Source organism: Hemitrygon akajei, chromosome 8 (genome assembly GCF_048418815.1).
Source record: "Hemitrygon akajei chromosome 8, sHemAka1.3, whole genome shotgun sequence".
NCBI lineage: Eukaryota > Metazoa > Chordata > Chondrichthyes > Myliobatiformes > Dasyatidae > Hemitrygon > Hemitrygon akajei.
Window position 1 is genome coordinate 36,391,981 of NC_133131.1, and position 215,878 is coordinate 36,607,858.

Below are 215,878 nucleotides of genomic sequence, written 5' to 3' on the forward strand. Positions count from 1 at the left end.
TGGGAATTTGGAATGATGAAGGAGTTGGGCAGGCAATTCTAACAACCATCAAATTTGCTGAGGTTTCACGTCTCCCAGAAGAACACGTTGTAGGTGGGTTGGAGGATCTATAGATTGTAATACAGTGTCACAAATTATGGCATTCAGGCAGGATCAACCACAAGATTTTTAACGTCTCATAATTTTTCATTGACAGTGACCCGAATATTCATTCAAATTGCACAAGTTTAAATATAAAACAGTCACGAGTAGACAAAGTAGGTAGACATGTTTATTAAAGATTCTTATTTCATAGGGTAAATTCAGTAGTAGTCCAATGGGGAATGAATTTGCTCTTATCTACTAGTGCACATTACACTGTGTGTTCATATCTGTGCAGAGGAAGGAATGTACATTGCTTGTGCGAAGGTGTTAATGATTGTGTGAGAAAGTGATTGAATGTATCTGGTTCGTATGAAAGTTTACAGTATGTGCAAGTGCAAGAGAAAATAAAAATGATCACGTGAATGTAACTCAAATGTACGACGTGAACACACGTTGCACATGAATACGAATGAATGTGTTTTAGATGCAAATTTCTACATGGGGTGTATGTATGTGTGCAGATACATGTTGAACACTGAGACTAAGCTAGGAGAGAACTTTTTTTAGATCACTGAGCTTGAATGACCTATGACCTTTGATATCACAACAAGTGCAATTGAGAAGTACAACACTCATTTAGAAACTGAGTTGACAGTCAGTCACAGACACCGACCCAGGCAGAGAAAAGACAAATTAAAAGCCAAGATTATGTAACACAATCTTTGGATTTAAGTTTATAAAGTCTCTGGGAGGAGGTAAATGCTGAAGAAGATGAAGAATTACTAATACTACTGAGAAGCTCTCTAAGTGTATGCTATGATTTGCTGGCCAGTTATTTTAATAAAATGGTCGCACTTTGTCGGCTGTGTAAACAGTGAGGTTTCCTCTTGCCTCTTGATCGTTCTCAATAGCTTCAAATAATGACTGGAAGTTTCCAGCACCAAAGCCCTTCAAAAAGAAAATTAACATGCATTGTTAATGTCCAAAATGCATGACAGTTAAAAGTTCAAAGTAAATTTATTATCAAAATACATATACACTCAGTGGCTAGTTTCTTTGATACACCTATACATCAGCTTATTAGAAACATTGGAAACCTACAGCACAATACAGGCCCTTCAGCCCACAAAATTGTGCCAAACATGTCCCTACCTTAGAAATTACTAGACTTACCTATAGCCCCCTATTTTACTAAGCTCCATGTACCTATCTAAAAGCCTCTTAAAAGACCCTATCGTATCTGCCTCCACCACTGTCGCCAGCAGCCCATTCCATGCACTCACTACTCTGAGTAAAAAACTTACCCCTGACATCTCCTCTGCACCTACTCCCCAGCACCTTAAACCTGTGTCCTCTTGTGGCAACCATTTCAGCCCTGGGAGAAAGCCTCTGACTATCCACACAATCAATGCCTCTCATGATCTTATACACTTCTATCAGGTCACCTCTCATCCTCCGTCGCTCCAAGGAGAAAAGGCTGAGTTCACTCAACCTATTCTCATAAGGCATGCTCCCCAATCCAGGCAACATCCTTGTAAATCTCCTCTGCACCCTTTCTACGGTTTCCACATCCTTCCTGTAGTGAGGCGACCAGAAATGAGCACTGTACTCCAAGTGGGATCTGACCAGGGTCCTATATAGCTGCAACTTTACCTCTCGGCTCTATTTATTAATGCAAATATCTAATCAGCCAATTACGTGGCAGCAACTCAATGCATAAGAGCATGCACACATGGTCAAGAGGTTCAGTTGTTGTTGAGACCAAACATCAGAATGGGGAAGAAATGTGATCTAAATGACTTTCACCGAGGAATGATGTCAGACTGAGTGGTTTGAGTATCTCAGAAACTGCTGATTTGGGATTTTAACGCACAACAGAGAAGAGTGTGAGAAGTAAACAAATACCTGTGGGCAAAAGTACCTTATTACTGAGAGAGGTCAGAGGAGAATGGCCAGGCTGGTTCAAGATGACAAGAAGGCAACAGCAACTCAACTAACCACATATTACAACAGTGGTGTGGAGAAGAGCAGCTCTGAACGCACAATACATCAAACGTACAGCTGCACAAGACCATGAATGCAGACTCAGCGGCCACCTTATTAGGTACAAGAGGTACCATATAGTACTCTTGCAGGCATTCACAATAGATACAAAGAAATGATAGAGCCATTGCAAAACTACACACAGACAAAACAATCTGTGTACATAAAAAAGACAAACCATGCACTTCCAAGCAATAGCCAATAATAATAGTAGTAATAAGTAATATTGAGATATAAGTTGTGGAATATTTCATTGTCGAGGTGAGTGAAGTTAGGGTTGGGGTTCAGGAGCAGGATGGTCATAGGGTAATAACTGTTCCTGAACAAGGCTCCTGTGCCTCCATCTCAACGGCAGCAGCAAGAAATGAGCAAGGCCTGGAAGGTGGGGATCAATGATGATGTACGCTGCTTGTAGATGTGTTCAGTGGTAGTCATGGTCTGTGCTATTTTCAATACTTTTACCACTGTTCTGCAGGAACCACTAATGATTGCCCAGTAAGGTCTGTCAATTGGCTTTAGGTGTTTGTGTCTTTTTTTCCTTGAGTATCTTTTAGTCTGGTGGCAATCACAGCCAGATGGATTGGACTGTCAATAATTTTAAACTTCGTTGCCTCTTTAATACAATAGGAAAGCTACAATGTACTGTATACACCAGAAAACCCCTTGTTAATTCCTAATTGTGAGGATTGTTATTGTTTCTAGTAGGCGGGTCGCAATATCAATGTAGGAGAACACTGTTCCTGCTATGACTGCAGTGGTGTGTGCTGGATTGTCAATGGAGGCCCAATAATGTCACACCCACCCTCCCTATCCAACATCAGCTAATAGATTCAGGAGGAGACTGGTAACCTGCTGGAGGTACAACAGGACTCCCCAATGGCATAGGAAATACCTCTAAGAATGAGCCTATCAGCCACATCTTGATAGGTAGCAGTCTTATGGCAGGTTGAAGGGTATCACCCATGATTGGGTGATTGTTGAGGTCAAGAATTAGCCTGCTCCACATGGTGAATGCTGGAAAAGATCCGATTTCACCAGTATTACAGGGATGGATTGAAATGGAAATGATTATTTCAGATTCACAAGAAATTCTGCAAAGGCTGGGAATCTTGAGCAATGCATACAAAATTCTGGACTCAAAAGAACTCAGCAAGTCAGGCAGCATCTGACGAAGGGTCTCAGCCCGAAATGTCGACTGTTTATTTTCCCTCCATAGATGCTGCCTGACTTGCTGATTATTTCAGATTGATTCATATTGAATTTGCATGTTCATAGACTAAGTACAGATCAACAATAACACAGAAAGCAGGTGGTTATAATAGGAATCTGAAGGAGCATGACAGAGTAATGCATGTTTTTAAAGATAAAGGACATTGGACTTGTGGATCGTGTGCACAACAAACAGGTACTGGAATATGTACGGATCTAATTCAAAGGTCAAATGTACATTCAATGTCAGAGAAATGTATACAATATACATGCTGAAATACTTTTTCTTTGCAACCATCCAGGAAAACAGAGGAGTGCCCCCAAAGAATGAATGACGGTTAAATGTAAAAACCTCAAAGCCCACCCAGTTCCTCCCCCCACGCTTAAGCGGCAGCAAAGCAACAATCCCCGTCCCCCACCAGCAAAAAAAAAGCATCAGCACCCACCACTGAGCACTCAAACGTGCAGCAAAGCATCAATAAAGACACAGACGCAGTAACCCAAAAACTACTCGTTCAGTCTAATTGAGGTCTGGGTTTGAAGCTCGTATGGAGAGATGAGCATGGTCCATGGTACTTACATTGTGATTATGCCTCTGTATCACCTCCAGAAAGAGTGTGGGTCTATCTTGGACAGGTTTGGTGAAGATCTGCAGTAAGTAGCCATTCTCATCATAATCAATAAGAATCTTGAGCTCCTGTTACAGACAAAGAAGTTGTTTCCAAGTCACATAATATTGTGCATAAAAGGAAATATTAGGCAGCAAGCTATCTGGTACGTTTGGAGTAAATAAATAATGATTCCAGATACACTAGATTGCTGACTTCCTAATAATCTATGTGGGAATATTGGCCTGCTTTCAAGACGCTATTGGAAGATCCAGCACTGAGGGGTTGAACTGCAGTCAAGTGACTAACGTTAAGATGTTGGATATATGCCTGAACCTCCAAGGGGATCCCAAACTTGTCATAGGGCTTAGAGGCACATGTGCCTCAATAACCCGGAGAACTATGTTGGTGGATTCAAAGTCTTGTACTTTGATTCTTGGTAGGGTCACCCATGCCAAACAGGTCAAAGGGTAGAGGCCAGACTAAAAGTGGTCCACCGGTCCTCCAGGTTTGGGGCTAACAACCATGAGTGGTCAAAAAAGAAATCATTACGGAAACAGCAATGAAGAATACTTCCATATCTGTGTGTGACTGTATTCCTGAGCTTCCACCCGGGACTTGCATGGCTGAAAAGAGGACTTTGAACCTGGGACACAATAGGAAAGATGGCTAAGGTCAGACAGAAATGGAGGACCTTCATTGCTGCCTAAGCACCAGTGGCATAACTAGCATTAAGTACTGTAAGTAAGCATGCCTGAAGCAGCCATTCCCATTGATCATGTGACATTTGACTCCTGTTTACAATCACTTCACTGGATTGTGCTCCCTCATGGAAGGAGTAGCACAGCTTTTGCTGGGCCAAGGCTTGATTTCTTCATTACCATTGCCGTAAAATAAACATCATCACAGGCAGGTACCGATTTCAAGCGCAGAGTTCCTCTGCATGGAACCCGAAAAGCCAGTCACAGTAGAGATAATTGAGCATTTTTGCTTTCGGTCAAGCGTGATGACCACATTACTGTAAATTGTGTGATTTATATGCAATTATTTCCCCTCCCCCAACGCGCACACATACCTACTGCATTCTTCAACAGAAATGACCACATTTTAATTGGGAAATATGCTATAGTTTCTCTTCTCCAGTCTCAAACTATGTTCTAAATTGAACTGAACTGTTTGATTCATATTCAGTACCCCACATTCAACATTCTGCATACGTGATGTCTTAAGCAGGACACTAGCAGGGGTGATTTCTTCATTGCTGATGCTGTCAAGTTAAATGTTTGGCTGAAAATTGCCTTCATTCTTTGCACTTGGATACCTGGTATCTGGTCATTCAGATGTACCTGCAACTTTTTCAGGTCCTCTTGCACCTTTATTTTCGCTGTCTTTAATTTTTCTTTCAACTGATTGTAGTAGGAGTCTGGGGTGTTCAGGAACTCCAATCCATGGCTCTTTAAATTTGTGACCTGTCAACAGTTGAAGCAGTAATCAGCCACACTTCAAATTACGGAGCTCTGCCTTTAAACATACAGCAGAAAGATTGTGATGACAGTAACAGATTCAATGGCTGGGTAACAGCCCCAGGAGGAAGCAGGAAACACACTGATAACATCTTGCCTCTCCGCACAAGCTTAGTGGTCGGCAGAGTCACAACTCACAGCACAGCTACAATATCACTGTGACCTAAAACAGCCAGAGGGCTGGAAATAACTCCCCCATCTTCACTCTGAGAGGTAGTCTATTGCCAAATGACACCCTGAAATGGAATAAACTTCCATGGTAGATTTGTAAAGATCAACTGACACTTCCTTAAATCAGTTTAAAGACCCCACTGACTGTTATATTCAGCTAAATTGCCAAGTAACAGAGACCAATGAAGAGCTTTTCTGAAGGATGACTACCTTGCAGATGGAGAACATTCAGTGGCAAATTCGCAAGCAGTAAACTTCAACAAAAAATAATGTGATAGCTGTTAGATAGGATATCCAACATGGCAGCACTGGCAGAGCCCTACACTAGTGCTTTATACTCAACTTCTATTCTTCATTTAGAGATACGGCACAAAACGGGCCCTTCCAGCCCAGCAACCCACCTATTTAGCCTAATTACAGGACTATTTTTCAATGACCAATTAGCCTATAAACTGATACAGCTTTGGAGTGTAGGAGGAAACCCAGACTAACCCCCCCCCCCCCCACTGGTTCTCTTTTGCCCTCTTGCTTCTGCTTGAGATTTGAACCAAGTCTAGATGGGTTACCGCCATTTATCATGCCAGCCTATCTCTATGGGGCCACATATACTGGAATCCAAACAGTCACTTCTACTGCGGAGAATGCAGCCACATCTCTCCTACTCCTTCTGGGGAAATGGTTGAGAATATGTGATCCACAGTCAGACAACAATCATGCACTCAGCAGGTTCACGTATAAGAGACGGCTACTAAAATGAGGCTGCAGACATCCTTAACTGCTCTTCTGTCCTTACCCAAGGTTTAAACTGCATCAGTGAGAGCTCTGGAGTAGTCAGGATTGTTTGCTGTTCTCACTGCTGCCAGCAGAGAGCGCTGTTGCCAAAGATGTACTGTTGAAAGCAGGCCAAGTGTTGATCTAACAGGTTAGTGGTGGCTTAGTGCTGCTGCCTTCTCCGGGTCCTAGGTCTTATTCTGACCTTGGAATGCTGTCTTTGTAAAGTTTGCCTGTTCTACCAGGTACACCAACTTCTTCCTACATCCCAAAGATGTGCTAATAGGTTCATTCATTATTGTCAATTACCCTGTGCTGAGTGGCATAAAACCAAAGGGGGGTTGGTGGGCATCTGAGAATTCCGGTTATGGGGAGATGGTGAAATGGCACAGATGCTGAGAGCTGATAGGAACCAGATGAACCGAAAGGCCTCCGTATTTGCTGCAATAAGAAAGTAATTAACTGCACTCTGAAACCAGCCCTAGCAGCGAATCAGAGACATTTCTAAAAAGGAAGATGTTCAGCTCATTTCTGCTTTACTTGGATTTTAGATACACAAATCCCATTTCCCAGTTTTTTGTATATTCACCTGCATGTCATCTTTCCTCGAGTTCTGATCAGATGGCTTATAAGTTGGTGAGGTTTTTGTTCTAATGTGGAACACACAGCCTTGTTTCACGCAATGAATTCCAAGTTGAATAAAATTATGTTTTATTCTTAATTTTTCCTTATCATGTTTAATCGGTACCGCTCTATCTTAGTTCAACCTCTAAATCTCCCTGTGTAGAAAGCTCCAGAGTCACTTGTTAGCAGCGATCACAGTGTTCTACCCGTGGCCCCGCTAATGTCTATACAGATACAGCGTAACAACGCTGCTCTTTATGCAGTCAATAAAGACAAGAACCCAAAGTTTTGAAAACCCCATTACAGATACAAAGTCTGGTGTGTCTTAGAGCAGTTATGTGACTGTTTCCGGAGCTGCTATGTGACTGGTTCTGGAGCTGCTATGTGACTGGTTCTAGAGCTGCTATGTGACTGGTTCTGGAGCTGCTATGTGACTGGTTCTGGAGCTGCTATGTGACTGGTTCTGGAGCTGCTATGTGACTGGTTCTAGAGCTGCTATGTGACCGGTTCCGGAGCTGCTATGTGACCGGTTCTGGAGCTGCTATGTGACCGGTTCTAGAGCTGCTATGTGACCGGTTCTAGAGCTGCTATGTGACCGGTTCTAGAGCTGCTATGTGACCGGTTCCGGAGCTGCTATGTGACCGGTTCCGGGGCTGCTATGTGACTGGTTCTGGAGCTGCTATGTGACTGGTTCTAGAGCTGCTATGTGACCGGTTCTGGAGCTGCTATGTGACTGGTTCTAGCACTGCTATGTGACTGGTTCCGGAGCTGCTATGTGACCGGTTCCGGAGCTGCTATGTGACCGGTTCCGGAGCTGCTATGTGACCGGTTCCGGAGCTGCTATGTGACCGGTTCCGGAGCAGCTATGTGACCGGTTCCGGAGCTGCTATGTGACCGGTTCCGGAGCTGCTATGTGACCGGTTCCGGAGCAGCTATGTGACCGGTTCCGGAGCTGCTATGTGACCGGTTCCGGAGCTGCTATGTGACCGGTTCCGGAGCTGCTATATGACCGGTTCCGGAGCTGCTATGTGACTGGTTCCGGAGCTGCTATGTGACTGGTTCCGGAGCTGCTATGTGACTGGTTCTAGCACTGCTATGTGACTGGTTCTAGCACTGCTATGTGACTGGTTCCGGAGCTGCTATGTGACTGGTTCCGGAGCTGCTATGTGACTGGTTCCGGAGCTGCTATGTGACTGGTTCTAGCACTGCTATGTGACCGGTTCCGGAGCTGCTATGTGACCGGTTCCGGAGCTGCTATGTGACCGGTTCTGGCACTGCTATGTGACCGGTTCTGGAGCAGCTATGTGACCGGTTATGGAGCTGCTATGTGACTGGTTCTGGCGCTGCTATGTGACCGGTTCCGGAGCTGCTATGTGACTGGTTCCGGAGCTGTTATGTGACTGGTTCCGGAGCTGTTATGTGACTGGTTCCGGAGCTGTTATGTGACTGGTTCCGGAGCTGCTATGTGACCGGTTCCGGAGCTGCTATGTGACCGGTTCCGGAGCTGCTATGTGACCGGTTCCGGAGCTGCTATGTGACTGGTTCTAGCGCTGCTATGTGACTGGTTCCGGAGCTGCTATGTGACTGGTTCCGGAGCTGCTATGTGACTGGTTCCGGAGCTGCTATGTGACTGGTTCTAGCACTGCTATGTGACCGGTTCCGGAGCTGCTATGTGACCGGTTCCGGAGCTGCTATGTGACCGGTTCCGGAGCTGCTATGTGACCGGTTCCGGAGCTGCTATGTGACTGGTTCTAGCGCTGCTATGTGACTGGTTCCGGAGCTGCTATGTGACTGGTTCCGGAGCTGCTATGTGACTGGTTCCGGAGCTGCTATGTGACTGGTTCCGGAGCTGCTATGTGACTGGTTCCGGAGCTGCTATGTGACTGGTTCTAGCACTGCTATGTGACCGGTTCCGGAGCTGCTATGTGACCGGTTCTGGAGCTGCTATGTGACTGGTTCTGGAGCTGCTATGTGACTGGTTCTAGCACTGCTATGTGACTGGTTCTGGAGCTGCTATGTGACTGGTTCCGGAGCTGCTATGTGACTGGTTCTGGAGCTGCTATGTGACTGGTTCCGGAGCTGCTATGTGACTGGTTCTGGAGCTGCTATGTGACTGGTTCTGGAGCTGCTATGTGACTGGTTCTAGCACTGCTATGTGACTGGTTCTGGAGCTGCTATGTGACCGGTTCCGGAGCTGCTATGTGACCGGTTCCGGAGCTGCTATGTGACTGGTTCTAGCGCTGCTATGTGACTGGTTCCGGAGCTGCTATGTGACTGGTTCCGGAGCTGCTATGTGACTGGTTCCGGAGCTGCTATGTGACTGGTTCCGGAGCTGCTATGTGACTGGTTCTAGCACTGCTATGTGACCGGTTCCGGAGCTGCTATGTGACCGGTTCCGGAGCTGCTATGTGACCGGTTCCGGAGCTGCTATGTGACCGGTTCCGGAGCTGCTATGTGACCGGTTCTAGCGCTGCTATGTGACTGGTTCCGGAGCTGCTATGTGACTGGTTCCGGAGCTGCTATGTGACTGGTTCCGGAGCTGCTATGTGACTGGTTCCGGAGCTGCTATGTGACTGGTTCTAGCACTGCTATGTGACCGGTTCCGGAGCTGCTATGTGACCGGTTCCGGAGCTGCTATGTGACTGGTTCTAGCACTGCTATGTGACTGGTTCTAGCACTGCTATGTGACTGGTTCCGGAGCTGCTATGTGACTGGTTCTAGCACTGCTATGTGACTGGTTCCGGAGCTGCTATGTGACTGGTTCCGGAGCTGCTATGTGACTGGTTCCGGAGCTGCTATGTGACTGGTTCCGGAGCTGCTATGTGACTGGTTCTGGAGCTGCTATGTGACTGGTTCTAGCACTGCTATGTGACTGGTTCTGGAGCTGCTATGTGACTGGTTCTGGAGCTGCTATGTGACTGGTTCCGGAGCTGCTATGTGACCGGTTCCAGAGCTGCTATGTGACTGGTTCCGGAGCTGCTATGTGACCGGTTCCGGAGCTGCTATGTGACTGGTTCTGGAGCTGCTATGTGACTGGTTCTGGAGCTGTATGTGACTGGTTCTGGAGCTGCAGCTTATTGGTTGACGCTTTTAGACCATAAGGCTAGAAGATACAGGAGCAGATTTAGGCCACTTAGCTCATTGAGTCAGCTCTGCCATTTCATCGTGGCTGATACATTTTCCTCTCAGTCCCAATCTCCTGCCTTCTCCCTATATCCCTTCATGCCCTGACTAATTATGAATATATCAACATCTGGTTTAAATACCCAGTGAGTTGGCCTCCACAGCCACCTATGGCGATGAAATCCACAGATTAACTACCCTCCAGCAAAAGAAATTCCTCCTCAACACCGTTCTAAATGGATATTCCCCCTATTCTGAGGCTGTGTCCTCTGGTTTTAGACTCCTGAACCATAGGAAACATCCTTTCCAAATCTACTCCATCAAGACCTTTCAACATTCGATAGGGTTCAATGTGATCCCACCCTCATTAGAACATAGAACATAGAACAGTACAGCACATTACAGGCCCTTCAGCCCACAATGTTGTGCCGACCCTCAAACTCTGCCTCCCATATAACCCCCCACTTTAAATTCCTCCATATACTTGTCTAGTAGTCTCTTAAATTTCACTAGTGTATCTGCCTCCACCACTGACTCAGGCAGTGCATTCCACGCACCAACCACTCTCTGAGTAAAAAACCTTCTTCTAATATCCCCCTTGATCTTCCCTCCCCTTACCTTAAAGCCATGTCCTCTTGTCCTGAGCAGTGGTGCCCTGGGGAAGAGGCACTGGCTGTCCACTCTATCTATTCCTCTTAATATCTTGTACACCTCTATCATGTCTCCTCTCAACCTCCTTCTCTCCAAAGAGTAAAGCCCTAGCTCCTTTAATCTCTGATCATAATGCATACTCTCTAAACCAAGCAGCATCCTGGTAAATCTCCTCTGTACCCTTTCCAATATTTCCACCTCCTTCCTATAGTGAGGCGACCAGAACTGGACACAGTACTCCAAGTGTGGCCTAACTAGAGTTTTATAGAGCTGCATCATTACATCACGTCTCTTAAACTCTATCCCTCGACTTATGAAAGCTAATACCCCATAAGCTTTCTTAACTACCCTATCTACCTGTGAGGCAACTTTCAGGGATCTGTGGACATGTACCCCCAGATCCCTCTGCTCCTCCACACTACCAAGTATCCTGCCATTTACTTTGTACTCTGCTTTGGAGTTTGATAGATAGATAGATAGATAGATAGATAGATAGATACTTTATTCATCCCCATGGGGAAATTCAACTTTTTTCCAATGTCCCATACACTTGTTGTAGCAAAACTAATTACATACAATACTTAACTCAGTAAAAAAATATGATATGCATCTAAATCACTATCTCAAAAAGCATTAATAATAGCTTTTAAAAAGTTCTTAAGTCCTGGCGGTAGAATTGTAAAGCCTAATGGCATTGGGGAGTATTGACCTCTTCATCCTGTCTGAGGAGCATTGCATCGATAGTAACCTGTCGCTGAAACTGCTTCTCTGTCCCTGGATGGTGCTATGTAGAGGATGTTCAGAGTTATCCATAATTGACCGTAGCCTACTCAGTGCCCTTCGCTCAGCTACCGATGTTAAACTCTCCAGTACTTTGCCCACGACAGAGCCCGCCTTCCTTACCAGCTTATTAAGACATGAGGCGTCCCTCTTCTTAATGCTTCCTCCCCAACACGCCACCACAAAGAAGAGGGCGCTCTCCACAACTGACCTATAGAACATCTTCAGCATCTCACTACAGACATTGAATGACGCCAACCTTCTTAGGAAGTACAGTCGACTCTGTGCCTTCCTGCACAAGGCATCTGTGTTGGCAGTCCAGTCTAGCTTCTCGTCTAACTGTACTCCCAGATACTTGTAGGTCTTAACCTGCTCCACACATTCTCCATTAATGATCACTGGCTCCATATGAGGCCTAGATCTCCTAAAGTCCACCACCATCTCCTTGGTCTTGGTGATATTGAGACGCAGGTAGTTTGAGTTGCACCATATCACAAAGTCCTGTATCAGTTTCCTATACTCCTCCTCCTGTCCATTCCTGACACACCCCACTATGGCCGTGTCATCAGCGAACTTCTGCACATGGCAGGACTCCGAGTTATATTGGAAGTCTGATGTGTACAGGGTGAACAGGACCGGAGAGAGTACGGTTCCCTGCGGCGCCCCTGTGCTGCTGACCACCGTGTCAGACCTACAGTCTCCCAACCGCACATACTGAGGTCTATCTGTCAAGTAGTCCACTATCCAATCCACCATGTGAGAGTCTACTCCCATTGTCCTTCCAAAGTGTACCACCTCACACTTCTCTGGGTTGAACTCCATCTGCCACTTCTCAGCCCACTTCTGCATCCTATCAATGTCTCTCTGCAATCTTCGACAATCCTCTACACTATCTACAACACCACCAACCTTTGTGTCGTCTGCAAACTTGCCAACCCACCCTTCTACCCCCTCATCCAGGTCGTTAATAAAAATCACAAAAAGTAGAGGTCCCAGAACAGATCCTTGTGGGACACCTCTAGTCACAATCCTCCAATCTGAATGTACTCCCTCCACCACGACCCTCTGCCTTCTGCAGGCAAGCCAATTCTGAATCCACCTGGCCAAACCTCCCTGGATCCCATACCTTCTGACTTTCTGAATAAGCCTACCGTGTGGCAACTTGTCAAATGCCTTACTAAAATCCTGTGAGTACAGGCCCAGAGCCATCAAATGCTCCACATATGATAAGCCTTTCAATCCCGAAATCATTTTTGTGAACCCCCTTTGAACCTCTCCAATGTCAGTGCACCCTTCCTTAGATAAGGGGCCCAAAACTACTCAATACTCTAACGGAGGTTTCGTCAGTGCTTTATGAAGCCTCAACATTACATCCTTGCTTTTATATTCTGGTCCTCTGCAAATGAATGCTAATGATGTATTTGCCTTCCTCACCACAGACTCAACCTGTTAGGCATCTGTGGAAAATAAAATGCCTTCCAATTGGCCATCGAGGCATAACCTAATTTAAAAAAAAGCTCAGGTGATCCTCACTAAACTAGAACAATGATCAGGGACTGTTTGCCATTAATAAAGATTTCCCCCTTTTAGTCAAGGTACACAAATTACAAATTAGAATGATTACATCCCGGGGCTGTCCAGGATAGAAATAAGGTGGAAATAAAATTGAGTGACTTACAGACTGGATGATATCAGAGGTGTTGAGAGCAATGTGCTGTACTCCAGATCCACCATTGTAATCCACATACTCCTAGGGTGAGAGAAGGACAGAAATTGCAGTATTAACTATTTCAAATGCAGCGTGTTTCATTTCCAACCCTTGCTGTGGTTTTTATTGAATACTGCCACTTCCTTTTGTAACATTCGGACAACTTTTGGACAAATCTCCCGAGTCACTCTGTTACACAGTTCACCATTTGTATGCAAAAACATTGAAATGAAGCTTTTCCTGGCAGCAATTGGTGGGCATTTAAATTAATTCTTCCCCTGACCTAGATCTAAGAGCGAAGATACTATAGTAACTGGAGGCTGTTCAGAGAAGGTTTGCGTGACTAATACCTTGACTGGACCAGGCTGACTGAGAAGGGAAGGCTTAGATAGTCTAGTTTTCTCTTCACTGTGAGAAGAGATCATTGACACATGTAAGATGCTCAGGACATTGATGGAGTGGATGTGGAGCAATGTTTCCCTGTGGTAGATCTTAGGCATAGTGATCAGTAAACGAGTATAAGGGGTCACCCTTTTAGGGTAGATGTAAGGTTTTATTTCTCACAGAACTCTGGGCCCAGAGTGTGTTGATGCAACAGGGCCTGGGTCCTGCTGTGAAGGACGATTCAGTGGTCGAGCAATTTAAACGTCAGGCCAGATGGATTGAAAAGGCTGGATGTTGGGACCAAAGACAAGGGTCAGGCTGTTTCTGCTCACTGCTCCATGCTTTTCGCTCTGCTCTCTGCTGCAGTGAGACTGAGGCTGTGGGCCTGCTCTGGGCTTCTTGCCCATGGACTCACTTTTGTTCTGAATGTTGCTGCTTGCTTTTATCGTTTGCACGGATTTGTGTGTTTTTTGGGTGCTGTTGGTCTTTTTTTAATGGTTCTTTTGTGTTTCTTGTTTTGTGGCTGCCTGTAAGCAGACCAACCTCAAGGCTGTATAATTTATACATACTTTGTTAGTGAATGTACTTTGAATTTTGAACTCAGTCAAGGAAATAGAGGCAATTCCTTTGATTTTCTGGCAGAAGTAGATAAATACTGAATAAACAACAAATTAAAAGGGTCTGGTAAGAATGTGGAATTGACACTACAACTTTGATCTTATCAAATAGCACAGCAGAGTCCAGTTATTGTTATTATGCCACTAGTTCATTGATTCACGTGGCCAGGTTTGGTTACCAAAGAATTGGTTGCTGAAGTTTTGAAAGATACACTTGAACAAGTATAGCAAATTTCCAGTTGCTCAGCTCCATGTACAAAACCCACAGTGCAATGAAGATGGATGAACATTCGGTTTGGACTGCAGTGACTCCCAGGGTTCAGTCACCTATTCATTACTGGGTCTCAACATCCGTCGATTGAATCACTTTTATTTGACAGATCAGTTTCCTCTCCGGCAGCAAGAAGTTGATCCCTGCCCAAGGTCCATTAGCCCCACCCCAAAGCATTCATAATCAAGGGAGACGGGGGGGGGGGGGGGGGGGGGGCAACAGAGGGAAACGCTCATACCTGGATCTGGGATTTTCTCCGTCCAGCAGCCGGCTCATTGATGGGCATTTTGATCGTTTCCTCATAGTTGGTGACAACGATGGAACGCAAGGAGCTATAATTTGTGTGGATTTGTTTGTCATCCACTGACCAGTATCGGTGAAACATTAGGCATTTCAGGTACCTGAGAAATAAGGTCAAAGTTCATATTAATCAGGCAATCATCCTTCATCATGAAATTCAACTTCAAGCAGTACTTGAAGGAGGGAGTAAACTGTCTGGTCCCTGATGTTCATTACTCTGCAGTGGACAACATAGAAATGTACCAGACAAGACTGCCCTAATGGGCATAAACTGATGAATAACAGCAAAGTCCTGCAGATGCTAAAAATCTGAAATCAAATTTAATTGATATGAAATTTTCTCTCCTTTTATTTCTGTGTAGATGCTGTCACACTTCCTGGACATTTCCAGTTATTTATATTTTTAACCATATAACCATATAGCGATTACAGCACGGAAACAGGCCATCTCAGCCCTTCTAGTCCATGCCGAACACTTACTGTCACCTAGTCCCACTGGCCCGCACTCAGCCCATAACCCTCCATTCCTTTCCTGTCCATATACCTATCCAATTTTACTTTAAATGACAATATCAAACCTGCCTCTACCACTTCTACTGGAAGCTCGTTCCACACAGCTACCACTCTCTGAGTAAAGAAATTCCCCCTTGTGTTACCCTTAAACTTTTGCTCCCTAACTCTCAACTCATGTCCTCTTATTTGAATCTCCCCTACTCTCAACAGAAAAAGCCTATCCACGTCAACTCTATCTATCCCTCTCATAATTTTAAGTACCTCTATCAAGTCCCCCCTCAACCTTCTACGCTCCAAAGAATAAAGACCTAACTTGTTCAGCCTTTCCCTATAACTTAGGTGCCGAAACCCAGGTAACATTCTAGTAAATCTTCTCTGTACTCTCTCTATTTTGTTGATATCTTTCCTATAATTCGGTGACCAGAACTGTACACAATACTCCAAATTCGGCCTTACCAATGCCTTGTACAATTTTAACATTACATCCCAATTCCTATACTCAATGCTCTGATTTATAAAGGCCAGCATACCAAAAGCTTGCTTCACCACGCTATCCACATGAGATTCCACCTTCAGGGAACTATGCACCATTATTCCTAGATCACTCTGTTCTACTGCATTCTTCAATGCCCTACCATTTACCATGTATGTCCTATTTGGATTATTCCTACCAAAATGTAGCACTTCACACTTATCAGCATTAGATTTGGAACTAAAAGGATTACTTTCTGGATACTTTATTCTACCCTGCTTGCTGATATTTCTTGGATTTGCAAGGGATCCTAAGCTCTCCTACATTCCAGATCACTGAGAACTCCATGTGAAAATTGTTCTAGCTTATCTGCATGGGATCTGTGGTCCAGTCTAGGCCCAGCATCACTGCATAGAGGTTCCTAACCAACACTCCCCTGCCTTACCCTCTCCACGACTCCAATACAGAGTCTACCACCAGGATGATCCCCTGCTTTCTTCAGTAAAACATTGAAAAAAATAAATGTCATCACCTTTGGCACCGACAAGGACTCTTCCCTTCACCATCAGATACATGACTCCTTTGATCAGTGTCTCTAATTCAGCTAGAGGAATCTCAGTTTCTAGTAGTAGTTGTGCTGTAAACTATTTGGACCAAAGATCTGAGATTTCTTTGTTTATTTTATTTATTCTTATTTAGAAATACGGCACAGAACAGGCCCTTCTGGCCCAAAGAGCTGTACCACCCAGGAACCCACCTATTAACCCTAGCCTAATCATAAGACAATTTACAGTGACCAATCAATCAACTTAACGGTACATCTTTGTTAAGATGTGGGACAAAACCTACGTGCTCATGGGAAAGACGTACAAACATCTTACAGAGGACGCAGGAACTGAACACCAAACTCCAGCACCATGAGCTGTAATAGCATCGCGCTAACTGCTACACTACAGTGAGCCCAAGCAGAGTGTTGATCCTTTTAATCTTTAAAAGTAACATTAGAACCCCTTAATTTTCCTCTTGCCTATAGCCTTCAATTATAATTTCGGTTGTCATCCCTCTTTCACCACTGTTCCACACTTTTTCTATGATCTGGCGACATTTTCTATGACACTGTGAGGAAATGTTAAGACTATTTTGGTACCTAAGTGGTGTGAAATTAATGGATTGCCAATACTGGCATTCTTATAAGCCACATCTCATGCTGTGCAGATTCCAAGTCAAAACTGTCCACAAGTGAGTAACTTCCCAGTCTACCCCACCTTTATTGTTGGCTGTGAGGGATAAAAGAGAGGGGTTGTTTATGTGAGGAACTGGCTCATACCAATCTACCACAGGTAGCATTTCATCTTCCGGCTGATTTCCCACAACATGATCAATGAAATTCAGATATCCTTTGGATCTGCAACAGAGACAAGCATCAAGACAACATCAGCAACCACCAGTTCACAAAGTTTCCAAACAGGATGAGGACATGCACTTCATTTAGGTACACTTATACGCCTGTTTGCTAATGCAAATATCTAATCAGCCAATCATCTGGCAGCAAGTTAATGCATATAAGCATACAGACATGGTCAAGAGATTCATTTGCTGTTCAGCCCAAACATCAGAATAAGAAAGCAACGTGATCCAAGTGACTTTGACCGTGGAATGATTGCTGGTGCCAGATGGGGCAGTTTGAGTATCTCCAAAACTGCTGATCCCCTGGAATCTCATGCATAAAACTTTTCTAGAGTTTACAGAGAATGGTGTGTCAAACAAATAAAAACATCCAGTAAGCAGTAACTCTGTGGGCACTGCAAAGGATTGAAATAAGCTGCATTGAGATAGGAACTCCATCGAGGGCACCATCCTCCCCAGCATCCAAGACACCTTCAAAGGACAATGCCTCAAAAAGGCAGCATCCATTATTAAGGACCCCCATCATCCAGGACATACCCTTTTCTCATTGCTTCCATCAGGGCAGAAGCAGAGGAGGCTGAAGACACACACTCAATGATTCAGGAACACGTTATTCCCCTCTGCCATCAGATTTCTGAATGGACATTGAACCCGTGAACACCACCTCACAGTTTTCTTGCATTTCTTATTTAGGGGGTGTGTCTGTTTGTGTGTGTGTGTGTGTGTGTGTGTGTGTGTGTGTGTGTGTGTGTGTGTGTGTGTGTGTGTGTGTGTGTGTGTGTGTGTGTGTGTGTGTGTGTGTGTGTGTGTGTGTGTGTGTGTGTGTGTGTGTGTGTGAAAAGAGTGATTCACTTTTCATTATTATGTATTGTGAGTACTGCTGGCACATAACAACAAATTTCACAACTTATGGTGGTGATATTAAATCTGATTCTTACTCTGATTCCGAAAAACGCCTTTTTAGTGAGAATGGTCAGAGGAGGATGGCCAGACTGGTTCAAGTTGACAGGAAGGCGACAATAACTCAAATTAGTATGTGTTACCACAGTGGTGTGCTGTGAACGTCTGAATAACAACACGTCAAATCTTAAAGTGGGAGGGCTACAGCAGCAGAAGAGCACAAACAATTGGTCACTTTCTAGGTACAGGAGGTGTCTAATAAAGTGACCAGTGAGTGTATGAGTGTGAGTATTTGCACTCATGCAAACAAGTTTCTCATTTGAATGCATTACACCCATGTACCCATATACCACGGCATACAGCTGCAGCCATCACTTTATTCCCCTAATTCGGAGTACTTCTCAGAAAGGCTCTGGTTTTTGTCCTCAACAAGGTTTTACGACGTACAGTTCACGTGCAACTATTGTGGCTTTATCTTTGACAGGCCTTTCACTTACAATCTCTCCCAGTCGTCCTGCACTATCTGTTCGAGGGAAGCTTGAAATGAGTGGTTTAGAATTTAAATGCATGGAAAACTACATTAAATCCCAGCATTGCAGACATGAACTTCAACCCACACTGGGAACCAAGAATTCACTGGGGATATTCAAGCTCCTATAGATAATTGGGCTTGTGTTTTGCTGATGATTTAAAAGTCCTTTACGATTTGCTCCAAAGTTCCAAATGGTGATCTACTCACAGCGTGGGAGTGAGTGGGTCTCTGTAGAGGGGCTCCTTGTATCCTGGCAGGAAAAGGCCACGGTATGGTCCCAAATACTCCACAAGGGTATGTGTTGTATCCCCGTACTGAAAGAAAGAGCATAGCAAAAGACGTTAGTATCAAACCTCAGGCTCTCTGTTGGAAAGCCAGGGCCTGCATTGCTGACATCAAGGTTGAAGAGAGCAGGAAGAAAGAAAACCTCAAGGCAACAAGGTGTTAATGCTAAGCCTGCTAGCTGGAAGAATGAAAGAATCCAAGAATATGAAGAGTCCTGCCTCTCTCAAGCCCTGTAATGAATCTAGAATTATCTGCACTGAAGACGTACTTGGAGTTTTGACCTGATAAAGTAAATTCCTCAGTCTCAAAAGTGTCTGTGATATAACTGATCATAATATTAAACTTGCAGATTAAAATAACGTTTGCTGCAGGCTTTGGGCCTTGAATGCTGAGAACAGAGTCTAGAGAGTTGATTTAATTCAGTCCTGCTTGTGTCTCTACCCATTTTCCCTGTTTACACGGTAAGATACGGGATCAGGTGGAGCCAAGTCACAGACACATTTAACACAAAAGGATGGAGTACACATGCTGAAGGGAAGAGAGGGTGCTTCCACACTGCCCTGGTTTAATAGGACTGAAAGAATTCTCAGAAATCCTGCGGACATTTCCTGCTATTTTTCATGCTTTATGGAAACTGCTAGATTCCACTGATGACCCGCTAGAGACTCCCACAGCTACAATGTGACATGACTGCAACATGACCTGTGTAGTTATTTTGCATGTTTTCTCCCCTCTACTCCTGAACCTTTTTAAAGGATTAAGTCCACCTGTACTGCCCTGTAACCCTGGAGTGAGAGTCACCAGAATATTTGACCATGTCTGAACCATATCTGCAGCCCATCCATGCCTGCTGCTAACCTCCCCTAGCATTACCACATAATTTTGGAACAGGCCACATACAGAAGCAAGTCTGATATCTTTCCCCATGTTTCATAAGCATAACTATACATGTCTAGAACAAAAACAGGAAAGACTGAAAATACTCAACAGGTTAGGCTGCGTTTGTGGTAAGAGGAGCAGAGTTAATGTTCCAAATCAGAGATTTTCCCCTGGAACTGATCAGTAGAAGTGAGCCTTGTAAATCTGCAGGGTAAGGAGGTTTCTTCTGATCCAGTGAAACCAGGGTGACCATGGGGATCGGCTGTAAGCAAAGTTGTCTGATCAATGGGTGCAGGAGGGCAGTTTCAGAGCAGGAACGTAGGCAAAAATAGAGAGGAGTTGCTAAGTGTAGAACAGGAAGACTTGTCCAGCAGGTTGGGTGGGGCATGTCCTCTCCTCCTGGGAGAAAAACAGTGGGGGGTGGAATGAATCAGCCTGTTGGAAACAGGGAATTAAAAACATTCAAAGCGGTGGAGGGCAATGAAGATGTCATAGATTTTTGCATTACGTGTCGAGAGATAGTTCATCCACATGCTTATTGTTGAAACGTTACAACTAGGTTGATTCTCTACAGTGGGATGTGGAATTCCACACTTACAGTTTTCAGAATGGCAAATTTCACTTTGCCGTCATTATCCTCCTCTATCCAAGGTCCCTTCACAATGTCAGCACCACGTTCCTTTGCTGTCTGCAAATTCAGAAGTGAAGTGTCATCAGCAATCTTAGTCCGTCCCCACACGGTGTTAATCATTCAGCAGAAATTAAGTTTAAAGAGTCCTTCAATAAATCTAACAGACTGTTGTTGGGACTAATGAATGGCTTATCTCCATGGCTTAATGGTACCAACATACTGCTCTCACAGAATAATGGTTAAAGGGACAAAGGGACTAATGTGTGACTCCTTACCAATTGTTGAAATTCTTGTTGTGTATTCACAATTTTTGTTTTACTTCAGGCTGAAAATCTCTAATTTCTCTTTCTCATACATTTAGTTTGATTAGGCAGTCACTGAACTCTCGGCTAAAACAAAACATCCTGGAACTGAAATAATTGGTGATAAAACATGTGAAAGAGAAGAAAAGACAAAGGGAGGCAACTCTATAGTTACAGTAGAGCTGTGTTCTTCAAAGCCTTGTGCTCAGCAAACTGCGGATAATGGGATACATGCAGGGGGAAGACTTTTTGGTTTCTTTTTCCTCAAGCTTCCAATTGCTGGTTAATCTTTAATTTTGTTTTACGTTATCTTGGACCATAGCACACTCAAGAGGGTTAATGGTGCTTGTTGCTCTTAATTTGCAACAAGTACCATCAACACTTTGGAGTGTTTGTGTTATCAGCTCAGATAACATATTAAACCATAACACACACCAACAGGATCATGGGAGCTGACACTATTGGGACTTTACTGGTCACTCACCATTACCTTCTCAAGGGCAACAAAGAATGGAAGATAAATACAGATCTTGCCAAAAGCATCCACATCCAAAGAATAATTCGATACTGTCAGATCCTGAATATCCTTATCCTATTGCTAATGCAAGAGGTGGTGCCAACACTAAAGTAGCCCTTCTGGGCACAGAGTTAAATCATGAAGTCTTTAAATTTTGTGACCATGTTTTCCTTCAATATGTTCTTTTTCTTTCTGTTGTATGCTAACAAAGAAACTTGTGGCAGTAATATTTACCACAACAGAATAGCCAGCAAGTTTATCATCTTATCTTTCATCCTAGCTGCCAAGAACCTGTTAAGGCAGCATCATATTGGATGCCAGATGAGACTAGATTCTCCCCTATCAGTTCATCACTAAATGTGAGGTGAGGTTTTGGGTAACAGATTGACAGGTTGGAATGAATACGGGAACCCATTCTAATCCACACAACGTCAGGCCGTGACCATCTGAAACATCTGAAATAGGCAGAGGCTATTTAGTCCCTTTTTGCCTGTTCCATATTAAGAAACTACATCTGATACATAGCTTAATTTTCCACACAGTCACTTTCACTCTTTTGCCTGATTTTTTTTTTACAATTGACCTATATCAATTGCCATTTGCAAAAAATGTTCCAAACTTTACCACCAATTGCATATAGGAAGGTTTGTCAACACGAGGAAATCTGCAGATGCTGGAAATTCAAGCAACACACACAAAATGCTGGTGGAACGCAGCAGGCCAGGCAGCATCTATAGGAAGAAGTACGGTCGACGATTCGGGCCGAGACCCTTCGTCAGGACTAACTGAAAGAAAAGATAGCAAGAGATATGAAAGTAGGAGGGGGAGGGGGAGATCCGAAATGATAGGAGAAGACAGGAGGGGGAGGGATGAAGCCAAGAACTAGAAAGGTGATTGGCAAAAGGGAAACACAGCTCGAGAAGGGAGAGGATCATGGGATGGGAGGCCTAGGGAGAAAGAAAGAGGGAGGGGAGCACCAGAGGGAGATGGAGAACAGGCAAGGAGTGATTGTGAGAGGGGCACAGAGAGAGAGAAAATAAAAGGGGGAAGAGAGAAAAAAGAGGGGGGGAAATAAACAAATAAATAAGGGATGGGGTAAGAAGGGGAGGAGGGGCATTAACAGAAGTTAGAGAAATCAGTGAAGGTTTGTCAACTCATTCTACTGGCTTTAGTTTTTAGGCCATTTCTCTTATCCCACATCAGCAAAATAAGTTTCTCCCTTTCTGTCCTCTTAGTTCCTCTCAAATACCACAGAGCTTTCAATAAAGTAACCCATTTAAGTTCTAACCCTTTAAGTTCTAGAAACTATAACCTAACACTATTGTAGTTTCTTTAGTCACTCTTGGTATAACCCTTGGATCACAGGTATCAAAGGTCTGATGTCTTACTCTGCTCAAGGTGCTCAGTGTATGTTCTAACAATTCAATATGGTATGATGCTGTTCAATACCATTAAACACTGAATAAAAAGGTGAACTGCTTTTCCCATGTTACGGCTCCTAACAAGGCCAGGAATTTAATTACAATTTATGATACTATTCTGAGCATCTCACATCTGACTAAAATGCTGGGATCTGGGATCTCCTCTCAGCCCCATTATCCTGCTCCCCTCCACCCCGGCCCATATCCCTTCATTGAGAATCTCTCAACCTCTTCCTTAAATATATACATAAGGGACTGGCCTCCACAGCTGCCTGTGGCAATGAATTCCACAGATTCACCACCCTCTGGCTGAAGAAATTTCTCCTTATCTCTGTTCTAAAAGGACACCTCTCTGTTTTCAGGCTGTGTCCTCTGGTCTTAGATTCCCCCGCAAGAGGAAACAGATCCTCTCCACATTCACTCTATAAAGGCCTTTCATCATTCGATAGTTTTCAATTAAGTCACCCCTCGTTCTTCTGAATTCCAGTGAATACAGGCCCAGAGCCATCAAACGCTCTTCATATGACAAGCCGTTCAATCCTGGGATCATTTTTGTCACCCTCCTTCAAACCCTCTCCAGTTTCAGTTTGTCCTTTCTAAGAAAACGGGACCAAATCTGTTCACAATACTCCAAGTGAGGTCTCACCAGTGCTTTATAAAGCCTTCACATTACATCCTTGCTTTTATATTCTAGTCCTCTTGAAACGAATGCTAATATCGCACTTGCCTTCCTCATCACAGACTCAACCTGAAAATTAACCTTTAGGGAATCCTATACAAGGACTCCTAAGTCTCTATGTGCCTTAGATTTTTTAATTCTCTCTCCATTTAGAAATTAGTCTACCCTTTCAGTTTTTTCTACCAAAGTGCATGACCATACTTCCCCTGACACTGTATTCCATCTGCCACTTCTTTGCCCATTCTCCTAATCTGTCTAAGTCATCCTGAAAACAGACTACAGGGAGTTAGGAAGGAAGTTGAGAAGCAAGACCATAAAGGTAGTAATCTCGGGGTTATTGCCTGTGCCATGTGACAGTGAGGATAGGAATAGGATAAGGTGGAGGATAAATGCATGGCTGAAGGATTGGAGCAGGGGGCAGGGATACAGAATTCTGGATCATTGAGACATCTTTTAGGGCAGGTGTGACCTGTACAAAAAGGACAGGTTGCACTTGAATTCCAGGAGGACTGATATCCTGGCGGGGAGGTTTGCTAAGGCAACAGGGGAGAGCTTAAACTAGAATTGTTGCGGGTGGGAATCAAACTGAAGTGACTGGGGTAAAGGAGGTTGGCTCACAAATAGAGAAAGCTTGGAGACAGTGCGAGAGGGAGGATAGGCAGGTGTTAGAGAACGGATGCGCTCAGACCAAAGGTTTGAGATGTCTCTATTTTAATGCAAGGAGTGCTGTGAACAAAGCGGATGAGCTTAGAGCGTGGATCAGTACTTGGAGCTATGATGTGGTGGCCATTACAGAGATTTGGATGGCTCAGGGACAGGAATGGTTACTTCAAGTGCCGGGTTTTAGATGTTTCAGAAAGGACAGGGAGGGTGGCAAAAGAGGTGGGGGCGTGGCACCGTTGATCAGAGATAGTGTCACAGCTACAGAAAAGGTGGACGTCATGGAGGGATTGTCTACGGAGTCTCTGTGGGTGGAGGTTAGGAACAGGAAGGGGTCAATAACTCTACTGGGTGTTTTTTATAGGCCGCCCAATAGTAACAGGGATATCGAGGAGCAGATAGAGAAACAGATCCTGGAAAGATGTAATAATAACAGGGTTGTCACGATGGGGAGAATTTAATTTCCCAAATATCAATTGGCATCTCCCTAGAGCAAAGGGTTTAGATGGGGTAGAGTTTATTAGGTGTGTTCAGAAAGGTTTCTTGACACAAAATGTAGATAAGCCTATAAGAGGAGAGACTGTACTTGATTTGGTATTGGGAAATGAACCTGGTCAGGTGTCAGATCTCTCAGTGGGAGAGCATTTTGGAGATAGTGGTCATAATTCTGTCTCCTTTACAATAGCGTTGGAGAAAGATAGGAACAGACAAGTTAGAAGAGAGTTCTGAATTTTGAGGCTATCAGGCAAGAAATTGGAAGCTTAAATTGTAAACAGATGTTCTCAGGGAAAAGTACAGAAGAAATGTGGCAAATATTCAGGGGATATTTGGGTAGGGTTCTGTATAGGTACATTCCAATGAGACAGGGAAGTTATGGTAGGGTACAGGAACCGTGGTGTACAAAGGCTGTAATAAATCTAGTCAAGAAGAAAAGAAAAGCTTACAAAAGGTTCAGAGAGCTGGGTAATGTTGGAGATCTAGAAGATTATAAGGCTAACAGGAAGGAGCTTAAGAAGGAAATTAGGAGAGCCAGAAGGGGCCATGAGAAGGCCTTGGCAGGCAGGATTAAGGAAAACCCCAAGGCATTCTACAAATATGTGAAGAGCAAGAGGATAAAACGTGAAAGAATAGGACCTATCAAGTGTGACAGTGGGAAAGTGTGTATGGAACTGAAGGAAACAGCAGAGGTGCTTAATGAATACTTCACTTCAGTATTCACTATGGAAAAGGATCTTGGTGATTGTAGTGATGACTTGCAGCAGACTGAAAAGCTTGAGCATGTAGATATTAAGAAAGAGGATGTGCTGGAGCCTTTGGAAAGCATCAAGTTGGATAAGTCGCCGGGACTGGATGAAATGTATCCTAGGCTACTATGGGAGGCGAGGGAGGAGATTGCTGAGCCTCTGGCGATCATCAATGGGGACGGGAGAGGTTCCGTAGGATTGGAGGGTTGTGAATGTTGTTCCTTTATTCCAGAAAGGGAGTAGAGATAGCCCAGGAAATTATAGACCAGTGAGTCTTACTTCAGAGGTTGGTAAGTTGATGGAGAAGATCCTGAGAGGCAGGATTTATGATCTTTTGGAGAGGTATAATATGATTAGGAGTAGTCAGCCTGGCTTTGTAAAGGGCAGGTCATGCCTTACGAGCCTGATTGAATTTTTTGAGGATGTGACTAAACACATTGATGAAGGAAGAGCAGTAGATGTAGTGTATATGGATTTCAGCAAAGCACTTGATAAGGTACCCCATGCAAGGCTTACTGAGAAAGTAAAGAGGCATGGGATCCAAAGGAACATTGCTTTGTGGATCCAGAACTGGCTTGCCCACAGAAGGTAAAGAGTGATTGTAGACAGGTCATATTCTGCATGGAGGTCTGTCGCTAGTGGGGTGCCTCAGGGATTTGTTCTGGGGCCCTTACTCTTCGTGATTTTTATAAATGACCTGGATGAGGAAGTGGAGGGATGGGTTAGTAAGTTTGCTAATGACACAAAGGTTGGAGGTGTTGTGGATAGTGTGGAGGGCTGTCAAAGGTTACAGCAGGACATTGATAGGATTCAAAACTGGGCTGAGAAGTGGGCTGACGGAGTTCAACCCAGATAAGTGTGAAGTGGTTCATTTTGGTAGGTCAAATATGATGGCAGAATATAGTATTAATGGTAAGACTCTTGGCAGTGTGGAGGATCAGAGGGATCTTGGGGTCCGAGTCCATAGGACACTCAAAGCAGCTGCGCAGGTTGACTCTGTGGTTAAGAAGGCATACAGTGTATTGGCCTTCATCAATCATGGGATTGAGTTTAAGAGCGAGAGGTAATGTTGCACCTATATAGGACCCTGGTCAGACCCCACTTGGAGTTCTGTGCTCAATTCCGGTTGCCTCACTACAGGAAGGACATAGAAACTATAGAAAGGGTGCAGAGGAGATTTACAAGGATGTTGCCTGGATTGGTGGGCATGCCTTATGAGAATAGGTTGAGTGAACTCGGCCTTTTCTCCTTGGAGTGACAGAGGATGAGAGATGACCTGATAGAGGTGTATAAGATGATAAGATGCATTCATCGTGTGGATAGTCAGAGGCTTTTTCCCAGGGCTGAAATGGTTGCCACAAGAGGACACAGGTTTAAGGTGCTGGGGACTAGGTACAGAGGAGATGTCAGGGGTAAGGTTTTTACTCAGAGAGTGGTGAGTGCGTGGAATGTGCTGCCGGCAACGATGGTGGAGGCGGATACGATAGGGTCTTTTAAGAGACTGTTGGATAGGTACATGGAGCTCAGTAAAATAGAGGGCTATATGTAAGCTTAGTAATTTCTAAGGTAGGGACATGTTCAGCACAACTTTGTGGGCCGAAGGGCTGTAGGTTTTCTATGTTCTCTATGTTCTGTAGCCTCTCGACTTCCTCAAAATTACCTGACGCTCCACCTATCTTCGTATTGTCTGCAAACTTTGCAACAAAGCCATCAATTCCATCATCCAAATCAATGACACATAACAAAAAGAATCGGTCCCAACACAGACTCCTGTGGAACACCACCAGGTCAAAAGCAGCCAACCAGAAAAGACTCCCTTTATTCACACTCTGTCCCCTGCCAATTAGGCACTGCTTTATCCAAGCTAGAATCTTTCCTGTAATACCGTGGGCTTGTAGCTTGCTCAGCAGCTTCATGTGTGTCACCTTGTCAAAAGCTTTCTGATCAACCAATACTCTTTTGTCTATTCTGCTTGTTATTTCTTAAAAGAATTCTAACAGATTTGTCAGGCAATATTTTCTCTTGAGGAGACCATGCTGACTATGGCCTCCATGTGACTCCAAGTACCCCAAAACCACATCCTTAACAATCAACTTCAAATACTCACAAATCCTGTCTCTACGAATCCTCTCCAATAATTTGCCCACCACTGAAGTAAGCTCACAGGTCTATAATTCCCAGGGATTGAAGAAGAAGTCTGATTAGGTATAGGTAGAATGGCTTTCTGAGAGGCAGTCAAGCCTCATGAGCCTGTTTGAATTCTTTGAGAATGTGACAAAATACATTAATGAAGGTAGAGCAGTAGACATGGTATATATGGATTTTAGTGAGGATTTTGATAAGGTTCCCCTTAGGGGAACTAGGGTCGTTCGTAAACTCAGGAGGCATGAAATCCAGGGAAACTTGGCTGTGTGGAATTGGCTTGACCATAGAAGACAGAGAGTGGTAGCAGATGAAGTGTATTCTGCCTAAAGGTTAGTGACCAGTAGTGTTCCTCAGGGATCTGTTCTGGGACCCTTGATATCTGTGATTTTTATAAATGACTCGAATGAGGAAGTGGAAGGCTGGATTAGTAAGTTTGTATACGACACAAAGGTTAGAGGAGTTATGGATAGTGTGGATAGTTGCTGTAGGTTGCAAAGAGATATTGACAGGATGTAGATCTGGGCTAGAATTGGCAGCTGGAGTTCAACCTGGATAAATTGAGGTGATTCATTTTGGAAGGTTGAATTTAAAAGATTAATTGCAGGATTCTTGGAAGTGTGGAGGAACAGAAGGATCTTGGGGTATACATCCATAGATCTCTCGAATTTGCTGCATAAGTTGATAAGGTTAGTAAGAAGGCTTATGGTGTGGTGGTCTTCATTAATCAGGGGATTGAGTTCAAGCACCGCCAGGAAATGTTGCAGCTTTATACAATTCTGGTTGGACCTCACCTGGAATATTGCATCCATTTCCAGTCACCTCATGATAGAAAGGATGTGGAAACTTTAGGGAGGCTGCAGAGATTTACCAGGATACTGCTTGGACTAGAGAACGTGTCTTATGAAGATACATTGAATGAATTGGGCTTTTTTCTTTGGAGTGAAGGAGGATGGAAGGTGACTTGGTAAAGGTGTACAAGATAATAAGAGGCATAGATAGCCAGAGACATTTTCTCAGGACAGAAACGGGGACATAATTTTAAGGTGATTGGAGGAAAGTATATGGGGAATGTCAGAGGCAAGTTCTTTACACAGAGTTGTGGGTGCGTGGAATGCCAGGAGTGATGATAGAGGTAGATAAATTACAGGCATGTAAGAAAATCTTAAGTCAGCACATGGATGATAGAAGAATGCAGGGCTATGTAGGAAGGAAGGGTTAGATTGACCTTAGAGTAGGCTAAAAGGTCAGAACGATATGGTGGATCAAATACAGTAACCTGTGCTATGCTGTAATGCTCTATAGGTGTACCAACTGTACAACATTCTGAAACATGCATCTCATCTTTTACCAATTGTCGTATCTCCATTATTCATTTTAACTCTATATTGCAATATGCACACCAGCTCTTTATTGAAGTCTCCTCCAGCCTGTTACCGAAACTGCTCTATTCCTCCAATGTCTTCCGTCTCTCCTTTCTTCAATGCCCAAAAGTGCCATAAGCAACATCTTTTTCTCTTTCCCTGACACTCCCTGAAGCTCTTTGCTTCTTTGTCCACATTTAAAAAGCCATATTTTCAAACGATTTCCTAAAATTATACCCCTTCCTGTTTCAATGCATCATATTTGTTTTAACTAATGATTTGTAAAATGTTTTGGAATATTATTACATATTAAACGTAACTTGTTTTTGCAAATTCAATGGACTAGGCTAGCAGAGGAGAGTGTGAGGCAGCCAAACTTTCAGGACTGAAAGTTTGAAAGGGTAGAAGTGAAATGGGATCAGACATAAAGCTTGGACCACACCAGCAAAGGGCAGACTGAACTAATTAACAACAACTATTTAATGAACAATTATCTTGAGTACAGATGACGAGCTCCGTATTCTGACAGAGACAATGGTAGCTCCTCTTTGTTCTTGCCAGAATACAGAGCTCGTCATCTATACTCCAGATATTTCTTAATTACGCTGCCTGATTGTGCAGCTAACACACATTTTGTTTTGCCAACGCCAGGAATGGGTAGGAGGGAGTTTTAAAAACAATGCTGTGCATTTGATCGAGATTGTGTGAAAAGATTAAATAACCCCTCAATTATGTAAGTTCATCATTTTACTAACAATGACCAATATAGCAAATGTACACCCTTTACTTAAGAACACAAGAAAATAGGAATAGGCGTAGACTATCAGATCTCTCACACCCACCCATCATGACTGATCCATGTTGCCTTCTTCGGATAACTTTCAATCCTTCAATTGTTCAAAAGCTTATCTATCTCCACCTTAAACATATCTAAAGATCTGCTCTCCACCTCTGAGACATAGATTTCCAAAGGTTCACTGTCCTCCGGGAAAAAAAATGTCTATGCAACTCACTTTAAAATGGCCAGCTCCTGATTTTGTATTATGTCCCTTTTCATATTCTCAATGTGTAAACATTTCAACTCTTTCTTTCTCAAGACTTCCCTGGGTTCTTAAGTGTTTGAATAAAGTCACCTTTCTTATTCTAAACTTCAAGAAACACAAACCCAAGCTGCCTAGCCTCTCTCAAGAAGACAACCCTCTCATCCCAGGAATTAGCCTAGCAAATTGCCTTTGGCCTGCCTGCAGTGCCACGACATCCTCTTTTAGGTAAGGAGATGAAAATTCTGAACCTACACACTACAGGTGAAATAACCTCCCTATTCTTAATTCCCACCTCTTCATAATAAAGAGAACATGCCATTGACCTTCTTAATAACTCGTTGGCCCAGCCTGTTAGCTTTGTGATTCATACATTAGAACATCTAGATCTCTCGTAAACACAAAGTACACTGCAGATGCTGTGGTCAAATCAACACGTACAAACAAGCTGAAGGAACTCAGCAGGTTGGGCAGCATCCGTGGAAACGAACAGTCAATGTTTCGGTGTGTCCTGACGAAGGGTCTCAGCCCGAAACGTTGACTGTTCATTTCCACGGATGCTGCCCGACCTGCTGAGTTCCTCCAGCTTGTTTGTACGTATAGATCTCTCGTAAATTCACTGTTATAGTTTCTGTCTATTTTATATAATGGTCTGCCTAATGATTCCTCTTACTGAAGTGCATGACCCCCACACTTCCGCAGATTAAACTCCATTTTCCAGGATATCACTCAATCACTAAATCTGTCTACATTACATTGCAGAGTCATAGTACAAATGGCAAAGAACTGAGGGCCATGATCCAACACCTGGGATACTTCACTAGTTCGCAAGCCTGAAAACGACGTGTTTGTTTTCCAACACTTTGATTTCTGTGTGACAGTCAGTTCACAATCTGCGCTGACACATGTCCTCCAATACCTCGGGCTCATAATGTATGCGCCTTATATGGTGCCTTGTCAGATTCCTTTTGGAAATCCAAATATATACCTACAGCTTACCTTCTATCAGTTTTGGTGGTCACATTTTCAAATAATTCAAGTAAGTTCATCAAACAAGATTTACTTTTCATTAAACTATACTTTTGCTGTTTTTTTGTATGGCAGGTGTTTATATCTTCACACTTCTAATTGGTTTTTGTCAAGCCACTTCTCCAGCTCCTGGCCTCGTCGATGGACATCTCTGATCTTAATGAGAGGACATGTTTGGAGCTGGTGGAGCACGTCCTAGGTTGGGGCACTACAGGGACAAGCTGGGGTTTATCAGGTGCCTCATTGGTGTAGTGTTTGCAGTGTTTTGATATGTCGACTTCTGAGTTTAATTGCAACTGTCCAGTTTTTATCTGGTAACTGTCGTAAAGCCCGGGAGGAGCGAGGTGGGGTCATCAGTCAGATCTCCGCCAGGGAGCATGTTGGTGTGCCAGTATTGGCACCATTCAATGTGTTTGTCATGGGAGTCAAGGTTTTTCAAGGTTGTAGAAAGGCTTTTGGGATTTGAGTCGGGAAGTTGGAGGAGCACTTTCAATGAGCTGATGAACTGGAATGTTGTTGGACATACTTTGACTCCCGAAATATGCCCCGGCTCCTGAATGGACAGACTCACATTTGCCCCTCCTGGGCCATACTTCATCATGAATCAAGCCAACTTTTCAATAAAACTATGTTGACTAGGTTTGATTATATTCAGCTTTCCTAAATAATTAGTTATTTCTTTTCAGATTATTGTCAGCAGTACGTCTTAAACTGACTGCCTAAGGTTCTCTAATTCCTGCTTTCCTCCCTTTTTGAACATGGGACTCTCCTCTCAATGTTGGCAAGAGGGGACTCTCTCTATCAGGCAAGAGGTACTGGAGCCCAAAGACCCACACCTCAAGGTTAAACAAGAAATGCTATCAGATTCTTGAAAGCCCTGAACACCACCTTGGACTTTATTTCTTTTAACCTCTCCTAGTTTTCACCTGTGTTACTATGTTTATGTTGAAATGTAAGATAGTATAATTTATGTTAACTTGAGTTCATGTTCATTTATGTTCACACACTTCCTTCAAAAGCCTTGGGTGAAAACCACTGGAACCTGGCGTATTGCACCTTGTGTTTCTTTAATACCTTATCACTTGGGATAGGAAGTTTTACAAATTCCTTTTTATTATTTGAAATTAATATTAAAAAATAAATAAAAAGTAGGTTACCTGGTTAGCACAACATTGTGGGCCAAAGGGCCTGTAATGCATTATAGATTTCTATGTTCTATGTTTGTCGTGTTTGTAATAATCTGTAAATGTATTCCTCTAACTTAAATTGGCTATTTTCCAATCTTCAGCTACCTTCCAGAATTTACCAAGTTTTCAAAATCTTCAACCAACTGGTCCAATGTCTCTGCACAGACTTCCTTCAAAACCCTTGGGTAAAAACCATTAGGACCTGTCATATAGCACCATGTGTTTCTTTAATACCTTATCACTTGGGATAGGAATTTTTACAAGTTCCTTCTTATTATTTGAAATTAGCCTATTTGTTATCTCACTTTTCATATCAAAATTACTGAGCCATCAACCCTAATTCCAAAGAATTTATTTCAAAAGAATGGGTGGACGCTGTTTCCAAGAAAGGATTTTCTATCTCCCAATGTACCATCCAAGAAGAATGCAATTCCCATTGGATATTATACTTCTAAAGGATGCTGGCCATCATGATCCATTTCCCATTGATATGTTTCATACCTTCACCAGAAAGTCACAATCTTCCACTTGGAATGCGATGTCCTTCACGCCATCCCCATGTTTGCCCAGATGGTCAGTCATTTCTGAAGGAGACAACACAACTTGTCAGAACATGATTCCTTGTAAAGTGAGAAGCAAACTAGAAGACATAGATAGATGGCATGTAGTCATCAACCAAGTTACCAAGAGAAAGGATATCCCAGACAAACCACTAGCCCAGGTAAACCACCAGCCTAGACACAGATTCAGCAGGTACCTACAGCACAAAGCCTGCATACAAATGCATACACAGATCTGGACCATGCAATGCAGATATAATCAGAGCAGCACAGATAGAATTCCTACAGAGCAGACATAAATAGAAGCATTCTTGTGGGAGAAAAAGTTACAATAATAATCATAAATCAAGAGATTCTGCAGATACTGGGAATCCAAAGCAACACGCAAAAGATGTGGAAACTCAGCAGGTCAGGCAGCATCTATGAAAATGAATAAACGGTCGATCTTTCAAGCCAAGACTCCTCATCAGGACTGGAAAGGAAGGAGGAAGATGCTAGAATAAAAAGGTGGGGGAGGAGAAGGATGACAAGCTAGAAGGTGACAGGTGGGAAAGGTAAAGGTCTGGAGAAGAAGAAGTCTGAAAGGAGAGGAGAGTGGACCATGGGAGAATAGAAAGAAGGAGGGGCACCAGGGGGAGGTGATAAGCAGAAGAAGAGAAGAGGTAAGAGGCCAGAGTGGGTAATACGTAGACGAAGAGGGTAGAGGAAAGGGAAAATTTTAAAAAATACCAGATGAAGATTCTAGCTTCTCCCTTTCATTCCAGTCCTGATGAATGCTCTCAGCCTGAAACATTGACTGTATTCATTTTCAATGATGCTGCCTAACCTACTGAGGTTCTCCAACATTTTGTGTGTGTTACAATAATAATCAATTCAGGACACCAATGGGTCACGTTCATTCAAAGTTTGACAGCTCAGAGTGACTCGACAGAATCCAACTTATTACAAGGATGAAGGATAAGGAGATCCTGCCAATGAAGAGTCTCAGCCCAGAACACCAACAGTTCATTCCTCTCCATAAATGCAGCCTGATCTGCAGAGGTCCTCCGGTACTTTGAGTGTGTTTCTCAAGACTTACAACATATGCAGAATGTCTGCATTTGTCATAAGGAGATGAATACACAGACTGAAGAGAGATCCAGTTAATCAAGTTTTTCATATTTTCCATGTTACAGACTGATCATCAGTTGACACTATAGGTGACAATAGTTCAGTCAAATATTTCCAAACTAGCCTTTGCTGCAGTTTGCAGCATTCCCATCCATTGAATTATCTTGAACGATGTCTAACCAGCATTATATCATGACAGTTTGCATCCAAAACCCAGTAATGCATCAATGCCAACTGTGTTCAGGCTTCAGCATCATTGGACTGGCCTGCAGAATTGTTTTTTTTAGTAAATTAACTTTCTTATGCTTGTTTTATTTTACATAGTTACCTATATACATGTAATTTAGTTTTTCAGTAGTTACAGTGCCTCTGTATTTTTCTGGAAGCTTCTTGGGTGGCAGGTGTCTCATTACTTAAATCTGGCTGTTCATTTGTTTTTTACCATTATCTGTTGGAATCCTGGATCAGCAAATGCTCTAACTGAACATCAACACTATACAACTTAATAGGGGACAGGAACGATCGCTTAATATACTTCCAGGGTTTCAGAGGAGAGAGAAGTAATAATAAAGGATTGGGGGAGGGAATATTGACAACAATATTTATATCATGGTATAACATGCAATAACACTTTGAAAAAGGAATATTATATAAGAATCATTAAATAAGGTGAAATAGTTTGAACTACAGATGAATAGTGGGGGGGTTGATGTTGACCTCCGAGTGAGTTAGAAGAACAAATTTGAAGGCGAATTTTTGACAAATGTAAAAGCACTCAGCTATTACTTGTGGGAGATTTCAATTCCGCTCATATTTACTGGAATGTAGTCAGTGTAAAGGTTATACAAGGCACAGAACTCCCAATTTCTCTCTTGGTTTTCTTTAAGTTTGTAGCCCAGAAGGGTGGGAGAGGAAGTGAAGTTAGGAATGTAGAATTTTAGATTTAGTTGCAAAGAGACAATGAAAGGAATATCAATGTCAGTGATCTTAATTCAATTACATTTAACATTATTATGGAAAAAGACAAAGATAATATTAGATGAGAATAACATTGATCAGACATGATTTTTTGCAAAAGTGGAGTAGAAATAGCTACTTGAAGAAAAGTCTGTCTCAAAGCAATGGGGGGTATTTAAGAAGGAGTTCATTGAAAACACATTGCCACAAAGAATAACAGGATATCGTGTGTTGTCTGCAAGACAAAGAACATAAAGGGTAGGATCAACCAAGAAAGGGAAACTTATGTCAAACACCAAAGGATAACTGCTACAGAAATCTTAGACAGAGGGTGTAGTGGTGAAATATATCCCAAACTGTTAAAAGAAGGAAGAAAAGATAATATGGAAACTCTAACGTCATTTTTGTACCTGGCTACTGAAATTATGCTAACATTGCATTGTTGTCTAGGAAGGGAACATGAGATAAATTGAGTAATTTAAGGACATTTAGTTTAGTTGTGGGCAAGTTCTGAGAGATAATATAAGCCTTCATTTCAAAAGGCACAGATTAATCAAGGACAGTCAGTGTTGATCTATAAGGGAAGGTTGTGTCTGACTAATTTTTTGTGGAGTTTGCATGGATCTTAGAAAGGCTTTGTCAAGGTCCCAGAAAGCATACTGATGAAGAAAAGTAAAGTGCCATGAGAAAGTGGGAAACTGGATGTAAAGTTTATTCATTGATATAAAGCAAAGGGTTATAACGGACAGGTGCTTTTGTGACAGGAATGCTCTTTTATTGGGGTTCTGCAGTGATTAGTATTTAAGTGTTTTTCATTTATTCATGATTTAAACCTAAATATAGTTCAAAGTAAATTTATTGTCAACTACATGTATGGCATCATATACAACCCTGAGATTCACTTTCTTGATGGCATATTCAGTAAATCCAATAATAGAATCAATGGAAGCCCACACCCAACAGGTCAGACAACCAGTGTGCAAAAGACAATACACTATGCAAATATAAACTAAGACAATAAATAATAAATAAATAGACAAATAAATAAACAAATAAGCAATAAGTATCAAGAACATGAGATGAAGAGTCCTTGAAAGTGAGTCCATAATTCGTGGGAGCAGTTCAGTGATGGGGCAAGTGAAGTTATCCACTCTGATTTAGGCGCCTAATGGGTGAAAGGTAATAACTATTCCAGAACCTGGTGGTGTGAGTCCTGAGGTTCCTGTACCTTCTTCCTGTTGGCAGCACAGAGAAGAGAGCATGTCCTGTGTTGTGGGAGTCCCTGATGATGGATGCTGCTTTCCTCCTCAACACTCCATGTAGATGTGTTCATTGGTGTGGAGGGTTCTGCCCATGATGGACTATACTGTATCTCCTACTTTTTGTAAGATTTTCTGTTCAAGGTTATTGGTGCAGCTAGTCAATAAACTCTCCACCACACACCTATAGAAGTTTGTCAAAGTTTTAGATGTCACGCTGAATCCTTGCAAACTTCTAATGAAGTAGAGAAACAGCTGTGCTTTCCTTGTAATTGTACCTATGTGCTGGGCCCAGGACTGGTCATCTGAAATGGTAACTCCAAGGAATTTAAATTGCTGACCCCCTCCACCTGTGATCCCCCTATGAGGACTGGATCGTAGACAGCCAGTTACCCCTCCTAAAGTCAAAAATCAGTTTCTAGGTCTTGCTAACATTGAGCAAGAGGTTTTTGTTGTGGCGCCACTCAGACAGATTTCTATTCTCTCTCCTATTTACTGATTCACCACCAGCTTTGATACAGCCAATGACAGTGGTGTCATCAGCAAGCTTGACTATGACACTGGAGCTGCGCTTAGCCGCCAGTCAGAAGTGTAAAGCCAGTAGAGCAGGGGGCGAAGCACACAGCCTTGTGGTGCAATTGTACTGGTGGAAATCATGATAAAGAATGAAGTTATAGGGAGCATGATAAAGAAATATTCACATGATACAACAATTGATCATGTGCTTGACAGTGACTTGGTTAGCAGGATATGAAAATGGGAAATGGAACCATCAGGAAGGAAGTTAAGGAGCGTTGAACCCCACACTCAGTGAATTAGAAAAAGCTTCTTCCCCTCCTTCATCAGATTACTGAATGAACATTTTTTCTTTTTGCATAGTTTGTTGATTTTTGTAATTTATGGTAATTCTGAGGTGGTAGAGATATGTCTCTATCAAAAAGGAGGTGTAAGGCACACCTTCCCTCTGCTAGCCTGCAAGCCACCCTTGGGCAAGGTGCTGCTTAGCCCTCCAGTCAGGGTCACATGAAGCCATGGGAGCAGATGATGGATGGCCGTATCACCAGCTGGTGCATATCACAAGTCCTGGTTATGCGACCATGGGTGCCATGCAGACAATCTCTGAAGTGTATCAGTAAAGACTGGGGTCACCTGTCTTGTAAAGACACTGCCCAGAAGAAGGTAATGGCAGACCACTTCTGTAGAAAAGCTTGCCAAGAACAATCATGGTCATGAGACCATGATTGCCCACGTCATACAACACGGCACATGACGAATGACATTAGGAATTCTATATCTTTGTGCTGCAAAACAGTAAATTTTATGTCATTAAAGTCAATGACAATATATCTGATTCAGATTCTGAAATGGGAGTTAAGCTAAAGTGTGGGATAATGCAATTGAGGAGATGCAACAGGAAAGAGAATACCCAATATCTGCATGGTTATTGAGATGTGTGGAGAACAGAGGGACACTGGAATGTTTGTCCACTGATCCATAATGTAGCAGGACAGATATTAAGGTGAGTACAGACACATATGGGAGGTTAACATGATTAGCTGACATGTGAAATGTAAGGAAAGTGTTCCCAGATTTGCCAATATAGTATACAATGCTCAGATCACAACCTGAGTATTGTGTATAGTACTGGTCAACAAATTGTAGGAAATATATAATTATACTGGAGAGGGTGCCGAGGATGTAATAAAGAGTGAAATCTTGTATTTATGAGAAAAGATTGGTTAGGATGATTACTTTGGATCAGGGAAGTCTGAGGGGAGAATTAATTAAGGTGTTATTGAGAATTATGAGAGGTCCAGATATAATAAATAGGAAGGACCAATCTTCCCTTAGCTGAAGGAAAAAATAATTACAGCTCACCGATTTAAAGTAATTGATTGAAAGTTTTTTTTCTAAGTTGAAGCATTTTCCCCACTCAGAAATGAAGGAGTCGAGATTTCATTGCATGAAAGGGTGTGCAGACTGAAACCCTCATTACGTTAATGGGGAACTTGGATGTAGAAGTAAAGGACTGCAATCCTCACTGGTACACACCGAATACTGGAAAGTAGTGTTGGATTGGGTAGGCTTTTTTTTCCATTGGCTAAGGCACAAAGGGCCAAGAGACCTGTGTGGTATATTTTATGATTCTATATTGGCCCATGCTGCATCCACATATTACTAATGTAAGATATATATCAAGACTGGCACTGTAGCAACACTCACTGTACTGAGGAATGTATCAAAAAGAGCACTAACTAAATACAAGCAAAAATCACTATACTACACTGAAACATCATCACTTTGTCCAAATACTTGCATTGTAGTATCCAAATGTCAGAGCTGTATTAACACTTTACTGTAACCAACAATGTATCAATCCGACTGTATCCAAAACCCATAGACAAGAGGGATTCTTCAGATGCTGGAAGACTTGGGCAATACACGCACAAAATGCTGGAAGAACTCGGCAAGCAACTGACTTGCTGAGTTCTTCCAGCATTTTGGGTGTGTGTCCAAAACCCAGCATAGTTTCATCATGGGTTGTAGTTAAACAGCAGCACTGAGTGGGAACAGTGTTGTCAAAGAGCAACTCTGAATTGATGTGATTGTCCATACATCAGTCGAAACACCCACAGAGAAGAAACATGAGTTCATCCAAATGACAGCACAACATTAACAACAGCTTCATCTGAACATTAGGTTTCTGGTGGCAATTATTGTGCCTCAATTTGGTATCATTCATTTAACATAGTTATTAGATTTGCATATATATTATATATACACACATAGTACTTATTGTAATTGATTTACTTATTTATTTTTTCTTTCTACATTATCATGTATTGTATAGTACTGCTGCTGCCAAGCCAATAAATACCATGACATATGCTGATAATAATTCTGATTCTGAGATTTATCATTACCAATCATCAACCAACATCAGTTTATCTCAGATAATCCCTGTGCTGACACAAACTGGTGTTTATAGTATCTCCTGTTTTAATTTGTCCCTCAATGTATCAACACTGTTGCAACACAGACATTGCCTCAATGCAACAAAACTCTTGCAACAAAGTCTATGGCTTTGCAATTGAACATTATTTAAGTTGCAGAGGAAGGGGAGAGGTGTGGTAAATGAAGAGAATACCTGCAATGGGAAGTGGCACAACAGGTGTTGGTGATCATAGGGAGAAGTTAGTCACAAGTTGTATGTCTGAAGGTGATGTAACCAAAGGAAATGAATGAAGATGGAAAGGAGAGAGGGGGAAGAAGAATACTGGAACTGTATGATACAAAACAGTAATTACTTGGAAATCCAAAAAAAAAGCATTGCTAGAGACACAGCAGGCCAAGAAACATTCATGGAGAGTTTTCACTAGATGACCTTTCATCAGAACTTGTCAGTTCTTACACAATCTCACATTTTGATTATTTGCATTATGCAATTGATGAATTTGCTGCAGACCTCAGTCAATTGCCTTTGTTTTGTGATGAATTGCGATACACCACAGAGAATCTCAATTCAGGTTGCACCTCAGTTTATTAGTTTAATTCTGTTGCCATCTATTCTTCAAACACAATTCAGCACCATCATTTCAAAACGTCCTCTGCCCACTACACCATCACTCTTCTTAGCACTTAGTGTAGCCTGATTCATCAATATTCTTTCTGTACAATCTGTACATCAATTCATCAACACCTTTCCAACACAGACTATATCTAAACCCAAGATTACACTTCGATAGAGTTTTACAGCATGGAATTGTGCATTTCAGCCCAACATGTTCATGCTGAGCTTTATGCCTATCTACTCTAATCCCATTTGCCTGAATGAGGTCTGTATCCCTCCATACCATACGTATTCTAGTATATGCCCAAATGCCTCTTGTACTTAGTGGCTATATCTCATTCCACTACCTCTTCCGGCACCATGTTCCACATATTAACACCATCTATGCAAAAGAGAAAAAAAACTTTTTCCTCAGGATTTAAACTCCTTTCTCTCGGTTTAAACTAATGCCTTTATCTTTTTGATACCCCTACAATAGGATAAAGCCTTTGTTACCACTCTTTCAGAGAAACTTTGTTGCCCTTTTCAGGGAGCTGTGGACTCAAACTATCAACACTGGACAACAAAAATATCACTCCCTAAATACTTCTAAGTGTACCTTATGGATTTTGGGCTGCTGATCATGAAAATCACCATGAAATTTCCCTATCACGTACCTTTTTTTAATATTGCCTATATTTGTTATTTCAATTAATAATTCAGGTCAATGAAAGATGAAATATTTTCTACCTTGTCCACACATGCTGGGCATGCTTAGACAGGGCAGATGCTACTTAGCAGTACAGGTTTTAGAAAGGCTGTAAAAGAATTACATAAACACCATTCTATGCATTGCATTTACAAGTATGTCGGTTTGCGATCACATTGATGTGCATCCTCTACACGCTTTGCATGTTGCGTGTATTCATTATAATAAAGTAATTGCATTTTCAGGTGTACTTGTCTCACCAATGTTGCAACAGTGGTGATACTTTCTCTTATATTTGTGGCAAGTATACACTTAAATCTCAAAGACTGAGCATGACTCCTCTTAATAAGTATGCTGGAGTTCTACTCTGGGTATAGAACTGGTGACCAAGACAAAGCCTGGGCTCCACATATTTGTGGCACAAAATGCGCTGTCGATCTCAGAGCTTGGCTCATAGGCACTTGGAAGTCAATGCCATTCACTAAGCTGATCAGCCGTCAATGCTGGCTGATTATTATTAGACACTTTAGCGAGAATCCTCAGACACCGAGTACTAACAAAAATCACCAATGAAACATTTTCAGTTTAGTTGAGCAATTGCAAAGCTTCAGCAATGTTATGTAATTAAAAACATTATATTCACTAAAAGTTACTTTCTTGATTCTCCAAATTCTTACATGATATAAGAAGTCTGAAATAATATTTGTTTATATGATAGACCAAGCAGTCTATCATATAAAAAAATTCTGAGGATGTAACACTTCTGAAAAAATTTGCTGTCCATTGTAATGCAATTTATTACCACTTTTTCAACGCAGGCTGTATTTCAGTTTATAACCATTTTTCCAACATGCTTTACTTCAATACATCACGATTCTTTGAACAGAGGTTAATACTCAATTCAGTTCTAGTCATTCAGCGGTAGTTCGTCACCTCTCTCTCTCATCAAAAACATTAGGAACACTTAGATACAGTAGGGACATTTAGATACATTAAGGACATTTAAGAGATGTTTAGATTGGCACATGAATGTGAGGAAAATGGAAGGATATGGACATTGTGTAGGCATAAGAGTTTAGTTTCATTGGCCATTTGATTATTAATTTATTTAGCTCAGTAAACATCATCGGCTGAAGGGCCTACACTGTGCTGTACTTTTTCATGTTCTAAAAGCAGTATTAGAATCTATCTCAAACATGAAAAAAAGTCTGCAGATGCTGGAAATCCAAAGCAACACACACAAAATGTTAGACGAACTCGACAGGCCAGGCAGCATCAATGGAAAACAGTAAACAGCCAACATTTCAGGCCAAGACCCTTCATCCCGAAACATCGAACACTCTTTTCCACAGATGCTGCCTGGCCTCCTGAGTACCTCCAGCACTTCATGTGTGTTGTTCACAATCTATCACCATTTTTTCTACACAGACTGTAACCCAACTTATTATCGCTCTTTGAACAACTGCTATATCCTATTTCATTATTGTTCTTTCTCTATTAAATACAGTATACCAGCTCGCCAATGCTTTTTACAGATACTGTGCTGATTTGTATATACTGGCATAACATGTAGGCAAATACAACCACAGTGTGTTCATGGGCAAAAACAATGAGTAATCTTCATCATATCATGACTCTGAAGTTATATAAAATAATATTTAAAGTTCAAACTGCAAAAGTAAATTTATTATCAAAGTACATATATGTCACCATGAAATTCATTTTCTTGTGGGCATACTCAACAAAACCCATAATAGAATTAATGGAAGATGCACCAACTTGGGTGCAAAACAAGCTGTGAAAATACAAAAGGAATAATAATAAATAAATAAACAAACAAACAAACAATAACTATCACGAACATGAGATGAAGAGTCCATAGGTTGTGGGAACATTTTGATGATGGGGCTTGAAGTTGAGAGAAGTTATCCACTTTGGTACAAGACCCTGATGGTTGAGGGGTAATAACTGTCTGGAACCTCGTGGTGTGGATCTGGTGGATCCTGTACCTTCTTCCTGATGGCAGCAACAAGAAGAGAGCATGTCCTGGGTGATGGAGATCCCTGATAATGGATGCTGATTTTCTGCAATGTTTCGTGCAGATGTGCTCAGTGGTGGGGAGGGCTTTGCCCATGATGGACAGGGTCATATCCATTATTTTTTGTAGGATTTTCCATTCTAGGGCATTGGTGTTTCCATACCAGGCTGTGATGCAGCCAGTCAATCCACTCTTCACCACACATCTATAGAAGTTTGTCCAAGTTTTAGATGTCATGCCGAATCTTCACAAACTTCTCAGGAAGAAGAGCCATTTCTGTGTTTTCTTCATAATTGCACTTAAGTGCTCGGCGAAGTTGGAGAGGTATTTTCATTGATTCTATTATGGTTATTATGTACGAGAAAAATCTAGTGATTTTAAGGAAAATGTTAACCTATATAAGTGTTTTTACTAAACCTAAAACAAAATGTCACAATACTCACCCTTGTTACCAGGATTTAGTGCTGATTGGAAAACAAATATAATCTGTAGAAAAAGAAAAGATATTATTGAGATTTCAATTGACTTTCACTTATCTTCTTTGAACCGAAGTCAGTTTAAAAGCTGACACAAGGGACACAAGACATTACAGTCAAGCCCTATCTCTGGTAACAGAATAAGGGAATGGTCTTATTCAATGCCTTATCTCAACTATGATAACATGAAACCTGAGTTAGCTCAAGAAACAAGACAGGAGACAAGAGCTGGCTCAGCATCTCAAAATCAACTTCCAGTGCACAGTCAACAAACCGGCTCACAAATATCTTGATTATTCTTTGTTGAAGATAATTAGGATAATGCAGAACTTCTATTGGAAATACAAAAAGGCTTGGAGGAATCACGTGCAACCACCCAGGAGGATATGGAAATTATTTTTTCAGTGCTGTTCCATGACACCAGTGGACTGCTAGGTTTGGACATCTTATGTGTGAAGTACTTTATTGGGTACCCTCTGCTTGCTTGAAAAACAGACAATTTCATAATTACCCATGTATTGCCCAAGGACCTCAGGATGCTACAAACTAAGAGAAGTTATGTCCATAACCACAGTACGTCTTTCAATTGAATCAGTAAGCTTTCAACTGGCGCTTTCATCAGCATGAAATGTTAAGGTTCAACTTTTGATTATGGTATTAAATTTCTGTGCAATCCATTTTTTTCTTAGCTGGCTGGTCCTTACTTTATTCTGCCTAACGGCATGTGACACCACCTCACGACTTCCTGTCTCCAGTCCTTTATATGCCAATGCCTCAAATCCAAACCTTGTGCAGTAATATGATGCAGCCTGCAAAGGGAGATAAAGGGACATCAAGTAATTGACAATTGCTATTCACAGAAATCTTGTTCCAATGTAATGTAGATGCTGTTTATGAGAATATCTGGTGAACGATTTTCTGGTTATAATGGCTGCAGTTTCATCATTTCTCATGGTAGGAAACTCGAATTGCATTACTGATGATTATCTCATTCATTAAAATAGTTGCCCGGATTGAACATTTAACTGTTTGTTTGATTATCTAATCTAAAATCCACTGTTCTAACTTGACCTTATCTACTCATTGATCGTTGCCTTTTTTTCCATATAAACCATTCTAGACCGGGTGATATGTTACCCCTTGGCGGTATTCCTTGATTGTGATATTATTGTTTCAATGATTCACTACTGATGTATATTTGTGTGTGGGGGAATTCGGTGTGTGTGTGGTGGGGGGGGGGAATATATAGACATTTTATGAATTTGCAGGAATCTGTAATAATTCAGAATCTGAATCAGGTTTTATATCACCAGCATATGTTGTGAAATCTGTTGACTGAAATCCTTAATAATAGAAAAACAATGTGAATTACAGTAAGCATAAATTAAATAAGTAGTGCTAAAATGAAAAATAAAATTTTAAAAAGTAGTGAGGCTATGTTCATAGGATCAATGTCCATTCACAAATCAAATAGCCAAGGGAAGAAGCTGTTCCTGAACTGTTGAGTGTGTGCCTCAGGCTTCTGTACCTCCTTCCTGATGGTAGCACCGATTGAGAAGGTAAAATTAAAGTTCAAAGCACTGTTTATTTTAAACTGATCCAAAAAATGAGGTTTACTCAAGAGCATTTAACATGATGTTGAACCTGCAACAAACCGCAGAGCCAGTCTGCCCTGATCAAACTCACACAAAATTGCAATAAAAAAAAGAGTAACCAGAAACCAGTAACATATTATAACATGAACTACAGAGTTCAATCCACAAACTGTGTCAAGTAGATCTTTCCCAGAACCCAAACTCCAGTGCCATCCTCCAAGGGTATTGAGCGAGAGAAAGAGAGAGAAACCGGTCAAACGCAGTCACCTTCCTCTGGGAGCAGTAAGCAAGCAGACTTACCTACTGGTAAAGTATTCCGGTATATTGCTAGCATTTATTCCTCATTAACAACTGTGATAGAAGTGATTAACCGATAACTTACCTCCCTGCTGATTGTGAGAGTGTGTGCAAACTAGCTTTTGGAATCAGAATCAGATTTATTATCACTGACATAAATGATGTGAAATTTGTTGTTTTGTGCCCGCAGTACAAATATATAAAATTACTATACATTTCAAATATAACTAGCGCCAAAACAAGAATAATGAGGAGGTTTTCAAGGACTGTTCAGAAAACTGATGGTGGATTCAACACACTTCCGTCTGCACTTCACTCACTTTGAGACAGAAGAATTGAAGAAGGATTTGGTTTGGGGTTGGTGGAGTAGTAGTGGTGGTGTTGGGGTGTCTACATTGGTTGGGCAAGGATGTGTTTTAAGCTAGAGAAATCTAGGGTCTCTGGTGTTAAAGAAGGGCAGACTCACAGACAAGTTTTGTTTCTCCACAGATGGGATTGCTCTCCCATCCATCTCTGAGAAATCAGTCAAAAGCCTGGGAAAAGTCAAAGAGATTCTAAGAGATGTGGCTGCCATCTAGAAGACCACTAATGAGTTAGAAGTCTGGCTCACCAGTGTGGCTAAGTCAGGCCTACCTGGCAACCTCAAGGCCTGGATTAACCAGCATGACATCCTCCACTGAATCCTTTGGCCAATGCTGGAACATGAAGTACCCATGTCATCATGAAAGAAAGATCAATAGGCTACTTTCGAAGATGGCTGGGCCTCCCACATAGCCTGAGCAGCATTGCTCTGGATGGAAAAAGGAACAAGCTGCAGCTTCCCTTCAGTGACCTGAATGAGGACTTTATGGCTTCCCGTACAAGAGAATTACTAATGTACAGAGATTCCTGTGACCCCAAGTCTGGGCGAGGAAGAGGTGTGAGCAGCTGTCAAGGAAGTGTGTTACCACCAGGATATTAGGATTAGGGCAGCAGGGAGCTTGGATAAGGTGGTAGGGTGTGCTGAATCCAAAGATCTCCTGGTCCAACATCTGGCAGTGCATCAGATTCATGACCCAGGCTATGGACAATGTCCTGCCTCATATAGTGAACCTTGTTGCTTGGGGTAAAAGCGAGGCACCATCATGTCCTCTCTGCCCCAGCAGAGGGAACTTGGAACATATTCTCAGCAGCCGCCCAAAAGCCCTGGGAGAAGGGTGCTGCTGCTGGCACCATGACCAGGTGCAGAAGGCAGCAGCAGGAAATATCTCCTCAGCTATTAACAACATTAAGCACTTCTGCCAACCCAGAAAACCCACAACCTTTGCCAAAGTTGGAGGCCAACCACAGCCTCAGCCCTGATCACCAGCAGACTTGCTCACCACAGAATCTGACTGGCATCTGAAAGTCAATCTTGGTAAGCCATTGAAGTCCCCCAACTTCACCACATTATCATCACTGAGGCCTGACATGGTTATTCTGTCAGAAGCCTCGAAGCAGGTGAGCATGGTATAACTGACAGTGCCAAATTGTCTTGGGAAGACCAAATTGAGGAGGTGTTTGAGCACAAAGAAGGCCATATACCAGGAGCATGTAGAACAATGCCAGAGACAGGGGTGGAGGGCACGTTCCGAGCCTATAGAAGTGGGGTGTAGAGGTTTTTCTGGCTGCTCGTTCTGCAGAACCTATCTTCTCCTTGGCATTAAAGAGTCTGCAAAGAGAAGAGCCATCAGGGCCTTCACAGAGGCTGCTGAGCAAGCCTCTAGATGACTATGGAATAAGAGGTATGACCCATGAACCAGTGCTTCTGGGACACAATGCTTCTGGAATCAACCCTTAGCTGGGTCACCTGGGTGAGGGTGTCTGAAGTTGGAAGATCTGAAACATCCGAGGACCCCAGTTTGCATCACTAATGATGTCTTCCAGAACATCTTAGGATGTATCTCAGCACCTATGCCAAGTTCCTACAAGAACCCTACGTGTACACAAGGTTTGAGGTATCATTTGGTATGGAACCCGCAGTGCGGACCTGACACATGTGCCAAAGAACCTCCTTTCTCTGTGGAGAATGGCATTTGTGAAGGATGTTTATTCAAAGGTTGACTGGAGCAGAAAAGGATGGGGGAAAAGTCAGAGCAGGGTAGGTAATTGCTGGTGGAGAGATGATCAATTTGGGAGAGGAGAGTCCTTGGAAGGGTGGTGGTGGGAGGGAGGGAGGACAGAATTTCAAGAAGACATACAATAACAGGAAGGGAAGTCAGGGAAGTTGTGTCAGTCAAAAAATGTGGTCATTTGCAGAGATGATCGGGTGTGTGGTGCAAGAAAGCACTGGCAGTGAGTGGGAGGGTGTAGAAAATTCCCTGAGAAAAGAACATACAAAGGAATTTTCCTGGGGGAGAAAATGGATAACGAAGAGTCCCCAGCAGTGGCCCTGCCTCAACCTTCTGGTTAAAGACTGCTACATTGTGCAAGGTAACATCAACTGCAGGACATAAGTACAAAATGATCAGCTTATGACATCAAAACAAGCACAAGGCGACATGATGTCCGACCGTGTGCCTAGCTGGCCCTGTAAATACACATATCATACACATTAAGTATCCAGAATTAAAATATAGATTTTACCCAATGACATTTATTGAATGTGTTTTTGATTACAACCTTTCACATGTATCTCACTGCTGATAGAAATTCTGTCCTATCATTTCTGCTAGAAATTAAATTTCAGTGTGCAACATAGTGATATGGTTCTGGCTGTGTACACATCGAAGACTTGAGAAATCAAAGCAGGTTTACACTGGGTGGTGCAATGCATGAACACAAAATACTCTGCAGATGCTGGGGTCAAAGCAACACACACAACACGCTGGAGGAACTCAGCAGGTCAGGCAGCATCCATGGAAACGAACAGTCAACATTTTGGGCCAAGACCCTTTGTCAGGACTGAAGAGGGAGGTGGCAGGGGCCCTATAAAGAAGGCAGGGGGAAGGCAGGAAGGAGAAGGCTGGTAGGTGCCAGGTGAAAAGCTAGTAAGGGGAAAGATCAAGGGGTGAGGGAGGGGATAGGCAGGAAAGGTGAAGGAGGAATGTAAGGAGAAAGCACTATGGGTAGTTGAAGGAGGCAGAACCATGAGGGAGCTGATAGGCAGCTGGAGGAGGAGGCAGAGTGAAACTGGGATGGGGGAAGGGGGGGAGGGAATTACTGGAAGTTGAAGAATTCGATGTTCATGCCAAGGGGCTGGAGACTACCCAGACGGTATATGAGGTGTTGGCCTCATCATGGCAGTAGAGGAGACCATGTATGGACATATCCGAATGGGAATGTGAAGCAGAGTTGAAGCGGGTGGCGACCGGGAGATCCTGTCTATTGTGGCGGACGGAGCGGAGGTGCTCGACGAAGCGGTCCCCCAATCTGTGGCAGGTCTCGCCGATGTAGAGGAGGCCGCACCGGGAGCACCGGATGCAATAGATGACCCCAACAGACTCACAAGTGAAGTGTTGCCTCACCTGGAAGGACTGGTTGGGGCCCCAAATGGTGGTAAGAAAGGAGGTGTAGGGACAGGTTGCAGGGATAAGTGCCAGGTGGGAGATCCGTGGGGAGGGACGTGTGGACCAGGGAGTTGAGGAGGGAACGATCCCTGCGGAAAGCAGAGAGGGGTAGAGAGGGAAAGATGTGCTTAGTGGCGGGGTCCCGTTGAAGGTGGCGGAAGTTGCGGAGGATAATGTGCTGGATCTGGAGGCTGGTGGGTTGGTAGGTGAGGACAAGGGGATCTCTTTCTCTGTTGAGGTGATGGGATGATGGGGTGAGGGTCAAAGTGCAGGAAATGGAGGAGATGTGGGTGAGGGCATCATTGATGACGGCAGAAGGGAAACCATTATCCTCCTCCTCCAGCTGCCTATCACCTCCCTCATGGTTCCACCTCCTTCTACTACCCATAGTGCTTTCCCCTTACATTCCTTCTTCACCTTTCCTGCCTATCCCCTCCCTGCTTCTCCTCCCCCACCCCTTGATCTTTCCCCTTACTGGCTTTTCACCTGGTACCTACCAGCCTTCTTCCTGCCCTCCCCCCACCTTCTTTATAGGGCCCTTGCCACCTCCCTCTTCAGTCTTGACGAAGGGTCTTGGCCCAAAACATTGACTGTTTTTTTCCATGGATGCTGCCCAACATGCTGAATTCCTCCAGTGTGTTGTGCATGTTGCTAATACTGCATGCTGTCCGGCTGATAGTTTGTGTATTGCACAGACTGTTCTTGATAAGTTTGTAGATAATATCATTGGCCAGAGGGTCAATGGACCTTCAACTTGAAGAAATCATTTGATTAGCTTGACTCAGGCCACCACTGAAATGTGCATTTTAGGGAAGGAAAACCAGAAAGGGTTTCTAAGGCATGAGTAGATCTGTTGAACGTTCAGCTTGCAGTGGTAATATCCAGTGGATTAAGGATGTTCATGGCTCCTGAGTCCATTACCCTACTGTAATCCACAAAACACTCTTACTTTACTTAATTAAAAATTTCTGATCTGTCACTTTCTCTCAATTCCTTTTATATTTTGGCATTGCTCTGCATTATGAGTCATTACCATTCAGAATGGTTATCTCTTAAAGACAAATATGTAAAAGTAAAATCAACAGAAAGTACCCGATGTGTCAGAGACTGCAAGAGAAATTACAAATAAATGCTATGAGTATTTTCTGCAATCACCTACAATAATTAACCTGTACCTGAAACGTGAAATCATCTATTGTTAACTTGTTCAGTTTCATTGGAAATCAACTTACTTCTGAAAAAGACAATTTCTGTTTTACAATCATTTTTTTCTTTTTCTTGTGTGAAGCAATTGTACAATTAATTTCTAACAAGGCATTATGTACATAATAGCAAGATGTTTTTATCAGTATCTCACCTATAAATTGAAAACAGGTGCCAAACATACTTAGGAAGAGTTTAGAGCAGGGTTTCTGTGGAACCCTGGGGTTCTGTGAGAGACCGTGATAAAAAAAACCCATCATTTTTTGAACTTTGCACAACACATGATGCTAGCGAGTGGTGGGCAGTGATCGAGCAGCCTTGTTAACAATCTTGTTAGAGGTCTCTCAGCCAGGTATGGCAGTACGCAGTAGGGCCGCGTTTATTCTCAGCTTTTGATGTGAGGTGGGGAGGCCTTTAATAATTGGTGAGCCCTATATTGCACAGAGGGGAGGATGGTCGGCTGATTATTGGTGAGCGCTGTATTACATGGAGGGGAGGATGGTCGGCTGATAATTGGTGAGCCCTGTATTGCACAGAGGGGAGGATGGTCGGCTGATTATTGGTGAGCGCTGTATTACATGGAGGGGAGGATGGTCGGCTGATAATTGGTGAGCCCTGTATTGCACAGAGGGGAGGATGGTCGGCTGATTATTGGTGAGCGCTGTATTACATGGAGGGGAGGATGGTCGGCTGATAATTGGTGAGCCCTGTATTGCACAGAGGGGAGGATGGTCGGCTGATAATTGGTGAGCCCTGTATTGCACAGAGGGGAGGATGGTCGGCTGCTAATTGGTGAGCGCTGTATTACATGGAGGGGAGGATGGTCGGCTGATAATTGGTGAGCCCTGTATTGCACAGAGGGGAGGATGGTCGGCTGATAATTGGTGAGCGCTGTATTACATGGATGGGAGGATGGTCGGCTGATAATTGGTGAGCGCTGTATTGCACAGAGGGGAGGATGGTCGGCTGATAATTGGTGAGTGCTGTATTACATGGAGGGGAGGATGGTCGGCTGATAATTGGTGAGCCCTATATTGCACAGAGGGGAGGATGGTCGGCTGATAATTGGTGAGTGCTGTATTACATGGAGGGGAGGATGGTCGGCTGATAATTGGTGAGCGCTGTATTACATGGAGGGGAGGATGGTCGGCTGATAATTGGTGAGCGCTGTATTACATGGATGGGAGGATGGTCGGCTGATAATTGGTGAGTGTTGTATTACATGGAGGGGAGGATGGTCGGCTGATAATTGGTGAGCGCTGTATTACATGGATGGGAGGATGGTAGGCTGATAATTGGTGAGCCCTGTATTGCACAGAGGGGAGGATGGTCGGCTGATAATTAGTGAGTGCTGAATTACATGGATGGGAGGATGGTCGGCTGATAATTGGTGAGTGCTGTATTACATGGAGGGGAGGATGGTCGGCTGATAATTGGTGAGCGCTGTATTACATGGAGGGGAGGATGGTCGGCTGATAATTGGTGAGCGCTGTATTACATGGAGGGGAGGATGGTCGGCTGATAATTGGTGAGCGCTGTATTACATGGAGGGGAGGATGGTCGGCTGATAATTGGTGAGCGCTGTATTACATGGAGGGGAGGATGGTCGGCTGATAATTGGTGAGCGCTGTATTACATGGAGGGGAGGATGGTCGGCTGATAATTGGTGAGCCCTATATTGCACAGAGGGGAGGATGGTCGGCTGATAATTGGTGAGTGTTGTATTACATGGATGGGAGGATGGTCGGCTGATAATTGGTGAGCCCTATATTGCACAGAGGGGAGGATGGTCGGCTGATAATTGGTGAGTGCTGAATTACATGGAGGGGAGGATGGTCGGCTGATAATTGGTGAGCGTTGTATTACATGGAGGGGAGGATGGTCGGCTGATAATTGGTGAGTGCTGAATTACATGGAGGGGAGGATGGTCGGCTGATAATTGGTGAGCCCTGTATTGCACAGAGGGGAGGATGGTCGGCTGATAATTGGTGAGTGCTGTATTACATGGAGGGGAGGATGGTCGGCTGATAATTGGTGAGTGCTGAATTACATGGAGGGGAGGATGGTCGGCTGATAATTGGTGAGCCCTGTATTGCACAGAGGGGAGGATGGTCGGCTGATAATTGGTGAGTGCTGAATTACATGGATGGGAGGATGGTCGGCTGATAATTGGTGAGCCCTATATTGCACAGAGGGGAGGATGGTCGGCTGATAATTGGTGAGTGCTGTATTACATGGAGGGGAGGATGGTCGGCTGATAATTGGTGAGCCCTATATTGCACAGAGGGGAGGATGGTCGGCTGATTATTGGTGAGCGCTGTATTACATGGAGGGGAGGATGGTCGGCTGATAATTGGTGAGCCCTATATTGCACAGAGGGGAGGATGGTCGGCTGATTATTGGTGAGCGCTGTATTACATGGAGGGGAGGATGGTCGGCTGATAATTGGTGAGCCCTGTATTGCACAGAGGGGAGGATGGTCGGCTGATTATTGGTGAGCGCTGTATTACATGGAGGGGAGGATGGTCGGCTGATAATTGGTGAGCCCTATATTGCACAGAGGGGAGGATGGTCGGCTGATTATTGGTGAGCGCTGTATTACATGGAGGGGAGGATGGTCGGCTGATAATTGGTGAGTGCTGTATTGCACAGAGGGGAGGATGGTCGGCTGATTATTGGTGAGCGCTGTATTACATGGAGGGGAGGATGGTCGGCTGATAATTGGTGAACCCTGTATTGCACAGAGGGGAGGATGGTCGGCTGATTATTGGTGAGCCCTGTATTGCACAGAGGGGAGGATGGTCGGCTGATAATTGGTGAGCCCTGTATTGCACAGAGGGGAGGATGGTCGGCTGATAATTGGTGAGCGTTGTATTACATGGAGGGGAGGATGGTCGGCTGATAATTGGTGAGCCCTGTATTGCACAGAGGGGAGGATGGTCGGCTGATTATTGGTGAGTGCTGTATTACATGGATGGGAGGATGGTCGGCTGATAATTGGTGAGCCCTGTATTGCACAGAGGGGAGGATGGTCGGCTGATAATTGGTGAGTGTTGTATTACATGGAGGGGAGGATGGTCGGCTGATAATTGGTGAGTGCTGTATTACATGGAGGGGAGGATGGTCGGCTGATTATTGGTGAGTGCTGTATTACATGGATGGGAGGATGGGAGGCTGATAATTGGTGAGCCCTGTATTGCACAGAGGGGAGGATGGTCGGCTGATAATTGGTGAGTGTTGTATTACATGGAGGGGAGGATGGTAGGCTGATGAGGAGCATGAAGTGCGTTTTCTGAGCATTGAATAGACTTGCTCAACTCGGACTGTGAAGTCAGCCTCTCTTTCTCCCAAATTACCTCCCACAACTTCCCCTTAAGCACTGCCAATTGACTTATGGGAGCAGTGAACAAACTCTACCAGTGTAAAAGAAAATTGAAAGGTAATTTTCATTCTAAAGAAGGAATTTTTATGCTCCACAACTCAGCTGCTGGCCAGTTGCTTTGCTGTTGTTGTAAACATTGTAAAAGGTGAATTGTGTTAGTTAGAAGTGAACTGTATTGTGAAGTTTTCATATTTTTTGCAGCTTTCTTGTTTAGTTATTTATTATGCCATTATTGTTAATATTTGATTGACCTCTGTGTTTGAACAAGATACAGTACAAGAAATTGAAAAGGTTTCACTCTCAAACAGTACAATAAGTCGATGTATTGATGACACGTCGCATGTTGCTGAAGAAGTTTTGTGTGATAAACTAAAAACAACAACTTCTCCATCTAGGCTGATGTGTCAACAGATTTCACCAACAAATGTCATGTTGTAGCATTTGTAAGATTTGTAAATGATGGTGAAATTCAAGAAAACATTTTCTGTTGCAAAAAACTGCCTAAAACAAGCAAAGGCCAAGATATATTTACTATCTTGTCTTCATATCTGGAAACAAAAGGTCAGTCTTGGAGGAACTGTGTTGGCATCTGTACCGATGGTGCCCCATCAATGGTTGGCTCCATGAGAGGTTTTGTTTCTCTTGTTAAAAAAGAAAATCCTGACATCACAGCACACTGCTTTCTTCACAGACAGGTGCCGATGTCAAAAGCTCTTGGAGATGAAATGAAAAAAAGTTCTGGATGATACTACAAAAATCAAAGCAAAGACCAGTTCACTCAATAATGTTTAAAAAAACTGTGTGAAAACCTGGACAAAGGTTCACTTATCAGCCTATCAGTCTCCTCCTACATACAGAAATCCAGTGGCTTAGCAGAGGAAGGATGCTTGAGCGTAGAGGTGAAGTGCAGGGGTACTTTCAATTAAATAGTAGGCAGATTTTGCTGAGCGCTTTGAAGATAAAGAATGACTGCAGAAACTAGCCTTCCTAGCAGACACTTTTCAGCATATGAACCAGTTGAACATGTCTCTGTAAAGCCCTGGAGAAAATGTTTTGACTTCAAGTGACAAGATTCTTGGATTTAAAAAGAAACTGAATCTTTGGAAAAATCATGTTGCAAAAGGAAATCTTGACATGTTTCCACTACTGCATGGGCTTGAGAGTGAGAAAGTATATCAGAAAGACTTGAGTCTTACTGAAAATAAAAATGTATTATGTTTGCCTTATGGATTTTTAAAATTTATGGAAGGGGAAAGGAAGAGATTAACTTCAAGAAAGGTAAGCTAAGGTTCACTACCTGTTCTTTTGGCTAAAAATACATTCTCTACTCAAAAGAGCATAGGCAATTATTTTTGGATCATTATATCTACAACTTACTGATTACACTAATGTACCATGAGCTGTAGATATACTGTAATATTTTTATGCAGGAGTTCCCCAAGATCTGAAAATTATCTCAAGGGTTCCTCCAGGAAAAGGTTGAGAAAGGCTGGTTTAGAAGGTCAGATTAGAAGGAGAAGAATCTCTCCCTTCTCTTTCTGAGCTTTCTGAATTCCTTCTTGAACCCTTTCCATATTTCCCATTATATTTTTTATCAATTTTATTATTGCTAATTAATATAGATGTTCTTGAACACTTGCTTGTTTCTGTAAACATCAAGAGCATTTTGAAACAAGATGGTTCATGATTTTCAGTTTCTGGTTGAGCAATGGAACTTAATTAGATCCAACAGTGCACACCATTTAATGTATATAGGCCTATGGAAGTAGTTATGTATTGATCAGGCTGTCTGTAGATATGTCTGTGTCCAGATGAATTTGGATTTGGAAATATTTGTGTACAGATTGTGTAAATATTTTGTGTATCAGCATGGGGTTATGTGCAGACCTGGATAGATCCATCCATAGATGTTTCTGGAAGTTCATCTCACCTGTTTGGCATTTCCTACCCAGAAAGTGATATGATGAAATCTGACATATTGACCCTTCTCCAGCTGCAACAGAAGAATTGCAAGTTATTCCTCTTAGTGTAGATAGGTTCAACAAACGAAAGTATTGGTAATCTTGTTTAAAAATTTAAACAACAAATGTCCTTCACCTTCTGCCCTTTGTCAGTGTAGGAAGTCTGAAACAAATGGAAAAATATTGGTTTAGTGTGACACAACCATGAAAGAGTGCACTGTTCTTCAGTTAATAGCTTTTTCATAATATTGCTGTCACTTAACATTTGGAGGTCAGAGTAAATCTAATAGAAGTATGACTTTCTAATATGTTAAGCATATAAGCACTTACTTTTCATTCTGAAGACAACTCCCTATATGAGTTCCTTCTGTTTCATTTCTCTCCTACCCCATCAACTTGTCCATCATTTGTAAGTTTGCAGACATATCCTGTTTCCCTTTCATGTTCCCCTTGACCACACCACTCAACAATTGGCTATTCAATTGTCACCAGGAAGGTCCCTCAAGAGACTCTGCATGACAGTGCCTGTAATATTGACTATGAACGGACAGAAAATTGTGCCTGATATTTTTTCTATGCTCATTCTTATTGGGATGTTCTTAACCATGTTCTCACATTTTTAATGTGCACATAATGTCTAAAACCTAATGTGTCTGCCTCTCAGCTTTTACGTGCCTGAATCTTTAAAAAAAATTTGAAAAGCCAAGTCAACTTTTGTCTAAACCCTAAATTAAGGAATCATCCTTGCCATTCCTGCCTTAATGCATCCAGAAGAAAACCGTACTCACATGTAGGAAATGCTAAACAAGAAACTAAATAAATTTCTTTCGACTTCAAGTAATTCTCATAAACATATCTATGTCACAAAGTGGAGGGGCAAGGGTGCTGGAGGACCCTAATGCAGGACACAAACACGTTTCGTAAGGTTAGCTAAATAGAGTTTATTACTATTTACAAGGAGAGCCGTGACGCAAGAATAGAACAGAGAGAAATCAAGGACAGCAAAGAGGAAGTGGGAATAGGCGTAATGGACGACGCCTCAGGCTGTGTCTAGACTGGGACTCAGGGTCTGGGGGCTAGGACTTGGAGCTTGGGGATCAGAGCCAGGACTCAGAATACGGACCTTGGACTTGATATGTGGAACACTAGAGCCACGACTTGATACATGGAACACCAGAGCCAGGACTTGGCTTGCTCCAGGCAAGAAACTTAGTTGGCTCCAGCTAGATGACTTTGGCTCGTGGTAGCTACAGTGACTTTGTTAACACTCTCATGCCAAACGGCTGAAGCTGGAGACTTATAAACTGCCGGTTCGGTCGAGAGTAAATTGCCTTTAACCACCAAGCTCGAAAGACACAGGAAAACAGGGAATTAAAGGGAAACAAGGAGTCAAAGGTCCGGATCGTAACACAAACTAAGTAAATTTAAAGAGAACCCAATCCAGACCATGACAATCTAGGTATTCCTGGCCTATCCCTCTGAATCTCTAGAAGAGCTTTGAATAGTAACCAAGATGGCGGCACAACGCAGCTTGCAGCAGCCACTCCGGAGCTGATTATCTGTTATTTGTGAAGTGGGGTGCCGTGCACAATCATAATCGATTGAAACGGACATGGGAGCACGGAGGAACATCGGGAAATCTCCAGGAAGACCTTCTTCATTGCCGCTGCTGCTGTGAGGTCCAGGACTCTGCTGGGAAGAACGGGCCCCCAGTCCTCGGGGTCGCATTGCCAATGGCCGTTGGCGGGGCCGTCTTAATACGCTCAGCAAAGGATGGTGCTCGGAGAAGCTGTACCGGAAGGGATGGTCATCAGCTCTGAGGTTCCACGGACGCGGAGACCGCTGCGGTCAGGTCGCTTTCGGTGTGTGCTGCGTCTGTGAGGCTGGGTTCGACGGAGCTTTCATTGTGTGCTGCGTCTGCGAGGCTGAGCCGGGCAGTGCTGTGGATGTCCATAGTGGGGGTATTCCCTTCTGCCGCTGGGATGAGATGGCGAACCTATCGGGACCCTGGGGACTTGTAGAAACTGTGTGGTGATTTCTTTTGAACTTATAGTCCTTTAACATCTTTGGACTATTTCTACTGTGCCGATGGTCTGTTTTTTATCAATTATGCTATTGTTTGCACTGTTGTAACTATGTGGTTTTGTGCAGGTCTTGTAGCTTTAGTTTTTGGTCTTGTTTGTCTGGTGGATTTGGAGCTCCTTTCCAGGGAACGCGCTAAGACGGTAGCGCGATATTAATACACAGCTGCCTCTCTGGACTCTGGATTGGGGATTGCCAAACATTATGTGGATTTTCTGGTGTAGTCTGTTTTGTCATATGCTTTTGTGATATCATTCTGGAGGAACGTTGTCTCATTTTTTAACTGCATTGCATTTGTGGTTTCTAAAGGACAATAAACTGAAATTGAATCTGAATCTAGTTAAATATCAATTGGTAAAACCAGATTTTTTCTTTATCTACATTGGCTGAAATACATGTCTTCATTATCCATTTCCTTATTATGATATTAAACTGAATTCAGATAACTTTTTGTCATTTGTAGATGGTGCTTCAAACTTTTTCTGAACAAATAACAATACTGTTTTATGTGGAAGCACTCAATTATCAATAATATTCCCTCTGCTGTATCCATCCCTTAACAACTTATTCATTTGTTCTTCTCTTTCCCAGTTTTAATGAAGGATTTTTGATGTGAAATGCTAACAGTTTCTCCTTCCAGAGATGCCAACTGATCTGCTGAGTGTTTCCAGCATTTTCTGTTTTATTTTTGATTTCCATCTCCAAGATTTAGGCCTCAATACCTTTTTGTGCAACTGGGGTCCTCAACTTCCTCACTTGCAGACCCCAGTCAGTTCAGATTTGCCACATCTCCTCCACAATCACCATCAACACAGGAGCACCACAAGACCGTGTGCTTATTCCCCCTGTTCTGCTCGCTTTATGACTGTGAATGTACAGTTCCAATGCTATATTAAATTTGCTGATGACACCATATCAGGTGGTGACGAAATCAGCAAATAGGACAGGGGTGGGCAAACTTTTTGACTTGTGGGCCACAAAGGGTTCTAAAATTTGACAGGGGGGCCTGACCAGGAGCAGATGGACGGAGTGTTTTGGTAATACACCTCATAAGAGAAAATAAAATATCATGGGATATGTAGAAAACATGTGCTTTAATTTCAATTGAAAATGAACAAATGCATTACAACAAAATATCTGTCTTTGAAGTCCCATGGTATTTAGCTATTTATTGAAATGACTTTTAAAACACTGAAAATTAAATGAATAAAATACAGCTTTTTTTAATAGTAACAGTTATTATTTTAAAGCACTGAAAATCCTGTTATCCTTCAAGATATTATCATCATCACTCTCCTCCTGACTGTCTTTACTTCAAAAACGGTAGGAGATGCAGGTCTACTTGTCCTGCTCCTTCTTATTCAATTGTCCCCTGTGCCAAAACTCAACAACGACCAGCACAAGGACAGAACAGTGACAGCGCGCCAGTATGCGGAGCGCGTTATTTGATCTGGAGCGCATTTTTTATTTTGAGAACGTACGTGCACCTGCGCACTACTCATGTCCATCACTTAACAGAAATGACATGTAACATGTAAGGCTTATTGAAAAAAATATTTTCAAATGCATTTTTACATAACACAACGAAGAAACTTATTTTTAATTTCAGTGGGAACAGTGTTGTTGGTCTCCCTTTTTAGCCAGCGCATCAAAGTCTGGATTTAGTTTTGTTGTGGCAAAAACGCCAGAATTGCGGGGGGAAAAACGTTAACAAGGTTTATTAATATAATTTCATCAAGTTCTGCGGGCCGGATTAAAAAGCTTAATGGCCCCCGGGCCGTAGTTTGCCCATGCCTGATATAGGAGGTAGATTGAAAATCTGGCTAAGTGGTACCACAGCAACAACCTCTCACTCAACCACAGCAAAACCAATGAGCTGATTATTGACTACAGGAGGAGGAAATTGGAAGTCCGTGAGCTTGTCCTCATCAGGCAATGGGAGGTGGAGAGGGCCAGTAACCTTAAATTGCTTAAAAGCATCATTTCAGAGGATCTGTTCTGAGACCAGCATGTAAGTGCCACTCTCAGGGTGGAGGAGCAACACCTCATATTCCGTTTGGATGCCCTCTAACCAGATAGCATGAAATTGATTTCTCCAACTTCCTGTAACTTCTCAACCCTCCCCCTTCTCTCCTTTTCCACTCCCTATTTTGGCTCCCCTCTTATCCTTTCTTCTCTCCTCACTTACCTATCACCTCCCTCTGGTGCTGCTCCTCCTCCCTTTTCTCCCAATAGTGCACTCTCCTTCTTCTTCAACGCTTTACCTTTTTCACCTTCTCACGTCATGGCTCCTCCCCCACCCACCTAACTTCCCCTCACCTGGTTTCGCCTTCCAGCTTGTACTCCTTCCCCTCTCCTAGTTTCTTCTCCCTCCTCTTCCAGTCCTGACGAAGGGTCTCAGTCTAAAGCATTGACTTTTTCTTCCTTTCCAGAGATGTTGCCAGACCAGCTGAATTCCACCAGCATTGTGTGAGTCACTCTGGATCTCCAGCATCTTGTGTCAATTTAAGAGACCTTCCCCATTATGCAGACATTGTAGCTTTAATCTATTATAAACTACTATTCATTATTCCTTATTAAAAAATCCTCAATGGCATCCAGAAGTATACATGAATCATGGATATCCTTGGATATTTGAAAGTAACCCTTTGATAAATGTAACTTAATCAATATCATTGTTATTTACTCTTATACTATCCAAAGAGAGCTGGATAGTTTCTCTTATTAAACCTTTAATAAATTTCAGCAGATTCATGAGTGGTGACTAATTATTTCTAAGTGCATGTTGATGCCTCTTCATACCTCATGTGCAATGAAATCTAACCTCCCCCCTCCATTTTCTTGTATAATGATCCCCTTCAGCTTTATGGTCTTATGTGTGGAATGCTATAAGAATTCATCCACTTTGCCTCCAAATTTCATCCTGCCCTCAAATGTACCTAGTCCATTTCCAAAACCTCCCTCCTTACTTTCTCTATGTCTAGAGACAGCTTATCCACTGGTATCTATTATAAACCCACGGACTCTCACAGCTATCTGGACTATACTTCTTCCCACCCTGTTACTTGTAAAAATATCATCCCCTTCTCTCAGTTCCTCCATCTTCACCACATCTGCTCTCAGGATGAGGCTTTTCATTCTAGGATGAAGAAGATGACCTCCTTTTTCAAAGAAAGGGGCCTCCCTTCCTCCACCATCAATGCTGTCCTCAACCACATCTCTTCCATCTCCCACACACCTGCTCTTTCTCCATCTTCACGCCACTCTACCAGAGATAGGGGTTGCTCTTGTCCTCACCTACCATCCCACCAGTATCTGCGTACAGCACATAATTCTCTGTAACTTCCGTCATCTCCAACGGGATCCCACCGGCAAGCACATCTTCCCTCCCCCCCCCCACCCCCACTTTCTCCTTTCTGCAGTGATCACTCCCTACGCAACTCCCTTGTCCATTTGTCCCTCCCCACTGATCTCCCTATCCTTGCAAGTGGAACAAGTGCTGCACCTGCCCCTACACCTCCTCCCTCACTTCCATTCAGGGCCCTAAGCAGTCCTTCCAGGTGAGACAATACTTTGGTGAGTCTGTTGGGATCACATACTGTGTCCAGTGCTCCCGGTGCGGCCTCCTGTATATCAGCGAGACCCAACATAGATTTGAAGACCTCTTCGCTGAGTACCTATGCTTCGTCTGCCAGAAAAAAAATCGGGATCTCCTAGTGGCCACTCATTTTAATTCCACTTCCCATTCCAATATGTCCATCCTTGGCCTCCTCCACTGTGGTGATGAGGCCACATTCAGGTTGGAGGAACAATGCCTTATATTCCGTTTGGGTAGCCTCCAACCTGATGACATGAACATCGATTTCTTGAACTTCCGGTAATGTCTTCACCATTTCCTAACCCCTTATCCCTCTCTCACTTTATCTCCTTGCCCACCCATCACCTCCTTCTGGAGCTCCTCCCCAATTTTCTTTCTTCTATGGCCCACTGTCTCTCTCACCAATCAACCTTCCAGCTCTTTACTTCATCCCACCCCCTTCAGGTTTTACCCATCACCTGGTGTTTCTTTCTCCCCTCCCTCCCAGCCTTCTAAACCTGCTCCTTGGCTTTTTTTTCTCTACTCTTGATGAAGGGACTCTGCCCAAAACATCGACTGTGCTCTTTTCCATAGATGCTGCCTGGCCTGCTGAGTTCCTGCAGCATTTTGTGAGTGTTGCTCTTGAGAATTGATCCCTTTTTCAATGTAGTGTTTGTGGAATTTCCCAATGTTCTGTAGAGTTTCACCAAACCCTCTGTTTGCAATGTTTCTATAACACTGTAATTAGATTAGATTTTCACTACATATGTTTACCACTAATAAATTTCATTTATTTAATGTTGGAACCATTTGTCTGTTTTCTGAAGATCACGTGCAACTCACATGTATGGGGTCACTAAAATTACTAAAATTTTATTTATTTTGTAGTAATATCCAGGAAATTTATAGGTATTTCCTGGGATTTCTTCATAGGTGCCACCTGTCAGTAAGTTGTAATGACTGCTGGGGAAAATTAACTAGGATATCACCCTTATCTTTAATATCAAATACAGGGTCTTGGGAGTGGCTTCCTACTCCTAGCACTGACTTTTTGTCTTGATATCAGACTACTAGTAATTTAAAAAAATGAGGTAGCTTCTTACCATACAAATTGATGCAAAGATGTACCCGAATAGGCATCCAGCTTACAAAAAAATGATTAGGGTCAAGAGAGGGTTGCAAGTGAAGGGCCACTATGTTGTGTCTAGGGACATACAATATTGCTTCAACATCTGGAGATACCTTAAATTTCATCTTTATCTTCTTTAATAAATCAAATTTCTGAGACTCTTTCTTTTAAAAACCATTTCCATAGGATAGATTGAATATTGCAGTAACCTGTAACCATTTCATATAACATAGGTCAGTACGGCACAGTGACAGGTCTTTTGGCCCATGATATCTGTGCAGACCATAATGACAATTTAAACAGTACAGTTGCTTGCTGTAAACTTCATTTTCCTGCCTGTTTATATGTTTGTCTAAATGCCTCTTCAATATCTAGTTCTGCACCTCCCCATATCTATCGCTCAAAATTTAATTTAAAATTTAATACCTTTCTTTCACCCCTCAACCACTAACACTCCAGAGAAAACAATTAAATGTGTCCAACCCCTCCTTATAATTGATATTCTGTAATCTGGGCAACATCTGTGCGAATCTCTTCCATACTCTCTCCAAAGCCTTGACATCCTCCCTCTCCTGTGGCCATCAGAATTGCACACAATGACAATAATCAAAGTTTCATACAGATGCAACATGACTTTCCAACATTTGTGCTCAATGCCCTGTCTGATGAAGCATGAGACACCTTCCTTATCACCCTGTCTATTTCTGTTGCCACTTCCGTGGAGTTATGAACTTTCATTCCAGGATTCCTCTGTGCAAGGTTATTCCTAAAGGTCCCGCCGCTTACTGCATACTTTCCTCTTATGTCTGACCTCCAAAAGTGCTATAACTCACACTTGACTGGAACGCCATCTCCCATTTCTCTGCTTATACTTCCAATTAGCCTCTATCCTGCCATATCCTTTGAAAATTGTCTTCACTATCCACAACTCTGTCAATTTTTGTCTCATTTATACTCTTACTAATCACCCCACCTATGTTTTCTTCCAATTATTTATAAGTATCACAAACAACAAAGGCCCAGATCTTATCCTTATAGAACACCCCATCCTTGCTGGTCAAGGACTTCCATTCAGAACAAAACCCCTGTCTTCTATGGCCAATTCCCTATAGACAATTCTATAGCTATTCCCCCCGATCTAATGCATCATAATGTAAAATTCTGAAAAGCTCGACCATACCCAGTTACCACAACAGTTCAGAATGTTTGGAATACATTTTTCACAATGGTCTCTACTCACCATGATGAAACAGTGGTAAGTACTACTTCAGGGAATTTTCAGTAGCAGGAAAATATCCATCAGGCTTTGCCTTATAAATACAATGCATCTGGGTGGATAACAGCACTGTATCTTACTGGTTGGCATGAATCCACCTTTTGCTCCTCCCCATATATTATTACCAAATAAATCTCGATTACATTGCAACCCTATTTATTCCTGAGTTTTGAGGCATAGTTCTTGGAGTTTGTACCATGGTGCGTTAATCAGTAATAAGAAAATCACAGAAAAGTGTGCCAGAGGCAGAAAAAAATTAGTATTTTTCTCATCCAATGCAGTTCTCTGAAAGAGAGGGCATAGTCATGGACTTTTGCCAGGACTCAGTATTTGCAGTTAGTTTATTCACCTTCAATGTGAACTGGAGTTCTGTTTGACAAAATGTGTCTACAAATATTTTTTCTTCTCCCAACAGAGAAAAAAAGGAATAAATTGGGAACTGGACATTTGAGCAACATTGTGATCTGTCAGACTGTATTGTGAGAAGGCATTGCTACATATTATTAGAATGATAAACCTTTGTTCCTTAAGGTTGTTATACTTAATTGTGGGTGGTAGTGGGAATGAGCTCCCAATGGCATGCACCGCAAATAGCCTCTGACAACCAAGTCCAGCTCCTGGCCTTCAAGTGTGGCTTAGCTACTAAGTCCAGTGGAACCACTTCTACTGCCAGGAGAAGGGGAAAAGGCCCGTTGCTGGCGTCTTAAAACCAGTCGGCTCAGGCAGATGGGGCTCATCACCCATGGTTGGCAGCTCATCTAGGAGAAGGAAAATACTGATCTTAAACATATGCTGTCTTGGAGCTGTACGTAATCATGGGGAAGGCTTTGGGAGTAAACCCTGAGGGAAAAATTTGGAGCTGGAGTCCCTAAGACAGTCCTACATCGAGTTGAATGCTGACTGACAACTTCTGCCATGCTGCTGATGCCAAACTATATTGGTGTCTGCCGTTCCTTTGGGTTCATCAGCTGCGTGGAGAGGGGGAGCTTAGCACATGGACAACAGCTTGCTCTCCATATTGTACTGCCCTGGTGTTGCATATCTAAACAGCCTGACCAATGGAGGCCTCAGAAGTCTTTGTGAATGAATCTGAGTAATTGCATCACTTACATTCATTAAAAAAAATAGATATCATGGAATAAACCAAAGTATTGCTATCCATGATCTGAAATAAAACAGCTTAACAAGAGTAAAGTGCTGATGCCTTTCATATCATTTTTGCTCCATAATATTTCCATAACATGTTTCCTGAAGGAGGCATATGATAACATAAGAACCTGCAAGCATATGTAAAGGATCCCAAAGAGCCTTGCAGCCAATTAAGTATTTAGAATGTGTGGTTCCAGTTGTAGTGCCCCAAATCTGCTCACAGTAAAAAGCCCAACACAAGGACAAAATTCAGACCAGTTAACCTTGCACAAAACATCATTAAGTCTGAGGAATTGATCATCAACTTCAGGAAGGGGAAGTCGAGGTCACACACACACACACACACACACCAGTCCTCATTGAGGGATCAGCAGTGGAAAGGGTGAATAGTTTCACGTTCCTGGGTGTCAATATCTCTGTGGATCTATCCTGGGCCCAGCATATCGATGAAGTTACATATTGATGCGGTGGCTATATTTCATGAGGGGTTTGAGGTGACTTGGTATGTCACCAAAGACTCTCGCAAATTTCTACAGATGTAACATGGAACGCATTCTAACTGGTTGCATCTCCACCTGGTATGGAGGTGCCACTGCACTGGATCAGAAAAAGCTGCAGAAAGTTGCATTCTCAGCCAGCTCCATCATGGATTACTAACCTCCCAGCATCGAGGACATCTTCAGAAGGTGATGTCTCAAAAAAGCAGCATCTATCATTACAGACCCTCATCACCCAAGGCACGCCCTCTTCTCATTGCTACCATCAGGGAGGAGATGTTGGAGTCTGAAGCCACACACTCTGTGTTTTAGGAACAGCTGCTTCCCTTCTATCAGCAGATTTCTGAGTGGACAATGAACCCATGTACACAAGTGTACTATTTTTGTTTATTTTCTTTTGCTCTCTTTTGCACTACTTATTTAATTTAATTTTTATACAGTATATTGTGTTATAGATTTTCTTTTGTGTTTATGTACAAGGTATCACAATCTATTGCTGCCATGAAATAATAATTTCACAACGTATGCCAGTGATATTTTTGATTTCTTGTTTATTGAGGGATAATTGGTAACCATGGCAGCAGAACTCAAATGCCTATGGATTTTTTTTTTCTGTATTGAGTCTAGGATTTGGGACGTTACTTTGCATTTCTATAAGACCTTGTCAAGACCACACTTGGACTGTTGTGTACATTTTTGGTCACCTTGTTACAGGAAACATATTAAACTGGAAAGAGTGAAGAAAAGGTTTACGAGGATGCTGCCAGGGTAGGGGGAGGTTGAACAAGGTAGGACTTTAATCTTTGGAGTGCAGGAAATTCAGGGCTTGACCAAATAAAGGTGTATAAATTCATAGTCACATAGAGTGGGTAGTTTTTATTTTCCCAGGGAAAGATGGATTGTAGATTGAAGGTAGAAGGTTCATTGCTAAAAGAAGGGATGTAGTCCTGTAAACTGAGTTTGGGGAATTAGGATCCTATAAAAGGTAGGATCTAGGAAACAGGTTATCAAGAAGGGCCTCATGGGTCCATCTCTCAGTTGAAAAATAGGGAGAAACATAAAATGGCTGCATCAGGGAGGTCTTTAGAATCCTGTGGGAAGGTTATTGAGGCTTTAGGTTTGTTTTGGGTGGAAGGGGATCTCTAAATATACTTCAGCAAGACTGGGATCAATATCCTTGCAGGGCTGCATGCTGGAGCTTTTAGGAAAGGTTTTTTTTAAGGAATATATGGATCAGCACAACATCGAGGGCCGAAGGGCCTGTACTGTGCTGTAGTATTCTAGTGTCTAGTGTATCTTGCCTACGGATTGGAACACTGGAAGGAAATCAAAACTGAAAGTGCTGTTAAAAACTGATCAGATCAGGCAGCATCTGATGAAAGAGAAGCAGAATTAATGCATAATGCATAAAAAACGGAATTGAACCAAAACATTATCTTTCCGCAGATGCTCCCTGACCTGCTGAGTGTTTGCACTATTTCCTGTTTCAAGTTTCAGCATCTGCAGATCTTGAACTTCAAACTAAGAGGAGGATCAGGAGGGTGAGAACCAAAATTGAAAGTAGAAGTTAGAAATCTTGCTAGGGAGCTGATAAAAACCACAACATAAGATCAGAGTTAGAAAAGTGTTAAAATGCCAGATTTAAAGTCACGATATCAAAATTTAGGCTACACCCATGAAAAGACTGAAGTAACATTGTAACTAGTTGTAAAAGGATATATTCCAATTGTCATTTCAGAAAGGTGGTTACAAAGTTTGGAATTAATTGTTTTAGAGTTTTTGACCTTCAAAAGGAACTGAAGTAAAGGAGGAGTGGTTAGTGCTTTCAATTAGGGATGACATCAGATCTTTTTGGTAGATCTTGGTATAAAATTAGAATCAATTTGGGTGGAGCTAAGAAGTAGCAGGTGCCAGGGTTGTTTGTAGGCTTGTAGTAAAAGTGATTTATTATTAGTGAAGAAATCAGAGGTGCACACAGCAAGGGTAATACAGTCATCATGGTGGACTTTAATCTACGGGCTAGGCAAATCAACCTGAATAAACAATGTAGGAAATCAATTCTTGGAACTTTTATGAGATAGATATCTAGATCAGTGTGTTGGGGGACACAGCCACTGAACAAGCTAATTTAATTCTAGCAACATGCATGATGGCCGAATTATTAATCCCATGTACGGGGTTCCCAAGGCAAGAGTGACGATCTATGATGTTGTAAGGAGGCATGGGATCCAAGGGGACATTTCTTTGTGGATCCAGAACTGGCTTGCCCACAGAAGGCAAAGAGTGGTTGTAGAGGGGTCATATTCTGCATGGAGGTCGGTGACCAGTGGAGTGTATCAGGGATCTGTTCTGGGACCCTTACTCTTCGTGATTTTTATAAGTGACCTGGATGAGGAAGTGGAGGGATGGGTTAGTAAGTTTGCTGATAACACAAAGGTTGGAGGTGTTGTGGATAATATGGAGGGCTGTCAGAGATTACAGCGGGACATCGATAAGATGCAAAACTGGGCTGAGAAGTGGCAAATGGAGTTCAACCCAAATAAGTGTGAAGTGGTTCATTTTGGCAGGTCAAATATAGTATTAATGGTAAGACTCTTGGCAGTGAGAGGGTTTAGAGGGATCTAGGGGTCCGAGTCCATAGGACGCTCAAAGCAGCTGCGCAGGTTGACTCTGTGGTTAAGAAGGCGTACGGTGTATTGGCCTTCATCAATCGTGGAATTGAATTTGGGAGCCGAGAGGTAATGTTGCAGCTTTATAGGACCCTGGTCAGACCCCACTTGGGAGTACTGTGTTCAGTTCTGGTCGCCTCACTACAGGAAGGATGTGGAAGCCATAGAAAGGGTGCAGAGGAGATTTACAAGGATGGTGCCTGGATTGGAGAGCATGCCTTATGAGAATAGGTTGAGTGAACTCAGCCTTTTCTCCTTGGAGTGACAGAGGATGAGATGTGACCTGATAGAGGTGTATGAGATGATGAGAGGCATTGATCGTGTGGATAGTCAGAGGCTTTTCCCCAGGGCTGAAATGGTTGCCACAAGAGGACACAGGTTTAAGGTGCTGGGGAGTAGGTACAGAGGAGATGTCAGGGGTAAGTTTTTTACTCAGTGGTGAGTGTGTGGAATGGCTGTCAGCAACGGTGGTGGAGGTGGATATGACTGTCTTTTAAGAGACTTTTGGATGGGTACATGGAGCTTAGTAAAATAGAGGGCTATATGTAAGCCCAGTAATTTCTAAGGTAAGGACATGTTCAGCACAACTTTGTGGGCCAAAGAGCCTGTATGTGCTGTATGTTTTCTATGTTTCTTTATTTAAAAGGATATGGTTGAATCAATGTGGTTAACATAGAAAAGTAAATTGCAGTAAAATCATCTTAAGATGGCGGCGCGACGACGCAGGGCGCAGCGGCCACTCCAGTAAGGAATATCCGTTATCTGTAAGTAGGGGCCGTGCACAATCCTGATTTGATTGAGACGGATGTGTGAAGCACGGAGGAACATCTGGCGAAACTTCTGACATGCCTGTGCTGCTGACGCTGCTACTGAGCGATCGGAGAGATCTCCAGAGAGGAAGGCCCCGAATCCTCGGCTTTGCCTGTTGCTTGGTGGCCGGAGCCGGGGTTGAAGCACTCGGCAGAGATGGTGCTCGGTGCTCGGTGTCGGAGGGCTGGTCGGAGGCACGAAGTTGTCGGAAGTTTTCGGACGGACTCACAGTTGGCTGTGCTCGGGTGCTTCCAGAGGCTGCATCGGGAAGTTTTGCCACGTTGGAGGTTTCTTCCTTCTGTCATCTGCGTGAGATGATGGGCTATCTGGGACTTTGAGACTTTTTTTTACCGTGCCCATGGTCTGCTCTTATCAAATTATGGTATTGCTTTGCACTGTTGTAACTGTATGTTATAATTATGTGGTTTTTTTTTTGGTCAGTTAGTCTTGGTCTGTCTTGTGTTTATGTGATATCATACTGGAGGAACATTGAATTTCCCCTTGGGGATGAATAAAGTATCTATCTATCTATCTAAATATGAAGGGTAGGTTGGCAGATTTGAAAACTCCATTAATTGGTATTGCAGTATTTGCCAGCTCCTAAATAATTAAATGTGATTTACAAGAAAAATACTGTTCTTTAAAGCAGAAATTCACAACATTATGAATATTGAATACAATGCAACAGAATGGAAGATTGGATCTGATTCACTGGGAAGGATAATCCAACGCCACCACACTTTGGTGGTGTTGGACTGGATTGCATCTAATATGCTAACACATTTTAATTGATTATCCAATAAATCCGGGAAGTTCCAGGGGAGACCAGGGAAGAGAGCCTGGGAAATGAGACCATCGTGAGTGATAAAATGGACATTGAGGCCCTGGCAGGTCAGAACGGACGCTGGAACTGGGGCTCCAGCAAGTCGGAAGATAGTTGGCATCGCCTTATTTTTCAATTATCTAGTCTTTATTATGTCGGGGCTGTGAAATCCGATCAGTTCTATTCCTCGGGGTTTCATTTTCTGACCTGCTCCAAAACAAAAAGGAAGCAAAACTCGTGAAAGTTGTGTCATTGGGGCAATGACAAGGTGCTGGGAAAAGGTTTATTCCATCCCGCCCTTTCCTCCACCAATGTTGTTGAGCGAAATGTTCCAAACCAGCGAGAGAAAAGGGCGTGGACGTCAACCTGTTCAGCGATCCAATAGTCATCAGCTCTCTGCATAAACCTGCGGAAGGTAAACATCCCTTTCCGGGTATAGGTAATGAGATCGAACTCTTTATGATACACAACGGGAAAATGAAAAAGGCAAACATTCTTAACTCACTGATGCAGCAGTCAGCGCAATTCCAACTTCAACTGCGGAAAACTACACAAGTTTTAAAAATATTAAAATAAACTTTATTCATAATTAAATACAAGAATAAACCGTGCAACCTTTCTTTCTTACACTAATATTCAATGCTTTCATTATTGTCCTGTTACCTTCCTTAAAATGTAATAAAACAAAATAGGACTATGCCACACATACGGCCCCTTGGGGCTTTTGGGTCTTCCTCGCCCGGCCCGACCCCGCTCCCTCTCTCTCTACAAAAGCGGAAGAATTGGCAACTTACAGACCGTTGCACACGAACTTCACAACCCAGCCGCAGCGGCTGCCTGCACTCAGCACCGCCACCAGATGACGCTGTTGCCATTCTTGATTGGCTGCCCTTTGCCGCGCTGTGTATTCTGATTGAATAGCCGTTGTACAGTATAATCACCGATTGGCCAATGGAGAGTCACCAATCAAGAAAGAGCAAGCAGCGGTGGCATTCTTTTATTGGTGAAAAGGGAGCCACTTCCATTTGATGACCAATTGAAGGACGTTCTTCTGATTGAAATGCCGCCGGTGTATGATTGGGCTAGTATCCACGGAAGGTGTGTCGGTCTGGATTATGATTGGTGGAAAGCGGCACCGTTCTGGAAGCTGGGAGCTGATTGGTGCGTTGGCGCCCATCGCCATGTTGTGTTGTTGAGAGGAACGAAGTAGGGCCTTAGGGGAAGGCGGAAACTGTGAGTAACAGGGCGATGTAGTGTACCGACGGATGGGAGAGCACCCAGGGCTCCAGCGGAAACGAAAAGAGAACGGGTGGGGGGAGACATTAAATAGCGCAACAGGGGAGGTGGAGATTAAATAGTGGGGCAGGGCAAGGAGAGGAGGGCGCAATTTAAAGTAGATGGTGTCAAATGGGAGCAGGCGTTGGAGAATGTCCCTAGTTGTCGGGTAGGTAACTGGAAGAATGTCACTCATTGCGGGGCAGGTGACGGGCAGGAGAGTTGCCACTCGTTGCGGGAAAACAAAATTGTAGATAGGAAGGGGCAACTGAATTGGGAGATGTGGGAGTGCAAGTATTGGTGGGTGAATAGTTTGCTGAGGAAAGCAAAGATTTACATTGGGGTCGGGCCAGGAGGATGGTTGGTAGGTGAGAAGATTAATAATGTAAGGCCTGATAGTTAAGCGTTTGAGAGTCTGGGCTGATAATTATCAGGAGTTAATCAAGATCAAGGTTGGAAAGTGTTAATTAAATTGAAACTGAAAGTTATTGTCAGTTATGAGAATTGTGAAATGTTGCTGTGGTATGAAATATGACGCGACTACCCAATGAGGAATTAGATTTAGAAAATAAATATGTATGTTGGGGGCACAGAACAGAAAGCACCCGTGATTTTTCTGGATTTTTTTTTTAAAAATCATGTGATAAATTTCTGGACAATTCAGGCAGCATCTATAGAGTCAGAAACAGTTAACCTTTCAATGATTTAAATGTTAATCGTGTTTCTCTTTCAAGGATGCTGAACTGTTGAGTTTCATTTTCTCATGTTACTTTTCTGACATTTACTTGGTCTGTAGTGGATACACACAAAATGCTGGAGGAACTCAGTGAGTCAGATAGCGTATGTGGATGGAAAGGGATAGTTGTTGCTTCATCTGCAACTTGTCATTAAGACTGGAGAGGAAAGGGATGAAAGCCAGACCAAAGAGAGGGGAGAGGAGCACAAACTGGTAGGAAGGGGTTATGTGAGAAGCAGGGAGGTGGAAGAGGCAAGGGGCTGAAGAAAATGGGATCTGATGGAGGACAGTAGACTATGGAATGAGGTGGAGAACCAAAGGGAGATGATGGGTAAGGGAGGAGAAGAAAAGGGGTGACAGTGCCCCCAGAATGAGAGAAATCAAAAAGGGGTTGGGGAGGAGAGTAAATGGGAGTGCTTACAGAAATTGATGTTGATGCCTTCAGATTGGAGACTCCCAAGACAGAATATGAGGGGTTGCTCCTCCAATCTGCATCGGGCCTCTCATGCCGGTAAAGGAGGCTGTGGACAGAAACATTGCTGTGGGAATTGAACTGCCTGGACACAGGCAAATCCTGTTGTTACAGCAGATGGAATGAAGGTATTCAACAAAGTGGTCCCTCAGTCTGCAGTGATCCTCTCTGATGTAGAGGAAGCCACACTGCGTTTAATATTGATCTTGACAGACTTGCAGTTGAAGTGCTGCCTCACCTGGAAGGACTGTTTTGGGCCTTGTGTAGTGGTGAATGAGGAGACCTCAGGCAGGTGTAGAACTTAATATGGTTGCAGGGATCACTGGCAGCAAGGAGATTGGTGGAGAAGATCAAGTAGACAAGGGAGTCGGGGTGAAGAGTGATCCTTGTGCAGAATAGAGGGAAAGATGTGCCTGGTGGTGGGATCCTGCTGTTGATTTCCCATATCGACATGTCTGTCCATGGTCTCCTCTACTTTTGTGATGAGGTCAGATGCAGGTTGTAAAAGCAACACTTCATATTCCATCTTGATTGTCTCCAACCTTTCTCTGCCAACTTCTGGTAACCACTTTCTTCTGATTTCCTTTTTTCATCTTGCTCTTTTGTTTTCTCTCACTCTGACCTTGTCACCTGTTCTCTTCATGACCTGTCCTTCTCCTCCCTCTGATTTCCTGCCTATTTCCCTTTATTCCATGATCTGCAGTGCTCTCCTGTCAGATTCTTCCTTCAGCCTTTGCCTTTTCCACTTACCACCTCATAGCTTCTCACATCATTCCCTCCCTCACTTCATCTAATCCTGCCAGCTTGTGCTCCTCTCCCTCCTTTTTATTCTGGCTTCTGCCCCAATTCCAGTCCCGATGAAGGGTCTTGGCCTGAAACGTTTACTGTTCATTTTCCTCCTTAGATGCTGCCTGACCTTTTGAGTTCTTCTAGCATCTTGTGTATGTTGCTCATGATTTTCAGCACCTGTAGAATCTTTGTATCTGGGTCTGAGGTATCTTTATTTTTAACGCCTTGTAAAGGGAATAGCATCCTGGATGCCAAGTTTCAGGATCGAATGTGGGAGCACAGGACTTGGAGATATGAGGAATACATTGTTCTACACAGGGTTGTGGTAGTCTGGAACAAACTCCTGAGGGAGTGGTAGATGCAGAACCTGGCTTCTTCCCCATTCCTTTTCAGTGCTGATGAAGGTTCTTGACCCAATGCGTTGATAGTTTATTTTTTCCATAGATGCTCCCTGACCTGCTGAGTTCCTCCAACATTTTGTATGTGTTACACAATATTTACGAGACATTCGGACAGGTACCTGAACAGGAAAGGCATAGAGTAGGCAAATGGGATTAATATAGATGGGCACCGCAGTTGAAAGGGCACATTTCTGTACGGTATGACAATGATTCAAAGTATTATCCAATGTCTGTTGTGCTTGCGTAGTAAATAATGAGTATGTAGTAACTCCTGTAGTATATTCAGAGTAGGAAAAATTAAATTTTAATGCAACGTATACTCAGCTTGAGGATTAATAGAAACTCTTGAGCGTTTGTTAATGGATGAGTTTGGGCTGAAAGGCTTGTTTCCATACTGTATAAATTTATAATCCTTCTGGTTTCCATCCTAATGTACTATGGGATTTGGGAGGATTATGGCATTAAGTTGAATCTGGGAGTATTGCTCTTGATTTTGAACTTTTGTGTGGCTAGACAACCCTGAATATTGAGCTGCCCATGGCATTTTACTTCTAAATGTTGGAGGTTGTAGATCTGAAGTAGCGTTGAGTTTTTACATTAAATTGTGTTGATAGATGTTTAGGGTAGTGGATAAGTGCTTGTAAGAAGAATTCCTTAATGTATGTGCTGCAGTTGCATCCAGTCAGGCAAGTAGATAGCACTGTACGACCCACTGGACTTCCACCCTTGGGTTGATTACATGGATGGAAGTGAGCTATTTGAAATAACCAACTTGCCCAAACTTTGTCTAGCAATTTTTGTTTAAGGATGTGCTGCTTTGTTCTGTAGGGAAGAACAAATAAACTAAATGCTGATTGTCAATAATGAGCTGATTTTGTATTGGAGGAAAGGTCCCTGTAAGGGGAAAAATAAATCTGAAAGCTGACTATTTGGGTGTACACTTTATTAATTTTGTACTTAAAATTGCAGGAACTGGAATTTTAGCTTTCTGGTGTCTGAAAGCACACCTGAACCAGTTATAAATAAATAATCAATTCACCACTGGCACTTGCAAGGGGCGTAACAAGGGGAAAGAAACTTGCTGCTAAAAGCATAATTGATTTGTAAAAAATAGGACAGTAATCTCTCATCTTCAATTTGCTGCTTTGTTTTAGGTAATCTATTACATTGTAAATGTGAATCTTCATGTGACGAGTTATCAGAAAGAGTTATTGCGGCTTGAGTAATCTTGACTATCACATCTTGAATAATATAACTTAATTCAGCATGCAATAATTGGAAAAACCGGTGATTGGCTTTATTTTCTTAATTAACCTTTGGTATTTTTATCAGTTGTTAAAACGAGGTTATAACTAATTTACAGAGGGGCTCGTTTTCAGAATTTTTAGCTCTGAAAGCACCCTTGTTATAAACTTTCAGAATGAGGTAGCTCAAGCTGTAGAAGGACTGTTGTTTGTGATAAGAATTCCATTAATTTTTTGCAAACCTACCTGCTTAATCATTGTGGACACTTCAGTCATCAAATGGGACTGGCAATCAGCACTTGAGGAGATTTAAAGCAATTGTTCAGTATTGTCATACATGCATAATTAAAGTAAATATAAAACTGATCAGACATGTCAATAAACCAAAGTTCACTGAGCCCGTCATTAAAAATTAACTGACATTTTAAACTGGACCTCAAGTTATATCTTGTTGAGATTGAAACATTTGAGAATTTTCTTCTCAATGTTTACAGGTTTTGAAAGAGGTTTTACATGTAGGATTTTGTAGTGGTTAGAGTTTTCTGTACTTTGTTTCTCGTGACTATGTAATACCTGGTTCCATCTGCCCATCATCCCACTCTCACCTGCTTAGAACTATTGTCCTCACTAACCCATCACTTTTTTAATAGTTTTTATTTCTGACAATTGATGCAAACCTATGTGGCATATACTGTAGTTCCTGTTTTCTTTCCCTCTGCTTTCTTAAGTAGCAGTGTTATAGTCTCTTCCAAAATTTACTTGTGCCTTCTATAATTGAGGGAGTGTAGTGAAATGACAGTTATGAGTTATCTCTATCACTTTTCAAAAGTTCAAAGTAAATTTATTATCCAAGTATGTGCAGGATATGACACCACTTGCTACTCTGGGAATGATTTTCTTGCAGGCATACATGGTAGAACTAAGAAAAACAATGGAATCATCAAAAAAGCTGACAAGCAACCAATGTGCAAAAGACAAACTGCAAATAACGATAACATTAAATGCAAAACAAATAATACTGAGAACATGAGTTGTAGAGTCCTTGAAAGTGAGCCCATATGTTATGGAATCAGTTCATTGTTGAGGTGAGTGAAGTTATCCATACTCTTTCATGAGCCTGATGGTTGAAGAGTAATGACTGCTCTCCGGAACCTGGTGTTCTGGAATCTAAGGTTCCTGTGCCTCCAACCTGATGGCAGCAGTGAGTCAAGAGCATGGTCTTGAGTTTGGGGGTCCTTGATAATAGTTGCTGCTTTGTTGTGGCAGTTCTTCTTGTCGATGTGCTCAATGGTGAAGAGGGATTTTCCTGTGATGGACTGGGCTGTGTCCACTACTTGTAGGCTTTTCTGTTCTTGGGCATCAGTATTTCCATACCAGGCCTTGAGGCAACTAGTTAGGATCCTTTCATAACATTAGGAAACAGGTCACCAGACCCAAGGTATTTATCAGCCGTATTTCCCATAGTTTGCTTAGTATTTTTTTCTCTTGCAGTGATTGCTTAAGGAATTGTTTTTTTTTTGTCCTGATTGTCCACTATTTTTGGTGAGCAAAAGATACTTGTATGGCAGAAAAATAGATGGGAGCATATGTTTCAGTTGGATTTTAGATGCTGCATCAGGGTTTATGTAGGAAGATGAGTGGTGAAACTGTGACAAGTCAAGTTTAATGTAGGAAAGTGAGGTTATGCACTTTGGTTAAAAAGAACCAAAAAGATCTAAATGAAGAAAGTACCTATTAACTGGGTAGAGGGGTTGAGTGTTCTCCATTTTTGTTTTTTTTTTAAAACCTGGCTTTGAATTTCTATCTTTAATATTTCCCCAATGCATTGATATCCATGCTTGCTAAATTTCTTAATTTTTGCACTCTTCAAGCTGTACTGTAGTTGTACAAAGTGCAGCTTCTGTAGGTCTTGCTGACAAAACTATTCATTATACAAGTTCTTCGAGTGTGGACTCTACCTCTGATGATGTTAATCATCCCCGACTCGGGTAACCAGTTACAGCTCACCACCTGTTAACTTTTAATAGGCTGGCAAATTATCTAACACTGCAGTCAAGCATTTTTTTAAAGAATATTTTAAATACTGAAGTGCAAAATGGAATTTTAGGTTCTCAGTTGAAGTCTGTTAAAGCCGAAATCTGTTAAAGGTTCAGAAACAGTTATTACCCTACAAACATCAGTCTCCTAACCACCATGGATAACTTCACTCACCTAAACACTGAATTGGTTCCACAACCTACAGACTCACTTTCTACAACTTGTGTTCTCTATTATTTATTTATTTTCATGATCTCCTGTCTTTTGCACATAGTTTGTCAGTCTTTTTAGTTTTCCATAATTTCTATTGTATTTTCCTGAAATTGCCTGCAAGAAAATAAATCAAGGTAGTACATGGTGACATATGAACTTTGATAATTCATTTTGACTTCGTATCGCACATCCAGTAAGGAAGAGTCAACAACAATGTTTGGTTGCTTTCTTTCTGTAGGAGTGCTGTAGTTCCGTGTCATGTGGGTACTTGAAAGGGGTGGGGGAGAAAAGGAGCAGTTGTGTATCTGAATCAATACACACTTCCTCTGATACCCTGCCTCCTTATCTTTATTCCACAGTGTGCATTCCTTCTCATCAGATAGTCAGAATAATCAGATTCCTCTAGCACTTTGTTTTGCCCACTTATCTGCTCTGAGCTTCCTTATTTCTCTTTTGAAACCCCCCCCCCTTCACCCTCTCCTGGAATCCCTATCATATGCCAGTTTCTGGTCTTCCCTTCACCAACCCCCACTCCATTCTTTTAATCTGGCTTCTGCCCTCATTTCAATACTGATGAAGGGTCTGAGGCTACTCCTCCCACCCCCCCCCAGATGCTCCCTGACCCACAGAGTTCCGCTTGCATTTTGTTTGTTGGTACAGACTGTGTCTTGAAAGAGGCAATTCCTGTTCATTTAAATGCAGTGTCCATAAATCTTCAAATTTGATATTTTTATAGCTATTGTGCATTTCCGATAATGCTACTATTGCTATTCTATTGTATTTTTAAAGTTCAAGTTTGTCATCTTACTGTACATGTATACAACCAAACAAAACAACTTTCCTCTGCGTGATGATGCATTGACAATGCATTAAAACAAAATATTACCCTAAAGAAAATATAAAATGTAATTCAAAATGCATGTGGGGTGTGCAGCACCTGTGTGCAGCACAGGTAAACATTGTTGTGGTTTCTCGTGCCCCACAAACGACCTGGAGACGCAGAAGATTCTTCAAGAAGTATTAAACTTTAATATCAAAGCTGAGACAGTCAGAGCTAGTCATTGATTGCCCACTGATTCTTGTACATAGCATTTTTTATAGCAATCTCCTGGTTTAGTTGTATTAGCATATCCAATCGGTCTACAGTTGCGTATCACAAGTACATCCGCCACTATTGTTTCTACCCATTGATTTAATCATGTTCTAATCTACATCTCTTAGCTACCTCTCATTAACACACCATTATCTATCTACACCTCTTAGCTAGCCTCTCATTAACACCCCATTATCTTCTACATTTTTAAGATTTCATTCTCCTACTAAATTGGATACATGCATAGCAAATAGCAAACTCAAAGCTGACTACATAGTTTTGGTTACACAACAAACAATGCAACTTTTATACTCCAATATATCCCCCCTTATAGGGTCTCACACAGAGAAAGACTAAGAGTCCGCGCACAAAAGCCCCAATAAACTCAAGCACTTATTCCCAGATCTCGGGTTAAACTATAATACTCCCACACTGTCGTTTTGCTCTTATTCATCCTGCAGGTGTTGTAGGCTGTAACAATACATTTTCGGTGTTTCTTTCTCCACTAAGCTTGCTTCAGTAATTGCCACGAGCATCGGAAATTGTTTGGTTGCAGCACGCACTACAAGAGACTTGAGACAAGGAAGAAAACAGCACAGTACAAGCGCACAGCTCAACAATACAATACTGACAGTTATTGCCATTTTAGTCAGCCATGCTCCCCATCCTCCGAGTCTACTTTCTAACCAGTCAAATAACTGATGTCCGAACCCTGCATTCTGTGCACATACCTCGCACTGTGACAAGACAAAGTCCACTGAAGCCTGTAAATAAGATGACCAAAAACCATCCTTTATTTTCTTTATCACTTCCCCCCCCTTGCACAATGGTCAATCCCATGCGCTTCTAAAATCAATCATCAGTAGAGGGGTGGGCGCTACCAACAAACCGTCTTCCATGCTCCACAAGCCTTCCAGGTTCTGCTTGGCCCCCCTTCGTCTCCACATTGTCTGTTCTGCCAAAGTTGCCTTACCTTGTATTTCAATTACGTCCTCTACCACAGGTTCTGGAGCTAGGCTTACCTGGGGGGCAATGACAGCTGATGTACATCCAGACGCTTTTCTGGCTGCCTCGTCCGCAGCTTGATTTCCCTTTGATATTACATCATTTCCCTTTTTATGTGCCTGGCATTTTACTATAGCCAATGCTTTAGGTTTCATTATGGCTTTTATCAAGTCTAGAATTTGCTGACAATGTTGTATGGGATCTCCACTGCTTTTTAAAAAACCTCTCTGTTTCCACACTGCCCCGAACAAATGGCATACTCCGTGAGCATATGCCGAATCAGTATAGATGTCTACTTTCTCACCTTCCATCATTTCACACGCAGCTGTCAGGGCTTTGATTTCCACTAGTTGGGTGGAACACGGTTGGGGACAGGACTCCATCCTAATAATCTTATAGCTCGACTGATCCTGCTGCACTACTGAGAACCCTGCATGATTTCCATCATAATCCCTATAACAAGAGCCATCTACGAACAGAACCTTTTTATCTGCATCCTCTAGTGGTTCTGACTCTAAATCTGCTCTCAATTTGGCAAATGCCATCGTCTTCCCTACACAATCATGGGGTTCTCCTTCATAGCCCAAAGGGACAAAATCGGCTATATTACTGGTAGTGCATCTCTGTATAGTTATGTCTGGAAATGTCAATAGCATCTGATACGCTATCCTGGCTAGCGTCAGCATAAATATCCCTCTTTCCAGCAATTCTGCTACTTTGTGGTGTGTTACAGGATAGCCCAGGGTTACAGATGATGCCTTTTCATATGCATAGTACTGCACCGCCAATCCCTGATAACAGAGTGGATACCCCTGAGCCACCTCATGTAGTCTCGTACTGTAGTATGCTATTGGCTGCTTTGCTTTTCCTGTGCCTGTCTCTTGTGTTAGAACCGCTGTGACATAACCCTCCTGTTGGCTGGATACATACAAATGAAAAACCTTCTCGTAGTCAGGCAAAGCTAATGCTGGTGCTGACTGCAATTCCTGCTTAATAGTATTGAAAGCTATCTCCGCCTCTCCATTCCACTGTAAGCCGTTCTTCAAATTAGTATGTCCTGCTTCTTTCATTATCTTTCTCAAAGGTGCCACAATCTCAGCATATTCTCCTATCCAATCTGAGCTGTACCCTGCCATTCCCAAAAACGTCGTCATCTGCCCTACAGTCTGGGGTTTTGGGGCCTTAGTTATTGCCTTCACCCCCTTGGATATTACCCTGCCTAAGTATTCTACTTGCTGCGTGCAAAATTGCAGTTTCTTTTTGGATACTTTATGTCCTCCGTGCGCCAGCTTCTAACAGAGTTATAGTGTCCTGCTCACACTGTTCCACAGGTCATCCACATACTGTTACAATGTACTTTCCAACACGTGGTGAATGTTTAAACCCTTGCGACATTCTGGTACTGAGTACCTCTAAGTAAATGCAAACAGATACTGACACTGGAATGCTGAGGAATGCTGAAGAAAGCCGAACACAAATCAATCACTGAAAAGTAACTTGCTTCTGGTGGAACATTAGTCAAAAGCGTGTGTGGGTTAGGGACTACCGCTGGCCAGTCCTCTACCACATCGTTTACCGCTTGCAAATCATACACCAATCTCCACTTAGATTTATCTGCTTTTAAGACCGGCAGCAACGGGGTATTGCATGGACTGTTTGTTCTTAAGCACTCCTATTTCAAGCAACCCCTGCACCGTCGATGCTATTCCCTCTTCTGCTTCTGGTCTTAGAGGGTATTGTGGTCTCCTGGTTGGAATTGCTCCCCTTTTCAGCCTTATTTCCACTCCTAGCTGTTTTTATTTCCCCTACGTCCGTGTCATGCTGTGATCACAGAATAGATGGCAACTCATCTAACCTTCTATCTTTCTGCTGGCCTCTTTCCTTTCCCAGCAATGGCATGTGTGGTTGGGGAGTTATTTTGACTCCTCTCACTGTCCCCTACCATATCTACACTTACCATTATTTTAATGCAATTGTTGTCTTCTGATATCCACACCTCTGGCGTGATTTTCCTCCACACTGTTACGGTTTCAGCACTCTTAACTAAGGGGTCCTAAGTCTTTAGACTGATATCCCTTGTTTACCAACGACGTTACGTGGGGCGCAGCGTCCGGTATCCTGTACCATTTTTCTAAAAAGGTGTTCCACTTAACTTGTAAAGCTGCCCCTTGCTTTCCGATTATCACAGCCAGGTGCTTTTGGGTACATGCCTCCAGGTGCCATCTCTCCTCTAACTCCCTGTTCTGAGTCTCGTCAAAAATCACTGTACAATGTAGCTCAGATTTGGGCATTACAGCCCTGGGTAATATAGCCTGCACGCCCTTTTTCCATTTTTCCCAGGTTTCCTGAATCTGATCTGCAATGTCTCCTATCCAAAAGACATTAGCTTTCTTGTCTTCTCGCACTATCAATTGAGCCCCTGCTCGTTCCACACTCAGCCCATTTCTGGTGCATTCTAATTTTAATTCCAGTTTCAATAAGGCATCTCTGCCTAACAAATTTATCGGAGTTCCTTTAAATACTAGCACCGGCAAAACAATTCCTTTATTTCCCATTCTCAACTGCACTGGAGCCATGCACTGTGTCAACTGTGTTTTCCCCGAGAACCCTACCGTCTTAATAAACTTTCCTGACATGGGAAGGTGAAGGGCCTACTGTGGCTGTACACAAGTGTACGTGGCTCCAGTATCTACCATCATTGGTGTCAGTTGCCCTTCTAACATAACCTGAACAATGGGTTCCTCGTCTGCCTCCCTTGTTATCATTGGGTAATGTCCCTTCCCACTCGAGTTCTCGGGACACCCCTAATACCTCGCGTAGGGGTTCACAGGTCCGCTTGGGCCTGTGGGGGCTGGTCCTTGGCTAAACTTTAGTTCCCTTCTTATCGGTTCCTGCTGGTGTGTGACAGGCCATGGTGTAAACAGACAATCTCTTCTCATGTGACCTGGCTGATTACATCCCCAGCACAATCTCTCTACCTCTCTTTCCCCCGTTTCCTCACTGGTCCCCTCTGCCCATAGCTCCTCTGTCCCCCTTCTTGGGACTTCCAGTCCTGTCTGGGCTGTTTGAATTTAGTCTGTTCCTAATAGGGCATTTGTGGGAGTGCTCCTCCAAAGACGTTGATTATTGGCATGGGGTTTTCCGGCCCTTGTCTTACAGTTACAGTATGATCGGTTCCTCCATACAGTGGTGCTTCATCCAATTCGATGGCTGTACTCAGACCGGTGGTTGCTGGCAGCATCTTTTCTCTTTTTCCTTCTTTTTGAGTTCTTCGAGCTGCATTTGTATTAACTTTCTTTGCACCTCTTCCTGCTACTCAGCCAACCATCGTTTGTCTTTCCGGTATTTCTCAACCGCATGGACTACGTGGTCTCTAAATTCTTGTGGGGTCATTGACGTCAGCCCAACCACTTCCTCCAGTTTGGATTTTACTTGCGGAGGCATTGCATCCAAAATGCTATATCGGAACAGTGTGGTGATAAATAAGCTATTTTCAATCTCTTGCTCAGTCTCCACCTTTTCAACTGGTTTTCTACGTAGGCTGCTGGGTTTTCAATGTCTCCCAGTGGATCCCCCTTTAAGGCTTTGGGGTCCACTTTGGGTGGATAAAGCTTCCCGAGGGCCTGCCATACCCTCTGCCTCACTCTGTCAAACCCGTCTCCATCAGTTCTCGGGTCGTTCGAGTTTACTATGCCAGCCATTTCCATTAGTTCGTTAAATTTGGAGGTTCCCATCAACCTTATCAATAGTGCCTTCAAATTTCCCATGGCCAATAATCATCCCGCCGTTTCTTCTTCAAAGGCTCTAATCCATTTCCCTGCTCCTTCATGTAGATTGGGCAGAGTGTTTTTCAGTCCTTCTAGATCCTGGGATCCCCAAGGGATATACTGCACTTGTCCTGATCCTTTAACTAACAACGGCATCATTCTTCCTCCTTCTTTCCACCTGCCCTGGCTCTCCTCCTTGCCTGACTCCCCATCTGTCTCAGGGTATGTCTTTTCTGCCTCCCACACAAATTTCTTCGGGGTCCTCTTCTTCCCTCGGTCTCCCTGTGGAGTCCTTACTTTCTGTCCTGATTCAATACTTGGTTGGCCCCTGGAGTATTTTTTGCATCTCCTCTGGCAATCCCGTCTCAGTAATTTATCTAGCTCTCTCTCTACTTCCGCAAGTCGCTTCCCTACCGCCTCCTTCTGCTCTTCTAGGCTTCTGCCTCCTACCTCTTCCCCACAGATTCTCGCATCCTCTCTCTCTCCACTTAACTCTTGCTCCTCCAGTGAGTCACCTTCTTTTTCTTCCTGTCCGTGTCTGTACACCTGTGGCAGGGACTCCTCATGATCCTTACTCGTGCTTGATTCCCTTCTCTTTTGTGTTTCTCCAAGACTCTCATCTCCTATCTTTTTTCCATTTCCTCTTGAATGCCTCATCTCTTCCTGCCCTGATGAGCCACTTTCTTTTCTAGTCTGTTTATTTCTATGGTATAACCGATACTCCTCCTACTCCTTTTCCCCTCTCAAGTATTTCATCCATTCAGTCTCTCATTTCTCTTTGCCTGTTCCACCTTTATCCTTTCTGCCTGTATCTCCTTCCATATCGCCGCTTTTTCCTTCTCATATTGTCTTTTTTCCTCCTCATTATCCCAAACTTGTACTTCTCCCTGCATGTTTACTGTTCCTGTCAGCAGGGGGCACTGCTTAGGGGTTCCTTCCTCATTATAGGGAGGGGGCTTTTCTGTTTCTTTCGCATCCGGGTACGGAGCTGAAGCCAGCTTCTCACTGTACCTTCCTCTCTCTCTAACAGGCTGTTTCTCCAGCACCTTAGTGTCTTCCTCGCTTGTAATCAATATTCTTTCTACCTGTTCTCCTCAGCCTTTCTCCCTCCGTTCTGAAGAGTTTTAGCACTTCCATTTCTCGTTCTCTTTTTTGCCCCCTTCTTAGATTTATCTTTTGTTTTGTAATTTTTAATCAGTGCCTCCATTTCTTCGCACAGGCTTACATCAAACGTTCCTTCTCTTGGCCATTTTGTGACCAGGTTTTTGGTTCTCTTTTCCCATTTTTCTGAAGTTTTTGTGGTGATCTATTTATTTACCGGGATTTTTTTGCTCAGTATTTCTACTGCCGTTCCTTTACCTGTCATGTTGTTCTCTCTTTTTAAGGTATTTCAGAGATTCACAGTTTGTTTACTGGATAATATTATTTACTCTAATTCTATGCCTAGTCTATCATCTATCTACCAGCACTTTAAACTATATATTGGACTGTCCTTGTTTCCTATTCTGTTCTGCCCGTACAGACCTCTACTCAGAGCGGTATCCACAGAACTTTCTCTATGCACCTCGTCTATTCAGACCCTTATCTCTTAAGGCGGTATCCACGAGGATTTTCTCTATTTTCCCTTTCCTTGCCCGTTCAGACCTTGGTTTTATACGAAGCGGTATCCACAGGGACTTACCAACACCACGTGGAATTTTTCTTCACTTAACTTCTTATTAGCTTATTTGTACTTACCCTCACTGCAGTGTTCTTGATCAATCCTCTGAGCCTCCTGTTAACCCCCAATTCTGCCAGATTCTTTGGACCGGAGAGACCCTTCGGCAGTGGTTCCACACTTCTGAGACTCCAAGACCTCCCCAAAACCAACAGAATTCTTAGTCCAAATTGTCGCAAAAAAGCACTTACCTTTTGTTTGGGTGCACCCTTAATTCTGTTCGCCTTGTGGGGGTCCCTAGAGGACTGGGAAGCGTCCCCAATCTGCCGTTTCCTTTCTGCGGGTCTCTTTTCGGTCCTGCCACGGTCGCCAATTTTGTCGTGGTTTCTCATGCCCCACAAACGACCAGGAGATGCAGAAGATTCTTCAAGAAGTATTAAACTTTAATTTGCAAATCAAAGCTGAGACAGTCATTGAGCTAGTTGCTGATTGCCCACCGATCCTTGTACATAGCATTTTTTATAGCAATCTCCTGGTTTAGTTGCATTAGCATATCCAATCGGTCTACAGTTGCGTATCACAAGTACATCCGCCACTATTGTTTCTACTCATTGACTTAATCATGTTCTAATCTACATCTCTTAGCTACCTCATTAACACACCATTATAATCTATATCTTTTAGCTAGCCTCTCATTAACACCCCATTATCTTCTATATTCTTAAGATTTCATTCTCCTACTAAATTGGATACATGCATAGCAAATAGCAAACTCAAAGCTGACTACGTAGTTTTGGTTACACAGCAAACAATGCAACTCTTATACTCCAATAACATCACCTTGGTAATGGCAGGGTATTCATTAGTCCCACAGCCTGGGGGGAAGAAACTATTACGTGATCCGGCAGTCCTCCAGTCCTGATGCTCATATACCTCCTTCCTGACAGTAGTGGGTCAAGTAGATTGTGGTAGGGAATGTTTCAGGGAAACAAATATTCCAGGCCCTTCATATGCAATGCTGCCTATAAATATCACAAATGAGGGTGGGGGAGAGACCTCGGTGGTCCTCTCAGTAGGTTTTTACTGTCCTCTTGCGGTCTGCTGCCTTGCAGTTTGCATATCACACAATGATGCAGCCAGATAGGGCACTCTTTTGTTGTGTATGGCTCCTTGTGCTACCTTTCATCCAGAGAAGATGACAGAAGGTTTACTTTGGTCAATACAGAAGTCATATGATTATTCCAAAGGTTAAATGCACTGGCTAGCATGATACTGATCCACACACTAAGAACATAATATCACCTTTCCTGTGTCAGTTATTTGCAGTTCCCAGCTCATGACTGGATTCGCTTTCAGAGAACTGTTCATAACCTGCATTGTTCACAAATCAGTAAAGAACAAAGACAGCTTGTGGGAGAAAATCCTAGACAGCTGTGATGGGAGGGTGAGCAGGCACGGGACAAGCAGGTGGCCTCACTGACTCTGAGTAAGCAGGGAATTTGCTTAACACTTTGTTCAGTTTGACTCAATCCTGGATGTTGTAACTCAAGTTGGTGGACAGAGAGCACATTGAGGTGCTCTGTTCTGTTCCCACCCCAAAAAGATACCTGCATCCCCACAGAAGTAGCTGGTAAATTCATCCTGTCATTCTCCCAAGAGCTTGTTAGTATGTATGAGCTGTCCATAGGTCCCTCATTCGTAACCTGAGGAAGGCCTATACTTGAGCTTTGTAAATGGGAGATTTGTAGTAGAGCTCAGTGATACTATGTTGGAAAAGGGGGAAATCAACTGAGCTAATTTATTTTGAAATACAGCACAGTAATGGGCTCTTCTGGCCCAGTGAGCTGAGCTACCCAATTACACCCATATGACTAATTAATCTACTAATTGGTATTCTTTGGCAAGTGGAAGGAAACCAGACCACTTGGAGGAAACCCATATAGTCATGGTCAGAACATAGAAACTCCTTACAGCAGCAGGATTCTTCACTCCAAAAATGCTCCACTTGGCTTTTTCAAAATGACATGCCTGTGATGATTAGCTGAATATAAAGTTAGGCTTGCTTAAGTTGTCTATTATGAATAGTTTTATTTGGAAGTTTTTCATTCAGATTTGAAATTCTCACTTTTGAAAAATATTACCTTGTGAGGATACAGGTTGAAGTTTTGAGCAATATTCTAGTGAATCTCATGTTTTCAGTATTTGTTGCTTATTTATTATTTTTCTTTCTTTTTGTACTTGCACAGTTTGTCTTTTGGAAACTGGTTGTACACCCAGTCGATACGGTCTTTCATTGGTTCTATTATGGTTGACCTATTGAGTATGACCACAAGAAAATGGGTTTCAGGGTTGTATGTAATGACATCTATATACTTTTATTGTAATTTGGTGGAGACTGAATCTTGGTGGAAGTGATCTATGTCAGTTGGAAAACTTCTGACTCCATGATAAATGCTTTATAATTATAGAGGTAATTCCAAGTTTAGTCCTGATAATCAATTCCATTATTTAATCTGTAGTTACCTCTTTGTTTCTCCCATGAAAAAGGGTGGGGAGGGAATGGGATATTGGGGGCCGGGTAAACTTGTGCTACTGATGCAGAGAGGCTGTGATAATAAAAGATGGCAGAAAATCAATAGAGAGAAATAATCTTAACTCAGAAGAACAGAACCAGAATTTATATAAGTGGAGGCGAGCACTGGCTGCGATTGTTGACAGTATCCTGCCAACAGCGAAGTAATTGAGAGAATTTAGGAACAAGAAAAGCTTGCCAAGCAATTAGTACAATAATCATTTTTAATCTGCCTACAAGTAGATCAATATGATGAAGGAAGGGTAATGTATTTATGTCCAAATTGGGGCTGGGTTTGACACCAAGTCAGTGTTTTTTTCTATTGGTTTAAGAGAGTCAAAGTAGATCAACAATCTGCAACTGACATTGGCACCTAAAATATTGTTGTTCTAAAATTGTTGCTGGATTTAAATCCTAGAACTACTTGCCAAACAGCATTGTACGGGTACCTTCACCATGGGTTTTGCAGTGGTTCGCTACCACCTTCAAAGGCAGAGTTTGCCATTAGAAAAGTGTTGTTCCTTTCTGTGCCTTGTGGTGCATTGGGCAGCAACTTTGCTGCTGCTTTGGCATTTTTGTCTTTTTTTTTGCAAAGCTGAGTTGCTAGCTTGATGCCCAACCCAGCACTGATGGGAAAGTGTGCAAGGAGACAGCCGGATTCAAACTCAGGACCACTTGCCTCAAAATCCAGTGTGGATGTCGCTACACTGGCTGGCAATAAGTCATTTTAATAAATAAAAATCAATTAAGTCAGACTTGTAGTTGTGTAATGTATAAGACTGAAGTCTACAAGGAAATAGTGAATGCCTGAAATGCTGATGGAAATAACAATTGAGAATAAGTAAGAAATATTTTTTTAAAATTGCAAGACCTATAACAGTGTAAATGGGAGAATAACAAAACTGTTAATGACAGGAGAAATTATAATGGTAAGAAAGATGAGGTTGAAGCATTAAACATATTTTTCCATTTATCTCTGTCAAGATTTGTTGCAGAAGCTACAACTGAGTAGTAATGAAAATAAATTCAGAGTAATGAGCCAAGAGAATGAATGTATTCTCGTAGGTAGTAGACAAATCAGTGGGTCTAAAATTGGACAAATGCCTGGATGTGCTAACCTGCATCCTACTGTTTTCTAAAAAAGGTAGTTGCAGAGTGAGGGTGGATGCATTAGAGGTGATCTGTCACAATTTTCTAGATTCTATCTCAATTCCAGGATATTGAAAGTTAGCAAATGTATCACTGAAGGGAGAGAAGTAGGAAATTTTAAACAGTTGGTTTGACAATTATTAACATAATGGTGAAATCCCTGACTAAAGCACATAACAGGATCCTTATAAAATTACATTGACTGTAATTTTCTGAAGAGAAAAATAATGTTTGTTAATTCTAGTTTTTGCGGATATAATTATCAGTGAAGAGGATGGGATCTCACTAGATAATTTGTGTCTGCATTTCAGAAGACATGGATGCTTTACTAAAAGTTGCTACACAAAATAAACATTCAGAGCCACATAGTTTGGCTAAAATGCAGAAATCACTCAGAATAGAAAGATTTTTTCTCAGTTTGATATACTACTGGATGACTAGAATGAGTCTAGTGCTCAGCTGTGTACAGCATAATGTATTCAAGTTTGCTGATGGTACAATGTTTGAGTGAGCGGTGGGGTGTTTTCAAAAGTAAAAGGGTGATAGATGGAGTAAACTGGGCAAACGTAATGTTTAGCATGTTGGCAGGAAGCATAATGAAGTTGCATTTTTATATAGTGAGAAATTGTAAATGAAGGATCTTGGTAATGGAACACAAAATAGCCCTGTAGTACAGTAGGCATTTAGGAGGGTAAGTGCACACTGTTGCTATTTGGGGGGGGGGGGGGGCTAGGTGATTTTATACAGAAGTAAGACAACCTAAGATCATTCACATACAACCATAGGTATGATTTGAGTAAGTTCTTACAGCAGTGATTACAATGGTGGACATTGAAACATTGTGCTAACATTGGAAAAAAAAAACTGTTTAGAACTCAAGGAAACGAGGTGAAAACTGACCTGTTAGCAAAAGATATTTGAATGGAGAGAGAAAATAAAATGAATTTAGAAAGACTTGGGTGTGTTGACAAATAACTAGGGAACATTATTCTAAGAAAGTAATCAGAAAATATGGAAAGTGAGTTTCTCTTGAATACAACATGGGAGGCAACTCCTCTTTGACATCTAATAAATATGAAGTGGTTAATAAAATTATTTTCATGAATGGATTAAGTTGTCATGGGTCATATTTTTTCTTGTGGATTCTGGTAAAGAAATGTTTGAATTTCAGAGTATTCAATATTGAAAGTAAGATTTGCAAATATAATCTTGTTTCACCAAACAAGGGAACCTATGTAGTTGCTTGACATACTTTTTTTCTCTTTCTCCCCCCCACCCTCCATTACTTCTGTAAACTTATTATACTGTTGCCAAAACTGTCAAAGATTACCGGGGGGGGGGGGTTGGGAGTAGTGGAGGAAAGCATAATTTTTATCAGTGTGGTACTGTTGTACTTCTGAGATTATTTCTTGTGTTACACATCTGTATAGCTGCAGCGATGTTTTTAAAAAGGACCCTATTGTTTGTGGGACTGGGATATAACTGGTTCAAGTAATTTTAAAAAAACCTGTGAAGTTGTTTATAAGGCTATCAACTCAAAGAAGTCTGGACTTTGATCCAAGCTGTTCTGTAGATATTTTTTCCACGCGTGAGAGGAAAGTGAAATGTATTTTAAGTTGAATTAGTGTGAAATTTAAGTACTGTACTGCATGTGAATGTATTACACTGAATTATTTTGACTACAAAGGGTCCATGTCAATTTGCACATTGCTGATTGAGTAAGTCTCAGAAGACTTTTTTTTATCATATAAATGAATTTTGAACACTATGGGAGGCAGCAGTGAAAGTATTTCCAGAGCAGATCAGCACCTCTGAGTGAGGAATATGAAGGGGTGGTAAGGGGCGGTGACATTTGAATTGAGCCTGGAGCTGTTTCTGTATAATCTGAATTATCTAATTTTCCTGCTGATCATAACCCAAATAAGGGTGCAACATGACCATCTCATTTGTAGAATAGTCTTTAGTATGGAACGACTCTAGAATCCCCAGCATATGCTTGAACTGGTGGAAATATTACACACAACTTGTATCACAGTCATACTTTGAGCTTCACTTCTAGGGAATGTGGATTGATTTCACATGCATAAGAAGATAGATGAATGAAAAATTGCCTTGGAAAAGGAAGGTGTACAGAATTGTATGTTTCATTGTCAACAGAATGTTCAGCTGATTCACCACTTATAAAATAAAATACACAAATTAGCAGGCCTGGTCTTTTTAAAAAAAACTTTTTTTAGTGTTCTGAAGCATAACCTGTAACTTGAAGTTGCCTTCCTTTACTGTGGGGAAATTGTTTAAATCAGATCAGTTTTTCTGATTGGCACAGTGCACAAAAATCTTGTGTGACTTGAAAATAGGAGCAGGCATTGAGGTACTCAGATGTTCTAACATTCAGCAAGATGGTGGTTGATATGATCTTGGTTTCAACTACTACCCTTGCTTTCTCCTATATAGACTGTGCTGTACTGAAGAGCACTGATTTATCAAGAGTGCTCCTGGTTATCTAGTCCAACACACAGGGTGTATACTCTAGTCAAGAAAGACATCCACTTGAGCTCCCTGCTGCTGAGCTTGAAAGCCAGTGGGAGCGTTTGTTATTGCGACAACTAATTGCCTGTTCCTGGTGTGCAGAGGGTGCATCTGAGGACTGCTATTGGGCAGGTTAATGTGAGTGCTGGACAGTTCTGATATGTGGGGCTGAAGGGTGCATTTTGCTGGTGTGGTGGATGCAGGTTGTTACTGGGAACTAGTGACGCCATCTGTCCCATGTGTTGCCGGACTGCTCAGTCCTGTGGTTGCACATTACCTCCTAGTCGATGTTATGGAAGCTGCTTTTCATTCGCTCAAAAGCCTGAGACCATCACTGCTCCCCTGGGGAAATCGTTCCTTGCATCTATTGATCATTCTTTAGCAGCTTGCTTTTGACTTTTTTTTCCTGAATATTTATTTATGAATGGTCCTTGAACACTCGTATTAGCCATTTTCTGATTGAATGGCAGACCAAGTGTGAGGCTCTTGTAGCCTGTACCCATACTCAAATCACAAGATTCCCTTCCGTGCTTTGAGAACCTGGCTTTATTTGCCTTAATGCCAATTGCAGCACATACACTAGCAATCACAAAATCAGTGATCTGAGAAGGGAGAGGGGCAAAAGCCAATCCAACGAAGTCCTCCAATCCAGGCAACATCCTGGTGAATCTCCTCTGCCCCCCTCTCCAGTGAAAATCACATTCTTTTGTAATATGGTGACTGTATCTGCACATGGTATTGCCTAACCATTATGTTATAGAGCTGCAACATAACTTCCCACACGTTATAGTCTATGCCCTGACCTATGAAGGAAAGCATGATGTGCTTTCTTCACTACTTTTATTTACTGTTTCCATATCCATTTACCATGGGCTTGAATCTCAAGGTCCCTCTGATCATCAACATCCCTTTAGCTTACCATTTAGCCTACCCTTGTTCTGGAAATCTTGCTTAATACTCGTCAGGATTGAACTCTATCTGTCAGCGATCTGCTCAACTTTCCATTTGATCTATCTTTTTGAGGCCTTGGATCACCTTCCTCCTATCCACAACATTACTACTTTTCATGTCATCCATAAACTTAAATTGTCCATCCTACATTCATGTCCAGGTCGGTAATACACACTCAGTGGCCGCTTCATTAGGTACACCTTAATGCAAATATCCAATCAGCCAATCATGTAGCAGCAATTCAATGCTTAAAAGCATGCAGACATGGTCAAGAGGTTAAGTTGTTGAGACCAAACATCAGAATCGGAATCTCAGTGACTGTAGAATGGTTGTTGATGTCAGATGGGCTAAGTTAAGTGTATTAGAAACTGCTGGGATTTTCATGCACAACAGCCTCTAGAGTTTACAGAGAATGGTGTGGAAAAACAAAAGAACAACCCAGTGAGTAGCTCTGTGGGTAGAAAAACTTTGTTAATGAGAGAGAGAGAGAGAGAGAGAGTGGCCAGACTGCTTCAAGCTGACAGGAAGGCGAGGATAACACAGCCACATGTTATCACCACAGCCACAACAGCATGCAAAGGATCATCTCTGAATGCACAATATATCAAACTTTGAAGTGGATGGTCTAGAGCAGTATAAGACTATACCAGATTCCATTCCTGTACCTAATGTAGTGGCTACTGAGTGTATGTTACTAACAACAAAGGCCCCCAGCACTGGTTCCTTGATACACCTCTGGTCTTGGGCTTCCAGTCAGAAAAATATCCTGTTAGCACAACCATTTACCTCTTAACACCAAGCCAATTAACAGGCCAATCTTGATCCCATATGCTTTAATCTTTTGCAACAGACTATTTATTGGACTTTGTCAAATGCCTTTCTACACTCCATTTTATTTGGTGTTTTTTTTTGCAAAGGTGGACATGGGGAAGGTCATTCAGTAAATGTACCATTTGTAACAGTTTTTGTTGTGTTGCTCCTGTAGGTAGGCAATCTGTAGTGTTGTACAGTTTATTGGTACATTTTTCATCCTAAACATTTTCCAATTTCATGTACACTAAAACATTTGTTGCTTGGTTGGGGATTAAGGATTAGATTTTGTGATTGCTTTATATTTAAAGACACCGGTGTCTGGGGAATGTTTAATAGCTTGTTCAGCCACAACTTCCTGAGGGGTCTCAACCTGAGGTTTTGAGTGTCAGTTTCTTTCTACAGATGCTGCCTGGTTCAGAGTTCCTCGGAGCAGTTTGATTTATTTACTTTTGCCTCCTATGTGTTTATTCTAATAAAATATTTTTTCAAACCTTTTCAGACTGCTCCATACTGGAGGTTTGTGTTTACAGAATGTGAAGATTATGAATGAAATGCAAGAACTTTGTTTACAACTTAATATTAACTGAAGAGATTAGAGTGGTAATCTTCCCATTGAAAATTTTAAAGAACTTTTTATGGTGCTCTTGGTTCAGGTGGACACTACAAGTTTTATTCCTGGAATGAATCACTTCACAAACTTGATAACTTGATTTGTTTTAGTTTTAGTTTTGTGACTTCTGTGTGGTAATGTAATACTTGCCTGGAATTTAATTTCCCAAATTGCTTTTAAAAAAAATTTAATCAACCTACCTAAGACCTTTGACCATGGTGCATTCTTTTTATTGAACACCTGGTGATGCTACGGGCAATATGCAAAGGAAAGTGTTATGTCGCGCAGCAATGGAACTCCTGAATTTGGACGGAAGATGTGCTTGGATCTGTAAGAATCTGTTTGAGCTTGAAACACTCCAGAGCATGAAGCATTTCTAAGAGGCAATAAAAGACTGAGGCGTGAAAACTAGTACACTACTATTTTCAGTGTACTAGTTCAGTGTACTACTTGGTTATGAGGTAACTATAATATACATGATGGTTGGTGTGACGCTATCACAGCTCGGGGCATTCTGGAGTTTGAAGTTCAATTCCAGTACTGTCTAAGGAGTTTGTATGTTCTCGCTGTGAAACGTGTATTTCCTCAGGATTCTCCTACAGTAAATGACGTACTAGTTATACATAGTTGTAAATTGTCCTGTGATTAGGCTAGTGTTAACTAGGTGGGTTGTTGGGTGCTGCGAGCTGCAGGTGCTGTTGAGCCAGAAGGGCCTGTTCTGCACTGTATCTCTAAAATAAAAATAAAGATGCCACTGAGGGTATAAAGTGAAATACTCAGCACTTTGTCAGGCAATTCATAGGTGATGATGAACGACAGAGAAGCTCATTTTGCATACCTCATAGTACGTTGCAATATAAATTGTAGCCAGGCCTGCATCACTTGTGTTCTGGAGGTGATGCATGAATTTCTAACAACCACTGTTACCATGGTGGCTGATGGTGTAGCTTTCTATTTCAATGGGTGCACAGACCATGGTCATTTAAAATTCCTCTCTCAGTGCAGTTTTGGGCCATTCCTTTTAGATCTGGTTAGAAACTAGTGTCAGCTCTCTTCACTGCTATTCAGCAACAGTGATGCCTCATGGGACCACAATACAATTATCAGGGAGCAGGTGGAGCTGGTTTGTGATAGTGATGTGACCTATTTCACACAGCATTCTGCACTAATTGCTTGTCCAGTTCAGTGAGAGGTCCAATAACATAGAGATAGGAAGTCTAGTCTTCACTCCAGAACATTTTGAGATTTCTAAACAAAAGCTCTCTGGTTTCACCCTTGTAAGTTCAGTTTCCATCTTCTAAGTTTGTCATTACTCCTGGTGGGCTGCAACACTTGGAAACTAGCCCTTCTGGGGAAAAGTTCATCCTGGCCATCCAGCACAATCACATGCTTCTGTATTCTGTGACGCAAGCTTTCTTCAGTATTTTTTAATGCTGATGGAGCATGCTACGATCATGAAACTCTGAAACAAACTGTGCAAGAGAATGTGTGGTTGCATTACCTGTACTGCAGTTCCTTCCAGCTCAATATCTGATTTGGTCATTGAGTATGGTTAATCCCCATTTTGCATTGGCATAGGTATTCATCGTAATGACGGTAAGAAAATGTTCTCTCTTTTGAAGGTAGCTCTGTGGTTGATGTCTGCCCAGTGCCTGTTGATTGGGTGGAGGTCTTCCATTACATGAGGCACTGAAATTTAACTACATTTATTTGTAAACTAAGTCTTGGCACTTGGCTTCTGTCCAATGAACAGGTGAGGTTTCCATCAGGAATGGTCATGCATCGTTTGCACATTGATAACTGTGTCCATGAAACTCTAGTCTTCATGACTACAGAAGTGACACTTAAATAGGAAACCCATGCCACTGTGTCTCATCCCTTGCCATTGGAATAAATACTTTTGAGATCAAATCCTGCAATTCAAAGAACTGCAAGCTGCCACAATAGCATCAATACCAATATTTCATCATTCTTGAGGCCTTTTGTTTGGAAAATAGTAGGCACTTTGATGTTAGTGATACCTAATAGTATATCTCCTATTGAAGGAGAACCTATAAATGCAACCTTGATTACAAGATTCTGCTCTTGCTTTCCTTATTTGATATTGAGCATCAATATCAATGTCTGGCGTTTAGGTTCACGCAGACTTTTTATACAAATCTAATAAGGAAGATTTTCTGTGGTGCAAAACACTTTCAGGAAAGTGCTTCTCCTAGTCTGTAGTGCATTAGTGATCCAGATCATGTTACAATGAGCAACAGACTTCAAAGGTCAGCTGCCTGGAGCAGTTCCAAGAATGAGAAAGTTGAATATGATAGTAACCTTGACATTGATTGGTCAAACAATCCAGGCATGGGTGCAAGGCTGCACTTACAGTCACTAGTCTTGAATCTCTCTGAATGCCATTTGTAAATCTTGGCATTTTGGTGACATCCCTATTTAGGGATATTGTAATTGTGTGGATCCCTGTAGATTCTAGAGGTGAAAGGAGCCTTGTGAGCCTTTTAATTCCCTTGGGATTCCAGTCCATGTCTGTATCTGGCCTGGTTTCAAATCTTGTAGTTGCATTGCATGTATCCATTTGTGAATATTTTCCAAATTCTCAAATGGAAATGGAACTCTCGTCTTAATGGTGCTAATGGAATGAGCATACAATCTTAAGTTTTCTGAGTTTAATAGCACTTTAAACTCGGCAGCTGCAGGGGAAAAATGTGGCTATGAAAAATCTGAATAACCCATGATACTTGGGCAGTTTTGGGGGGGTCTATGCCCACCAATCTTGCAATTAAATGTTGCACAACAATGACATCAAGTGTGGCTCAAGTACAGAAAGACATCAAGTATGCAGAAGCTTGTTCCATGTCGAAATACTCAGTTGAGTTTCCAATGATGTAAAATGACTCAAGAATGGGTGTTATTTTAAGGAAGGTCAATATTTGTTTAATAAATGCTAGGAGGAAAAACAATGGTTATTGAGTGTCTAGGCCTTTCTCCCTGTTGTAGTTACCTACACTGCCGTTTTAAGTCTTTTTTAATGTTTGTTTCTGTCCATATGATCACTTGTCAGTACACCATAAAAGATTATGGTGATGTGACCTGATGAGAACACCCATACTTGGTAGTTTCAATACAATAGTCATCAGTGATCAATTTCATACGGCACACTAAACAGAATTTAACTAGTAGGGCAAGATTTACTGTGCAGTATTAGTACATTCTGTAATCAAATTCTAATTTCATTTGCTAGCCATTAACTATAATGGAGTATGGACCACTCTGTCCGTAGGTACAAGGTGTAGCTCATGGTGAAGTAATGAAATGTTTATTCCTAGCGACTTGTTTAAATTCTTCCAATAAAAGATAAATTGTCATGCTCTAAGGAGAAATGTTTTGAAAATCCCTAAAACAATAGTGTTTAAGACAAATGTATTAACTGCACAATTCTTCACACTTTTAGTTATAATTTGAATAGATGCTATAACGCTATTTCCTGTTTTCAGTCTTTTGATATTATTCTCATGAGCTTGAATCTTTATGCCTATTTGAAGTTGGCTATGGTCTAGATATTCTAGTTAATCAGATTTAATATCACTGGCGTATGTTGAAAAATTTGTTAATTTCTGTCCTACTGAACAGCAAATTATTACTTTTTAAAATGTCAATACCTGTGAAACGTACCTAGTATTGAACTTGTTTGCAGTATAAGAGCTGAATTATTTTAATATTCAAAATCAAAGATTTGGCAGCCTCTTCAAATATCATTGTGATTAAAAGTAGTTGCCAGCTCAACTTGCTATTGTTAGATAATTTTGCGTCTTTGAGTCGTTCGTGCAGCCTAGCCTGTAAAGAAATTACATCAGAAGTGATTAGCTCTATGAAAATCAATGTAAAATGAATCTTGCCAGGTAAGAAACACACCCTAAGAAAATATGCATTGAATGCAAGTAACATGTTTTTACTTGAATCATGTGGTTTAAACACAATTGCAGTTTCACAATGATTGAAGGGTTTTACTTAGACAAATTCTAAATTAAAGTGCAGCAAATGCTTTTAAATATTTAAAATAATCAGTCTGTCGTACTCCTGTTTGTAACATTTGCAGCAATGTTTGTATTTAGCGCTTACAGCATTTCATTAGTTGTCTGTAGTCATTCTCGCAATCGCAGTTCTCCCCCACCCACACATTGGGAATGTGGTATTAGGCACTAACGTTGTGTCCTTGCCTGTGGATATTTCAGTGCTCCTTTTTGTAATTATCATGGCATTTTCCATGTACAGCACCTGTAATGCTTCTGAAGTACTCAGATTTCTAAAAGGAGCCTTTTGTTGGCCACATTTCCTCACAGATGCCCTGCTCATCAGATGGTGACAAAGGAAACAGAAATACAATGTTCACAAAGCCAAGGGTGAAAAAAAGTATTAGTTGTCCCTAGCTTGTGGAGTCCATGACAGCTCAAAGTAAAAAGAGCTTTCATGATCTTTGTAGCACACAGAGAATCCTAAACATCAGGAGAAATGTAACACTATCTGCCTCGCAAAACATCCATCGCCTCATTTTGGTCTGATTTGCCACACCAGTATTAACTGAAAAGGAATTTTCCCACTTTTCCAATTCTAATAAGCATAATCAATCTGAAACACAATGCTGGAGGAACTGTTGGGGTAAGAGGTTTACATGGGGCAGAATTTGTTAAGTGTATCCAGGAACTGTTCTGAACGCAATGTGGATGGTACAATGATAGGAGGAACCGTACTGGACCTAGTGTTTGGGTAATGAGCTTGGCCAGGTGACTGACCAGTGGGTGAGCAGTTTGGGAAAGTGACTACAACTCCTTAACTTTCAGGATAGCTAAAGATGAGGATAGGAATGGGCCTTGTGGGAGAGTTTTAAATCGGAGTAGGGCAAATTACGAGGGCATTAGGCAGGGACTAAGAAGAATTAATTGGGAACACTTTTTTTTCTCTCCGGCAAGTCCGCATCAGGCGTGTGGAGAATGTTTAAAGATCAATTGCACATAGTACAGGGAAGGCATGTTCCTGTTGGAAGGGCAGGGATGGAAAGATAAGAGAACCTTGGATCTCCAGCGTGGCAATGAATTTTTTTGTTTTTCAAGGAAATGTAAAGCTTCAGGAGTCAGAATCAAACGAAGTGGGTGAGGAGTATAAAGAAGTCAAAACAGAACTAAAGGGAATCAGGAAAGCCAGGAGGGGCAATGAAAAGTCTTTGGCAAGTAGGATTAAGGTGAATCCCAAGGTATTCTATACATGCATCGAATAAAAGGATAACTGGGGAGAAGATTGGACCGCTCAAGGATAAAGGGGGAACCCATTTGTTTGGATGTAGAAAATGAGTGAGGTATTTAATGAGTACTTTGCTTCAGTATTTACCAAGGGGAAAAGATGTGGAAGACCAGAAGATCAGTGCTGAGTGTAGAAATATGTTAGGGGATTTAGAGATCAAGGACTAAGTGTTGGACCTCTGTGTTAAAGTGAGTAAGTCCCCAGGGCCTGATGGGATTTACTTCATGTTATTGAAGGAGCTGGAGCCTTGACCAGTATCTTTGTGTTCTCTCTAGCCAGGTGAGGTCTCAGAGGACTGAGTGGCTAATGTTGTACTTCTGTTTCAGAAGGGAACAAGGGAGAATGTTCCCTGCTGTACCTGCTTTACACCCATGACTGTGTGACTCCAACATCATGTACAAGTTTGCTGCTATCACTGTGCTGATTCATCATACATCCAACAAAGGAGGGAGATTGAAAACTTGGCTGAGTGGTATAACAACAAAAACCTTTCATTCAATGTCAGTAAGACCAAGTAACTGATTGGTTTCTCTGTCCTAAATTCTACAGAGGTCCATGAGCCTGTAACCATAGGAGGATCAGAGGTGGAGAGGGTCAGTAACTTTAAATTTCTGGGTGTCACTATCTCTGAGGACCTGTCCTGAACCCATCATATAAATATTACTGCAAAGAAAGGATGGCAGCACCTTTACTTCCTCAGGAGTCTGTGGAGGTTTGGCATATCATCAAAAACCTTGGCAAACTTCTATAGATGTGTTCTGGAAAGTGTGCTGACTGGTTGCATTATGGCCTGGTATGGGAACACAGATGCCTTTGAGTGGAAAATCCTACAAAAAGGTAATGGATTTGGCCTAGTACATCATGGTTAGAGCCCTACCAACCATTGAGCACATCTACATGAAACGTTTCCATAGAAAAGCAGCATCCATCGTCAAAGATCCTCACTACCCAGGCCATGCTCTTTTCTCACTGCTGTCATCAAGGTAGAAGGTACAAGAGCCTCAGGGCTCACACCACCAGGTTCAAGAAAAGTTGTTACCTCTCAACTATCAGGCTTTTGATCAAAAGAGAATAGCTACAGCCAGTTATATTATTATTTCATGCTTGTTATTTATTGCTGTTTATCTCTGTCTGCACTTGTGCAGTTTGTCTATTGATACTGTTTACAGTTACTGTTCCATAGATTTGCTAAGTATGCCTGCAGAGAAGGAATCTCAGGATTTTATGTAGTGACATGTATGCACTCTGATAGATTTTACTTTGAACTAATTAGGGAGAGTCAGCATAGCATAGTGTGGGGCAGGTCATGTCTTACACTCAGCGATTCAGGAACAGCTTCTTCCCCTCTGCCATCCGATTCCTGAATGGACCTTGAAGCTTTGGATACTACCTCTTTTAATATACAGTATTTCTGTTTTTGCACATTTTAAAATATTCTATTCAATATATGTAATTGATTTTATTATGTTATTTATTTTTTTCTCTCTCTGTTGATTATGTATTGCATTGAATTGCTGCTAAGTTAACAAATTTCACGTCACAAGCCGGTGATAATAAACCTGATTCTGTGAGTTTTTCCTTGACCAGTTGACAAGAGAGATTGAACGAGGGTAGGGCAGTGAATGTAAGGCATTTGACAAAGTGCTCATGGGAGCCTAATCCAGAAGGTTAAGATGCATCGGTTCACAGCAAATTTGCTGTTTGGATTCAGAACTGGCTTGCACATAGAAGACAGAATGTAGTGGTTGAAGGGACTTATTCAAGCTGGAGGTCTGTAGTTAGTGGAGTTCCACAGGGATCTGTGCTGGAATCTCTGCTGTTTGTGATGTATATAGATGCCCTGGATGAAAATCTAGATGGGTTGGTTAGTAAAAATACAGTGCAATATAGATCAGTTACAAATATGAGCAGAGAAATGGCAGATGGAGTTTAACTCAGATAAATGAGGTGTTGCACTCCCAACCATAGGGCAAATGCAAGGAGGCAGTACACTGTTAAAGGGCAAGATCCTTAACAGTGTTGCTGAGCAGAGAGATCTTGGGATCCAAGTTCATAGCTCCTTCAAAGTGGCTACACTGGATGATAAGGTGGTTAAGAAGGCTGATGGAATGCTTGCTTTTATTAGTCAAGGCTTTGAGTTCAGAAGTCGAGGTTATGTTGCAACTTTTTAAAACTCTAGTTAGACCATATCTGGAGTATTGCACACTATTCCGCTCACCCCACTATAGAAAGGATGTTGAGACTTTGGAGAGGGTGCAGAAGAGGTTTATCAGGATGCAGCCTGGTTTAGACATGTGCTATCATGGGAGGCTGGATAAACTTGGGCTGTTTTCTCTGGAGCACCGGAGGCTGAGGGGAGATCTGATAGAAGTTTATAAGATTATGAGAGACATAGAGTAGACAGGGAGTATCTGCTTTCTAGGGTTGAAATGCTTTATACCAGAGGGCATGAATTGAAAGGGGAGAGGGGGTAGGTTTAAGAGGATGTGAGGAATAATTTTTTTTACTCAGTCGTGGATACATGGAATGCACTGCTGGTATGGTGGTAGAGGCAAATACATTAGAGGCTTTTAAGAGCCATTTGGATTGGCAATAGATGTAAGGAAGATGGAGGAATATTGACACTGTGTAGTTTAGAGGGATTAGTGTTCATATATTTTTGATTTGCTTTTTAGCTGGTCAGCAGAACATTGTGGGGTGAATGACTTGTTCTTGTGCTGTACTGTTCTATGTTCTGTCAGGTAGCATATGGAAATGAGTAAGCAGTCAAGGTTTCAGTCTGCGAGCCTTCATCAGGACTGGACAGTAAGGGGGAATGCCAGGATGCATTAACTTTGCTGCTTTTGTGCTGTGCTGACTAACCTACAGAGTATTCCTGACACTTTCAGTTTTTATTTCTCATCTCTTGGATCTGCAGTTTCTTGATTGCCAGCTGAGCTGATTGTGGCTGTCTTCTCCAGGACACCAAATTGTTTTCTCTTTACTTGTATGTAACTGGCATTGTGGACTCCCTTGTCTAGTCCGCCCTCACCTTTCAAGAATTGTTATTCGTTTAGGATAATGAACAATCTGGCCTCCTAACTTCAAAGTAGCTTGTTTGTACACCTTTGTTTCTGCATTAACTCTTAGTATTTCTGAAATGCTACTTTCAACAGCTGTCCAATTAACTTGTTAATAAATTTCACTGAACCTCTCACTTGGTGAAATTTCAAAAGTGAGCCAAATTTTTTTTGTTAACCCAATGATAATATTTTATTTGGGGAACTGGAATTTTGTTATTGGAGCAGGGAATTATTTGCTAAACTATTATTGAATAAGAGTTTAATATTGGTGATAAAGGACAGATGACTGCAAGTGCAAAGCTGTCATGGACCTATATTCAGAAAATAAATTTGTCTGAATATAGATTTGTCCAGTCACTTTCACCAACTTCATTAAATGATTTGTATCTAAGTGGTTTGGCTGAACGTGAGGTGGGGGTGGGGGTGGGGATCCAGGTTTGTGGGACTCGGTGTTTGTAACCTGCTGATATCCTGATGACGGCTAAAATTTGAAGTGGGGATGTCATTTCGTCATGGCACTGATTCAAGTATTACTTGGAAGTGGACTGCGAATCGGCGCTGCCGATCCTGACAATGGAACTAATCTAACACGTTGCCCAGTCAAAAGTTGTTTTTGAACCGAGAGGTTTTGGCGGTGCCGGTAAGTTTTCTGAAGCTCACGCCTTAATGCTTAAAGGTGCATTTCGCGGTTGGAATGAACCCGATGCCAGAGAGATTTAAATTTTGGCCTTCGTTTGATCCAAATGTTTGTGTTAGTTTGAAGAAATTAGCATGTACCCGTGGGTTTGCAGAGGATCCATCCTGGCCACGTCTCTCACGTTCTGTTCGTACATGTAGGACACGTCGTTTTGGAATGGGGAGTTGACACGTCCTGCGATATACAGCTACGCCTGCTTTTGCCTGCGTGATAGGCATTGCAGTTAAAATACTTCAGAAAGTAAACATTTGAGCTGGTTAAACCTGAGCAATTTCACTGAAACCGATTGTTCGGTGAGTTTGAAAGATACCGATAGTGTAACATTCGTCTGCGTAAACTATAAATGTAAATGTGTACATGTAGTTAGTGCAGGATCTAAAACCGGAGTGCGTGTATTTGGTTGGTGGCTGTGAATAGTATTCCGAAAGTCTGCAAAAACATTTCTCGTCGTTCGAGATTTGGTCGCTTGCATGAACAGCGTTAACATTATAATGCACATAAGCGGAGAAGCCACATTAGTTATCTTGTGGAATCTGAGTTGGATTTATGGGGAAAGGGGAATACTGTATTTAAATTCGTAGCTAACTTTAAATAAATGGAATGTCTTTAAAAATCTTAGTACTGATGAGAGAATTCTCACAGGGACTTCATTTTTAAAATCATACAGGAGGAGGAACAGATTTTTTACCTAAGTGATCTAGCTGAATCTCTCAACTCGGTTCAGCAGCCAGAAAACGCGAGTATGTGTTTTAAGAAAATACGAACTGCTATGATAAGGGCATATAAAATTCACTCCAGTTTTTCAAAGCGTGATTTTAATTCTAGCTGACAAGGAATTAGGGTTGTCGTAGGCATAGTAGAAGTAGGTTATGGAAAAAGTAGCACAGCTGTTCTTCTAGTGTGCCATACTACTATGGTGTGAAAATCTCTAGTTTGGCCCCAATTTCCATGGAAGAAAGCTCCCACAATGCTGATCAACCCTAATTTGAGTTTCTGAATGATTAATTGCTTACGATCTCACATGCTCAAAAAATAATTAACTTTCTATGCCTATTGAATCTATTTCTGTAAGAAAGGCTACAATATCAAGCACCAGGAAGGTGCACCTTTAAAAATTAAGGTAACTTTACCCCAACTGCAAAAAAACACAGTGAGTTCAACAGAAAGCTATACAGGCTGAGTACTCTATCTGAAATGCTTGGGGCTGGAAGTATTTCAGATTCCGGATTATAGAATATATAATGAGACCTCATTTCTGACTCTGAATTTATGTGCTACTGTTAAGCAGCCTTTGGTGAATCTTTGTGTGTAATGATCTGGAGCACTGACAAGTCTGCAATAAAAGAATCCTGTTCTTTTGGTCTATGCACTGCAGATATAGTTTGGTTAATCATTAATTGTAGTAAAGCTTAGACAAGGGTGTAGTCTGTGGCATAATAAACTCTAATTTGTTTCAAATAAGTCAAACTTTGCTTCCTATTGTGTTAGTATTGTAAACATGTTTTTATTTCAAAAGTTAGTTATTGTCATATGCACATGTATGCACAGATGCAAACTTTGCAGCAGTATTACAGGCACATAGCATACATGCAACATTCACAAAAAAATTAACAAAATTTTTACATGGGAACTAACTTTAGAATGAAAGCGAGTCAATTTAGTGTAAAGAGGTCAAAAGTGTTCATAGTGTTGCTAAACCATAGTGATTAGGGTTGTAGCAGTTGGTTCAACAGTGGACTGGTTGGAGGGAAGCTATTCTTAAAATGGGTTGTATGGGACTTCAGGTTTCTGTATCTCTTGCTTGATGATAACTGAGAAGATGACATGACTCAATGGTGGAGATCTTTGATAGATGTAGATATTAATGGTGGGGAGGGATATGGTAGTGATGTATTGGGCAGTGTCCACTACTCTCTGCAGTTTCTGTTGCTGTGCATTCAAATTGCCATACCAGATCATAAAACAACTCATCAAGATACTCTTGACAGTCCATCTGTAGAATGTTTGGTGACAAGTTGAGCCTCCTTAAATTTCTGAGAAAGTTAGGATGTTGGAGCACCTTCCTTTTGCTTGATCTAGTATAATTTGCATTGCACTGCCAATCTTTTATATCATTCTTAAAATATCTGTAATTGAGGTTAATTTGAATTGGCTTTATCCACAATAAGACAATCTCAAAAATAATGGGACTTCGATCACACAGTTGTCGTGGCTATCCCTTGAGGTCGAGGATGATGGTCTTCGATCCGTTGATTTATCACAGAGCAAAGACACCTGTGCGTGTATTTGTTTAATGTGTACTTGATGTTGCACTCCAAGAAGCTCACGATACTTCACAAATCGACCAACTGATTCCAATGGCACGGAAGCCACGACGATTGGAGCTGATGGATTTGTTGCAGCCTTCATCCGCCTTCACAGCAATTGAGTTTGAAGTAACTTCGTCCGCCTGTTCCACTGTTGAGGTCTTGGTTGGTTTGTTCTTTGTCAGGGATTTCACCCTCGACCTTACCACCATGGGTGACCCTACCAGGAGCATAGCTCCAGACGGCATCACTCTTGGGATCTCAGGACCACACAAGCTTCTCCACCACGACAATGTGACAATCCACGGAGAAGAGATCACACTGTATTATAGCACATTTTTTATTTGCTGAATTTGTGATGGTGGTTGAGGGATGCTCAGTCAGAAGCCATTAAAATTTGTATTTACTTAAAGATAGAGCACAGTAACAGACCCTTCCTTAACAATCCCATGCTGCCCAATTAACCTACTAACCTTTATATCTTTGGAATGTGGGAGGAACCCTGAGCACCCAAAGGAAAGTCACATTGTCATGAGCAGAGTGTAGAGGCAGCAACAGGATTGAACCAGAGCTGCTGGCACTGTAATAGTGCCATCACTAACTGCTATACTACCATGCTGCACTACAGTGGCAAGTATCTCTGAAGCAAGCCATGTCCATGGCTTATCTTTGTCACTGCATTGTGGACCTCAGTGTCCTAGGATTATATTTAATTGTTTAGTTGTTATCTAGGAAGTGTACATTTTGATTCCTTAACTCTGTATTGTTGGTGGTCTACAATTGGGGTGACAGTTCAACACTGGGATCTGAGTTTGATTGTGTTATCAAAAGAAAAATAAATCTGAGTTACAAGTGTCAGTGGACAAAAGCATTACATTACACACAGCAAAGCAAAAAAAACACTTTTGCCCAGAAATAATTTTCAAGCCGTTAACCCTTGTTCAGTGACTGCATCTATATGCATTACAGTGCTTCTGAAGATTTCAATCATTATTTTAACTGTTGGAGTTTTCCAAATATATATCACTTTGTAAAGCAGTTGTCTGCCAAGATTTATTTTTGTCTATTTAGATTCTACATCTTTAGAACTGACTTAAGGTAAGGGTTTGTTGGTGTTATTAATCCGACTAAACGTCTTTTGATGAACTCTCATTAAAAAGTTTAAGTTCTACATTTTTTGTTGCTGAGAATCTGCCTTCTGCATTGACTGCATGAGTGTCTGTGTTTAAAATGTAGGAATCAAAGTTGAACATAGGTGGAATTATGATGTCACTGACTCTAGTTAATTTTGTACTTTCTAGACTGACTTTGGAAATGCAATAGTATTCATTCAGTTCATAAGGTTGCTTTATACCAATGCAAAAGATACTCCATTGTTGAATGAATCCATTGGAACTTTGAGCACTTTCTAAATAAAAACAATTGCAAGATTATTGGATGTACTGAGTGTGCCTGCAAGAAAATAAATCTCAGGCTTGTACATGGTGACATGTACTTTGATGATAAATTTACTTTGAACTTTTGAGCTATGTTCTGATAAACATCCAAATGGATGCTGGTGAGAAAAGATAGTTGGCTTTTGTTAGAGTGGGCAGCTAGGAAATCTTATTTGTATTAGTCTTTGGAATGATTCCATGTTTTACTTTAAAAGTTCAAATGATCTTATCACTCTTCATGTAATCTACTTCCTGACCACTATTTGTATTTTACTAAGAAGTTTGAAGCCTGGCTACCCAAACCAAGCCAGGCATACACAATCAAGTTGTGGTGAGCTGTCTTCAGATCGGGCATATGTTCTATTTTGTATGATTTGGGTTGGATTTGCTAAGTACTAAACAAAGATATATTTTAGGAATAATATATTTTCTGCCTTTCTCCAAATACCTTGCAAAGTTACTTCCAGGCATTTGAATTAACCCACTTGACCAAAAGTATGTTGGAGATTATTATCTTTGCATTGATGGTCAGGTTAGGTATAGAGGAGGAAAAGAAAGTCCAGTCAGGCTCTGATTCATTAAAAACAAAAGATCATAAAAAATAACACTATGTATAAGCCATCTGGTCTGCCTGCTCAGCCAGTCACCAAAGATATGGCTAACCTACCAAATATCATTATTCCTATATATGTGGATCTCCTAAGTACCAAGAAATCTGTCATTCTTTTTGAATGAACCCATTAGTTTGGCCTCTATTACCTTGTGGTGTGCAGCTACTTTTGACAAGCATTATGGAGTTATTTGTATATGTATAAAGCTAAATCATGTTTGTTCTCTGAATCACAAACACTATTTCATTATTCCTCTTTTACATTTTTGTGGTTTGCAGTAATTTTTGTCTTGCACTATGCTGCTACTGCACATTTCATGGCACATATCAGTGGTAATATACCTGATTATGATTCTTAATAGGTGAAAAGACACTTGTCCAATCATTACTCAGTTAAAATTAGAGCTTTCTATCTTGGAGAAAATTGTTGTGTATGTAGTTGAATTTTAAACTTTAATTACCTATTACTGTATCATTTTTTATATGACAAGACATTTGGGCCTTCATTCTTTACCTATTAAATATAGCGTAATACTTGCATTGATATCACACTGTTCCCATCCTCTATATGCTTTCAACCTTGTCCAAGCTAATACTGGTCAGAAAAAGTATCATTTACAGGTAAAATAGCAGCCAGTTTAGAGACACAAATCTGATAAGTTGTCACACATTAAGTGCTAACTAACTTTTTTGATTAAGAGAAACTGAATATTTGGAACAATTCATCATAACCATCAAGTGGGAGTTTCTTTTTCATTAATTTTTTAAATGAGTTTCTTAAGACAGGCTAAAAAGGAAATCTGAGACTTGTATTTCTGGGCATTATCTGGTAATGTGTGGGCTTGTGAGTAAGAACAGCTTCTAATCTTAATGAGTTGTGATAGATGAATTAAGACTGCCAAGTTCACAAAGTAGGCTGAAAGCCTGGTTATTATAGAGGGTTACTGGTATTTTAGTAACTGCTCATGAACAGCACTGAATGACTGCTAGATTGGTAAGCAAAAGATTTTTAAAAAACTATAGACAACCTTCAATCTTGATGAAAGACAGAGCTAAAATGGAAATTAAAGAAAACAAAATCACTTCTAGTCACTGTTTTGCAAATACGTACTCAAAGTGGCATTACTATGTAATTGGAGATCTGTGCATGAGTGAAGAATTGTCCTTCCCATGTATAAAATATAATCAAAAGTCACAATTGAAATATGTAAAATGTACTAAATGTAAGTGGACATGTGAGAGACCATAGAAGACATTTTAAAAAAAATAAAAATCAATCCCAGGGTAGTATATGGTAACATATATGCACTTAGATAATAAACTTTACTTTGAAATAACATACACAAAATGCTGGTGGAATGCAGCAGGCCAAGCAGCATCTATAGGGAGAAGCACTGTCCACGTTTCGGGCTGAGACCCTTCGTCAGGACTAACTGAAAGGGGAGAGATAGTAAGAGATTTAGGAGGCGGAGATCTGAAATGATAGGGAGATTTGGGAGGCGGAGATCTGAAATGATAGGAGAAAGCAGGAGGGGGAGGGATGAAGCTAAGAGCTGGAAAAGTGATTGGCAAAAGGGATACACAGCTGGAGAAGGGAAAGGATCATGGGACGGGAGGCCTAGGGAGAAAGAAAGGGGGAGGGGAGCACCAGAGGGAGATGGAGAACAGGCAAGAAGTGATTGTGTGAGAGGGACGGAGAGAAAAGAAGAAAAAATGTTGGGGGAAATAATAAAGGATGGGGTAAGAAGGGGAGGGGGCATTAACGGAAGTTAGAGAAATCAATGTTCATGCCTTCAGGTTGGAGGCCATCCGGACAGAATATAAGGAGTTGTTTAATGCCCCATCCCTTATTTATTTATTATTTTCCTTTTTTTCCTCTCTCTGTCCCCCTCACAATCACTCCTTGCCTGTTCTCCATCTCCCTCTGGTGCTCTCCTCCCCCTTTCTCCTTAGGCCTCCTGTCCCATGATCCTTTCCCTTCTCCAACTCTGTACCCCTTTTGCCAATCACCTTTCCAGCTCTTAGCTTCACCCTACCCCCTCCTGTCTTCTATCATTTCCGATTTCCCCCTCCCCCTCCCACTTTCAAATCTCTTACTATCTCCTCTTTCAGTTAGTCCTGATGAGTCTTCAGCCCGAAATGTCGACTGTACTTCATATAGATGCTGCCTGTCCTGCTGAGTTCCACCAGCATTTTGTGTGTGTTGCTTGAATTTCCAGCATATGCAGATTTCCTCATGTTTTACTTTGAAATAAATGCTGTGAAATTTAGACCAATTCATGTGCTCTGGCAACTAGCATAGACTTGATGGCCTACATAAGCTAGGTTGTTATTTTGGAGAGATTAGAATAAAATGGTCATAAAGTTACACATTCTAAAATGTTTGATAGACCTGACCAACTGCTAGTTTGATGGATGCTTTTAAGATCTTTCTGACTTCTCCCTACATTGTCTTGGGCCTTATACGTCTTTAGAAAATTAATTACAATGAAATATATTCCCAGGCATCAAATGGTATTGCTGAAGAGCTGAATTACTTCACAGATGCATGCTTTATTTTTCTAGATAAGAACGCTAGGCTTCATTACAAGAATATGGTTTTCTGTAATGGTTGTTGCTGAACATTGTGGCATCCTTTCTTTAAAATGCATTAGCTAGCCACTGATGAGAAACCAGAAAACTGGAATGTGGCTAGTGCCTTTATTTAAGAAAGGCTGCAAGGACAAACAAGCAAACTATAGGTCAGTGATTCTAACATCAGTGGCAAGGAAATTTTTGGAGGGCTTTCTGAGAGACAGGACCTATCAGCGTTTGGAAAGGCAAAGATAGCATGTCTTTACCCATGAGGAAATTTTGACTACAAGTTGAGCTTGAACTGTGCAGGCTTATTTGGGATACATTGCAGGGTCTGGGAATTTGATTACTGAACCTAATGGTCATTTGGGGTAGATGTCCTTTGGATTTGTCTTTGGAGTGGGACATGAACCTAGAACATTTTTTTGGTAGGGTGAGAGAACTATTATCTGAACTATAGTGGATGCAGATAAAGGATTGTTAAAAATCATTTATTTGAAAATTAATGGCTGTACAGATCTGATGCTAACTAATAACTTGGTTTTCATTCATGTAGGTACCATTACCTGTGAACAAGCAACCACAGATTCCTTAACAACATAACTGAGACCATGGGGACAGAGACCGTAAGTTCTGGATTATCTAAATTTGATTTTGCTAGTATCTCTCTTTCCTTTAAGGCTAGAAGTTTATGTATTTGTCTGAAAGTTAAGTGGGCAGAGCTAAAGGAGAGCAGCACAACAATGCTGCGAGCTAAAGGAGAGCAGCACAACAATGCTGCGAGCTAAAGGAGAGCAGCACAACAATGCTGCGAGCTAAAGGAGAGCAGTGGGCTGGTCAGCAGCTTTGTATTCAGTACTGACCTGTGGTGCTGTCTTTGAGTTTGCAAGCTCTCCCTGTAGTACACAAGTTTTTCTTCCCATGTGCTCTGGTTTTCTTCTTCATCCCAAAGATAAGTTGTTTGGTAGGAATTGAATTAACTTTATTACATGGATCCTTCATATAGATGAGTAAAAATCTTCTATGTTATGTCTCCATCTAAATGTGTAAGGTGCAATTTATTGTAATTTATAATAAATAGTATGTACAACAGGACAATCAGTATAACATAGAAAACCAGTTGTGTCAGCATTAATTGATCAGTCTAATGGCCTAGAGGAAGAAGCTGTCCTGGAGCCTGTTGGTCCTGGCTTTTGTGCGCTGCGGTTGTCGTGGTTTCTCGTGCCCCACAAACGACCAGGAGACGCAGAAGATTCTTCAAAAAGGGTTAAACATAATTTGCAAATCAAAGCTGAGACAGTCATTGAGCTAGTCGCTGATTGCCCACCGATCCTTGTACATAGCATTTTTTTATAGCAATCTCCTGGTTTAGTTGCATTAGCATATCCAATTGGTCTACAGTTGCGTTTCGCAAATACATCCGCCACTATTGTTTCTACCTATTGACTTAATCATGTTCTAATCTACATCTCTTAGCTACCTCTCATTAACACACCATTGTCTTCTACATTCTTAAGATTTCAATCTCCTACTGAATTGGATATATGCATAGCAAATAGCAAACTTAGACTACATAATCTACATCAAAGCTGACTACATAGTTTTGGTTACACAGCAAACTAAATTGGATACCTGCATAGCAAATAGCAAACTCAGACACCTCTCATTAACACACCATTGTCTTCTACATTCTTAAGATTTCATTCTCCTACTAAATTGGATACATGCATAGCAAACTACATAATCTACATCAAAGCTGACTACATAGTTTTGGTTACACAGCAAACAATGCAACTTTTATACTCCAATACGATACCATTTCCCGGATGGTAGCAGCTGGAACAGTTTATGGTTGGGGTGACTCAGGACCCTTCAGGCCCCTTTTATACACCTGTCTTTGTAAATGTCCTGAATAGTGGGAAGTTCACATCTACGGATGCGCTGTGGCTGTCTGCACCACTCTCTGCAGAGTCCTGCAATTGGGGGAAGTACAGTTCCCATACCAGGCAGCGATACAGCCAGTCAGGATGCTCTCAATTCTGCCCATGTAGAAAGTTCTTGGGATTTGGGAGCTCATACCAAACTTATTCAACTGTCTGAGGTGAAAGAAGCACTGTTCTGCCTTTTTCACCACACAGCCAGTATGTACAGACCACGTGAGGCCCTCAGTGATGCTCATGCCGAGGAACTTAAAGCTGTTCGCCCTTTCAACCCCAGATCCATTGGTGTCAATAGGGACTAGCCTGTCTCCATTTCCCCCTGTAGTCCACAACCAGCTCCTTTGTTTTTGCAACATTGAGGGAGAGGTTGTTTTCTTGACTGTGTCAGAGTGATGACTTCTCTGTAGGATGCCTCATTATTACTTGAGATTAGGCCAATCAATGTAGTGTTGTCAGCAAATTTAATTAGCCGATTGGAGCTGTGGGTGGCGACACAATCATGGGTATAGGGAGACTAAAGGAGGAGGCTTGGGACACAGGCCTCAGGGGCACCTATGTTGAGGGGCAGAGGAGCAGAAGTGAGGGAGCCCACTCTTGCCACCTGCCAGCAAATTGACAGGAAGTCCAGGATCCAGCTACACAAGGCAGGATGAAGGCCGAGGTCTCTGAGCTTCTTGTCGAGCCTGGAGGGAATTATGGTGTTGAATGCTGAACTGTAGTCCAAGAACAACATTCTCAAGTAAGCATCCTTCTCCAGATGTGTAAGGATGGTGTGTAAAGCAGTGGCTATTGCGTCATCTATTGATCAGTTGTGTCGGTAGGTGAATTGTAGGAGGTCCAGTGTGAGTGAGCCTTTCAAAGTATTCGCATATTATTGAGGTGAGTGCGACAGGACGCCAGTCGATCAGATGTGTTACCTTGGTCTTTATAGGTACTGGAACAGTGGTGGATGTTTTGGAGCAGGAGGGCACTCTACACTGGGAGAGGGAGAGATTAAAGATGTTTGTAAACACACCTGCCAGTTGTGCAGTGCACACTGAGTACCCGTCCTGGGATATCACTAAATTGCTCCTAGTGTGTGTGAATGATGGATCCTAGAGCAAATTTATTGGTATATGGAGGGAATAAAATGGGATTAGTGTAAGTGACTGCTTCATTATTAGCATGGATTCTGGCCAAAGGGCCTGTCTCTGTTGAATGACAATGTGAGCAGGAGGAGGAAAACCGAAGATGGGCAAAGGACAGAGCAAGTAGCATAGCAGTTAATGTTGCCGACTTAAGCTGTAGGAAATTGGGGAGTTTGCACAGTTTCCTCATGACCCTGTGAGTTTGTACCAGGGCTACAAGTAAATGAGAAGGGTAATTGATTTAATGAATGGCAGTGTTGGAAGCTGGCATATAAGTGGGTCAACTAAATTTGTGTATTAATTAAAAAATATATAAATGTATGCTGTAAGCACCATTCTGACAAGCAAAGCAATAACTTGTGTCAACTTAAAATTGAGAATGGTCTAAGTTAGGAGGAGCAGGTCTATGTCTGGATACATAATGCTGTGATCGAACCAAACATCAGTCTGAAAGGTGCTTTGAGCTTCAGGAGGTCAGGGATATCCATTGATTTTTGAATGACACAAAGCACATTTGGCAATCTATAACAAAACAATTGGTCATTTGGCTTTAAATAATCATACTTGTAGAAAAGCAAATACCTAATGTCTGAAAGACAGCAGTGACTTTGAAATCTTAAAATTTTGTGTTATAAATGGAGCTAAGACTAGAGGCATAAAATGCACATTTTAAGAGATGAGCTAGTGTATGATGAAAAGGCGTAAGCAGCATAAATTGCTGCATCTGCAGTGAACAAAGAACTTCATACAAAATTAACTCACTGGGTGCTTTCATATTCAGATGAATAGACTAGTCAAAAATTAAAATAAGCCTTTCTAAAGATGGAGATAAAAACCTTTCCACAAACACTTAAACCATTCAATTATTTTTTTCCAGACTAGTTGGTCTTTTCCAGCTTCATGCTCATTTCTAACAACAGCATTCATGCAGTATTTATCTTGTCCATTTTTCAATTTGTGTACTGTTTTATTTGCAAAGTGTTTCATATGCCATTATGTTGACTATTTATTTTGTTCAGTTCTCTGTAACTTCTAATTCATGCTTTAATTCCACTACATATCATAGTTTTGTATTATTGGTAATTTGTATAATAGACGTACCACAACTCTATTGAAATATTCTGATTACAGGAAGGAAAATGAACTTGCACTTTATAGATTCCAGGTCAAGAAATCAAGTGTTTTGCTACTTTTGTTCTTATTTCGATGCGTTGTTTCCAATGAAAATAAAGGTAAAGTAGTGGAAAAACTGTTAAATGGAATCCACATTGGTATGGAAAAGGCAGAGCTAAATGATTGGAAAGGATTTTGGGGGGAAAAAACAGGATAAAACTAAGCGGGAATTAACTTTTGATGTGAAAGTACGTAAGTTTTAAATTGATTTCGAGCATGCAAAACTTGGGTTATTTGGCTTTTGTTTATTTGCCAATGTGATAGTTCACCAAATCGCCCGTGTGATGAGGTTAGTTTGTATGTTAACACGTACAAACAAGCTGGATGAACTCAGCAGGTCGGGCAGCATCCGTTGAAATGAGCAGTCAACGTCTCGGCCCGAAACATTGACTGCTCATTTCACCAGATGCTGCCCAATCTGCTGAGTTCATCCAGCTTGTTTGTACGTGTTGATTTGACCCCAGCATCTGCAGTGTACTTTGTGTTTAATTTGTATGTTAGTTTTGATGCACAAATGATGCAGGGCATTAGTCTCCATATTGTGTTAATAATTTGAAGCAAATTAAACCCTCGTAAAAACAGCTTTATCATGTCATCAGAACAGAATTTTGTTTTAATGGTGTTTAGAAGAATGCATTCATCATATTCTTGTACTGTTGCTTCAAAGTTTAAAAGCTGATTGTGTTTGATTTCTTATGTGCAGCAGAAGTGATAATAAACCACTGCAAACTTCACTATGTATATATGAATCGTTTAATATACTGTAGAGGATTGCACTTTACAATTCAGTAAATTCATTTGAAAGTAACCTTATTGCAGGAATGTGCCCAGTTGCTTTCTGAGGTGTTCACATTCAGAAGTGGTTAACTAGAGTCTATACATTCACCTAGTTTGTACTTTGACCAAATGTGTCAAGTCAAGTCACTTTTTATTGTCATTTCGACCATAACTGCTGGTGCTGGTATAGTACACAGTAAAAACGAGACAAATGTTTTTCAGGACCATGGTGCTACATGAAACAGTACAAAAACTACACTAGACTACAGATCTACCCAGGACTACATAAAGTGCACAAAACAGTGCAGGCAATACAATAAATAATAAACAAGACAATAGGCACAGTAGAGGGGGCAGTAAGTTGTTGTCAGTCCAGGCTCTGGGTATTGAGGAGTCTATTAGCTTGGGGGAAGAAACTGTTACATAGTCTGGTTGTGAGAGCCCGAATGCTCCGGTTTTCCCAGATGGCAGGAGGGAGAAGAGATTGTATGAGGGGTGCATGGGGTCCTTCATAATGCTGTTTGCTTTGCGGATGCAGCGTGTAGTGTAAATGTCCATGATGGCGGGAAGAGAGACCCCGATGATCTTCTCAGCTGATCTCACTATCCGCTGCAGGGTCTTGCGATCCGAGATGGTGCAATTTCCGAACCAGGCACTGATGCAGCTGCTCAGGATGGTCTCAGTACAATCCCTGTAGAATGTGATGAGGATTGGGGGGGGGGGGAGATGGACTTCCCTCAGCCTTCGCAAAAAGTAGAGATGCTGCTGGGCTTCCTTTGCTATAGAGCTGGTGTTGAGGGACCAGGTGAGATTCTCCACCAGGTGAACACCAAGAAATTTGGTGCTCTTAACAATCTCTACCGAGGAGCCATCGATGTTCAGCGGAGTGTGGTTGGTCCATGCCCTCCTGAAGTCAACAACCATCTCTTTTGTTCACATTCAGAGACAGGTTGATTTTGTCGTGTTTTCTTGTGCCCCACAAACGACCAGGAGACGCAGAAGATTCTTCAAGAAGGGTTAAAATTTAATTTGCAAATCAAAGCTGAGACAATCATTGAGCTAGTCGCTGATTGCCCACCGATCCTTGTACATAGCATTTTTTATAGCAATCTCCTGGTTTAGTTGCATTAGCATATCCAATCGGTCTACAGTTGCGTATCACAAGTACATCCACCACTATTGTTTCTACCCATTGACTTAATCATGTTCTAATCTACATCTCTTTGCTACCTCTCATTAACACACCATTATCTTCTACATTCTTAAGATTTCATTCTCCTACTAAATTGGATACATGCATAGCAAATAGTAAACTCAAAGCTACGTAGTTTTTGGTTACACAGCAAACAATGCAACTTTTATGCTCCAATAGTTGTTGGCTTTGCACCAGTTTGTTAGCCACTGCACTGCCTCTCTGTATGCTGACTCATTGTTCTCACTGATGAGACCCACCACAGTCGTGCCATCGGTGAACTTGATGATGTGGTTCAAGCTGTGTGTTGCATCACAGTCATGGGTCAGCAGAGTGAACAGCAGTGGACTGAGCACAGAGTTTATATTGACATTGATCAGAAGTAGCCACAGAATCAGTGAAACCTTCATTGATTATAACTGGCAGCTTCTTCACGAAAATGAAACTATTCAGTAACTATTTAATTAAGGAGATTCATGAGATTTGGCTATTTGAGCAGTCAGTGAAATGGTAGCCTTTTTTATGGTCTGGGGGCTATTGTCCAGATGAATGTTGATGGAACAAGACAGAATAATGGTTTTGTATGGGCAAAAGGGCCTGTTTCTGTGCTGTAGTGTTCAATGACTTTGATTCTAAATTGAGTATCACCTTGGTGCACCAAACGCGCATGTCTGCATTAAGGTTAAATACAGTACGTAAAAGATTTGTGAAATCAGATATATTAACCACAGATTCACGTGCTAAAAAGGGACAGGTGCATTCCTGTCAGGTTCTGCATGTGTGGTGCTGTTAAGTGAGTCAGCTTTGAAGACATCTCCCCATGGCAGCTACCTCACAGCTGCTGAGAGAGCTGCCTTGGAAGTACTGGAAAACCTGAAGGACAGTTATCTCCTTTGTTTGGCCTGCTTGACACTTGACCCATGAGTTTTCCTAAGCCAATGTAAGGAGCAGGCTGAGAAAGGGGCCCATTGAATGCAACATACAGCTAAGAAGTAATCTGAACAAAGAAGTTGTTACCAGTGAATGGAGCACCAGTAAATCAATGGAAATGATGTAGACTATTGAAAGTTGCAGTATGCAAGACATTAATGTTACATGATAGACCATTTTAATTGGTTTTCCTTTTCTGAATTCTGTGCGATGCCCCTTTATTTTTCAGTGAATAAACAGTAAAGACGGTAGGCTTTGAAGCACGTCATTCGGTGTGCAACTGAAGGTGGGCAAATGCTAGCTGCCTGAAGAGGATTTGTGTAGACCAGTAAACTGAAGCAACACACACAGTGCTGGAGGAACTTAGCAGGCCAGGCAGCATCTAGGAAAAGGGTACAGGCCAAAAATGTCACCTGTACCCTTTTTCGAGATGCTGCCTGGCCTGAGAGTTCCTCCAGCATTTTGTGTGTCTTGCTCGGATTTCCAGCATCTGCAGATTTTTCTCTTGTTTGTGAATATGCTGATGTGCAGGATTTTCACCTGGGGTGTCCAGTTGCATTGTCAAACATGGGTTAAATTGATTTGGCTTTTAGATGAGCTTAACATTTGTTTTCTTAATGAGGCCTTCTACTCCAAGATATCTGAAATGTCATTGTAGTGTTCTCGCACAGGTGTAAAAGAACTCTGAACTAAACACCAAGCTTAAACCAATCAATGAGGCGGTCCCAGTAAGATTAACCGTTTACTGTTCACTCTTCCACATTAACGTATGGTGAAAAGGCGTTGCTTCACTGATGTTTCTAGTGCGTAGAAAGAAAACTTTTCTCGCACTGATCTTGCAAATGTGAGCCCCCTCCCCGTTTCTCCAAACTGGTATTTTCCCACAAGATGCGGCGAAACCGGGTGTGACATCATCGCATGCCGCGATAAATCACAGACAACGAATTTACTTTAAACAATCTTAACTTTAACTAGAAAACGATAACAAATGAATTACTAAAGCGAAAATATAATAAACTAAACAAATGCCATAAAGGCAACACAGTCATCCTTTTTTAGAAGAGGGGTTTCTCTCTTTCTCCACTTATTGACAGAGCCTCACCTAGATCTCTATTTTCTGCACTTAACCCCCCCCCCACCCACCTTCCCAGTCAAGACAGGGATAAAATTCCCTTTGTCCATACCCATCATCCCACCAGCTTGCACATCATTTATTCACTATTTCTGCTACAATGTGATCCCATTACTAGTCACATCTTGCCCTCGTCAACCTTTCTGCAGAGATCACTTTCTCTTTGACTTGCAGATCCACTCATCAACCCTCCCCTTCGCAGACACTCTCCCCTGTAACCTGTAGGGTTTACCAACTGACCTTGCACTATACTCACCACCATTACTTTCTGTGCTGTATATGGCTTCCTGTACATCCGTGAAACTGGATGCACACTGGGTGACTGATCTGCTGAGCACCTGTGCTCCATCCACTGTGGCTGTCTGGATCTCCTGGTTTCCAAGCTGGTTTCATTGAAACTTGAAGCTGTCAGCCTCAGCATGTTTGTAGCAGGAGCATATGGTTTGCACCCCCCCTTCCTGAAGTCAATTACCTGTATTTTGTTTGCTGACATTGAAGGAAAGGTTGTTGTGACGCCATGGTACTAGGCTGTCTGTCTCCTTACTGTGCTCTGACTCATTGTTATTTGAGATGCAGCCCACTATAAAAACGTCATCTACAAACTTGTAGATGGAATTAGAGCAGAATCAGGTCACGCAATCATGACTATGCAGGGAGTAGTAGAGTAGGGAGATGATGCAACCTGGTGAGCACCAGTGTTCAGAATAATCGTGGTGGAGGTGTTGCTGCCTATCCGTGCTGATTGTGGTCTGTTGGTCAGGTAGTCAAGGATCCAGTTGCAGAGGGAAGTGTTGATCCCTGGGTCTGGAGTTTGCTAGTAATTGCAGTATTGAAGGAAGACCAGTAGTCAAACAATTGAGCTAGGTGTCTTTGCTCCAGAGGTAAACGTAGGGCTTTGTGAGATGGCACCTGCCATACACCTGTTTTGGTTGTTGGACAAATAGCAATGGGTCAAGGTAGTCTGAAAGGTGGGAATGAGTGCACGCCATGACCAACCTCTCTCAAAGCACTTCATGATGGTTGATGTCATACCACTGGGTGGTAATAGAGTAAAGAGATAGAGGGGAACTGTTTGAAATTTGAGAATTTGATGTGCTTATAAGTTTGGAGACTGCCCAGGTGAAAGTCAAGGTGGCGTAAAGGACTTAACTTTAGAAAAGACACCTTAAATGTAATCCAATCTCTTTCTGTATTTTGTATGAACAGTGTATTTTTAAAGTGAAGCTACTTGCCAATCCCTTTTGACACCAATGTCCAGGGAGAGCTAGCTGATTGGAGATATATATAGTGGCTTTATGGTAGTGAACGGAGGATGATGGTAGAAGGTTTGCTGAAGGTCTAAATGGATTTAACTGTAAACTTCAAACACGAGGAAATCTGCAGATGTTGGAAATTCAAACAACACACACAAAATGCTGGTGGAACGCAGCAGGCCTGGCAGCATCTATAAGGAGAAGCACTGTCGACGTTTCGGGCCGAGACCCTTCATCAGGACTAACCGAAAGGAGAGGGGAGGGGGAAATGCAAAATGATAGAAGACCGGAGGGGGTGGGATGAAGCTAAGAGCTGGAAAGGTGATTGGCGAAAGTGATACAGAGCTGGAGAAGGGAAAGGATCATGGGACGGGAGGCCTCGGGAGAAAGAAAGGGGGAGGGGGAGCACCAGAGGGAGATGGAGAACAGGCAGAGTGATGGGCAGAGAAAAAAAAACAACTAAATATGTCATAGATGGGGTAAGAAGGGGAGGAGGGGCATTAACAGAAGTTAGAGAAGTCAATGTTCATGCCATCAGGTTGGAGGCTACCCAGCTGGTATATAAAGTGTTGTTCCTCCAACCTGAGTTTGGATTCATTTTGACAGTAGAGGAGGCCATGGATAGACATAGCAGAATGGGAATGGGACGTGGAATTAAAATGTGTGGCCACTGGGAGATCCTGCTTTCTCTGGCAGACCGAGCGTAGGTGTTCAGTGAAACGGTCTCCCAATCTGCGTCGGGTCTCTCCAATATATAAAAGGCCACACCGGGAGCATCGGACACAGTATACCACACCAGCCGACTCACAAGTGAAGTGTCACCTCACCTGGAAGGACTGTCTGGGGATCTGAATGGTGGTGAAGGAGGAAGTGTAAGGGCAGGTGTAGCACTTGTTCCGCTTACAAGGATAAGTGCCAGGAGGGAGATGGTGGGAAGGGATGGGGGGGGACGAGTGGACAAGGGAGTCGTGTAGGGAGCGATCCCTGCGGAAAGCAGAAAGGGGGGAGGAGGGAAAGATGTGCTTAGTAGTGGGATCCTGTTGGAGGTGGCGGAAGTTACGAAGGATTATACGTTGGACCTGGAGGCTGGTGGGGTGGTAGGTGAGGACAATGGGAACCCTATCCCGAGTGGGGTGGCGGGCGGACGTGCGGGAAATGGGAGAGGTGTGTTTGAGAGCAGAGTTGATGGTGGAAGAAGGGAAGCCCCTTTGTTTAAAAAGGGAAGACATCTCCTTCGTCCTGGAATGAAAAGCCTCATCCTGAGAGCAGATGCGGCGGAGATGGAGGAATTGTGAGAAGGGGATAGCATTTTTGCAAGAGACAGGGTGGGAAGAGGAATAGTCCAGATAACTGAGAATCTGTAGGCTTATAGTAGATATCAGTAGATAAGCCGTCTCCAGAGATGGAGGCAGAAAGCTCAAGAAAGGGGAGGGAGGTGTTGGAAATGGCAATCGCAGTGACCACATATTTTAATTCCACATCCCATTCCCATTCTGATAGGTCTATCCATGGCCTCCTCTACTGTCAAAATGAATCCAAACTCAGGTCGGAGGAACAACACCTTATACTGGCTGGGTAGCCTCCAACCTGATGGCATGAACATTGACTTCTCTAACTTCCGTTAATGCCCCTCCTCCCCTTCTTACCCCATCCCTGACATATTTAGTTGTTTGTTTTTTTTCTCTCTCTCGCTGCCCATCACTCTGCCTGTTCTCCATCTCCCTCTGGTACTTCCCCCTCCCCCTTTTCTTTCTCCCGAGGCCTCCCGTCCCATGATCCTTTCCCTTCTCCAGCTCTGTATCACTTCCGCCAATCACCTTTCCAGCTCTTAGCTTCATCCCACCCCCTCCGGTCTTCTCCTATCATTTTGCATTTCCCCCTCCCCGCACTACTTTCAAATCTTAGTATCTCTCCTTTCAGTTAGTCCTGACGAAGTGTCTCGGCCCGAAACATCGACAGTGCTTCTCCTTATAGATGCTGCCTGGCCTGCTGTGTTCCACCAGCATTTTGTGTGTGTTGTTTTAACTGTAAACTTGTTAGTAGGATAAACAATTATTTTAAGTGAGGATAAATCTGGCTCGTTTGCCTGCACTTGCTGAAGACTACACTTTGATTCTGTTGCATTAAAATCCAATGTGAAGATGTACCTTGCCCAAACTTGAGAAGTCATGACCTGGCTTGCTTTCATGTTTCATCTTTTCCCTCCTAATGATTATTTTAGTTGCTTTCTATAGGTTTTTGTAAGCTTCCCGATCCTCTATTTTCCCGCTATCTTTTTGCTTTGTATGCTTTTACATTAACTCTGACTTCATTTGTCAGCCACACTTACACTATTCTGCCATTTGAGTATTTCTTTGTTTTTGGAATATATCTAACCTGCGCCTTCCTTGTTTTCCCAGAGCCATTGGTGCTCTGCTGTCATCCCTGCCAGCATCTCCTTCCAATTTACTTTAACCAACTCTTCTCTCTTACCACTGTAATTTCCTTTATTCCACTGAAATACTGCTGTGTCAGACTTTACTTTCTCCTTGTCAGATTTCAAGTTGAACTCAATCATTGTGATCACTGCCTCCTAAGCTTACCTTAAGCTCCCTAATCACCTCCAGTTCATTACATAACACCCAATCCAGTATAGCTGATCCCCTAGTAGGTTCAATGACAGACTGCTTTAAAAAGCCATCTCGATGACATTCAACAAATTCACTCTTGGGATCCATTACCAACCTGATTTTCCCAATCTCTCTGCATGTTAAAATCTCCCTTTTGTCACACCTTGTCTATTTCTTGTAATCTCTAGTCCACATCCCAGTTAGTATTTGGAAGCCCTTGTATAATAGCCATTAGGCCTGTTACCCTTGCAGTTTCTTAACTCGGCTCTCAAGGCTTCAACATCTTCTGGTCTCACAGCACATTTTTCAAATAGCTTGATGCCATTCTTTACCAGCAGAGCCATACCACCCCCTCTGCCTACCTTCCTGTTCCTCTGATACAATTTGTAACCTTGGACATTCAGCTTCCAACTACAACCATCCTTCAGCCACAATCGGTGATGGCCACAACATCATACCTGACAATCTGTAAAAGTGTAGCAAGATCATCCACCTTATTTCTTATACTGCATGCATGAGATAGATAGATAGATACTTTATTCATCCCCATGGGGAAATTCAACTTTTTTCCAATGTCCCATACACTTGTTGTAGCAAAACTAATTACATACAATACTTAACTCAGTAAAAAAATATGATATGCATCTAAATCACTATCTCAAAAAGCATTAATAATAGCTTTTAAAAAGTTCTTAAGTCCTGGCGGTAGAATTGTAAAGCCTAATGGCATTGGGGAGTATTGACCTCTTCATCCTGTCTGAGGAGCATTGCATCGATAGTAACCTGTCGCTGAAACTGCTTCTCTGTCTCTGGATGGTGCTATGTAGAGGATGTTCAGAGTTATCCATAATTGACCGTAGCCTACTCAGCGCCCTTCGCTCAGCTACCGATGTTAAACTCTCCAGTACTTTGCCCACGACAGAGCCCGCCTTCCTTACCAGCTTATTAAGACGTGAGGCGTCCCTCTTCTTAATGCTTCCTCCCCAACACGCCACCACAAAGAAGAGGGCGCTCTCCACAACTGACCTATAGAACATCTTCAGCATCTCACTATAGACATTGAATGACGCCAACCTTCTTAGGAAGTACAGTCGACTCTGTGCCTTCCTGCACAAGGCACAAGGAAGATATAACACTTTGAGAACTGTATTTGCTACCCTTTTTGATTCTGCATTCCTAATGCACTGATACTCGCCCTGCTGGCTGTAGTGTTATCCTATCATATGTGCCTGCCCTTCCTGACAGTCTGACTGCACGCTATCTTTGTTTTTTTACAACCTGTCCTATCCTGAGTCTCTTTGCTCCATCCTATCCCCCTGTCAAATTAGTTTAAACCCTCCGCAACAACTTGAATATTAGTCCCCCTCAGGTTCAGGGGTAACCCATCTCTTTTGTATAAGTCACACCTCCTCCTCCAGAAGAGATCCCAATGATCCAAGAACCTAAAGCCCTGCCCCTGACCCCTGCACCAGCTTCCCAGCCACACATTTATCTGCCAGTACATACTGTTTCTATCTTCACTAGCATGTGGCACAGGTAGCAATCCAGAAATTACTATCCTGTCACTAATAGTAAGAGGAGAGGTTGCAAAATACAGGTAGTGAAATACTGAATTGGAGGTCTTCAGTAAAGTCAGGAAGAATCATAGAAAAGTACAGCTTAGAAACAGGCCCTTTAACCCATCTAGTCATGCCAAACCATTAAACTTCCTCTTCCCATTGATTATAGCCCTCCATACCTCTATCATCCATGTACCTGTCCAAACTTCTCTCAAATTTAAATTGAGCTTACATGTACCACTTGTGCTGGTAGCTCATTCCACACTCTCAGTCATCTGAGTGAAGAACTATCCCCTGGTGCTCCCCTTAAATTTTTCATCTTCCATTCTTAACCCATGTCCTGGGAAAAAGCCTGTTGCAGCTACTTCTGAACTGCTGTGTTGTATATGCAAGTCATCTTTTTTAAAAAAATGATATTGTGGAATATTGTGGTAGTTTTAGAAAATTCTAAAGCCGTTTTAATACCAACAATGTGAGATGAGAAATTTTTCTTTATCTGTGATCCTATGCTCATTTAAGTGGTGATTTGAAAATGCTTTGTCTTGTCACATGCAAGGGAAAAGACAGAATGACAGGATAATGAAAAAGTAATTGACAATGCATTAAAAAAGGGTTAACATTGTTTGCAAAAATGGAGGAAAAGGATGAGGATGTCGAAGAGAAAATAATTAGCAACATGGAGAACTTGCTTCTTTGTATTTTTGTGCTATCTAGTATGTAGATAGTGAAGTGCCTGTGCTGGCATGTCTAGCCCTTTTTAGTACATTCTGAAGAAATTTGCATGTAGGTACTTGTTCGCTTTGAATATTGTTTACTTTTTAACATGGTAGTGGTCATTGGGTGCATCATAGTAGCACGGTAGCATAGTGCTGAGTGTAATACTTTACAGTGCCTGCATTCACTGATCAGGGCTCAATTCCTGACACTGAGTTTGTATGTTCATCCTGTAACCCTGAGGAAACCCACATGTACTCCGGTTTCCTCCCATGTTTCAAAGACGTATGGGTTAGGGTTAGTGAGTTGTAGGCATGCTATTTTGGTGTCAGAATGTGGTGACATTTGTGAGCTGCCGCCAGCACAATCCTCAGACTGTGGTCAAAGACGCAAACAATGCATTTCACTGTGTTTCAATATACATGTGAGAAATAAGTTAATCTTAATCATTTTATTGGAGCTACTAAATACATAAGCTTGGTTAAAACATGGCATTCATTCCATGGGTATCTTCTGGCAACTTGGCCAAGCCAGTTGACTTCACATGTTGGTTGAGAGAAACTGTTTGATTTTGGAGCCAATGTCAAAATTGTATTTGAAATGTGCATTGGATGGAAGCTGTATTGTGCCCTCATATTTTCATGTAAGCAAATAATTAGTGAATCAGATGCCCGACTACTAAATACAAAGATCTGAGAAGTATCATAAATTTTTAAACTCTATAAAAAAATTGTTAAATGAATATTTAGGCACTTTATTGACTATTTTATTTACACACTTTACCACATTAATTGATTATTGCCTTCTGGTATTCTTTGGGGCAGCAGTGGCAGAAAATAGAATTGTCCTTGTGGTTTGCTTCAGTCCATCCCATTATTACTATTAATTAGAATCAGATTTGTAATCACTGATAGTTTTGAAATTTGTTTCGCAGCAGCAGTACAGTGCAAATTATTGTAAATAAATTAGAGCAAAGGATGAAGAACGTGGTGGTGTTCGTGGACTGTTTGAACATTGAGCATCTCTTCAGGCTCCTGTACGTACTACTTTATGGCAGTTACATGAAAAGAGCATGTCCTGAATGGTGAGGGTCATTAATGATGGATGTTGCTTTCTTAAGGCACCACCTCTTGGAGAGGCCCGTGTTAGCCCTCGATGTGCCTGTGATGGAACTAGCACTATTTACAACCCCTTAAGGCCTCTTCCGATCCTATGCTTTGGAGGCTCCCTACAGGGTGTGCTACAACCAGTCAGAATGCCTTCTAGTGTACATCTGTAGAAATTTGCAGAAGTCTTTGGTGAGACATCACTGAATGTTTTGCCATTGTTTTTCTGAATGCAACTTTCCATTGGGTATTGTGTATGCACACTCGAGTGATAGCATTATTGAATTTGCTTCAGTAGTATTGGCATGAAGGAACCATATTTTCAAAATTGGCTGTTTTTCTATCCTTTGCATTTGCATCTATTACTACAAGTCTTCAGCTTTTTTGAGAGGTGCTCTCGTCATTAAATTCTGCAAGAAAATACTGGCAATTCCGAAGTTTCATCAGTTCAGAATAACACAACCTTTCAAATTAACTTTAATCACGAAATGAATTGAGAAGGATCAATTTAATTGAAACGTACTCCTTTCTCTCTGGTTTCTACATTGTAAGTATTTTAAATAAGCTACTTTCTTCTTGGAGATCCAGGCTTTTTCTGTCCCATGATAAATGCATTCTGACCATTGTACTTTCATTTTTTCTTGTTATTGTCTTGGGGTTGGAAGTAGATTATTATCTGAAGATATCTAATGAATAAGAAATACAATCTTGGTGTTTTTAAAGAAAAAAAATCGGGAGTGCTTCTGATCTTGCAAAATAGATGTTGTTCAGCATTTCCTCCTATCTTTCAGTCAGTATTGGTCATGAATATTATTAATATAAATAAGAGTAAATTCATCTGCTAAAGCTTGCTGTGTGACTTGGCTCCTTTCTGATGTGCTTAGTAGCTTTGAATTCACAATTGCATTCTTTTCCCACAACTAATGAATTTTAATATCTAGCCGAGTCTCCAAAGAGGCAGATTAGATATGTGCTACTGTACAAGAGAGGGAGTAGAATACTCTGCTTGTTCCCCTCTCAAATTTGTTAGCATGTGATTTAACAATAATAAATCTTGGAGTAAATTTATTTGTGACATGGGGAACTGGGTTAATGTGAAATAAAATATTAGCAAATATTGTAAAGAGTGTCCATTGATGTACAGAAGCAAATGTATGTTTGTCCAGACAATAACAGATGAGAAATAACAAGTTCTTTTCTGTTGGTGGGGGGTGCAGCAGGAGATCTGTCTGTGTCTCGCATTGTCCAGTATTACCTCTGTCATTGTGAATCGCAGCAAGGCAGTGTCTGAGTCACCAGTAGGGTGGGGTAGGAAAGGAAACAAATGGCTGCATGAGATTGATGAGATGCTGCTTCAGTTGTTCTTCATCTGCTTATTGATTTTAAGAGGAATGTAGGATGTAACCACATGGTAAATTTTACCAGATTGCTTGTGATGGTATCATTATCAAATCTCTTGCAGTTTTATATGACAACATGACTAAAATTGACTATGGCACATTGCACTTTTAATCATTCTTTTCTAGCCATACAGTCTACTTTGACCTAGTGCATATGGGGAAAGCTATGTTTCATAATTCTCATTAGCTAGGTCTATTTTTAATAGACTTAATTACGGTAGCAGAGGTGATCTCAGACCTTTTGCTTATCATCTTTCATTTTGGCTTTTCTTGTAGCTCTTCCTGTCTTCCTTACACTGATCTCCATTTTTTAAAAATCTCTCCCCTCACATTCTGTGGTACTTACTCCCCATTCCTTGGGAATTTTGGTCTGTTGTAGCACTTTAAAATTTTTTACTATTTTATACCTGCCTGCAAACTTCACTTGTTTACAAAATAACATACCCTACAATCATAGTTTTTCCCACTTGTCCTTTCCATCACTCAATATCATCTTCCACCATAGTATGGAAAGACCCATCCCACAATTTTTTTGGCACTAAAAGGATAGTAAACATAACTGACAAGTAAAAATTGTTTCATAAATCATTAGCTGTATTACTGTTAGTGAGACAGATCATTTAATTGATTTTATGAGGCCCTTAAAACCTGCCTGCCACTCAACATGATCGTGCAGATTAATGCTGACTTCACTCTTTCTGTGCCAATTTTCAATAACCCTCAAATCCTTGATCTTTCAAATATTTATCTATCTCCACTGTACATTGTATTTAATGGTCTGGCCTTCACCACACTTTGAGGGTAATGAATTCTGGAGAATATCTGCATTCTGTGGGGGATAAAACTGCACCTCAGTTTTAAGTGACAGGCCTCTTTTTTTGTAGCTTGCCCCTTTCTTGTGATTTCCCCCACCAGTGAGGAATCTCACTGTCCCTCTGTCGTCCCCTTTGGATGAAAGATGAATCAAATAACAGAGTTCAGAGTCCTAAATGGTAGACTTGCAGTTTCTGATGCAGCTTTTGATTGTGTGATACTCCTTTTATTGGCTGGCTTGCTTGTAGTTTAAATTGCAATGCTCTTTATAATTATGTACATTTATTATAAACTGAAGCTGTTATAGAAAGGGTGTAAATCTTCCAATGGAACATTTAAAATGCCCAAAAGGTGCTGAAATTTAGCTGCTGCTAGTGGATGGAAAGATACTTGGAGCTTGTGTCCAGTACAATAGCTGACTGCAGCTCTGCAGTGGGAGCTGCCTCTGATGCAGTACAGGTTGCACAGTGCTGAGTGATGCTCTATAGGAGGAGCTACAATCCCTTTTCCACTCTTTTCCCCCCAAGCAGTTGTACTGCTATGTGCACCTGCAGCAGAAAATCAGCTGATTGGACAAAGTCTGGAAAACACTCCCTTTCCATTATTTGCTTTCTAGGCAATGTGTGTTAATCATTTTCTGTTTAATATCAGAGCAGCAGTGATGAAGGGATCTGTGCCGGGGCTGGATAAATCCTCTGTGAATCTGTATAGGCTTCATGCACTGCAGAAACATACCAGCCTCCACTGAACATGAGTCTGGCTGCTCACGTCAGCTGTTCTATGCTGAATTGCTTTGTGAGTCTCTGCTGCTTTTTTGTTACTTCTATTGGCTTTGAGACCTGTGCAGCCATGGGTTGCTAGATAATTTTTTCAAATGCGACATGAGAGGGAAAACAGGCAAGGAATCCTGAAAATCTTGGAACGTATTGCTGGTATTGGGAAGGAAAGGATGGCTGGTGACTAAGCATATTCTGTTCCACAGGGCTGAGACAGACGTTGCTTTCAGGTGATCATGTTGGTATGTGGCTCGGCATTACGAGGAACGTTTCTGATATTTGTTTTATTATCATTTTTTTAAAGATATTTATTTGCTGCTTCACCCTTTAATGTCATTCATTCATTTTTCATTGTGTATTATTTTATGGCATTTTCAGGGCTATAATTCAAACAATACGATGCATGAATCTTAGGAATACAAAGTAAGGCTAGTATTGTGAAAATTTGGAATAAGCTGATTTTTGGTGACAGATAAAGCATTGCTATTATTTTAATCATTTATGATGAGGTGTATCCAATTTTTATAGATTTAAAAAATACTGTTGCTTCTGTCTGAAGCGCTAGCCTGTTGGGAGGGGATTATTATTATGACTTTTCACAAATGCACCATTTCAAGTTATTGTGTAAAGGCAGTCAATCAACTGGTTTTAATTACTGCTGACCAAGATTGTGTAAGGGCTGTGAGATGTTCCTTTTGTTATGTCTTGTGCACTCGGAGTTCTAGTTAAACACTATGTCAGTGCTCTTAATAGGGTGGTTCCAGTCAGAGTTAAATAACTATTCCATAGTGCTACACAAATGATTCCTGGTGAGAAAGATTTAAAATACTGTGGCTGGAAGATTCAAGTTAATGGGAATATTATGGCTTTAGTGGAGGGAAAGTTCCAGATTTTTAAACTGTAGAGCAGGATAAAATGTGGCTGGAGAGGGCCTTCCTTAATGGAATATAAAGCACAATGGGGATTGATATTGTAGGACCCAGACTGATTTAGAACACACAAGAGATTGCAGTTTCATGTCCTATTTGATGGATTGCAGACTATCTGTATTGGAGGAGAATTTGGGTTGACGGTTTATGAACTACAGAAACTGTGTGTATATATAGCTCGCCAACTCTATGTTTGATAAAAGAGAAAGCCCAGATTAATAGGTTGTGAAATAGAATAGAAATTTGTGGACTGAGAGCTGGCATGATACGCAAATTAAAAACTGGCATGTGCAGATCAGGTGCTCGATGTCTACTTGCATGGTAAATAGAAGATTATTTAAAAGGCGCGTTCATTATTAAGTTCCAAAAGTATGCAATCCTGTACGTGGACCTTGTGTGAATGTGATCATGGACATAAGTCAATTTTGAGCACTACCTGGCAATGTTTCTTAGCTTTGCATGAGTGCATAATATGAAACAAGTTCCCCTCTGCCAGATACCAGCAGAGTATATATGCTGAGATATGTTTATTTTCATGGTAAGTAATAAAAAAAGTACAATGGATTGTACAGAAGTTATTTATTTGTTGTAGAAGCAGAAGTGATTATTGCAGTTTACACAAGATTAATTCCAGCTCCAATCTCTTAATTATTGAATAACTAATATGGAATACTGCATTCATCTGGTAATTATAGTTATATATTTAAATATAGTAATTGCATAGGAACTCTATTAATCAACCTCAGTTTAAATAGAAATCATCAACATTAAGTGTAATAATTCATATAAACACGGATCACTTGAATGCACAGAATCTACTTAAGTTTGGTGCATGACATTCAGAATATTGGGTGTATATGATGCATGTAATCTGTTGTACTTTCTACAATACTTTGGTTCATTCTCTGCCTGCCTAGTGTTTATGTTTCAAATATGAATATTCTCCTTCCTGGCGCTTATTTCTCCAAGCAGTCAAAGTGCTCTACCTGCCCATTCACTTCCTCCCTTGCCTCTATTCAGGACTCAAAACACTTCTTCCAGCCAGGCAGCACTTGACCTGCAGATCTGCTGGGGTAATTTATTGTACCTGGTTGCTCCCGATGCGGCCTCCTTTATTTTTGGTAAGACCCATGGTAAATAAGGGGTCCACTTTGAGCACCTCAGCTTCATCCGCCAAAAGCCGAACTTCCCCGTGGCCCAATATTTTAATTCTGATTCCCGTTCCATTTCCGACGTGTTGGTTCATGGCCTTGTGCCACGATGAGGCCACACTCAGAGTGGCGTAGCCTCCAATCTGATGGCATGAATATTGATTTCTCTTCTTGGTAAAGAAAATTTCTCCTCCCTCTCCCCTCTTTGATTTTCCCCACTCTAGCTTCTTACTGCTTCTCACCTGCACACCTCCCCAGGTGCCTGTTCTTCTTCCCTTTCTCCTATGAGTCCTCTCCTATCAGATTCCTCTTTCTCACCCACCCGCCCTTTATCTTTTCCACCCACCTGGCTTCACCTATCACATTCTAGCTTTCCTTCCTTTCCAGTCCCGAAGGATCTCAGCCCAAATGATCAATTGTTTATTTCCATGGTGCTGCGTGAATCTGCTGAATTCCTCCAGTATTTTCTCTGTTGCTGTGAATTTGCTGCATCTGCAGGATTTCTTGTGTTTATGAATATTCTTTTGTACTTTTCAATGATTAAACCTGTACCAGCACTTGATGGTCAAGAAGAACTAGATTAGCCTTATAGCTTCTTGCAAGATATTTTGTATAGGGGTTTTGACCATATCTGTTACCAGTCTTGCTTCCCAGCTTGCAATTACTACTTTGGCAATATGCTTTTTGTTATGCACACTATTGACAATTCTTTATCATTATAGGTCCATCATTCAAAATGTTCTGCAGCAAGATATCCCAGTTACTAATAGGGGTACATTAAGCTGGCTCCTTCTTGATAATTCTTACTGATCTGCACTTAACTGGCTGGGTTGGATGCAGAGAGCTAATAGAATTAAATGCATCTATCTGGCATTGAGCACAGCATCTCTGGGTTTTAATATATGGTTGTCCTTGGATGGAAGTCATCCAATAACGTATGATGAGGGACACACTAGCAGGGGTTCCCAACCTTTTTTTAATGCCATAGACCTGTACCATTAACTGAGAGGTTCCCCCTGGTTGGGAGCCCCTGCATAAGAAGCTGGGCTCCTCCATGTGTCAGAATCCGTGATGCAGTTTTCAGCTTTTTAAATGTCTAATGTTCAGAGAATATAGAATGTGCTGAGCAGAAGAACAGGAAGTCCTAGTTCATGTCAGAAGTAAGAAATGGAGTAAGAAGGATTGAAGTTTTTCAGTCCAGCAGGAACTTGATTTTGGGCATTATCAGTTCCAGACTAAAGGTCTCGTTTCTATGCTGAATGACTGGGGAATAAGGTGCAGACAGGTATGGGAGTGATAAAGAAGAAATTTGTACTCAATTAGATAGGTTCAATTGAAGGACTGAGAAACAAAAAAGTTGGTTTAGAATGCATGTCTGTAAAAACCCAAAGTATGATGTACAAGACTGTTGAATTTTAACTCTGTAGAATTATGATGTAATGTTGACGACAAAATTGAAATTTGAGAAAGGTATAGAACTTGGATCAGTACAGCACAGGGACAGGCCCTTCACCTCATTCAAATTATTCCCATCTTTCTGCACTTGGTCTATATCCCTCCACTTCCTGTTCATGCTGTTTGAGTGCCTCTTAACTGTTAGCATATTTGTTGTCACCACTTCCCCTGGTAGCACATATCAAGCACCTACCACTCTGTTTTACCTACTTTTTTTTTTTAAAAAAGAGCTTTGCAAATCTTTAAACTTTCTTCCTCTCTCCTTAAAGCGATGTCCTCTAGGATTTGTCATTTCTACCCTGGGGATAAATACTGAGTATCTTTGACTATTATTATATATGCTTTGATCAGGTCACCCAATTAGCCTCTGATGCTCTAGAGAAAATGATTTATTTGTTCAACAACTTCTTGTAGCTAATATTCTAATCCAGACAAAACCCAATGACCCTTCTCTACACCCTCTCCAAAGTCTTCACATTGTGTAGTTATGGTCACCAGATTACAGGAACAGTACTGCATATGTGGCTACACCAAAATCTTATGCAACTGCAATATGACTTCATGAGTCTGTGCTCACTCTGATCAGTGAAGGCAAGGATGCCACGTGCCTTCATTACTGACCTTTCTACTTGTATTGCCATTTCTTGGGAATTATTGACTTGCAGTCCAAGATCAGTCCATTCATCAGTGCCACTAAGGATCCTGCTGTATAGGTGCTTAATATTGCAGAACATGATGTTCAGAAAATAAGTGGAAAGGTTTAAAGAAAAAGGTGAGGGCAGCATTAATTAAGGAAGTGCTGGAATGAGAAGATGTGCATGCAGTGTCAAATTGTTTTGGTAAGGGTTAAGAAATCTAAGAACTATCATGCTACGGGGGGGGGGTATTTGGTTATTTGGAGAGATAGTGAGGCAAATCTACAATGTATTACAGTGTTATGGTAACTTATTAACAATGTTAATTGGAATAATGGCAGAGTGAAGGGTATGGAATGAGAGGGCTTTTTGAAATGTTTTGGGATGGTGAGGAAGGAGGCATTGTTAAATCTAGGTGGTGGGTCAGCCAGTTGGAATGAGTATCAGTAAGAGATCACTTGGGAATCAGTAATCAATGGGTAATAGCATTTAGATTGGGTGGAGACCAGGAGGATTGCAAAATAATACTTCCAAATTAAAGGCAAGTTAACATCAATAGGATGAGAAGAGACAGTGGATAAAAGTAATTAAAGATAGATTTTTAAAGAGGTATATTTTTTCAAGCAATAATTAAGTTCATTCTTTGAGAGAGAACGATAAGGAATCAAACTGAGAAATCCCCAAATGAAAAACGAAAGAAAATGAAGCAAAAGAAAAGAGGGTCTGAGGGAACTGCTTGTCAGGCCCTGGGGATGTATCCAGCCTGATTTGCCTCAAGACAGTAAACACCACCTACTCTATAATCTGCATAGGGTCCATAACGTCACTGCTGCTTTGCCTCACTTCTATAGATTGTGTCCCAAGTAAATATGGATGCAAAAAAGTTATTTAAGTTCTTAACTCATCTCTTTTGGCTCCACTCATTGATTACCATTCTGACCAATTTTGTCCCTTGCAATCCTTTTGTACTCAACATATCTGCAGAATCCCTTTGTCTTCATCTCATGCCGCCTTTTAGCCTTGCTGATTTCTTAACTGTTCTATTGCATTCCATAAGACCCTCATTTGTTCTGGCCTGTGATACATCTTTTTATTCTTAACCAGGACCTCAATATCTTTTGAAACCCAAGGTTCCCTACACCTGTTATCTTTACCTTTTATTCTTCCAGGCACAAAGCTTTGTACACTCAAAATTTCACTTTTGAAGGCCTCCAACTAGCCAAGTACACCTCTGCCAGAAAACACCCTGTCCCAATCCACACTTGCCAGATCCTTTTTGATATAATCAAAATTGGCCCTTCTCTATTTTGGAATCTCAAGCTGTAGAGCAAACATATCCTTTTCCATATTTTAGTTTGAAAGTAATGGCATTATAATCACCAGATGCAAAGTGTTCCCCTGCACAAACTTCTGTCACCTGGCCATACTTATTCCCTAATAGGAGATCAAGTATCACATACTCTCTTGTTGGGCTTCTCTGTACTGATTAAGGAAACGTTCCAGATCCCAATTAGTCCTTTTGCAGTATGGGAATCCCAGTCAATATGTGGACATTTAAAGTCACCTGCTGTAACAACCTTGTGTTTGTTGCAACAGATCTCTCTACAGATCTGTTGCTCTAAATCCTTCAGACTGTTTGGTGGTCTGTGATATAGCACCATTCACATGGTCATTCCCTGATGGTTCAAGTATCTCACTCTCTCATTGGGACTTCTACATACTGATTAAAGAAACTTGTCTAAACATATTTGACAAACTGTATCCCATCTAGTCCTTTTCCTGTATGGGAGTCCCAATAAATATCTGGAAAGTCAAAATCATGTACTATAACAACTTTGCGTTTCGTGCAACAGTCTGCAATCTCTCTACAAATTTGTTCCTCTTAAATCCCTTGGATTGTTGTGGTCTGTAATCTAGCCCCATTAGCGTGATCATGCCTTTCTTATTTCTCATTTAATAGACAATAGGTGCAGGAGTAGGCCATTCGGCCCTTCGAGTCTGCACTGCCATTCAATCTGATCATGGCTGATCATCCACAATCAGTACCCCATTCCTGCCTTCTCCCCATATCCCTTGACTCTGCTATCTTTAAGAGCTCTATCTAATTCTTTCTTGAAAGCATCCAGAGAACTGGCCTTCACTGCCTTCTGAGGCAGAGCATTCCATAGATCTACAACTCTCTGGGGGAAATTTTTTTTCCTGAACTCTGTTCTAAATGGCCTACCCCTTATTCTTAAACTGTGGCCTCTGGTTCTGGACTCCCCCAACATCGGGAACATGTTTCCTGCCTCTAGCGTGTCCAATCCCTTAATAATCTTATGTTTCTATCAGATCCCCTCTCATCCTTCTAAATTCCAATGTATTCAAGCCCAGTCGCTCCAATCTTTCAACATATGACAGTCCCGCCTTCCCGGGAATTAAACTCGTGAAACTACGCTGCACTTCCTCAATAGCAAGAATGTCCTTCCTCAAATTTGGAGACCAAAACTGAACACAATACTCCAGGTTGGGTCTCACCAGGGCCCTGTACACCCACAGAAGGACCTCTTTGCTCCTATACTCAACTCCCCTTGTTATGAAGGCCAACATGCCATTAGCTTTCTTCACTGCCTGCTGTACCTGCATGCTTACTTTCAGTGACTGATGAACAAGAACACCTAGATCTCATTGTACTTCCCCTTTTCCTAACTTGACACCATTCCGATAGTAATCTGCCTTCCTGTTCTTGCCACCAAATTGGATAACCTCACATTTATCCACATTAAACTGCATCTGCCATGCTTTATTTTCGGTCTTGGTAGGGGTTAGATTCTTTTTTTGTAATAAAATGCTCCTTTACCTCGAGTTCCCTTATCAAATCCGGTTCATTACACAACACTAGATCCAGAATTGCCTTCTCCCTGGTAGGCTAATTTCCGCTCATAATGCCTCACGAGATGAGTTCTCCAGTTTGTCCTGACTGAGCACTGTCGTGACATTTTCCCTGACTAGGAATGCCACCCCTCCTCCTTTATCCCTCCCATTCAGTTGCATCTAAAACTATGGAACTCCGAAATATTGAACTACCAGTTCTCCCCTCCTCCAAGTAATGGCCACAATATCATAATTTCAGGTGTTGATCCATGCCGTGAGCTCATCTGCCTTTCCTACAATACTTGCACTGAAATGTGTGAGGTTTAAAGCATTAGTTACACCATGCTCAACTTTTTGATTCTTAACTTTATCAGAGGTCTCCACGACCTCTTTGCTATTTGTTCTAGCACTCTGGTATCCATTCCCCAGCAACTCTAGCTTTAAACACAGCCCCCCAGCCCCCCCCGCAGCACTAGCAAACCTTTCAGCTAGGGTATATTAGTCCCCTTCCAGCTCGGGTGCAAACCATCTCTTCTGTATCAGTCCCTGACTAACGATCCAAAAATCTGATACCCTTTTCTGTAGATGCTGTCTGGCTTGCTGAATTCTTCCAACATTGTGTGTTACTTGGAAAAGTTTGCATTGATAAAGAAGAATTAGCAAGGTCTTGTTAAATGCAAGCTGTTTGGTTGAGCTGTTGGAATTTTTCTTGAGGCTATTAAAGAAAATTAATGCATGTTGCACATGGAAGTCTGCTCAGATGAACAAAAAGGCAGAACTAAGCTATTTTGTTCTTCAAGTCAGCTTTGACTTTTTGAGGTCATTGCTGATTTTGTACCTCAGAGCTGTTTTACCACACTATTACCAAATCACTTGATTACCTTAATATCCAGAAATCTATCAATATCTGTTCTGAATGACTGGGTCTGCATAATCTACTGAGATTGCAAATTTCTAATGCTTCCCACTCTTTTGAAGAAAATTTTCCTCATCACAGTCCTTTACAATATTTTATTAGTTTCTACATAGAAGAATACAGAGTACAAGAATATATAAAAGGTCAAAAAAGATTTTAAAAATAACTACCAATTACATTATATCTGTTCATAATAACAATCTCATTACCCTGTATTTATGTAAGTTAATCAATAGTTATATTGAAATATACTATTTTATTACAAAAAAAGAATCTAACCCCTACCAAGACCGAAGCTCTTTATTAAGGAGAAAAAGAGGTAAAATACCTTCTCATAATAAAAATTAATAATAGCCAATATCTGAATTTAAACAATGGGTTGAAGGTTTTGAAAATAATTCGGAAAAGGTTCCCCACAATGTTTGAAAGTCTTGACGAGATTCAGAAATTGAACAGCAAATCTTCTCTAAATCTAAGCATGACATAATGTTGCATAACCATTGAGCATGAGTAGGAGGAAAAATATCTGTCCATTTAAACAAATGCACCCCCCCTAGCTATAAGAGAGCTAAAGGCCAAAATATGTAAATCAGATACCTTCAGCTTAATACCTTGTCTTGCAACAATACAGAATAGGGCCGTCAGAGAATTAAGCTTAAAATTGACTTGAAAAAGTTTGAAAAACTTCCTTCCAGTATTTTTCAAGATCCGGACAAGTCCAAAACATATGAATTAATGAAGCTTTTCCATTATTACATCTGTCACAGTAGGGAGATGTATCCGAATAAAAACGAGATAGCTTATCCTTAGTCATATGAGCTCCGTGTACAACCTTAAATTGTATGAGGGAATGATGAACACATAGTGATTGAAGTATTAACCAGTTTAAAATTTTCATTCCAAGTTTCCTCAGATATTGATGTCTGTAAATCTTGTTCCCAGAGATTCTTAATTTTGTCTAATGGAACATTCCTTGTCCCCAGTAACATACCATAAATATTAGATATTGAACCATTATGAAAAGGTGTCAAACTAAAAATTACATCTAGTAAGTTCTTATCTGAGCTTATAGGAAATGTGCATAATTGAGATCTTATAAAGTCTCTGATTTGTAGATATCTAAAAAAAAGCGAGTTTTGGGTAAGCTATATTTGGCTGACAGTTGCTCAAATGAAAAAAGGTTTCCTCCAACAAACAGATCCCAAAAACATTTAATACCCAATCTGTCCCATTCTTTTAAAACCAAATTAGTCTTGGAGGGTTTTTAAAAAATTAGAATAAATGGGATTTGAAAGGGGAAAATCTCAATAAACCAATGTTTTTTAAATTATATCCAGATCCTCAGAGTATGTTTAACTATTAAATTATCAGTTTTATCAGTTTTGTTATGTGATAAAGAATTCTTAAAATTTCTAGAGAGGCATATTGTTTTTTTGAAGAGAATAAAAAGGAAGAGACTTCTAATTTTATTGTATGGGATACTTTCAAGGCCTATATTAGAGGACAGATTGTTTCTTATACTGCGAGTGTTAAGAATAAAGCTAATAAAGAAAGAATTGAATTAGCCAATCAATTGAAACAATTAGATCAAAAATATGCTATAGCTCCAGATCCTGTTTTATATAAAAGACGTGTTGAAGTTAAAACTAAAGATGATCTTCTGTTAACATATCCAATTGAAACTCAACTACTTAAAGATAAAACTCAATTTTACATTCACGGAGATAAATCAGGCAAAGTATTGGCCAACCAATTAAAAACTTATGCAGTTAAATGACAAATTAAAGAAATTTGCAAAACTAATGGTGATAGGACAATTGATCATTCTGAAATAAATGATACCTTTAGAGAATTCTATTCTAAACTTTATAGTTCTGATTCCCCTAAAGATAATACTGTAATGAATAATTTTCTAGATCAATTAAATATAGATCAATTAAATATCCCTGCACTTTATGCAGATAATTGCAAACCGATGGATCAACCCTTTTGTTATGAGGAAATTGCTGAGGCTATACGCTCATTACACTTGGGGAAGGCTCTGGATCCAAATGGATTTTCTGGAGAATTTTATAAGGCTTTTTCTTCATTAATTATACCGCAGTTACACTTAGTCTTTTTGGATTCTTTCAAATTGGGTAGCTTGCCTCAATCTTTCTATGAAGCCTCTATTTCACTTATCCTAAAGAAGAACAAGGACCCAACTGAATGCTCTTTATATAGGCCAATTTCATTACTCAATGTTGATACTAAAATCCTTTCTAAAGTTCTGGCTCGTAGGATTGAAAATATTCTACCTTCTATTATTTCTGATGATCAGACTGGATTTATTAAAAACTGACATTCCCATTTTAATATGCACCGTGTATTAAATGTTATTTACTCTCCTTCCCAGGAGATATTGGAACGTGTGATATCCTTAGATGCTGAGAAGGCTTTCGATCAGGTTGATAGGAATTATTTATTTAAAACCTTAGAAAAATTTAATTTTGGACCAGATCTTATTCAGTGGATTAAATTACTTTATCTATCTCCTGCTCAGGTTCTTACTAATTTTCAAAATTCCAAACCATTTAAACTTCATCGCGGAACTAGACAAGTCTGTCCGTTGAGCACTTTGATCTAGCTTTAGAAACCCTTGTCATTGCCTTTTGAGAACCTAATGATATCTGTGGTATTTTAAGGAAAGTTATCACTCACAAAATCTCGCTTTACACTGATAGTATATTTCTTTTTTTTCTCTAATGTTGAGACCTCATTACCTTGCGTACTTTCTTTACTCTCCCGTTTTAGCCAGTTTTCAGGATATAAATTGAACCTACATAAGAGTGAATTATTTCCTTTAAATAATTCGGTATCAATTAATACTAACCTCCCTTTTAAAATTGAGGAATCAATTTACTTATTTGGGTGTAACAGTCACTAAGAATTACAAATATCTGTTTAAAGAAAACTTTCTTACTTTATTGTACCATGTAAAAAGGATATCATTAAATTGGTCACCTCGTTCAATATCGTCGATTGGACAAATTAATTCTATTAAAATGAATATTCTGCCTAAATTTATATCTTTTTCAGGCTTTGTGTTTTTATTTCTAAATCCTTTTTTGACACTCTTGATTCTATTTTATCCTCCTAAGTATGGAAAAATAAATGTCCTCGTTTAAATAAAGTTCATCTTCAAAAATCTAAAAAATTTGGAGGTTTAGCCTTACCTAATTTTAGGTTTTATTACTGGGCAGTTAATACATGATATCTTGCTTTTTAGCTATATTATATTAATCATGCAGACTGTCTGGTATGGGTCTCTTTAGAAGCTAGCTCTGTTACTAAATTTCCAATTATTTCTCTTTTTGGATCATCGCTTTATTTGTAAGTAAACTAACTAATCACAGTCCTAAATGACCTACCCTTATTCTTAAATTGTGTCCCCAGTCCTAAGTTTGAGGAAAAACCATCCTGTCAACCATCAAGTTCTTTGACAATTCAATAAGATCTCCTCTTGCTCTTCCTAACTCGAGAGAATGTATTCCAGTCGTAGTATTTTTTTTTCTCGTAAGGCAAGCTATCCCTGAAGCCAGTTGGATAAGTATTCCTTTGTGGGTAAGAGGACCAAACCAGTGCATGATACTTGTGTGCAATCTTACCGTGGTCCTATCGTCTCAGAAAGATGCCTTGCTTGTGCAGTCAAAACCTCTCATTACAAAGGCTGGCATGCCACGTTCTCTTCTATTGCTGCTGAACTTGCAAGTGATTTGTGTATGAGCACACCTTTCAGAATGTATACTATCCAGTCTCTCTCACTTTATTTGTTATGTTCACTAAGGTCATTGGCAGCAAGAATTGGAACTTGGCTTCATTTATCAAGGTCTGCCTCTGATTTTTAGACTGGAGGATAATTTTCAATATATTCCCTGAGGATTAGTGCTGGGACCAATGTTTTTTTTTATTATTGTGCATTAATAACCATGGGCACAGGGTAAAATTTCCAAATTAGCAGATAATGCAAAGCTTGGAAGTCTCAAGTGTGGATAAAGCAGACAAAATTTAATTCAGAGATAAATGAAATGATGCTCTTCGTCTGAAGAAAAGAGTCTGGGAGTTTACTTCTAAGCAAAGGAAATTATGAAAGACAAGTTGTCTGTGGGGGTTGGTTTGGAAACTAAATTGCATGGCAATTGAGCAATTAAAGAAAGGTTTCATAAATCTTTAAGGCATAAAATCCCAATGGAAAAATTTTTGGATCTATGACTATTTAGATAAATTAATGATAATGTTAAAATGAAAGTTGTCAAAAATAGCAGCATACCTTGGGGTTGGTGCATTTTAGAACCTCAAAGGAGGACCAAGAAACTGCAAAAGAAGGAAGTCAGAATTGAATTTATTGTCATATGCTAAATACATGTGTACACACGTGCAATGAAAACTTTACTTACAGCAGCATGACACTTAGTATCATGTAAGCAGCATTCACTGGAATAAAACAAACATAAATTAAACAATTTTTACAAAGAAAAACATCATTGGAACAAGTCCAGTTTAGTGCCAAGTAATCAAAATGGTCAATGTTGCTAAACTGTTATGATTGGGGTTTTGTCGGTAGAATATTTGACTAAACTAGCAAGAAATGGAAAAAATAAAAACACAAAATGCTGGCAGAACTCAGCAGGCCAGACAGCATCTATGGGAGGAGGTAGAGACGACGTTTCGGGCTGAAACCCTTCATCAGGAGTGTGACGGCGTTTCGGGCCAAAACCCTTCATCAGGAGAAATGGAAAATTATGCTCCTGAAAGATTGCATAGTTCTGTAAATGTCCCTACAGAGACAGAAGAATTTGTAGTGGGAAGTAAGTAAATGGCAGATTATATTTTATGTCTATCTTCACAGGAGGATACAAAATTACTCCCAGCAATACCAGAGAGCCAAGGGTCTAGTGTGAATAAGAAACAGAAGGAAGTTACTATTAGTAAAACAAAAACACTGAAGAAGTTAGCAAGACTGAAAACTGATAAATCCCCAGGAACTTGATGATCTGCATCCCAGTGTTTTGCAAAGGTAGCTACAGAGATAGTAGGTGCATTGGTAATTATGTTTCAATATTTCTTGAACTTTTGAATGATTCCTGTAATCAAGAGTAACAAATGTGACCCCACTATTTATTAAAGAAGGTAGAAAAAAAATCAGGAACCCACTGATGTTTTAAATGATATTGCCTGATGTTAATTGCTGGAATCTGTAATGAATATTTTAATAACAGAACAGCCAAGGCTTTCAGTTGGGACTCTTATTTATTAGTTTATGCTTTTTCAAATACTTGTTGATATTTCAGTCCATTCAATTGAGTTTTCTTTTGAAAGCTCTTAATTATAAACTAATGAATATCCCAATAATTTAAGAAAATGATAATCCAAGGAAAAACAAACTAGTGTAGATGTTAGAAATCTGATATACAAATAGAACATGCTGGGAATTTAGGTAGCATCTGTGGAGTAGGCCAGTTTAGTTCACTTATGTTCCAGAATTGCTGCTGGACTTGGGAATTTCCATCAAATTCAAGCTATGTACTCTGGAGTCTAAACAAAATCTGTTGATTGGGCTATATTGGGAGTTGATCACATGGAATAATCATGTATTGAAATACTTTCAAATTGAGTTGTTCTATGTAGAAATGTCCATTTGGGGATCAACTTTGAAAAGGGCCCCATATTGCTTTTTGATTTTAGTATTGCACAGAATAAAGATGTCAACATTATCACCTTCTTCTAAGCCCACATAGGTTTTTGTACCTGTTGTAGCTCCCAGTTCTATGCATGCCTTGCATGTTCTGTTGTCAATGTCCACCTTGCTGATCTATATCTGCTTTCATTGACAGGGTGAAGAGGGCCCACCCAGTTTGGAGTACATTCAGGCCAAAGACCTATTTCCACGGAAGGATCTGGTGAAGGAAGAGGAGGATCTGCAGGTACTTCTACAGTGATGTTGCTCATGATTGGGAATTTGTCTCTGGAAGCTACTTACTTCCCTTTCTAAATTTGAAATCTGGTGGGGAAGAAGGTTGGAATAGGATTTTGAACATCCTATTATTATACAGTTGAAGAAAGTTAACTATTAACATGATTTTCCAAGGTTTGCTTTTGAAATACTTTTATATTGGTACTTTTCAGTTGATTAAAATAATACCAGTTTTTTCTAAGGTTCAGGAAGAGTAAGCAAAGCTTTTAATAAGGTTTTAATAACCTCATCACTAAAGGCTGATTGGACATCTTTGTAATTTCTATGACATAGAAGCTCTTGTCCAAAGCAATATTAAAATTGGTGTTTGTTCTCACTCTATGGTACAGCTGGTATTACTCTATGGAAAAATAAATCAAATTCAAACTAGTGGTGAATATAACTCGCAGAGCTTCTGAGTTTTGTGATATCTGTTGGAAATGCAGATTTTTTTCCACCAATTTAGCAGATAAAGTTCAAGATTCTCAGTTTCGTTCTTTTAAAAAAAAACACCTCCTTTTCTACTTTATGCAGCCACAGTTTAGAAAATTTCAGGAGTCAGTGAAGTCGAGATTTTGGCAGGGAGTCTTTAAGCACACCTATAAAAGCCGCCTTGTAAAAAGCTCAACATCCCTTGACTCAGTCTTCTTGGTAATCTCCATGTGACAAGATTTGGATCAGGGTGTATAAATACAGTGTGGTGTTGGAAAAGCAAATGAGAATAGCCTGTTATCTTCTGAAGATCAACTCCAAAGATCGGCTACAGGGGGATGTTTCTTGAGGGTGTGATGTAGCATAGATTGTGAAAAGTGCCTAGACAGCAATACAGCATCATTTGACACTGATCTTCAGTACGGTTGGCTCTGTTTATCCTTTTTGTTTAGGATTGTGGCTTGCGTGCTTTCATAAAGTGCATTTGAGACAGAGACAAATTTGTTCAGGCAGCAAAATTTGAGAAGTGTGTTCCATATCTCCCTTGTAATGGCTAACCTTTTAATTAAGTCCAAGGCTGAAATGAGGTTGAAATAAAGCTATGTACAGTGATGGGTACTGCTCCCTCCATTTATCTTGATTTGTGAATTCATGTGGATTAACGGTTCACTGTACTTCCAGAAGATAGAATTCACAGCATTTTGAGGAACAGCTCTTGAGCAACTGAGAAAGCAAATGAGGAAATCATTGACACTGACCGTTTAAGTTTGCAAAAATGGAAGCCAAGTAATAAAGTACCCCTGAATCAAGTGCAAGGACTTGATCATTGCTAAATATGATAAAATATGCTATAAGTGGTCAAAGTTTCAGGCCAGAGACCCTTTGTTATAAATGGAAATACAGATAGAGTTTACGTTCCAGAGGGAAATTGTTGGTGGGATGAATTGGCCAAAAGGAATATCTGTGAGTTGAGGCAAGTTTACATAGGCTAATTGGAGCAGTTAGAGATGCTTGTACTTTGGGTTGTAGGACATGATCAACAGGTCGGGTGGCACAGTAGTGTATCCATTATATTAACACTATTACAGTGCCAGCAATCTAGGTTCATTTCCAATGCCTGTAGGGACTTTGGAAGAAACCTCTTTAATCATGGGGAGAACATACAAAGATATGGGTTAGTAGATTAATTGGTCACATGAGCGTAGCTGGGTGGCAAGTGCTTGTTGGACTGGAAGGGCGTGTTAGCATGTTGTATCTCCAAATAAAATTAAAAGAATGGAAAGGTCAAAGTTGAGCCAATGTCATGGACTGTTAACTTTAGAAGCTACCTATTCTGTTATGGTCAGACGAGTCAAAGAGTGGATGTGCAATGGAGAATTAAGTGGTAGGAAATTGAAACTTAGGATCTCACCTGCAAGTTGAATGCAAAGTTCTCGTCTGATCCATATGTTTCCCCAGGGTCTGATCTATAAATGATTTCCCCCAAGGCAGAGGAGATCATATTGTGTTCACCAAATGTACTGGTTGGTAGTACACCACAATTATTTGGTCTTCTACTTTATCACTACAAATCACTAAATTATTCTAGTTTAGAGATTGATTGCTATTTGAGCATCTTACTGAAAAAGGCTTCTATTTACATGGTACCTGTTGCTACCTTGAATGCCATGAAAGTATTTTTAAAATGTCATTATAGTAATAATGTCAGGATAATATCTATCTCTGCCCTGCCTGCTCCATATTAAAGTTGTATGCTGTTTTGCCAGATTCTTGTTTGTTTTAAAATTTGATCACAAACTTGAATATAAATAAATTTGGAAGAGAGCAGTGATGTAAGTATTGCAACTTTGTTGTGACAATGATTGCAACTTGTTAAATAAAATGATTGGGATGTCATGATAAGGGACTCCACGATATTCATGATATCCATTAAGATATTGAAGCTTTGGCTATTGCTTGATTGACAATTTAGCCATGGAACCATAGAACATTACAGCACAGAAACAGGCCTTTTGGCCCTTCTTGGCTGTGCTGAACCATTTTTCTGCGTAGTCCCACTGACCTGCCCCTGGCCCATATCCCTCCATACACCTCTCATCCATGTACCTGTCCAAGTTTTTCTTAAATGGTAAAAGTGAGCCTGTATTTACCACTTCATCTGGCAGCTCATTCCACACTCCCACCACTCTCTGTGTGAAGAAGTCCTCCCTAATGCTCCCTTTAAACTTTTCTCCCTTCACCCTTAATCCACATCCTCTTTTTTTTCTCCCCTAGCCTCAGTGGAAAAAGCCTGCTTGCATTCACTCTATCTATACCCATCATAATCTTATATACCTCTATCTAAAGTCTCCCCTCATTCTTCTACGCTCCAGGGAATAAAGTCTTAACCTATTCGACCTTTCTCTGTAACTCAGTTTCTCAAGTCCTGGCAACATCCTTGTAAACCTTCTCTGCACTCTTTCGACCTTATTAATATCCTTCCTGTAATTTGGTGACCAAAACTGCACCCTGTACTCCAAATTCAGCCTCACCAATGCCTTATACAACCTCACCATAATATTCCAACTCTTATACGCAATACATTGATTTATAAAGGCCAATGTACCAAAAGCTCTCTTTACTACCCTATCTACCTGTGACACCACTTTTAGGGAATTTTGTATCTGTATTCCTAGATCCCTCTGTTCTACTGCACTCCTCAGTGCCCTACCATTTACCTTGTATGTTCTATCTTGTTTTTTCCTTCCAAGGTGTAATACCTCACACTTGTCTGTATTACGAACTCCATCTGCCATTTTTCAGTCCATTTTTCCAGCTGGTCCAGATCCCTCTGCAAGCTTTGAAAACCTTCCTCACTGTCCGCTACACCTCCAATCTTTGTATCATCAGCAAATTTGCTGATCCAATTTACCACATTATCATCTAGATCATTGATATAGATGACAAATAACTATGGACCCAGCACTGATCCCTGTGGCACACCACTAGTCACAGGCCTCCACTCAGAGAAGCAATCCTCCACTACCACTCTCTGACTTCTCCCATTGAGCCAATGTTTAATCCAATTTACTACCTCACCATGTATACCTAGCAAATGAATCTTCCTAATTAAACCCCCCCTCCCAAAGCAGGACCTTGTCAAAAACCTTACTGAAGTCCATGTAGACAACATCCACTGCTGTCCCTTCATCCACTTTCGTTGTAACTCTAATAGATTTGTTAAACATGACCTAACATGCACAAAGCCGTGTCCCTGTCTGTCTAAATACTAGTAGATCCTATCTCTTAGTACTCCTTCCAATAATTTACCTACTACCAACGTCAAACTTATCAGCCTATAATTTCCTGGATTATTTTTAGAGCTTTTTTTTAAACAAAGAAACAACATGAGCTATCCTCCAGTCCTCTGGCACCTCACCCGTAGATACTGATATTTTAAATATATCTGCTAGGGCCCCTGCAATTTCAACACTAATCTCCTTCAAGGTCAGAGGGAATACTCTGTCAGGTCCTGGGGATTTATCTACTCTGATTTGCCTCAAGATAGCAAGCACCTCCTCCTCTTAAATCTGTATAGGTTCCATGACCTCACTACCTGTTTGCCTTATTTCCACTGACTCCGTGCCAGTTTCCTTAGTACAGGTTTCCCCCACAATCCGAAGGTAGAGCGTTCCTATGAAACTGTTTGTAATCCGAAATGTCGTAAAGCGAAGCAATTACAATTAATTTATATGGGAACATTTTTTGAGCATTCCCAGACCCAAAAAAAATAACCTACCAAATCAAAGCAAACAACACATAAAACCTAAAATAACACTAACATATAGTAAAAGCAGGAATGATATAAACACACACACAAAATGCTGGTGGAACACAGCAGGCCAGGCAGCATCTATAAGGAGAAGCACTCAACGTTTCGGGCCGAGACCCTTCGTCGGTCAGAAACATTGACAGTGCTTCTCCTTATATATTGCTGCCTGGTCTTCTGTGTTCCACCAGCATTTTGTGTGTGTTGTTTGAATTTCTAGCATCTGCAGATTTCCTTGTGTTTGCTCTAATGATATAAAATGTACACCCTATATAAAGTAGAAATATTGTAGGTACGGTGTAGTTTCACTTATAAAACGCAGGATGGCAGCGAACCAAAATCGATTTGGAGGGAAAAAATCGGCGCGTACACACATACACACGTATACGCATGCGCAAACAACTGCCTGCACAAGGCTTCACAGTCATTGTAGTCTTTCTCGGGGTAAACATACGTATAAAGCGTGCGTCTTTTTTTCATAAAAGCAAAAGTCCTCTTTGGTTAGCAAAAACAGGTACTGATGTAAGTCTTTCGTAACAGCGAGTTGTCGTAAATTGAACGTTCGAAAAGCGGGGGCCACCTGTAAATACAGACACAAAAAACCCGTTTAAGATCTCCCCCATTTCTTTTGGTTCCATACGTAGCTGACCACTCTGATCTTCAAGGGGGCCAACTTTATCCCTTACTGTCCTTTTGCTCTTAATATACCTGTAGAAGCTCTTTGGATTATCCTTCACCTTGACTGCCAAAGCTACCTCATGTCTTCTTTTAGCCCTCCTGATTTCATTCTTAAGTATTTTTTGCACTTTTTATACTCAAGTACCTTATTTGCTCCGTTTCCTATACATGTCATGCATCTCTCTCTTCTTCTTTATCAGAGTTCCTAGATATCCCTAGAGAACCAAGGTTCCTTATTCTTATTCACTTTGCCTTTAATCCCAACAGGAACTGACAAACTATGCACTCTCAAAATTTCTCCTTTGAAGGCTTCCCACTTATCAACGACATCCTTGCCAGAGAACAACCTGTCCCAATCCATGCTTTCTAGATCCTTCCTCATTCTTCAAAATTGGCCTTTTTCCAGTTTAGAACCTCAACCCGAGGACCAGATCTGTCTTTATCCATGTTGAAGCTAATGGTGTTGTGATCACTGGAACCAAAGTGTTCCCCCACACACACTTCTGTCACCTGTCCTAACTCGTTTCCTAATAGGAGGTCTAATATTGCATCCTCTTTAGTCGGTACCGCTATATATTTAGAAAACTTTCCTGAACACATTTTACAAACTCTAACCCCTCTAGACCTTGAACAGTATGGGAGTCCCAATCAATACGTGGGAAATTAAAATTCCTACTATCACCACTTTGTTTCCTGCAGTTGTCTGCTATCTCTCTGCAGATTTGCTCCTCCAATTCTCGCTGACTATTATGTGGTCTATAATACAACCCCATTAATGTAGTCATACCTTTCCTGTTTCTCAGCTCCACCCATATGGCCTCGGTAGACAAGCCCTCTAATCTGTCCTTACTGAGCACTGCTGCAACATTTTCCCTGACTAGCAATGCCACCACCCCCACCCCCACCCTTCATCCCTCTGCCTCTATCATGTCTGAAACATCGGAACCCCAGAACATTAAGCTGCCAGTCCTGCCCCTCCTGTAGCCAAGTTTCACTAATGGCTACAATGTCATAATTCCACATGTCAATCCACACCCTCAGCTCGTCAGCCTTCCCCACAATACTCCTCACATTGAAATAGACACACCTCAGAAGATTATTACCACCACACACAACCCTTCTATTTGTGACTTTGCATGAAACTTTAACATTTATTTTCAGCCCCGCTCCACTATATTTCCTCCATTTTCTCCCTATAACATTAAGTCAAGTTTGGATTTTTTGCCAGGACTTCTCCCAGTAACCTGACATACGAGGGAAAATAAGTTATTGACGGTCATTAACATCCCAGATCCGGTTTCTGATTACCAGTATACATCTTTAATTGTCATATCGGGTTTCAAGTTTTTGACTTTAGAGTTGGCTGGAGGTGGGTTGATACTTTGCCCTTTACAGTGAAAGCTAAATGGAGTCTTTTAAAGAGTAGATTGTGGAAAGCTATATTTGACAGTGGCGAGCACTCACAGCTGCTCCTCTTACTAGATAGGCTAGTTTTAGAATCTTATTTTGCATGTTGGTCATGCTAGTCATCAGAATTGGGTTTAATATCATTGGCATATGTTGCGAAATTTGTTATGCAGCAGCAGTGCATTGCAGCACAAAAACTAAATTACAGTAAAAATATACATTTAAAAAGTTAAATAAGTAGTGTAAAGTGAGAAAAAATAAAAGTAGTGAGGTAGTGTTCAAAGGTTCAATGTCCAATCAGAGCTCTGATGGTAGCAATGAGAGGAGGGAGGTTCTGGGTGATGGGAGTCCTTGGTGATGAATGCTTCCTGTTTGAGGCATCGCTCCTTGAAGATGTCCTGAATGCTCTGATGTTAATGTAAACTTATCCATTCCTATGGCCTGAATTTCACTGACTCCTTTATTAGAATGCAAACAGGATTACCTCCATAATCCTTTGTAGTGTTTACAGATCCATGCTCTGTTGTTTCACCTTTGTAATTTTAGTTAGCTTTTTCACTACATATTTTGAACTACCAGGAGATCCCTCCGGTAATATGTTGACTAGAATACCTAGCTGATGCAATTAGTGCAGGAAGAAATAACAGCCAAGAAAATCTCTTTTGTATCTCATTTGTACCTTGAAGTAAATTGAAGCTGTTATGGAATTGCTGTTTTCTTTTTGCCATTTGTAATGGAAGCCTATCAAGTGGTCTAGACTTAGAATGATGCATTTGGGCTTCTTTTGCTGGAAATAGCAGTATAAGTTACATTTTGATAGAAAAGCAAACCATTTAGTTTTAATACTGTGCTTCTCTATTTAAATAGTTGTATGCAATGTAACGTGTATCGGATAGATCAAGTATGTATTTGTATTGGAGAACTACTTCATGATACATTTGTGTACTTCAACCTTGGATTTTGTGGTTCTGGAAATCTCCGATACACTTTCAGCAACAGGAATTACTTTAGCTATTAAATCATGATGAATATAATGACCAGTGTAGGTCTGGCCATGATGGCAGGAATGAATTGGCTTTAGTGTCCTGCCTGCATTATCCTTCATCTTTTCCCAGTCATTCATGTTTATCCAGAGGATTGGAATGACGAGGGTAGATCTCATTTCCTTGACGTAGGATTGCCTAGCCAGGGTATTGCTGAGATGGCAATATCCATAATTCTACTTTATTTACTATGGCTTAATATCAAATTGTTATATTTGGTAATACAGCATGGAGTACGGTCTTTCCGGCCTTTGGAGCCATGCCACCCTAGCAATCCCCAATTTAACCCTAATCTAATGACAGGACAATTTACAATGACCAGTCAATCTACCTGGACGCTCTTTGGATTGTTGGAGGAAACCAGAGTACCTGGGGGAAATCCGCGCATTCCATACAGAAACTCCTAACAGACGCCGCTGAAATTAAACTAACTCTGAAGCCCTGAGCATCATGCTAACTGCTATGCTACCATGGATTTCTAGATCAGTAATCAGATAATCAGCAATTATCTAGAAAAGAATTGAAATTTGCCTTTCAAAAGAGGTTTTGACTGTTGCATTGGGCCTTCCTAGCAACATTGAAGCATTAGTTATTCGGCACCACTTGCTTTGAATCCTCTTCCGAAGCAAGGTCAATAAAGACGCACTGTTTCCATGATGGGAGCTTAAAACAGTTGAGCTGTTTTTCAGAATGCAAGAGATTCTGCCGATGCTGGAAATCTTACGTAATGCTGAGGGAACTCAGCAGGCCGGGCAGGATCTATGGAGAGAATAAACAGTTGACATTTTGAGCTCAGATCTTTCATCAGTCCTGATGAAGAGTCTCAGCCCAAAGCATTAATAGTTTATTCTCTCCACAGCTGCTGTCTGACTTGCTGCGTTCCTCCAGTTTTATGTGAGAGCGGTTTGTTAGTCTGCATATGCAGATTTGTTTATGCCCAGTGTTGGCTAAATTATCCTCGGTAAGGTTTTATCAGCAAGATTTAGTTATTCTGCCTACCCAGAAAGGGCATGTTAATATTAACTTTAAAAGTGTTACGAACCCCGTAACTGGGTGTCTTACCAGCAAAGATAGAAGTGTCCGTTGGAGTCTGGTGATACTATTTTCAACAGTATTTATTAGTAAAAATACACAAAAATAATATCAATGCAAATATACAGATAATATACGTCATCAATACTAAACCTAAAAGTGCGGGTATAATAATAATCAATAAGAAATAAGCTCTATCGTTGTCTAGGGATAATGAATTGTCAGATGGAAATATAAAGTTCAGGTCATGAAGGCTGCGGTAGTTGTTGGTCGCGGTGTTTCAATTGTTAGAGAGAGAGAGAACAGTAACAGCTATTAACTTGCCAACTTTCCTTTACGATTTTGATCCGTCGATGCGTTGTTGCTGTGGCCATTCACGTATGACCCCTCCGTCCTTTTAGCTAGACTGTTCTTCCGTGGTGGACTCGTCACCCAGGCAAGGGTGGACATACACACAAGCCCCCACCGGTCTCGCTACAAAAACACTGCGTTAAAATTTACCGACCCTTCGTTCAGTTTCCAGTCTCCCACCCTGTCTCGTGGGGGTTCTGATGCTCCCTAGCATTTCTCCTGGTGTGTCTGAGGGGTGTTCCCCAGACCTCACTTTTATCCCCACTCACGGGGTCTCAGGTGTCAATCAGGTTGAGATGATGTAATCCAACAAACCAGCTCACTCTGGTTGCCCCCTGAGGGGTTTCAATGAATAGAACAGTACCAAGTACACAATCCTTCTCCAAAAGGCAATAACAGTAATCAGTGGTTCCGTTCCGCTTTTGTTAGGAGGAGACATTCCACCTTAGCTGTGCCCCTCTCTCATTAATTTTCATGAACTGTTTATCAATAACAACTGCCCTGGCAGAGTCCCTTTTGTCTCTCTCATTTCCTTGATAACAGCGTCGAAATAGTAGCGATTTGCGATTCTCTAAAGGGGGGGGGCATTGGCGATTTGTACCCTTCTGCCCATCAGAGTTGTTCATCATTCGTAACAAAAGAATAACATGTATGGAAAAAACTATTTGCATAATAACTGTTCCTACTAGGAAGGAGTTCTGTAAAATTTGTTTCAGGCTTTCAAAATCCACTGCACTCCCGGCCAAGACTTTCCTCACCGTCACTGGGCCTCATGGTTTCCCATCCCCCACCACTCTCCAACCCAGGATATTTCAAGTTTCTCCGTCACCTCGGGTCCTCAAAGCCTCCTTCTTCCTCCTACCCTACATTCCTTGAACACCCTAGCCCTCACCCCTTCTCTGATGCTGTCAACTCTCCACTCTTTCTCCTCCTCCCCCCCCCCCCCCACCGATCCCAGCTCTAATCCCTGCAGTGTATGAACCATTCTCTCTGACCTTCTCTGAGGCAGAATGTTCTGTCCTCAGCAAAGGCCTTACCTTTTTCCTTCTTTGCTCACAGTTCAGTGAGGTTCCGCACTTGCCACGATGCCAGGCTCTACTTCCATCTCCGAGCCCATTGGTTTGGCAAGAAATCCCCATCCTTTACCAATGGCATCTTCTCCCAAACCCAACCCCCCTCCTCTTGGACACCCTGCTCTGGCTCTCTGCCTGCTTCAGATCTTTTCATCTCTAAATTGCCAATAAGACATCAACCTGCTTGACCTCAACACTCCTCTCTCCACCTTGACCCTTGCTCCCTCTGAACACCGTGGCCTCCACTCTCCACAATGACCCCAACCTTGTCATCAAACCTACAGACAAAGGGGGTGCTGTTGTAGTGTGTTAATTTAACCTCTACTGAGGACTGTTAGCAACTCTTGGACACCATTTCTTACCTGCCCCTTGAAAAGGACCCCACTCAGACCACTGTTCTCTGCACCATCACCATCAACTCTGGAGATAACCCATCCATTGCCATCAAACAACGAGTTCCCTTACCCTGCACTGAGCAATGTCACCTCCTACCCAGTATACACAAACCTGACTATTCAGGTAGGCCCATGGTCTCTGCCTTTTCCTGCCCCACTGACATTGTGTCCACGTGCCTCGACTCCATTCTATCACCCTTGGTTCAATCCCTTTCCACCTATGTTCATGACAATTCACATTCTCTTGATCTCCTCAACAACTTTCAATTCCCTGGCCATGACTGCCTCATTTTAACCATGTCCAGTCTCTGTACGCTTTTATTCCCCCATCAAGAAGGCCTTAAAGCTCTCCAGTTCTTTCTCAACAAAGACCCAACCAGTTCTCCTTCACCACCACCCTCCTCTGTCTGGCAGAACTGGTTCAAGCCTTCAACAGTTTCTCCTTTGGCGCCCAGCACTTTCTCCAAACTCGAAGGGTAGCTATGGACACCTGCATGGGCCCCAGAAATGCCTGCCTTTTCGTTGGCTATGTGGAACAGTCGGTGTTCCAAACCTTCCCTGGTAATCCTCCCCATTTCTTTCTGCCAAGAGTGGGCAACCATTTTAACTGGCCTGGTGGCCAACTACTTTAACTCCTATCCCCATTTCTGTTCCGACATGTCAGTTCATGGCCTCCTCTTGCCATGATGTGGCCACTCTCAGGGTTGAGGAGCAACAGCTCATTTTCTAAGTAGCTTCCTTCTGGTAATTGTTATCTCTTCTCTCCCCCCCCCCCCCCCCCCCACCTTTCTTTTTCCCCACCTGTTCCCTCCTCTTCTACTTACCAATCTGCTTACCTTTTTTCCCTCATCTGCTTGTCACCTCCCCTCCTTCCCTTTCTTTGCTCCACTCTGCTCTCCTATCATGTTTCCTTTTCTCCAGCCCTTTACCTTTCCCACCCAGCTGGCTTCACCTATCAACTTTTAGCTTGTCCTCCTTCCCCTCCCTCCACTGTTTTGTGCTGGGGTCTTCCCCTCTTTTTCCAGTCCTGATGAAGGGGCTCAGCCTGAAACGTTGATTGTTCTTTTTCATAGATGCTGCCTGACCTGCTGAATTCCTCCAGTATTTTCTGTGAATTGTACCTAAAGAACTTCTGTTTTTCTCATTTTCCTGCAACAGACTCAGCATGTGAAGAACAATAATTTCCCCTTATTTCATTTTATTTCCAGTGTTTATTTGAGTAGTGGAAAAGTACCTAGGACCACAAAAGCAGAAATAGCCCTGAACTGAGGTTTGTCTTCAGAGTACATTTTGATCTATGATCAAAATCATAATGCTAAAGTTGAGCTGATGTGGAAGTTGGTCTGTTCTCAAGAAATGGCAAGAACTTGACTGATTTTGTTAGGAAAACTATAAATGTATTACCGTCATCATCATCGTTTGAGGTCAGCTAGGTGTCAGTGTTTGCTATTGTATCATACTTGTGTGCACGTAATTCCAGCTCATTTATTTTATTCTTAATACTTTTTTGCATTTATACTTAAATTGCATTTGTTCTTAAAAGGCATCCTTAGTCTATTAATGGTGTTTTTCCATCCTATCCTGATCCATTTTTATATTTTTGAGGCTTATGGTCAGTTTATGTCCGAATGATATATAATGTGTTTAAACCGTTGAGCCTGGCCTACCACCCCGCCTCCATTCCCTAGTTCAAATAGTCGTCTACTAACTGAAGCATACGTCTGCCCTAGTATAGGTAGTCCCCGAGTTACGAAAGTCCGACTTATGGACAACTCATACTTACGAACCGAGGAAGGAGAATGCCGTCCACCATTTTAAGTCGGATCGCGACACTGTCTGCCATTTTAAGTCATTGCCGTTGACACTGTGTTGAGTGTGTAACTTTGTATTTGGCTTAAATTTTTCTTAGCAAGATTCACCCTGATCCCCACCCCGGTTCTGGTCGGCTGGTGGCGCAGTGAGATCAGCGCCGGGATCGAGAACAGAGTTTGCCGAATTCGATCCAGTGACAGACCGCTCCCGTGCCGGATTGATGTCGAGCTCGCAACTCGACCTAAAAAAAAGCACTGCCACCTCCAGTTTAAATTCCCACGCAGAATATTGTGGAGGATCAAATACAGTACCCAAACCCAGCACAGCCCCCACTTGTCCCATTTAACCTGTCTCAGTGCAGTGGCCTTTCGAACCTGGGGAATTCAGTGCAGTGGTCCTTGGGACTCAGCGGACCTCGGGAGCCGGCGCCTGCAGTGCTTCTGTTCCGTTGATGTGAAGCGATCATGATTGAAAATAAAGTGGAAATAATAAAGTGTTTGGAAAGAGGTGAAACGTCATCGGTCATTGGAAAAGCGTTAGGCTACAGTCGGTCAACGATCAGAACAATTTTAAAGGATAAAGTGAGAATAATGGAGCATGTGAAAGGCCCTGCCCCGATGAAAGCTACAATTATTACTAAGCAATGCAGTGGTTTAATTATTGGAATCTTAAGTTTCTTAAGTGTTTTATATACATAGAAAGGTAAAATATATACTATGTACTAAGACAAACGTTTGACTAACTGATGCTAAATAATACCGGATGTACTTGTTACGACTTGCATACAAATCCGACTTAAAGACGGACTCGGGAACGGAACTTGTACGTAACCCAGGGGCTGCCTGTACATTAGTATCCCTTCGCTCCGGTTCAAATGCACCCCATCCTGGCGTTCCATCTGCCCCAAAAGGCATCCCATGTCCCATAAAGTTATGCCTCTCTAACCTGCACCATGATTTAAGCCATACATTAAATCTTCTAATCGCTTTCACCTTATCTGGACTGGCACATGTCACAGGCAGAACTTCTAAGAAGACCACTTTGCTAGTTCTGTCTCTAGGCTGCCCTCTTAACCCGTTAAATTTTGTTTTGCAAAACTGACCGCTTTCCCTTGCCTAAGTCTTTTGTTCCAATGTGAACAATGACTACTAGATTCACCACTGCTCTGGCCAGGCGCTTATCTACAGGTCTAGGGAGATCTGCTTGTGCTTGTGGTAGGAAACGCATCCTATGAGACTCCTTGTCAGTACACACCTGATTCTCAACCCCCTGATAATTTAGTCCCCTACTTTCACTACTTCCTTTTTATGGGGTTTAGGATTAGAGAGGGTCCTGTGGGGCTCCTTTTCCTGCCTACCACCTCAGGTTTCATGAACATCTAGTGATGCTTGAGAATGACCAAAATGGCTGAACACTTCCAACTCTAGAGTTGATGCCCCCAGACAGTGTCATTCTTATCCTGCGCTTCCTTCCCACCGTCACCCACCTGTCTTTCCTTCTGGTCTGAAGTCTCAAACTGTTGCTCTCTTGGGGTACACGCTATCTCCCTAAAGGACATCTAGAGCACATCTGCCAATTCTGTACCTCATCAAGTTCAGCTACCAAGGTGTTGGATTAACTGACATTACTCGTATGTAAAACCTCCAGGGGAGCAAGTGTCCATGATTCCAAACATAAGGCAAGACTAACATTGCAGAGGCTGCATTATTAAACCTTTGGGAGGAGGGGTTTGTTAAGAACTTCTGAAGTTTAAGTGATTTGTAGTTATTTAAATTCTTAAAAGTAAACTACTATTTATACTAATCCTACTTTGCTCCCTATGTTCCAGATAGCACCTAATGTGTGCTTGATTCTTCCACACACTTCCTAGATTTGCGTTCCCTGATCGATTCGCTTTCTCTGCAGGTTAACTATACCATGAAGTGACTCTTGGTCCTGCCTTGTTAGGCCTACAACTCACTTCTATCTAATTATTGGCTCGCATTATCATCAAAAACCTGCTAAGTGCCTCTTTTGCCACTATAGTTTGCGAGCTGCTTATGCAAAGTGGAAAAGAAACAGCCACCCAAAGCAAGGGATAGGACACAAAAGCATTTGTGACCAAACACAAGTTCTATAAGCAGATGTATCCAAAATTTAAAACTGAACAAAAGAAAGCTACCGACACTCTCCCAAATGGTGCACACAGTAGGGCCAGAGACTGCTGCAACAGCACCAGTACAACCCGAGTGTTGCATTTGGTGGTGGTACTAAACCCACTGTTCCAGGCTTTTCATCCATTGACTAAGACAAATGTTGATATTTCCAAGTCTACTTGAAATGAAACGTAGAAAGTAAATAGGTGAGCAGTGGTGTTCCTATTCACCTGCCACCCAGGCATTCTAGCTTGTTTATGTTGTGAGTCTGTCAAGCAGTGCTGTGCCTTTTCTAGATGCAGCAAAATTGATTCATTATTCAATGATTCATCATCTAGCTCACTAGGTTTGGTCTACCCACCTCCCTTTTTGAAGTCACTCAAGCCCTCCCTGTATTCTCAGTGGAGATCAGAGTTCAAAGTAGAATGTATTATCAGAGTACATGCACATCACCACATACAGTGCCTGTAAAAAGTATTCACACCCTTGGATATTTTCATGTTTTACTGTTTTACAACATTGAATCACAGTGGATTTACTTTGGCTTTTTTGACACTGATCAACAGAAAAAGAATATTTTGTGTCAAGGTGAAAACAGGTCTCTACAAAGCGATCTAATTGATTTCAAATATAAAACACAAAATAATTGTACAAGTATTCACCCTCTTCAAGTCAATACTTGGTAGCTGCGTCTTGAGTCTGAATAGGTCTCTACGATCTCCCAGTGGTCACCCATTTTAATTCCACTTCCCATTCCCATTCCAGTATGTCCATCCATAGCCTCCTCCACTGTTGTGATGAGTTCACACTTGGGTTGGAGAAACAACACCTTGTATTTGGGTAGCCTCCAACCTGACGACATGAACATCCAATTTCTCAATCTTCCAGTATTGCCCTCCCAAACCCCCTTCCCCCACCCTCGCCATTTCCCATCCAGTTCCCTGCCCTCACCTTATCTCCTTGCCCCCCTTTTCTTTCTTCCATAGCCTTCTGTCTCTTTCACCAATCAACTTCCCAGCTCCTTGCTTCATCCCTAGTTTCACCTATCACTTGGTGTTTCTCTCTCCCCTTTTCCCACCTTTTGAATCTTCTCAGATTTTGTTTTCCAGTGCTTGTGAAGGGGTTTTGGCCTAAAACATCAACAGTATTTTTTTTCCATAGATACTGCCTAGCCTACTGAGTTCCTCCAGCATTTTGTGCATGTTGCTCTGTTAGATTGCATGAGGATTGTGAATGAGCAGCCCTTTTCAAGTCCAGCCACAAATTCTCAATTGGATTGAGGTCTGACCTCTGACTTGGCCACTCCAGGACATTAACTTTGGTTTTTAAGCTATTCCTCTGTAACTTGGCTTTATGCTTGGGGTTATTGACTTGCTGGAAACAAATCTTCCAAGTCGCAGTTCTCTTGCAGACTGCATCAGGATTTCCCTGCATTTTGTCGTATTCATTTTGCCCTTGACCTTCACAAGTCTTGCAGGACCTGCTGCAGTGAAGCATCCCCACAGCATGATGCAGACCACCACCATGCTTCACGGTTTTTGATGTGTGGTGTTTGGCTTGTGCCAAATACAGAGTTTAGTCTGATGGCCAGAAAGCTCAATTTTGGTTTCATTAGATTGCAGAACCTTCTTCCAGCTGACTTCAGAGCCTCCCACATACCTTCTGGCAAACTCCAGCAGTGATTTCATGGGAGCTTTTTTAATAGTGGCTTCTCTTTGCCATTCTCCCATAAAACTGTGACTGGTGAAGTACCTGGGCAATAGTTGTATGTGCAGTCTCTCCCATCTCAGCCACTGAAGCTTGTAGCTCTTCCAAAGTTGTCATGCGTTTCTTGCCTCCCTCACCATTTCCCTTGCGCAGTCACTTATTTTTGAGGATGGCTTGCTCTAAGTAGATTTACAGCTGTGCCACATTCTTTCCATTATTTGATGATTGATTTTAACTGTACTGAGACTCTTGTACCTTCTACTTGATGGCAGCAGCGGAGGATCTTTGATAGGTGCTGCTTTTCTATTGCAACATTTCATGTAGATGTGCTCAGTGGCTGGGAGAGCTTTACCCGTGATGTACTGGACTGAATCCGTGACCATTTGTAAGATTTTCCGCTCATAGGCATTGTTGTTTCTATGATGTTGGCAGTCAGCACACTTACCACCACACATCTGTAGAAGTTTGCCAAAGTTTTTAACAAGCGGAATCTCCACAGACCTCAAAGTAGAGGTGCTGTCATGCCTTCTTTGCAATTATATTTATATGATGGGTCTAGGCCAGGTCCTCTGAGATAGACATCCAGGAATTTAAAGTTACTGACCCTCTCCTCCCCTGATCCTCCAGTGATTACTGGCTCATGGAGCACTGGGTTCCCTCTCCTGAAGACTACAATCTGGTCCTTGGTCTTAATTAACATTGAGTGAGAGGTGGTTGTTATTACACCACTCAGCCAAGTTTTCAATCTCCTTTCTATGGACTCACTGTGGAGTAGCTGCCATCGTATAACTGTGAATAAGGTATCTTGAAAGAAAACTTCTTTTTACATTTCTGAGTGTTAGAAACTTTTTAATTATATATCCACATTCAGTGAATATCCTCAATCACACTGACAGGTTGATAGTATGTGAGCCTGCAGGCAGGGTGTTACTGGCTGCAAAAGTGTTCTATGAAAGCTGTTCTGGGATACCACCTGTGTTGTGCAGGGCCACACTAAATGTCTGGGAGAAAAGGCTCCCAGCAGCAGACTGCTATTTTTAGGCAAGGTTTCTCCTGGTGACACAGTGCAGGCCATTTCTTCCATTTTTCCAGTCCAAACTTTAAAAAAAGGAGTAATGCAGTTAGTTCAGTTTCACTGTCCCTGTTTGTGAAGCCTGCAAATTTTCTCCCTTTCACGAATTTATTTCTCAAAGTTGCCTTGAAATATGTGGGTATGGAAGAAAATTTAACGCAGAGCATTCGACGAAAGAAAAAATAAATAAATAGATGAATAAATAAATAGATAGATAAATAAATAACCTTCATTTCTTCTCGGTTTACCATAAATTTAGGTCTCCTAGGTATTAGCAAAAATATTAGGTTTTAAAGGTTTCATAAACTGTTATCTTACTTCACTGTTTTTTGTTCCTTCTCAGTATCCCTCCCATTCTTTCATTGTTTATTCCATCTGTTCTCCTGTTGCTCCTCTTACACACACACATTTTGCCCACCTGTCCTCTCTATCGTGTTTACCACATGCAGTACTGTGCAAAAGAGTGCTGCTCCTTTTTTTAATGTAAGGATCTAAGGGCGACCTGCTGGGAGAATGCCTCAAACAGCAGGCAAAGGACATGGAAGTAGAAGTGGGTGAAGTAGAGCCAGAGAACCAAAGGCTGTGGCAGGACAAGATTGCATGGGCTGATGTGAGAGAGTCCTCCCTATGGCTGGAAATGCAGGGCTGAGGGACAGCACAGGAGCAATAGAAGCAAAGATCTATCACACCATTTAAGACTTGTGATGCAGACTGTGCAAGGAATCTGCTGAAACCATCTAGCGCATAGGAGCAGGGTGCAAATTGCAGGAACTGTATACAGAAACATCTGCACTGAGCATGCCAAGTCCAAATGGGAACACCGGAGAAGGTAGTGGACAACGACAGAGCTAAGATCCTGTGGAACTTCCAAATACAGACTGCTAGATAACCAGGTATTGGCCAACCAACCAGACATGGTAATATTGGACAAGGAATAGAAGAAAGCAACAGTAATAAATGTGGCAAACCCAAATGGCAGTAACATCAGGAAGAAAGAAAGAATGAGAAGCTGGGGAAATACCAGGGTTTGACAGAGCAGATAGGGAGGATGTGGAAAGTTGAAGCCAGAGTAATTCCGGTGGTGATAGGAGAACTTAGAGCTGTAACACCTGGACTGGGAGTTGGCTCCAACAAATCCCAGGAACAACATCTGAGATCTCGGTCCTGAAGAGCGTTCTATTAGGAACGGCAATAAGACTTTTGCACAGTATTGTATTGTTCCTCAACTATTGGTTCCTGTTGTTGCTACACCCCTGTCTAAGGGATTTTTGTTCTTCGGTAATTTCATAATACTTCCACTTAATGTAGTTACATGGTTCACAATGCGTCACAGATTTATCTCATTTCCAGTGTACTTTTTCTTACTGCACTGGTTTCCTCTGTTTCTTTTTGGGAGATTAATTTTACTATGGTCTTCATTTAGATAATAAAAAAAATTAATTCCTCTTTCATTTATTCTATTAGTCCACATTTATTATTTTAATTAAGTGCATAGATAGTTTTTGGGAGCAATTTGTATGAGAAGACAAGGGTGTTTAGATAACTTAAATAATTTTCGGGTTTCAAAGATGCAGTCCAACTGTATCTTTGAAAAACACAAAATTGTGAAATGGTGTGCTGGTTAAATATCAATATTGGACTACTCCAAAAGTCAATCGAATCAGATAGAAGATGAAAGTAAGTTTGATGTGAGGCAAGGTAATTTTGTGGAGTATGTGAGAAGATTTTTGTTGGTTCCACAATGCAATGCAACCAAAATGCAGCAATGAATTGGTTTCTTATCCAAGTACTGAAGGGAAAAATTGTCCAAAAATGCAATTTTAACATTTGTTTTTTTTTGTTTACAGATTCCTTTTCCAGTACTCCAGGGTGAAGGTGTGGAATACCTAGGCCGTGCAGATGATGCTATAATCGCTATTTCCAATTATAGGCTGCACATTAAATACCAAGATTCTTTAATCAATGTAAGCAATACTTCAATGAATAGCATCTTCAATCTCCTGTAATGTTGTCTCTCACTTTTTAGAATTTTTATGTGGATATTATAGATTTGCTATATCCACTATTACATTAAGCTATTAATTTTCTATTTGTGGCCACCTCCCTTTTGTTAAAGAGAATAGAGAATGCACTTTTAATCTAGTAATACACCCAGGTTATTGAAGTGTAAAAGAATGAGGAATTAAATTCTACAAGTTAAGAAAGGGGAGGGTATTCTTTAGTTGATGGAGGCAAGTCAAACTGAACTAATTCTGGTCTTAGGTTGACATTGTTCCTGGATTGAAATTGTTTTCCAGTAGTGGGTCTCTGTGTGTCTGAATTTTTTTCTTCCTTCTATCTTTGTTTTGATCCTTTTCCTTTTAAGACCATTTTCCCTGCGGTTTCTGTATGATTCTTGCACACTTTCTTTTTAATATTTATTTAAGATTCGTGTTCCCTCACTCTGTAGTTTACTCTACTTCCAAGAAGTAGAGTCTGATCTTGTGCTAACCATGCAAGTTATTTCCTCTGTACTTTGTGTGTTGAACCCTCTAAGGAGTTGAAAGCAGCAACAAGATTAGAGGGTCTCACTGCCACCTTGTATGAGCAACTCGTTGATAAATAATTTCCTTCTAAATCTTTCACATTTATTTACTTCTATTAATTTTCCAATAAAGCACAAGAAAATCTACATACAAATCACAATGTTGGAGGAACTCAGTTGGCCTGGCAGTATCTATGGCAATGAGTTGATAGCTGACATTTTTGGCCAAGACCCTTCTTCAGGACCGAGAAGGAAGGGGGGGGAATGCCAGAATTGAGGTGGTGGGGGGAGGGAAGGGGAACGAGACTAGCTGGAAAGTGATAGGTGAAGTCAGGTGGGTGGGAAAGGTCAAGGGCTGGAGAAGAAAGAAAGAATCTGATAGGAGAGGAGAGTGGACTATAGGAGGATAGAAGAAGGAGGGGACCCAGGGAGAAGTATGGGCAGGTGAGAAGTAAAACATCAGAGGGAAAAGAGAAAGGAAGAATTTGTTCAGCAGAAGGAGAGATTGATATTCATGCCATCAGGTTGGAGGGTGCCAAGGCTGAATACAGCATGTTGCTCCTGCACTTTGAGAGTGGTCTCATCCCGGCACAAGAGGAGGCCATGGACTGACACCTGGGAATGAGAATTAAAATGTTTGGCCACTGGGATGCCCGCCCTTCCTGTGGCAAATGGTGTGGAGTGCTCAATGAAGCAGTTTCCCTCAGTTTACGATGGATAACAATTAGCTTAATTGTAAAGCAGTGTTTTAGACAAACGTTACTGTGGGTTTAAATGATGAAGGCCAAATTGATAAATGTTCTACCAAGAAATGTAAAAGTTTTGATTATCTCTTCACAGCATGCATTTACTATATAGACCCCAATTGTAACCTGTATTTTAAAATGAACCTGTTTGAGATGCCAATACCATTTTGATCCAGTCAACCAAATGTTGTTTATTTAGCCTTTTTAGATATTCCAAAAATGTCTAATTTGCATCAGTTCTCCTTCTCATTTTGTAAGAGTAGGACAAGCTGCTTACAACTGGAACATCCCAATTGTTCACTTAAGGGAATAGTAACTGAGTAACCATGCAGCTGTATAACCTGAAAGGATCGAATGAATCATTTATATTAGAAGTTCAGTTGAATTCGCGAACATAGTACGTTCAATAAAAGACAAGATAGCCTGAGATGAGGAAACAACTACCTGTTTATCAGATGGGACTTGTGTTCATAGTTTAAATAATAAGAAACCTCATCACTGGAAGTTGAAGAATCTTGCAAACCCTAATTTCCAATTTTTCAAATGTTGCAGATAACAGCATTGAATGATACTAGCATTGATTTGTATTTTGCTTTGAGTTTGATCATTGTCCCTTATGTAATTGCATTCATTGTAAGTGTGTATCTCTGATACAGAGATTCCACACACTTCCAAGTGAGAATATTGTTCATTGAAAACTATTCCCGAGTTTGAGTGTGTAATCTAGCCTAACTTTAAAAACTTGCATTTATATTGTGCCTTTTAACAATAGGTAGTTCACAAAAACTTTGTGATTGGATTCTACTTAGGAAATAGTCAGATAATTAGCAAATTTGAGTTATTCAAATTTAACCTGCATCTTGCTTGACAAGGAAAGAGATGAAGATTTGGAGATGGAATTCCAGAGTTTCAGAATCAGGTTTATTATCACCTGCATGTAACATGAAATTTGTGAATTTGGGAGCAATTCAATGTAATACATAATCTAGCAGAGAAAAAATAATAACAAATAAAATTAAACATAAACAAGTAAATCAATTACAGAATACATGTTCAATAGATTTAAAAACATGCAAAAACAAATACTGTATATTTTAAAGTGAGGTAGTGTCCAAGGGTTCAATATCCATTTAGGAATTGGATAGCAGAGGGTAAGAAGCTGTTCCTGAATCACTGAGTGTGTGGCTTCTGTACTTCCTACTAATGGTAACATTGAGAAAAGGGCACGCCCTGGGTGCTGGAGGTCCTTAATAATGGACACTGCCTTTCTGAGACACCACTGCTTGAAGATGTCCTGGGTACTGAGCTGACTAGATTTATAACCTTCTGCAGCTTCTTTAAGTCCTTTGTCTGGTATGGAGGGGCTGTCTATCAGAATGCTCACCACAGTACAGCCATAGACGTTTTTGAGTGTATTTGTTGACATGTTAAATCTCTTCAAACTCCTAATAAAGTATAGCCACTGTCTTGCCTTCTTTATAACTATATAGATATGTTCGGACCAGGTTAGATCCTCAAGAGATCTAACCATAAAGAGCTAGACACTTAACTGGGTTTGGATAAAAGAAAATTTATAGAACTGAGAGAAATTTGACAACAAGGATGATAATTTTATAATTGAGGTGTTTTCTAGTCCCAAGACAATAGAGGCCCATAACTAGGTATACCAGTAGAGTATGATGTAAATTGGAATATCTGTAATGTCATCTTGGATATGCATAAGTTTTTGAAGGGTAGAAATGAGAAGCTTGTCATTAAAGTACAAGCAATCCAACTCCTCCTGGATTATGAAAATTTACCTGTACAGGTTTCACCTGTCACTATCCAAAAATTTGAGTAAAATTTGCTCCCCCAGAGTTTTTTGGCAAGGTGGGTGGGAGTGAATAACTAAGTTTTTGAATTTGCTCTTGCCATATGCAGATGTTCATAGTCCATAGGTAAAGATGGGTGGTATTATATGGAAGGATGGAGATATTATGTACTTGCATTGTGAATCGGCTTACAAAGTATGTTTCACACTGACAGGCAAGTGAAAAGGTTGCTGTTATAAATAGAGGTAGGTGATTGAACACCCAGTTCTGAATTAAATTGGATGTCAAGGTTATGAACAGTTTCCTTTATCCTCAGCAATGGTCAGGAAGGGATAGAATTTGTGGTCAATCCTGAATATGATGCTTTCAGTCCCTCCCAGTGTTACTGGAGTAAATACCAAATTGTTCTCGCCAAAGATCAGTTGAGTATCATGGAAAATTTAGGGGATGTGTATGTTTGGTGCACTTGTGCATCGTTGTTGCATGATATTACTGAAAGCTGCAGCACAGAAGATAGTTATTGGGTCATTGTGGCATAAAGGCCATCCAACTTAATCCCACTTTGCAGCTTGTTTTGTAGCCTTAATGTTTGCAATGAACCTTGTACATCTAAAGAAAGTATCAGAGTATACTACTTGGCAATGATTTCAAAATTTCCACTGCCTTCTGTGTAAAGATTTAGTTTCCCCCCCCCAAGTCCTCCCTGGTTCCTCTATCATAACTAAATTAGATACTGGTGAGAGGAATTTGCTCTTTCAATCCACTTTGTCGACTTCCAAGTTTGATGTACCTCATTTCAATCTCTCTTCCCATTGTTTCAAAAAATATTTCTGCCTTTCTGATTTGGGGAATAGTAACATCCTCTTCCAGGGAATTGACTCAACTGCTGTAGTATTTTGGCCATCTTATCTTAAACAGAGAAGATTGATAAATCCTGATGAAAGATCAAAGACCTGAAAAGTTAGTTCTATTTCTATCACCATGAATACTCCTGATATATTTCCTGCATTTTATTTATATTTCGGATTTGCAGCATGTCATTTTGTTTTGATTTTTTTGATAAGTCATTGCACCATAACAGTTCTTTTGTTTCTTTTTTTAATATAACCATATAACAATTACAGCACGGAAATAGGCCATCTTGGCCCTTCTAGTCCGTGCTGAACGCTTACTCTCACCTAGTCCCACCAACCTGCACTCAGCCCATAACTCTCCATTCCTTTCCTGTCCATATACCTGTCCAATTTTTTTTTAAATGACAATATCGAACCTGCCTCTACCACTTCTACTGGAAGCTCATTCCACACAGCTACCACTCTGAGTAAAGAAGTTCCCCTCATGTTACCACTAAACTTTTGCCCCCTAACTCTCAACTCATGTCCTCTTGTTTAAATCTCCCCTATTCTCAATGGAAAAAGCTTATCCACGTCAGCTCTTGTCTATCCCCCTCATAATTTTAAATACCTCTATCAAGTCCCCCCTCAACCTTCTACGCTCCAAAGAATAAGGTGCTGAAACCCAGGTAACATTCTAGTAAATCTTCTCTGTATTCTCTCTATTTTGTTGACATCTTTCCTATAATTCAGTGACCAGAACTGTACACAATACTCCAAATTCGGCCTTACCAATGCCTTGTACAATTTCAACATCACATCCCAACTCCTATACTCAATGCTCTGATTTATAAAGGCCAGCATACCAAAAGCTTTCTTCACCACCCTATCTGCATGAGATTCCACCTTCAGGGAACTATGCACCATTATTCCCAGATCACTCCAAATATTCCAGATGCCTCCTTAACCACCTGTTTTATCTGAATTGCTTGCTTCAGGAATATTGAGGCATGTATTTGGTCCCAATAAATTCTGACAACACACACAAAATGCTGGTGAAACACAGCAGGCCAGGCAGCATCTCTAGGGAGAAGCACTGTCGATGTTTCGGGCCGAGACCCTTCGCCAATTCTGATGAAGGGTCTCAGCCCGAAACGTCGACAGTGCTTCTCCTTAGAGATGCTGCCTGGCCTGCTGTGTTCCACCAGCATTTTGTGTGTGTTGTTTGAATTTCCAGCATCTACAGATTTCCTCGTGTTTGCCCAATAAATTCTGTACTGTTTTTAATATCTTTATTCATTGAATATTCCCTTGGCATTTTTGCCCCCCCCCCTCCCACCTGGCTCAAATGCATGAAATGCTACTTTCTGGATAGAATGCATTTGCCACATCTCTTCCTGCTTATTAATCCCTTTAATTTCCTGCAGTTAATTTTTCTGTAAACAACATTACCAATTTTGTAAATGTATCCAAATTCCTTATTAGTGTACCTTGCATTTAAATGGATATTGACAATATACACCTTTTTCCAAAAAAATTACTTTTTAAAAACTTTTATTTAGCAATACAGCGTGGAGTCGGCCTTTTGAGCCACGTTAAGCCCCCATCAATCTCATAATGTCAATTAACCCAGGCCTAATCATGGGGCAGTTTACAATGATCAATTAACCTACCTACCACATCTTTTGACTGTGGGAGAAAGCCTGGAGGGACCCCAGGCAGGGACACCTTACAGAATGGTGCCGGAATTGTACTCCAAACTACAGAATGCCCCAAGCTGTAATAGCATTACACTAGCTACTAAGCTACAGTGGCGTCCACTTAAGATCTTGGAGCCCTGTAGAAATGCAGTCCAGATTGTCTTGTACTCGTTAAAATCCTTTGCTTTCTGTTTCCTGCTGATAAACTAGTTTTGATCTTTTGCCACTTTGTCCAAGTTTCTGTGGGCCTGTTCTTTCAATTGGGTACTTTGACTGAAGCTTTGATAATATCCAGAATTATGGAATTAGAGAAATCTAGCCCTCTTAAGGACAGCACCAGAGAAGCACTGGAGAAAAGGGGGATGCAGTGAACATGTTAAACAGGACAGGTAGGTTAAGGGGAGGAAAGCAAGTACATACAGTAACACGTAGGATATCATTTGTGAATGATGACGAGGGCTGTTTACTATATGATGATGATTCAGAGATATTGGCAAGAGACTTGGCATGGACTAAAGGGTCTGAACTCTCAACAAGAGAGGGCTGATTATGATTGACATTCTAAAGTTTTAAAAGGCAATATATAAATGCAAGTGCCTATGCCCATTTTAACTCTTTTTTTGGGTGTTAAGAGTGGATGCTACATCTGCGAATGTCTAAACGGAGCTCCAAAAGGTGGTGAAACTGGGAAAACATGCCCTTTTTAAAAATAGTAAATTGTGTTAGGGTGGGTCTTTATCTTGATTGTGTTAATTAAAGGTTGTAGGCTGTACATTATTGTTCCAATTTCTGTCAGTTAGGTGGAGATGACTGCTGTGCATGTTAATGATGTCATGACATGTAAAAAAAATGCTGGAAAATGGTCAATGCCACTTAGGTGTTTTGTGCCTGCAGAGACCAAGACCGGAAGTGCTCATGTTGAAACATGCACAGGTTGCTTTTATGCAAAATTTGCATATAGAAAGTTGCACTTATAAGCTCCAGTTACAGATAAAGTTTACTCTATGATTAGTTAGAAATATTAATAACTGTAGTTATTTTTAGTTACATTTCACGAGAATACTGAAATAAAGGGTATACTGATGATTTCTCATACTGATGCAATAGGTACAGTATACATTGACATGTGGTTTCTGGATTAGAGGATCTGGGTTGAGGGTGGTCTACAGTAGACAAATCTCCTGAATATTAGTTGGTATACCATTGCCTTTAGCTTGTTTTAGTTTTGATTTGGTTGTGTGTTGTCTGTTGTGTCTTGGTAATAGAAGCCAGCAAGTGTTTTCAGTGTATAAGGTTCCTGCCTTTCTCACATCTGTTATTTTGATTTCATTTTCCCCTTCTCTTTCCTTTTGTTCTGTTTTAGACCTTTCTGCAGGGTGTGGACAGTGACATCTCAGTAAGTACTGTGCGTGTGTGTGTGCGTGTGTGTATTTCACTGCTGGTTATACATATGACTGTGTATCCAGCACTCCTTTGGGTGTATGGTTTAAGTGAAAGAGGTAGTCTTTTACCGTTTCTTTATTGTGTGTCACAAAGTACATCATAGAAATGTGTCCCATGCACAGATGATTGCATATGTAGATGTTCATTCTTGTCATTGTTCTCATGGTGAGTAAGTGAGTAGGTGTGTCACACAGGGATGTTGATAAATATAATAGGTCTTGAATCATTAGAACGTTATCCTTCTGATTCCCTCAAACCAGTTCATTTGTATTTGCTAGTTAGCACAAAGAAGAGTTTCAGAGATTCAAAGTATTTATTTACAAAGTATGTATGCTGTATACAATCCTGAAATTTGTCTTCCCACAGTCAGCCTTGAAACAAAGAAAACCCTTTCAAGGAAAATCATCATCCCCCCGCGCAAAAAAAACAACAAATCGCGCAGATAGGGAAAAACAAGTGAGATACACAGTACAAAACACAAAATCAAAAGAGTCCAGGCATAGTTCCGTTCAATTTAGGGCTCTGTCGTTCATTATCTGCAGCTGCCCTGATTTTTTATTAAAAAAGGAGCTAATGGAAACCAGAAACACATCTTAATGTGCATTACAGAGTCCAATCCACAAACTGTCGATTAAACTTCGTCCAAGATCCAGGATTCCAGTACAATCAGAATCAGGTTTATTATCACTGGTATGTGATGTGAAACTTTGTCCAAGATCCAGGATTCCAGTACAATCTTCTGGCAGCCTCAAGCAAGGTGGTGAGAGACAATTCGAACGCAGTGATCTTCTTCCTGGAGCAGCGGATGAGAGAGAGACCGTCGAATGCAGACACCTTCCTCCAGCAGCAGCGAGGGGCTGAGGGGCTGTTAGACTGTGCTGAACACCCGTTCGCCTTCTGCTCACTCCTCAATTTCAATCTTTCTCGATGCTTGAATCTGCGAGATTGGTGAGAAATGAGCTCTCACCCTGTCTCCTTGAGGCTGCATGCTTTACTTGAAACCCTGTTACATAATACTTTTGGAGACAGCAAAGCACTGGATTGCTCAGTCGGTATGAAAACACCACCAAAATATAGATTACAGGCTCCAACAGTAGCAGAACCACATTTGAAAGAAAAAGACATGAAAGAGGTAGTGTTGTGAGCCGTCTGGAGGATGTCGCCCTTGGTTACGTTGTTCGCTGGCGCCATCTTCTTAATGTAACTCGGAAGATGAGTGGAGTGGTCTCATCCTGTTTGCAAGCCTGGAAAAAATAAACAGAATATAGACAACATTGGCCATTAGGAATCCAGGGTGACAGCTGTATTTTCTCAGGAAGCAGAATCTAAGAATGTTAGTTTTTAAACTGTATGAACCCATTGGCTATTGTTGCCCAATTTCAGGGTTGGTGCATGACTTTTAAAAATATTCAATGATTGTAACAACATTAGCTTCGTACTTGGCTTTCAATCATGAGTTAGTACTAAAAATTACAGGTTAGTATTTTTCAAAAACATTTCTAATGGAAGAAGCAGCTTTAGCAATGATTTTGTCCTAAGAATGCAAACGATGGGAATCTGAAACAAAAAACCCAGAAAATCCCTGAAAGAGGTTAATAGTTTTTGAGATGTTATTCATGCATTTTCTGATCTTACTGGGGAAAAAAAACTGAGATGTCATTTGGTTGGTACCATGGGTACAGTTCTTTTGAAGGGTATGGTTGCGTCAGTTGGAACTGCTGGTAAGTTTCAGATCCTGGCAACTTGGTGGAATACACTAAATCTTAATGATCTTTGGGTTTTCTCAAAATCTTGCCCTCTCATTTACTTCCATATTTTTTTGCGGTAATATGTTTTCTAAATGATGGATTTTTAAGTTACATTTGTTTGTGCAACCTTTATTCTGTTCAAAACTATTGCTTGGGATGGAATTACACGAATTGAATCGCGGAGAAATCTAGCACTTCTGTAGGAAATGGGAGAGTTCCTGTAGGTTACTGATTTGTTGATGATTATATTTATCTGCTGAACACCCAGTTAGAGCATTGAATCTAAGAATTTGGGGTCCATTTGCACCTAGGACTATGAAAACCTTAAATATTGACTGTTGGAAGTTGTGTATTTAGAAGCACATCACTGATAAAATGCAACAGGAGCTGAACTGTGGCGTAATTTGGTTGTATGATTTTTCTGCTTAGTAGAGGAAGTTCGGTGCTTATTGTCATGTCATTTCGACGATGTGGCATATCAGCTTATTTTCATAACGCTGTCAAGCTAAACAAGATGAGTTAAGCTTGATTGAAGTGATACTACTCAAACGCCATAATATTTATTCTGTAATTTATGCTTAATTACATTTTATGGCTCCTTTTACAAATTTGACCTTCGAGTTGATTACAATTTTCTCAGATTACAGCCATGTGTGTATCTTGCTGTTACAGGTGCCTGTACGATTAATTGAAGCTATTGAGAGTCGGGACATGTTCCAGCTTCACATTGTCTGTAAAGATTCCAAAGTGATCAGGTATGTGATTTGATGTCCAAAGGTGTGGAGCAACAGACTGTTGTTAGATGATTTAAAAATAAGTATCAAGCAACTGCCTTTCCAGCCTTTCAGAACTTTGACTATCAAATGGAGCTTTATCTCCTACTACAGTAATCACCAAGGTACACATATTTAAGCCCTCTTATAATCTTGAACTCTTTCTGAAAACAAAATGCTTTTACAAATGGACATGATGCACTTCCACTTAAATTTATTACTTGGGATTATTGGAACATCTTGGCTATTAGACCCACACCACTAGATTCAGGAACAGTTGTTACCCCACAACCATCAGGTTCTTGTTGCAGAGGGGATAACTTCACTCAACTTCACTTGCCTCATCAATGAACTATTCCCACAACTTGTGGACTCCTTTTTAAGGACTCATCATTTCATGTTCTTGATATTTAATGCTTATTTATTATTATTATTATTTCTTATTTTTCCTTTGTATTTGCAGTTTGCTGATTTTTGTACATTGGTTGTTTGCCCATCCTGTTAGGTGTGGTCTTCCAAAAAATTCTATTGTTTCTTGGATTTACTGCATATACCCGCAAGAAAATGAACCTCAGTTGTATATGATGACATGTATGTACTTCGATAATAAATTTAATTTGAATTTTGAACTTTTAATGACACATCAAATCAGAAACTGGTCCAATTGTCTCTTGACACTATATTGCAAATCATTGTACACTACATAAACTAGCAGACTGTCCAATAATACAATTATACAACTAATGGAAAATTTGAATTGGTCAAATTCAAATTGTGAAGGGAGCTTCAGGAGTTAAATTTCAATAGCTATAAGTCGTAATTCCTCAAAGCTGACATCACTAATGGTACTTTAACTTCTAATATTTTAGACCCTGAATGGAATGGTTTTGTTTTTGAAGATTTTTACAATTAGTTGAGTTTCTTGTGCAAAGATGAATGCAAGTATTTTTGTAGGTCTGCCTGCTTAAGGGTTTTGATCTGTAAGTATTAATTCATTTTCTGAACTCCTGCATGTGTTCCCCAGGTGTCATTTTTCTACATTTAAGCAGTGTCAGGAATGGCTGAAGAGATTAAACAAAGTAATTGCTCGCCCAACCAGACTGGAAGATCTGTTTGCCTTTGCCTATCATGCTTGGTGCATGGGAATCTGTGCTGATGAGGAAGATCAGCATGTGCATCTCTGTCACCCTGGTGAGTAGAAAAGTAATGATGATTGCTGCAGAGAACATGATGGGTCACAATATGAGATGTATAAGGAAGAGGTAGTGGTTCACAGTATGCTGAATGCAAATTCGGGTTACTTATTGAGTTTGCCACTGTCAGCTGAACCAGAAGCAGGTCAAAAATAATTACCGTAGATTTCGCACTACAGAGCGCACCTGATTAAAAGCCGCTGGCTCTAATTTTAGAAAGAAAATCAATTTTGTACTTGTACAAGCCGCACCGGATTTTAGGCTGCACCGGATTTTAGGCCGCAGGTGTCCCACGTTGTAATATGAGATATTTACACAGAAAGATATTACACGTGAGGATTTTTTAACTTTTAATTAAATCCATATGGTAACATAAACAAATACATATTGCAAATGCTTTTTTTCGAACCGTGCCTGTAACACGGCTACTTTTAAATATACATACGTATCGGTAACACACAAATTACGTTGCGTATACATTCCAATATCTCCTAACGACTGGTAAAAAAATATATACTGCAGCCTACCAGGAAAAGTTATTGATCACCTTTAACTTAAAAGCAGCGTTTCGCGCTCGCCTAATGCCCCCACCTTCCCGTTTATCGCAAACCGGTATTTCCCACAAGACGCGGCGAAACCGGATGTGACATCATAGTATCCCGGGATGTAGTACTTCTAACTTTAACTAGAAAATACTAACTAGTTAATACTAACTAATGAATTACTAAGCGAAAATATTATAAACTAAATAACTGCCATAAAGGCAGCACAATGCTTTTCTTCGAGTGTTTTCCATGTTGATGAGGGTGAGTACAAATGACTGATTTACAATAATTTAATTGTGAAAGTGCGCTTGATTTATCGTACAATTTCATTGGACCTCTGTGAACTACTCATCAATTTTATTGGTCTACTGTTACTACGAGGCAAAATGTTTTTGGCGGCATGAAAAAAAATCATGCATTAGCCGCACCGTAGTAAAGGCCACAGTGTTCAAAGCTGTTCAAAATGTGGGAAAAAAGTAGCGGCTTATAATCCGACATCTATGGTAAACAAAAAGTTTCAAAGTAATTGAAATTTATCTTTTTTTATTTATTATGCTGTAATTTAATTCAGCATGAATTTATTCATCCTTGCATTTATTTAGGTGACCATGTCTGCCACCGATTTGAGATGGAGGTGGAGAGAATGCGTTTTGATCTGCAAAATGTCTGGAGAGTCAGTGAAGTGAACTGCAATTACAAGTAAGTTAACTCTTATTTCTAAACAGGTGAAAATGATAATTTGAATAGGGTTGATGCATTCTGTTTAACATATGACTGGGTGAAAAATTCAAAAGGAAAGCTGTGTAAAATGATTGTGAAATAATGGAGCAGGTACATTTGTTCCAGAGGATAATGTGACTGAATTATTCAGAAGATTGAACCAACCCTGGTATCCCTAATTTCTCTTCCATTCTCCCATAATCATATAGTATGCATATCACTAGGAATCAAACTTCTTTACCTTTTCCTTCCCTGCTTCATTATTCTTTACTCTTCACTAATCGGTAATTTTTATCTTCCATTCCTATTAAGGAAATTGTTTACTACTTAGCAAATTCACCATTACTTTCAGTTGAATGTCCCTCCCCCAAAAGCAGCTGAGGTTGGTATTGGACCATGTTCGGGGCAGGGGGGGGGATGGTTGTTGGCAGTGGTGGGAAGGTGTAATAATAATTCATAGTTGAAGGGCACAAAAAGGCACGTGCAGTGTTCTTGAGGGAAGTGAGCCTTTACGTGTGCAGATTAATGGATATTTATGTGAACCATTATAACATAATATAGTGAATTACGATTAAATGGGACATTGGAATCAGTACATTTTGGCCCGATTAAGTGACTGCCCCAATTAGCTGAATTTTCATGAAAATAGTAAAAAAGGTATAAAAAAAAGACACGCTATTATGTAATTGAGTAATGAATTGTGTATTTAAATAAAATAAACAATGAATTGGAACACTCTCAATTCTACTACAGTACTATAAAACTGTATTAGTTCCTAATTGTTATCAAAGGAGGGATTCATTCAGTGTATCTTTACGCTGCTGCAATCTTTTGGCAGTTGACAAGATGATTGTCAATACCTTCAAATTCATTGTAGTTCCTAACTTGTTGAAGTAGTGAAATCATTTCATTTTTCACTCTTGAGTGTTTCTGACATCTCCAAGCCAGAATACTTGAAACCACAGTAAGCAAAATAGTTCTCACTGTTTTTTGAACACGAGTGCATGCAATTGACACTATTTTAAAAACTGTTCACTTTCAGCACAGTGTAGTGTCTAACAGCTGCACATTGCCATACGTCTGATACTAGTTAGAAACTGTTTGGCAACCATTTCCTACTCCAATTAAGCGGCATAGTGTCCTAAATAAACGAAAAAAGTCTGGATATTTTCTCGATTTAGTTTTTTTTCTTTAAAAGTTGTACCAAATAAGCGGCTGCCCTGATTAACCGATGGCCCAATTAACCAGAATCTACTATATATTGAAGAGGCATAACAGACAGACAGACATACTTTATTGATCCCGAGGGAAATTGGGTTTCGTTACAGCCGCACCAACCAAGAATAGTGAAGAAATATAGCAATATAAAACCATAAATAATTATAATAATAAGTTAATCATGCCAAGTGGAAATAAGTCCAGGACCAGCCTGTTGGCTCAGGGTGTCTGACACTCTGAGGGGGGAGTTGTAAAGTTTGATGGCCACAGGCAGGAATGACTTCCTATGACGCTCAGTGTTGCATCTCGGTGGAATGAGTCTCTGGCTGAATGTACTCCTGTGCCTAACCAGTACATTATGGAGTGGATGGGAGTCATTGTCCAAGATGGCATGCAACTTGGACAGCATCCTCTTTTCAGACACCACCATCAGAGAGTCCAGTTCCACCCCACAACATCACTGGCCTTACGAATGAGTTTGTTGATTCTGTTGGTGTCTGCTACCCTCAGCCTGCTGCCCCAGCACACAACAGCAAACATGATAGCACTGGCCACCACAGCCTCATAGAACATCCTCAGCATCGTCTGGCAGATGTTAAAGGACCTCAGTCTCCTCAGGAAATAGAGACGGCTCTGACCCTTCTTGTAGACAGCCTCAGTGTTCTTTGACCAGTCCAGTTTATTGTCCATTCGTATCCCCAGGTATTTGTAATCCTCCACTATGTCCACACTGACCCCTTGAATGGAAACAGGGGTCACTGGTGTCCTAGCCCTCCTTAGTCTTTTTCACATTAAGCTGCAGATGATTCTGCTCGCACCATGTGACAAAGTTTCCCACTGTAGCCCTGTACTCAGCTTTATCTCCCTTATTGATGCATCCAACTATGGCAGAGTCATCAGAAAACTTCTGAAGATGGCAAGACTCTGTGTTGTAGTTGAAGTCTGAGGTGTAGACAGTCCCCTGTGGAGCCCTTGTGCTGCTGACCACTCTGTCTGACACAGTGTTGCAAGTGCACGTACTGTGGTCCGCCAGTCAAGTGATCAATAAGAAAGATGCTTGCCAGAAAGATTCACTTCCTCTTGCCTTGACTTGGACAAAGGGTGCTAATGAGGAGGATCTTTACTTCTGGTATTTCGCGGAACTGAGCCCAAGATGGCCTTTGTCTCAGCAGGTTACCCTTCTGACATCAACTGCAATAAGTTGGTAATCAGGAACTTCCTAAGTGAGTGGCTGTGTGTATGGGTTTCTGACTGTGATTGTGGCCATTTTGTAATACTGCTGTCTGTGATGGGGCTCAATGAGAAGGGAATACTGCAGTTAGAAGCAGTATCCAAGAGGAAGAATGCTGAGGTGGAGCTTTCAATTCACAAGATATGATATTTCTTCCTTCAGTGCTTTGTTTCTCAGAGTGTTACTCTGGAAGTCAACACATTCAAGATCCTAGATCCTAACTTCACCATTGAACCTGCAGATAAGAGAGGTGCTGTAGTAGTCTGGCATACTGACCTCTACCTTGCTGAGGCCCAGTACCAACTCTGACACCTCCTCTTGCTTGCCCCTCGAACAGGACCCCACTAAGGAATACCAGGCCACTGTCTCCGACATCATCGCCAACCTTATTGACTCTGGGGATCTCCCATCTACGGCCACCAACCTCATAGTTCCCGCACCCGCATCTCCCATTTCTACCTCCTACCCAAGATCCACAAACCCACTAGTCCAGGTAGACCCATTGTTTCAGCTTGTTCCTGCTTCTCTGAGCTCATATCTGCACACCTTAACTCTAGTCCTATCCCTTCCTACCTACCTCCGTGACATTTCTTATGCTCTGGGTCTTTTCAATGATTTTAGGGTCCCTGGCTCTTATTTTACTATGGATGTCCAGTCTTCTACACCTCCGTACCCCACCAGGAATGCCTCAGAGCTCTCCATTTTCTTTTCTGGACAGACCTAACCAGTTCCCCTCCACCACCACTCTTCTCAGCCAAGCAGAACTTGTACTCACTCTAAATAATTTCTCCTTTGGCTCCTCCCATTTCATTCAAACAAAAGGGGCCATGGGTTCCAGCTGTGCCTGACTGTTTGTTGGCTACTGTCTATGTTGCAAGCCTACACTGCTGACTGTCCCACACTTTTCCTACACTACATCGACAACTGAATTGATGCTGCTTCCTGCACCCATGATGATCTTGTGGACTTCATCCACTTTGCCTCCAACTTTCACCCTGTCCTCAAATTTACCTGGTCTATTTCCAACACCTCCCTCCCCTTTCTTGATCTCTCTGTCTATATCTCTGTAGACAGTTTATTTACTGATGTCTATTATAAACCTGTGGACTCTCACAGCTACCTGGACTGTATCTCTTCCCACCCTGTTATTTGTAAAAATGACATCCCCTTCTTTCAATTCTTCTGGCTCCACCATGTTTGCTCTCAGGATAAGGTTTTTCATTCCAGAACGAACATATGCTCCTTTTTCAAAGAAATAGGTTTCACTTCCTCCTCCATCAACGCTGCCCTCAACTGCATCCCTTCCATTTCACGCATGTCTGCTCTTATCCCAATCTCCCATCACCCTACCAGAGATAGGGTTCCTCTTGTTTTCATCTACCACCCCACCACCCCACCCACTGTGTCTAGCACATAATTCTACAAAGCTTCCGCCATCTTCAATGGGATCCTACCGCCAAGCTGATCTTACCCACCCCCCTCACCACTTTGTTTACCACAGGGATTGCTCCCTACATGCCCCCCACCCCCCTCCTCTCCTTCACCGTTTTCCATCCCCTTTTCCCTCTCACCTTATTGCCTCCCTTTGGTGCTCCTCCCCCCGTTTTCTTTCTTCCATATCCTTCTGTCTCTTTTACCAATTTACTTCCCAGCTCTTTACTTCATCCCTTCCCCCTTTCAGGTTTCACCTATCACCTTGTGCTTCTCTCTCCCCTCCCCACCTTTTATATCTACCGTACTCAGCTTTTTTTTTCTCCAGTCCTGCTGAAGGGTTTCAGCCCAAAACTTCGACTGTACTCTTTTCCTAGATAATGCCTGGCTTGTTGAGTTCCTCCAGCATTTTATAGGTATTATCTTAATCTCTAACATCTGCAGATTTTTTTTAGTGTATGAAGTAATTGTTACTTCAGATCTGATGCAGCACAAAAATGACAAACAATAATAATAAAAATATGCAATAAATGTAAGTACGCAAGATAGCTTGTATGCATAGTTTGGTTGTATGTTGATAAAGTGACTTTAGGCACGAGAGTGTGTACATAAGGTGACTGATGATAAAGTTGGATGGTTGAGGGTGTGGAGGGTGGGTTAGTGGGTGGAGTTGTTGACCAACCTTGCTGCTTGTGTGAAGTAGCTGTTTTTGAGTCTGGTGGTCCGGCATGGCTATTATGTAGCTGCCTCCTTGAGAGTGGACAAACAGTCCATGAGCAGGGTGTGTGGGATCCTTCATGATATTACTGGCACTTTTCTGCCACCATTCCGTATACACCTCCTTGCTGGTGGGTGTGCTGGTGATGCGGTGGGCAGTTTTGACTACCTATGCAGAGCCTTCCTGTCCTGCAGTTGCCAAACTATGTAGTGATGCATTTTAAGATGCTGTCTGGTGTACATCTATAGATAACATGAGTATAGATGTGCATAGTCCAGCTCTCTTCAGCCTCTTCAAAGTAGGGGTGCCGGTGAGCTTTCATGCGCAGCTTTCTACTGCCTTCACCTGCTCGTACCCCTTGAATGCCTCTTGGTTCTTTCTGAAGTTTCTCAATAAAAGAGCATCCCGCCGACAGTATCTCAGCATCACCACCTTTCAATCATGTTAGTCATTCTCTGTTGTCTCCCTGCCTCCAAGCAATACATGGTATCAGATGTTGCCATTGGAATGTAGTCCTTTTAGGGACTGAAGCTGTGCTGCAGCTATGTATCTGCTGGCAGCTTGCTTAAAATTCACACAGCCAACATTGTGGCTTCCACCACTTTATTCATAATGGAAGCATATGTGTTTTTGGCTGCCAGTGTCTCACTCTTGCTTCACCTTCCCACAGAACGTTCAGTCGAGCTTGAGGGAAATGTTGACCATCCATTGTCTTGCTCAGAAAAATGTCACTTTAGTTGATTTGCAGTTATGACATGAATTGTTCATAACCCTGATGGTTAGCAAATGCGGTAGCAAGCAGGGTTCCTAAGTGGTGTAAGATGCAATCCCAGAGCAGCCGCCACATCTATTGAACCAGTTTCCTAAAGACTCATTCATCAGGACAGACTACATAAACTTGCATAACCTGAGAAGATCTGTACTGAGGAATCTCCTCTTATTTGGTTTTATAGTCCACAAGCTTCAATTGTCATTATTACTCCAAATTCCAGTATTTAAAAGTCTAAAGTTCTCTGTTAATCCCCAAATATCACAGGCATTCAGTTGTACTTACAACTGAATAATTATTGATAATTATTATTATCAATACAGCCTGTGCTGCTGATGAATGTTTAGTAGATGTCATGCCAGCAACTTAAAGCAAATGTGTTTGAGCTGAAGGGAACAGCAATATGTTTAACAATGCATGCTGCAGTATACTCTGCTTCAACAGATTCCAGCCAATGTCACAAATACTACAGCCTAGTGCTCCTTTACGTAAATATTATACCATGTACACTATACCTTCAGTATCAGTTGTTACACCATTGTCAAAGTTGAGTTTTTTGTGTGTATGTATGTGTGTGTTTTTTAAAAATTTCATATTGGTACCCTTTAGAAGGGAAATGATGCTTTCATCAGCTATTTTATTGTAATAATGGTATTTTTCTGATTAAAGCCTAAATTAGAGAAGGGATTTGCAAAGCATCTTTTCAATATTCTACACCAACTATTCCCAAACACATAGGAACTCTGGAATAAGCAGAGACTACTCGGGCACTTAAACCTCTACTGCCACTTGGTTAAATCTTGACTAAGTTACATTTCCATTTGCCTTTCTTCATTCCACATTTATTACTCTGATTAACATAAACTTATTGTTTCAAACTGAGCCATGCATACAATGAGCCAAGTTCCTAGCACCTTATGAAATTTGACACAGGAAATTGCAGGGGCGTATGAGATGGTCAAGCTAGTCTAGATGTGCTTTAGAAAGCAGAGCCCAACCAGTTGCAGTTTTCATGGGAATAATAGGCTTAAGTGTGGTGCTGAAGTTGATTGCAGCATGGGACCTTGGCAAGTTGAACACAAGAATGGAATTAGGCCATTCTTATAATGTTAGGAGTGTTAAGTTTCTGCTTTGGTTGAGCTTTTATAGAGTTGTAGCGCACTACAGCACAGAAATGGGGTCCTGTGGCCTATCTAATTCTTGCCAAACTGTTATTCTGCCGTCCATTCAACCCACTGTGAACAAAGTAGCCCTCCTTACCTCCTTCATCCATGTAGTAATACAAACTTCTCTGAAATGTTGCAATTAAATCTGCATCTACCACTTGTGCTGTAAGCTTGTTCCACACTTGTACCACCCTCAGAATAAAGAAATGCTCCCTCAGGTTCCCTTTAAATAATTCACATTTCACCTTAGCTTATGACATCCAGCTTAGTTTCACCCAGCCTCAGTCATGATGTGGATCCAGAAGCCACTGGTTGTTAGTATCCCTCTGCTGTTTTGGATGATGATTCATGGAGTCTTATTAAGTGTAAACTTCCACTAGCTGAGAAGCTGAGCCCAGTATTGTGGCTCCCTCCAGATGAATGGGAGGAATTAGCTATTGCAAAAATGGTAAGAAGTTGTTCTTTAAAGTTAGTTTCAGTGTTAATTGATTGTTAGCTATTGCAAATTACAATTAGATTAATAGAATGTTATAGCATTAAATATAAAGGACCTTAACTATTTTGTTTCAGAAGAATCAGGTTTATTATCACTGGCATATGATGTGGAATTTGTTAACTTAGCAACAGCAGTTCAATGCAATATACTATAGAAGAGAAAAAAATAAATAAGCAAATCAATTACAGTACACATATATTGAATAGATTTAAAAAGTGCAAAAAACAGATATTGTATTTTTTTTAAGAAAGTGAGGTAGTGTTCAAGGGTTCAATGTCCATTTAGGAATTGGATGGCAGAGGGGAAGAAGCTGTTCTTGAATCGCTGAATGTGTCTTTCAGGCTTCTGTACCTCCTACCTGATGGTAACAGTGAGAAAAGGGCATGCCCTGGGTGCTAGAGGTCCTTAATAATGAATGCTGCCTTTCTGAGTCACCACTCCCAAAAGATGTCCTGAGTACTTTGTAGGCTAGTACCCAAAATGAGCCGACTAAATTTACAACCCCCTGCAGTTTCTTTCGGTCCTGTGCAATACCCCCCCCCCCCCCCACCACATACCAGACAGTGATGCTGCCTGTCAGAATGCTCTCCACAGTACATCTATAGAAGTTTTTGAGTGTATTTGTTGACATGCGAAATCTCTTAAAACTCCTTATTAAGTATAGCCACTGTCTTGCCTTCTTTATAACTGCATCGATATGTTGGGGCCAGGTTAGATCCTCCGAGATCTTGACACCCAGGAACTTGAAGCTGCTCGCTCTCTACACTTCTGATCCTTCTATGAGGATTGGTATGTGTTCCTTTGTCTTGCTCTTCCTGAAGCCCACAATCAGCCTTTTCGTCTTACTGACATTGAGTGCCAGGTTGTTGCTGCAGTGCCACTCCACTAGTTGGCATATCTCACTCCTGTATGCCCCTCTTGTCACCATCTGAGATTCTTTCAACAATGCTTGTATCGTCAGCAAAGTTTTATAGATGGTATTTGAGCTATGCCTAGCCACACAGTCATGGGTGTAGAGCAGTGGGTTAAGCACACACCCCTGAGGTGCGCCAGTGTTGATCGTCAGCTGGGAGGATATGTTGTCACCAATCCGCGCAGATTGTGGTCTTCTGTTTAGGAAGTAGAGGATCCAATTGCAGAGGGGGAGGTACAGAGGCCCAGGTTCTGCAACTTCTCAATCAGGATTGTGGGAATGATGGTATTAAATGCTGAGCTATAATTGATGAACAGCATCCTGACATGGGTGTTTCTGTTGTCCAGGTGGTCTCAAGCTCTGTAGAAAGCCATTGAGATTAATTTTTTTTGTTTGTGTGTGTGTGTGTACACATAAGACATTAGCATCAAATTGCATAATCACCTTGCATACCTTTGAGTCATCGCCCCATTTGATTTTTTTTTTAAGTGTGCAAAGAACCTGAGACCATTACATACACCATTTATATCTAAATGACTTTTGTCTATTTCTATAAAGAGATGGCGTTTAATTTACTGTTACATTTGTTTCTGTAGGTTATGTACCAGTTACCCTCAAAAGCTGCTTGTTCCAGTGTGGATCACAGATAAGGAACTTGAGAGTGTTGGAACCTTCAGGTCTTGGAAGAGGATTCCTGTGGTTGTTTACAGGTAAATTTATTGAAGTTCAGTTTTTTGATAATCACTCATTCTCAGTGCAAATTTCCTACAGGAAACCTATCAATGAATAAGATTAGAAAAGTATCTTGTATGTGGATTAAAGCATGTCCTTAATGAGCAGTGTGTAATCTTACTGTAGATGATAAAGCATCTTTCCTTGTGGAAATGGAGATTAATAAACTTATTCAGAAATTTATAATACACGTGAAACCATATAGGAAACAATTTACACACCAATAACTGTTTAAGGAGCAGCAAGTTAAGATATCTTGGCCAACGTAGTTTTCCTCAGACAAGTCAAAAATTATTCATTGATCTTTTTGTTCGCAGAAATTTGTGCTAATTTCACGTCCCTTAATAATCTGAAAAGTTGCATACATCAGCAAGCTTACTAAAAATGCAATAAATTATTTTATTAACTCCTCTCCTTCTGTAATATCACCAAAAACTTAATGAGAATTTTGATGGCTTATCCTGTTGTTTTTTTTTTAAACCATTGATTAAGCGCAACTTTCCTAATATCGTCCTAATAACCTAAAGTTCAAACACCAGCAAATCTTCCATGTGGTAGCCAACTTGTGGATAGTAAAATCCTGCAAGCATTTTAATAACTTACTTTAGCTGTACTTGAAACAGCTGATAGGGAGGCAAATGTAAATTCAAGATACTAGGTCAGCTCAATATGTAAATTTTTTAAATAGTTTTGTCAGAATACATGCTTTCTGAAGAAGACTGTAAATTGATACACCTAGGGGTTGGGGATTCAATGACTTAAAATCCCAAGTCCAAAAATCTCCAAAATACAACTTATCTTTGAGTTCTGACAAGATGTCACTAATGGAAAATCCCACAAGATGCTGGGAAGGTTCCCAGGCAACATGCAGGTCTCTGTGCACCACAGGCAGTTCTGAGAAGTGATGTTGCATATGTAATGAACACAAGTTAATCAAAAATAGGAAAACACTGCATGAAGCAAGAAATGAAGATCTTGTCATGTATTGAAAGAGTTTCAGTGTTGGAGTGAATATATGCCACTTCATGGTATGCTGATCATGATGAACTGAAAATTGAAGGGAATTGTGAATATTCAGTAGGTTGGTTGCAGAAATTTAGGGAAAAGCATGGCATTACATTTTTTTTAAAAGATTTAAAAAAATTTAATGGTAAAGTGACTCAAATTCATTGAGTTTTTCAAGATCGTCCCTGATGAAAATCTTAAAATCAGAACAAGTCTACAATGCTGATTGTTTTTGTAACCTTCAAATCAAAATTGTATCGTAGGTGGAGACTGGTAATCCTCCCGGTGCTGCTTTTGTTACCCTATACAAATTATATTTTCATTATATTAATGAATTTAATAGATATCCACATCATTTGAACTTCATATCCAGCCACTGATCATTACTTGCCAATTATTAAAGATGGACTTGAAAACAATATGACCTTTAACTTTTATTGTAGCTTTATACATTAAAAGGTGACAAAAATATATTTGAAATGCATTATGAAGTAAAGAACTGGACAAAAATGAAGAATATTGAGCATAAGCTAATATTTTTCCCTAGTAAGTACATATACATATTCACCACTCCCATTTCCAGTTAGTTGCCTAACATGTGGTGCTCCATATCATCCATTCTCTCACACATCACATTACCTTTCATGGGGTCCTAATTTTTTTTCTTTTTCAATGAAGTTCATATGTTTAAGGGTTGTCCACTTGATCTTGGAGGAAACCAGTGAGCATCATACTACTTGCATTCAGGAGAGCTTTGCTGGCTTAAGGGCAGCACTTTCAGGCAGACTATTGCTGTTCTATCCTCTGAATTTGAATATTGCCGAAATGAATTTTTGCCAAAGTCTGTGGGGGACAGTTTCAGAAGAGATACAAAAGTTTCAAAATAACATTATGAATATAAATTAAGAATCAGAGTCAGTTTATCAAACCTTGAATCTGCTCTGCAATCATGCAAGATTATGTCTGATTTAATTACAGCCTGATATATGATGCATCCTTTGTGCCTACAGTATGTTTTCACTGTCTTGCTTATTAAGAATATACCTGTGCCTTAAGAATATTTCCAAGACTGTTTTTATCACCCTTTGGGGAAGATGTTCTTGACCCAATAAGAAGGGGAAAAAGATTAACCTCATCTGTCTTAAATGAATTTTTAACAAGTAACTTTATCTCAACCGCCCAATTCTAGATTCTTCCACAAGAAAAATGCTCCAAATCCATTCTGTCAAGCCCCTTCATGTCTTTTGTATGCCTCAATCAAGTCATTTCTTACTCCTTACCTCCAGGGAATCAAATGTGCCGTCTTCAACCTATCCTGATAACCTACCCTAAATAACTGAAGCCTTGCCATCCAACTTTCTGGATTCAATTTTCCCAACAATAACAGTAGCAGCATGCAAACTTTTCCATTTACTTTGAAAACCTGCATTCTAACTTGCATAGAATCTAGCTGTTGGATTTCCTGATTCTCAACATCTTGGAGTTCTGCCCTCCATTACCATTTATATAATGTTTCATCTCTCTTGTTCTTGCTAAAATGGATAATTTCACCTTTTCCAAAACTTTGCTCATTCGCTTTCCAATCTTTAGCTCTCTGCAGCCCCTACTGTATGTCCCTTGCACAACACACTTTCCTACCTATGTGTCCATCAACTAATTTAGTAACAAGGTCTTTTTATTCCTTCATCCAAGAATAAAGCTAACAAAATTTGGAACATCATTTACTAGTAACAGTGTGAAAACAGTCTCTTAAAAGGATGTGCAAACTGAAATACTACTATCTTTTCAGGCTGAGTACCCAGTTTCTAAATTCTGGCTTTAGAGTTCCTTACATTCAGCAACATCAGGAGGGTATATTCTTGATTTGGATTTTTTCATAATAGGATAATATCATGCCCATCATTTGAGTGCCCATTTAATTCTCTACATAAGTGTATATGTGATATTTGAACCTAATTATCTTAAATATTGGGAATGCAAAAGTACTAAGATACTTGAAGCTTTGTGGTTACTTTGTTAGGATGAGTGTTGTATCTCTTCTAGACACATGCGGAATGGTGCTGTGATTTCACGCTGCAGTCAGCCAGAAATTAGCTGGTGGGGTTGGAGAAACGCTAATGATGAATATCTGGTGACATCTATTGCGAAAGCCTGCAGTTTGGATCGAGGAACAAAGATAAATGGAAAGGGCAAGAACGAGGGAACTGATCTATCTGATGCAGAATTTGGTGAGAAGCAGACCAGAAAGCACTCTTGTGCTTAATGGAAAGCAGGTTTTAATTAAGATAATTTAGTTGTTCTGCTACGTCCTGTTATACGGCTGTTAATTCATGCTAGAATAAAGCATGGATGCCCTCCAGCTTATTGCATAACTCTATTCAGACAAATGAGCCAAGAAAGCTAAATTTAACCATGTAAGCATTACAGTCAGGCCCAGTCTTGCGCCTGCTAGTATACCTATTGCATGCACTTCCCAAAAACAGCCATTTGCTTTCACTTTATTTTAAAGTTTAACAGCTGGCCTTGGAGAACTGTTTTTTGCAGCTTGATCAGTAAAAACATTTGGGGGTGGGGTTTTTGGATAAAGTGTTGTTGATATGTTCAGAGGAATTACAGTTTTTACATAAGTGGAATTTGTAAAATGCGAACACAAATAGGCAAGCGAGGTTAGCCACTTGGTGTATCAGATGACAATGTCATTCACTCATGAAAGACCAATTCAGGTCAATGGTCTTGAATACTGCTGAGTTAAGTTTATCTCACAGAGCATAGCTCAGCCCTTTTGTTCCAGGAAAGAAATGATAGTTGAAATATTCAGATGCATCTAGCTTAATGTGATCTGAAAAATCAGTGGGCTTGACAATAAGAAAATGAACTCCAGCAACTTCCTTTTTAATCCCCTTCCCCTTATTGCCTAGTATATCTGTGACAATGGGTTGAAGATCAAGCTGTGTCAGTGGCTAAAAATTAAAATGTAATGATCTTTTGTCCTAGATTCATCCATTACAGGATCTGTGGCAGAGTGTGGAGGAACTCCTCAGAAGTTGCTTATTTTGGATGCAAGGTCATACACTGCAGCTGTAGCCAACCGCGCAAAGGGTGGAGGTTGTGAGTGTGAAGGTATGCATTGTAGAGTGAAGAATGCCTTTCTGAATCAGGCAAAATACATGCTATGGCTGAAGTAACTTGAATACATTGCCTTGGGCAATAGGTGTTCAAAGAGCACTATGCTCACAACAGGGTTAATACCGTAGGCAGCATCAGTGCAGTAATAAGTGCTGTTGCTTTACCACTGCAGCGATCCAGGTTTTATCATGTTCTGCTGAATGCTCTGGTTTCCTCCCACATCTGTTAGTTGATGGGCTTCTGAGTATAGTTTCTAGAGTTTCAGGAAAATAAGGAGAGTGGAACTGTTATGGTAAATGATCTGCTAGGGAGATGGCATAGAGCCCAGTGGGTCAAGAAGCCCACTGTGATCTTGTGTTGTAATGAGTAAATAGTCATGATGTCAGGATATAACCCTGGAAAGGCTCCTAGAGAACCGATTGCATATGTATCTCAATACATAGAGAAATGTTCCTATCATTTTGTTCACACGCCTCCACAGAGAGACAAAAATTTAAGCATAGTAAATCATGTGTACATTTTTGGTTCTGGATTACAGATTCTGTAGATGTGTTCAATCAAATCCTCAAATGGCAATCAACAATAATCAAGGTTCAGACTACCATTCATGAGATGGCTTTTTGTGCTAATGACTTACTAGTCTTTCAGTCACTCAAAAGTGGCTTGTTCCAGCATATAAAGTTTGGAAAAAGTGGTTTATAAATAGTATTCCCCGATGTAAATAAGTTTGTTCTCAGAAGTCTAATCTTAAAAATGATAGTACCTATGACAGAATAGTCCTGACATTGGCTATTGTTTTCCCAGCATGTCACATTGTAAACGATGCAGAAAGGAGGATGGAAGGAGACAAAACATCCATTGGCTTCTTAGGATTTTTTTGCGTATGCTATGAGTTCTTTATTTTATTTATTGGGATACAGTCCTTCTGGCCTTTCAAGCCTCGCTGCCCAGCAATCCCCCAATTTAATCCTAGCCTAATCACAGGACAATTTGCAATGACCAATTAGCCTTCCAACCAGTAAGTTTTTGGACTGTGGGAGGAAACTGGAGCACCCAAGGAAACCCCACGCGGTCAATGGAGAACATAACATACAGGCAGCAGCAGGAAATTTGAAGCAGAGGATCAAACCCATGTCTTGTGAAAAATTTATTGCACATGTTACATTTCTTGCTATAAACAATGTATGGATTGATTAAAACATACAACATTTAATAAAACGTTAAGGAATTTGCGCTATGCCTTTTGTAGTGAGATTTTCTTATACAGTAAACATGAATCCTTATGAGGATGTATTACTTAATGTATTGATTTAGTCAGATTATGATTATTTTGGGGATGTAGATAATGAATGAAATTTGAAGACTTTTTAAGATGGTTAATTTTGGCTTTTATCTGGTCTGGTTGTAACAATTTGTATATCTGAACAATGTTGGAACAACCTTTGCCATTAAAGTTACCTAAAGTGACAAGTAGGTCCATCAATAATTGGTGTAAACTGGTAAAATCATAAAATGTGAGTGTTCCAGATAGAGGAAATGAAGCAAAATTGCTGTAATCAAGTTTTTAGTTTGCTGCTGTTAAAGACAGCAGGAGAATTAATTACAATTGCTTTTTATCAGTAAAGAAGTAAAAGAATAATTATTTTGTTGGCTATCTTCCAGCCTGTTTTGTCCTTGGCTTGAGAAGAACATTAGTTATATTTGTCACATGTACATATAAAAGATGCAGTGAAATGGCGATGACTACACAGTCCAGCATGTGCTGGGAACAGACCAAAAGTTATGCCTTTCTTCCGTTGTCAACACAGCATGCCCACAACTTACTAATTTTAACCCGTACATATTTGAAATGTGGGACGAAACTGGGGCACTTGGAGGAAACGCAGATTGTCATGAGAAGAATGTACAAACTGCTTACTGACTGCAGTGGGAATTGAACCTGAATTCTGTGATATGGATGTCCAGCAATTAGGGTAGAAGCAGCTGATGCTCTAACTGCTACACTTTTGTTTTAAAACTTGGCTAAAATCATGGCCAAGTTGATAATAACTAGCAATTATTTACAGAATAACAATGGATTGATTCTGGATACACTTTTCTCCTTCGCTCAAATTTACTGATCCTTATTTTTTGTTTGCAGAATATTATCCAAATTGTGAAGTGATGTTCATGGGAATGGCAAACATTCATTCAATCAGGAATAGTTTCCACTCACTCCGAGCTGTGTGTAGTCAAATGCCAGACCCTGGAAAGTGAGTGTTGAAAACTGCTTTGAAGTTAAAATTCTATTCCTGACGTTTCTTATGTTTATCACTTACAGGACATATAATGCTAATATGTGTATGTTCATGTACATTATAAAAGCCTTGTGCTTGTAGATTCATGATGACACAAAAAATTGCTTTCAAAACGTGTCTCAAAACTAAATGCAGAAAAGTAAAACACCAGGGTAATAGAGAAAGGTTAAAAGGTTGTTCAAATGGAGTTTTGAAAGGGGAACATTGCATTAAGGTAGAAATTCAGTTCAAGACATATGCTGAAGGCAAGGAATTTCACAGATGATTATTTAAATAGTTTGCTTTGAAGTTAAGTGTGATTTATTACGCACTATAGGAGCGGGTTCCTAAGTATGGGCCATGAAAAAATTTAAACACCTCGATATGAATTATAAATTTGTATTTTAAGGGTATTATGAGCCCACATAGTTCAAGGATGGGCAACGGGTGCATCACAATTGTTGTGGGAATTTTGGATGAATTGATTATGGAGGAGATAGAATTCAAAGCTATCAACAGGGTATTGGAGTGAGTGTATAGACGGCAAGAAATGTATGTCCAGCAATTCAGGTAGAAGCGAATACTGAGATTGATTATCTGGAATGAGGGATGGAAAATGGTGATACATTTCTGTAGTTTGTGATCTTATTGGTCTTGATGTTTAATGGGAGGAAATGAAAGTTCATCGGTGACTTGTATTGAACAAGTAGGCAAAGGAACAATCGGTTCTGGTGGTGGAGAGGTAACGGCTGCATATAAGCTGGCCTCAAAACTGAACAAAAGGTTGCCAGGAGAAGAGGCTCCAAATTTATAAATGACATCTTTGCAGTAATAGTCTGAAATGCATAGAAAAGTGATTGTTGGTGTTGCACTTGCTGTGACCAGGAAGGTACAAGTCCACCGTTGTGAGTTTATATCAAGTTGTGAAGTGGTTGAGGAATCCTGACGACGGATCTCAGCCCAAAACATTGGTTGTTCGTTTCCCTCCGTAGATGCTGCCTGACCTGCTGAGTTCTTTCAGCTGTGTGTGTCTGTCTGAGGATTGTTACACAAGGATATTTTTTAACTAAAAGGCTACATTTTGGTTGATGCAATAACTTACTCTGGTCACAGTGACAGAAAATATAATTTGCCATAGAAGTCAGAAGGATAAAATAATAACAGAAATCATTCAACAAAGTTGGAAAAATGGGCAAAAAAATTAAGAGATAATAGTGGAGGAAAGTTTGGATATAGTAAGATAGTTTGCAAGAAATGGGGTCAAAATATTTTTTTCTGGACAAGTAAGACAGACTTTAAAAATGAGGGATTGTGCTTTTTTAAAGGGGACTGATAACTAGAAGCAGAGATGTAAAGTTATTAATTTAATGAAAATGAGTAGTATTTCATCCAGGTGCATCTGCATCTATGCCTTATCATACTTGTAGTGTGTGAAGTAGAAAGACTCATCCCTTGAGTTTGTAATGGGTGCAACAATTTGTACTTGATTTTAACTAATAAACAAATTTAAATTATTAAGTGAGCATACCAAATTCAGTGGAGTGGATATTCTTTGTTTAATGTTATACTTATAACCTTATTTTGCACTTAATGTTTTGTGTTCCCCATGTTTATTTGATAGTTGGCTTTCGGCATTGGAGAGTACCAAGTGGTTACAACATTTATCTGTGATGTTGAAAGCTGCTGTGCTGGTGACAAATATGGTGGATAGAGAAGGGAGACCTGTCCTTGTCCACTGTTCTGACGGCTGGGATCGCACTCCGCAAATAGTGGCACTGGCCAAGATCCTGTTGGATCCTTATTATAGGACAATTGAGGTATGATTAAATATTGTATTTTACCCAAAACAGTCTATTAATGATTTATTACAATAATTTTCAGGTAACCAGTTTGAAATGATCTACCTCATTTGGGTAGAATGTTCACTGATTGGCCTTTAGAGACATATTTACATTCAATAGGATCAATGAATGAGGGTAAAATATATTTGGGTCCCTTTTCAGTATATGACAGTTGAGTGGATTGCATACAAAATAAAATCTTTTGCTAAGTAGCCAAAATGAAAAATGTTTGTCCTTACTGAGGAACCAAGGGCAAATAACTTAAAATTATTAATACTGTATGGACACCGGGAAAACTGACTGGACAAAGAGGCAACACATTCCCTGGACTTGATGGCCTGCATACCAGGATCCTCAAAAAATGTGGATGTAGAAATACTGAATTAATTGGAAATGAACTACTAAAATTCTTTGGATTATGAACATTCCAGAGAATTTGAAAGCAGCATAAAACATGGTGAAGGAAGGGAGACACAAAAAACAACCTTTCTTCCTTATCAAAAAAATGTTATTGAAAGAAAACTGAATACTTAGAAAAACCACAATGTGACTTGGTAAGTGAAAGGGAAATTGCTTTAGTCGAGAAAACATTTTTGGATTGAGACGCTCTGTCTAGTGAGGTGGAGCAGAGACTAAAGCTGTACATAATTATGAAACTGACTTGGATGAAATGACCATGTAATATATCCAAGTTTTTTGATGAGGCAAAGCTTGGTGGCAGTGTGGGCTCTGAGAAGGATGCAAGGAGGCTTTAGCTAAGAGAAAGCAAGTTAATTGAAGTAACAAGGATATTGCAGATTACATTAAATGTGGTCATCCATTTGAGTGAAAAAATTAGAAAGGTAGGGTAATTGTTTTTAAAAGTATGATTGTTGTTCAGAGGGATCTGAGGGACAAAAATCAATGCAAGTTAAAATGTTACTATTATTGTGGCAATCAAAAATATACTTGGAATATTATGTACAGATCTAGCTGCCCAATTAGTAAAGTTATACATGCAATTGAATTATAGTGAAAGTTGACTAGAGTGATTCTTGGATTAGCAGATTTAGATTAAGTCAACTGAGTTTATATTCTCTTGTGTTTAGAAAATGAGGGATAATATCACTGAATTGTAGAATTCACATGTGTTTGACAAGTTCAACAGGGATGATGTTTTCTTTGGCTGGAGTGTCTAAATGTGAAAATGAAGGGTATGCCATTCAGAACAGAAATGAGCAGAAATTCCTCCACCCAGAAGTAACTGACCAGAAAGAACACTGGTGAAGCAGTCTGAGTATATTCAAAGATTGACAGTTTTGCAAATTAAGTGAATGAAGGAATAGAGTGTTGAGGTAATACACCACCACTACTTATGCTCTGGCTTGGAACTTAGTGGCATTATCCTGAAAGCAGGAATTCAACTTAGATCTTTTTCTACCCAAATATGCTGTGAGTTTTCAGTTCTTGATTATACTCAAGACTAAGATTGAAGAAGCTTAATGAATTTTGAGTTTAGAGAAGAAAACGTTGAGAATATTGGTGGTGTTGCTGATCAGGTTTAAAGAGTCAGGTGGGTCAGCTATTCTTTGTTTTCATAATTTAATGATTGAATAAAAACTAGGAGGCTGATTTTGGTATGTGAGTGGTAGGTTCTTAAGATTTCTGAAATTGGTTAGTATAAACTTTCTTACAGCTGATATCAAGCCAGGACCACCCTGCTCTGAAAAGCAGACCCAGAGACAGATATGAAAGTCGGTGATGATTAGAACCCAGGGAAAGTAACTTAGACCACAGCAATCTTCAAAGTTCAAAGTACAGTTTTGTGCAGCATGCAGAGTCGCTGATGCACACTGACACCATCTTGAACTTGGCCTGATTTAAAGGGCATTTTCCTTGAAACCTGGTTGAAGTGTTATCAATTAGTTTAAATCACATTGTGAAGACTTTCAATACTTAAAGCATGTCTCAATGTGATTGCCTCATTCCTTAAATATCCAGAAAATATATGCTCATTTGAACCTAGCTTTCCTTTTCCTAGAAATCAATCTATTAAATTTTCTTCTCAGTGCCTCTAATGTAAGTGTATCCTTACTGAGATGAGGTAAAAGTATACACACATTAGTGGCCTCACCTAAATCCTATGTAATTGTGTTGGCTGCTTCACTTTTGCACTTCAACTCTCTTGAATAAAAGGTATTGTACCATTTATCTTGTTGCTTATGATTTAATGAAAGACTTTTTGATGTTTATTCCTTGTTAAACTCTAGTGTGTATTACACCGAGAGTTGCTTTGTTTAGAAGTTGATAAATACTAAGCTTTACATTTGGATGTGGACTAAAATGCAAAATTGATGTCGTTTAACTGTGGAGTTCAAATTTCTCTCCTTTTAAAATTTGTCCTGAATACCTAGTGTCTGCATCAAGTATCTTAAAGCAGTCACTATATAATACCTCGTTCTATATATGAAGTAACTGTGGCCTTGAGCAATTTTGTGTTTATTAAAGTCTGTGCCCCCTCACGTTTAGAGTTGTTCAAACACTTCACAAAGGATTTGCAGTGAGGAAACTATCATCCTGTTTGTGGATTTGATTTAAGCTTGCATCAGAAGCAAAACAAAAGCATCCTACTTAGGGATGCTAGAAACCTGTGGAGTGTGAAACAGAGTTAATGTTTCAGGCTACGTCCACACTACACCAGATAAATCCGTAACCGAAGCTTTTTCTCTTCGTTTTTACCCTCCGTCCACACTAAAACAGCGTTTTCGATCCCTGAAACCGGAGCTTTTCAGAAACGCTCTCCAGGGTGTGTAATTTTGAAAATGCTGCCTGAGCAGATCAGTGTGGACGGTGTAACCAGAGAAATCTGAAAACACTGTCATGACAGATGGTGATGGCAGCGCACCATTTCATTGTTTTCTTGAATGCAACCTATCAATTTCAGAACAGATGGCAATGAAACTGAAGCCAGAAGAGTTAGAAATGTACTCACCAAATACTTTGACCCATAACTTACTGAATAAATAAGTATACTCACTTTACCCTGTTTTCTGTCCTTGCTTGTATGAAGGTGGTTTACCTATTTATGCAAGTACTTCTCTGACAATAGATGGGTAACAGCCTAATATAACATTGTATGGAGATGCAGACATGTTTTATTTAATAAGGGGCTTTATTAATGTAACAGAGTTTGTCAGTTTTCAATGTCAGTTGCCTCCAAATGCTCCAGTATTTGGTTTTTAGTTTTAAGTCCTCCTGAGCGAGAGCCAACAGCTGCCCATCGTTTAAGTTTTTCTAGTCTGTAACTGAACAAACAGGCACCGTCTTTCACAGTGAGATTTGACACCAAACATGTCGCTTGTGTGGATGTGTCATGCGCATGCGCAGTAGGAGGAGATTCGCCAAAATATCTGTTTCAATGTGGACAGAGATATTTTTAAAAACACCTAGTGTGGATGCCTGTCATTTTTACAGGAAACCGGCGTTTCAAAATTATCTGGTCTAGTGTGGACGTAGCCTCAGGCTGTTGATCTTTCATTAGAATTGAAACGAAATGAGAGGAAAGATATTGCCAGTGTTTTCTAATTAAATTGCATTCCTATGACCATTCTCCTGGGAAATTTTAAACTAACATCAGTAGTTTGGTGTGTCTTGGTAGAACTCTACCTTTATAAATGTATTTATTGTTTAATAAAATTAAGTAAGGTAAAATAAATGATTTGCCTTTTGTACATTAAAGCATTTCTTGGTGATTTAAGTTGTTAATTTCTTTCAATTTTCTGTGTGTTTATTCATGCTGAATCCAAGAAGGGCAATAGAACACAAATCTTGCTGATTTAAAATTTTTGATATGAAGAGTCACCAATACTTGGAATTTAAAAGATGAATTTATTTTTAGTTGAAAACCATTATTGCAAGTGGTATAAATTATCACTTCAGGTGGTGCTATAAATTCATTCAGGTGCTGATGAGAATTCTGTTTTGTAGAAAATTGACATTGTATTCTGTTATGTTAATACTATAAGATATTCATTGTTGTATTACTTTTACAGGGATTTCAGGTTCTGGTGGAAACTGAATGGCTGGATTTTGGTCATAAGTTTGGTGATCGTTGTGGTCACTCTGAAAATCTGGATGACCTGAGTGAACAGTGTCCAGTATTTCTGCAGTGGTTGGACTGTGTTCATCAGCTTTTGAAACAGTTTCCATGTCTCTTTGAATTCAACGATGCATTCCTAGTAAGGGTTCATTCAGAATCTACAAATGATAAAATGCCTTGTGTATAATTAGCTGGAATTAGCTCTGTAATTGGCAAGAATTCATTGTACAAAAAATAACCTTGTAATGTTTTTGGATGCATCTTTTTCCTGTTTCATTGTCTATAGAGTTGTGAGATGCACCTCATGTGACTAAGGCTCTTTGAAGTATTTTCTCATGTTCCTGAACAGAAGTATTTGATTGGCAATCACTTCCTTGCCACAAAACATTCATCTCTTTCACCAGTGCAGTTATGTCCTGTCCATGATTTTGCTGTGATCTCAACTCTTCGGACTTCCCCCTTCTTTCTGCCATTCAGTGCATTATTTTCTAATTATGCAGTTCCTAAAACAATAAAAAATATCTTAGATACCTTATTTTAAATCCTACGCTTAGCAATGTGTTATATTATTTTTACATTTTAACTTTGGTGATATCCTGCTGTTGGGTCTTGACCCTTCAAATTTGCTTCTCATTATTCTCAGTCAGTGATTTTATAATATTGGAGCCAATTGATAGTGTCTTGTGTCTGAGCCCACTCTCTTATTTCCCAAAGGTGAAACTGGTTCAACACACATATTCATGTCTGTATGGAACATTCCTCTGTAATAACAGCAGAGAGCGAGAGGCACGCAACATCTATAAGCGTACCTGCTCAGTTTGGTCCTTATTACGAACTGGCAACAAAAACTTCCAGAACTACCTGTATATCCCCAGCAGTGAAACGGTGAGCAACGTGCAATTCTACTTCACCAAATGCACACTCTTTAGAGTTATTTCAACATAAAACAGATAAGCAGTTATATCAATAATGATTGTTAATATTAATCTGATTGCTCTTTATACAGTTGTTATGCTATGGTAGAGAAATGGTGATAGAGTTTAGTCAGTAATGTCAAATATGCTTGTAATTTTTCTTTCTTGGTAGGTTTTACACCCAGTATGTCATGTTCGGGCACTTCACTTGTGGACAGCTGTTTATCTGCCTATTTCCTCTCCATGCACACCCATTGACAGTGCTGAGCTCTGCCTGTCTCGAAGTGGAGTGGCAGAGGAGCGAGCTGGAAAATCACTGGACAGGTATTCCTGCTGCTTCTGGCATAACAGTTATGATAAAGACACAAAACATGCATGGATTTTTTTCAGAGAATCATAGAACAGAATTAATGAAGACCAAAAGACCCTTTATGTGTTTACTGTCTGTTTTGTAGAATTGTTCAGATAGTCTGCTAGCTTTTCCTTCTATATTTCAGCAATTATTTCTTTCATTATTTATTCAACTCCTTTTTGAAGACTTTTATTGAATCTCTAGTGTCATTCAACATGTATGTATACACACGCACTACGGTGCAAAATGGGTTTCAAACATTTATAATTTGTCAACATGGTCTTTGTAATTGCTTTAAATTCCTTTACTATAACTTGAGTTTGGTTTTCCTATTATATCTGCTGCTACTTGTCATTTGTATTGACAGAGGATTTTTATTTTTTAAAAAAAGTCTTTTTCTGTTTCTGCCGGTGGGTACCTTAAGTTGGCATTTATTATTCTCTTCCTTTTAACCATATAACAATTACAGCACGGAAACAGGCCATCTTGGCCCTTCTAGTCTGTGCCAAATGCTTAGTCTCACCTAGTCCCACCGACCTGCATTCAGCCCATAACCCTCCATTCCTTTCCTGTCCATATACCTATCCAATTTTACTTTAAATGACAATATCGAACCTGCTTCTACCACTTCTACTGGAATTTTATTATAGCTAAAGTAACATTTAAGTTTTTTTTATATATAGTCCTTTCTACTTGACACCCTTCCTCTATCTTCTCATGAAATATAGTTTCAAATTATGCAAAATGATTAAAATTAAACCAACTGGTTGGTGACAGCTATTGAATGCGTGAAGAACTTAATTGTAATACAGAGAGCGAAACAACATTTGCTTTAATCAAATGGCCCTTCATTAATTAAGTTTAAGAGGAAGAGGGAAAAAATCTTGAAAACAATTTGCTAGAAAATTAGCTTTTTGGGTGTATATCAACACTAGAATAAAATCAAAATATTACTGATTATATAATCTTGTACATTACGACCAAGCTGCTGGACATATTGCCAGATGAACCAGTATATATGGCAAAAGAACCAGAATTAATATTTCAGATTATTTATGTGATTTACTGACAAAGTATTATCAATGAATAGATTAAGTAGCATAAAAGTGCAGTACTGCAGATGGAAGAAATTTAAAATTAGAGAAGTATTTTAATTCGATATTCTATAACAGCTAGTGGATTTTGATTGATACTTGATAAATATCAAAAAATTTCTGAGCTGCTGGATAAACTGCTAAGTTTATTGATTTCCATATTACTTTAATATTTTTTTAAATTTTCTAGATTGAATTTGCAAGGCAATGCTGTTCCTGATTTCACTTCTCTTTGATATTTAAGCTCTTCTGTTTAGGTACCATACTCTATTGTGTACTATGCAATATGGAGATTTTATGGGGTTTTCAGTTGTCCTAGTGTAAAGAATTTTGGAAATTTATGACAAGGGGTTATTTGGGCAAACTATGCTTGTACTAAAAAAGATGTTTTCTTTGCAACAGGCTGATCAGTCTTAAGTTACCCTAACAAACTGAAGCTTGAATCTGAAGATTCCTTGCTTCATTTCAATTCTGCTCGGTCTGTAATAATTTCCTTCAAGCTAGCCTCTGCTTCCTCACAGTGCTCTGAGCTCCTAGAAAAGTTGATCTTTTTGATATCCAGCAGTACCATCTGAAAATAATTCTGATCTGTTCTCTGACCCAGCAGCCTCCTTGATTTGTTCCAACCCAAGGAGCATTGGAATCAAGAAACATGGCAGATGGATCAAAAATTATGCATTACACTTCTAACTTGTGTTTTAATTCACTGTTTGAATTCCTGTTTCTCAAAATAATCAGAATTCTTTTTTTTAAATTAGATTACCAAAGGCACGCTCAGTGGACAATCTTCCCTTGGCTTGTGACAGTGGAGCTCCGCTTGCAAGAACATCCAGTGACCCTAATATAAACCAGCATTGTCAGGAAGGACGCGATTTTCCAGAACCTAGAAACCCACCCGTATTAGTTGTACCTGATGTGCCTGAAGTAACTCATGAACTTGAAGTTGATGCTGGAGCATCTGTCTCCGAACTCAAACCAGATCATCTGACGGATCCAAAAGAAACTGCACAGGAGGTTAAAGAAGAAAGTCTAGTTAGTAACCTACCTCTCAATGCTGAAGAGGAGGAATCTGCAGATAACAGAAAACAACTTGAGAAAACAGCTCACGATAGCAACCTCAAATCATTTGCCTATCCCAAAGACTCTCTACAAGAGAAGCCTTCAAATAATCTTCACCCTATTGCAATAGCAAGCAGTGAGATGGAGGATAAAGCATTTGGAGTTACCGAGCAGAATGTAAAACAAAACAAGATTTGTGAGAATCCACAAGGCCAGTGTGAACAATATGTACCAAACTCAACTACAAAGACCATCCCCTTAAGCACTGACCAGTCACTAGAATATAATGGCAGCCCTTCTGCTTTCCAACCCCATTTCCATTCTATGGCAGATATATTTAACGTCAAGAAAAACATTTCAACAATGAACAGCTCCACAGAGACAGTAACTGAGGAGAGGATAAAGACAGATGGTTTATCCCACCCCAAGGACACGAGTTTTGGAAAAAACAATATACTTGTAAATAGACTGCAGAATGAAGCAGAACAGTCCAGGGTTGGCCGAATAGGATCAGAGAGTGTGCGAACTATTAGGAAGCCGATTTGTCAAAGTCATTTTAGTGACTTTTCATTGCTAAGCTCAAATTGGGATAGTGTGCAGGGCTTAGTAAAATCAGCCTACAGTGGTGATGCAAACTACAGGAGAGCCAAACTAAATGGCTGTCATTATAAAAGACTAAATAATAAGCAGCTGAAGGTGGGTTCTGCAGTGAATGGACAATACCTGCTTAAGGATGAACAAGTAGGAGCATTTAAAAATCTCCGACAATCCCACCAAATCCATTCTAGCCTTTATTCGTTAGGATCAAATGTAAAGATCTGTGGTTTCCTCACTCACTCATCACATTGGAGACAGCTTCAACAGGTTCGACATACTGCTACTACTGCTTTGGAGACGTGTCCGAGCTACGTCGATGACGATGGGTTGCCATTTCCTGTCGATGCAGTTCAACAGAGGTTGCGGCAGATTGAGGCAACTTACAAGCAGGAGGTTGAGTTGCTTCGCCGACAGGTTCACGAACTTCAAATGAGATTGGACAGTCAACAGTACTGTAACTCTCCTGCGGAGATTGACATTGATTATGGGGATGACTTTGTAAGTGATTCTGGGCAGAGTACTTGAACAAGGAACTTAAGTTCCGGATTTTAGTGCACTCACTTTTGTACGGAAGTAAGGCAGGAAATTTGCATGTAACGTAGTCTGGAACTGTAAGGAGATGCTAGTTGATTGATGTTGTCTAGAATACCTAAAGTCTGTTTTCGCTGATATCAAAAAGTACTGTGGTGTCTTTTACATATTGTAGATGGGTCTCTATTTTAATGCCTCATCTGAAAGTTTCACTTGGTTCTGCACTTGTTTTAGCCTGGCCTGCTTACTTAAGTATTTAATCTGTACTTCATCTTGTTATTTTCAAACTGAACCAAAAAAATGCTACTCAGCCATACTTGACCCTTGATGCAAAATCAATTATGAAATGAGCAAGTGTGTTTTTGACTGGGCAAGTATGTTCAGTTTCCCTGCTAAAATCGAACTTCAATCCAAGCTGAAATGCTGTACACTGTTGTGGCCAGGGTAATTTAACTAATTTAAGATTGTACATTCAAGACAATTTTACCTTTTTTTTAAAAAAAAAAAGAGCACTTCAGCATTGTACTGAAACTTATTTCTGTCTCAAAATGGAAGAGTTTGGGTAGGAAATTGTCAGTTTGGGACAAGGTGGTTCAAGAGCCAGGATGCTGATGCAAAGGAACAAACAGAAAATGTCACATTTAGAAGCAAAGAGATGGAATCCACAAAGTGAGAGGCTTTGATAATAAATACTTTATTATTATTTTAATTTGAAACACTGCTAAATGCATTTTTAAATGCTGTGTAACAAAAGAATTTCCTGCTCAGGATCAATAAAGTACAGAATAATAATATACACAGTTATTTACCAGTGTGCAGTAAGTTAACTGAGAATGGGAATTTTAAGTAGGAAATCAAGTTTTAGGTGACCATGAGTAATACAAAATGATAATTTGAATTGAAGAGTAGAAAATCGTGTAATCTGAGAACACAGGTAGCATTTTGGTTTTGTTAAAATTCAAGGACAGTGGTGGATGCTGTGGAAGAGCCACTAGAGTTGATGGGATCAAGGAATCAGCACCAAATGCATTGATATAGGTCTGTTGGTAGATGCTGTTGCAGTACTAAGTAGTCTTGATGATAGAAAAGCTAAAATGGATGCTCAACTCACAATTGAATTAGTTGCAGCTATCAATGGTTATGTTTCAATCTAAGGTGGTGATTGGACAAAGAATGCAGTTAGTGACAACCTTTACCTGTGTTGGAGAGGAGGGAAATAGCAACTTTGTTTTTCTCCCTGTTTAAATGGAGTAAGTTTTTTGGCCATTTTGGACAGATGGAACTGGCAAAAGATGAATGGATAGCTGGCTTTCATCAGTATAGATATGAAAAATAAAGGCAAGTCATGGAGCTCAGGAAGGGGGGGGAAGAGCCAGCATGCAAAGTGGGAGGAAAGAGGCAGTACACTGAAAGTGGGTGGTTGGAAAAGGCATAACACTGAAAGGTTGAGGGGAAAGGAAAGATTAGATTCCAGAGGTGATGCATTGTCAAAGAATTTGGAGGAGGGTGACTATCAAAATTGTAAGATTTCAGCTGAGGAGACAATGCCACAGTCAGAGGATGCATTTGTGCCATATTCTTCCACAATTATCATTGAGTGCTAATTAAGTGTGTGGCCACGATTGGTTTTCTTGTTTCTCTTCTCTACCCAAATGTACATTTGCTGAGATTACCTGCAATGGCAGTTGGTTGCAATTTGGTAACTATTGATAGACCAAGAAGTTTCATTCTGATTTATGTAAATGAGCAAGATCATGATAGAGAATGAGCATATATTCAGCTCCAGAAGCCTATCTTTCCATCTGAAGCCCCATTTCTTGTTGTTGCCAAAATAGCCTTCAAACTGCTACTAGCATGGTCATGATAGTCCATAAGACCTGTGCTGGTGCTGTGTGCCTCTGACTCATTGACCAGATGAGTGATTCCATTCTTTTGCTAACCACTAATAAGTCTGTAATGCCTCGTGACTATTTCTGATGGTCCATCCAAATGAGGTATCTAACTGCCATGTGACAGTCAACAATTTAATTTCCCTAAGTGAAAGGGTATTTTTCTTGTCACTTTGCAACTAATACTGGGCCCTTTAAAGTGTATTTCCCTGTCAGTGCCTTGAGAAATCTGTGTTCCATGATATTGAGGGTTCTTGTCCCCAAAGATTGGACACTGCCTTTTCTGATTCTTTCATTCCTTCTTTAGCAATGATCACTTAATAGTAGAAATCCTGTCCAGAGCTTGAAGTGCATATCAATTGATTTTGACCAAGGAAAGGGAACAAATGCTGTAGTAAATCCTGAAGTATGAGCAGATACCTTAATCCTCAAATACAGACGCAATGAAAATGATGCATATTTAGCAGCATGTATCCATAGAATCACATTATAATGGCAGAGGTTTGAAGTCTGTTTTATGAACTGTACAGTTTACAACCTGGCAGTGTTAATATTTGAACTGTATTTCACTGTTTCATTGCTAATAGTGTAGTACTGTCACATAAATATTTTGTCTTATTTGCAGACGTGCCTGAGAGAATCAGACGATAGTGATATTGAGGAATCTCTGTCCATTCACAGTGATGACCAGCGCTCAGAAGCAAGTTGGGAACCTGTGGATAGGAAGGAAACTGAGGTAGGAGAAAAAGTTCATCATTCACATATTTTCACCACTTCACATCTTCCCCATGTGTGAGCAATCATTTCTCCTCTGTTTCTCATGTATGGCCTTTTCTCTTGTACCCTATTCACTCTCCATCTGTCCAAGAATCATACTCCTCCTCCCAGCACAACTTTTCCCTCTGTTTTATTTCTCTCTGCCACCTGGTGTATCTCACCTGTCTTCTCCACTCTCCCCCAACCCATCCACACTCCCCTCACCCCAGTCTCCCCTCCGCTCTTTGCTTAAGTTGTACTCTTTTAAAATCATCTCATGAGGATGAAAGTAATGCTGAGTACTTATTGTTGAAGATTAAATGATGAAATAATCATTTTTACAGATTCATTATTCAGTCTTATTAGGTTTATTATCACTGACATAAGTTGTGATTTGTACTGTAGTCACACAGTGCATGATATAAAAAAATTACTCTTAAGTTACTAAATAAATAATAAAAAAATAACAAGGTAGTGTTCATGGATGATTTAGGAATCGGAGGGCAGAGGGAAGAAGCTGTCCTTAAAATGTTAAGTATGTGTCTTCAGGCTCTTGTATCTCCTCTCCAATGATAGTAATGCAAAGAGGGCATGCTGACTTTTTGAGGCATCGCCTCTTAAAGATGTCAATGATGGTAGGGAGGGTTGTGCCCGTATTGGAACTGGCTGAATATACAACCCTTTGCAGTCTCTGATGATCCTTTGCATTGGAGCCCCCATACCAGGCTGACACAACCAGTCAGAATGATTACCACCGTACATCTAAATAAAATGCATACCACAAATCCCCAACTTTCTAATAAAGTAGAGCTGCTGACATGCCTCTTTCATGATTGCATCAATGTGTTAGCCCTAGGGTAGATCCTCAGAGATGTTGATGTGAAGTTGTTCACTCTGTGCTCCGCTGACCTCTCGATGAGGACTGGTGAGTGTTCTCCCAACTTCCTATTGTGAAGTGCACAATCAAATGACAAACGGGGTGGACAAAGGAGAGGCAGTAGATGTTATTTACTTGGATTTTCGGAAGGCATTTGATAAGGTGCCACACATGAGGCTGCTTAACAAGATAAAACCCAATGTCATTACAGGAAAGATGCTGGTATGTTTGGAGCAATGGTGACAGCCAGGAGGGACCTTTTCTGGTTGGCTGCTAGTGAATTAGTGGTGTTCCTCAGGAGTCAGTATAGGGACCGCTACTTTTAACATTATTTGCCACTGATTTAGATAATGGAATTGATGGCTTTGTGGCAAAGTTTGCAGATGATACAAAGGTAGTAGTGCTGAGGAACCAATGCAATTGCAGCAGGACTTAGACAAATTGGAAGAATGAGCAAAAAAGTGGCAGATTGGAATATAGTGTTGGGAAATGTATGATAATGCATTTTGGTAAAAGCAACGATAGTGCAGACTATTATCTAAATGGAGAGAAGGTTCAGACATCAGAGGTGTAAAAGGACTTTTGGGAGTCCTTGTGCAAGACTCCCAAAAGGTTAATTTACAGTTTAAGTCTGTGGTAAAGCAGGCAAATGTAGGGGAATAGAGTATAAAAGCAAGGAGATAATGCTGAAGCTTTATAAGACACTAGTCAGGCTGCACTGGAGTATTATCAACAGTTTTGGGCCCCATATCTCAGAAAGGATGTTGTGTCATTGGAGAGTCCAGAGGAGGTTCACAAGGATGATTCCAGGAATGAAAGGGTTAACATATGAAGAGTGTTTGGCAGACTTAGGCCTGTATTCACTGGAGTTTAGAAGAATGAGGGGGTATCTCCTTAAAACCTACTGAATGTTGAAAGGATTAGATAGGGTGTATGTGGGGGGGGATGTTTCCTATGGTGAGGGTATCCAGAACTAGAGGGCACAGCCTCAAAATTGAGGGGTGAGCATTTAGAACAGAAGTAAGGAGCCAGAGTGTATTGAATCTGTGGCATGCTCTGCCACACACTGCAGTGGATGCCAAATCTGTAGATATATTTAAGGCAGATGTTGATAGTTTTCTGATCATTTGGGGCATCAAAGGACAAGGCAAGAAGGCATGTGTATAGGGTTGAGTGGGATTTGGGATCAGCTGTGGTGGAATTACAGAGCAGACTTGATGGGCTGAATGGCCTAATTCTGCTCCTATGTTTTATAGTCTAATTTTTTGGTCTTGCTGATTTTGAGTGCAAGGTTATTGTTGCAACACCACTCAATCAGCTGATCTTTCTCACTCTTGTTTACCACCTCAACATCTGCGATTCTGTCAACAACAGCAGCGTCTTCAGCAAATTTATAATAGGGTTTGAACTGTGTCTAGCCGCACAATGATCAATGTAGAGGGAGTAGAGCACTGGGCTAAGCATTCATCCTTGATGTGTACCTGTGTTGTTTGTCAGCGATGAGATGTTATTACCAATCTGCACTGACTGTGAGTGATTTCCTGATAAGGAAGTTGATGATCCAGTTATAGAGGGAGATGCAAATGCCCAGGCTTTGAAGCTTGTTGATTAATAATGAGGCAGTGATGGTATAAATGATGAACAGCAGCCTAGCACCTGCTTTGTCTTAAGTGCCCCAAAGGTGAATGGCGAGCCCAATAAGATTGTGCCTGCATAGACCTGTTGTGATGGTGAACAAATTGCAGTGGGTCCAGGTCCTTACTCGGGCAGGAACTAATTCTAGCCATGACCAACCTATCAAAGTACTTCTCAGTAGATACAAGTGCTACTAGGCAATAGCTGTTGAGGCAGCTCCTCGCCCTGTTCTACTAGGGTACCTATGTAAGAATAAAAAAACTGAGGAATAGGTAGTAATGTTGTATATGCCTATTTTACAATTATGATATTACTTAAGTTATTAAAATACTACTGAAACAAAATATTCTGCAGTATTTCAATACAAAATGAATTCACAATCATTTGCATTTTTGTTTGCTGTGGAGCTAAGGATTGAGATACAGGGTGTGAAAAGGTCATCCTTTAGGAAAGTAGGCAATTCATAAGCACTTGACTTTCCCAGCCAGTAAAATACATCGTTATATCCATAAGCATAGTTATATATTCTGAGAATACATGGTATTTTCTAAAATGTCATTTAGTCTATTTTATAAGTAGTTGACTTATAATACAGATTATTGAATGTTGGTACAATTGAATTTGTATTTTTCAAAGAAAAGATATTCTAATTGGTTCATCTGTTCCAGGTAACTCGATGGGTCCCTGATCATTTGGCATCCCACTGCTTTAACTGCGACTCGGAATTCTGGTTAGCCAAAAGGAGACATCATTGCAGGTGAGTAGAGTCAATTTTCTTTTTGAATTCTGACTGACTTTATTATTCATCACTAGCCGTGTTTTCGATACCACAGAGTTTCACTTTACAACGAGGAAGAAACTAATCAATCACACTGAAGTGATAATGGGTTAAGCGGAGAGCATGAGGAGGAAGATGTAGATAATCAGTGTAAATGTGGAATCTGCCCACATTTTTTTGTCTGACATTACTAAAGGTACCAAGAAAATGAAGGGTAGAAATGTGTCCAAAGATAGGTCATTGCGATTCCAGAAGCAGTGGAACAGATTCAAAGGAAATCATTGAGGTCCACAGTTTGTTTATAAGTGAATGAGCAAGAGCAGGGTGAAACAAAGACTGTTTCACACTCCCAGCCTTGATGAAGAGCTTCTGCCCGAAACATCAACTATTTATTCCCCTCTATAGATGTTGCCTGACTTGCTGTATTCCTCCAGTATTTTGTGTGTTACACTAGTTCTTAAGCACCTTCAGAGGAGGCTGTTCCACATAGCTGATAGACTGCTTAGGTTCTTGAAAGTAGTCCTCTATATTACAAAGTTCAGGACATTAAGTGCATGGTCAGACTAGTACAGACAAGAAGTACTGTAGTTTGGTAGGCAAAGGTATTCCACAGGGGTCAGTGCCAGCTCAAAGATGTACTTTGTTTGATGGCTCAATTATGAGTGTGTAAAATAAAGTTTGCAGATGGCATGAAGCTTGTGTCGTACACAGTGAGAAGGATTGTCATGGATAATAAGAATACATAATTTGTCAAAGAGCAAAAAATGGTGCTTAACATTTAATGCAATAATATGAAAGAAAGATGAGATAAATAGCATTGTCCAAAGGGGGCCCAAGTCCAGCTAAAAGTAAAAGTGGCAGTATCTGTTGAGCATTGAATACAAAAGCAGGGAGGCTATTTGAAATCTCCTTGGAGCACTGGTGGTACCATGATTGGAGAAGAGTATTCTGTTCTGACCATCACGTTTGACATGTTTAGATGGTACAAGTAATAAGGAGTTTTTTCCATAAGCCAGAAAACCTATGAATCATAAAATGTAGATTTGACAGAAAAATTGCAGAGGGTTGTGTGGGAAAACTGTTTTTATGGAGAGTGATTATAATCTGAAATTCTGCACCGGAAATGGTGGAAGTAGTCATTTGGCCCATTCCGGAGATGGGTCCTTGTGAATCCAGAAGCAGTGGAGTAGATAGATACCAAATTGAGTAGTTTGCAGTTGGACAGGAAAGAGGATGAATGGGGTCAATTTGGTTCCTTTACAACTTGCCTTAGACCTTCGTGTTACAATGATTCTGCAGTGTGTATTGGTTAGAGAAATTCTGATGTTTTCGGGTGTTATGTGAATGAAAACATTATAGAAAGATGGGCACAAATTTGAAGGGAGGTGAATAACAAATGCTTTTTCTCAACACTAGCATTAACTTGCTTTAATAACTTGCATATGAAAATTTCTGTAGCATTTCTAAACACTGACACACAATACACTACATTTATTATCATTAAACCCCAGACAGTGACATGAGTAAGCATACTTAAAATATGTTATTCAGGATGTGGTCCAGTAATAAATAAATCAACATTCTTCTAATTCACTGCATTGCAGTTGATTGCAACATCAAGTCTAGCATCCAGCTCAGTAGCAGTAGTTATTTATATTACACTGTTTTTCAAAACTTGTGTGTGCAAGCTCATTGAGGAATGTGAGTTCAACATTTTGTGCATTACATCATTCTGAAGTATTGTACTGAGTAACTTTTTTAATACAACAATACCGGCTTGGATCATATACTTAACAATTAAAAGGGGGAATCTGGCTTGAATGAAAGATGACATTGAAATATAAGATCCTAAAGGGGCATATAGTGGATGTTGTGATGTATTCATGAGTGGGAGAGTCTTTAACAATTGGAAGTAGCTGCAAAGGGCAGACAGTTAGAACCGAAGTGTAGGAATTCTTTCTCAAAAAGGTAATGTTTCCCCAGAATATTATGGAGACTGGGCCATTGGGAGCTATTTAAACAGAAGGTAGATGCATTTTGAAGGATCAGGAGATTGAGGGATAAGGGAGAGCGAGCTCAGAATAGCAATTCCTGGGGTATATCAGCCATGGTCATTTTATATGGTGAAATACACTTGAGGGCCAGGTAGACAACTCCTGCTCATATTTTCTTGTGTTTAAGAATGTAGTGCACCACAAACCTACTATCTCCTCTTCCTCATAGTCTGGGCGTATTACTGATTAAACATTTTTCATGATGTGGGTATTTATGGAACAGCCAACAACAGAAAGGCAGCTTAGTAGTACAACATGTGGATTTGCTACCTCAGTACCAGAGACCCAGGCTCAATTCTGATTTCAAGTCCCACTTGTGCACTTTCCGCTGTGACTGATCTGGTTTCCTCCCATAGTCCAGAATGTGCCTGTTGCTGGTTATTTGACTCTTGTTGACTGCGCTCAATAGGCAGATGGGATGTATAATCTTGTGGGGAGACAGAGGGTTGAGGTGTTGATGAGAATCTGGGGAGAATATCAAAAAGATTGATATAAAATTAGTATAAATAGGTGGATGATGGTTGGCATTGACTCAATGGGCCAAAGGGCCTGTTCCCATATTGAAAAGACACCACGAAAATTTATCTAAAAGCCTTTGGCATCAACCCAGACACATGGGAACAAGCCGCCTAGGATTGCATTGAGTGATGCTCCTCCTCCATAAGGGTGCAGTGACAAGGCAGACAGAATAATTGCAGCAGAGAGGCGATGGCTGGCCAGGAAAGCCAGAGCCATTGATGCTCAACCCAACTTGGCTGCTACCTTTTGTTCACGCTGCCAAAGAACCTCTGGAGCGTGGAATGGCCTCTCCAGCCATTCTTGTACCAACAGACCAGTCCAGTCCAGTCCCTACAAATTGCAGACAACTAGAGTGGTTCCCATCATCGTTGATGGACGAGCAAACAGGAACAACATTGCCCACTTTGAACTAAGTGGCTTCCTGGGCCACATTGGTGTCAACTGTATTAAGTCTAGAGTCTCATGTACGGCAAGTTAGACCAGGTAGTGTAATGGATTGAAGGAAGCCAGTGATGTGAGTGCACCAGATGGATTTTTATGATGGATTAATGATTATCATACCCAATGCTAGATGTTTAATTCCATTACAGCTAGCTACTTGAATACTAGTCCCATTACTTAATGCTGTTATACCTGTAACTGTTTATTTTCTTTTTAGAAACTGTGGAAATGTGTTTTGTGCCAACTGCTGTCACCTGAAGTTACCTATTCCAGATCAGCAGCTATATGACCCTGTGCTGGTGTGCAACTCCTGCTATGATCAGGTTCAGGCTTGCCGTACCAGGGAGATTATGAATCAGCAGCTGAAGAAGCCGATTGCTACTGCATCCAGTTAAAGAGACATTCTGCCTTCCCTAACTTATGCCGTGAAGCTTCTGTCATCCAGGAAACTTGACACTTGGGGGTGATCTGGGTTCCACAGAAACAAAAAAAGCAAATTCCCAGCTGGATAGCTGTTTGGGAGATCAAAAATACTGATGTTAAAAAAATGCTGCTACAACAAGCTCTAGACCTGTGCACTATGAACTTTGGATGTGGGAGGGTAGTAGGTAGAGAAAAGAAAAAAAAATCCATTTCTAACTAATGTGCTATTGAGGTTGAAAAATTCATGTGTAAAGAGCTTCTGAGATATAAAATGGAGACTGTGGTGTTCTGTTTCTCAATTGTTTAAATCGCCATTAAAACAAGCAACTTCTGTGCCTCAATAGACAGAGTTAGATTTGTGCAAAATCTAATTGTACAGAGTAAGGTGTGAAGACGCTTTGATTTCATCAGCTGCTCAACCTGCATTAAAGGTTGCAAAGAGACTACTAGGGTACTGTGGCAGTTGGTTTAAGTGTCAGACAACTGAAATTCCATTTCACTCAGTTACATTAATTGCTGTGTAACACATGGCATCTTCCCAATTTTTACCTTAAAAAAATGATGAAAGGCAGGTGATTAAATGTGTGAAATTTCTGTAAAAAGGGTGGAGAGGGACTGATCAGTAACATTCTACTGGCTAGTCTCATCAGTACCAATATCATGCCTCTAGAGTTTATTAATTCTTGCACTTTTGTCCTGTTTCTCTTGCATTAAGTAACAAGATATTTTTCTTAGAACTAGAAAGTTATTAGGCTGGGAAAAGTCCTTACAATGACCGTCTTAAAGCTGCCATTTAGATGCCATTTCATAATACCCCTTTATTCTCAAAGACTTCTGTAATGTTGTTTTGATCTTTTTTCCACTTCCTCTCTGCTGTAAATTACACATTTGATAACAATGGGTGTGAAAGTTCAACATAACTTTCTAATTAAGTGGCACATTATAACCTCTAAATGCTAATTACCCATAGCCAATCCCCACTTTATTTAAGTGTTTATGACATGGGATTATAGATAATCAGAATACAAGGGAAGATATGTTGGTTTTCTTTTCTGTGCCTTTCTTCTAGCTCTGTTTTGTCTTTTCCTCTTGGATCATGTGTTTCCACTTTCTCTTCATCCTCTTCCAGGACCTGGATGGTAAAGTTTCTGTACCACTTTGAGTGTTGTTTGGGTGGGGTCTGTGGTGACTGCCTTTCCTCCACACTGTTGAGTGGAATGTCATTAAGGCTTCAAGGATGAGTTCTTCATTCTGGTTTTGCAGGTCCTGTGGTGGTTAATGAGGTCAATGTGGAACTGCAAACCCTTCCACAAATGGAGTAGATGGTCCCTAACAGGGTGGGTAGGTGGGTTTGCAGTTTTGTTTTGGGTAGTCTCTTCTGACGACACCTTCTGCAGAGCTGGGTGTATACAGTGGACGAAGTTCTCAATACTTTCCCAAATATTCCCTTGCCACTTGAACTGTATGGTCCAGGAGATTCCCAATGGTATATTTTGCAACATGAACTAGAACAATATCACTTTATGTAAAGGATATGACAGGTGCCAATAATCTATAGGCCTTTGCAGTTTATTTACATACAGCATGTACAAGTTGACTTTAAAAGTATGTTTGTGGAACACAAGCCAGGATTTGAGGTGCAAATGAATATGCGATCAACACCTTACTCAGTTCACATTGAAATGGAAAAACTAAGAAATTGTAATAGATCAATAAGGAAGTTCCTGAGCCACACTTTATTTTTGTATCGCAGACCTTCAATAGTGTCTGCTTTCTGCTTGTTTAGCAGATTCCATTTGTTTTAATTTCCCAAAATGCAATGTGAAATTCACAGGCCCCATGTTAAAGTTGGGAAGGAATCCTGCTGCTGATAATAAAAGTCTGTGGCAGATTTAAATAATTCAATTTTCTATTGATTTATTGAGATGCCTAACAATTGACACACAGCACATTGCTTAAAAAATGTCAAGAGCTTGCAACAGAGCTACGCACATCTAATAAGCATGGCAATCTTGTATTTTGTACAGTAAATGACCTGCTGAAACACACAACTATGAAAGATTAGATGTCACATCTGAAATCTGGAGGTTGTTGCTGTGGTTTAGCTAGCATTTAAATATATCAAATATTTTATCTGCTTTTCAATTGGCGCAGGTGTATTCAAAATAAGGATTCGTTGGGCAGGTAAATTTTATCTTTAGAAAAACAATCAAATACAAAGAGCATAATTTTAAATTGGAAGTATATAACCTTGATGTAAAATCATTTGGCACGTTATCATTTAGATTATTGAGGAAATAATGAACTTCTTCCCCAACAAAGGCCAAGATCAATTGAATTTTTCAATACTGAGATTAATATGTTACTGTTAGGTAAGGAAATGAAGACAGTCTGAACAAAAGCTCATTAATGGAATTGAAGTATAGACTGGCCATGATCTATAGTTACAGAACAGAATTGGAATGCATACCAAAATAAAATCTAGATTGAAATTATAATTTGTAAATTCCTTTTTACTGCTGCAAGTTTGTTATTTGGCAATATCTAATCAATAAATGCTAGGAAAGTGCTATCCGAGCTATTATTCCAGTAGGTGTCAAGTAGATGCAAATTGAGCCATCTTTAGTTTCCCTAAAATTCCAGCTGAGGTACATGAGCACAGGCAGGGTTAAAGTGCTGTTTTATGGAGTAGACTTGCTTATTAGGAATACAGTTTCTTCTGTGTTTTATGATATTTGACTGGTCAGCCTATTGATTGTCATAAGCAAGACTAACGCAGTATTCAGTGTCACTTTTTGAACAAGCTCCTTTACATCTTCAGCTAAAGATCCTAGAGAAACAGAATTGTTTTTGTATGGTGCAACTTTTCTTATAAAACAGAACTGTATTAATATCAATCAACAGTACAGTATGAATATAACAGAATAGAATTCCAACAAAATTATGTGTAACAAAAATGCCTAAATGCAAGCCAATTAAAGTTAATATACATAGCTATTCAAGTCAGTCCTGTCTATAGGGTGAAATCAGTGTTATTTTCTGTACACAAAGTTCACCCAGCTATGATGGGACCAGTCATAAGAAGGTACAGGAAGGACCGACAAAGATAAAAGTAAGGCATATTGAATATTATCAAAACTAGTTAAGCCTTTAGTTGTGAAGGTCATATTAAGTGGGACAATTCTTGCACATATAGAGTTGTAGAGAAACTCTGAACAGGAGTCTATTTGGCCTGTAGTCCATGTAAGCCAATAACAAACATTTCTGCACAATCCCATTATTTAAAACTTGGTCAGTGGCCAAAGTTCCTTGACTTTGGACTGCCATAGTTGGCAGCCAACTGTCTCAAAGGACAGTGGGTGATCATCATCATAACAAACCTGGATGGAAGGTATGGAGATCCTGAGTTGCCCAGCCCTCAAGATCCCCCTCTCAGCCTCACCAGCGTAGTCCAAAGGAAAGCTTATGAAGCAGTATGTTTGGCACAAGCTTGGCTGCAGGAGCTGCCGGAAGGATGTTCATTGAGGTCCTGTGACCTTTGTATCTCCTGAGATAGTGGGGCTATTTGCCCATAACCAGGGATTTGTTTATGAGCACCAAGGCGTATCGACACACTGGTGAGCCTGCATGCTACAAGTGCAGGAGCTAGATCTCCTTCCCAGCCTCTAGTTCAGCCTGAGTCTGAAAGGAGTTCAGTTTCCGTGTGTCGCCAGCGAGGAGGCACTACATGAGGCTTGCTGTTGGAGAGGCTACGTACTGGCAGGGAGAGACTTGTACATTCAGCTCTCCTTTTAGCAAGACTGATATGATAGCCAGCTGTGGGAGCTGAAAATGAGAGCGGCAAGCATTACCTACTACACTACCTGACTAGACGCAACCATTTTGACACATTTTGTGAATTGCCGTATCCATGCAAATATAGTCTAAATTTTAAAGGTTTCTGCCTCTACACCATTTTTGATGCCATGTTTCACACTCCAGTCACAATTTGAATGGGAAACATTTTCCTCACCATTCTCTTAAAATTTAAATCAGTTACTTAAAATCTATGCTCCCTCATCTTTAACCAATTTCCAAAGGAAGCTAGCACCTTCCTATTTATCTAAGGCCCATTATAATTTTATATAATTAAATTAAGTCTCCAGTATTCCTCCAAAGAAGTCTGGGTTTCTGCTTGGCTACAGTCTTCCAGTTCCATTGATATCCTCAAATCATCTCTGGCCACTCACCAGTTCAATCATGTTCTTGTAATGCAGTGATCAGGACTGTACTCGAACTATAATCCAACTAATGTTGCATACCATTGTACCACAGCTTCTCTATAACTTCAACCAATGAAGGGTAACATTTCATATGTCTTTTAATAACTTTTTGAGCTGTCATGTTGCCTTTAAGAATCTGTGGACAATACTCACTGTTCATCCTCACAACTGAATAGTCTCCATTTATCTCCTCCTCGTTCTTTCTGAAGAGCATCGCCTCTCAGTTCACATAAGAAGATTATCCTCTAGCTTTGCGGAGTGGCAGTATCATAGCCGATGATGTTTACCTGAGGTGCAATTATTGCTTATTGAAAACTTTTCCCAATACCCCCCAAGAAGATTATTCTGTACAAATTTTGCTAGCCTGATTACACTGCCAGACACATTCCCCTCCCCTCTCAGCATAGGAAAGGGTAAGTGCCTTCACAATTACCTGGTCCATGCTGCTGTCTTCACCTACCATGTCTCCTGCTATTGCATGGGGAAGTGTGATGAGATGGAAGACCCATCCCTTCAGCTCTTCCCTTTTCATCACCAGGGTCCTGAAAGTCTTTCCAGGTGAGCCAGCAACTCACTAGCACTTCCAATCTAATGTACTGCATGCTGTTCAAAATGCTACCTTTTCTGCATGGGAGAAACAAAAGTGTAAATTAGTGGAATGCACCACTGAAGCAAAACTAATTGGCCTGCAATTACCTACTTTTTTAAACAACAGTAGTAGTACTCCAAACTCCTGCTACTGCACCTGAAAGGTTTGAAATATAGTTAGAACCCATGCAGTTTCATCTTTTGCTTTCTTTAACCGTCTGGGTGGGATAAATCTTATTGGGCCTGGAAAATTACTCATTTTCAAACATGTTTAAGGATCTTGCCCACAGAATCTGCCTCCACAGCTTACCTTCATATTACCTAATTGGCCCTACTTCTGGCTCCCTTGGGTCTTCTCTGATTTTTCTTGTTAATATTTTGTTTTCTTAAACTCTGCTTTTTAAAAACTTTAGTTTTTAATTTCTTTCATACCCATTTCATACTCTTAAGGATCTTTTACTAAGCTTTTTGTGCCTGACATAAATATTATTTTCCAAACGAGAAAATCTGCATGTGCTGGAAATCAAGATAATACACACAAAATGCGTGGGGAGCTCAGTAGGTCAGGTAGCATCTACAGTCTACATTTTGGGCAGAGACCCTTCATCAGGACTGGCTATTGTTTTGCCCCCTCTTCTCTCTGCACCTTTTACTGAGGTTGGGCACCACTTTGAACATAGAACAGTACAGCAGAGTATAGGGCACTTTGGCCCACAATGTATAACCTATAGAAACATTCATGGTCAATCTAACCCTACTCTCCTACACAGCTGATAACCCTCCATTTTTCTTACATCCATGTGCCTATCTTAAGAGTCTTGTAAATGCCCCTATTGTATCAATCTCTACCACAACCCCCGGCAGTGAATTCCAGGCACCCTCCACTCTCTGTAAAGAACCTACCTATGACATTGCCTCTAAACTTTCTTCCACTCACAGTAAAAGGATGTCCTCTAATTTTGGCCATTGCCACCCTGGGGAAAAGGATGCTGGCTGTCTACTCTTCACTCAGTGGCCATTTTATTACTGTTCATCGACTTCAAGGTACAACATTTTGTGCATTCAGAGATGCTGTTCTGCACACCATTGCTATAACGTGTTGTTATTTGGGTTACTGTCACCTTCCTGTCAGCTTGAACCAGTCTGGCCATTCTCCTCTGGCCTCTTTCATTAACAAGGCATTTTCACCCACAGAACTGCCACTCATTGGATTTTCTTTTTTTTTGCTTTTCACACCATTCTCTGTAAACTCTAGAGACCGTTGTGTGTTTAAAATCCCAGGAGATCAGTGAGCTATTCAAATCGCCCTGTGTGGCACTAACAATTATTCCATGGTCAAAGTCACTTGGATCACATTTATTCCCCATTCTGATATTTGGTCTGAACAACAACTGAACATCTTCACCATATCTGCAAGTTTTATTGCATTTAGCAAGCAGGTGTACCTAATAAAATGGCTACTGTCTATCTTTCTCCCATAATCTTATACACTTCTATCAAGCCACCTGTCAAACTCCTTTGCTCCAAAGAGAAAAGCCCTAAGTCGTCCTTTTCTCAAAAAGCATATTCTCTCATCTTTGTGTCAATCTGGTAAATCACGGGAGTGTAGCAGTTAGTACAACACTTTACAACACCAGCTATAAAGAGTTGTATATTCTCTCTGACCATGTATTTCCTCTGGGTGTTTCTGTTTCCTATTCCAAAGAAGAATGAGTTAGAGTAAATAAGTTGTAAATATACTATGTTGGTGCCAAAGCATAGCAACACTTGGGGGCTGCCCAGAGCACACCCTCAGATGTATTGCTCATTATCACAAGTGACACATTCCATTGTATATAGTTATTTTTAATCTTCAAAATCTCCTCTGCACTCTAACCAAAACCCTGACCTTCCTTAAGTCAGTTTTGGAGTAATAGGAAACATTAATCTTCAAATTGTTTTTCTACTCCACTTCTGTTAAATCACTTAAATTCGTAAAGTTCCCCCAGCTTAGAAACTTTTCTCAATTTCATCTGAGTTTTTACATAATTGTCCTAATTCTGAACCATGATTAGTATCTCAATATGTCCCCTGATATGTCTTCTTGTCCAGCTTCATTCCCCAAAACTAAATTTACAATCTGTATTCAATGGGGGGGGGGGGGGGGAGCAACAAATTCTTTGTCATTGTTAAGTTATATTTGGTCTAAAAATATTTGTAAATTGAAGCTGGAAAGTGCCACTAATAAGATTGGAATCAACTCCTGCAAAGATCTTCAAAACTCTGCATTTCTTTCTGAAATCTGTCAGCAATGACAATTCTGAACTAAAGGCACTTGACTGACAGTCTGTCATATGATCATGGATAAATTATCTTGTGATTTTTTTTTATTTCCATGAAAAGTCAAGGGTAATACTACTCTTTCATTGGACTGGCCTTGATACTAAAGTTTTGTCACTATACAATTTGGGGTTAATTAAGTATTTAGTATATCCAGTGTATTGCATTTCAAACTATATTTTGAATGGTGCACAAGTCATGATATTTATTCTTAATGCAATAAGTCTGCATGATCAGGGAAGTAAGCAGAAAGCAAAGTGCAATTGCTGTCTTTTAATGAGATCGTCCTAGTACTGAAAGGATTTGGGCCACAAAGGAATTTCTTAATCACAATAATGGTGATGCTTCAATTAACCAAATTCACCAAGAATCAATATTTCACTTTGACACTCCACTCTGCTGCTTAGATTGATGAAGCTTTCCACTTTTTAAAATTGATTTTCTAATATTTCATTTCAACAAAAATACAAGGTCCAAGAATTTTTGTTCAACCCAAAGGGCCCTTACATTCTGAATTAATGAAATTAGAATGTGGTTTTAAACATTCGCAACTGCACTTCAGTCAATGGAAGTTTCTAACAATATACTAAACTACCCAAAAATTGGATTAAAGTATAGTTATGCACAATAGAGTTCAGTACTAAGGAAAGCAAAATTGCTAGATCATTCAAATTAAATGAAATTGGAGTACTTTTCCAGCAAAAATCTGAATACTTAAGTAATTGGTATTAGCCCACTGTGCTATCTTGGATATCTGACTTCATTTTTAATCCTGGAACTGGTTACGGTTGTAAGAAGTTTGAGAGAGCTCAGTTTGTAAGGGGCTTGGATTTCTTGTGCTTTGATATATGTTCCTAACAGCATTTTCCCTCCCTGCCTAACTTGCATTCCCCACTTCTATACTTTCTGTAGTATTGATATTCCCTTTCTTTTCAGATCTGCCGTCAGTACTTTTTCTGCACCCTTGCAAATCACCTTCAGACTCCATCAAAGTTCTGGAACTCAAGATCATGAGCTCTTATTGCAGTTAATCTATTTCCATTTTAGCTGCAGCTTGATATTTAAATCCCTGCATGCAGGTTGCTCCCACTCCACCAATACTGAAATGAATCTGTAAAGTGAGCAAATCACATCTTACTGTGAGTGTGTTTCAGCCTCTCTGCAAGCAATGGCATGACTAATGACACTGATATTTCACACCTATCATCCAGTTGGAGTTTCTTTTTGGTTTGGAGTTTGCACAACTCAGATTCACTGGATAATTCTTTAGATTTGGAGGGCAGTTCTACAAGGAGTATTTGAATAGAGTAAGATATTCAGAAAGAGTTCAATAGAGGCAGAAACCTAATGCTTCAGGTGAATGGCCTTTTCTTGAGAACTAGGAAAATTAGAAACAAGCAGAATTTATCAGTTTCAGCAAGGTCGTCATCATACTGAAAGATTACCTCTATTTTTCTCTCCACAGATGTGACCTGATCTTCAAACTATTCTAGCACCTCTTTGTTGTTATGTTATTTCTTGTACTAAAGTTATTTGCACTTATATCTACCATTGCACAATAACACAGGAAGGATTCAGGACCTGAGAAGTGAAATAGAGGGAATGACAATTAGAGAGAGAAAGCGAGCAGGAAATAAAATGGGCATATTTTAAATCTCCCTGGAAAATTTCAAACCTGAAGGTATTCCAGATCTAGGAATTTGTGTATGTGGATTAAAAGGTCAGCATTGAAGTGGTGGGCCTTTCAGTCCATTTTAATTTCTAAATTCAATCCAGGAAAAATGAAGATTATTCTCCCTAGAGCAGATGGGGTGAGGGGGATGCAGCTTTAAGAGACTTTCAAAGGTGTAATGTGTTTTGATAGATTTTTTCCCTGTTCTCATTCAGTTGTTTCTATTTGCTTCTCCTCCAGACATGTTCCCCTCCTCCTTTCTTTCTCCCTAGGCCTTCCATCCCATGATCCTTTCCCTTATCCAGCTGCATATCCCTTTTGCAAATCAACTTTCCAGCTCTTAGCTTCACCCCTCCCCCTCCTGTCTTCTATCATTTTGGATTCTCCACCCCCCCCCCCCCCCCCGCCACTTTCAAATCTCTTACTATCTTTTCTTTCAGTTAGTCCTGACGAAGGGTCTCGGCCCGAGATGTTGACTGTACTTCATCTTATAGCTGCTGCCTGGCCTGCTGCGTTCTACCAGCATTTTGTGTGTAATTCTTGAATTTCCAGCATCTGCAGATTTCCTCGTGTTTGCATACTAACTGCAATAGTTTCAACGTTTTATGTTTGTTTTTCCTTTTCAGCATTTTATTTTTTAAAAATCTTTCAATTGAGCAAAATTCCTCTGAGGTGTTCTAGGTTTTGGACACAGGCACA

The 215,878-nt window shown here is 40.8% G+C and overlaps 3 protein-coding genes and 1 non-coding gene across 12 annotated transcripts; 2 read left to right on the plus strand and 2 right to left on the minus strand.

Annotated features, from left to right (window-relative positions):
• Positions 1-258: 258 nt before the first annotated feature.
• hpda (4-hydroxyphenylpyruvate dioxygenase a) lies at positions 259-69,597 on the minus strand. 2 transcript variants are annotated; one of them, XM_073053601.1, is made up of 14 exons: positions 69,502-69,597; positions 54,832-54,858; positions 54,665-54,727; positions 43,435-43,539; positions 42,698-42,740; positions 32,573-32,655; positions 20,454-20,543; positions 18,899-19,005; positions 17,180-17,257; positions 14,806-14,968; positions 13,266-13,337; positions 5,291-5,413; positions 3,917-4,033; positions 259-1,032 (listed from the first exon to the last, which is right to left on the minus strand). In XM_073053601.1, the coding sequence occupies exons 1-14, from the start codon at positions 69,580-69,582 to the stop codon at positions 922-924; spliced, it is 1,263 nt and encodes a 420-aa protein (XP_072909702.1). In that variant the 5' UTR covers positions 69,583-69,597; the 3' UTR covers positions 259-921. The 2 variants fall into 2 exon arrangements, with proteins under 2 accessions (XP_072909702.1, XP_072909703.1); XM_073053602.1 differs by lacking the exon at positions 69,502-69,597 and adding an exon at positions 62,724-62,839.
• Positions 69,598-69,867: 270 nt separating this feature from the next.
• On the plus strand, positions 69,868-208,908 carry mtmr4 (myotubularin related protein 4). Of its 8 annotated transcripts, none has more exons than XM_073053604.1 (20): positions 69,868-69,940; positions 108,563-108,632; positions 140,320-140,409; positions 159,231-159,347; positions 166,361-166,393; positions 168,861-168,943; positions 169,986-170,152; positions 171,302-171,398; positions 179,958-180,071; positions 183,142-183,326; positions 184,093-184,218; positions 186,365-186,476; positions 188,122-188,317; positions 192,373-192,558; positions 193,134-193,304; positions 193,506-193,657; positions 195,538-196,933; positions 199,481-199,591; positions 202,792-202,880; positions 206,133-208,908. In XM_073053604.1, exons 2-20 carry the CDS (start codon positions 108,618-108,620, stop codon positions 206,308-206,310), a joined length of 3,618 nt encoding a protein of 1,205 aa, XP_072909705.1. In that variant the 5' UTR covers positions 69,868-69,940; positions 108,563-108,617; the 3' UTR covers positions 206,311-208,908. The 8 variants fall into 8 exon arrangements, with proteins under 8 accessions (XP_072909705.1, XP_072909708.1, XP_072909707.1 ...); XM_073053607.1 differs by lacking the exon at positions 69,868-69,940 and adding an exon at positions 70,043-70,151; XM_073053606.1 differs by lacking the exon at positions 69,868-69,940 and adding an exon at positions 100,915-101,023.
• Positions 76,765-79,230, minus strand: LOC140731409 (uncharacterized). Its single transcript, XM_073052907.1, has 2 exons — positions 77,131-79,230; positions 76,765-77,088 (listed from the first exon to the last, which is right to left on the minus strand). Exon 1 carries the CDS (start codon positions 79,124-79,126, stop codon positions 77,798-77,800), a length of 1,329 nt encoding a protein of 442 aa, XP_072909008.1. The 5' UTR covers positions 79,127-79,230; the 3' UTR covers positions 76,765-77,088; positions 77,131-77,797.
• A 1,939-nt stretch (positions 208,909-210,847) lies between the features above and the next one.
• Positions 210,848-210,973, plus strand: LOC140732563 (U4 spliceosomal RNA). Its single transcript, XR_012100090.1, has one exon. It is a non-coding gene; the product is annotated as a U4 spliceosomal RNA (small nuclear RNA).
• The last annotated feature ends 4,905 nt before the right edge of the window (positions 210,974-215,878 follow it).

Excerpts from the sequence above, each read along its gene's own strand:
- LOC140731409 (XM_073052907.1), bottom strand. The coding sequence starts at position 79,126 with ATGACGACGTTTTTGGGAATGGCAGGGTACAGCTCAGATTGGATAGGA.
- hpda (XM_073053601.1), bottom strand. The coding sequence starts at position 69,582 with ATGGCAACAGCGTCATCTGGTGGCGGTGCTGAGTGCAGGCAGCCGCTG. Across the intron at positions 19,006-20,453 it reads AATTTGCCATTCTGAAAACT|TACGGGGATACAACACATAC; the intron begins GTAAGTGTGGAA and ends TCTTTCTTTCAG. Across the intron at positions 14,969-17,179 it reads ATGCTACCTGTGGTAGATTG|GTACCTGAAATGCCTAATGT; the intron begins GTATGAGCCAGT and ends CTTATTTCTCAG.
- mtmr4 (XM_073053603.1), top strand. The coding sequence starts at position 126,482 with ATGAGTCTGGCTGCTCACGTCAGCTGTTCTATGCTGAATTGCTTT. Across the intron at positions 159,348-166,360 it reads ACCAAGATTCTTTAATCAAT|ACCTTTCTGCAGGGTGTGGA; the intron begins GTAAGCAATACT and ends GTTCTGTTTTAG. Across the intron at positions 166,394-168,860 it reads GTGTGGACAGTGACATCTCA|GTGCCTGTACGATTAATTGA; the intron begins GTAAGTACTGTG and ends TTGCTGTTACAG.